We start from the raw sequence: 236396 nt of genomic DNA on the forward strand, positions 1-236396 counted from the left end.
GGCAGTTTATGATCCTGAAACATGGGACCAAATTGAGCTCAAGGTGTGGGACTCTGCAGCTAAAAACAACAAGATTGCAGTGGGATTGCTTGGCACCTGGCGAGCAGTCTCTGAGGCCCTAAAGAGCCCTGTGGGGCCACAATCAGAAACTTGTGTTTTGCCAGATAGTGCGGGAGCTGTGGGCTTGTCCACTGATCCTGCTACCGATTCTGCTACACCATCGCCCCCCCTCACTGCTACAGCCATTGCAGGCCTTTTCTGTTCCACCGCCTGGTGACCTGGACGTGCCTTTTGACCCACGCCCTATTGGCCTTGAAAAGGAGATGGAAATGTTTCCCTTCGATCCGGGAAGAACAGGATACATAGGGCCCAAAGGCCGAGTTGCTTAACAACTTAAAGTGAGACATATTGTTCCCACGACTAGTCCTGGAATTCTCTGGTGTTTGGAATCAAGAAAAGGAATGGAAAATGGAGACTGTTATATGATCTGAGAGAAATTAATGAAGTCATGGAAGATATGGGAGCATTTCAACCAGGATTACCAACTCCAACTATGCTCCCCCAGTCACGGACATTAATAGTAATAGATTTACAGGATTGTTTACTAAACACTTGCCAGAATTTGGAAAATTTTGATGTTTCAATTGATATCTTTTCTGATTGTACATATGCATAGGCGTACTTGGGTTTCTTATGAATATGTAAAAGCAATGTTCTATATATATTTAGAAAGTTCGACGGCTGTGTGTGCATGTTGGTAGAGTGTAGACTCCCCACACACCCAGTGCTGTTTACTTGCCTTTTATAAATATTACTAAATTCAGATTGATTTGTATCTTCATTTATAACAAGTGGTTTCTTAGCTTGTCCCTTTTGGTTTCAGGCACTTAGCCAAAAAAAAAAAAAAAAAAGTCAAGACCCACTTTCCAACTTCCCCCCCAGCACACTGCATTAGTTGGAGTTTGTGTCCCAGAATTGTGGCTGTCACTGAGAATATGTAAGCTGTAAATTCTAGCTTGGAAATATCCAGTTTCTTAAGATCTAGGTCAGAGGCTGATTCAAACGTAATAATTTATAATAATGGAACTAGGGCAAAACAAAACAAAACCCTCTCACCAAATGCAGCTTTTCAAATATGGAGAGAGGGAAGTAATCCACTACAAAGACATAGCCAGCACATCATGAGTTGAGAGAACAAATTACTGCTCTTCACCAAATGAAGCTGTACAGACCCACTCAGGCAGTTTTCTTTAGTAACCATTGTTCAGTTCCTTATTGCTTAGTCTTTCCATTTCAATTTGTGCAGAGCAGTGACATCTACAAATATTACTGCAGCTTACAAAGAATAGAAATGAACTTAGCAAAGAGCTGTCTGACCTCCTTTAATGAACACCGATTGCCAGTATAAACAGTGAAAATCTGCTCATCAGGAGATTAATTTCCTCTGATTGTGCATTAAGAAGTTAAATGTTTTTAAATATCTCAGTAACATCCTTAATAAGTCTGTCCTCTCTTTGAGATTGCATCTTGGAGTTGTAATTCTGTTGCATTTGTGTTTAAAGCATAGCTATTCTGAGCAAAATAAAATATTGGAGAATTTGTTTTAGTTTTGTATACTTGTATAAAAGTTCACACTTGTAGTAATAATGTTGATTCTGTTGCTCAGGGGTTGTAATGTAGTGCTTGTCTTCTACTGAAATTCCGTACAAATTAAGCATCCTCTTCTTCCCTGTTGACATGAGAATTTATTGGGGAATATTTTTATTACCTAAGGTGTCAGTGTTAGTTCATTCTACAGATACTGTATTTGTGTGCTTTTTTGTTCATCTTTTCAGTGATGTTGGAGGCAGTGTTCATAGATCATTGTGGGTTAAACTTATCAAAAGTGGTTCAGAAAGATTTATTGCATAGTCTGTGCCTAAAAATTTGTCCTCCCAGGTAGTGAGGCTACAGGGTTGTGGTGTAATTCTGCTGGTTGACACCCATCAGTCCTCTCTCTGATCTTTTCAAAATGCTTCATGAGGAAGGCAGAGCAGTGCATAAACTTCACTGGATGCACTGGTACCCTACTGGACCACAGCATTTCTTTAGAGGAGCCAAGACAGATAAAAAGGGATACGCTATCTAATTCTATTGAGTTTGTCCAGTTGTTAAAGAAGTGATTTTGGCCTAGTGTTTTTGAAATGGTGTCATCTTGCTTAGGTATCCAGGAAAAAAAGTTAATGTGCAGCACTTCCTTCAAAATAAACTTTTGATTTAAAGGGAAAAAAATCGTTTTGCTATCTTGGATTAACCAGAGAACTCAGAATATATTCCATTCACACTGCAGTATCTGTGATGCTTCTACTGGGAGAAGCTACAGACAATTCAAAGCTTCAAAGTAAATCTGCTTTAATGTGTTTAAAAAACACGCAAGACACTCCTTGATGGGAAACAACATTTTTATAATATTATGTAAAAGTAAAGAGGCTGAGGGGAAAAATGAGGCTAAGTGACTCATCACCAAGAAAGCTGATCACAAAACATTTGCCCATTTTCTCTGAGATGCTGAAATGCAAGTGGGGGACATTTCTAGTTAGAAAATCCCACACATTCTCTCTTACGTTGTAACCCGCAGAGATGACCTAGCTTTTGAGCCGTAGTTTAACTTTTTGTAAAAGCAATACAGATTTGGTTAACAACGATTACACGTGCAGAAATTTTAGTATGCTGGAAAGAGAAGGATGTGAGGTAGAACCATTAGGATCTGTAGGCTGACTGGGTTCCTACCTGTGCTGCAACATCTTGTTCCCTTCCACTCTGTGCCTTTTCACCTAACTCAAATGATGTTGTTGCTGTGGTTGAGGTACAAACTCTGACTTGCTGAAGTGAGTCCATGGTCCCAGTGCTGAAGCAGCAGGGGCAATGATGGGGTGAAAGAGGTAAAAATGGATCTTCCCTCTGGCATACAGAGAGGACAGAGTTGGTTCTTTACAAGAAGTGGTGCTAACTCTTCATAAGAAGTAGTGAAATAGTGCTTCAAAGCAATAGCTTGCTTTGGCTATACATTAGGCTCCCTGACAAGTCTTCCTTAAAAAGCTTTTAAAAGAAAAGCCACCTGTATTTAAAATCATGGAATGAAGGTACAAACTCAGGTATGACTTGGGGATGACCTGAATAATTTGATTTCAGCTCTTTGTGTTTGTAAGAGAAGGACGGGAAAGGTACCTAAAAAGTGTTATCTGCTTTCTGTCATGTGGTTTTCCCTTCCAGGAAGGCTATGGACATAATGTAACTGGAAACTAAGGAAAAGAAGCTACAGGTGCACTTTTGAGCTTGTCATGCCCTTAAATAAATGACCAGGGTTGGAATATATGCCCACAGCTTTCACAAAGTGGGTAGAAGAGCATCCTGAGAAACAAAGAACTTCCCAGTGCTACACTCAACAAAACAGAGAACCTCAAATTTTCAGGCAGTGACCTGAAATGATAATCTGCATTTGGAAAGGTTTTGGCTGTCAGTTTTCACCAGGGTCAGGGAAGAAGGCGAGCCTCATTCGTAACTTGTTTTGCTTGTGTGCATGCTCCAGAGTAATTGAAGGCACTTCATGTGAACACATGCCATGGCTGTATGCTTGTTATGTTCTATAAATGTTCCTCTGCCCCAGGCAGTTCAGTCTGGAGAAGACCTAAATTATGGGATTTCTTCAATGCTAGCTACACTCTGGCTAATTTGTTTGTGTTTGCTATTTGTTCTGCTGGTCTCTGCAGAGTTAAACGTGCTATTCTTAGCTCTATCTGTTTCTTTGACTGCTTGTTTCACCTCTGATGCAATGCAGTGCTGCCACTGCAACGCATTGTCAGTTTATATCAGATTACACTGGTAACAATTTTTAAATCAACACGAGGTTACTTGATTTCTTTTCCTTTCCTGTGGTTATGACAGGAAAGATGCCTGTTAAGTAATCAGGGCTGCATGCTAACAACTCCAAGAGTAGTTACAGATCACTCCTTGACAAATAATTTGATGTGGACAGTATTCTGAAACAATTTTTATATAAACAATATAAATATAGCTGTGCACTGGAAATCTTCAACCCAGTTTTGAATGTAGTTTCCATGCAGAAACAGACTAAAATAACTTGCTTATGCTAAACATTAACTTTGGGCTCTTTCACATGGGACAGGTTTTGTTTTGCAAAACAATGCTGTTGACTAGAATCAATTGTTTTATGTCCTGGCTGTTCAAACAATATTCTGCAAATGTTTGTACAGACTGGGGGGAGTTCTCTACAGTGACTTGTTTTTTGCTCATGGAGCGAATATGCTCCAACCATATGTGTGGTGTCATTCTGGACTTTTTGGACAGCGGGACAGAACCACAGAGAAATTTTTCTTTAGCTCACGCACCAGGAGCTGTAAAGAAATGCCCAGCCAGGAAGCTTTGTGGACCTAGAGTCTTCTATATCCAGCTGATAAAACTGATACTGTGGTACAGATGCAGGCTTGGATTTCAAAGCTAGTCTGAGACAATTTTAAGTGCTTGTTTTGAGCACAAAGTAAGCTTTCAGCACATCATTTTGCATCTGCCTGCAGAAGTGTGAGAAGCTTGAGGACTGACATTCACACCACAGAGGAGTTCTCACTGGGTGGAATTGGTACCAGTGAGCCTATGAACAGCCTGAGCAGCGCACAGCCTTAGTGAGCTTAGTCATTCTGCTGTTGTGGTTGGGAGGCACAATGATTGCTGAAACAGCTGGTTTCATCTTCTGCTTTACCTTTCATATAGAACAATGTGCTGCATGCAGTTGCTTTGTGCTTATGCAAGACTGCTGTACTCCAGTGACATGCAGCCTTTGCTAGGTAATTGCCATCCCAATCAATGCATGAAGTTGATTTTGGCCCACTTGAGTAGTTCTAATGGTCTTTCACTAACAGACCATCTTTGTGTTAATTTTAGGGAGTGGATTATACCTGCTGTTCCCCCTCCTTTCCTTGGAGGGAGATCAGACACTAGGATGCTGTTAAGCTTGGTAAGAGTAGCCATTGTGGGGATCTGGGGATTTAGCCAGAGCTTTAACTATTCAGAAGCCTTGGGAGTGAAGCAAATTATTCTGAGAATATGACACTTTGAGAGGAGCATTTCATACAGTGATGTACTGAATACTAAAAATAGAAGTGATTTTGTGTACTTAAGTTAACAATTGCATGCTCCACAGGTGATACATGTACTGTTTCTGGCTGTGTGTGCTTCTTTAAGACGGGGTGTGGTGGGCTCTCAGCATTCTCTGTAGTTGCTAGAAATGCATTTTTGTGTGACACTTACCAGTGCATTTGTTTAGCTACGACAGGGCAAGGTTTGTTGAGCTAGGGCTATTTGGGTTGAATCTGCATTTTAGGATAAGTGAACAACTCAACTGTCAGGCCTGACCTTACTGTAAGTGATTCTTTGGGTTGTGATGTCCCAAGGCCCTTCTACAGGAAGACTATAAATAAATAAATTGATCACAGAAAATGTACGTGAAATAATTTCTTCCTGCAGCAATCCCCTTGGTGCAGTTTCTTGATAAAATACATGCTGGCTTAGGGAGAATTAATTGCTAGCCTTTTAGAGAAGTATATACCTTTTTAGTCTGTCTTTTTTAGAAACAGTGCTTCATACTGTGTCTCAAAACTCAGAATTTTGACTTACTATTCCCTCCTCTATGTTAGTGTCTGCTATGGATCCAGATATAAAACCAAAGTTTCTGGACCTGTGATGATCTGTGCGTGTATATTCTTCATACTTATAAAATTAACTTATTTGGAGTCTGAATGAGAAAATACTATTTACTCACTCCTTAACAGTGCCTTAACTTCCTCATCGCTGATTCTTCATCAGTGCCTTAACTGATCACCTTGAGATGAGGTTTATCTCAGCAGTTAATTGAACATAAGGGAGCAAAACACACTTTTGTTTATAAAAGTGCAGCTGCTCATGTGATGAAGGCATTGGATGTGCCACTGCTCCCCTGTATTGACTTAACATTTCATGGACAAGACAAATGATTAAATCTACATAAGAAGCAGATTATCTCAAGGCTTATGAGAGTGAACTATAAAATCTTAGCATGCACTAAAAGTACCAAACCTTTATGGACGTACTGTGATCTGTTGGAGACAAGAAAGATTGGAAAAGTAATTCAGCTTTCTTATCTGATGTGATCATGTAACTTTTTTTTTTTTTTTTTTTTTTTTTTTTGTATTTTGAAGTAGTAAATATATAGCAGTTTTGCATATGGGATGCATACATGTGGATTATTTAGGTGATCTCTTGAGGAACAAAAAATCTGTCATTTTAAGAGAATAGCTGAGTTTTTTCCTTCAGAACATGCTCCACTATGATTCTTGGAGGATGTCTACTTTGGGCTGAAATTGTACATTGCTCTAGAAGGATAAAATGTTATCTTGACTACTTTCCTAGTTGTACACTAACTATTAGTGTTTGGTATTATACATTGCTCTATGCTCTGTGATTTTCAAACTGACCCTGGACTTTAAAAGTCATATCAGAGTTATAGTTCAATGATTTATCAAAAGTACAATTCCATGAAATTCAACAAGCTGTTCCCTAAACAAGCTGCTTCAGTGTATAGAGATAAATGCTCTCTCACTCTTTTTACAACCCTGCATCAAATGAAAGAGATCTAGAGTTCAAAGCTATTTTTGCTCTGGGGTTCTTCCTTTGGCTTTTAGATGTGTGTGGCACCTGTGCGTTGTCAAACATTAAGCTGTCTGGCTTCTGAAGACCAAAGATCTAACATTTATGTATATATATTGTATATGTAAATATACATATATACACATAAACATGCATATGCATACCTTTGCACACCTCAAATACACAAAGTTGTTAATGAGTCCTTACTGCTGGATTTGAAATGGAAATGTTCTCCCTAGGGTATGTAATAGGGGGCAAATCCATCTCTTATCTGTCTCTGTGATGGTGGTTTCTGGTTGAACAAAGATGGTCAGATGGTCTTCAGGCTTTCATTGCTTCTCTTAACTAATGCACTTGCAAATAAGGTGTGTGAAGAAATGAATAGAAGGCTGTAACTTTTTGAAAATTGAGGCTAAGTGTTGTTATCTTTCCATATACACGCACATAAGGATGTTCATGCTGTTGTAGAGTAGTTAAGATCCGAGCGCTAATAATCCTCTGAAGAACAGGAAATGGAAGAGAAAGCGCAGGCTGGAGGCACTGCTTACCTGGGGCAGGGCGTGACAGTGGTTTGAAGTTACAGTGCAAGGTATTGTTATAAATGGCTCAGGATTCAAATTAGGATTAAATTAAAAAAATAGGATTTATTAAAAGAATATAAAGGAATAGAGGTAAGCAAACAGCGCTGGGTGCACCGGGAGCCTCCGCTCCACCAGGACGCACACCAGTTACATCAAGCAGCTGATTTTTATGCTCCTAGACTAATACATATTCATTACTACTTCTAAAAAAAATAGATTATTATAATTAGCTTCCGGGGTCCAGTCCCTCCTACTGGAGCATGCGCATCAGTCTCCTCTGGGGGTCTCTAGGGGTCTTTCATGCTGAAGGCTCGTAGTCTTCCTCTCACCTTTGTACTCACTCGGCACCATTCCAAGTTTATGGAACACTCTCTACAGGTCTTGTCTCCCAACCGTCCTTCAGCTTCTTTTTCCTTCCTCTTAATCTCTTGGCCCCCTGGCCAGATACCAAAGATCCACATAGTATCCCATAACAGTCACTAGTTGTTATCAGTTGTTCTGAAACTCCCAGACATCAAACACAAACAGCTTTCTTATTTGACGCTTCACGAGTAATTAAAACATTCTTCCCCAGCCATTCACAGACACATCTATAGCAGTGTTAAGTTAATCTCGAAGAAGACAGGAAAAAAGGCTGTTACTGTTAGAAATAGAAGTCCGGAATAACAAAAGCAAACAGGTTCATAAATTTAAGGAGTGTTTTCTGAAGACGTGATAAATTGACTAGAATGAGGGGGAGACTGGGACACACTGCATCTGTGGTTCAAGAATTAAATTGCCAGTGCAGGGCCCAGAGGCAGACAGGAATCAAACAGAATTGTTCTTTATGGACACGAATTTATGGACACGAATTGGAATTGTTAAAACATTCCTCACAGTATTAATGAGAATGTTTATAAACTTTCTGTATTTGGCACAATCTAAATAAAATGAACTTGAGTGAGGCAGCTGATGATGGAGGGAAGGGTGAAAGAATACCACTCGGAGAGGTGGTAGGTGGACAGCAAGAGGTTTACATTAGAAAGCATATCAGAGCAATCTTGTCCCTGTTATTTTTGTTGAACTTGTTTTTTGTTATAAATGAGGTTTCAACTCAATCTGAATTTAGTAATATTTATAAAACAAATATCTCTAAGAGGTATAAAAGGCAAATAAACAGCGCTGGGTGTGCGGGGAGAGTCTACGCTCCACCAACATGCACACACAAACATCAAACATTCTACATATACAGAACATTGCTTTACATACTAAACCCGAGTATGCCTATACATACGTACAATCAGAAAAGGTAACAAACAATCCTTTAAGTTCCATGACTTAACAGTCTCCATTTTCCATTCCTTTTCTTGATTACAAACAAGTCTCCATTTTCCATTCCTTTTGAACAATATGTCTTGCTTTAAGTTGTCAAGCAACTTGGCCTTCAGGCCTTATGTATCCTGTTCTTCCCGAATCGAAGAAAAGCATATCCATCTCCTTTTCAAGGCCAATAGGCCTGGGTCAAAAGGCACGTCCAAATCACGTAAGAGCAAAAGTCTTTGATGGCTGTAGCAGCAGAGGGGCCCATGGCGTAGCAGTCGGATCAGTAAAGGAGCCCGCAGCTCCCTGACTGTCTGGCAAACCACACGTTTCTGACTGTGGCTCCACAGGGCTCTTTAAGGCCTCAGAGACTGCTCGCCAGGAGCTGAGCAATTCCACTGCAACCTTGTCATTTTTAGTTGCAGAGTCCCACACCTTGACCTCAGTTTGGTTCCATGTTTCAGGATCATAAACTGTCCATTGTTAGTAAAGAGAATAAGCTGTAAGGTTACCAGGACAGTCTTTGTTCCTAAGGACGTATGATTCCCCATGATGCGCAACTGCTTACCAGCGAGAGGCAGTTGTGTGCACAGGTCAGCTTCTCTCAGCTTGAGCTTCTCTCCAACTCCAGTGCCGCCTATTTCCAGCAACTTTCTGTACGAGCTTCTTTGATCGGTTTGCTGAGTTTGGCCGAACGTATCTTCATGAGTCAATCAATGTGCCTGCTCCCGTCCTGGTCTCCGTTCTGCTAGCCTGTTCCTTTTCATTCCTTCTCTCTGCTTCTTTATTGATGACATAACTTCATCACATCGTGTTGCCTTTTTTTTTTTTTTTCTTTTCCTTTTATCATGAGGGTAGGCTCCCGTCTTATACCCTTCTCTCCACAGCAGTTCTTTTCAAAACAACTTTTCATTGGTCAAGCAACTTTGAATATAACAACAGCAGCAAACACCCAGAAACTTCCATGCCTTAACGGCTGGAGAACAAGCAACCCGAGACTGCATGGAGTCTCCTGAATCACCCTTCTTTGTTCTCTCTAAACTCTTTCACATTCCTGATGGCCTCATCGTTAAGAGTCTAATGTTATCCCAACCACGGGTTTTTCTGACCCCCATGGCCACATTCCCAAATCCCTTCTTTATTAATATTAACCATTTTCTCGACACGAATTACCACTCCATATATAACACGGTGTTAGGCCACAAATAGATACCTTGTTGCCTGTTTTTATCACCTATTTTATGCTTTTCCTCCAAACTTGCTAATCATATTTAATGATAATTAATTGTAGTTCAGACTGCAAAGTCAAAAATGATGGTATTGGTGAAACTATGAAGCAATATTTGTTTACGGAGGAATGATGGATATGTGAAGTACTGTCACAGAGGGAGAAAACCACTGACATTTTTGTATGCATAAATGCGTTTTCTGCTTATCACCTGAATAGGTTTTATAATGACTAGGATAAAAATGTGTTTTATGTCGTTTGTGCTATGAAATCATTTAATTTATCTGCACAGGCTATGCAAATACAAAATAAGCAGTATTTGTGGCATTTTAAAGTTGTTTTATTTGTTTTATGATTAAAAGGTGAAAATGGTCCGTATCTACATGAAAGAGCACAAAACAATTATGTACTGAAGAAGTTTCTAAGCATAGATCTCAGCCGGCCCTTCCACTAGTGTGCTGGGGCAGATAATTCATAATTCTGTGCTTTACAAAAGCTCATTCCTGTCCAGGATGCCACTCAAGTGGCAGTTCCAATTCACTGCCACTCTCTTGGAATTTGTACTCATCCTTTTGTTAAAAGAACGAGGAACACTACTCTGTTTAAAGATAACTGCTAGTTTGCCTCCTTTAAGTTGGGAATAATGACAGGATCCCATCTTGGAATGTACTACTCTGCTGTTTTCAGGAGGGTCCAAATAAAATCTGTGTTTCCCCCTTGCACATCAGGGGTGTAACAGTCTCTTTCTGGCAGCATTTTAGTAAAACAGTTAGGTTAGTGAGGAGGAATCTCTCTTGGCAGGACTGTCAGTCAAGCCACAAATAGAGGGAGAGAACCTCCTGCCCAGCCTTGGGAGCCCGGGGCCAGCAAGTTCCAAGTTTTTGCCAGCTAGCATAGGCAATGCATAACTCTTTTCCCAATGGTTTGCGATTTATAGCCTATGGATTGACAAGCTAGTTTGAACACTCTTTGAATTTAGACAGCATGCAGTCTTTGAGATGGGGCAGAACCTCGGGTATTTTGTGATTTGTGGTTTGTAACAAGGTATGTGTCAAGGGGAGGCAGCTGAGCTGTGGCTAAATCTTTGGGAAGACTTCCAGAATGACTTAAATAAGGGAAGTTTTAGGGAGAGAACTGAAACAATTGCCTCTATCAGGCTTTGGATTTGCATATGCATGATAACATGATTATTCATATGCTTCGTGTAAGTTGAAGATAATAGAAGCACTTGGCATTTGTCATTTGCACATCCATAGTTTATTGTAGGAAACAAAACAAGTGTTAAAATGATAAGTAAACAGATACTTGAATGCTTCTTTGAACACACCTATAGGAACTAAGACAACAGCCCGTGGTTATTTTGTTTCAGAGGCTTTACAGTAGAGTGCTTTTAGCAAAGTATTTCTTCTATGTAAACACAGCCAAATTTTCAGTCTTTAACTTTCATTTCTCGTGATTCAAATCGATGACATGTCACAAGTGCAAGTTACAGCTACATTAGTGGTGACAGCTCCTTCAGAGAGATTGCCTTATTTTAGCAAAGAAAACAGATAAGCCGTGTCTGCTTGGGACTTGCCTCGCAGGGTACAGCTGTGCACAAGCTGCTGCTTTGTACTTACGGCGTGTCTTGGAGTCCAGTGGCTTTCACAGCTTTAATTATTTTAAATATGTAACAAAAAAGTGAGGATTATAACATTCTTAGCTCAACTCGTGAAATGTAATATATGAGACCATCCTCCTATTTTGTGCATGGGAGTTAGCTTTTCAGATGGGATGTATAGAAGAGGGCATGAAAATGTGGGATGAGTGTTTCTCTTTTTCATGTTAGACTGACTTTCCTTAAAATTCTTCTTTTGCATTTCTTGTTGAAGCATTAGAAGCTTTTATTTCCCCTGCAGTATGGGAAGCCTTAGGGCTCTGCACTGCACTCGAGTTCTCTGCCGAGATGCCGCAAAGTGGTGGAAATTCAGATCTTACTTCCTCATGGTTAGACTCTGCCTTCCTCTCTGACTCCAGTATTTTTGTGAGAAACACTCCATAGCCAATAACTTAGGCTCAGGCGAGGATCTCAGTGAAGTAGTAATTTATTCGCGATTGCAATGGCGGGTGCCCCACAAGCAGGAGAGAGCGCATCTACTAGTTCCAAAACACAGTTTATATACCTTTTGATGGCAGGACCCTCCCCTGTTTCCCCACTGAGTGGGTAATCCAGGTTCACAATCTATCTGATGCTTCACAAACAATGCATGGCCTTCAGTTGCCGGCCTGTTAAATTTTCAAATTTCTTTTGACATTTTTACTGTTTGAAGTGGTAATGTTTCTTCACTTATCTGACTTGACTTGACACCATGATTTTCACCTAATTGTCCTAAGGAGTCTGGTTGTCTGCATTTTACAAGGTCGCCTGTTAAACTTTCTTATCACTATAAGCATATCTCAGTACCACATTCCCTCCTTCTAAACAATGTAAGTCTGCAAAAACAACATTTCTATTCCCACAGATAGACACCAAATGAATGTGAAGAGTTAAAACAAATTGTGTAAACCCCACACTGCGGCTCCTATTTAGAAGCTGAGACGACTCCCATTTCAAAACATTAAGATGTGCATCTGTCCCATCCAACCCTGAACGGGGAATGAGGAAAAAATAAGGAATTTTTCTACACTACAAACGTTCCAATTAACTCCTAGAGTAAACTGCTGGTCTAGGACTTGGTGTTACTTAAAAGTTTATTTTGGTTAACTAGGATAAATATGAAGGCTGGAAAATCTGCAGACTAAATACAGAGTTTACTTTTCATTTTGTTTTTGAATCCACAAATGTTTGTCTGGGATCAGCCTTACTGTTGCAATTGAGAATGGGTGTTGATAACCAGAGAAGATGAAATGTCAATTGGTAGAGAAAAAAAGAATGTAAAGTTCTTCAGACTTGTATCAAGGAGAACTTGAGACCATGATGTAAATCTCTGTGATGAATCAGGATAACAGTGAGATCACTGAGATCAAGTAGTTGTTAATCTAATGCTTATATAGGAGAATATAAGCCCAAAATTTCTTGAAGAATATAGCTGCTTTACGTTAAATAACTACTTGGGATAATGTGGCAGCACATGCTCTTTCTCCTGCAAATATTCACAATTCTGTGGAATTTGATATGGGAGCATGGGAGCATAGTCAAGAATGGAAGGATGGAAGCTGTAAACATAATGCAGGGTAAATGCAGAGGGGCTACCTCCTGACCCCCTTGCCCTGTGTTCAGTGCCTTGGTATAGTGCATTCTTCCCTACCTTGTAAGAAGGTTTAAATATAAAGCCTTATATTGTTGCTTGTCATATTCCAGGACTTTGGTTTTCTGGCTAACATCAAGAAAGCAAGAAATCTGTCATATTTTTGCAGATGAAAGATAAGATTTGGCAGGTTTAAACAAGAAAAATATTCTTGTTCCTACATATATCACAGTTATTTTGGAATATGTTGTAGAAAGAACTGGTGGAAACAGAAATAGTTGTGTGAAAGTAGTTAACATACAACTGTCTGCCAAGAGAGATTCCAGTTAATTGGCTTATAAAAATTAAGCAGTTATATATTGTTTCTAGAAATTAGGTCTGGGACCAATCCTTTCAATAGGTTGGTAAAATACCTTCAGATGTTTATATTTGTCTAATGACTCTGTATTTGTAATTGTCACTTAAAAAACCCTAACCCTGTATGTGTTTGTCATTGAATGTGCTCATGTTATGCAGATGGGCAGATAAAACAAAACTGAGGACTCTTGCAGTTTAAAACATATACTTGAACATATACCTGAGTCTATCTTGTCAGTTAAAAAGTTTTCACACCTGTGTTGATCTATCAGTGCTGTTGTTTAGCAGATGTTACTTCAAAGAGTAGTTGAGCTCAATTTAAAGAATGTCAGCGGTAAACAAGGATTTCACTGATACCTAAGTAAGTTGCTATAATGAGGTCATGATCACGAAGTCATTCCAGTAAATCATGGAAATCTTCTTATTTGAAAAGTCACTTGTCTTTTGCTTTCAGTTGCTAAATTTCTTAATGGCTATCATTAAAAAGTTAATTTGGGAGTATTCATCTATGTGGATTTTAAATGCAAAATCTATGTAGGCGTCTATGCTCAAATATTAAAACAACAAAAAAAGTCTTTGTGCACGAGATTAATGTCATTGAATGCGAACAGAATTGTGTATTGAACGCTGAAGCAGCTTTCGAAGATCAGGTCATAGCAATATTGTGGGCAAAGTCTGCAGTCAGCAGAATCCTCCCCAGTCAACTGAGGCTCCCAAGCATAGGATTCACATAAATACCAGCCTCTTGAGCTCAACTTTCTTTTCAAAGCAGCATAGAGCTGATTTGCGTGGCACCTGGAGAACTAGAAGCTTCACATCTCCAGCCAAGTGTTTAAAGCAGTAGCATGACCTTTGGGGCTTAGAAGTAACGATGTATAAAAGCTAGAAATGAGCCTGTGCTGGCCTGGACCTCTCTTTGTAGAATTCATACAGGAGTGGATTTTCTTTTGTCCCCTTAGGGCAGGGAAGGAGGAAAGAATATGATTGCCAACAGTAACTTTTCTGGGAAAAGGCCTCTTTAAACCTGTAACTTTTGACAGCATTACAAATAACTTAGAAATCACCACAAGTAAAAGCAAAAGGCATGTCTACGTCTAAGGGTTAATTTCATATGAGTGATCTTGACAGCAGTAGGCAAGAGAGAGCAGACAGTTCCTGTATAGCCAGCAACCTGAAGAAAGCCCTTGTATCCTCCTTTCCTTCCTCCAACCTGACCTCCCCTGCCGTACAAGGCAGAAGCCAGTTCTTTCAGGCTTGGGAGCTCCTGTCAGCCAGACAAAAGTTTAAAAGAAGGTGAAACAGCATTTAGTTTCCTTAGGTGCAGGCTCCAGAACTTTAGGCATGATTGAGTTGGATATCAGCTCCTAGAAATGGGGTCATCTGGGTAAACTAAGCCTGCAGCGCATAAAGTAGATGAATGTGTTTTAATATGTTATTTTATTTAAAGCCCCTTTGTCTTCCTCTTTGTTCCCACCAGTGAGATTAATCCATGCAAAGTTTGAAACTAATGAAACTAATTAGATCTAATAATCATGGTTGATGTAGAGAGCACTGTGGCCAAGAATTCTCCTCAGGCAGGGAAAAATGAAAGTCTTCCTCTCTGAAGGAGAGGAGGAACAGGCGGGCATGGGTGGGATTAAGAGCTGAGGGAATGCAAAACCTAGAACCATGGCAATTGAGCCTGAAAGGGAACTAACTCCCAAAGGGCTCAGTAGCTTCCCTGTGTATGAACAAAAGCCACAGAACATGTACTGCAGAAATAGGTAACAGAAGGCTCTGACTCATCATGTGGAACTGTAATTTAGACCAAGGGGGATTTTTCTGTTTTGGATCTATTCCTACTGGCTCAGATGTCTCATAAGCCTTTAGCACCTAGTTTTAATAGCGCTAGTGCCTACAATTGAGAAACGGGCTGCATGCAAGGAGCAAAATACTACTCATCTTAAAAATATGTTCCAACTATGGCTGAGGTAATTGTGTGTTAAGGAGCTTCCGTCGACCTTTACTAAATTTGATTTTCTGGATTTAGAAAAGTCTGAACTCCCTAAGTGAAAATGTGCTTAGTGAAGCACTCGGCAGCAGATGCAGTGTAGGCATCTCAGTGCTTCCCACTCAGCACAGCTTGCACTGGGCAAGCAAGTGCCACCGGTGAGCGATGTGTGAAGGGTCGCTGCTGTCTGTGCTGGGCCCAAGTAGTAATATTATTTGTGATGAATCAAATCTTGAGCAAAATAACCTCAGAGTATTCCCCAAAAGTTTGTTTTACAAGTAATGCTAATATTGATAAGACTGTAGTAGCTCATCTACCCTCAAGGTCTGTCCTACACCATGACTACAAAATACATGTTAATTTATCCAAGGGGCTGGGCTTTGGAGCTAAGTTTTGTTTCTTCAGAAGATCCAAATGACAGTAATCTGTGTCTTGAAACAAAATTTGGTAATATTTCTGAAAATACACCCCACTTGTATACACGGGAGCTTTTTTAGGTAAATAATCTGTCTACATAAAGTAGACTGTCTCAAATAGAGACACAAAGTGCTCCATGTGAACAGCAAAACTACTTCTTTATATGCTTAAAGACTCTGATATAAGACTAATATATATAAACTAATATAAACTAATACAAGCTGGTAAATACAAGGCCCATCATGCTGCCCAGAAATAGACATGAAAGAGATTTATATGGTTCAGGGCATGAGTGAAAAGATGACTTAAAATAGTATTTAAAAAATCTGATTCATAAAGGCTTGTCACTTCTACTGAATTCAGTGCAGATGAGGAGATCATATGTTGGCCCTAAACAGTTAAGGGCGATCTTTTGCTTGTTCCTCTGCTGTTCATTAATGAGCAAGCTGGCAGTGCAAGGGCGAGGTGTTTACTAGGGTGCTTCCTAGAAGGTTTCATTATAAATATATGGATATTTAGCAATTTCTGCTGGGGAAGAGGGGGGAGAAAGAGAAGCAGCATTAAGCTAGGTATTTACAGATAATTCGATTCTCTGAAATCTGGTCCTTGTGCAAGCTGCTGGATGTGCAATGGGGTTGCTCCTGACAGTCTTCACAGGGCCACAACTTTGTGACACAGATCTGTTAACTGAGCAGCTTTAATTAAAAGGTACAGGGTTCACAATGGAATTCTGGCTTGACCCTGTGCTAGATCTGGCTAATTCAGTGATTTCCCAGAGAAACAGTCTGCCTTCTGAGAATTGCACAGCAGTTTGGAAATAAAGCTGAAGATTGATTTGGTATGGAAAAATAATTACAAAAGAGGCAAAGACACACTGCTGGTGAACTTCAAATAGCTCCCTGGGCACAGTGCTGGCCAATCTCCGCTAACTCTTTGGTAGCTGGGGTGAGGTGGGAAGGAGCACCTCTGTCTGGGCTGCTCCCTGCTGGGGCGGGTTGCTCAGCCCCCAGGTGCTGTAGCAGCCTCTGGCTCCACTCAGCGATGTCACCTCCTTTTGCTGTGGCAGCCAGCTCATGTCCTCTGCAGAACTGGGAGTAGCTTAAGGCCATCATTTCATGCATGATTTGGTAAATTGTACAAGAAAGGACACTGCCAAACGAGGAGCTAAGCCAGTTTCCAATAAGAGGGCCATCTGTGACCAAATGTTTTAGTAAGCCTGCAAACAATTGAGTTTTTTCCTATTTTTGCTTTTACAGTTCATTTGATATGCCTATAACTTTGCAGCCCACCCCAAATTAAGGTTGATATTGCATGCTTGTTTGCTCTGCATTATGTTTTTGCTGAGTCAAGTGATTTCATTACAGACTTGATCCTATGTGGCACTGAAAAATGGTTTTCCATCAATGTCACTTTCAGTTCTTGCTGTGGAAGTTTTCTCAGGGTAGGGAGACTTCAGCACATAAGACACAGGTAAATACTTTTCTTACTGGTTGCAGCAATATCCCCTAAATACAAGAAGAGTTACTGCTGGAACTAGAGATGATTTTAAAGGCGGAATAAATTCAAAGTAAGTGTCTCTCCCTGAACCTAGCCAGATACAGGTAATCTCTTCCTACCTTTTTGTTTCACCAAACTAATGGAGTTTTTCAGAATGGTGCTTCCAAGAAGCAAGAATTACTGGGTGGATCTGCAGTTTGTTTTTGAGAAATCTTGAATCACAGCTTAAATTGGAGCTGCAAACAAATTTAACTCTGTTGACATCCAGTTTTCGCCATTCCATTCTCAATGTGCTGAAGTATTTTTCTTGTCTGACTTGAGTGTCATTACAAGAGAACAATTCCCTTTTTAAAAGGGTGACCATAATTGCTCTGTGTAATGCTCCTCTATCCAGAAGTGAGAGGAAAATTATGTTTGCCTGAATCTGGGGGTAAAATTTGGCTTTTAGTTTGTCTCTGAGGTAAGCATTTTACAGATGGTCAAGTAAAGCAAATGGAGAAAAAGTAACAGACACAATGGTGAAGTCAGCAAGAGACAAAAATGGCCCTTGTGCCAGACCATGACTCCCCACTGCCTCTTCTGCCCCCTTTGGAGTTATTTCTTGTACTTGACAATTCAGCTGCTCCCTTCTATTGACAAGAGTACTCTGAAAGAGGCAATTTGTGAAAATGGGAAACCTTTTGTAATTTGATGTTGCTGTGGGGGAAAGCTTGACTTTTAAGGGTTTGTGAAGTGGGCAGAAGGCAGAGAAACCCAAGCTGGAAACCCTTCTCAGAAGGGCAGGAGTCCTAACTTCTAGAAGTTAGGTTGTGGCTTCTTTTAGATGGGCATACAGCTGTTGGTGGGGAGAAGGCAATAACATATGTTTCAATCCATCTGCCTTTCAGAATAAATCCCCATGAAAATACTAAATTTGCAACTTAATCTCCCAAGTGCAGGGATGTTAGTGTTTGTTATATTGCTTTTAAAGTGTCTGTTCTCTTTTTTACACGTAAATTACAAGGGTGAATTACAGACACTTAAATGCAAATTGTGCTTTCTTGTTTCTACTGAGTGAAGTTGATGTCTTACCATGTTTGCAGCTCCTCTCTTTAATCTTAAATTAAACTGTGCAAAAATGCCTAGAAATGGACTACGGATGTATATTGTAATAGCAGTCTAATTTTGCAGCATTTACTCAACTCTGTAGGCAGTAATCTACTTGAATTCAGTGAAGCTTTTGGAAAGACTGCCTATATACTGCCAAGATTGGTCTCTGTGTTTGAACAAACTTTTAATCATGTTTTACTTTAATTCTAATTCATAAATTAATTTGGGCTGCTTTAAATTCAGTACTTCAGTTGGGTTCTGAAGGTTTTGTAAAAATAATTAAGGAAAATATTTGAAATGATGCCAAAATATATCTAAACTTTGATTCATGAAAGTCATATAGCCCTATTAGAGTTTAAAATAAAATAAATAATAATAATAATAATAAAAAGACAAGCAACCGAAATACCCGCCCCACCATCTTGATTATTTCTTTTATTGGTCTTTCAAACCACCAAATTCAGGGCATGTATTGTACACAACACATGTGCTTATTGTTTTCCAAAGACACCATGACATTTTTTGGTGTTTTAAAGGTATGCTAACATTAGAGCTATGTTTCCCCATTGTGAATTTAACTTGCATTCAGGATACTTATGGTCTTGAATCCCTGTTTTTGCTGCTGCTTTAATGAATCTGCAGCTGAATGATAACACTGAAATAACCTTTACACCGGGCTGTGGATGCAGCCTCATTTCCAGTAAGTGTGACAAACATTGCTGTAATATTTACAGGAGAGAAGTGTGCATTAAGGGTGAAATGCAAGGATGCATTTAAACATCAAACTTTAAAAACTGGTACAGTTGTAGCTGCTTAATTGCTTTGCTTCAAGGACTAATGCAATGTCTAAGGAAGCCATCTCTAAAGCTAGGAGACAAGATCTTTAAAAAAAAAAAAAAAGGCATAGACCTGGGGACTTTTATGACAAGACTGTCAAGAGCAGTAAGACTGGTGCATTAAGTGTCTTAGGGACTAAGCTCTGTGGTGTGTGCCTTAATGCAGTGAGAAGCAAACTTCAGCGTGCAAGGCCACTTGGCTTTTTCCTGATTATCTCCAAATTTTTCCTCTGCATATGTGTCTTGCTGAGTGGGTCTGCGTAGCCCTACTCCCAAGTGTTTAGCTTAGGAGTGCATGTGGCTGTAAAGGACTGAGCACAAACACATCACCTCTGTGGTAGTTAGCTGGCATACTCATTCGTACAAAACCAAGTAAGTTGTGGCAGCTGGAGGAGGGTGGTGGGAAGGGGAAAGCAGCAGAGGGAGGGAGGCAGAAGGCAGGGTGTGCGGTGCAGGCAGGGGCCGTGAAACATCTGTGTGGGTCTGACACCTGGGCAGTGCCAGGAGAGGGGGAGCTGGAGAAACGGGGCCAGGGTGCCTTGGGAAGGGGGGTGCCCAACTATCATGGAGCAGCAGGAATGCTCAAATGCAGCCAGCTTCTTGGAGTATTTTTGTGATATTTGGCTGCAGTCTGGAGCTTTTAAGGTTGGTTTCAGTGTGGAAACTGCAGCTCCACGCTCATTCCCCTCAGCCCATGGCAGGGATTTCTGGTTGGCAGCCCCTGCGTCACGGGAAAGGAGAATACTCGGGGGCTTCCCGGGGCCACCAACCTTTCTCTGGGGCTGTTAAGTTGGGACGAGCGCTCAAGTTCTCCACTCTTCTGCCCCAAACCCTGTGCTGTCGCTGCTCCCCAGATCCAACACCTCCTCCCCCGACCGCCTGGCTCTGACTCATTCGCTGGTGCCGGCAGAAGCAGAACGGGGAGGTGGCGGCGGCGGGGGGGAGCCTTCAAAGTAGCCGCGATTCGGCTTGTTCTGACGAGGGGGGCGGCGGGGCTGTGGGCGGCGGAGCGGATCGGAGCGGATCGGATCGGATCGGCCGCCGGGTGGTTCCCGTGGCGCCTTCGGGAGGCGCCGCTGCCCGCCCCCGGCGCTCGCAAGAGACTAAGACGAGCCGGGGCTCAGAGATGCCGTCCTGGGGAACTGCCGCAGCAATATTGCAACTGCCCTTTGAACAGCCAGAAAAATAAATAAATAAATAAATAAATAAAGCTAAAAAAGGCAGAAGAACTGAAAAAAAGAAAAGGAAAAAGAAAAATGGAAAGCCATGAAGATGCCTAAATGCTTGCGGCCAAAAGTAAAGAGCGAATCTCAGTTGCGCTGCCTCTGCTAAAACTTGACGATGCGGGCGGCGCGGAGCTGCCGGCCTCGCGGTTCCTGCGGCGGGCACGAGTTGCGGGCGGCCGCCCGGGCACCAGGGACCCTGTTTTCCACCGCGCTGCTTGAGGAGGAACCTGCTGGGATGAGCGGCACGAACAGGAGAGCGGAGCGGAGGCGGCGGTGAGTGCACCGGGCGCTGGTGCGGGGCTTGCTGCGGGCTCCCGGCCGGCCGTGAGGGGCAGCCTCCAGGCGTCCCTCGCCTTGCCTCAGCTGGGGCCGCTACCAGCAGTGGCCCCGCGGCCACCGGCGAAAATCCGAAGCGAGCCGAGCTTTTGCTGGAGCGACCTCCTCGCGTGGCTCCCCCAGGGTCGGTGCTGATGGACCGGGAGCGGCACCGGATCGCGAAGGGATCCTGCCCGCACCCGATCCCACTCTTTCCCGGACCGTGCTTGGACGGATCCTGACGGGGAAGCTCCCGGGAGGGCCTGGGGGGTTCTCAGGGGGCCTGGGGGCTTCCCGGAGGGAGTCTGGGGGTTCCCAGGGCAACTTTTCCCTCTGGTCGCTCCCGGAGTGCGTCCGGGTCCCCGCGCCCTGCCAGCCCCCAGCCTGGCAGGGGGTCTTCTCCCCTAGCCCTCGACCCCCTACTGGGGGCCGCTCCTGAATCCCCCGCCCCGCTGCCGCTCCGTGTGCTGAGGCGCGCGGCCGCCAGGCGGCGCCATCTTCTCGCTGCGCCTCCGCCCAGGGGCGCCCGGCGGGGCGCGGGGGCGCGGGCGCAGGCACAGGCCAGGGGCGCGCCCGGTGCCGGCCGTGGGGCTGGGCGCTGGGGGGGGGCTCAGGGAGACATGGGGAGGGGGGATCTGAGGGTGCCAGCCCCGAGAGTCTCCTTGTGGCGGCTGCGCGATGCTCTGCGGCGAGCTGGGCTGTACGCGGCTCGGGGAGTCCCCTCCTGCCGCTCGCAGTTACGGGGGTGGAAACCCCTCGGGGCGCAGCAGCAGAGGGATATCTGCAGTTAGACCGCCGCTCCCTCCTTCAGCTAGTTCAGAGCACTTCTGTATGACTCTCTCCGTCATACTCTCTCTCCGTATTCAGAGCCCTACAGGGATTCCGTGAAGAGATGAAGTAAACCGATGCAGCGATGCTCGTTCGTGCAACACCCTCCCCTTCAGCACCAGTGTCAACTTCACATCTGAGATCAGCAGTTCTGAGATGCTCAAGTGAATGCTGTGTCAGAGGAGGGAGAAGAATTAAGAGAGAATATCGTGCTTCTGAACCTCTTCCAGAAACGCAGTTAGACTGTGCGTGAGCAGCAGCTGCCTAGGACAGAGTTCCAGAAATAAAACAGCATGTTTCTGGGATGCCTTGAGATGTATGAAGTATTTGGACTGGGGTTTCCAGCAGACCCTGGCTTACTTCTATCATTATAAGCTAAAGCACTTCTTCCTATTAGACTGGGACTAAGTTTTAAATAGACGTTTGCAACAAAGGAAAATAGACTTCAATTTTTTACCTATTTTAGGAGAGCAAGGTTAAGAAGAAGGATGGCAATGTCTTTTTTTAATGATTTCTGCCATTCTAATTTTGTTAGCCATCCAGGAAGAATTTTAATGGGTCTGTCTTCTGAACTTGTGCCTCGTTTTCTGCCTTGCCTGTGGGAGACCAGTTGTAACACTACCTATCATTGGCAAGTCAACTTTCTGAGGGAATGTAAGAGGCTTGAATTGAAACTAAGATGAAGAACAAGTTATAAAAAGCTGCTAAAGTTTGCATTGTGTCCAGAATCTTTCTATTTAAAACCTCTGTTGAAGATACACAGTTTTCCTCTCTATTTTTCTTATACAATGTGATCAGTTTTACAGGGGACAAAGCTGGCAAAGATGAGGAAAATTGGCTGTGCTCTCCTGGTACTCCAAGCTCTTCTGGCGCCTCTGGATCTTGTTCATGGAGCAGAGAAGAGTTATCCCATCCTGAACATTGCAGTGATTCTGGGAAGAACAAAGTATATCACAGAGAGAGATATCAGAGGTCTGTGGACCAGGGAAATGTCTGCAGACCTGACTGTTGATGTCAATGTAGTGACCCTTCTGGTGAACCAGACTGACCCTAAAAGCATCATAACACATGTTTGCGACTTGATGTCCGGCACCAAGATCCATGGAGTGGTTTTTGGAGATGATACTGATCAGGAGGCGGTAGCTCAGATTTTGGATTTTATTTCATCGCAGACTTCTATTCCAATTCTTGGAATTCATGGTGGGGCCTCCATGATAATGGCAGATAAGGTAGGAAAATTATTAAAACCTTTTGCTAGTCTAAAGTACTTCACCGCGTTGATTTTTATTGCGAATAGTCACCACAAGCAGTTCAAACATGATGCCTGTAGTTATATGTACTTTAAGAAATAATAAAAAAAAAGAAATGTACAGAACAGTGTACTCATTGACTACTCATCAAATACTCTGAAATATTTTGGGGTTCATGCTTGAAACTCAATTTTCCTTCTGCTGTAAAGGCAGTCTGATTAAACTTTACTCTTCACTAAACTGAATGCTTATCACCTTAAAAATTTTATTAGCAAATATGACGTATGGCTGTAAACAACAAAATAGGCCAATACAATGATTTAGGGGATAAATTATAATTATTATTACAAAATTATAATTATAATTAGATACTGTTCTGCCATGCTTATAACAGCTACCAAGCTATAGACCTGAATGTATTTAAGGGCAATAGAAGTTATATGACATTTATATTAGGATGGAGTTTTGTGATCCACTATGGTCTATAATTTAAGTGGTCTTGCAAACTTGAACCAGACCTTATATTCATTGTATTTATTGAATTAGACTTTCACTATCTGGATACTTCTAATTTCCTACTGTAGCTCATGAAAATCCACAATGGCATTGTCAGAAGTCTGGAGGTAATGACAAACTGTTTTGTTGGGAAACATTTCTTTATGTAACCCTCCATGAGTCTGTGGGACGACAGACAGAAGTGACTCACGTATGCAGCTCATCTGCCTTTGCGCTGTAACAAAAAAAGAAGATAAATCTGGCACTGCAGATTCGATTTTGTAAAGTGATCACTGCTGTTTCTGAAACAGTAGGTGCTTAACAGCTCGCAGGACTAAGCTTTCTGGTGTGGACAGCTGCTTGGTCTGAAAGTCTGAGAGGAGCTCCTGCCGATGCTGAGGAGTATGTGCTGTGTAAAAGAGGAAGCTTGGGAGTGAGAAATGGTTTATTGGTTTTCCTGCATTGCACATATATTGCACTTATATATGCTTATATTGCACACATTGCACGCAATGTTGATTGTAATTTATTTCCTAATACTTGTACGCTTTAGGGTTCCTTATTCACTAAATACTGTTATACCTTATAGATGGTTTTTGAATAGCACTTAAAGACCTCTCTGAATCTTTCTAAAAATGAAGTGATCCAGATAGGTTTTTTCATAACCTGGGGGAAAAGAAGCAGGGAAGATGCAATGATTAGTTACATTTGAGGAATCAGTACCAAACTTTTGAAAACTCTTATCTCTGGGAAACGTTTTCATTGGGATTAAAGGGATCCAGTGTCTCTTAGTGTTTTAAATTACCTTCTTTTAGAATTTGTTATGCAATGGCGACAATAATAGATTCTGAATTATAGCAGAGATTCTATAACAATGGGCTTGACAGCTTGATTGGTATGGAGAGAGCTTTCCATTCAATGCTACTATCTTAAGTGTAAATTCAGTGACCAAGTAACAGAGACAGTTTCATTTAGCTTTTAAATTGCTACACAGATTTTCTCATCTTTCCAAAGTTAGCTTTAGGTATATTTAGGAATTTTATGTGATATACATTTCACTCAACTTCCTATTCCAGCATAAAACCTCTTGAAACTGAAGATACTAGTGAGTGTTGAGTGATAAAACTCAGGCAGTAATTTGTACAGCATCAACTTCATGCTCAGTAGCTGAATGCAGGATGTTACTGATGAAGATTTTTTTACTTTTATGTAGAAGCCTCTAGAACATAAAATAAACCATATTTTTTCCTATCTCAGGAAGTTAACAGGGTTCCCACTGTATGCTAATATCGTCGTTATTATGACACTGACTTTGATTTTAGGTTATCACAGTATGATAATAAAACATCTTTGTGCTGAAACTCAGCTTCTAAGATTTCCATTTAGGAAATCAAAATCATTCTCTTGTGTGTTAAGACAATCTAAAAGAGATGACTTTAGCGGCTTGAATTGGCTGAAGATATTGTTTCTTCATTTAACTAAAATTGCCTTAATTTTTAAATGTGGTTTTCCAATGCACATTATATCTTGTAACTGGGCTTGGCACACTACAGTAATAAGACTTGCATGTGTCACTCAATTAACTGTTCATTTGGGAATGAATTCTTGTGAGTCAAAGGTGGAATTCACAGTGTCATGAAGGCAGAGGAGACGAAACTTCCAGTGTAAAATCTGTTTGCCAAGTCAGCGTCAGGATTTCAGCTGAAACACATGGATGCTGGCTTAAATTATAAAGTTGATACCAATTTACAAACTCTTCTCTTTTGTCTCTCACATTGAGATCGCTGGATATGCAAAAACAGGTGCTTGGTCCTACTCCTGCTTCTGGATGAAGTTCCTACCAGTGACACTCTAACAAGGCCGTTTAATTTACATCCTTATTGTGTGGCTCTAGTAGTTGTTTTCCTTCTCTGTGGAATCATGCTGGTACTGTGTTTTAGATGTCTTTTACAACTAAATAAGTGTCCATGTGTTGTGTCTGCTTGTTTGTAGTCTACAAGTGTGGCTGACACAAAGGCAGCATAATGATTCACTGAACTCTGAGCCAGGTAGTTATATGATGCCTAACTGTCCTAAACGTGAGCTGGGCTGGAGGGATGTGAACAAGAAGTCATTGTCTATAATGCTGTGTGCTTCACTGAAATGACTCTGGGTAGAAAAGCTCACTGCTTTCTGTATTAACAAACACCGCGGCAATGTGAATGCCATACAAAGAGCCATCCCTAAAAAACAAGAGGTTATTCTAGGTTTATAAACATGAGCTGTGCACACACATGGAGCATGCAGTGATTATTGCAGGATGTACAGCTTCTGAAGTACTGAGTCCCGGTGCCAACCTCATCTGTGCAGGGTGCGTAACTTAACCTGCCTCTCAGTGCCCAGTACTTGGCTTTGGTTTGGTTCCTGTCTGGCTGTACTAGTCAAATATGTTGGAAATACATTGCTTCATATAGACTATGAGTATTAGGACAGGAATGTGAAGGCTTCTGACCCTGCCTTGACCTGACATCTGCTGTCAAAACGCTACCAATAAAGCAGCGGGACAGGTAAGGATGCAGGGTACCTACATGAACTGGCTGGGGGTGCCCTTTGGGCTGTGCCATGCGCTCTGCCTCCCACCGGCTGCATCACCTGCTGCTGGCACCGACTCCTCTGCCAGCGAGCTGCTCCTTGGCTTTGGGCCCCTGTTCTGCTATGGGCTCCAGGCATGCTCAGATGTGAGAGAGTCAGCTGAAACAAGATGAGAATTGTGTCTGGGGCGCCTGTGCCAACCTGCTGTGCATCAGCAGCCCTTGGAGGATGCTGCAAACAGACTGGCTGTTTATTCATCTTGTGTCTGTTGAAATTTGAGAGATCTCAAACCAAACACTGTTTAGGAACTGTTTCCTGACTTCAGCATTTGGTTTTAAACTTAGTTACGTTTGTTTCACCACATGCCATCATTATAATGATTGTAATCATGATACCTTTCTAAAATAGAACATCATGGTTAGTTCTGCGACAATAATGAAAAATTGGTTTCATTCACAAGTGGGAAGAGGCCCTTATGTATCATAAACACATCCAGGAGTACTGAGCATCTTTTGCATGCTGCAAAATTGAGTCTAATTTCTCATTAGAAACCTTTCTGAAAGACATAAAAACTTGAGGCATTTTAGTGCTGTGAAAGTACTGTGAGTCATAATGCATAGCTGGGCAGCATGAAAGGTGAGGGTAATTCTCCATTAGAGCTATTGCAAAGTGAAGCTTCTTGAGAGAGCTCTAGGAATGTTACACAAAACAAGTCTTTTTCCAAAAGTTCTACGCATGAATAAACTATCTTTCTTTGTTATTCTCTGTGCTGATAAATTAACATTGGCAATTAACACTTTCATTAATTGCCTAGTACAAAATCCATTCTGTGTCTACCACCACCTTCAGCTTTCCTTTTTGTATCCCTCCTCATCTCCTTCCGTAGCAGTGAGGCCAGAACCACAGAATAGCTGAGGTTAGAAGGATCTCTGCAAGTGTCCACACCAACCCTAGCTCAGTGCCTGGGGTCGGACCGGTTAGGGCCCCCTCCAGTCAAGTTGTGAGTATCAACACAGCAGCCTTTCCAAGCAATCTGTTCCAGCATTTCAGCTCTCTCACCATGCAAATATTTTTGTTGTATCTCATTAGGATTTCCCTCTGCACCATGACCACAACCTCTTTTTTTTTTTGGTGGTGAATCTCCAAGCTGAACTCTGTTTAGTTTAGGCTGTGATTACACCTGTCTGTACCTGTCCCATCCCCGGGTACAAACCAGTGCCTTCTGCCTTTCCTTACAATCTCATGTGCTCCAGTTCTTTGGACTCACTCAGAGGTGTTGGTGTCTTGTACGGGGGGATCCCAGAACTGGGCACGGTACTCCAGCAGTGGCCTCTTGAGTCCCGCAGAGGGGATAATCCCCATTCCTGAGCAGCTGGCTGGGCTCATTTTGTCACCAAAAGGGCGCACTGCTGGCTCCCGTTCCATCCCACTGCTGGTTCCTGTTCCACCCCGCTGCAGGCTCCTGCCTCCTGGACTGCCGCAGGGTATTTATCTAGGCACCTGCTGTGAATAAATACTGAGGGAAAATGAACTTTTAAAGCCTTGCTTGTTCTTTCAGAGGATATTTTTCAGGTGTTCTGATGAAGTACTTTCAGACTTCTGCATTACCTGTTGTTTCTAGCTTGCTGTAGAAACAAGCTGGGGCTGCTTTCCTTTCCCTCGTTCCTGAGATCCAAAGACTACATGGCACTTGTGCAAACCAGGATCTAACCACAGCCTTGCTGCTGGGAGTAGAGCACACCCAGACTCCTGGCTCTGGTGCTGGCAGTTTGTTCCCTGTTTCACCTATAACTTTGTTCACCGCTCTTAAGTTGTTTCTACACACCTTACAAAGTTTAGTTTTTGTCACATATCCTCATAGGGCAGTGGCCATTATTTAAATAAAAAGAAAGTTCAAAAGCTACATGTCACGTTAGTACTGTGCATATGAGTGTTTCGATTCTTATGCTTTAAAAATTGTGGCAAGGAAGCAGGGGGATGTAGGGTTTCTTTTTTATTGTAGAATCACTTCAGATATCGTAATTCATGGCATGTGCTTACTGATTTGTATGCCTTCCATGTGAGTTACATAGATCTTTTTCTAACTCATTGTAAAAGTAGTCCCATATTTTTACAGAAAAAAAAATAAATTTAAGTTTTGTAACATCTCATTCTTCCCTTACTGATAATTGTATTAGCATGAATATGGCACTGTGCTCCTGAGCATGTTAATAATTCTGGATTTGGTTAGTATTGCTGAAGATTGGAAGATTAAACTGTAGTTAAATGTTTTAGTGCAAAAATACCTATATAAATTGGCGTTTCATGTCTAGGTACCTTGCGCTGCTCCACTGCATGCAAGTAATAGTTCCAGCTTCTGCCTCCTGTAAAGGTGCAGGGGAATTGGATTTTCCTTCTTTTGTCCTGTACTAATGCTGCCATGAGAAACATAACTTTCAGAAATTCTCATTTGTATTTTGAACTGCAACAAAAATGAAGCACTGATCTCTTGTGAATCTGTGTTTACTTCACCATAACCGTAAAAAATCAGTATATATTTTAAAATGAGTTGTCTTGCACATCAGTAAAGATTTTTAGAACTGGGCTCGTAATCTGTGGGTGCACCTTTTATGCACAGGCACCAGGACCATTGTAATAAAACGGTTAAAACATGCTTGAAATCTGTCTTCCTGAGGCATACAGAGTGGATACAATTTCTTGTGCTTTTCTTTATCTGGAATCGCTCTGGGAGCACAGGGTGGTTACCATGCAGCCTGCTGCTGTACATTGCTATTCGTGGGCTGTCATTGCTACAAGAAAGTGAAGTTCAGTAGCAAGAGCCGTGATGTTCACTGCATTGAGCTCTGTCTCAGAGCTTGGAGGAGTGTTATACATGTATTCATGGTATGTGCCTTTCTTTCTTGCTCTCTTTCTCTCCTGCTCTTTACTAAGTTTTATGGGATTTCCCTATCTGTTTCTGAGACAATTGTATTTTCCTTGTTCTGGTCCTCACAAAAGTCCCCTTCTTAATTTGATGAAATAAAGTGAGGCTGATTTCCTGAAATACTGTGGGAGTAAACTTGAACTGTCCCTCTTGGAGATGGAGACAAATTTGGTGTAATTAGTCCAAGTAGAAGGAAGATAGGTTTGAAGAGATTAGGAATTTCTGTCACTAATAATCAAATTGTAGAAAAGTAGACATCTTTTGCATAATACCACATCCTAGAGCTTACCTGGCTTTTGAAGCAGCTCAGGCGTGGGCAAATTTCCTATTTTGGGCTTGTTGGAGTTTACGCTACTGCAGCTGAGCCCAGGATGCAGGATGGGATCCTATAAACACCTCTTATTGAGGAGAGTGGCGTGTTGGTTTCATTGAGATGTAGTTGTAGTCATTTGAAGTAAGAGTAATATATTTTCATCTCAAAGGTACTATTTTCTTTCTCCTCCAACTGTCTGTTCTTGGAAATAGAAATCCATAAGTGCCTCAGTATGTTTTGCGCAGTAATGTCTTAAAAATGTTAGTAAGTCAATGTTGTAGATCATCCATGCTATCCAAACTATTGTCTGCATATAGGAAATTACAACACGGCAGACTCCCAAGCTGTAAAAGTAGGACACCAGACCTTCAGCATAATTTTCTGCTTGCAGGCATTCTTGGTGGCATCTTATTTTATTTTATTTTATTTTATTTTATTTTATTTTATTTTATTTTATTTTATTTTATTTTATTTTATTTTATTTTATTTTATTTTATTATTTTATTTTATTTTATTTTATTTTATTATTTTATTTTATTTTATTTTATTTTATTTTATTTTATTTTATTATTATTTTTTTTTCAAGGGCATTCTCAAACATAAAACCGAAGATGGTTTCTTTTAAGCTACAAAATAATAATGGGCCGATTCTAAAGCACATAAGACACTTCTGGTAATCAGAATATACCCAGAGAACATGCCTGAAAATATTCATCCTAATAAAACTATGCAGTGAAGGGAAGGGTATTGGTATCATGTCAAAGCCATTTTGTGTCTTTTCTATTAATTATTTTTGAGAGCTTGATTAGATTACTTGAATGAACAGTTTAATAGCATTTTAGATTTGTCACCTATTTAAACTAACAGTTTAATGTGAATAATTTCTTTAAGATTTTTGTATTAATTATATTGGACTTTCTTGAAGATATCCTTGATAGACCTACTGACATCCGTGCTGATACGAACAGCTTTTTGCAGTTGAGCAAAGAATCTTTGCTGTCCACAACAGTTCGTTAGAAATCTGTGGTCATCTAGGCCAGCTTTGCATGTGTTTTTTTCTCCAGCCCCCGCCCCCCTTCTGCCTCCCCTTGTTCGTGGAGCTGTGAAGTTGTGTGGATTTTACTGAGGGAGCCCAGCCTGGATTGTCTCCATGCCATCTGTCACCACATTGTTCGTTTAAATCCTTGAGATATTTTCTTCTGCACTTTACTGGAATAAGTAGAACTGTAGTGGCATCATTGGCTATTTATATTTGATTTTCACTTACTGTTCTTAGGAGAAAAACCCTGTGTTTGCAACTGAGGTGTGTAAACTAGCTGCACAATTGAAAAGAAATGGACGTGGTTTAATTCTGTCATCGCAGAGCTCCATCTGTGCTGCACGTCCCACCTCTGACCGAGACCCCCCCACTTCTCAAGGCAGAGACCTCCCTGGGGGTCTCGTGGTAAAGCTGAGTGTCTCCCCAGAGACTTAAGGAAAAGGCTGTATGCTTCTGTATGAATGCACAGCAGCTAGCAATTTATTTTTAAAGTATTTACACTCAATGAAGCCATGCTAGGAGGAATCTGTCTGCATCTTCCTCTATTGTAAGACTTGATATATTAGGTCAGGGAAAGGTTGAGACTCGCAAGTTTTGTGTGAAAGCATAACTGGAAATAAGATTGGTTAGGAGGTGGAAAGTTGCAGAGAGCAATGAAATGAAAGTGTGTAGAAGAAAAGCAATATAAAATCTGAACAACCAACAGAAAAACTATTTCTTTCCTGACATGCAAACACTGTGCCAAGTTGCAGATAGAGGTTGCTTGGTGTTCAGCAGCTGTAACCTGTAACGGGGTATGCAGTTAACATCTTACCTCACCTTACCAACCCAGCACGTTCTATTCCCTTTACATTCCTTACACATGAAGGTTAAAGAAGCCCGAGTGTATGAAAGGAGAAGAAGGCCCCAGCCGTAGAAGTGATACAAGGAAGAGCACAGTTCCTCTGGAGAAAGGCCTACACCTCCTGGGGCTCCGGCATGAAGGGTCCGTGGCTGCTTGGCGAGGTGGGCAGACAAGTGTTCCCACAGGGCTGCCTGATCAACTTGTGCCACTGATGTAAACCTCTTGAAAAAGCACCAATTGGTGTTCCAAATTTGTTATTGAGTTTTGGTTTGGATACTGACTCCTTGAGCCTTACCTGCAGGTAGAACTCATTCGCAAACACATCCACCTAGCTGCAGTCAGAGCCGTTCCTACTCTCCCGATCTGTTCAGCACCCACAGAGACTGAAATAAAACTGACTTAGGAAATCCAACAAGGCATCTGAGGTCCTGAACTGGTCCTAAACCTCCGGAGCATGGGCAGCAGTGAAACACTTGCATTTGCTTGTATGTTTACCAGATGGACAGTGTTTAGCAAGATTAACCTGTGTTTGGATGGGGAAAATTCAAAGCAAAATTACTAGGCTGTGGTTGTCCCCTTTTTTGGGTCTGATTTCTGTCACTTCTGACTGTAATGCACCAAGAAGCATATTGGAGGGATGTAGATGGGAATTTATTAAAACACAGTAATATTTTCTCTACAGATCTGAAGTGACTTTTCTTGAAAGTCATCCTTTGCTTCATATTTAGGCATGTGCTGCTTTGAGAAAGTGCTGTTTTTTGTTTGTTTGTTTGTTTTTGTATATATGTACGTTCTCCCTGCTTTCTTCCAGATCCCATTGCATAAGGTGGGATCCCATTGCAAAGGGTGAGAGAATAAAGGCCATCTTCATGCTTTAATGTTTTTTGTGGAACTACATTGATTTACCTACTCCTCAGAATTGAGTCTACAAGTTGTAGTGGTATGGTGTATTGGATTGGCTGAAGGTAATGTATTCTCCTAGTAGGACGATGCACGTCCATCTTTAAGTAACCTGAACAAAGTATGTTTTTCAGACCTAATTAGGAAAGTCAGCAAGGAGACATACACCTTTCAACTATATAATTATGTATACCTTAACATTGTGCTTTGAGTGAGCTCTGCTTCTCCTTCATTGCCAGATGACCAATCAGTCAGTTTGGAGTCTTCTGCTTCCATCATAATTCTGAGAAAGTAATTTCATTTTGCCAGTAGGCTGGGCTGTTCTGTTGTCACAAGCAGCCCACAGCTGCAGCAAAGAGGAAAGCAAGAGAAGGCCAAACGCTGCTGCTGGGCTCATTGCTCAGCCCCTGCTGGCTGCACACAGCTACCTGGAACCTGTCTTTTGTGCATCTCGGAGCAGGTCACTTCCATAGATGTTTCATTCAAGGCATTGCTGGGTGGGAAGTTGCTCATCTTTTGTTTTAGTTTTCTTTTTTTGGTGGTGTTTGTAATTTTGTTGATATGAAGTTTGAAACATTTGTGTTTACCAGTTTGTTTCTCCATGTGACTAGACTTGCGATAGGATTGCTTTGTTTTCACTACATTGATTTTGTGTCTAGTGGAAATGCATTGCGTATGTAAAGACATTATGAAAGAGGAAAGAGCAAGGATTTTATAGCCACCTTCCAGCTCAACACAATTTACAATACAATTAGGAACGACAGTTATAATTGGATGAACAGAAAATAGAATTAAGGTAATCTGTTCCACACGCACAACATTCCTGTAATGAGTTGCTTTTAGGAGTTACAGAAACATATAATTACCAGACAAATTGTATGTTATTTTTTTCTGTGTGTGTGAGGCTAATTAAGAGTTCTGGGTAAATCGTGTTGGCAGAAGCATCAGAGTTATGTGAAGTACCTAATTGGGACAAGATAAGGTTTGTAAATTAGTCATATGAAAACAGATGCAAAAACTATGGAAACTGCCTGTATTCTACTCAAATTTTGTTAGGATCATCTGTTTTGTTTTATATAGTCACACTACTTTTGTAGTAAAGAAGCTAACCCTGCCCTCTTTATTTTGATCCATTTGCTGTCCCTTCACCTCTCCTCTCTTGATCTGCATTTCAGCTGTTACCTGCCAAAAGGCTGAAACTTGGTGTTGTGCAGTCTGGTTTCTGGCAAAAGCTGTGGATGAATCCAGTGCTTCTGATGCAAAATGTAAAGCTCTGTCACCTAACTATGTGACAACAAATTGAACTGATACCAAAGCTGTAAAAGAAACACTTGTTTCCTTTGCTTGCTCTGAGATTTAGTTTTTAATATCCAGTCTATTTCATACGCAAATCTCTTTCTCCAGACACTGGTTTCCTCCAAAGACTTCCATTATTGTATTTTTTTTTTTTTGCCTTCCTCTTCATCCATTCTATTTGCTTTTCCTACTTTATGCTTGGCCATCACCCTAGTGTTTAGAGTTAGTTTTATTTATTTCTTCATTGCGTTAGTTCGCTTCTGATAGAGACAAGGGTGGCTCAGAAAGAATACACGTCTCTCTCCACCTAAATTGTGTGTCCCTTCATGTTAGGAGGACCAGCACTCTTTCAGTAAATATAGAGAAAAAATGTTAGTTGTGTTAAAATAAGATGCATTGGAGGAAATGAGAATTTTCTGGAATCCCAAGAAGACAGACAGAACTGTTACGACTTTAAGCCAAGCCTGTTTTTATTTAAGAATAGCAAATAGAGGAAGGACGAGAAACTAGATTAGGTGAGTCAGGGTAATAGAGGTGGAGAGCTGAGGTTAAACAGTGCCAGAAATTACTGATGAAAGGAGTCTGTTTGTGCAGAAAGAATATGAGAAAACCAAAAGGATTCAAAACTCCAGTTTCCACATTGGTATTTCTTCAGGATTCCTGGCCTTGGGATTTTGGATAATTCTGCTGCTCTGCTGAGTGCTTTCTGCTATCGTTAAGCAGCTTTGCAGACACATACAGGGGAACTTTTCTAAAATGGCATTTCCCAGCTCATAGTAGGGAGTTTGGGCTGTAGTATCTCAAAGTTGATGTATCATGGAGTCTGCATGCCCATCTTCTAAGGACATTTTCTATTTCCTGACTTTTTTAAAAAATCTTTCTGTTGTATAACCTGGGACAAGGTCTGTCTAGAAGCTTTCAAACCACACAATCTCCTTCCCCGCCCCACCCTTCTTTTTTTTTTAGTGCCATGCAGTTGGCTGGCTAGTGTGTCCAGCACCGGTGTGCTTCTAGACAAGCATCCATTTCTATATAAAATTGAATTATTTTTGGAATAATTCTCTGCTTTGTGGCAACAGATGTACCTTTTTCCGTGTATGTTTGTTGTGTTCAGGTGCTTTAGGGTGGCTCCTGCTACCTCAGATTTTAGGAACTGGTATTTGAAAATATATTGATGTTTCCCTTTTATAACTGATTTTCAATGCAGTTAATCAGAATTTCAGATCTCCCGTTAGGGGCGTCAGAATATGTGGGAGCAGGGCAGACTGTCAGTTAAAATATGTGAAAATAAATTGCTTTCCACAGTGTTAGGTGACTTGCTGATTATGCAGTTTCCTCTCTAATGGTATTTGTGAAGGTGCTTTGTGCTTTGCTGTTGCTTGCTTTAAATATTGAGACTTACAGTTACTGGCATTTATAACTTAAATTGCAGCTATGTGCATAGAACAGCGTTATGGATCATTCACTACATAAATGCTGATGTTGTCTAAACAACTGGCTGTATGAGGTTGCAAACAAGCAACATCTGAGAACAGAGAATTGGAAAGTGTCAGACTAAGAAAATTTTGGCTTATACCAGGTTAAGCTCACTTGCAGAAAGAAAAATACATGTTTGTATGATTTCTTTTCCTCACATTGGCTAAAGTAAACAAATGATCTTAATTGCATTTTCCAGATATGCTCATTCTGTCTTTCTCAAAAAAAAAAAAAAAAAAGTAAGTTGTCATGTTTTTCTTTTCCCAACCTTTTCCACATCAAGACACAGGCTTCTGGCTACAATCTCTTTCACTTTCCTGTTGCTTTTCTATTACCATTTTGTAGCATAAAAATTACTGGAATTTTTCCAGTGGTCAGTGAGTAAGTGATAAGGCACTAGGAATGGTGCAAATGACTTGGGACAGGTATAAATAGTAAATAATCTTCATGTTTAAAATATGCTGAACAGTTGTTCAATATCTTCTCACTATATACAATATTTTCAGGTTCCTAGTTTGTCATGAAAATGCATCTTATGGTCTCTAAATTAAAATCTAAATGAACTTGTGGATAACGTATACAGTAGTTAGCTGTCAACTGCAGCATGTGTGCCTTTAATGGTCTTTGAAAGCCTTACTTGTGTGCTTTCATGAGTTATTTGCTTTCTGTGTAAGCGTGGCCTGTTCCCTGTTTCCTTCTATGCAGTGACTGCTGGCTTGAGAAGAGCTGTTCTGTTTCAGCCTGTTCACAGTAAGGGGCTGAAATGTTAAACTAGTGAGCAGTGGGTAATTTCATCCAATAATAAAATGTAGTGGTCCAGCTCAGTAATTTGTATTCCAATGTAAGTCTTATTGCTTTGTTAATCTGCAATGGACACCTCAGTTGGACACTTCTTGAAAGCAGCGGAAAACAACAGCAAACAAATAAAACCCACAACTTTGCTCATTCTCCAACCTTTACTGCTTTTTTATTTTTTTTTTCTTTCACCATGTCCAATAAGATATAGTCATGTGAAATATTATTTTTTAACAACTCATCATGAAACCAGTTCTTCAGGTCAGCAGTGGTATTTCCAAATGTCCGGGTGATAATTCTACCAGAAAGGGGGAACATCCACGCTTACAGCATACAGGTCATGCGTGAGGCCCACAAGGAGAGCAAAGTCCTGCTCGTGGTCTCCCTGCTGCAGCGTGGTTGACCTGATTGTCAAGTAAAGGAGCAAGTGCAAAGCAAGCAAATACTTAAAATATCCTTTAATGCCTACTTAAATGCTTCTCCTGAAGGTCTGAATGCTACAAGGTAAAAAGAAGATGGAGTTTTTTTTGCCTCTCTCAGGTGCTCAGTACATTCCTTATATAAAAGACATAAAGATGCAGACATAGCCTCTTACTATATGGGGCTGAAACTCTAAGCAACACGTTTAATTTGAGGCATATTCTGCTTTAAAGATCAGTCTCTGGTTAAAAGAATGATTTGGTGTTAGGAGCTGCTAATGCCACTTCGGGTGCTCTCTTCCAAATGACTGACTTTACTGCTGCTTAAATGTTTTTTTGGCATCCTATCTGGTTTTGCTTAAGTTAATCGTGATGTTCTACTTAAGCTTCATTTTGAATATGAAAATTTTTATCTTCCTTGGGTCACTTTAAGGTTTCATTTGCATGTTTGACCCAGTTAAAAATTCTGTGTTATTAAACAGCTTTTCTGATTCAGCTCAGATGGTGGTATGTTTTCCTTCTTAACAAGCTTTCTAGAGTTGTATATATAAAAAAAATGTTCTCCCTCCCTTAGCTTCTTTTGAGATGAAGTATGTACAATAAGTCTGACTCCCTGTAGAGCTGGTTTAATCATTTGTTTTTCCATCTGCAGAGAGCCAGTTCCCAAAGTAACTTCAAAGAGCCCTGCCTGAGTAAAAGCTTCCAGCTTTGGAGCAGTAACGATTACAGAAATATGCTTATGCAATAGTTTGAAACCTCTGGCTATCTTTGCATGGAGGTGAAATCTGAGTATTTGCCTCTATTATTCTGTTACTAGAAAACTTAAAGGTTTATAACTGAAAAATTTACTGCCGCTTTGCTTTTACCTGCTGTGGTACCTGTGCGCAGCATGATGTTACGCAGGTGCACAGATGTGGCATCTAACAGCACAAGGGGAATTTCTGGGTCTGGAGATGACAGACACCTCATCAACAAAGCAACCACAAACTTCAGGCTTGGCATAAGTTGCCAATAAAACATTTGCAGCAGGAAATTCAGAACATGTTATATTTTAGGCTTAATCCAGCCTGATCCGTGCAGGCTTTAATCAAGGAAACTTGAAGTGGAATTGCTCCTGGGAGAGTGGTATCTTTCCTCCTTCACTTTTACCATTTTCTATGCTGAGATTTATAATATGCAAAAAATAAAAACAATGCCCCAACCACTACAGATAAATATATTTTATATCTAATATATATGTCATGTTTCTGAGTACAGTAATAAATGTAAAGCTGTTCAAATTGTCATCAGCGTGGCTGTAAGAATCTGCTTCATAAAGTTTCAGTGTAAGTATGTCGTTATTTCTGTGGTCTTTCTCACTAAATACTGTGCCTTACTCTTGGCACTCCAGTCCAACAGTTGTTCTCATCATTTTGGAGGGATGCTTGATTTTTCCTTTTTTCCTTTATTTTATTTTATTTTATTTTATTTTATTTTATTTTATTTTATTTTATTTTATTTTATTTTATTTTATTTTATTTTATTTTATTTTATTTTATTTTATTTTATTTTATTTTATTTTATTTTATTTTATTTTATTTTATTTTATTTTATTTTATTTTATTGACAAAACTCCTAGCTGAAAGTCAGCATGTGGGAGATTTGCCCCAAATTAATTTCCTGTGGAGAGAGGGGTTATGAGTTTGGTCTCACTATAATGACTTTTCTGGATAATAATGTCAGTAGAAATGCACTACTTCGATTTTAACTGAAGCTATTTCAAACTGTGGACAAGATCTTAATTTTTGACTTAATCAAATCCTTACCACAAGCAAATCTAATTCTGGCATACTATTTCAATTGCACAGACTTTCATTTCTGACTAAGGATTGGAAGGATTAACCCAGATTTTAGCAGCTCTCTCCATGACCGGGTGGATAGGATTAAAATCTATGTGCTGCTCATTGTGGATGTTTATTTCAGTTTTTAGGCATTACAGTTAGGTCTGTTGACTGTGACTGGGAATTATGGAAGTTTTCCGAGAGTGAGAGCACAACTGAAGGACAGCATGTTGAATTTGCTGGATGTCATTGTAATTCAATAAAAAAAGCATGCTTTGCCTGCTTATGGGGATGCAATGTACAGTTTATTATATTCCAGATTTAAAATTTTGCAGTATATTTATCAGCTTGAAGACATAGTAAAAATACATACTTTAGAAAAATATAGCGAGGTAAAACAAGAACGGGATTAGGTTTAATTGGACCAGTTGTAACATCTTGCTGAAGCACTGGTTGTATCAATGAACACTTTAGTGCTGATGAGGGCCAGCAGCTGACAGGGTGTTCCTGCATTTATTTATTGATTTATTTTTGGTAATGTTGCCTTTAGAGATGATTTTACTTTCCTGTGCAGGAAATAAGTGAAGCTTCTGGAATCTTGTCTGCAATTAGTCTCCCTCACTCTGAAAAGCCCTGGCTGGTACAGTCATTCAGAAATGGATTACGTAAGTGACCGAGGTATGGAAGGTCTCACCTGCAGGTGAGTTGGTTTTGTTATATCTGGTAAAAGGGAGCCTGAGAAAGGACTGTGATAGCTAGAGGCAGGATGAAGAAAAGCTGTTTAAACAACATAAAATAAGACAAGGGGACTGGAACTAAGGCGGGAGTAACTTAGATAGGAAATTGAAAGTAGTAAATAGTATTTAGAAGGGGTTGAGAAGCTCAGGGTATGGTAACAAGCCAGCTAGTGTTATGATTGAAAGTGATAAATGAATGAAGAGGGAAGAGGACTTGTGGTGTGGAGCTCTTTCCAATCCAATGTTTTTACTCACTTTTATAAAATGCTGGATATAACTATACAATGCTATAATAGGATTCTCTCCAAATCTAGCTAGGCATATATAAATGCCACATTTAGTGAAGATGAAGTGTGTCAAGTAGAGTCTTAATGTGCAACTGGTCCTAAAATTAATGACTGTGCTGATCAACTTCGGAGAAGAGAGATGGGCCTTGGGATTTGGTAGGAATACAGAAGACTGTGTTGCAAGAATTTCTAAAGTTTTAGCTCATGAAAAAGGATATAGATTTTATTTCCTGGGGAATTTTATTTTTTTTAAAGGAGAATTTATGGCTATTCTTTGGCCATTTTGGCCTTTTTGTATTTCATTCTTCCCTTGTGCCTTGGGCTGGCAGCAGAATTCTCAAGAGCAATGTGATGAAGACACACTCGACTGGAAAAAAAAAAAAAAAAAAAGAGCTGTTTGCTGCATGTCATCCTCTTTTATTAGGGAAAAGGAGAACCTGTTAACAGCCATGGAGCTGCATGGTTAGAAGGCCACAGTACCCGCAGATGTGAAAACCTTGTGAGCTCTGTGGTTTAATCTCATCACAATCTGCAGCTGATGTTGGCTGTGCATCAGCCAGAAACGCACAGCTAGGGTTGCCCTGGGGTTTACGCTGCATAACTCTGTGGGCAGTTTGGGATGCAGTTGCAGCTGGACACCCAGAATGCTATGTTTTTCAGTGGCTGTGTTGGGAATTCATTGCTGTTCTGTGGATTGATGACAGAAGTGGGAAAGCATGAAAAAGATCTGATGATTTACTGCCAATGGGCATGTAGTTATATAAAAAGCAGGTCCTTGTGTTTTCTTCCTGTAGCAGAGTGGTTTTGTTTTGCTTTGGAGAACCAAACCAGTAGCACCCTGCTTGTACAAATATCTTCCATGAGTTGTTTTTAGTCTTGTCGTGTTTGGTTTCTATGCTCCATAAGCATGTAAAAGCTATCAAAAACTGCCATGCATGTTTTTTCATGCTCTTGCAGATCATCAGCCTCAACAAGTTCCTACTCCTGTCTAACTGCTTCTACCTAGTACCAGTTACTGTGATCATTTCTTCCAAAGGTCCAAACCACAATCTCCAAGTACCAAAGTACCAAAAATTTACGGTGACAGAAGGAAAAGTGCCACCAAAACCTCATCCCTAGATATGGGGAAGGCGGACTTCAGGCTGCTCAGGGAACTAGTCAGCAAGGTCCCCTGGGAAGCTGCTCTTGAAGGCCTTGATGTCCACCAGTGCTGGTCATTCTTTAAGCGATGCCTCCTAGAAGCACAAGATCAGGCAATTCCTAAATATTGCAAGTCAGGCAGGCGCGGCAGGAGGCCGGCGTGGCTGACCAGGAACATTCTTATGGAGATTAGGCGGAAACAGAGAGTGTTTCGCTACTGGAAGGAGGGCCAGGTGACATGGAAAGAATACAGGGATGCTGTTCGTGTTTGTAGGAAGAAAATTCGTGTGGCTAAAGCACACCTAGAGTTGAAGCTGGCTGTGTCTGTGAGAGAAAATAAAAAGGGTTTTTTTAGATATGTGAATGGAAAAAGGAGAACTAAAGAATACATAGGACCGCTCCTTGATAGGGAAGGTCTTCTCACAGACAATGACATAGGCAAAGCAGAGACGCTTAGCGCCTTCTTTGCCTCTGTCTTCAATGCCGATGATGGGCTTTGGGACCCAGGGTGCCCTGAGCTGGAGGACCGGGACGGTGGGGATGACAAACTCCCAACCGACCCTGAACGTGTGCAGGATTTGCTACTCCACCTGGATCCCTACAAGTCCATGGGTCCGGATGGGATTCATCCCCGGGTGCTGAAGGAGCTGGCGGACGTCATCGCGGAACCTCTCTCAATTATTTTTCAACGATCCTGGGAGTCTGGAGAGGTCCTGGTAGACTGGAAGCTGGCAAATGTTGTGCCGATTTTCAAGAAGGGTCAGAAAGAAGACCCTAGCAATTACAGGCCTGTCAGTCTCACGTCAGTGCCTGGTAAAATCATGGAGAAGATGGTTCTCGAACGTATTGAGGCGCACCTGGGGGACAAAGCAGTCATTGGTCCCAGCCAGCATGGGTTTGTGAAGGGTAGGTCCTGCCTAACTAACCTGATTTCCTTTTATGATAAGATCACCCGTATGGTGGACCAAGGGAAACCAGCTGATGTGATTTTTTTGGACTTCAGCAAGGCTTTTGACACGGTTTCCCATAGGATCCTACTGGACAAAATGTCCAGCATACAGCTAAATAAAAACATCATACGATGGGTGAGCAATTGGCTAACGGGCAGGGCCCAAAGGGTTATGGTGAATGGGGCTGCGTCAGGCTGGCGGGCGGTCACCAGTGGGGTCCCTCAAGGCTCCATTTTAGGGCCGGTACTTTTCAATATTTTTATAAACGATCTGGATGTAGGAATAGAAGGTATTTTGAGCAAGTTTGCTGATGACACCAAACTTGGAGGAGTTGTGGACTCGAATGAGGGTGGAAAGGCCTTGCAGAGGGATCTGGATAGGTTGGAGAGCTGGGCGATCACCAACCGCATGAAGTTCAATAAGAGCAAGTGCCGGGTCCTGCACCTGGGACGGGGAAACCCTGGCTGCACGTACAGACTGGGCGATGAGACGCTGGAGAGCAGCCTAGAAGAGAGGGATCTGGGGGTCGTGGTAGACAACAAGTTGAATATGAGCCGGCAGTGTGCCCTGGCAGCCAGGAGGGCCAACCGTGTCCTGGGGTGCATCAAGCACGGCATCGCTAGTAGGTCGAGGGAGGTGATTGTCCCGCTCTACTCTGCGCTGGTGCGGCCTCACCTCGAGTACTGTGTGCAGTTCTGGGCACCACAGTATAAAAAGGACATGAAACTGTTGGAGAGTGTCCAGAGGAGGGCTACGAAGATGGTGAAAGGCCTGGAGGGGAAGACGTACGAGGAACGGCTGAGGGCACTGGGCCTGTTCAGCCTGGAGAAGAGGAGGCTGAGGGGAGACCTCATCGCAGTCTACAACTTCCTCGTAAGGGGGTGTCGAGAGGCAGGAGACCTTTTCTCCATTAACACCAGCGACAGGACCCGCGGGAACGGGGTTAAGCTGAGGCAGGGGAAGTTTAGGCTTGACATCAGGAGGGGGTTCTTCACAGAGAGGGTGGTTGCACACTGGAACAGGCTCCCCAGGGAAGTGGTCACTGCACCGAGCCTGTCTGAATTTAAGAAGAGATTGGACTGTGCACTTAGTCACATGGTCTGAACTTTTGGGTAGACCTGTGCGGTGTCAAGAGTTGGACTTGATGATCCTTAAGGGTCCCTTCCAACTCAGGATATTCTATGATTCTATGATTCAAAGAGGAACATCTAAAATCTCTTAATGCTCAAATAAATATTTTCAAGTTCAAGTTTGAGCCAGTATTTCTGTCTCTGTAAATAATCAGGAGTACTAGGCCAAGCAACCTTCATTTGAAACTGAGAAATGACTTGTTGAAAGTGCTGACTCATTCAAAAGTTTGATTTACAGAAGAAAATCCCATTATTTTTTGCTTGTGCTCCAAAGAAAAAGTTTTTAGAGAGTGCCATGACACAAAGGCCAAACTTAATGTGCCATGAGTTCATATGCATGTAGTGAATATATAGAGAGGTAATGATAGTATGACTGTTGTAAGTAACCATGTCAAGGAAGTAGAAACTGCTGTATAAGGACATTGAATATTTTATTTTATTTTATTTTATTTTATTTTATTTTATTTTATTTTATTTTATTTTATTTTATTTTATTTTATTTTATTTTATTTTTGTGGTGAGGTAGAAAAGCTGATGGAACAGTGTCTGTGATGAGATAGAAGAAATGTCTTTCTTCAGATGTGGGAAAGGATATATATATATATATATATTTAAGCCTAGATATGTGTACAGATAATAATTTTGGTTTTGGACATTTATGTATTTTTTCATCACATTTCAGGGTCCTTGTACCAGTCCCTTGTCTGGCCACTCTTTGTAAGTGTTAACTTCACTCCTGAGGTTGTACCTGGAGCAAACGAATTCAGGTGGGAACCTGAGCATGAAACATGAAATGAAGGACAGGTTGCTCCAAGGTGTACTCCTTTTACCTGGTGCATGTGTAGCTCTTCTTGCTGGACCTAGAAGCCAGCACTGATGCTGTGGCACCGGAGCAGCAGGGCTGCAGGTGTCGCTGCTTCTATATGGGGCCGACTTAAAGTGTGAGAGAGTTTCAGAGACTCAGTGAGAAAGGTGTTACCAGTGCAGTTTTAAACTTTGAAAGTCTCTCCTGGCTCTTTCCCCTAGGCTGGTGTGTTTTGCTTGCAGCTGTCCCGAGGAACTGCTGTTTCAGGTGTCTGCTCACATAGCTTGCCCGCTTGTTGGCTGTGAAGGGCTCCACAGAGGCAGCATGCTTCACCTCTGGTCTTGTTGAGCGACTGCAAATGAGCATTACTATCACTGAGAGTTTGATTTTGTTGCTGAATAGACCTTAAATAAGGCTAGAGAAGGTAACACGTTGCAGAATCCATAAACCGTGCAGATTTGCGCAGGGTGAGAATGTATTCTCTGTACTCGAGAGGCTCTGCTCCAAATGCAGGACACGATACACATATACAGCAGAACATTAGCAAGGGGAGACTATAAAGACAGTAGTTATGCTGCATTATTTGTATGTCATTCTGTGCAGTGGTGCTTAAAGAACTGAAAAGATGTCCTTGCAGGAATGGAATATTCTTCCTAAATACTTTAATGAAATAGCCTAAATCCTTACTGACAATTTAGTGTGGTTGGAAAGCAAGGTTAAAGTGATGTGCTAATGAATGTTACATATGGTCTGCAACACATGGGAAGAACTGTTTATAAATAAATTTTTGCTCTAGAAATGACTGAACAGCAAATTGGATAAAATTCTATTTCAAAGTGACCAAGCTTACTTCCTCCCTGAAGCAATTCAAGCTTCTTCCAGACTTCATTAATACCAGAATTATCACAATCTATTTGCCTCTTGCAGCTGTTTCATTTTCAGGGACCTGCAGAAGGCAATTGTTTTGTGATAAAGTGCTTATTAAAGAGAATATGTGGCCATGTGGAAAGAAGAGGCCCGTGCAGGTGTAAAAGTGTTTCAGAGGGTGTTTTAAGGTACTTGTAGATACTTACAAGCGAAAGAGAGAAAAATGACAATTCAAAGTAGCTTCTTAGTGGTTTTGTTGTTTGTGTGCTGGCCCTTGATTTCTTGCAGTTGGATTGAGGTAAGAGGAGTGGATTTGAAGGTGCAAAATAAAGAATGCATCTGATTTTGGATAAGGAAATAGATGCGGGTTCTGTTTGTACTCACATCCTTAAATAAGGCAATATGAAGAGTTGGAAAAAATTAGTGAACAAAGTGAAAAAATTATTAGAACAAGGTTGTGTTGCATAGCCAGAACTCGTGGAAGTGCCTCCGTGCGTGCCAACGATGCCTGCTCCTCTGCACACCCAGGGCTGGCTATCTTCGCTCCCTTGACTGCAGGGCAGCTGGTATCTTACCGCATGGGGCTTGCTTGTTATAACAGCTTCTGCTCCTCATCTGCTTCTTGAATCATGCCCACATGTGGTTTTCTTCATAAAAATGGCTCTGATGGTGTGTTAGTAATTATTTGTTTAATGTTACTGTTCCCCTGATTCTTATAAGCATGCCATTGGGAATGCATTCACCATTTTAGGTATTTTTTATTTTATTTTATTTTTTTTTTTCCCATTTCCTTTATCAATTGAGGTATAGGGTTTCTGATTTTGAGGCAATGCCCATGTACTTTCAGCTTCATGTTCTTCATCTCAGGTCTTGTGCCTCGATTCCCCTCTTCCGCCCCCACGCTGCCACTGCCTTTTTGCTCAGGCTGACTGGTACTGCAGATAGAGGGGGAGCTTTGGAAAGGTGTTTTGAGTTGAAGTTGTCGTTTACATTCTCTTGCTCGTTTGCTGCATCTGATCCAATCTGACTGGCACACAGAAGCCTTCAGGGCCTCAGCTGAGTTGCCCATGGACAGCCTCAGCTAAAAACGTGAGCTGGCCTCCTGCCTCAGTTTCATTGGGTATGGCTTTGAATGGCAGCTGTGCTTTGTGCAGTGTTTTGGGGGAACCTGGCAGGATTCGGAATATGCTCTTTGTGAAGTGAAGCTTGACATGCTGCCGAGAGAGCAAAGCAGCAAGAAACATTTAGCAAGTCAGCAAATTATTTTCTATCTTGTTCAGTGGTGCTTTTGGAAAAAAAAAGTAAGAAAGAAAACAAAAGAACCCTGAGGTATTGTTAGTTTCTAATTTTAGTTCATTCTACATCACACCCTGATTTCCAGACTTGACTATTCCCAGGATAAACATCTAAGTTGATAGGTACCTAAGTACCTAAATAGACATCCAGGAATATCTTTAATCAACAGAGGACTTAAGTGCAATACAGATGTTAGTGTATAAGTAATTAATATGTTAGGTGTTCACATATGAACAACTGCTAAATGAGTTGCCCTCTGAGATGTCATCTTCTACTGATGTATTTTCTTTTGTTTGTATTTAAGACAGGATTAGTTAACCCTGGTGATGATAAATTTGCTCAAAATGTGGTGCTGCTACTAAAGAGAGATTTCTGCAGCCATGGCTCCCTGTGGGTCAGCCTCCTTCACTCTTATAGGTGCCAAGAGCTCTGCATCTCAGGCTGGCTGGCAGCTTGTCCTAAGTAAGCAGTAAATCTGCTTACTTAAACTTAATTTGTGGCTTGGGAATACCAGAAGTTTTGATTATTTCAGACTTGGACTGTTGGACCATGCTGCAGTGTTAGCTTATTCCATGTACTTTTTTGCTTGGAGAGAATTTTTGTGCATTTGTAATAATACAGGTTTAAAGCTGTAGACATTAGTTGACCACGCAGATTTGGAAGAAGCAATTAGACAAAGCATTATGACAATGAAGCATAGGACTCTACTATTGACATTGACAGAAAGCACTGACAGAAAAGTGCTTTCTGCCAATTGTAAGAGTTTAGTCTTTTTAGGAAAAAATAAATAAATCACCCAAAATATTTTCCCACTCTGGCACTTTAATAACCTTACTCATCTCATCCAGGCTAATCCAGTGGGTGCAGTCCCTTATTGACCCCAACAGGTATATGGAAAGCTGTTTCTTTCCCCTGGAATTTATACTATCTGCCATGTTGATTAATTCCTGCTGATCTGTTTCTCCTTGGTAACTGCCTTGTTGAAGTTTCAAGCTGCCTGCTGCTGCTGCTGCAAACAGAGCATCAGGTAAATAAGCTGGAAACCCCAACTGAGAACAACTGCCCTAATAAGATACTGGGTATGAACATTAATTTTGCATTATCAAGTATTCCCAGTAGACACTTAATCCAGTGGCTATTCATAGCCCTAGCTCTTGTCAAGTAACCCAGTTTTCATGTCTGTGTAATCCATTATGGCAACAAAAATCTATGAGGTAACGTATGGGTAATGAAATGCTTGCTTCCTTCTCTAACATCTGGTTGGGCCTTTCCTTGTGAACAGCACAGCTTTTGGTTCCTGGCAAAGACAAAACAAACAAGAAACCGAACTGTTCTTTATTTCTCCATAGTTTAACTTGGCATTAACATGGTTGTGTGTACATTGAGAAGAAAGCTAGAAAATATCTTTTTTTTTTCTTTTCTTTTCTTTTTTTTTTTATACTGAGACACATCTCACCAGGATAGATCAGTCTAGAGGAGTATGCTGAAAAATGTTGAAATGTTACACCATATTGAGGATGTAAGCTATTCAGCAAGTGTTAGGATGCTTTTCTGTGTGAGTACTCCTAAACTGATGTGAGGCTGCATTAATCTACTGCAAGTGAAATTGGAGATACGCATGTCATATGTAAAAAGCAGAATAGCCTCTGGAGTCTTGAATGATGCTTTTCCACTTAAAGTATTTGTTCCTCTCACATTGATAAGAGTATTTATGTCTGTGTGAAAAGCTAAAAATAAATCAGTAAATCCATTTGCTGATCTTCAGGTATCACGATTCTTGCATAATATCAGTAATTTACGGAATTGTTTGGGGAAAGTTCAGAACATCATGTGTGACCCTAGTTAACCTTTGTTATAAATGAAGTCTCAACTCAATCTGAATTTAGTCATATTTATAAAAGGTAAAAAAGGCAAGTAAACAGTGCTGGGTGTGCGGGGAGAGTCTACGCTCCACCAACATGCACACACAAACATCAAACATTCTACATATACAGAACATTGCTTTACATACTAAACCCGAGTATGCCTATACATACGTACAATCAGAAAAGGTAACAAACAATCCTTTAAGTTCCATGACTTAACAGTCTCCATTTTCCATTCCTTTTGAACAATATGTCTTGCTTTAAGTTGTCAAGCAACTCGGCCTTCAGGCCTTATGTATCCCGTTCTTCCCGAATCGAAGAAAAGCATATCCATCTCCTTTTCAAGGCCAATAGGCCTGGGTCAAAAGGCACGTCCAGGTCACGTAAGAGCAAAAGTCTTCGATGGCTGTAGCAGCAGAGGGGCCCATGGCGTAGCAGTCGGATCAGTAAAGGAGCCCGCAGCTCCCTCACCGTCTGGCAAACCACACGTTTGTGACTGTGGCTCCACAGGGCTCTTTAAGGCCTCAGAGATTGCTCGCCAGGTGCTGAGCAATCCCACTGCAATCTTGTCATTTTTAGTTGCAGAGTCCCACACCTTGACATCAGTTTGGTTCCATGTTTCAGGATCATAAACTGTCCATTGTTAGTAAAGAGAATAAGCTGTAAGGTTACCAGGACAGTCTTTGTTCCTAAGGACGTATGATTCCCCATGATGCGCAACTGCTTACCAGCGAGAGGCAGTTGTGTGCACAGGTCCGCTTCTCTCAGCTTGAGCTTCTCTCCAACTCCAGTGCCGCCTATTTCCAGCAACTTTCAGTATGAGCTTCTTTGAGCGGTTTGCTGAGTTTGGCCGAACCTATCTTCATGAGGCAATCAATGTGCCTGTTCCCGTCCTGGTCTCCGTTCTGCTAGCCTGTTCCTTTTCATTCCTTCTCTCTGCTTCTTTATTGATGACATAACTTCATCACATCGTGTTGCCTTTTTTTTTTTTCTTTGCCTTTTATCATGAGGGTAGGCTCCCCTCTTATACCCTTCTCTCCACAGCAGTTCTTTTCAAAACAACTTTTCATTGGTCAAACAACTTTGAATATAACAACAGCAGCAAACACCCAGAAACTTCCATGCCTTAACGGCTGGAGAACAAGCAACCCGAGACTGCATGGAGTCTCCTGAATCACCCTTCTTTGTTCTCTCTAAACTCTTTTACGTTCCTGATGACCTCATCGTTAAGAGTCAAATGTTATCCCAACCACGGGTTTTTCTGACCCCCATGGCCACATTCCCAAATCCCTTCTTTATTAATATTAACCATTTTCTCGACACGAATTACCACTCCATATATAACACAGTGTTAGGCCACAAATAGATACCTTGTTGCCTCTTTTTATCACCTATTTTATGCTTTTCCTCCAAACTTGCTAATCATATTTAATGATAATTAATTGTAGTTCAGACTGCAAAGTCAAAAATGATGGTATTGGTGAAACTATGAAGATGCCCCATTTGAGATGGGGCAGAACCCCGGATATTTTGTGATTTGTGCTTAGTAACAAGGTATGTGTCAAGGGGAGGCAGCTGAGCTGTGGCTAAATCTTTGGGAAGACTTCCAGAATGACTTAAATAAGGGAAGTTTTAGGGAGAGAACTGAAACAATTGCCTCTATCAGGCTTTGGATTTGCATATGCATGATAACATGATTATTCATATGCTTCGTGTAAGTTGAAGATAATAGAAGCACTTGGCATTTGTCATTTGCACATCCACAGTTTATTGTAGGAAACAAAACAAGTGTTAAAATGATAAGTAAACAGATACTTGAATGCTTCTTTGAACACACCTATAGGAACTAAGACAACAGCCCGTGGTTATTTTGTTTCAGAGGCTTTACAGTAGAGTGCTTTTAGCAAAGTATTTCTTCTATGTAAACACAGCCAAATTTTCAGTCTTTAACTTTCATTTCTCGTGATTCAAATCGATGACATGTCACAAGTGCAAGTTACAGCTACATTAGTGGTGACAGCTCCTTCAGAGAGATTGCCTTATTTTAGCAAAGAAAACAGATAAGCCGTGTCTGCTTGGGACTTGCCTCGCAGGGTACAGCTGTGCACAAGCTGCTGCTTTGTACTTACGGCGTGTCTTGGAGTCCAGTAGCTTTCGCAGCTTTAATTATTTTAAATATGTAACAAAAAAGTGAGGATTATAACATTCTTAGTTCAACTCGTGAAATGTAATATATGAGACCATCCTCCTATTTTGTGCATGGGAGTTAGCTTTTCAGATGGGATGTATAGAAGAGGGCATGAAAATGTGGGATGAGTGTTTCTCTTTTTCATGTTAGACTGACTTTCCTTAAAATTCTTCTTTTGCATTTCTTGTTGAAGCGTTAGAAGCTTTTATTTCCCCTGCAGTCTGGGAAGCCTTAGGGCTCTGCACTGCACTCGAGTTCTCTGCCGAGATGCCGCAAAGTGGTGGAAATTCAGATCTTACTTCCTCATGGTTAGACTCTGCCTTCCTCTCTGACTCCAGTATTTTTGTGAGAAACACTCCATAGCCAATAACTTAGGCTCAGGCGAGGATCTCAGTGGAGTAGTAATTTATTCGCGATTGCAATGGCGGGCGCCCCACAAGCAGGAGAGAGCGCATCTACTAGTTCCAAAACACAGTTTATATACCTTTTGATGGCAGGACCCTCCCCTGTTTGCCCACTGAGTGGGTAATCCAGGTTCACAATCTATCTGATGCTTCACAAACAATGCATAGCCTTCAGTTGCTGGCCTGTTAAATTTTCAAATTTCTTTTGACATTTTTACTGCTTGAAGTGGTGATGTTTCTTCACTTACCTGACTTGACTTGACACCGTGATTTTCACCTAATTGTCCTAAGGAGTCTGGTTGTCTGCATTTTACAAGGTCGCCTGCTAAACTTTCTTATCACTATAAGCATATCTCAGTACCACATTCCCTCCTTCTAAACAATGTAAGTCTGCAAAAACAACATTTCTATTCCCACATTTTGTTAGCTGTTGATCTGGGTTGTGCCCTACTGCCTCCTATACCACACAGCTGCACCTGGGGAGGTTGTTTGTGCAAGTTCATTATCTCTTTATAGTCTCCTGCAATTGACTTTCACAATGTCAGGGTTTTACCCTCTTGGTCCCTCCTGCCAGGAGTTTGCAGTGACAGTACTGTCAGGTATAGATCTCCTGCAGCAACATCTCCAAAACTCAAGCTGATCTTCAAGACTATTTAATCAGGTAAAGCTTCAGAGTCCCTCATTCAAAATATTAAATGCAGTATCATTTAACGATGGCTTGTAGAATATTTAGCAACACTCTTGAAGACAGATTTTGCTAAAAAACTTGTGTGTCCTTTAGACCAGTGGTACAGATTACCAAGTTTTTTTACCAGATTACCAGATTACAAGCTTTCAGCATGTTGCATGCAGATGTCTCACGTAGTGGTGAGTAGAGGGAAGACTTGAGAGTACAGGAGAAGTAAAACTTTAGATTGTAGCTTATTTTCTGGCTTCTATTTTCTGTGAATACTGTTTTTTGTTAATTTGTTTTTAATTTAAGAAGCTCATTTTTGGAGCATCTTGTCTTTGGTATATGGGACAGAATTTCTCCGGGCTCTGTCTTTCTGTTAAGATATATAAATGAAACTTGCTTTTTCTCATATGCAGCTACACTGAAGATAAGCCAAATTTGTTCAGTGGCAACTGTAATGTTCCACTTTTAATTTTAATGTAAATTAAGAGCTCAGGTAAAGATTTTTTTTCCCCCTCATCTATTCTATAGATTTGTCTAACTACATTGCGCAGTAGCAAGCAGGTTTTCCTTTCCTTTCCTTTCCTTTCCTTTCCTTTCCTTTCCTTTCCTTTCCTTTCCTTTCCTTTCCTTTCCTTTCCTTTCCTTTCCTTTCCTTTCCTTTCCTTTCCTTTCCTTTCCTTTCCTTTCCTTTCCTTTCCTTTCCTTTCCTTTCCTTTCCTTTCCTTTCCTTTCCTTTCCTTTCCTTTCCTTTCCTTTCCTTTCCTTTCCTTTCCTTTCCTTTCCTTTCCTTTCCTTTCCTTTCCTTTCCTTTCCTTTCCTTTCCTTTCCTTTCCTTTCCTTTCCTTTCCTTTCCTTTCCTTTCCTTTCCTTTCCTTTCCTTTCCTTTCCTTTCCTTTCCTTTCCTTTCCTTTCCTTTCCTTTCCTTTCCTTTCCTTTCTTTTCTTTTTCCCCCACTGTTATCTGTCCTGTTTCCAAAATGTGGTTACATGCAAGTATTACAAGCAACCATGTTATCAGACGCAGTCAAGGCTGCCTGAACAGAAGGAGTATTATTCTAAAGTACACCAATTCCTTTATGGGAATATGCAATGTTTTGGGCAGTGTATCAAGGTGTACCAAGGTTTGCGTTCAGGGGACAGAGTGGGTTTCTGAAAGTAAGTAATTTTCTGCATTTCCATTTGCATTTGCAATTTCCTGCACTCAACCTCAAGTGCTCGCACACAGGAATTATGTGAAGCTAAAATTTGTGTTAGAGAATCTGTGTGCCACTGAAAGGGTAAGTGGGTTCTTGGACTGAACATGGATTGAACCTTTTCAGACATGCAGGATCTAATCTGAAGCAAAATTAAGTGTTGTTGATTTCTCTTAAGTACTGAAGAGCACTGACCATTGCTACCATCTTTTTTACCTCACGTTGATGAAAAAAGCTGAAGTTGCAAAATTCACCATTTGTTTAAAATCTTGCTTGAAATCATTTGGCCTGATTGCAAAAAATAAGTTTAATTGGATCTAATGAGCTTTGTATTTATAATGCTTTAGTTCACATGAAATAGTTACGATTTTTTTTTAAACAGATTTAACTTAGATCCTGTACACTTACGCAATTGAAATGGAAACTAAGGCTGTGGAAAGCTAATATTAAGAAAGATGAAATGTTACAGATAATTTTTAGGTTTATTTTTATTTTGGAATGTTTAAACTGAAAATGAATGTTAAAAATAGATGCAACTTTTTACCTGTCAGAATTTCATGCTTTACCTCATATAAACTATTTTGGTTTGAATAAATCCCATTTATTTAAGGTTCTTTTTTTTTTATTGTGCCATAATTATTTATGTTCATGCATAACTGCAGCACTGAGAAAATAAGTGAAACTGGAGGATGCAGCACACAGCTGGGAGGTGACTTAAGCTGTGGGATAAGCATAATAGTTGGCTCTATTTGCTCGAATGATCAGTAGTGATTGGAAGTTACATCTTAGAAATGAGAATGCACTTTCTAATGATCCCGCTGAGATGAACAGTTTTGATTAACTGATCTTCTGAATATTCAGACAGATATTACTATATCATTTTACATCTGCTTGATATATTTAAGGATGGATTCATTGGTATAATGCTAGCCATAAAACTCCTTGCAGAAATTGAAATCTAGGACTTGGGTTCAATATTTTGTGGGGGAAATGGACTTTTCATGCAGAAGAGTTCTCTAAGCACTGTGTTTTGAATCCTTTTGTACACTGAAGGTGAACAAAAGGAATCCCCTGGTTTATTACAATGGAGACCTATCTCACAGTTAATTCTGTGACACAAATTGCATGAGAGCTCATGGGCATTTGAAAATGCTATCACAGGAATGTTGCGTCTCCGGTTCCTGCTTCTAAAGAGGATGATTTAGCAGCCATCATTTCTCTGCTGAAGCTTCAGTTGTTGCCTGCACGAGGCTTTTAGCTACAAACTTCAGGGACTGTAAGAACTGCTTGTCTCATGGAAAAAAATTAAGGTACTATCCATTAGGAACATCTGACTCAGTCTGTATGAAGCTGTTGCTACTGCAACAGTAGCTTCTCTGTAATGGTAGGATCCACTGTGTGTTTTTTTTTTGCACAGCTGATCTGGTGTGTGGGTTTTGTGCTGATGAGTGTAAGTAACAAGACAGCTATCTCCAGGAGAGGCCCTGGGCTGGCTGGTACTGGGCACAAACAACAGGAGTTTGAGTCAAGTGGACTGCTCCTGCCATTGGAGTCCTGATACTATCCTAAAAGTATGTGCTGGGGCAGGAGCTCCTCTGACAGTGGAATTAAAAGGGAAACTTTTGTTGATCAGTGCCTGTACCAACTGTGAGTGTCTCCTGGTTCTTCCTAAAACTGGGTGATTTATAACTTGCTCAGATCTGTGCCCACGGGGTTAGGAATTCTCTCGTGTGGGAGTGTGCAGAGTAACCTTGGGAGAAATGACAGGTTTCTCATTTCTGTCTGCTATGAGGACTACAGTAAGAGAAAAGAGTTGTGATTGTGACAGCACTTAAAACAGCTAGTTTTCTTTGCAAGCTATGACCAGTGAAGTGCCCTTGTGTTATACAGAGCAATCTGTGGGTTGTGAGATGACAACACTCTCCCTTGTAGCATCGGTTGTTCTAGGTCAGCATTGATGTGCATTGGCTTTCAGCATCCATGAATGTCAGTCTGCCACATCATTAATGTTAGGTTTTATTTGTGTGTTTTCTAGTTGAGTAAACTTAGAGCTTGTGGAGGTGCTATGGACTTTGACTGCCCAGGAGACAGAACCTTAGCACATTTAATCTTGTACCTTACTTACTGAAGTAAATCTTCCTTGTCAGAGTGTTGTGAAACTGTATCAAATGATTCTGCTCATAATTTATTTCTGAGGAACATCCTTTTTTTCTTGCCTGAGATCGTGAATGCAATTCCTGCAGACTATTACAGCATGCAGTTTGGCACAGAGTACATACGGACATCCCATCGATGGAGATGCTCAATGCCATCGTTACTGAATCATGCCTGAAGGTATAGTACAGGGCTGTTGGTGAGAAGGGACTAATTAGTTGAGTAGGCTTCTGTACTTGTTCACTTGCTGGGATGGTGCCAACTGAGGTCATGGATCTAAACAAAGCCAGAGGTCACCTGTGTACATCCCCCGTAAATCACCAGTGCCATGAATCTAAGCAGGGCTCTCTCAGCAAGCTTGCCAAACTCAGGATGTACGCAGTTCTACATCATTATTTCAATAATGTTTGTTTTCTGCCACACTTGCTTGGCTGCACAATCCCTTCTTAAATTTCTCTGGCAACCATGCAAGGAGCCTTTTACTTTGTGGAAGTGGCAGACAAGACAACCTGAAGAGAGCTGCAGGGATTTGGGATTGGGTTGCAAGCTGTTTTGGTGTGAACCTGCCTGAAGGACAGGCCCATGTCCTCGGCTTTCCTCTGCCCTTGTAAATGCAGAGCTCAGGTACGGAATGCACTGTGGGAGCTGCAGTGAACCTGCAGTGGATGAAAGGACCGGGACAGAGAGGAGAAAGCCTCAGTGCAAGGCTTTTAGGATGGTTGCACGGGACCAGACAATGACAAGGATGAAGGAAGCTCCTCCTGGAAGCTGGAGCTGAGATGCTTTTGGGGTGGGTGACAGGGGTGATGATTAATGCTGCTGTGTATGAGGAGAGGAGAGACAGGCTGCATAGTGGAGTTAGATATATATATATAATGAAGAGAGTAGGATGGGTATAGAGAGATTGATGAAATTACTTTTTTTTTTTTAATTAAAAAAAGGCCCAGACTGAAAACTTAATGAACTACTGCACTACTAAACAAATGTTCTTCTTCTCTTTCTTCTGTCTTCATTCAGATCCATTGTAGCAAATACCTGGAATCCTTTTCCTCCAGCTGTACCGGTAGCTCTTCTCTTCTCAGTGCCCTTTTTCCTGTGACAGGAGGGAGAGCAGATTGCTGCTGCATGAAGAGAGCGTCTGTGAATAGCTAATAGTCATGTTCCATTCTGAAAATCAATACAGCTGGGAGATTTCAATCTCAGGCAGCACACTTGTTTTCAGCTACAGCTCACATGAAACCTAAAATTTATGTGCATATTTCCCACAGAAGCTCCAATCTGTCAGCTTACAGTGAGTTTTCATATGTGTAAATACACTTAATTTGCTGTTGAGAGAACATAAACAATTACCTATGGTCTCTACGGTACCTATAGGTATCTACGGGGTTGCCTTCTGCGTTAATGTGATGCAATGAAGACTGTCCAAGAATCAGTATTAACCTTCAAGAGTAACTTTTGTGGCCAAGGATCAGCTTAGATTGAGCATTTCCTTTGGAAGTATGTTTTCATTTTTCATAGAAGGACAAAGGCGTAGGTTTGCTTGATTTGAATTCAGCTTGTTAAAGTGGCTGAAGAAATAACCGAAAAGAAAAACTTTTCTATTTATTTTCTTGATACTTTAATGCTATACGTAACCATCTGAAACTTCCAGAAGAGGAAGAATTGCAGCTTTATAGACATCTGTATCAAAAACAAGTTGTATCTTGTTTTGAGTGTAAATTATTGTTGGTATTTCGTAAGTACCTCACTGCAAACTTCATTGCGATCCATTTTGTGGACCAGAAGGCAAAGAGAGCAAGTCTGTATCTATTCCGATAAGTTGCTTATGAAGTGGATCACTGGAGAGGTTTGGTTTTGATGCTTAAATTAAGAGTGATGCTTTTAAGGACATGTTAGTAACTGCCGCCTTTGCTGACAGACTGGTACCCATGCAAACACTTCTTACTTGGCTGGGGCTCTAGTTTTTAAACTTTTTATCTGCAATACAAATGTACAGATACCTGTTCCCTGGCTACAGATCACTTTATGTGTGTAATTAAGATTGCCAGTGTCTGTAAAAGGCTTACCAACTATGAAGTTTCTCATGACATCTTCAAGTTTTACAGATGCCAAAGCAGTGTCATATGCTGTGAAGCTACTGGTTCATAAAGCAAGAACCCTTTTTTTTCTACTGTTAATTGCTTTGCCTGAATTTTGATCAAGAAGTGTTAAAGGCAAAGGAACAGGATGGTCAGGAATCAGAAGTGCTTTTGTCATGCATGAGAAATCACCACCCACCTTCAGTTATCCTTCTTTTACAAAGCTTTTCTGCAGTTTCCTAAAAGCTTCTCACAGTATTCTGTTAAATACCAGTGACCTATGACCAATAAGCAGGGGACTGAGATACTGATTCAAAGATCGAAGCCGAAATTTCCTTAAGTGGTATATTCTTTATTGCAGCGCTGGATGCACAGGGGTTCTCTCCACCTATCGTGCATGTTCAAAGTAACAAACTATCTCATATTTATACAGCAAAACAATGAATACTCTATTAACGCCTATACATATTCATTACCTAAACCCGCCTACTCTCGCTTTGTATGCTAATTAGCTTATCAGTCCTTGCGCTTGCGCAGAGCCTTCGAAGAATTGTGGGCCGGGGTCTTTGGGACGTGGGCAGTGGTCTTTGGGAGGAAGATCGTAGGTCTTCCTCATGATGCACTTTTCACCTTTTGCTTAAAGAATGCCAGGTTGGCTGAATCAGTTGTTTTCCAAGCTGCAGAAATGCCGAATTGGCTCAAGCTATCTCAAGTTTCAGCCTAACTGAGGGTCAACAGGTAACGGGATGTTTCAATTAACAAGAGGCTTCAACATAACAGAAGGTCGACAGATAACAAGATGTCATCTATTTTGTTCTCATTAATTTTTAACCACAAGATTTATTCTATCCTAAAGTGAGTTTAAACAATATCAATACCCACCTGGCAAGCAGGAAGGTGAGTTGGGAAGTAGCTCCAACACTTGCAATGTGCATAACCTCCAGGCTGGAATGGGGGTGGGTGGACTTGTAGAGATGTGTCTAGGATCATGTAGGAACAGAATTGTGGTAGGACAGAGAATACATATCTAATTCCAGTAATTCCACCTGGGTTGAAGAAAGAACAAGAGAAGGGCTTTGTAAATCACCTGTTCTGATAAACTGTTTCACTGGGCTACTTCTACTGTCAAATATGATTTCCCTATCACTGAAAAATTACGCAATAATATTTCTCGAAGTCTCTTCTGTTCTATTTGGATGGCTCAAAAAAAAAAAATCAAACCAACCAACCAAAAAAAACTCTCCAAAAACTATGGAAAAGGAACCCCACACCCTACTCTTTTCTGTGTTAGTTCTAACAACAGTAGGTAGTGTTTTCTCAGGTAATGTCCTGGTAAAGAAGGGCACCCTGTTTTGCTTACTACCCTGCCATCAGGTGTGCTTGACAAACCTGTGAACGTATCAGCTAAACTAAGGTAATATTCCAACTGCTGTGCATGCACCTGTTAAAATGGGAACCTTGTAGCAGGTTTTGCTAACCAACTTGCTAGAAACTAGTTCACTTAGAAAACTTACTGGGATTGAGAAATAATTGCCTATTTTGCATGAGAGAACAAGCAATGAAAATTAATGTGCAGTGAATTTGTCTAAAAGCATTAATAGGGAAAGGGAGTGGAAAAAAACCAACTTTAAATATGAGTTGATTCAAGGAAGTTCACTGCAGTATGAGTAAGGTTACCTGTGAAATATGAAAACAAGCAAACAAAAATTACACTGCAGGGAAACATTTCATAGCCATGAGCTTTAGTGATGTTTTAGGAGGGTATTTATTGATACAACTCATTAATTTGTGGTTATTACTCCTATTATAAAGATAGTTGACTTCCCAAGCTTTGAGAGCTAACAGAGAAGCGACACAGCCAGGCTGAAGAGGTGGTCTTCCCATATCACCAGTGAATGTGGTGTGTTCTGTTGTATAATGAGTGATCTAGATTAAAACTGCTGACATTCAAATAAATGCACCCAGTGAGAAAATCCCGATGGTTCTCTTACCGGTTCTTCTCACACTTCCCTAATGTATTTTACACCTTCTTGAACAGATAAGCTCAGAGCTTTCTCATAGTGTTTTCTTTACTCCATAGAGAGGTGTGAAACAGACTTCTGTAGCAAAATAGGCTGGAGTCACTAGAGGTTTTGCAACACATTCTTGTCCTCTTCTAAATTTTTGTGACTCTACAAGAACACTCTGATGCAAATTTTAATAAATGCAAACTTTACATTTTAAGTAATGGTAGCTTGTAGTTGAAATACAGAAGCAATTTTGTAAGTGTAAGTGTTACTTAAATGTCCATCTGAAATGCAACCTGGTCATGCACCATTTTCGTAATTTGGATGGGAAAAAAGTCAAGTTTAGCCACTGCTTGCCTTCAGGCTGCTACACTAGGTATTAAGCCCATTGCTATTCTGATGATTTGTTGCTTAAGTCTCAACAATTATTTGTTGGATTGTGCAGTATAAACTGTACACTGACACATAAATAGTGAGAGAGGAAAAGCTGTATTGGTTTTTCTTTTATATTCCAACTTCTGACATTTAGCTGGACAGAAAATAGCTGTAAATGTATGGTACATGTAATTTTTTTTTCTTTTCTTTTATTTATTTTTATTTTTAAATTTTCCTTCTTCTGTGAGCCACATAATTTTGTCTGGACCCAAATTCTCTGTGTGTTTTTTTTCAGTGCAGAATTTCAGCATGATCCTTTCAAGAGTGCGTTGCACGACTGCACTTGTGTGGTAACTGAGGAAAAAGTGTTGATAAAGAAAGGCTCATACATCTACATGTATATAGGAAATTAGTTTAGATCTTCACTGCAAACAGGAGCTGGATTTTTCCAGTGAAGCTCTGTTTGTTGCTGCTCTCTTCTCTGCACTTTTGAATAAGACATAAGTCAACCGTTAAGCCACTTCTGCCTCTGAGTTCTGGAAATACAAGAATGGGAAATAATTTATGAGTAGCACAAGGAAGAAGGTTTATTATCATAATAGATCTGCTGCTAAAGGTAGTTCACTTTATGAAGTCGACTCAACTGGTGCGAGTAAAGATCTCACTCCTATCCACAAATCTAATGAGTAATACTCAACTGCATCTATAGGACATAGTTTAGTCAGCTAAGTAGAAATGCTGCATTCAGACAGAAATATGCTGGTTCCTGTAAGTGTGTGGTTACAGGTATATTTGGGATGTGGTGAATAAGTTGTACTTGGCCCACATAATTCCAAGGAACCTGGTTGTATCCAGAGAAACAGAATTGCCTAGCATTTTGATGTTTGCAATACCGGCCACATTTCTGTTAAATCCATTATGAAGAGGTATCTTTGTGTGGCTCTCACAAGCCATTCTTTTCCCTCTGTCCTTCAGTGCATGCTTACAGTCTCTCCTAGACTTTATTCCCAAGACTTGCTTGGTACTCACCTATTCATATTTCTGCATAGCGAAGGAAAGAGATCTTGAAATCAAGTAAGCCTTCAGTACTATGAGATGAAGATCTAATTAATACACAACGTTTGCAATTCCTTTAGTCATTTTGCCTGTGCTTAAGCTAAGAATTCATGCTCCCCAAGCAGATATTAAAGGGTAGGAGGTGATTGACCAGTCAGACTTTCTGCAGTGTTCATGTGGAAAATGTAGCTACCTAAACTAGATGTTTAAAGCAGCTATATAAATACCCTTGTTCCTTTACCCATTTTGCTAGAAAATGTGCATATATTTTTTACTTTATATTTTGAGTTTAGCTTTTAATTCTGTAAATGTATTTAAATGCAACCAATTTCCTTTCAAATTTGAGACCTTACATGATGTTTTTCCAATTCAAATATCATGGTAAAATACATTCCCCCAGAGGCTTGGTAAAGCGTGAAAATGTACGAATAATGGATGCATGTGCATTGTACATCTTCCTTCCAGATGGTACTGCTCAAATTTATAGTGTTGCATAATCACTTCAGGAGAGGCTGAACAAATTTGGCTAATTTAAAAATTTCTTTTGTAAATGTTAAAGGATTTTACTGCAATATCTGCTGTTAGTTACATTGCAACCTTTGCCATAGCACTGACTACAGAAAACCAAGTTAAAAGAAAAATCAGTGTTGTATCTCCTACTAGTAGGAGGGCAGACAGCTTTTGATAGTTGAAGGTCTAGTTTAGCTATTAATTTCAGCATATTGGTAAAATAAGAGTTTTTTTTTTTTCCTTTTTTTTTTTTTTTTCTATAGAGCTACAGTTCATGAGACAATGTCTTATGATAAAGAATGATTTTGATTATTATAAGCAAGCTTGGTAAGCTATGTTTGATTACTGCTTCCTTTCCACTCAGCCCTTATATTTCTGTTAGGATACATACTGAATTTTAAATTGTGGCCTTGCATACCATTAGTTGTTAGAGTGCAATAGTTAGCTACTTTTTGCAGTGCATATAGTTTCTAGTGTGTCAGAAATTGCTGTGGAAACTAAATGATGTCATTGTTGGCATTGGAAGCTGTCTTAGCGAAGCCTATACTCCTTCAAATGGGCTTAACAAATTTAGAAAAATTCTAATGTTTCTTAACATTATGTTAAATGTAAAGAACACCAATAAAGCAGACTGAGAAAGGATGCTTATAAAAGTATGCTGGTTGAGTCATTTTGTACAAACAGATGTCTTCATTGCTTAAAATTAAGGCCATTTGTAAAATATGAATTTTTAGAGACTGGAATCATCAGGCTTCTGCAAACTTGACCTTGGACAGAATTTTGTATATGACTGACAATGTATTTGCCAATATATCTATGCATGATTTACACTAAAGAGCATTTTACTTTGGAGAGGGATAGAAGCAAATCTGAAGGGCATAAAATGCAAGCAAAAGGTTTGTGTCTTGATTTTTCTCTTCAGTTCTATCTGCAAACTACTGCTGTCTTCTAATGGAGCAGAACAGAATAAGATCTTTGTTTCATCACCTGTTTCTGTACAGTTTATAACTTATATATATATATTTAATAATTTTGCTTTGACAAGAACTTTCCTAACCATGGTCTTACTGCCTTGAAATATTGTCTTTGGTTGAAAACTCTCTGCTTTTTACTTGTATTTCAGGTTATTGTGCCAAGCTTTTCAATTTTCAGTCTCAATTTTAGTGTGTTTTGCTCTCATTATAATTGTAATCAGTTTTGGTTTTGATTTTTTTTGTAAATTCTGTGCCACTGCTACCACTTGTCTGAGGTTGAGTCAGAACTGAGATGATCAGTTAGAACAAATCAAGCAAAAAAAATCTAATAGTTAAGTATTAGTGTCCATCTGGTTTAAAATCTAAAAATAGTAGCACAGTGTAGTGCTAGACTAGCTATCCTCTAATTCCGTCTGCTGATGAATGTTTAGAGAGGCTGACAGCACCTTTGTTGTTTTCCTCTTTAGATTAGAGAGGATTATTTTGGTTGGTCTGGAGAACTTTTGCACTATGACCATGAAGGCAAGGCCAACGATGAGCTTGTTTCCAAGCGGGCTGTGACTTACAGTCAAAGACCAAAATTAGCTCTTTACATTGCAGCCTTACTAGTTTTTATCAGGAAATGTTACCTCCTGTTCATAAACTCCACTCAGCTTCTATCTCAATAACTGCATAACAAAATCCCTCCCAAAAACTGTGCAAATATTACATTAAAATTTGCTTGTTGTGCATAATATTTCTTTCAGAAGAATGACATTTGATAGCCTTTATATTTTCATGGCTAGACACCTTTCTTTAGGAGTTGGACTTGATGATCCTTATGGGTCCCTTCCAACTTGGGATATTTTAGGACTCTTATGATTCTATTTCTGAATCTAAATTTATTCAGGGTTACTTCGCATACACCGTGACTTTGTAAGCAGCATTCTTAAATTCAGACAGCTTTTGCACTTTTCAAATGCTTATCTTCTATCCCATTCACATGGTAGACTAGTGTGATTTCTTCAGTTTCCTGTGTTAAACCAGCTAAGTTCTCCCCTGCATGTTTGGTTCTTGATTTTCTCTGTTAATTTTATAGCTCTTTTCTATGCTTGCCCAGTTTCAGGTATCTTTCCTTAAGAAGAGTCACTAGAATTGTGTAAGACAATACTTCTGATGATTGTTCACCAGTGCTTTGTAGACAAGCACTAATAATTCTGTCGGTGTGCTGCAAGAACTATAATCAGTGCATCCTGGGATGAACTTTTCGTTTTCCAGGACCGTGATATATCATGATCAGTGATAATAAAATTCATATTTGGCTTTCCATTTTGGGAATAAAATAACATTCAGTTATATGAATGTGTTATCTTAATATTGCTTACCATGTCTACAAAGACATGTTTATGATATTTATTTTTGCAATAAATGTTATTTACTAAGAGTATTTTTTTTACCACTTAAAAGGGCATGATTTTTCAAGGTTAGATAGAGCCGAACATACAGCTCTCCTATGAATTCGGTATACTACACCAGAAAATATTCATTGTAAAAGGCTGCAATTTCTTTTATTTGGAGGGAACGAAATGGGAGCCTGGTTCTGCTTCAAGTTGTTCTCCGTTTTCTTTAAGTTGTGGCCAAGTTGTAGCTGTTGGCTTTTGCAAGTTAACACTCTTCTGTTCATTATAGATTGGTATCTTGAGGACTCAGTGTCTCAGATAAAGACAGGCTGTTTTTCTTTTATTAAATCATTGGAAATTGACAATACTTTTATGGTTCTAGCTGAACAGCTAGAAGAAAATTTAAAAACCCTAGATGGTTTAAGAGCAATTAACATTTTTTATCTGCTTTTGAGTAGAACTTCTGAGAAAATTCTGAGATGTGCTGTGCTATTTTCCTTAAAAGTACATTGATTTGCCTGTATGGAATTGGTCAGGACTGTGAAATTAATGACATTAGTTCTGTCCTCCCTGCATCTTCATAGTTGATGGGAAGTTCATACTATTGAAAAAAAATAATCAAAGGGATCATTTTGTTTATTGGAAAAATATTGAATCGTAAAAGGTGATTTAAGATCACTTAAACATTACGAGTTTTCAGTGTATGTCTTACATGTTTATAAACAGCTTGTGCACTAAAGTAAAATATGAATAGTTAAAAGGGAATCATACTGACCACTTTGGTCCTAAAGTATGACGTAACAATGATAATAAATACCACTGAAAGGGGCATAATATGTATTTAATTGAAAGTACAGTTGGTGACAGCACCAATTGCATCCATGTTGAAAGAAGAAATAATAAAATGTGGATATATCTGCTTTAATAAGCTAGCATTCATATTCTGACACAAGATTTGTGAAATTAAGGACTCATTAAGAACAAATTAAACCGTATGTTAATACGTATCTCATTTGGTCAATTTCTTTGCCACTGCACTCATAATGCTACTAATGACTGTTTACCAAAAATAAGACTATTTAAGAATAGTTTTACAAGTGCTAAGCCCAGCTTTCCTTGGTCTTTCCTGTACTCTGGCAACTGCATAACAACTGAAATCATTCAATTTGTCTGTGCTTTGATAATTGAACAGCTTGCTGAACTTTGTTCTGAATCCATAATTTGCTGTTTCTAGAAGAAAATATCAGTTACTATTCTAGTCTACTCACAATCTGTAATGGACTAAATTTGGATCTTCCAGGAGTCAGTGTGTCTGTCTGTGTTTTGGCCTCATTTGTCACTTCATGGAAGACTGATCTTTGCTTTGTACTTCATGGCCCATTGTGCTCCCGTAAGGTTAAACGTAGTCTATTCTGTCTGTTTTACAGATCTAGAATAATACATTTGTTTTACTAATGATTCACTTCTAAAAGTTTCAGATATACTTGTTCCAGTACTTACAGCATATGGGTTTCAGACTAAAAGGTTCACAATTAATTATATTGGATTTAATAAATCTAGCAATCAACCCTTGTGAAGTGTAATTGATGTGTTGCCAATGTAGTCAGACTGTCTAGAATACAAAGTGATTTAGAGAGGATAGCAGGACCTTATAATGGGGGGAGGGAAACTACCCTGTAACTTTTAAGCTTTCAGATGTAAGATTTATTTTTTTTTTTTTTCAGTAGAGGGAAAGAATAATGGTGTTTTGTTAGTAGAATCAGAGATAGTAGAAATCTTGGAAGAGGAAATATTTTACAGTTCCACAAGACGAGTTGGTTACATGCATTAGTTCTAGTAGTAGCAGTGCCATATTGGATTTTGTAATTCTGCCTGAATAATTTCTGTCTAAATTTCCTATCTATAAAACAGATAATTGAGAACCATAATAGTTTGAATAATTTTTCCCTTGTGACAGTATACTTTTAATTTTGCATCTTTTTTTGGTCAAGATTTTATATGATGCAAAGTTCTTCTCTATAGCAGAACCTACCCTGAGTTTTGTCCTCTGGCTGAGAATACAGGGAAACCTTGTTAACACAGAAGTACTGTACTCTTATCTAGCAACAGTAAAAACTGAAGTTACAAGGAAAATCATATCCTAAGAATGTGACAGTTTGCTGGAGAAAGAATTCACCAGTTTAGCACCTCAAAGCTGCGTGCTGTTTTGATGAGCTCATGTTCACAAGTTAACGAATGTCTTGAAGTAGTAGAAGAAAGGGCTTGGCACCATTTGTTCTTTCTTCCAGACAGCCCTGGTGACAATATAGGTTACATCTGTTCGTATGGACGTGCGATGCTGACTAGTGCTGACTTTTTGAAGTCTGGCATATGTGTCAAAGAAAAGTGGTAAAGTACTGAATGAATCCAAAGCATTTAAGGACTTTGGTGTAACCTGGAACAAGTCCTGGAATATTTTGCTTCTTGGCCTGTGATAGATGTGTTGTGCAGGTCTGCACCTACATTAGCATTATCAAAGTGTCAGCTCCAAGAATAAGAGTGAAAAACCGGTCTCTGCAGAAGGCTATAGGCAAAGCTGTTTTTTAGGGGTAAACAACTAGAACAGCTGTGCTGAAGGGAGCAGTGTGTGGTGGGAGTGCAAGTGATGCTGTGTACAATACACACGGGAGGCAGGTGGTTAAGAGGTTCCTCTGTGGGTTCCACTTCCCCTGTGGACAGATGCTTATATCTTTTGGCTCTGAGCTGGCTGCTGAATGATAGACAGGCTGTAGTCAGTGTCCTGGTGTTGAATCTGCTTACAAGGAAACCAGGATGATGGCTGAATGAAGTGGTGCTGGAGTGCGTGTGCAAGTAAATACATGCATATATATATGCACACACAAAAGCAAGCCTTCATGACATGATAGCAAGAAATGTGACTGTTTCCTTTGGAAATTCCCAGTATAATTCTGCCAGCTTTACAGAGGGGATATCCAAGTCAACCTGAGGCAAAAAATTGAGAGCAGTGAGTTTCCAGCTCAGTGGAGCATATTTTACTTCTTCCCCAAGGGGAAATGTAGAACATTTCCTTATAATTCAGGTGTGTAAATGAGGAGCACTCCTGGTGTGTTACATCAGTCTTCTCCTGTGGTTACAGATTAATTACAGAACCATTTATTTTTTCAATGGTTGCATTTATTCTGTGGTCACTTTTATTACAAAAAGAATTTGGTTGTTCTGATTCACTTGAAACTAACGTAGATGTCAAATAAGAAATTCAGGTTATAGCATGCACATTTGCATAGTTTTACACCTACCAGGAGCCTGACCTTCAGTAGTTAAAAGATTTTTGTGGAAAACATTATCCCATTTATGAATGTGCCAGCTTTTTTTTTTTTTTTTTTTTTTTTTGGTAGACCTTTGCACTGTTCAGTTAAATTAATAAAGATAGCTAATTTATTAGATAACAAAATACTGTTGTCACCTACTTTTACAAAGAATCTTGTAAGGTATATAAAATGTGAGTCTTGATCCAAGTTGAAATGACAGCACTGTCCTGCACTTTTATTCTTTTGGTACTCAGAGGAAATAACCTCTGACATATACACCTCAGAACAAATGTGTTTTACCATGTTATTGACAGGCAAGCAGCCCTATATGAATCAGTACATTCTGCAGTTCAACTCTTAACCTAGTTTGCCCTAATAATAAGTTAATAAATAAAATGTTGTATCAGGGCTGAGGATTCCTCCTTCTCTTTATGTGGATTTATCAGTCATGGTTTCATTATTTCATTATTTCAACACTGCTGCATTAACCATGGACCATTCATCTTGATGCATCTGAGCATTTGAAGGATTTGCTGGATCAGTGAAACAGACGTGGGAGAACAGAGGAAGCTGCAGCTTGCTGTAGGTGTAGGAAAGTTTTCAGCATTTTAAATGATAGAAAACATTGCCTGACTTGAGGTCTTAATCTGGCTTTATCTTAGTATTTGGTATTTGATACATACAGATGGTAACACCTTCCTTAGATTTTGACATAAGAAGTGAATGTATTTTTATCTTTTTACCGTTCTGTTTATATTGAGATTACAATATAGGAATGATCAAGTGCTACAGTTGTCCTAGTTTTCTTGTCTGACTTAGTTACTGAGCATTTTCAAGGATGATGTGCTTTCAGTGAGAGAGAGCAAAACAAAGTGAGGATTGAAATGTGGTGAGTGCTGCAAATCTATTGACATAAAAGAGAAATCACTCAACTGAATGCAGTATTAACCAAGGAATAAATCCCCTATGGCTGGAATAAGGCATCTGCATTCAGTTGCTGTTGTTGCCTGAATCCAGCGTGTTTCCTTTGTCTTTCAAGCAGAAGTTTTATTCAAAATTGGTTTTATATGGAGCAGAAATGAAAATACAGTGGACTGCAGGTGACTTTGAATAAGAATCTTTTATCAGTCTTGGGGATATTCGATTATTTAGTTATTTTTGAATCTTTTATACCTTTTTTACTCCAACTTGAATTAAACTTCTCTTAAACTTAGTGTCCAAGACAGAAAGTTAGACTCAACGGGTTTATATGGCAGTATATAGTGTGATATCAGTTGCATACTGTATGCCAAAAAGTGGAGAACTGCAATGCTACAAGAGATGAATTCATAACTTAAGTGTTGAGACTGTTAACTGTTTATCATGAAATTAAAAAGGGTGAAAAAAGAGCACAAGAATATCCCCCCAAACCTGATATTTTAGCAATAATGTAATCTAAGTGTAATGGTATTCTTACAAGTGCTAGAAAATAAAAGTTCTAGGTGAAGATGATATCATCTCCAAGAAAAAATATAACACAATAACAGCTTTGAAGATAACTTGAAACATCAAATTCCACGCAGGTCAGCTCAGTACTCCAGCAGGCTCTGAAGGATATTTCAAGCAAAGATGGTCTGAATATGTGAGTACTTATTAAAAGACATATTAAATAAAATACTTTTCATTGTTTCCTTTGTGTGACTCCATAAATTCCTTCAAAAATCTTTTTAGTATGGTAAATAATATCAGCAATATAGTTTCTAAACTTCCTCCTTTCTCTCTGCTCTAATGTACAGGGTGATATAGAATGCCTCTGGATACATTTAATAAGGTTTTAGTAATTTGGAAGAAGTGAAGAAGTAAATGTGGAAATAACCACATTTATATATAAAATATTTATATTATAAAATATAAATAAAATATTATTTATATATTATAATAATATAATAAACCAATATTGCAAACAGAAGACTTAATGTTTTAAGGAAGTAAACGATATAGCAGGAATTCAGTGACAGAATGTATCAAGTACACATACACAGTGTACTTGATTACAAAAGCACAAAGAAAATCTAATAACCTACCAGAGTTTAATTCGGTATTGCAGTGTATTATTATCTGCTAGATTTAATATGATTTTAATTAAATAGTGGTGGATTTATATTATCTTCATTTCTCTGTTTATCAAATAAATCTTTCTTCTTTTCACTGGTGGATGCACAGCATGAAATCTTTTTTTTCTGTCTTGCCAGGATCGTTTTTCTTAGCAGAAGGATGTGTTTTAGCTGCATTGATAATGATCAGAACATAGAGCAGCCTCCTTCAGTTCTGTAATGTAGTACATGAAGCATACTGAGATCTGAAAAGCAGTTAATCAAATTTTAGTTCTCCCTTAGCCTTTTTATTAACTACAGCAGTATAGATGTCTCTTTAATGCAATTCTCATAATTCAATGTCTTTAGCCATTTAAGTAATTTTCAATCTTTAAGTGTCCTCCTTGTGTCCGACACTTCTACCACTGAGCTTTGAAATGCCAGACAGTTTTAGAGGTGAAATTTTAGCAGTGCTGCCCAGATTTACTTGATTTGTGCTGTGCCTATAAACATGGCCCAAAATGATAATGGCTTTCTCCTATCTTTGGTACATCCTTTAGCTGGATGAGACATAGAAAGACATCTGTGGGAACTTCTCTCTGAACTTCACTGATGATCAGATAATTCAGTTTTTGTCACAATTGGTGATAGTTTCTTGTTGGCCCCATTCAAAATGGCGTACAGCTTCTTACTATGACAATCCAGGTTCAGCACCTTGTTTTCTATTGTGTATTCAGTTACTCCAAGCTTTATGTGTTAGTCTTACTGCCGTCACTGGCATTTGGCTGGGTTGCTCCGTAGTTGCTGTCTAGCCTCTCCTGTTCTATTAGATGCCCTGATTCATGCACAGGCAAGCCTTGAAACTATACTGTTGACTGTGTGTCTAATATTAAATGGCTACAGAAATATTCCCACATTCAAATGCTAAAGTTCTTTAGTCTTTATGTAGCATTGAGAAAACACGTGGTTCAATGCACAGCTGTTGGAATAATTATCAATATGAACTTTTGAGTCCTAGGCCTTACAAGAAAAAAAAAAAAAAGGCACATCTGTTCTCTCTGTGGAACTTTTTACCCTTCTCATTATCCATTCTGTAGTTTTGTCTGTGTCATGTTGGCCAAAATTATACACTGAAATCCATAGAAAACCCTGTTTCAATGACATCTCCAGGAGCACCTGTTGGCTTAAAAAGGGCCTTCTTCTAGCCCAATGAATCTCTTGAAGCTTTAGTTACTGGAAGCATATTGACACATGGGTCTGAGGTGAATCTTGATAAGAGCTCTATTCTTTTTAGTTCCCCTTATAGCCCTTAAAATACTTAACTAAATGCTGAGTCTGCTGACTATAGTCAACTCACTGTAATTTTTTTTTTATTTTAATTTTTTGGCTTGTGTAAATGTTTTTTTCTAGGACTGGGGAAATGTTTTTGAATGATCGTTTTGGATGCAGTGTTGGATTTGCTTTTCACACCAACTGCAGAAATACTGGCTGATGCAAAAGCAAAGCTGGCGGAAGCAAGATCTCTAAATGGTCTTCCAGAACATTGTCCAACATGAGAACTCCATAATCAGTTGTCAAACTCCAAATCTAGTCATTCAAAAAGTTTGCAATTCCTTTTGAAGAATTTATGTAAGTCTGTTTCAGTGATGGTATTCCCATGATTATGCAATGTCCTCGTTTAAATGACAAGTCTGCAACCTGCCAGAGCCTAAGCTCTCTGCAACAAAGGTAACAACATCTGCCAATATTTATAGAAAGAGTTGAGAGAAAATTCTAAATTTATTAATGTATTTTTTTTTCTGTTACAAAAAAACAACCGTTACATAGGCACACAAACACACCTGTATATGTACATGCAGCCAGATATGTGGAAGTGTGTTTTGTGTTTGCAAGATGCTATTACCCAAAGCATTCATGATGCAATTTTTGCTTAATCTTTAAGCCTCTTGGAATTAAAACATTTAACCTCTAAAACTGTTTTCACGTGGAGCAATCTCAGCGGAGATTTACCTAATTGTTCACAAATGTTAGTCATTATGCTTAGCAATGCCCTTTAATGATATGGAAAGGAATATCATTTACTATGAAGGAAATGTTTTCTTGCCACCCAGTTCATCGGATAACTCCTCACTTTTCCTGCATTTTCTCTGTTGAGAGCTTTGTTCTTTCCAAAGAGCATTTTGGTAAGAAAGATTTCACTTTTCTAAATGTCCTCATTGATACTGAGTTTTTGAAGTGCTATCTGTTCGTTGGTACCTGGGCAAGCCATGCTAATTTACCTTCCGTGCCAAATGTGAGTACAATACTTTCTGTGTGCCTACAGAGCCTACCACACATTGAATCATACTGAGTGTACACAATGAGAGGTTGAAGAAAACATCACATATTTTATCATACATTTTCAGAGAGCTCTCTGATCGTTCCATGGAAGATACTGGTGCAGTTCCTTCTGTGAATGGAGGCATCTGGTTCAAGATATTTGCAGCTTCAAGGGAGTTCAGCAATACTTGAAGTAATTTTTTTTCTTCTTTAAAGTCAGGCAAGACATCAGGCAACCACCCTGTAATGTACATAAGCCTTCCTTGGAAGATGTTTGCTGCTTTCTGCTTTGTTTTTTGTTTTGTATTGCCTCTGTTCCCTCCACCCTTGTCCTTCATCCTCCAGAATGTTCAGTATAGCATGTTTTTTAAGTAATCCTGAATCAAAGGATTAGTGTTAGACTGGTGGAGAAATAAAAAGTATGGTAAAGACTGAATAGTTTTGTGCATCTTTAATCTGGTTCAGGAACTCAGTAATATTATTTTCATATTTTAAGGCTGAACAGTAAAAACAGATGTTCTCATATTATTCTGGACCTATGGTCTAGGTGGGCAGTAGAGGTAGATGATTAAGCCCCATCTGCAGCACTAACCTGTGGCTTTCTGCCACTTTTAGTTAACACACAGTACACACTTTTGGTGATGAACTAAGAAAACATTTTGATGGTACTTGTGGATAAGACATAGCAATAAAATTTGCTTTCCACTGTGGTTTACTGCTGTCTCTAGAGCAGCATATGCTAGTGCTTTGCTTGTTTGCTTCATCACTGACTGTCTTGTTGGGCAAACAGGTTGTCACAGGTAAATCTGCAGATGGTTTTCTTAGCTTTGATCCAGTTTATCTAATTTGTAGGTTCCCTGTGACTTCTGTGTCTTTCCTAACTGTGAGACATAGCAATATTAGAGCCACATGAAAACATTATGCAGCTTATTTTCAACTAAATTACCCCAAGCACATAATTATAGCTATTAGTAAAGCACCCTCTGTCTTCAGCACTCTCCAAAAAACACTTTTCTTAGGCAAGATAGGTAAAAAGCCTATGGAGGTTAGTAGCTAGACAGGCAAGTCAGTCATTTAAGAAATTTCTTGATGTGGCCAAGACAACTCTGTCTGGATGAAAAGGCTCTGCACAACATTGCTGTTTTTTGGAATTCACAACTGCAGAAAAATGAACTCTTCTTTGTTTAGCAGCTTTTATAGTTACCTCTTTGCAGTGTACACATCCATTTCAATGGTAGGAGAATTCAGGTTGACTACTGTAGGGCATTCAGGATGTTACAGAAAATATCCTTCTGAGGAGTAGCCTCATTCAAGTGTTCAAGTGATGTAGTTACCTCTGTCGCTATTTCATGGCCTGTAATCTAAAGTCATTTTTTTTTTTTAATTCATTGTTTTCTTTTTTTTTTTTCAAGCTGTATTTCATTTAATTTAATTTCACTGCCAAAAGCAGAATACTTAAAAAGAATAAAATGTACAAATGTATGAAATTAACATGTTTTAATTTTTAAGGAATCAAGATTTAAAAGCAAAATTTATCCTTTTTGTGACTGATTCCATAGCACAGCAGGATCCTCCTTGATGTTGATGTGGTTGACAATCTACATGGCTGTGTCAGAGTTCAGCACTATAGAGAACAGGCTTGATGAAGCAGGCTAAGGGAAAATACCATTTTGTGCCCCAGGAAAAATCTGCCTAGTGCTATGGAGAAAACAGAGAACACCAAAAACGCAGCCACATAAATAAGTTCAGCTCAAGGCATTCATTTTATTTTCAACATTGCCTCCATGATGGCTTGGTTTAGCTGGTTTCCTGCTCTTACCTTTTTCAAACCAAATCTTTAGCTGCAGGTATTGTGGGCTGGTGACGTGGGTGCTGTCCAGAATATGTCTTGGGTAATCCAAAGATCTGAAAGTAATGCTGGGTTTGAAGGAAGCTGAAGACAGAGAGGAAAAGCCATGCTGCCAGTGGATGAACTGGGTGGAGAAGTTATTTTCTCTCATAGTTGTACCTCTGTCCTTCCACCTATTTCAAAAAGATTTCAGGCAGAATTTTGTACTGAAACAGATTTCTTGCCAAATTTCCATGTGTCTTCTCATGAGATGATACGGAGTGGGCAATTATCTTCTGAGGGTTATTTATATAGATACTAGCTCTGTTACTGCATGCACATTAGTTTATAATAGCTCTTTCTTTTTATAGACTGGTGGTCTGAAATAAAAGTGACTGGCAAAGACAAATGTCCTAAGGGAGTTGGGCATCTTAACAGAAGAGAAAATGTTCTGTGATATACCATTGCCTACCTGACCAACCGACCATGCACACATGTTCCTCTCTGAGGTTTACGTGGAATTGTTAATTTTTCAACATTGCTTTCTCTGTTCCGATTTTACTTTTCTAATCATACTTGCTTATAAACGTTCTCAAGACAATCATTGCACAGCAATATTTAGTATTTCAAGAGGCATATTTGTGATCTGCCAGGCAGTGTGCTGGTTTATCAGTCCTACCTTTTACTTCAAGCTGTATCACATCGTCAGCCTATTCAAAAGTGCAGGTCTGGACACGGGTTTCATGTTTATTTAATGACTTCCATGTATGCTTGATTCCTAGTCTTCTGAGTATCCTGTGAATCTACACATAGGGTTTCTGTTTCTCACAGCCTTTGTGTGATTTGATGTGTATGGAATTTTTCTGCTGCACACAAATCCAGAACAGGACCATGTTATTACAACTGCAACTATAATTACCATAATCTACAACAAATCAAAGTCCTGATTGCATAAAGAAGTATACAAACATATTCAGTCTCTCCTCAAAGACTTCACTGACTTTAATAAATAATGAACTCTTTTCCTCCTGTCAAGGTTTTGGTGACAGAATTTATACTAGAAGCAGGAGATTACCAACCACTGGGAGATATCACTGTGTAGATGCTAACAATGTAGAAAAACAAACAAGAGAATACCAATTGTTTTATTTGGAAGCAGATGTCAGCAAGCAGCGAGGGAGGCTGTGATGGAAGGGGAGCCACAAGTGAGAGCAAGGCAGTGTTGTCACCAGGTGTGCAATTCCTCAATACCCCACCAAGGAGAGTGGAGCAGGTCTGGAGACAGTTCCCAGGCTCAGCCACATTCCAGTGGCTGCCAGTTAAATCTGTGGGGACAAAGCTGGAGGTCAGGCTGGGAAGTCATTCTGCAGTCAGTGCCACATCTGGATCAGGAAGGGAGGTGGCTTGCACGGGCATGCTTAGAACACAGCTTGTGCAAGGGCCAAGAGCAAGAGCCTGAAAGAGCAAGAGCCTGAGCTTCAGCACAGCTCCATGTGAAAGAGCGTAAGTCCCCAAGAAGGCTTCTTCCAGCTCCTTCTCACACTGCACTTTTCCCAGCAGTCTGCCCCAATGTTACGGAGCTGTGAGGTCTTAGCTGGGCCCCGGTGCATGCAACCAGACCCCAGGAGAAGGGGAAGAGGCTGTAAAACCTTGATGGTGCATATAGAGGTTTGATGGGTGGAGGTTAAATTAATATAGGTGAATTTGTAATATTGGAAACACCCTTGTTCAGTTTCAGTTTGTACCAAAGGTATGTCTTCAATAATAACATATTTTTTTTCATCTCTTTCTTCTTTTTGTCCTTTTCTTATTCATGGTTTGCAAAGAGAAAAGTCAGAGATTTTAATAGTTTTCTCCTGACCTTTCTAGCTCAGCTCTTAAGAGACTCCATAGTTTGATGTGTTTATTCAACCACATCTCTAAACAGCCTTGGAAGAAATATATTGTCTAATTACATCTATATGCCATAGGCATTTGAAGATATTTATTTGGATGCATAGTTGGCCAAAATATTTTTCCAGGTGTCCCTCATCCCTTCTGCTACCCTTCACCACAGCAAGGAAGAGAAGAAAGTTAAATGTCATCAGTGAGTGAAGAACTCATTAAAAAAGAGAATCCCTGACATTAATAAAATAGATAACTCCGATAAGCAGGTGCTTTAATAGAAAAGCATGCCTTCCCGAACTGGCGGTATCATGTCTACAAGCTGTATACGGTTTGTCTGACACAAAAGATATGAATGAAAACTTTCCAAACTGTGATTTCTGTTCCCTGTCTTATTGAAATGTTAAAATAAGGAGCATGTTTGAGCTGTGGTTAACTAATTCATCGCATGAGTGAACAATGGGTAGCAGAAGAGCAGTGAAGTACCCTGAACATTTCTTTTTTCATCATTTACAATGCCAAGTAACATTTACCAGTAACCAGCCCAGTTTCTTAGCTAATGCTAAGGAACTGGGCTGGTAATGCACTGGAAATCTTGCAGTTAAGATGTGTGATTCCAGTAAAATTAGCTGCTATACAACTTGATCTCCAAGTCCCCTTCTGTGCAGACTGTGTAATTCCTTCTTTTACATGGGAAATACTTTAGTTTTGCCTTCCTCAAAAGCATTGCTAAGTCTTTGAATGATGAGAGCCAAGTGCAACGATTTGTTTAGTGAATCTTTTTATTTTTTAATGCATTTGATTCTGGTACAAAGAAAAAGGACTTGACTCATATGTAGTACAGTTTATTTCCTAACTCTAGGAACAGATTCCACACTCAGAGGGCAAGAAATGGCATAGGTACAGGTCCAGAAATCAGATTTCTATTTTTATTGCTGTGTACATGTGTGTAGCACAAAATCCTGAAGTGCTGCATTGGTCAGGCTGTGCCAGTTCTGCTTTTGGTTGTCTAGGTTCAGTCAAAGCATGTGGTTAATGTTTATGACTGGTCTGCAGAGAAGTGGCTTTTCTCATTTGTCCAGGCATGGCCACTCACCCTGTGTGTTGATTGCAGCGATGTTCACCTGTGGATTGTTTTCCCTGCTTCGTGACCTGGTATAAGAACTGTGCTTCTGCTGTCACCAGGAATAGATTTGAGGGGGTACACACAACCTTTTCATCAGTGAACTTGACCACAGGCAGATGCTTCTTTGGTGCAAGCCATGGTGACCTCACCAGATCTCTGTCTTTCTGAATTCTGTTTAGAAGTGGTATTTTCTGGGTCTCCATTAAAGTTCTCTGGACCAAAATGATAGTAGGCTCAAATTATTCAATTGCTATGATGTGCTTATCTTGTACAAATAGATGGTAGTGCATAGAGGCCTGTACAAAGAGCTACAAAAATAGTTCATATATGCATATAACAAATAATGCAAATAATGCATATATCACTCCTTCAGATAGTTGTATTTGCTCTCAGGTAGAACATAGAGGATATAAGAGAGCTTAAATTAAAAACCTGTATGATGTTCTATGCATGTGCTAACACAAACTGTGTTGCTTTGGCCCTATGTGATAAAGTTTTTTAATAAAAAAGATAATTTGCTCAGGAATTTGTGTTTGTAGGTGCAAGATCAGTGAGTGACCGTCCCTGTGGTGCCCCTCCTGGCTGTCACTTCATGGTGTCCGTGCCCGCCCCTCATTGCTGAAGGAGGCAAGCAGTGTGGGAGATAAGCTTGTGGGCAAAAATAAAATGTGCAGCCTAACTGCAGAAATGCTGCTCTTTGCATTCAGGAAGAGAAGGCCATAGCAGTTGTAAACCCTTTGTGACCGAAGTGTCTCCTAAATGTTTCAAGGTCTTTAAGGTGAGATGCCAAAGAGCTTATCTCATTCACAGCCTAGAGAAGGGAGATGAAAACTGGTGACGTTGCAGTAGGTCTTTATAATAGATGTAATAATGGGCTAAGTAGTACACTTGTTAAGGGAGCATGCAAGATAAAATTCAGTAAATTATTCACACATAAGAGTACTTAATAAGGAGCAATTGAAGAACAGTGTTTATTTTTTAACGTATGCTGGCTAATTTGAAGCCTTTGCAGATACTGTGGGGAAGTGGGTCTGAATTGCAGTCTCCTCCATCAGGAAAGGAGTATCTCTCCCACAGCAGTATGTATCAGTGCAGGCACCCAACAGTTAGTTTGTGATACTGCTGGCCATACAGATTATCCACTTTCAGCTAAAATCAAAATATTAAAACAGGAAGTACAGAACGCTTGTGATTTTACTAATAATTTTTTAGCAGTCACCAAATATTAAGTACTGTTTGGGAGCTTAATATTTGTCAGGAGAGAAAGAAGGAGAAGGAAACATTTGAGAACAGTGCTGCAGGTGCTAGCAGCCACAAGAGGTGGAACAAGAATAAATCTTCTGGACTTTCCTTCCTCTGGATAAACTGTAAGTATTCCACTAAAATAATGGCAATAAATCAGCTGGTCCAATATACAGAGTCTACTGAAAAGGTAATTATCAAGAGACTCCTGCTCCAAAGTCATCACAGTTATTATTTCATATCTTATTATCAGGAGTAATATTGTATATATTTTAAAAGACTTGAATGGTGCTAAGCAGATGGATTTTTTTTTTTTTTATATCAGAAACCTCAAAGATACAGTTTTAAAATGGAAATTTAATAACAGCATGAGGTGATTTTCAGTGTCACCTACTGTACCACGTCCAATGGATTTGTTACATATCAGCCTTTGGAAAAAAAAAAATAAAAAAATTTCTTTACAGTTATCCTGTTCCCTGGGCCTCACAAAGTCTAGCCAGAATCCACATGTTGAAAATATAACTAAAAGATTTGATTCAGTAAAGGATTCTTTATGTAGCTGATCATTTATATTGTTGCTTTCCTCTTAGAAGGAGTTTCTGTTCTGAAATGTATGTTTCCTTGTAGGGCTGTAGCAAAATTTTCCTGTGAAAGGTAATGATATCACATGCCAACAGTGGAACTGCTGTTGTTCTATTTTCTAATGTAATTTGCTGTTGTGAGCTCTGTTAGAAGACCAAAACTAGTTATGCTGTGTTTGATTCACTGCAAATGTAGTGACAGAGTTGTAACGGTATGATTTCTTACTTTACAAGAAATGGGTTGCTATTATTAATATAATTATATCTGTGTTTTGTGTTGTGAATCCAGACCTTTAAAATCACAATGTCTGAGAGAACGGTGGGGTTTGTACTGAATTCTTTGGCTTGGCAGAGGTGAGACAGACTTCCCCACTGATGTATCAGTTTGTGTGTTTAGGGGAAAGCAAAGGGGACAAGGTCAGGGAAGGGGAGAGCAGAAGACAAGAGCACTCATTGACTCTAAGACCAGAGCTCTGCCAAATGGAGTTTTCTTTGCATGTGAACTGTGAGCAAACTGTTTAGCAGTTGTGCATGACCCCAGCTGTAGGAGTCCAAATTACTCCCAGCCTCTGCAGCAGGTCAGTACTTGCTGTTGTTCAGTTAGCATTTGGAGCCAAGGAGACTGAAAGAAGTCTGCTTCGTTTAGTCAGCCAGGTCCAGCTGGCTCAGCAGACCTTCTTCCATCAGAAAGCACTCTTGTTTTGGCTTTGGAAATGGCTCATAGAGCCACAAATGCTGGATGTAGATTTGTGGATTATTAGCTTGAAATTGGAAATACAAATCCGATATCAAACATAAATACTATTGACAAAAATCAAAACACGTTGAAAAAAATGTAATGAAAGTAGTAGAACAGTAGTATTAAGGTAGTGAGAAGAATTTAAAGAGGTCCTTCCCCAGGAAACCCAGTCATTTGTAAAACAGATTTGTAAGTTTGTAACAGGAATAAATTCATGATTAAATATTTAGCATTAGGAAAATTTCTGCTTTAATAGAGAGTCTTTATAAAATACCTCTGACTAGGGCTACTGTACATCCAGGTTTTCAATGCATGCCTTTTCATCCAAAAATCTTATCTGGCTAGACGCGGAGCATCTGGGATATTTGCTCAGGCGATCTGGAAATCCTTGGTATATCTGTTGGTGTGTGCAGATGACCTGTTTCACTGTGTTTGGATGTGCAGATAGCCTGTTTGGATGGGTAACCTGTACAACACACACACAATTTGGGAAATGTGAGAAAATGTGAGTTCCATGTTCAAAAAATACCATGTAAAGGTCACTGGGAATTATTATTCTTTTTTTGCTGAACTGGGAGATTATGATGTTTCTTATTTCAAAGCTTGCTTGGGACGGGAGTTGATTTTCTGCCTGCTCTCAGTTTATTCTTATATTTTCTGAGATACATTAAAGGTGTTTTCAAACAGCTGTGCAGATAAAAGTACAGAAGAGCTATTATGCAAACTTAATGTGCTATAACTATATGGTGTATTACCATTATGTAAAGAAAGAGACCATTAAATCTTTTATTTACAACAAATTCACACAAAGGTGAAATTGGAAGTTGCTTAAAAGTCAACAGAGAAAAATGAGTATGAGTTTTTTTTATTAAGCAAGAAAATTTTGAGGAGAAAACCTATAGTTATTAATTAAAAAGCATTTCTAATAACCTCAAAAGCCCCTCCCCCCCTCCCCTTCTTATGACAGAAAGATAGAGAACATGGTTACCTCAGAAAAAAGAAATGATTAGATAGGCATGATCGGAGATGAGGAAGCACCCAAGGGAGAACTTCACAAGCCTTTGCTCAGTCAACCCTGCAATGAAGTGCAACCTTGTGGAAGTAAAGATACCCGAGAGGCAGAGGCAAGGCACAGCCCAAACTTGAAAGCCTCTACATCTTCCATAGGTGCGGCTTTATGTTGAAATACTTAAATGTTACCCTAGATGCAGACTATGATTTCTTTCTGAACTTGCCAAAGCCTTTAAATACTCCATGAAATCAAGTGCATTTTATTACAGAACAAAGATGCAATATATATTCAATTATTAAGATTACTAAGTGTTCTGGCAAATGAAAGCAGGCAAAGATTGGTCACTAGTGTCAGTCTTAGCTTGTATTAGTTCTAACAGAAGAGAGGGATCCCTTTATAAGGTAAAAATTGAGGTTGCTTATACAAGATATTAAGATTTATTTGGCTATTTCCTTTAAACTGAATTCTCACTAGTATTTTCTGAATTTCAAATAAGATTAAATAGTCCCTTTTTTGTTAATGTCTCATATAAAATCTCCCAAATTATATGATTAGGAAAGCTATTAATTCTACTTATGTCTAAATAGCTAAAAGGCTAGTGCATTGATACCATCTAACATACAAAAAAAGATTTGTTGAAACATGGCTGGCTACTCTCACATGTATTTTTATATTGCTTGGGGAAGAGGGTAACGTGAATGTGAAAAAGACTCAGAGAAATGATGCTTCAGTGACTGCGAGTGGGACCAGGCTGCAAGATGCCTTAGTGCGAATGCAAGGGCTGTTTACTCACTACAGTGAAACAAATGGGCCTGCTTCCGTCCGCGTGGGCAGCGATCCTAAAGCAAGCGAGCCTTTGCTTTGGTGCCTTTTGTTTGGAGACCTCAAAGGAGCTTACAGACAAGAAGGATTCAGTGTTACTGAAGCAGCGGGCAGTGATCCAGCAGTCAGGAGAACAGAGGTGTGGCCGGCTCCAAGGAAACATTTCACTGAATATCCAGACTGAGAGGAATAGTTGTGGTAATGCAGTGATCTTGTTACAGATATTTGGTTATGACTGAGCAGTTATAGAAGTTTTACACTAGATTCATGCTGAATCTAGCTGTCAGCCTGCAGTGACAGTAAGTGGCCAGCCTCCTAATCGAAGGTTACAGCGTTACCCAGGAACCTACCCGGACTGCTCTGTGCCTGGCACCCTATGTGTGCTGAGCACATCGTGATGTTGGATGCTCCCCTCCTTGTGCCTTGGTGCATTAACCATTTCTGGGCAAACTTCATCTCTCTAGGCAGATGGTAATTCAGTGGTGTCAGAATTCACTGATTACTTGCTGCTGCTTTTCAGCTTCCTGAAGGGAGGGGGAATCATTTAAACTCATGTTCATAAAGTTTTACAAAGAGTTTTTTCTACCTAATTGAGATGTAGTGGGCTGTCTACTGTTATGTATGTTCCATACAGCTTTCAAGTTTTGGAAACTACCTTTAATAATACATTTTAGTGACAATTCATAATATCTTCTGTTCCTTAATCCTGCATTAACCAGAGAATGCAAAATGCTATTAGCAATAAAACGAAAGCTCAGAAAAGAGTGTGGATCAGAAGTAACATTCAGTGCAGACACAGGTACCCATTCCTGTTGGGTTTCCCTTCTGATCCAGACCCTTGGCAAAAAGATCTACTTTTGCATTTTCCTTCACACTTATTGTCTGGCACGCATAGAGCAAAATAATTTGACTTTGTTTTGTAATGCTGTTAGTAACTATTTACATTTCTGTGCTCAAAGCCTTTTAAAGGTTAAGAAAGATTGCACATATACTTGCACAGCGGAGTTGGTGTTTGTTTTGAGGGATGAACTGCCAAAGGGCATCCTTTGCTGTTAAATTGAACAAATGGATATGATAAGGGCTGGCATACTTTTTCTAGCAGTCTATGTAGTTAGATTTTTCATTTTGTTATTCCATTGTAGTTTGAGAATGTAATAAAAGGGAAAAGCTGCAGGTTATTGGGCTGGAGGTGCAAAGTAGTGCCTGAATGGCTTTCATTAGACATTCCAGTTTTGAATGTTTGCACAGGGACTCAAATATATAAATACACAAGGAAAAGTTGAATGAATGATAGAGTTATGAGATGGTTTGGGTGGGAAGAGACCTTTGAAGATCATTTAGTCCAACCCCAGCTCCTACCACTCCCCTAGAAGGCCAGCAAAGAAAGACAAATGGAATTTAGTAGCAGAAGTAGCAGCAAGCATGATTGATTGCAATGACCTTTTACAAAAATATTTGTCCCTTTCATCCATCTGATGCCTGCATGTCTGGTGAAAAGTTTTGACAGCTTTTCTTCTTACACTGTATTTTTTTAGGCAGGTACTTGCTGTCTACAAGAACCTGCTGGTGAAAATATCTAATTAAAGCGTATTCTCTCTGCTGATAATTTCAGACCTGGACTAGCCAATTTTGGTTTCAACAGATTTTGTATTTTCAAACCTCAGATGTGCTGCCTAAATCTTTGGCTCCTAGATATCCATCATCTTAAAAATAAAACTAGGTATTTGAAATTCATATGAAGTTGAATAGAAGCAACTCCTCTACAAATTTGATTTGTGCAAAACTGTGTATATGAAATTAAAACAAATGCAACTTTGCTTGTTTGGGCTTGCTGACGTTTTCTGCGAGGTGCGTGATACGTAGTGTGGAGGACATGTCTTGTTCCACCAGTGCTCATCTTCTTGCATGTTTCCATGCCATGGTATATAATGAATGGAGGGACGAGCTATAAATGGCTCTTAAGGGCCTTCATGATCTTTTCAATTTTCTTGATTTCTTTCTTTAAGTTATCAGGGGCAGGTTGTTTATTTCTGCTCAGGCCCTGTTGAACATTGCAGTAAAATGGAAAAACGTCCTTGCACATGAGCTGGGTTGTTGTTATCTGTATGGTGCTCTGCAGGAGCATCTTCCATGCAGCCTCAGGTGTGTGGTGCTACAGGCCAAATGGCAGAAAATACCTCCCGGTAGACACTGTAAGTTTTATTTTGGTTAGTAGCAATGGGAAAGTATTGATGTCCAGTAGCTCAGCATGTGTGACAGCAGAATTATGTTTTCATTACCACGTGCAGCTCAGGTCTCTGATCTATGTTGCTGTACAGAAGTGACTGGAACATTACTGTCTAGTAGCTGAATTTTGCAAACTAATGAACATAAGCTTTGCATGTACACATCTGTTAATGCCACTCCTTTTACTGACAAGTTCTGCTTTTAAGTGTCATTCACTGGAAATCCTGGCCAGCATGACAGGACGTGTGACTGTAAAATCCACTGGGGAAGTCAAGCACCTACATGCTGGGTTCACTTATACTGGGGATTATTGAAGCTCCATGAACATTTTCATAAATATTTTTTAGTTTCCAAGGTGTGTGTGCTCACTACAGGACCCTGCTGACTCCCCTTCCAGAACTGGGAAGGCCTTTCAGCAGCAGTAGTGCTTGGAAAAGGCAGGATCACTTTTCCTAAGGGATCCTCTGGACAAAAGGAGCTGTAGGTGGAAGAGGACAGAGTCAGCTGTACAACAAGGGAAGCAGAAGCTGTGGAAACAGCTCCGGTATTGTGGCTGGGAGTGCTTTGCTCCCAAAAGAGGAGCCCAAGCAAGCCGTACACCTGGTTCACTGAGCAGTAGCCTTTGGAAATGCTCCATGATAAAAGCTTCATTTGCTTTCCTGGTTTTCAACCTGTCCTGGCAGAGGCAGTGTGCAGCTTGAATACCTAATTATACTTCATCAGGAACCTTACACACGAAAGAAAATCAGTCTTTTCTGTGTTCAGTTGCCATGTCTGCAGTGGACTGGCGAGGTGAGGAGTGGGGCCAGCTCCCTCTGCCAGAACAAACAACACTTCTGGGGCTGTGGAGCTAAGCTGATATAGTATATTTAGTAAAGGTTTAGCACTGGAAATGCATGATTTAATTTCCTAATTGCAGTGCTTTTTGTGACTATGGAAGAGAACACATCAAGTGTGATTTGGGGCTAAAACGTGTTTTTACACAGATTGATTCAAAGATCGAAGCCGAAATTCCTTTAAGTGATACATTCTTTATTGCAGCGCTGGATGCACAGGGGATCTCTCCACCTATCATGCATACCCAAAGCGGAAAGCAGTCTTGAATTTATACAATCAATCTATTAATATTCTACAAACGCCTATACATACTCATCACCTATCCCCGCCTTCCCTCGCTTCTCATGCTAATTAGCTTTTTGGCACCTTGTGCCTGCATGGAGCCTCCCAAGAATTGTGGGCAGGGGTCTTTGGGACGTGGGCACAGGGAGGAAGACCCTGAGTCTTCCTCACAATGTACTTTCCACCTTTGGTCAGGATTCTGCTGAGTTGGCAGGTTTCTTAATTGCAAGAGCTGGCTTTTGCTAATTCTTCCGTTTGTTGTATCTTTATCAGGAATTCCAATGTCCAGTTTTGAGATTTATAGTCCTTACATTTGTTTCTCTGTCCGTCTGCCGCTTCCTTATCATGAGTTCCAGTGTCTTGTTTTGAGATATACAGTCCATGTCTGGGGATTGTCCTTGCCTCCCCAATGTCTATTATCCTTGCCTCCCCAACGTCTCCTTAATCAAGTGAAACCTGTTGTTTGTAGAAGAGCTGACTGGAGACAGACACAGCAAAACAAAGTTTTTCACCGTAATGGTACCTCCCAGAGTTAGACTTCTCTGTATTTAAAGGAAGCTGTCTGGGTTTGTAGCTAATGTAATTCAGAACACCCTTTCAAACTATATGTTATATCAACTGTAAAACAAGACAAAATGATGCCTCGGAGATCCTTTTATCTGTTTCTATTTGTATTTACATACTAATTTTATCATATTCATCACTTAGTTCTTTACTACTTAGAAATTTGTTTGTACCTTCTGAAAGTTGTGAATTCATGAAGCAGTTGTAGCTGAGATAGAAAAAGATATGTTTTGAGATAGAATGCATTTATCAGAAAGAATCATTTATTTTACTTACAAATCTTCTATTATTACTTATATATTTTTTTTAAGCATAAGAAAGGTGAAAATGTTCCTGGCTACTATGAAAACATTTTTTATAGTTTTAATTCAGCTATCTATGTGCTATTTTTTCACTATTCTTCCTTGATTTTTATATTCTCTGTAAACTGCTGAGGTTTGTGTGCATTACTACTGCAGGTGACGTTAGCTGCAGCAGTGTGAGTGGGTATGACTGTCTCTGAGATTGTTTGGAAGTCATGGTTATGCCTTGGCTTTTCTCTTTTTTTCTCCCAAGGGGAAAAAAAAAAAAAAAAAAGCATAGGGTGTAGCTTTATTTGGGATTGCTGCAACTGGAAAGATCAGGTGATGTGCACTTGGTTCCCAAACAGCTTGTTATCAGGCAATGCAAAATCTCAAGGTCCTAATTTAAAGCTAGAAAAATCCTTTTAGGAAGGAGAAATGCTCTGTAGATGGCAGCATTGATGAGGCCTTAGTTACTTTCACTCTCAAATGAAAATCCGTAAAGGAGTGGTTAACTGATGGCATTTTCTTAGTAGCTTTTTATACAAACATAGAAGTAGTGCTTGGCATTTTGCTTACATAATAAATTGAAGTTGCTTCATAGTCCAGTGACTTAAGATTCATTTCAAAGCTATAGTTAATATAAGTAGCATTTTTTTAGTAATTTACAACTTCCACTTTTAGCAGGGCACATATATATATTTTTTTCCTTCCACACTGCATGAGATAATTGTATTTGTGAGATGTATTTATTTGTGGAAACAGGAATTAATAAGATCAGTTACTGGTCCTATTACTTGGTTAGATATTTGGTGAAAGAATTTCTGACTCTACATCTGGTATAATCACAGATATCATTATAGTTCTACTTACTCCGCCTGAATTCTTGTATACCTAGAGTTTTCAAGCATTCATACATCCTATATTTTGTTGAGCAATAGCGAAAGCCTTTCCAAAAGCTTAAGACTTTCAGGATGTTCTTCCCCTACCTCCCTACATTAAGACATTTTTCTTGCTAAGGATTAGATGAGCTTCATTATTAGGAAAGAGAGGATATTCATTTTGCAACATATCACAGTCACTTAGAAGCCACATATCATGTTCACTGAAATTATAGGTCCTTGAAATATTCCTAGATTTCCCCACTCGTTGCCTGTCTGCATCAAACCTTATCTTCTATCTGTGCTGGTGTTTCCTGAAACAGCCACAGGGCTTACTAAGGGCACAAGGAAACTGGGGTTTTAAAGGAAGCGGTAGCAGGTGCTTAAAATATGTTGACTTATTAAATAGATATTTCCTTAGAAGGTGCACAGCACATTAAGCTGCATGACACTGAGATGTCATCTTTGTATCAGTCATCCTACCCTTTCTATTGGTCTGGAAAGCTATACCTAAGATTTCACTTGGCTACAATGGCAGAGAGAACCGCCATTTAGTGTTGACTGATGAACAGCAGCCTGAAGTTAGTCAACTTTACTGGCATTTATTTGCAACAGTTATATTCTTCTTGCTTGGGGGCTTCTTTTTCTGTTAATAGGGTAGGGAAGCACAGTGATAAAGTGCTTGATGTTTTTTGGGTCACCTGTGTGCTAATGCATTCTTAAATATTATTTCTGAACTTACAGGGCATATCAAAAAGATAGCCAATTGTCTTCTTTTGGATGTCTATAGATGCCAAAAGTTGCATTAGAAAAAATACACACATGGAGCTATTTTTTTAGTTTGGTTTCAAGTTTCAAAATTTGCAACTGCAAATTCACACAATTTTATTTTTGAGGAAGAGTCTTTGAGGGAGAGTCTTAATTATTGTGGATTGGTAGTTATTATTTTAGCCTGAATTATCTGAGTTGAGAATACACATGAAATGAGATAACTTTCCTACCTCCAGTTACATTAAGTATTATCATAATTTGGTAAATAAAAAAAAACAAACACAGTAATTTGGCTGGGAAATCTAATAGTCATTTGTTATTCATCTGATTCTTATGTTTTCCTTAGTCCTTTCTTATTTTAGAGCAGAATAGAACAGTTCAGTTGGAAGGGACCTACAAAGATCACCAAGTCCAACTGCCTGAGCACTTCAAGAGCACTTCAAGGCTGACCAAAGGTTGAAGCATGTTCCTGAGGGCATTATCCATGTGCCTCGTGACCACTGATGGCCATGGGGCACCAACCACCCCCTAGGAAGCCCAGCCCAGTGTCTGAGCACCCTCCTGGGCAAGAATTATTTCCTGGTGCCCAGTCTGACCCTCCCCAGGCACAGCTCTGAGCCATGCCCTGCGTCTTATTGCTGGTTCCCAGGAACAGAGAGACCAGCACCTCCCTCTGCGCTTCCCCTCCTCAGGGAGCTGTGGAGTCATGAAGTCACCACTCGGCCTCTACTCCTCCTGACCGGGCAACCCACGTGCCCTCAGCCTCTCCTCACAGAACATGCCTTCAGCACTTTTACCAGTTTTGTTGCCATCCTCTGGACTCTTTGAAGGGCTTTAGCATCTTTTTTTTAGATTGTGGAGCCCTGAACTGCCTGCAATATTCAAGGTAGGGCTGCACCAACACTAAATATAGTAGGAGAACCACCTCTTTTTACCAGCTGCCTATGATGTGTTTAATGCATCCTAAAATGCAGTTTGCCCTCTTGACTGCCAGTTCAACCTGTGAAGTGAGAAATGTAGGTCTTCATACTCAGAAATGTGGACTGTAAACAAATCCTGAACCACAGTGGGAGCAGTGAAGTATTTTGTCAGCTCTCTGGCTATGCAAGCTGAGGCCATTTTCAAATGTGTCTGCATGCATCACTCAGGACATCACTCTCCTCTCTGGAAAAACAAATATACGTCTTACAATGTGGGTATTGAGAATTTGTTCATTTATATTGTTAAATTGCTTTGAAATCCAAAACAGAATAGTCAGAAGACTGTCAGGAAACTGAAAAGTATTAATTGTTGTAGTAATATAATAATAGAATATCCAGAGTTGGAAGGGACCCACAAGGATCATCAACTCCTGGCACCGCACAGGTCTACCCAGAAATTCAGACCATGTGACCAAGTGCACAGTCCAAATACTTCTTAAACTCTGACAGGCTTGGTGCTGTGACTGTGTCCCTGGGGAGCCTGTTCCAGTGCTTGACCACCCTCTTGGTGAAGAACATCTTCCAAATGTCCAGCCTGAACCTCCCCTGCCACAGCTTGACTCCATTCTCTTGAATCTTATCACTTGTGACTAAAGAGAATAGATCAGTGCCTGCCCCTCCACTCCCCCTTGTGAGGAAGCTGTAGGCTGTGATGAGGTCTCCCCTCAGCCTCCTCTTCTCCAGGCTGAATAGGCCCAGTGATCTCAGCCGCTCTTCGTATGTCTTCCCCTCCAGGCCCTTCACCATCTTTGTAGCTTTAATACTTTAACCACCGATGGAAATGCTCAGAGCATGAGACTCCCAGGAAGTGAAGTAGGAATGTTATCTTATTAACATGCTAAGCAGTCTATTTACACCTTCATTTACAAGTGAGGCAGCCTAGATATTAGCTTCAAATAAGCATAAACTTGTCTTGATTATTTTTCAGTCAATGAGACAAAACACAGGTATGAAGGTAAAATCGGCACAGCATTAACTGCTCTGCCACAGGACCACGGAATAGACTGAGAGGCTGTGATGTACAGAGATTAAAAATGAAAAGCCTGTTCTTCATATACGTAGAAATCACTACTACAAAAGGTGTTAATGCAGTTGTATTAATAATGAAGCAGTACTTAAGATTTCATCTTAGTAGTGTTTTGATGACTACATGGACTTTCTGACAGTAATTTTGAGCAAAGATTTAAGTTATAATGACTTTTTTTTTTTTCTCCAAATTAGAGCTAACATAATTTGGTAAGTCATATCATCTTCCAGTTCAGAGCAGATATTGGATGGATACTTCATTCGCTGTTCCATTTCTATCACCTGCAATGAAGTCATTCTAGACTCCTAGTTTCTACGGTTAGTTCTTGTATTATGCAGACTACTAAAATGCCATATGAATTAGGGAAGAACCTTTTATGCGCACTTGAAGTGACACAAATGCACAATTCAAAAATAAATGAACTTCACTTGCCTATTGTCATATTAACTTCTTAATTTTTACATGCTAAAGTCTGGAATGTTTTATTCATTGAAAGAAACCTATTTTTGTTAGCCTGTTGTGTCCATTTTAGTTTCCTTTCATTTAGTTTGCATAAGCCTTCCTGGCTTGGAGAGCAAGGGTTTTGTAGCTGATTGCGTGTATGTTGGTACAGAACATTTACATTCCTGGCATTTTCCTCTGAGACTGCATACTACTCCAAGAAAGTTTTGGCTTGCATGTTAGCTGCTGGGTTTGTCAGCTTAATGAAATCACACACTCTGCCTACTGAAGTCATCTCGGTATAGGTGGAGATACAAAATCGGCAATAGCAGGCTATATTATTTTTATCCAACTTTTTTTGTATTCCTGAAGTCTGACTTGCAGAGCCCTATTCTAAAATTTCTGAGAAAATAGTATTTCTGGGGTCATTCAGTTTTGGACCTTGCATTGTGTAGCAAGAAGTGTTCAGCAGAGGGGTTTGGTGCTTGGAAGTGCATTGAGACCTCCAGATTTTTCCAGTGGAAAGTTCCGATTTAACTGTTCATCATCAAAGAAATAGTATTTTTTGTCCAATGGGCTAGTAAGATTGTAGAAGAGAAACGACAGTGGAGAGAAAGAATTTCAGAATGATTGTGCAAATAGCACTGGCCCTGTTAAAGTACATGATGCTCCCTCTCCTTGCCTTGTATAATTTTAAGGCCAAAAAAGAACTCCCTAACATTAGTAGAGCTAATTAATTAAATCACTTAGGGTGGGATTTCCTAAAATGACAAATGGATTTGTGTGATTAGTACTAAATCATTTAGGCATTAGTACTAAATCATTTAGATTTCTGCCATTGTTTCCTCAGTGATGTATCAGTATTAGACATTAAAAGCAAAAGCTTTTCACTAAAATGGTGCTTGTCCACTGCAGGATAAGGAGGAAGCAGTGACTGAGTCACTCTTGTTCCATGGAGCAGGCTGGCTTTCACCTTTTTAGTTTGCTTCTCTTGAGATGGGCTTGTGTTCTTTTGTCATATTTCTTTTCTAACCTTTTTACTCTGATGGTGTTTTACATCATATGCTTCCTTGCTACGTGCGATAATTTGCCATCACAGTGATTTAATGGGCTGCAATAGAGACCAGGGCCAAGAAGAATTATTCCAGCTGACAGACCTTTAGAATTTAGATCTAGATTTTTAGCTCAATACTTCCTCTGTTAAATCACTGCTTCATCTTGAAATACAGCTTAAACTAGCTATCACACAAGGAGCAAGACAGTAAATGTGGATATCTAAGGACTGTATGGAATGACAGAGATGGGGAAAGCAGACATCAGGGCTCTGTGATGATGTCACTCTGTGACACATCTCCCTGGGGTAAGCATGGCAGCAGAGGACTGCTGACGCCTCAGCGGAGGCCCAGACTCTCACAGGGCATGTGAACACCATGATGGAAGCAAAGGTTTTGTCTATCTGCTGCTGTCTCTGAAATAAGTCATAAAATTATGGACTTACATATACTTAGTACAAAAACAGGTATAAGAGAAGCTAAATTTTCATCTGTGACTCATATTATTCTTCTGTCATTGCACAGATAAGGACTTTTATGCCAGCAAGAGCTACACTGCTATTTCCCAGACTACACAACTTCCCTTAATATAAAATCATGCATGAAAATGTTATATCTTGATAATAGACTAGACTTAAATGTGAAATGTGTCCTTGGAGCTTGTTTTTACAGTGCTATACTCTTTCTGTGTAAGATATCCTTTTGCAAAAGTAATTGCTAAAACCAATGGAGCACCTTGGAAATAGCTCAGGCTTCCATTAGTACTTCTGAACTTTCTCTTCTGAACAATTTTTGTTATGTATTAAGCACGGCTTCTGTGGGATGAAAGGGGTGTGGGATACCTTCACACTCAATTGTGTGCCTCCACACACCGACTCCTGAGTTTGGAAGCAGTTTTGGGTTTAAGCTATTGTATTACATCCTGAGAGTAGTTTTCCTGTTGGCAACTCTGGAAAACAACTGGAGTATTTAAACTGGAGTTTAAACACTTCAGCTTAAATAGCTCATTTAGAAAGGAAGTATTGCTGTATTTATACCACAGCACAATAAGGTGGATTTTATATAGTTTTGTATGAAGGGCTCAGTCTTCAGAACAAATCCTCTAAAAATTTTATCTGCTAGCAAAGAAGGGATAATTCATTATGATTTAATACAAAATGACTGTGGTGGGCTTTTTAATTTGTTAGTTTTCCTCATCCCTCTGCATTTAACTAAACAGCAGTAACTAGTAAAGTGTGTGCTGTAAGAGGTGGCTGAAATTTATTTGGTTTTAAAAGTATCTCATTCTTTGCCTATTTTGGCTACATCCTTGATGTCCACACTCTAGACAAAGATGCTCATCAGAACTTAACTTTAAGTAGTTTGTCAAACTGATGAGGTTCTCACTACTCATAGCATAGATGTAGGTCAGAGTTTGCATGACCTGAAGAATGCAAGCATCAATTGTATCTTCATTAAAACTTTGTATGTTGTTCTATGAGGCCTGGACAGTTGAGTTAATACATGTATGAGGGTCTTGGATTGTGTGAAAGAACTTGGGAAGAACAGTGAACCTCCAAATGTTACAGGCACTGACGTTTAGATCTTGTTCTCCATTGTGGTCCCCCTCACTAGTAAGAAAGAGGTGCTTTAGCCGGCACACATTGTTCCGTGTGCTTGCAAAAGCAACTTTGAATAAAGTAACATGAAGAAAATAGCAACATAATGCCTGGCTTATCTCTTGCTGGTGACTGCAGACCACTCTCCAGTGAATAATTACTCTACAGCTTTCTTTTGGGATTCGAGCACTTGATAACCGCACACTTCTTGATGTCAGTATTAGCCTTTCACAGCAGTGAGTCCTGAAACGACTTTTACTGTAAGGCTGAAATTGCTGAATCACTTCCAATTAGAGCTGATATGATGTTAATTAGCCTGATGCTGCTTGGTAAGCTGTTTAGCACTTTCGCCTCACCTGTAATAGGGAACTGTGACGTTTTCTGTTGAGTGTGTTGGTGAGTTTTGGGAAGTGCCTTGAGATTCCATCTGACTGGGTGAGGCCTGATTTCACACTGGAAAGTTTCTCTCCTTGGATAGATTGCTTGTAAAATCCTGGGATCCACAGCAAAATTCTCTGTTGTTTACAATGTAAGAGACCTGGGTATACAAACTCTTGAAAATCTCCTTAAGAGTGGCAACAAATCTATGCCTCAGATTGCAAAAATATCTCAGAAATGTTCTGTGTCTCAGTTAGGAAATCTCTGTATCACGGGAAAGTGCTATTTTGTCATAGGATCACTTTCAGAAAAGAAGAATTCAACAAACTTCAAAGTTCCATGTGAAAATGATCTCTCTATAAATTAAGAAATTTCCCATCCGGGTCTGATGTTGTTGTCTGCTTATCCTCACAAGGCAAGCTTGACACCTAGCAATTTTGTTAAGCCATGTTTTAAACAACTTGCAAGTATTATCTTAATGCTTTCCACATTATTTGTGAAACATTTTCTCTTCACAGATATCAGGGAAGGTGAATCAGTTGAATTATTTGTTATTTGGCTTCCTACAGCAGAGCTCAAAGGTCTTAACTGATCCCTACTGCCTGCCCTTGTCTCAGCTGACACAGTGCTGGCTCCCCTGTCCTGTGGACATCAGTGAACATGGACTTGTCCTTTGTACTTCTGTGCATTTGTCTGTCTAATGCCCTAGCTGAAGACATCACTGTCTGCTTGTGAGATTTGGCTGTGTAATTTGATTTTATCTCGCATCTTCCTAGTGTTTGTTTGCTAGAATCATTATAAGCATACTGCCTACCTTAGTCATGCTGGTCAGATGCCCTTGCAGATGCACAGCAGCTTGGTTGTATTTTAATATCCTTCATTGCTTCAGTATGCTCATTGTCTGTAATCTAGAGAAATAAACAACACAGCATATAGTATTACCATTGGTGTGTGAAAGAGGAAAGATGTGATGAAGGTTTAGGAACTAGCATGAATGTATCACTTCATAGGATGCTCCAGCTAGATGTGTTTGCTGTCCCCAAAAGACCATAGCTAATTAATTGTCTGATCTGTTAGGGCATTCATGGCTACTCTTAAGCTTTCCTGAAGAGAATTTATGCTTTTCGCTGTTACGCTTTTTGTGTGGAGCCAGAAGTTGGACTTGATGATCTTTGTGGGTCCCTTCCAATTTGGGATATTCTGTGCTTCTATGAAACTGGTACTTCTTTTTATAGGCAGATGTATAAAAATGAAGGATTAACTTCAGATTTGTTAATTCATATCAGTCTGTATAGTTACACATAATTTGAAAAAGTTTGATGGCATGTTAATGGAAAAGGCTGAGTAGCAGAGCATGGAAGCAGTGTCCTCAGCTGAGCACAGACTGCAGTGAATGAGGTGGTTTCTATTTAATTAGTTTTAAAGTGCCCTTGCCTGGAGGGAACTATGTGAGATCCAATAAAAATACATATTTGATAGATAAATAGAGCTCATTAATTTTGAATGAAAAGACAATGGTCCTAGGGTGCCTTTTTGTTGAAAGCTTTATTAAATACACAGGAATAATGTAGTAGAACTGACAACGTAATTTGGTCCCTACATCCTCAGTAGATATTTTTGTTTGGATTGACATGTCTCTTAGAGTGGACTGGCCTACCACAGAATTTTCTGGTAAAAATGAGAATTGATGTTTCACATGGTTGTACTGATAACTGTGACTATAACAAACCATACAGCTCAGCCTTGTCTCCCTTTGAGAAAAATAATAACAAAACACTCTAAAAGTCTTGGAGGAGTACCCCTTAACACTGAGCAGCTTAAGATTATAATTTTCATAAACATTGAATGCTGGTGATTTGAAATCTAAAGTTGCAGCCATTCTGAAGAAAGTGGCAACAATTATTGCTCATTGTGGTACCACTGTTCATTTGGAACTTTTTAACCCGTGCTTCTGAAAGTGCCTGTGCAGGATGTCTGAGTCTTCCTGGAAACATCTCTGCTTTGCAAGAACTAAATTGTACAAAAGTCTGTGAAGTGTTAATAGTTTTGAGAAAATGGCATGCTCCAGGTCACAATGATGAGGTCAGCACTTCCCCTCCAAGCCCCAGTCCAGCACCTGTGGGCGCATCAGCTGCCATGGTTGCAGGTTGTCCGTGGAGCTGAGTAGTCACCTGCATCTGATGCACTTCTAGATGGACATAGCAGCAGGAAAGAATCAGGTAATCTGATTTTACATGTAACTTACATCAAAACATTTAATTTGCAGTTATTAATGCGATGGGAAGGGAAAATAAGAGAAGAAGCAGATCTGCTGCATCCCAAGCTAGCAGAGTAGTCATTAGAGTGTTTTTCTTTAGTCATAACTTTTCCAGTCTTCTTATTTTCTTAGCGTATTGCTCTGTTTGTTTGAGATCCTCTCTCTAAATTATATTTCTCCTGGGGAGCAGGGATATGAGCAGGAAACTCATGAGCTTAGGAAACAGAGTTATTGCAAATAATTTAAATATTGCAAAGTGGATGTTTTCTCAAGGAGCCAGAGCAGTACATGGAAGATGAGCAGTGCTGGGCTCCTGGTGCAGTGGTGACTATGAAGTTTTGTGAGGTTGTCTTAGTCATTTAACCCTCTGTACTTCAGATTAATGCTGACCTTTCCTTCCTGGTTTGTCTTTATTTGTGGATTTCTATCCAATGCTGGAAGGAATTCTCTTAAAGGAAGAAAAGTATTGAACTTCTTTCATTCTCTACTGAAAAAATGCTATAGGTTCATTTTATTAAAACAGCCTAAAGAGCAGTACATTTCTGTAAAAATTATGAGTATTTGGAAGTTTGTAGATAGTATATATATTTAGATACTATGTATAACATGCTATAAATAAACTTAAAAATGTTTTTATAAAGTTTTATAAAATTTTATAAAAAATATAATTATAAATATATGTATAAATATTTATAAAAAGCTTTATAAAAAGTGTTGTGGCAGCAGCTGTATGTGCTGCAGGTGCACCTGTGGGTAGGATGGGCCGTCAAACTGCAGACTATATCAAATGGGAAGCTTGTGTGACAGGGGCTTCTGCTGCTGTCAGGTTCGATGGTGGCTGCTTAGAAGAGCCACTGGATCACAAACCAGTTTAAAAATGGCTTTTTGGGGAGCCACAGGTTTGCAAGCAATCTTTGTAGTTGCCTAGGCAATCCTCCAGCCAGCGTGGCAGTTTTTAGCAGTGGTATAGAAAGTGAAATTTGTATATCAAGTCACATTAGACTCTTGCTCAGCCAAAGTTGGGGAAGACTCCAGTATGACAGGTGTTGTACAGATTTTATCAGGGTCTTGGTATAAATAAGCTGGCATTCTCTGGTAGGGAGAGATGAGAAATAAATAAGGATAGTGAATGCCCAGAAACATTCTTATCAAATTTAAATGAAGCAAATGGTATTTGCTGACTGAAGATATACTGAGTGGCAAGGAGGAAAATCTGTTTGAATAGCCTGTGAATAATATTTGTTTGAATAACCCACACAGGCATGGGTCCTGCTGCTGTGTGCCAAGCAGCAGAGGGGAGCCTGTGAACCACCAGCGGCTGTGTCCTGCTCAGGGCTGGATTACGGGGCACTGAGCTCACTTGGCTCTTCATCATAATGAGGCCATAATAAAGTCAGTGGTTGGTGTGGGGCATGGCTTGGTGCAAGAACAGCAGAACAGAGAGAAATGGGAGATGAGCATAAGCAGCTTGTTCAGATAATTTGCCTGCACGCCTGATTTTCATCTATATTCATAACCTGAGCGTGTGTCTTTTCAAGTGTTCTTTTTTTTGTTTGTTTGTTTTTGTGAGAACTTCTTAATAGTCTGCATGTTGACAAAATGGATTTTTATTTTTTTTAATGTTCATTTTAGGCTTGAATGAGTTGAGGTGCTATTTCAGTCCCATTATTATTCTTTTATGTGTTTGATTCTGTGAGGTGCAGAAGCAGGGAGAGGTTTTTTTTTTTTTTATGTCTGATTGCAATTTTTTACCATCTTTTCTTTTCTTTTGGGGGATGTCAATTTTTTGAAATTTCTCACTTTAAACAAGTACATGGACAAATGAAAACAGGCTGTAGAATATTCCTTACAAACCGTTTTCTTCCTCCTTCCATCAATTGTTTCCTGTTTACATATATAGATAGATAGATAGATAGATAAATTGAGTTTCAAAGATGGTGTCTGATTGCTGTATACTTGATATTTTCCACAACAGCATCTCGTTGGATGCCTCCATGACTTTTTTAAATCATAGAATCATTTAGGTTGGAAAAGACCTCTAAGATCATTAAGTCCAACCATTAATGTAGCACTGCCAACTCCACCATTAAACCATGTCCCTAAGCACCACATCTACATGTTTTTTGAAGACCTCCAGGGATGGTGGCTCGCCTGTTCAGGTGATACAGCCTGTTCCAATGCTCCACAACCCATTCAGTGAAGATTTCTTTTCTAATAGCCAATCTAAACCTCCCCTGGTGCAACTTGAGGTCATTTCCTCGTCATATCACTTGGTGCTTGGCAGAAGAGACCGATCCCCACCTTAGTCCCACAGTGAGGTAGTTTACACAGCAGGTAAGACTTAGTAATAACAGTGTTGATAATGTATATAATGCAAATCTAAGTTTTATTGGTGAAAATCCTCAGTTTTTCTTAAGACCAGTGCATCATTTGGGTACAATCAGTCACTTTTGGATAAAAGAGATCTCTTGGTGGGCTTTGCGGCCAAGAGGCAAATCTCTATTTTATCCTAGTTTGGGCTATTCCAGAAGTGAAAATAAATGTACAACACTTTAAAGTTTAAATTAAGGAGCAAGTCATTTGCACCAGCTAAAGGAGAAGCTTCAGTGCATTTTGAGTTTATTTATTTATTTATTTATTTATTTATTTATTTATTTTATTTATCTTCTCATTGTAGGCAGGCTGCATAAGTGGGTTCTGTTTCTTTGTTCCCTTCCAGAATACTTTTTCTCTCTTCCAGTCAGCAGTCTGGATATCAATAATGAGCAGTTTTAAGCAGTAGCTAATTAACAGTATATTCATCATTATACATATACATCTTTGAGAGAATGGACTATGTCAGCAATGTGTTTTGATGCTGAGACAATCCATAGAAAGAACCTACAGCTAAACCATTCCCAAAGGTGCTCCTGCATCCTGTGGCATGTTGACAGCAAGCAGATAGATGCTTTTTTATAGCTTTTATCCATAAAAAACTTTTATTTGAGATTATTATAAATTTTGCTTAGCCCTACATTGTGTGTAATTGCACAGAAGACTGGTAAGAATGCATCTTCCATATAAATAGATCTCAGTAAAACAAAAGTAGGTTATCAGTAGAACTGGAGTATTTTAGTGGCATTCCTCTCTTCGAACCTTGGGACACAAGGACTAAATGAGAAATGGCAGAAGTATTTAGAAGCTATTTTTGCTCAGCTTTTGAAAAATAATCAGGTAAACTCATTCATATAATTATAGTGAAATACTTTTTATCAGTAATTCTCAAGCTACATGAACGTTATTAAAAAGACTTAAAAATCAGTAGTTCTGTGCATCTGACGCTGAAGAACTGGACAAGGAGTTTTCTGTAGTGTTAAAGCTGATGGATTCTGTTCAGCAAATAAATTATGGAACAGTAAATGTGTACCAAAGAAAGCAAACAGAATGGGGCAGGGATTTCTTGTACATCAGTTTCAGGTAAAATAGTGGAACAGCTGTTATATGACCTGATTAATAGAGAATTAGGAGAGTAGCATAGTTAGTGTCAATAAAAATGAAAAATAAGCTAATTATAATTTGTAATGAGATTAAAAGTAATAGTATTGATTAAATATGGTTCTTTAAGACCTTTAATTTGGTTATGCTTCATGAGTTTTTGAGAAAGTTACAGTGTCCAGAAGTCATGCGCTCAGTTGACTAACAGCATTGATATCCTACAAACCACCACTACAAAATATCCAAATGGATAGCTTCCAAATGGAAATGTGTGTTCAGCAGAGGTACTTCTAGCAAGCCTGGGACCAGCCTAGGCTGGACATTTAGAACAACGATTGTGGGTGCACATTCAGAAAGGTCACTCTTTGACTTTTAAAACAGTTTATATTTGCTGATTGCCCACCAGAAACTGCTCTTTAACCTGTAACAGAAGAAATGTAATCTTTTTACTAGTGGAGGAGTTCAGAGAATGAATAGTGAACCTGTTCCTGGCTAAGTGTGAACATTGACTTGATTGAGGAAATCCGTTGGGAACAAAATCAGCTGGGAGACTTAAACTGGAAATGTTGCTTCAGCAAGAATTCAAAGCTATTAGTGTGTGTTTGTTTGTTTGTTTGTTTGTTTTTTTGGTGGTGGGGGGAAGCAAAATAAAATGAGCTGGTTTCTGGACCTGTAATCAACAGGACAACAGACCTTTCTCTCAGCTGAGTAACAATGGGTTGGGATGAAAGGTATTTGAGTTTAAATTGACAGAAGACAGGCAGGTTTTAACTCCGAGAGTGATTAAATATTGGAAGATTTTACTGCTCTGATGGATGGACTGAGATGAATACTCCACTGAAAATGTGGAAATCTAGGTTGATTTCCTTCCAAAGTACATACTGTAGTCCCAGTAGGAATAAATCCAAGTCAGGACTGTGTGCCAGAAATCTGGCTAGATAACAGTGGCCCTTTCTGGGCTTCAGATAGATATGCCTTTTACAAAAATAGCACATTCTTTGGTCCAGTCCGAGGCAGGAAGTAGCCCTGCTTAATATCAAAGTTAGATAATAGATTTGTAGTTGCATCACTTCTGATATACAGTTTTGACAGATTTTCTTTTTTTTGGTATCATGCCTATAGCAATGCTTTTCCTGTTGATTATAATGCTAATATAGCATTTGGATACCTTTTTTTTTTTTAATCCCCTTTTTGTATCAAGTAGCTTCTTTTCATTTAAGCTAATATTCGGAAAGGTTACTATTGTTTAACAATAGGCTACAGAAAATGGAAGATAGAGAACTTATGATTTGCCTTCTTCCTGTAGGGTGTTGTAAATTTTTCTTTTCAGATGACTTCATCCTGAAGGTATCTGTATATTGTCTGTACACAGGGGCTATGGCTTCACAGTAGGTTGTTTTTGATAGCAATATGACATAAAGCATGCCTGTTTCCTCACCTTCCCTCAGACATCTGTTGTGCCAGCACAATGTTTGTACGGCTGTGCTGTGAACCAGATCAAGGAACTGAACTAGCTTTTAAAGCAACCTTGTGAAGACTGTATGACATCTGGCCTCTTTCCAAAATGTGAATGAACTTTGAATGTGCTCATATAGGTATTTCCTAGATAAACGTATTTCATGATGGATGCAACTATTAATGGATTCATCAGTCCTTTCACAAGGAAAGACTAAAAGATTTTAATATGAGAACAGCAAGAATGACCCCATCATTCTGAGAAGAATTCCTCTATGTGTGTACAAATATTCTAAGAAAAAGTTACTTTTCAAATAAAGTAATGTTTTTTTTTTTTTTTTTTTTTTTTTTTTTAATTATTATTGCTATAGTGTATTCAACACTTACGGTATATCCTTGCAGATCTAAGACAAGTATTTTCTTCCATTTTGCATTCTCAGCTAAGATTTTTTTGTTTTGTCTTATGGCACTGATCTCAGGTGCAGAGGAATTTTTCCTTTCATTGAATGTTTGTTGAGCATTATTTCTATCACCTGTGGATGGGAAGAATACCGTGGGCTCAATACCATTCAGCAATTAGGAAGTATCTTCCACATTTCATTGCTGTCTTATGGAGTTCAGCAACCGCTTTTATTAATATTACTAGACTTTTAATGTAACTCTCCTGGTCATACCTCAAAACTAACAGGAACCAAGGCTGGAAGAATGAAGAGCTTTGGAAGCCATGTTGGGGAAAAAAAAAAAAAAAAAAAAAGCAAGCTTCATGGGGAAATTTAGTGTTTTTCAACCAAATATTATAACTTTAGTCTGTAGTTTTGGGCCCCTCGCTACAAGAAGGACATCAGGGTGCTTGAGCGAGTCCAGAGAAGGGCGATGAAGCTGGTGAGGGGCCTGGAGAACAAGTCCTACGAGGAGCGGCTGAGGGAGCTGGGCTTGTTCAGCCTGGAGAAAAGGAGGCTCAGGGGCGACCTTATTGCTCTCTACAGATACCTTAAATGAGACTGTAGTGAGGTGGGGGGTGGTCTGTTCTCCCACGTGCCTGGTGACAGGATGAGGGGGAATGGGCTTAAGTTGCGCCAGGGGAGTTTTAGGTTAGATGTTAGGAAGAACTTCTTTACCGAAAGGGTTGTTAGACATTGGAACAGGCTGCCCAGGGAAGTGGTGGAGTCACCATCCCTGGAAGTCTTTAAAAGACGTTTAGATGTAGAGCTTAGGGATATGGTTTAGTGGGGACTGTTAGTGTTAGGTCAGAGGTTGGACTCAATGATCTTGAGGTCTCTTCCAACCTAGAAATTCTGTGATTCTGTGGTTCTGACTGGAGATGAGGTGGCTTGCAGTCTTCCATCATTTTCCTCTTTATTGGATTCTCTTCAATCTTCCCCACCTAGATAGCGAGCAATGCTGAACCTTCCTTTAAAGGTCTTGTTACCTGAAATCTATTCATAGCTCTGACTGCAATGATCTCAGTATTGTGACGTTTTTTCTTCTTTCATAAGTTGGAATATCAGAGGTTAAATTGTTCCCTGAGAGTTTAGCGGGAAATGTGGGAGAAACGCTCGTGCTCCAGGCAGCCAGCTGTTAGAAAGATGGACACTGAGCAAAAGAAATTGCTTTTGTGAAACTTGTGATATCAACTTTGCATTCCACTGCAGAATGGTCTATTTAAGGCCATTTATAATCACGAATGCTCTATTTAGGCACAGTTGATCTTACTGAGGATAATTCAATTTAACAACTTGAAATATGTATGAGAAATGGAGGTAAAATTTATATCTTGTGCGGTCAGCAAACATTTGGACCTTGCATAGCAGTAAATCAGAAGCATTGTACTGTTTCTCCTTTTCTGGCAAGCCATGAAGAAACAGGTCAAGAAGTGTTGGCAGCCAGCATAGCCTTTTAGACCTGGGTAGTTGGTAGTGTACTGCCTGAATTCTTCAGTTCTTGCCAAGGAAAAAAAGATAAGATTTGGTAGTGTATTTGATTTGTGTTGTTTTGATTTAAGTTCTCCAAATTCTGCTGAGGGAGCAGAATCTCCTCTCTCTTTTACATGCTGCAACTACAACAATCCAGAAGTTTGAGATTTTGCCTGTCTGAATTTAAGAAGAGATTGGACTGTGCACTTAGTCACATGGTCTGAACTTTTGGGTAGACCTGTGCGGTGTTAAGGGTTGGACTTGATGATCCTTAAGGGTCCCTTCCAACTCAGGATATTCTATGATTCTATGATTCTCTCATAAGTATAATGAAATGTGAGCCCCTTTGTGTGCTTTGTGAAAATGCAAATGATAGAGAGTAAAGTAAGTAAATAACCTCAGAACCTGTTAACACGCAGATGGAGAAGAATTAACAAGCAGTTGGGGATGAAGTGACAGTGACTACAAAGTTTGTTTGGGTAATGCTCTTGTACTGTGCTCTCTTAAGCACTCCTGCATCAGACTGTTTTCAGACTGTACATCTCCTGCTTAGGGCAGAAGTCCTTCAGTGTCAGGTTCAAAGTCATTTCCCCCTCAACCATATGCTGCTTTAAAGATGGAGAGTGGGAGTGAGGAAATATGCCTCTGTTGCAGTGTTAGAAAATGCATTATTTTTGTGTCTTATGGACTCTTGTTTCACCAAGTGCTTAACAAAAAAAATCAGAAGGTCCAGGAAACAGGACACTCAGATGATGCTCAGTTTGATATCTCTTTCAACTTTAAGACTCCAGGGAACTGGAATAAAAGCTTCAGGTTGCTTATATTGTTTCCACAAGAATTGTGTTGCCTAGCTGGAAAGGATCTATTTTTAAGGGTTATTTTGTGGTCCTGACTATTTAATCAATATACGGTACATATTCAATTCATGGTATATAATCAATACCATGAATTTTCTGTATCTTCTAATATGTCTTTCCATGTGCCTAGAAATGCACGTATCCAGTGACTTGATTCTCCTTTAGACTTAAAAGTAACCTGTCAATATACATATTTCATGGCACAGTATATATTTGAGACTGTTCCACCATAAATGGAAATTTTTTTTAATTTTCCTTTCTCTCTGGAGATAAGAGAGTATTATTAAAAGAAAAAAAAAAAATAGATTGATCAACAGACATCCCTCACCTTAGTCCAGTTAGGGATCTGAATGTGTTTTTTTTTTTTTTTATTTTTTTATATTTTTTATTTTTTTTAAAAAGGATGCCACAGCTTCTATTTCTTAAATAAAGTTTTTAATTGATGTTTCAAACATTTCCTTTCTCCTATCAGGAAAAGATTTATTTATTTTATAGCAAGAGAAGTTACTTTTACTTGAAATGATTTTTAGTAAGATTCTTAATTAGATCTCGCTTTGTACCCATTTTCCTTTGTTTTGTCTTACATAATAGTGTTTTTTAATACCGAAAGCCTTTCATCATACTGATGAATAGATTATGCATTGCAATGCATTTTAATTTGTCCCTCTGGTGAAGGAGCCTCCAATGATGAGGCTATAGGGCATCTACAGCAGTGGATTTTGTTGAGGATGAGAAATACATATATGCATAATTCAAATGTGAGTAACCCCAAGAAGTGTAGAACCCCCTGTACTAAGGTGTTGTAGTTCCTGAGCTAGCCATTTCTGAGCTTGCAAAAGAAAATTTTGTTTAGATTTATTCTGGGTCTTCCCTAGGGCTTAGTGCAGAGGGTGGGTGAAGGAGGACAGGGCTATAAATACAGGAGTTAAGGACTGATTGATGGGCTGGACTGTGAGAGAGAGTTCTCAGTATGTGTTTAAGATACAGATTTGTGACTGTGGTAGCTGAGCAGACCAAGAAACTATTTTCTGAAAGCATCAGCTGCTGTTAAGATTCAGAAGTCTGTGGCTGATTTGTTGTCAAAATTTCCAAGTCTTTGGAGGGCCGTGAGGCTGTGGTTTGCATACAGAGTTGGATTTAGTGACAGCAAATACTTAAGGTAAACAAAAAAACTCAGTATTCCTGTTCTCCCTCCTCTCTTTTCCTTTTTAAAATGTATTATTTCTGTAATTCTGAAACATGTATTTCCTTATCTCTAGCCCCACGTTGTCATGTTTAAAACTAGCTTGAAAGCTCATTGTGATGTGGAAAAAAAAAAAACACGTGTAATTATATCAAACATGTCACATACAAGATAAATGGCAATAGAAGAGGTCAGGCGCTTGTGGGGGTGTCATAAACTGTGAACCTGCACTTACCAGGGATGAGAGTAAAGAATAGCAGCAGCTTTCCAAAGCAAAGTCTACAAATAGTGGTTTTGCTTATTCCAGTTGTTCTTCTGAAATTTGTGAGGGCCTGAAGGCTCTGTAGTTGCCATTTGGCAGCTTTCAGAGATGCTATCGCCACAACAAAAGCAGCTAGCTGTAGGATTTACCTCAAGTCTGTAGCCTCTATATGCTTAGTTCTCTGGATGCTGAAATGTCACCCATAGGATACACACGGTTTTATGTTTATTGTATTTTGTTGGCTGATATAGATGATACTAGGTAAGTGTGAAATTTCTCTCAGGGGAATACTGGCAATGATTACTCAGAGTACTTTTTGAAAATACCAGTCTGTTAGCGATATTCCTAGGTCTGGATCATGGAGGAATTTGGGCTCCTATCTCCCTTTGGACTTGATGAAACTGAGCACCTACCTAAATATATTTGAGAATTTGAGCCTTGGACTCAGGATGTTTTACTCCTGCAGTGCATGTATCCTTGGGAACAGCATTTAGCTTTCAGAAGAACTTCTCTCCTGTTGAGTGGATTAAACTGAATAATACTTTATTCTTGTAAGACACAATTTCCTACAGAAGAAAGAATTTAAAACCTTTATAGTTAGAAGCAACAAACTCTATTTTGCAAAGCACAGAGTTAGAAGCAACAAATGAAAAAAGATAATGATGGGTGGGTTCTTTGATAGTTTTGTCTCCCTGCTATGCTAAGTGACAGCCAACATCTTGTTTTAGAGGGAAGCTTTCCACTCTGAAAGTGGTGGCAGACAAATTCCTTCATTTGGCCTGATTTAAACCACAGCTGGTCCTGGTGATGCTTCATGTGCATGGCAACTTAAAATACGTTGGATGCAAAGATAATAGAGTTCAATCAAGTCCCACCATAGTGAAATGGGGCAAATACAACATTTTCCATAACATTTAAATAATAGTGCTGTGAGCTTTTTTCTTCCATGTTTGTTATTCCGAATGGTATTTGGTGAAACAAGAAGTGAATACAATCTATTTATTATTATTCTGATGGACAATTTAGCTATAACACAGCTCTCTAAAATTACAAAGCAGTCTTAAATGGCTGTGCTTATTCATGAGAAAGTTCTAGAAGAGCACAGCAAAAAGCACTCAATGAAATTAAATCTCTGATTTCATCTGTCTGTGTATCTGCAAAAACTGCTAAATTCAGCATTAAGTTGTAGGAGAGTAAATTATTCTAATTTTGTTCATTGATTGGAGCAATGATAGGTTATACTAATATCATATTAAATTATTGCACTGTTCAGCATTCATATAGTGTTTTGCAAAAGCACAGATAAATACGTACATGTCTTCTGAAGTTTGGACATCGATTTTTAGACTGTTTTACAGACCTCGCAAACTTAATTTATGCAGTCATAAAAAATGTTTGCGGAGGCACTATTTAGGTTTAGAGTTATAAGAGGAAAGTACTGCCTGTTTTTAAAATCTATTATCTGTCATAAGTGTTTTTTTGTTGTTGTTGTTGTTGTTTTTTTCTTTTCTTTTCTTTTCTGTAAAGTGTGTATATACATACGGAAAGATTATCTGTATAAATACAGAATGTATGGTTTGCAAAAGGCAATTGTTCCTGGTGGCATATTAGAAAGTTCCATGGTTGAGTACCTTGATTGGGACTTTCCACATGTGAAAACTTGACAAATCAGTAACTCTGCAACTGGATTTTTAACAGGTTTGTTGAATAAAGTAGCATCATTGCATCTTCTCATAATGAAAGTTTATGCAACCTAATTGTGTTTGTGTACATATTTCCACCTTATTTTCCAATGTAAAGAATCTTAGATGTTAAATGGAAAGATCAGTTCACAGTTTTGAAGAAACGGGTACATTTTTAAATCATGTGTTTTTGTTGAACATATTTTGCTATGTGGCAACATTTACTGATTTAATTGGATAATTATAAATGAATACATGGAAAATTAAAAAACAAATCAGCAAACCTCGGAACCTTACATTTCTTGCTTGCTTATGTTTTCCTCTCTAATGGAAAGCAGAAGGGAGCTAAAGGAGGGCAATGATCAAAGAGTTGGATGTTAGCAAGAGAACAGGATTGCAAGCTTTTTGTAGCAAGAAAAACCAGGCCTGCAGGCCTGGGTACCTCTTAGGTGTTAAGTGTATGTTTTGCCTGGCTTGATGCATTATCTTGGGCTTTGGTTGTATTAAATTATTGGGCAGCCAAATCAAAGGTGTGATAATACAGTCATGCAATAGTTAAAATTCAGTGCATAGCAAAGATCACACTAATTGGTGCCATTAATAGTAATACATCTGTAATACATAATACATTATTAATAATTTTATTTGCTATTATTTAGTACATATATATGTATAAAATAGATAGTAGTAACTAATTTAGGATTAATTTAAAAAATGCAGGCTCATAAAAACAGTATTCATTTTTCCTGGTGGCAGTGGAAAATCTGACCAATGCTGAAGTTACCTTTTTTCTAAAATTTAAGGAGGGCATGAGTAGAAACCTGGCTACTTGCTACTTAGTTCCTATAAAAACAGAGAGTAAAGTTTTTTAGCTTGTGATTTAGATTTGCCAAAGTTTATTTCTGTGAGTTGAAAACAGCAAGAATTAGTGGCGAACCAGGAGGGGAGAGGATCTAAATCTTTGGTTCTTTGATTTATATTTTAAATGAAATAAATTCATGATATTTGGGCTGCGGTTCTCCAAATTGTCATTACTGGGGACTACTAAGGCTGGCACTGCACAATGTGAGCACGACTGGATTATCTTTGAAGGTGGGAGATTGCTTGCCACATCAGAAAGTTGTGCTCTCAAGTATGTCTTTCAGTCAAAGAGCTGCCTTGGCCACCCGAGACATATACATTCCAAGTTTCAGTGTCTGGTAGCGAGGAGAAGGATGGGAGTGATTCAGAACTCTTTCATCTTTAATTGAGAACTTTCTTCATCTTTTTCTTGATCGATTAGCTGGCAAGCCTGTGAGCAAGCTGATCTGGACAGCCTAACATAATAAATTCTGAGCTGAGAGAGTTTTCAATCAATCTGCAACAAGCATTGTATCTTAAGCTGAATCACTCTCTAATCACCGATATTAATCAGTGGGTGCTTTTCTAATGTGAAAATGAAGGCTTCCTGTTTGCTGGAAAATTAGAGATTTCAGTCTGACATTTTATCTTAAGCCAAAACAAATAACTTAGCATGATCCATTTTTTTTGTGGAAGTTTCTGTGTGATATATGTCTCCCACAGCATTCTCCTCAAGAAACTGGCTGCTCTTGGCTTGGACTGGCGCACGCTTCGTTGGGTTAGAAACTGGCTGGATAGCCGGGCCCAAAGAGTTGTGGTGAATGGAGCCAAGTCCAGTTGGAGGCCAGTCACTAGTGGCGTCCCCCAGGGCTCGGTGCTGGGGCCGGTCCTCTATAACATCTTCATCAATGATCTGGATGATGGCATTGAGTGCACCCTCAGTAAGTTTGCAGATGACACCAAGCTAGGTGCGTGTGTCGATCTGCTCGAGGGTAGGAAGGCTCTGCAGGAGGATCTGGATAGGCTGCACCGATGGGCTGAGGTCAACTGTATGAAGTTCAACAAGGCCAAGTGCCTGGTCCTGCACCTGGGGCGCAATAACCCCAAGCAGAGCTACAGGCTGGGAGATGAGTGGTTGGAGAGCTGCCAGGCAGAGAAGGACCTGGGAGTGATGGTGGACAGTCGGCTGAATATGAGCCAGCAGTGTGCTCAGGTGGCCAAGAAGGCCAACGGCATCCTGGCTTGTATCAGAAACACTGTGACCAGCAGGGCTAGGGAGGTGATCGTCCCCCTGTACTCGGCTCTGGTGAGGCCGCACCTCGAGTACTGTGTTCAGTTTTGGGCCCCTCGCTACAAGAAGGACATCGAGGTGCTTGAGCGGGTCCAAAGAAGGGCGACGAAGCTGGTGAGGGGCCTGGAGAGCAAGTCCTATGAGGAGCGGCTGAAGGAGCTGGGCTTGTTCAGCCTAGAGAAGAGGAGGCTCAGGGGTGACCTTATTGCTCTGTATAAGTACATTAAAGGAGGCTGTAGAGAGGTGGGGGTTGGCCTGTTCTCCCATGTGCCTGGTGACAGGACGAGGGGGAATGGGCTAAAGTTACGCCAGGGGAGTTTTAGGTTAGATGTTAGGAAGAATTTCTTTACTGAAAGGGTTGTGAGGCACTGGAACGGGCTGCCCAGGGAGGTGGTGGAGTCACCATCCCTGGAAGTCTTCAAAAGACATTTAGATGTAGAGCTTAGGGATATGGTTTAGTGGGGACTGTTAGTGTTAGGTTAGAGGTTGGAATCGATGATCTTGAGGTCTCTTCCAACCTAGAAATTCTGTGATTCTGTGATATATTAAGGTGGATGTGCCTAGCTAGACCTTTCCTTAGGCAATGAGCTTCCCAGAGAAAAGCCACATGGTTTTAAAATTAAAGCAAAGCTTTAGAGGTTTTAAAATGTATTAAGTAACAAAAACTTGAAAGGGCTTTCAAAGAAAGAAACAAATAGGAAAGGCTTTTACACCATTTTCTGGTGCATCGCTTTCCTGAGATATGATCACTCCACTTTGCTTTCCTTCAGCAAGGTAATTACCGACAGACATGTTGGGACGAACTTCTCTGTTTTTAGGAAGAATTCAAACACTGTAATGCTATGCTCATGGAAAGCCTGTAAATTAGCTTTGAGCACTCCAGAAATCATCATTATGGCTCAGTGCATGTGGATTTTAACACCCACAACAGGCTTTTTTATGCTGGAAACAACATTTTTGTTTGTCTCAAATGAGAAGTGGATCCATGCACTATTGGTCACTTGGGAGCTATGTTTCTCTTCCACTTGTAATTAAAACAACTCATTTAAAAGCGCAGGAATTTAATTTCTTTTCATTATTTGTAAAAAGCCCAAAAGTGATTTCTGTTGTAGCCTTCCACAGATCTTCCACAAAGGTTCCTCAAGCACGAAACATCATGCCAGATTTTAGTGGGGTCCCTCACTGATCTGGAAATTAAATACTCACTTATTTTAACATTTCATGGAAGAGATTTGTTTCCTTTTTGTCACAAAGGAGAGATGGATACTTGCTTTCCTTTAGCAGAAGTAAATTCTTCCAAGTCCTGCTTGTTAACCAGCTAAACACTCAGGTATGGTGAGGTTTTGCATTTAAATCTGGACTCTCGTTTCCTAATAAATAAGGAATTGTCATATATTGAAACAGGGCGTGTAAGATCTGAATAGATGTATAAAAGGTATTTTTTTTGTTCATATATACCCTGTTTTTTGTTCATATATACCAATTTGCAAGTGTTCCTATATGTTTATAAAATCTTGAGTTGATCTGTCATTCAATTCAACAAAACAAAACGACAACAAAAAACACCACCACAATATGGTATTTCCTCGTCAAGAAAATTTAGAATGGGTTACATCTGGAATTTGTTACAAACGTGCCAGTTCTGGGATAGTCCTTCTACTGAACTCCAGTAGAGCCCACTGCCTTCCCTGCTGCCTTCTGGTGGCACAGGCTGGTCTCCTGGCCCTGGTGGGTCTTTTTTTTTTCCAGAGGCAAGTCTGAATAGGTCAACACCTCTAAGACTGTTAGTAGTGATGAATGTGATAAATATATTGTAAGAAAAGGGCCTCTATATTTTGGAGAAATGGTAAATCACATTATTAAATACTATATATGTATATTTACGTAGTATTATTTAGTATGTTATAGTACAAATATATAGATTAATAGTAATTAATAATTTGAGAATGGTTTTACTGGGATCCCTCAGATCTAGAAATTCAAAAATAATTTAGGTTAAAGTCTTATAGAAAAAGCTTGCATAATTCATGTAACAGATAAAAAATTAAAAAGAGTATTTGCAAGTATTTGCTTTCCTTTTATTATTAGGAATGCAAATTTACAGCCATGAATGTTGGTCAGCTCTAGAATTGTGTGGAATTTTGGATCAGGTCTCGACTGTGATAGGAGTTCTAGCTTCTAGAAAACTGCTAGAAAAACTATGCTGGAAATTGAAGAAGTCTAATTTCTTAACAGCACTAAAGGAAATAACTTTATTGCAATCTTATATGTGGATATGTATGCTTGATCTGCATGATGTGTTATGAAATTTGCTACTCGTTTCTGTAGTATTTCATCAGTCTGCCTATGTGCAAGTGTAGTAAAGCCAAGTTAAATTTGAGTACATAGAGTATTACTGACATGAGAGACAGGGATGAAGGCACTGTGGAAGAATTGTAGCCTGAAGAAAACTTCAGCCAGTCCACCTTCATTAACTTTACATGGTCTCGGCAATTCTGAGGTATAATCTGCAAAAAAACTTGAAGGAGCAGGACTGTGGAAAGGGAGTTGGGATATGAAGGGGGTTTGTGGCTTGTGTTGGACAGCTGATACCTGCAGAGCTCAGGACATGATCTAGGTTCTGAAAAAAAAAACACCAAACACATCAAAACAAACAAACAACACACAAAATGCTGTATCATTGCTTACCTTCATCAGAAGTCTTCAAAACACCCATTTAGGTTAGCATTGCTATGCCAGTGCTTAATTTGGCTGATGGGTAAATTATAGGTAACATTCCAATGGTAGAAAGTGACCTAGAAATTACTGTTCTGTCCTCCAGTGGAAAATAACTGAAATAGTTTTGGCATTATAAAACTTGCTTGATTAAAATGAAGTCTGATATTTAAGTTTTTAAGGACTGAAGATGGATGACTGCTAAAGCATCACTTATTAGGATGGAGTGACTGTGACATTAGGAATATTTTGTTGCCATATGTATATGTGTGTGTGTTAAAACACATAGATACTACCATGTATATATAGGGATTTTTCTGTGTGTGTGTATTGTGTGTGTTGTTGTTTGCATTTTTTATATTGAGTTGTTATGTAACAAATAGAGTCCACAAAATTGTTTTGAAACAGATTTGTTGGATGCACCTGGATATGTGTGATGATGTGACATGGAAAAGAGTGACTATCCTGCAGGGAATAGAATAGCTTTATGACCACTTAGAAAGTATAACTTGGTTGAGGAGCAGATAATTCCAGAGGTGGTTGTAACTTCAGGCTTCACTTTTAATCCTATAACTCCAATCAGAGGATGGCACTTACTCATAACTTAAATTAATTGGGTACTAGTGAGCACTCTGTTATGCAAGGGGGAAGTAAGTTAATCATGCCTAATGAACCGTAACGAGCTTATGTCACAGCCATCACCAGTGCTTCTTTGGAAGGTGGTGTGCATTTTGTGATCTGTTTTGACGGAAATTACATTTTATTATTATTTTTTCTTATTCTTATGATGAAGTTTCCCTGATATGTTCAATTAGTTGCATTGATTTGTTAATTACATCATTAGTATTTGTTCTTAAAATTCCAGATTTTCATATTTCTCTGCAAAGATATTAAAAAATAAATGGCACTTATGTGCAATCTGCATGGCCAAAACTAGAAGTATCAAAGGATGGTGAGAGAGACCTACATTGTCTTCTAATGTAACAGTGTTACTTGGATTATCTGTTCAGAATATGAAAAGAGGACACCATATGTGTATGCTGGTCAGGAAAAACTATAAAATAATCATTGGTTGATGTCAAGGTCTTGCTCAATAAAAGAACAAAGCAAAAGGAAAGTTGAACAGATGACATGTAATACTTTACCTGTAAAAACTGCACTAAATAAATGCAAAGCTTGTTCAAGTGTTTTATGTTTCCAAATAGTCTCTTAATTCTACAACTCAAAAATGGAAAACACAAATCCTTAAAATGAATTTAAATAGGAGGCTGTAATTTTTAAGATAGTCTGTCTGATTTGATTTTTTGAATTGGAATGAGATATAATTTTTCTTTGCTTTGCAGGTAGTTATTTATATCACTACAAATGTCAGTGAATCACTAGGAAATTTTCATTTATATCTATCCAGACTCTGAATCTAACCTAAACTTTACAGAGGTGTAGACAACTTTAATAGATTTCAATAATAGGAGATCAAGTCTGTGATCAAAGAATAATTGCAGAATTAGCTTATTTCACTCCAGTCAGCATCCTTTGCTGCAATCCCTGCAGTGTTCAATACCATCCTTCTCTTTAGGGGTTACAGCCCTGGCAGCACTGAAAATCACTGAACATTCTTCATCTTCTTCAGATCAGAGCTGGCCATTTGAGATGAATGAGACACAAGAGCCTGTTTAAAATAATGTTACTGACTTTGCACTGAAGCAACCAACGAGAATTCACAGGAATCTTTCTTCCAGCTGCACCATCAGGGTGACAGCTGCCAATGGGAGGTAACAAATTAGAGGGCAATGAGAAGAGGAGAATGGGACAAATCAGTTAAACAACTTTGAACACAGCCAGTTTTAATACTGATTATCATTCATTGGCCTGAGAAGCCTGAGCAAAGTCTGCCAGACTATCTGTTCTCATGACTTGTAAGTTTTTGCAGTAGATTGTGGAGTATAGAACTTGGGCAGTGGTAAAAGGTGTTGAGGAGACAGCCTTGGGGCCATGAACTATTTCAAACTTTGTTTCATAGTTGAAATGGGTGTTCTGAAGTTCTAGCAGTTGGACCATGTACTTTGGCAAGAAAGTAAAGGTAGTTCAAATAATAATGCGAAGACGAATATAATTTGTAGAATGTTCAATTAAAATGGGATAACCAACAGTTACCTGTAAATTGCTAGTGGTGTGACTGCTGTGCATCTCAGCAGTTATTTAAATGCCATGGCTTACATGTAATGACTTAGATTTTTTTATTTTGTTTCTCAACCAAATTTTTTTAAGTCCTTCAGTACATAGAAATTGATCAACACACTCTTTCAAAGATACATTAAGGTCCCATTAACCATGAGACTGCGTATGGGTCTCTGTGTAGAGACAGAGCTCTGGAAACCAGGTGGAGAGCAACAAAGAGGTTGAATTCCCTAATTTGTATTGCAAAGGGAATAAATGAAACTGATTTATGCTATGTATGAGTATATAGCTGACTGAATCACATTCTCTGAATAAACTTCTGCTTCTCTTGGCCATCATATACCCCTGAGTCTGCCTGCAGATTTGGAAGTGTTAAGTGATGGGCTCAATCTTAATGAAGTGGGCAGGAATTTGTCCTAAGCCTTGCAGTTAACAAAGGCGTTCCTGTTTTCATAGAAACATGCTCTTCAGCTGCTGCTTGGTGGGAACAGGAAGAAGTCTGTGTTAAAGACATTAAGAAACCATGAAAATATTTAAATAGCTTGTGAAATTACATCATATCCACAAATAGGAATAGGCACCTAGTTCTGGGCTTTACAATGCACGTGTGCACTTAACTAGCTATCTGAAAGAAACCAAAGGGATGACCTAGTCTTCCCACATAGTGATATCAATCAGTCCCCAACTGTACCTCTTCTGCTTGTTTGCTGAAGCAACTACCACCATTTTTAGTGTTCTCTCTCCTCAAATTCTTCTAATCATTGTATATTAATTTATATGAATGAGTCAATGAGAATTTCTTATACATCCAGTTGATTTCCAAGTGCACCGATGTATGTATAAGCATAATTGCTCTTGTTGAACAATCATTTTGATATAGTTGTTTACTTTTCAAGTAATAATTTAAGTCTTTCCTTTGGAGCGGGCACTACTTTCCCCTATATGCTTATTTCTGCCATAGCACCAAACATTTCTATTTTGCTTTAATGATTCTGTTCTTATTTATACTTCATTCTATGCTTTGCATTCAATTTTGCTTACAAATTCTCTATAAAATCTGTTATTTCCTGAAGGTTTAGGTGAGGCTGTCAGAAAAACTATTTTTTTGCAGAGAATAATCTAATGTAACGTTTTAATGGATCTCCACAAGCACGTTGATATTTTTATATATTTTTGTAGTAAGCAAGAAAATGTGTTTTGTTTCTATGGAGTGACTGTATGATAATAAATTTGTTCTCTGATGTGATTAGTTGGGCAAAAATCAAAGGAAAATGTTCTTCATCTGCGGAAGAGGAATGAAGCATTTGGTGTGCGAAGTCTTTCAGTGCACATAACTCTATACATCATGTATTTCACAGGTTTGAATTTTTTATCAGCATAGAAGTTAAACTTTTTTTTTCAGCTTAAGAAAACTTATTCTGGACAGAGGAAAGCTGTTGCTGATCTAATCACTGTAAATGGGCTAGCATTTAACCTTGGCTTTAATTTTTATCCCACAATCAGATCATATTTTATCATCTGATACACTGAGATAAAATTGAGTACAGCCACATCCTGTACACAGGCATATATATATACAACATATCATCTGTCTGTAGGAGTAAAACAACTTTTGGGCTAGACTTACGACCATGTGAAAGAGGATACTAGAATCTATTTCCTGTATGGCTGATTTCAAGATATTTTCATGAGGTGTGGCACTGTAGCATGAGTTGCACCAAGTTATTCTATGTATCCTTGGGGATAAATGAGTGTTCCAGAAAGGAAAGTTTACAAGGAAAGTATTTATACTTGCTTATTCTAAGGCTGTACTCTTCATTACTAAGGAAACTATTATATCTTTGAAAATCGATAGCTGCTGAACTGCAGCTTTTGTGTAAATGCCTTTTTATGAAATGGTCATTGTGCAATCTGAAGTAACAGATTATTGCTAGCTGAGCTGCATTGCTGAGAATAATTGTTAATTACTGCTGTAATTCAGTGGGTTATACTTATAGTGACCCTCACTGATTTTATCTGAAATCATGTTACTCTTAGTATTTGCTTAATAATAAGGACTTTGCTTAGTAATAAGGACTTTCCTTAACAATGGTGTTAAGGAAATTAACAATGGTGTCTAGTCATCCGTCATGATGTATTACTTCTGCTCTCTGCTTTTTTCTTCTGGTATTTTCTGAAGAAGAGTATGAGTTCAGTGTCAGGATTTCGTGTCTGTGTTATCAAGGTGTTTTGTTTAAAATCAGTAAAAATTTCAAATTAATTATTTCTATCAAGAACCAGTGAGTGTCTAAATATTTATTAAGAATATGTGATCCTTACATATTGAAAGAAAATATCTGCTGCTGCCTGTTAGGGATATAATTTTTGCTGCATTATTCATCAATTTCTAATGGCATAGGTTGGGAGCGGGGAGCTGAGCCATGGGTCTGTAGGTACCTGCACACCCAACTCCACCCCTCTCGTGGTGCTTTCTAACATCTGTCCTTCTTGTCCAGGCTGATGCAGATGAACTGCTTGCTTTTCAGAGGGCAGGAGTTTGCCCCTCTCCTCCACTCCTGTTCTCCAAGGTCCTTTGCAGGAGCTCAGATTTTGAAGTCCTTGACAGGCTGCCCTGTGCAAGGACAGCTGAGAAGAGAAAAAAGGTTTATGTTGCACAACTCTGACCCATTCCCTGCAGGATGTGCTTGGTAATACAAACACAGCTCTTTGCATCCTTTGCACTGATATTTTTGGTCCTTGTACCTGTTCCATCAGCAACTGAGTTTACTGCCATAGAAACCAGTGAAGGTCAAAACGGAGCTTTTCTCTATATGAGCTTGTTTCTGTTTCTTTGTCTGAAATTTCTAATGAACAGACAACTTTGCAGCTGTAGTAATAAATATTTGCTCACTGAGAAGAAACACAGATCTCATGTGAACTTCCATTTAGCCAAGTGTGTGCCTCCCAAAGAGCTTTGTTTTAGGGAGTGATTCTATTGCGTGGAATGGAGACTGTTAACAACCAGCAGAGTTTATACATCTCATTTTTCTTTCTCATTTTGTCAATATGCTGGGCAGAAAGATTGTCTTACTTGGTAAGGCTTTGAAAAATCAACACCTCTCTTCATAAAACAAGCAGTATCTGCTCCTGAGATCAATCCCTGTTTGCAGCACAAATCCACCTTCCTTGCCCAAAAGAAGGGAGATCCATTTCAGTATTATTATTCATCTTCTTTTAATTATCTGTTAATGTAACATGAAATATGTGGCAAATTCAGACACATTGCTTTTAAAGAGATGATTGTGATTCAGGGAAAGGAGTGCCAGGAGAGCCCAATGAGAGCTGTGCAATGAAGTTTAGCTCTGTTTTTCTGCCTTAATCCAGGAGTTTTCCTTTGGTGGAGTATATTGCAAAGAGTAATGTCGCTGCTTTCTCTTTCTTTTTGGTCACATCATGTGACAGTAAGCCATGACAAGTTTGAAGATCAGACCTAAAGTTTGTATTTTAATAATTTTTTGATCATAGTGAAATGTTACACCTGCTCTGAATAGCAAGTACTGGATGGAGATGGCTGGGGTGCTGCTTTCAGGTCTCGGTATTAATTTTTCAGACTGGATTTTGGACAGTGAAAGATCCATGGGTTATTTCTAACGGACTTGCAAAACATTTGCAATCCTGTAGTCTGTAAATTAAGAATTGTTATTCTAGAGTATGGCACTATGGGACACGCATGGAGACAAATCAAGATATATGAGTTTAAGGCAAAGCACAACTCCTTGTGCCTTTTATATTGAAATCTAATTGGCAACTGCAACTTTAACAAGCTTTGTTACATAAGGTCCTTGAAATGTAATGAGTACTTAACTTTTATGTATGGAACTGAAGGCACTTAATGACTTGTAAGAACAGTTGTTTTGTTTGTTAGCCATCCTCCACCTAAGGCTTTTTTTCAAAGGAACTAGAAGGGTTGGCATCTAAATTCCTTTGGTGCACAGGCCCATTAAAGAAAATGAGCAAGTGCCCACACTTCGTATTGGTAGATAATCTATTAATCAGTTAAGTGAGTACTTAAACACCTTTTTTTTTGGGACTCATGTAGCAGTGTAAATAAAATGGGCACAGCCAAACTCTCACATGACTCACAAACTCTCCTTCCTGTGTGAACATCTCCACCCATGTAGGCTGCTGAGCACCTTGAGCTCCCATTGACTTCAGATGGGAGAGCACTTGTTGCATTATGGATATTTGAAAAAATCTATTATCTGTTGTTGTCTATACTGAGACTAGTTAACAAGCTTTCACATTTCCTACATATGTTAGAACAACTCTGAAGCTTATTTGGATATGTTTAATATGGATCTATTGAAGTCACTGATTTGTGTGGTACTGTATCTTTTCAGTAAATAGCTATATGCATAGTGTTGTAAAGAGCAACTAATTGAAATTTCTGGCATTAAAAACATCAACCTAACTAATATGTATGGTTGCTTAGTCATATTCATTATGAGGATTACCATGACACTCTCTTCAAAGTATAACATTATTGTGCAGGTTAAAGAAGAGAGCTTCATTCCTCTTCGTACTGTACTGAACATTGTGCGAACATGGTTTTTATTTTTTATGGCTGTAAATGAGATACTCAATTTGCTACAGCAGTGCAGTATTTGCTCTGTCTAGTATGGCTGTCAAATCTGAAAGCATTTCCAGAAAGAATTACTGTGCCTTGCAAGGACCTAAGCTTAGCAGTTTGAACATTTCCTTTCTTGAAGTTGCTTTCCTGCTGATATTTATTGCAAATCAGAAACATGCTTAAAGATATTTTGCTTCTACTTAACTAACGAATAGTAACTTGAACTGTGCTATTTGATACAAGAAATAGTTTTACTGCCTGCATAAAAATCTCAGTGACTTGAATATGTGTAGGTAAAGCTTTTCTGCCCAGAATATTATTTGCTTATGCTTATGCTTGGCAAAGCTGTTGATATGTGATATTCTTGAAACTAAATAAATCAATGCATCCTTAAACAGAATGCCAAAAAAAAAAATGTAGTTTCAGCTCAAAGGTGTGGAACTGTGTGGGTAGTTGGAAGAAGTATGTGCAACACATTTTTTTTTGTCTGCATATCTCTGTTGTCTTACTTACCATCCGTCATAGTGTGCACCATGAAATGCTCATGTCCTTGTCTGGTTAGCACACTGATACTGTAAAACTGTTGTATCTGTGTATAGCTGAGCCTTCCTTACCACTCTTTTTTCCTTCTCATATGGATGTGGGAGCTCTGAGTACTGAAGATTTTCCAACACCATTGTGTTTTGTTTATTTGTTTCAGCAAGGGTGATTTGAACTATGATTATTCAAAGTCTCTTAAATGAATATGAGAGGAACATGATTAATTGCTGGTACTTTTGGCTATATTCTCATCAGTGGGATTCATTCTAAGATTCACAGTTAGCCACCCTCTGCTCAAGCTAGGTTGATATGTAAGTATTGATATAGATCATTCATCTTAGAATTTTTGTAACTGAAGTTACTTCTGAGTTGCTGCTATTACACATAGAATGGAAAAAGGTATTTGTTGCCATGGGCTGATCACTCCCTTTGAGAAAGCATGTAATTTCTATTAGCATAACAGAAGAGCAGATGTAGCTTTGCCCAGAGGCCAAATATGCCTGAAGTGAGAATATAAAGAAGATAAGCATAAATGGTATTTCCCTTGAGAATGCTCTTCAGATCTGCTGATTGTACATCAGAGCAGAGGAGCATTCTGAGTACTTTAAAGTATCACTTCCCTCTTGGAGAATTTAAAAGCAGCATGCATGTTTTGGATAAATTGTGAATTTTTTGTGACTTTACCTTCCAAAGGCAGATGAATCAAGTTCACACCTCTTCTTGTTTAAACTACCTGGGAAACCCAAATGCATCTCTCTTCCTGAAGAGATCAAGAGGGATCTTGAATCTCATGTCTTATCATTGTCATCCTCTGTTACTTGGATATCTCCTACAAATCTCTAGCTGTTCTGAGTGGCTCCTTGAACTACATTTATCCTTTCTCTTAAAAGATTTCCTTCCCGTCTGCCTATGTCTTTATCCTGTCAGCTAGCCTCATGCTGCTGGATTTCTCTCATCAGTCCAATGTGGCCAAGGCCAAATAGATGCACAGAGGTGGCCAGTCCTACACTTCTGGCTCACAAGGGAAAAGCACAGAGTTACAAGCACACAATAAAAAAAATAAACTGTCCTTATTTGCTTAATATTTTATACTCACCATTTGGTGAAAGGGGGTGGTGGGGGAAGTTGTTTGTTGCCTTCATTTTTACTTGTTAAAGTGTAGATGTATGGAAATGACTTAGTTAATGGTTTTCTGGCATCTCATCCCAACACAAGTGAGAAGTATTTTAGCATTCATCTGAAACCAAATGTTTTCAGATAAGGAGATGATGTCTTCAGGCATTTTTATCAATATTTAATTATGCATATCTTTCTATATAATTTATGGCTTTTATGCACTCTTAGTGCACTTACACAATAGTAATCAGGTTGTTTGGCTTGGATGAGCTGCCATTTAATGACAAATTGTTACAGATTCTGGATTTAAGACTGGATTCTTGAGTATAGTGTATTTTAATCGGATCATGGGTAAGTGAAGTTTTGATTCTGTTTACAGGATTAATAAATTTGGTTTGTGTGGGTATTAAAGCTCTGAACAACAGTAGAAACTGTACAAAAAAACCAACTTTGTAAAAGGAGTTGATGCGTGAGGCATTAGCAAGCAGTTGGTTATGCAGAATTTTACTGTGCAATACTTGTACTAGATAAGATACAAAATTTTAACTGAAAATCCTACTTGTCCACAAGCACTCTAAACCCCTTGTTCTGAACCAGTTTTCCTATAGGCTGGGTGTTTAAGGTACATATTTAATTTCCCCATGTGATATCACTTTACAATTACATAAAATGGTTTGTGTATAAGATATCAAAAAGCAGGAATGAAAGTTTGTTCCAGGGAAGAATTTCCACATAGCATTGATTCTTGAAAATTTCCATAAACTGTTTGAGCAACATGTATTTTTGATTCCATGGCAATAGTAATGTAAACACATAAAATATTACCATTAAACAAAAACAACAAACAAAATTTAAAATCAACTTACTTTAATATAACAGATTGTTAAAATGCTAAGCAAATTGCATTCTGTCCCAGCATGTTCTGTGGATGGCACACAGTAAATTGCGTGCATGTTTAATCTTATGGCTAGGTTAGAGCAAGATTGATTTGGGTGGCTGATTTTGGAAAAAAATAAATTAGGTTGGTGTTGTAAAAAGCTGTTAATCAAAGTTTGGGCATTACACTTTTTAAAGACGTAACTCTAATCTGCATGATTACAATCTTAGAATGATATTTTGTTTGTTGAAAAATTGAAAAGAAAAATACAGATCAGCACACTTCACTTCTTACTGAAAAAGGAAGATAAAATGTTCCCTCCCCTCCCCTTGGAAATTTTGAAGTCATCCTTTGTGTCTGATCCATCTACTTGTACTGAGCTTTGCCTGTCACAGTCTCATTTTAAAATCAGACAGTTAAACCTTATATAAGGTTGCTTTCACTAAGCATGGCCATTAACAATGGGATTGTTCTCAAGATTTATAATTAGAACTATACATCTGCTCCAAGAAGTCATATGAGCTGCTTTAAACTAAATGCTTTGCTTTTATATCTGCTAAGGTTCCCCAGATTGCCCATGAATCAAAAGAAGCTCATCTCTGATGGCCTTATAGGAGCAGCTGTGGTTGAAAGTAAATGAACTAACTGATTTGATAGATAACTCTCAATAGCTTACAGATTGGATTTCCACATAGCTCAGCATGTTGTTTTGTTAGCAAAATATGTAGTATCTGAATACTGATAAGAAGCAACATGAATATTGGAAAATAATGCTCTAGTGTGAATAGAAGAGAGTGAGGATATTGGGTGTGAATAGTTTGTGACCCAAGATATTTTTTTTATTTACTTATGTGGCGCATTTACTTATCTTTATTTGGCTGATATCCTTCATTCATCCTACATTTTTATGGTGTTTTATTTTTAGAGGAGGTAAATTATGTGAGTTCCAATGAAATACCAGTACTAGGAGAGGAAAGCTATTCAGACTTTCCTTCCTGAAACATCTGCATTTATCCCTGCTGGATTTCTTGGACTTGCACCAGGCTGATTCACAAGCTTTTTGGTGCCCTCTATTACTGTTTTTTTTTTTTTTGTTTGTTTGTTTGTTTTGTTTTTTTTCTGTTACCTGGTGAAAAGATTTCTATGAGTTTGCAAAATACATTTTTGTGTTTCTGAAAATAAATCTGGGATTTTATCATTTTGTTTTCAGCAAAACTACATAGAAGCAGTGTAATCCTGAGCTGCTCTTAAGTCTTTAACTGTAAAAATTTATTACCCAAGCCTGGAAACTAAAGAGATTTGGGTGTAAAGTTACCTGCTGTTGGGTTTGTCAGACCCTAATGTGCTCTGGAGTCATTTTGATATTTTTCCCTACAACCATGAGAACTGGAAAAATTCTTAAATAAAACCACTGTACTTAACGATTTATTTATTTATTTATTGTGATCCTGTGACACCAGAGGTGGACCTTTGGTTCCCCTCCTCTGTTTTGAAAGTTTTGTGGTAAAGTCATGGTAGCTAACAACACTTCAAGACCTGATTTGCGTTCGGGTTTCTTTCTACCTAATTTTATAGCATCATTTTGTGTGAATTATTTGCCTCATCTAGGTAGGTAACCCATACAGAACAGATCATCATCAGCATATTCTAAACTTTTTTTTCTGCATAGCAACATGATAAGAAACAGGACCTCATTTACTTCTAGCTCTGTCACAATTTTGTTGTGATGCATCAAATGTGAGCTGTTGGCAGAGATTAATGTTTCCACACATCAAAAAGTCTGTTACTTTCCCCTATGTCTTTGGAGTAACTTCCCAGCAATGGTCTTCTCTGTCTTTGAAAAGTCATCAGCTTTCCTGATCATTTCCTAGTCATTTATAACAACTGTTTGTAGGGTTTTCACTGAAGGGACAGACTCAAGAGCTCTCCAAATAACTCAGGTGTTCCTTGAGGTGTAAAATGGCTAATTTCAAGTCATTTCCCCCTGGAAAATTATGTCTCTCTGGACCGTTCAGGAAACCATTTACTTGTATCAGTGCTGACTAATTACGTGAATAAAGCATAAGGATACTGGTTGTACATACCATGAGAAAATAAGATATCTAAATTAGATAAATGGCAAAATGTTAATCTGCAATTACAACAACGGGCATAAGAGAAATCATACTCTGCTATAATATATGGCATAAAATCTTTCTTTCTTGCTAATAATTGATATACTATATGTTGCCATATTTTTCACGGTGAAATACTTAGAGAAAGTACAGAACTTGTACAAATCTCTTTTTCTCCAAAAATTAGAAATATTAGGCTAGTGCTAACAGTTCACCTTGATGTTCAGCACCATGTCATGGACCCGCATGGGTAAAAGAGGGACTGATCTGTAATCAGGAAATATTTGTCCTCCCTTATCTTCCATGCAGGCATCAGTGCTGTACTACTTATGTGTTGGGATTCTCTTTCACTCCAGAAGTTCTATGAGCCATCATTCATCCAAGTAGCTATGGTGCAGCCAGCTACACACTGCTTTTCACAGAACTACATGAGTCAATTTTTCTCTTCTTCATTGAGATAAGTGTAAGCCATTTCTGTAATAGTGGAAGATGAAAATTATCTGGAAAGGGGACATCTTGAGAATAAATCTTTTATCAATTAGTAACATGAAAATCCCAGCTGTTTCACATCATTTTTTTTTTCCCTTAATCAGGTTCAGTCAGAGGCTTGTTGATGTAATTTCAGTCTTTGAAAGCATTCTTCCATGAAGACTTCAATTTCCAATATTTGCGCAGTCCATGAATGAAAACCCAACTGGTGCGTTCCAGCCTAGGGAATGGTTCATGACCTCTGTACAAAACTAGTCATCTTTCATAATTAAGTTATGCTGTTTCAGCGTGATGGCATGCTGAGTTACTTTAAATTCATTAGACATGACACTAGTATTTGAAGAATGTAAAGGATTGAAAACCATTGGACTCTGCAATGATCATTAGAAACCCTGTTTCCATCCCTTGGTATTTATTTGCTAATTTTTGTAAATGTAAAATTAGTGACAAACATTGACTTTTGTAGCAGGCCCTGATAAGGCAAAGAAGTATATTATAATTAAGCAGATATAATGAAGAAAAAATGTTATCTAGTGAAATTCTTAGGATAAAACCAGGACCTGAAAATAAAGAAACCTCTACAAAATGAATCCCTGCAGGCTCCCTCAGGAGATGGGAGAGAACATGCTTGATTAATCTGGTGCTAATCTTTGACAATCATGCTTCTCTGATATTTATTCCTTGAAATAATAAAAGGGGACATGTCAGACATAGGAAAGCCATAATGTACTCCTTTGCTTGCTACTGCCCTTTTCTATCTTGAGTGTTCCACTCCCAGAGCAAACTTTTAAAATAAAAAGCCCTCCACTTGTCCTTTCTGTTGACCTTTACAAATTTGTGGCTCTGCATTTGCACAGATAAATTACATGGTAAGAAATTTTCCATCCTTTTTCTAGCTCTGTCAGAGAGTATTCATCTTCTCAGTACCAAATTGTGGAACACACAAAATCTTCACAGGTATGTGTGGGCAGATTTGGAGAACATAAAATCTATCCTCGGCCATAGAGTTCCTGCCCTGCCTATCCTGCAGCATGCCTTGCCATGTGTGGAACTGGAGTGACAAGTCCTAGGGAAGAAAGTCTCTTCTGCTCTTTCTAATAATTACTAGATTATTTCCACAGTCACATGTTGCTCTGTTTTGCCTGAAAGTACATAGTTTTGTATAATTTCCCCCCAAATTGGTCCCATGGTGATAATGGGGGAGTTTTCTCCCTGGGCGCCTCTGTGAGATGTTTGTGTTGGGAATTGCATGTTCCATACTCTTAACGAATTGAGACAGGAATGTAATAACTTGAGACTTTAAAAGTGTGCAGGGTGTCTTGAGAGGAAAGGTTTTCCTTTCAGCTCCTCTATTTTGGTGTCTGCATTTGCAGAAATTTTTCTATGGGTCTCTACGGAGGGAAGAGACTGTATGTCTGAAACCTGGATATTAATCACATCTAAACACAATTCACCTCACTTTTACCTGGGAATCATTGCATCATTTCAAGTAGTTTGGTATAAATGGTACCAAGGTAATGCACTGCAAGATATATTATTCACCTACATTTGAGATTCATAAAAATAATTTCCTTCCGGGTATTTTTGATGTGATGTGAAATTATTCAGCTTAAATTCATGACTAATCTCTGTTTTTCAAAATTTTCAGTCTTTATAAGAATGCCGAATATCTACTATAATTCATTACACAGGAAACAGCTTGCACTGTATATGTAGACCTAGCACCACATGCCTTAAAACTGTTATAAAAACAGAATATCTGCATTACAGTGGCATAAAATAGAACAATTATTTCTCTATATCTCTTTTTATATCTCAATTTTGTTCAGGTTTAGCATTTCGTTTTCATTTAATAAAAGTAGTATAGTATTTTATATAAGCGTTCCTTTCTCTAACCAACCATCTATTGCAGCTTTTCCCCCAGTAGCCATAAACCATGGTCAGGGCTAACCTCTGCTGTTACAGCAGCAGTGAATCTGCCCTGCTGATCTCATGAAAAAGCTGGAGCTGGAAACTAAGATGTCATGAATATAGCTGAGGATGTGGTTTTGAGAGAAATACTCATGTAATTTCTTGGAATTAGGGAAGTGAAATGTGCAATTCTGATGATAGTGACTGAGTTATAGGCTCAGTACACTAATTAAAAAGCAACTTAGTCTAGTATACTAATCTGTCAAATGACAGCTCTAAAGAGAGCTGCTGTCTGTTCTGTGCATGAACATGGGAATGTTGAAATTATGGTCTGTAATGACAATTTTACATTGTATACAAAATTCAAGAATACTGTTAAAACAATAGCAACAACAAAACAGTTGAAGGATTCCTTATTTTTGGTGTGAAACATACTGGGAGATCACAGAATCATAGAATCATTAACCATGGAAAAGCCCTCCAAGATCATCTGGTCCAACCATCCTCCTACTACCACCGTCACCCACTAAACCATGTCCCTGAGCACCACGTCCAACCTTTCCTTGAACAACCCCAGGGACAGTGACTCCACCACTCCCTTTGGCAACCCATTCCAATGCCTGACTGCTCAGTATAGCTATAAACTGTGTTCATGTGCAAGATAGAAGAAAATAAAATTTTCATTTATTCATTTCTTTCTCTGATCATTGCTGTTTCTTTGTTTACATGGCTGCGCTAGAATCCAGCTAAGAAGCTAGAAAAATCAAGTCAGTTTGAATAAAGCATTTCTTAATAATTTCCATAACTACTACTAACTAAATTTTTGCTCATATCAGTGTAACATCTAGGGGTTTTCATATTTTGAGATTTATCTACAGAATTCATTTGTATAAAAGTTTCTTTTATTGGGTAACTGGTATAGCTTTCTTGTATCCTCCACCAATAATTTCAAAATATGGGGCCAAGAGAAAAGAAAAAGTACATTCATTTGATGTACATCGAAAGCACCTTTGATATTACATCTATATTCCTCCTTTAGAAATGACTTTAATGGGTGATAAGATAACAGTTAAATGAAAATAGCTGATTTTTTTTTTTTTACAAACATCATTTCAGTTTGTTTTTTGAATATAGAAAAGTACCAATTAGATTTTGCATGTGTAATAAAATACTAAGTCTGTATAAAGCAAAGTAATAATTGTACTCTTTGGGAGGAATGTGAAGCTTTAAAAAATCCCATATGAAATTTCTGTAGGTGTTTAAGGATACAACTCTAGAATCCCTTATAGTTTTAATTATTTGCTGTTTTCTTCACTAAATTTTATTTTATTTTATTTTATTTTATTTTATTTTATTTTATTTTATTTTATATTTTATTTTATTTTATTTTTTGTCTAAGCATAGTAGGTAATGTGCCTTTGAATATTCTCTTCATAGGTGTTTAAATATCTGCTAAGGTTCCTAAAGCTAGAATTTACTTGCAGTCTACCATCTGTTTCAAAATCATTGTAAACACATAGAGTCAGATCTTCAGCTGCTATAAAAGCATCACATGAAGTTAGTGGAGCTACGTGGAATTTCTTCAGAGGAGAATTTGGCTTGTGATATTTGTATCTGCACTTTTGTTGTCCTTGGATGTACATACAGGCTAGGGAACAAGTGTCTGGTGTGCCATTCTGCAGGGAGGGATCTGGGAATTCTGGTTGGCAAGCTCAGTATGAGTCAACAGTGTGCCCTGGGGCCAAAAGGGCCAGCCATATCCTGAGGTCTATCAAGCACCGAAGAGCTTAATGTTGGAAAGAAGTGATTGTCCCAATGTACTCAGCACTGGTGCCACCTCACCTCGAGTACTGTATGGGGCTTTGGATGCAACAATATAAGGAGGACATAAAACTATTAGGGTCTGTCTGAAGAAGAGCTACAAAAATGGTTAGAGGGGTGCGGAGGAGCAGGTGCTGATCTCTTTTGCCTGGGGACAGCAACAGGACCCGAGGGAACAGCATGGAGCTGCTACAGGGGTGGTTCAGGATGGATATCAGGAAAAGGTTCTTCACCGAGAGGGTGGTGAGGCACTGGCAGACACCCCAGGGATGTGGTCATGGCTCCGAGCCTGCCTGAGCTCAAGGAACATTTGAACAATGTTCTCAGCTGTTTGGTTTATCTACCATGTAGGTTGTCCTTTGTGGAGCTGGGAGCTGGACTCATTGATCCTCATGGGTCCCTTCCAACTCAGGCTATTCTATGATTCTGTGAAATCTGGTACTGGCATTCAGAATGCTGCCTTTGATGTGACAAATGTGCCACAGCAGATGGTTTCATTACCACCAGTGATGTGTATTTTATACCTTCGACATCAGTCTTCATGGTCTGACACCAGTTTTAAGACTGGTATTGCTGTTAAGCTATATAAAATCCTGGTGTCAGGTTCTTAATGTTCTGAAAGTAATAACACTCCTCATCTTCTATTAAAATAAAATAAAATATACAGGCACTCAGTTTCCTGTGAATAGATTTCAGTAGATAAAAGCCAGAACTTGGAGAGCTGAGTTATTGTTCCCACTAATAATTGTATGTTTAACACCACCTTCCTGTGAAACCTAAGTCAATTAATCTGCTTCTATTCTCCTCACCTGCAAAAGGATAGCAGTTCACAACCGCATTCATAAAACTGAAATTAAACACACTGTGTGTTAGTAATAGAGTTAAAATCTCTCTCCTTTAAAGGTTACCTGTTGTGGTTTAACCCAGCCAGCAGCTGAACACCACACAGCTGTTCGCTCACCCTCTCCCCTCCTTCTCTGGGATGGGGGAGAGAAACAGGGAAGTGAAGCCTGTGAGTTGAGATAAAGACAGTTTATTAAGACAGAGAAAATAGTAATAACAATAATGATGAAAATAGTACTACTAATAACAATGTGTACAAAACAAGTACTACTAATAACAATGTGTACAAAACACAGTGCAGTTGCTCACCACCCGCTGAACAATGTCCAGCCTAACCCCGAGCAGTCTGGCCCTTCTTCCTCCAGCTAACCACCCCTCTATATTTTTTAGCATGATGCCAGATGGGATGGAATACCCCTTTGGCTAGTTCAGGTCAGCTGCTCTGGGTCTGTCCCCTCCCAACTCTTGCTGCACCCCCAGCTTGCCCTCTGGCAGGACAGAGTGAGAAGCTGAAAAGTCCTTGGCTTGGTGTAAGCACTGCTCTGCAACAATTAAAATGTCAGCATGTTATCAGCACTCCTCTCATCCCAAGACAAAACACAGCATTCCACCAGCTACTAGGAAGAAAACCAACTCTCTCCTAACTGAAACCAGGACATTACCTAAGAAATCTTGTATGATTGGTTCCTTTTTTAAATGATAAACTTTTCTTTCAGCATAATTTCTGTATGATGCATAGAATAATTTCATGTATGATGCATGGTCTGGAAAAAATACTGAAGTAAATTGAAAATAAAGAAGGTGTATACATTGATACTCTAATAATTGCAATGTATATAAATCCAGAATGCAAAATTCAGAAATAAATTTAGAACTTATTGCAATATGGCAAAAATAGACCAATTGAAAACTTTGTAAATTTAGTGCCCACAAAATATATGTGTCCCTATTTTTGACTTTAACAGGTTGTTAAAATAAGAGGTACCTTCCCTTATGCCATGTAGAATGCTGTGAATACTGTAAAAGCCCAAGACAAATATTAGAAACAAGTTGTGCAGCAAATTGATTGCACAGCTGTATCCCTCAGGAAGGCAATGCAGCTTCCAGTTACAGACTAAGAGATCATTGTTTGAATTTTCTCCCATTTCAGCCCTTTAATGAGTACACCAGCAGCTTGCTGGTTGTCCCTGGAGTGCCATCCTGTTAATTCTACAATAGGCATCAATGGGCCATGTGATCTGAATGAAGCATGAGCAGTAGTGAGTTTGTGAGCAGTAGTGAGCTTGGCACGTGGGAACGATAAATAGTTCTGTGGAGTTTGACAGTGTCCACCAATACGGACTTATGGGAAGTGAAGTATCACTCAGACATTAGGTTTGGCAGTAACAGAGGTCCTTCATATCTGTACAGCATGCACATTGCAATTTATTTACATTGTGTCTGAAAATTGATATTAATTTATTGGGTCAGTTTCCTATGTAAATATATGTTCATGCTCTTTGGCAAATATTTTAATTTGCTGTGGTACTCACTTATGATCAGCATTGGTTATTAATGATATGAATACAATAAGGCACAGAAAAGTCTTTGAATACAGCAAAAGTTTGGTAGCCACAATGGACCCAAAAAAGAAGTAGAGATTATCTTCTTTTTAGACTTGTCCCAAAGTAGTAATCTTCCACTGTATTTGGTATTCTAGGATGTGATGTCAACGTTCTTCCAGTTTGGGGCTTCTATCCAGCAGGAGGCCATTGTCATGCTGAAGATCATGCAGGATTATGACTGGCATGTGTTTTCTCTGGTGACCACGACTTTCCCTGGATATCGAGACTTCATCAATGTCATTAAGACCACAGTGGAAAATAGTTTTGTGGGCTGGGACATGCAGAACATCATCATACTTGATACTGCCTTTGGAGATGCCAAGACGCAAATTCAGCTGAAGAAAATTCATTCATCTGTCATCCTGCTGTATTGCTCCAAAGATGAAGCTATCTACATACTGGATGAGGCTCGCTCCCTGGGCCTTACTGGCTATGATTTCTTTTGGATAGTTCCCAGCCTGGTTAGTGGTAACACAGAAATCACCCCCAAGGAGTTTCCTTCAGGACTCATTTCAGCATCTTATGATGAGTGGGACTATAGCTTAGAAGCTCGGGTGCGGGACGGCCTTGGGATTATTGCCACTGCTGCATCAGCCATGCTGGAAAAATACTCCTTCATTCCTGAAGCAAAAACTAGCTGCTATGGTCAACTGGAGAAAAACGACCGGCCATCTCACACCTTGCACAAGTAAGGATTATTGTCTTATTTATTTGTTTATTTTTCCTACAGAACCTTGATAATTTTCCATTCTAGTGGCATTATATGTTTCTTGAAGGAGAATAATGTTTTTTTGTTTGTTTTCTTGATCCTGTCACACTCTTTTTAAGCAATGATTTTCAGATGTTCCAAGAGAATGTGCAATGCTCACTCAAGACTTGCCACAATGCTTACTGTGCACATGGAAATGATGTTACGTGCTGTGGAGAATAGACACTGCTCTGGGCCTGGAGTAGAAGGCAATAGAAATTAGTGTTGGGGGGTATGAAACTTAGTTAATAAAATTGCTCCATTGTGTACCTTAACTATGAATTCAGTTTCCAAAATGCTATGAAGGCCTTGACAGTTTCTCTGGGACTATCACTTGCAGGAAGCTGGTAACATTTTGAAAGAAAGGAAAAAAGCAGTAAAGGAGGTGTCCCTGGAAATTGTAGAAGCATTAGATTAGTTAGGCAGCTTTTACAACCTGAACTGAAATATGTCACTTCTGCTTGTGAGGATTTAATTTTTGTTGCCTTTACGAGAATAACTGTAAAACTTCATCTGCACTAATCCAAGTTGGTATGGGAGTTTCCTCAAAACAGTTTGTCATATGGGAACTGACAAGGTTTAAATCGGGATTCTCTGTCATTTATTTATTATCTTGGGACTTTTATATATCCCCATTGGAAGTAGTACTCCTCATTACTCGTATCCAAAACGTTGCATAATACATGCCACAGAAATAAATTTCTTTATATGTTTTGTGAGAGGAAGTAAAGGGAATCTTGCATATTTTTATAACTCTTTATAATATATCATAGGAAAGTTATGAAGCAGTATTTATTATATTTCTTTTGACTGAATAGTGCAGATGCAGCACTTTGCAGAAAAGGAGGTTGGAATTGCCACAAGAAGGAAACTCAGTGCCAATTTCATATAGGAGTTTATGGGATGTTTTTAATTTTCCGAGCTGTATGTGCATACTTAGAATAGGAGTTGTTTGCTGTATAATGTCCTGGAACAGTTGTTGTTTTCTATGAAAATGGCATCTTCAGGCACAGCATTGAAGGGCAAGCAGGTGATCAGGCCCAGTCAGCATGGGTTTATGGAAGGCAGGTCCTGCTTGACGAACCTGATCTCCTTCTATGACAAAGTGACGCGCTGGGTGGACGAGGGAAAGGCTGTGGATGTGGTCTACCTTGACTTCAGCAAGGCTTTTGACACCGTCTCCCACAGCATTCTCCTCAAGAAACTGGCTGCTCTTGGCTTGGACTGGCGCACGCTTCGTTGGGTTAGAAACTGGCTGGATAGCTGGGCCCAAAGAGTCGTGGTAAATAGACTCAAGTCCAGTTGGAGGCCGGTCACTAGTGGCGTCCCCCAGGGCTCGGTGCTGGGGCCGGTCCTCTTTAATATCTTCATCAATGATCTGGACGAGGGCATTGAGTGCACCCTCAGTAAGTTTGCAGATGACACCAAGTTAGGTGCGTGTGTCGATCTGCTCGAGGGTAGGAAAGCTCTGCAGGAGGATCTGGATAGGCTGCACCGATGGGCTGAGGTCAACTGCATGAAGTTCAACAAGGCCAAGTGCCGGGTCCTGCACCTGGGGCGCAATAACCCCAAGCAGAACTACAGGCTGGGAGATGAGTGGTTGGAAAACTGCCTGGCAGAGAAGGACCTGGGAGTGATGGTTGATAGTCGGCTGAATATGAGCCAGCAGTGTGCTCAGGTGGCCAAGAAGGCCAACGGCATCCTGGCTTGTATCAGAAACACTGTGACCAGCAGGGCTAGGGAGGTGATCGTCCCCCTGTACTCGGCTCTGGTGAGGCCGCACCTCGAGTACTGTGTTCAGTTTTGGGCCCCTCGCTACAAGAAGGACATCGAGGTGCTTGAGCAGGTCCAGAGAAGGGCGACGAAGCTGTTGAGGGGCCTGGAGAACAAGTCCTACGAGGAGCGGCTGAGGGAGCTGGGCTTGTTCAGCCTGGAGAAGAGGAGGCTCAGGGGCGACCTTATTGCTCTCTACAGATACCTCAAAGGAGGCTGTAGCGAGGTGGGGGTTGGCCTGTTCTCCCACGTGCCTGGGAATGCGCTTAAGTTGCACCAGAGGAGTTTTAGGTTAGATGTTAGGAAGAACTTCTTTTCTGAAAGGGTTGTTAGGCACTGGAACAGGCTGCCCAGGGAGGTGGTGGAGTCACCATCCCTGGAAGTCTTCAAAAGACGTTTAGATGTAGAGCTTAGGGATATGGTTTAGTGAGGACTGTTAGTGTTAGGTTAGAGGTTGGACTCGATGATCTTGAGGTCTCTTCCAACCTAGAAATTCTGTGATTCTGTGATTCTTCAGAAGCTCTCTTAGAGGCCAAATACTGCCAAGTAAATGGATTTTAACATTTCATACATGTATTTCATAAACCATAAAACTTAGAATGTTCTGTCATCACAAGTGTTGGTGCTTAAAATACAGAGGTACAGTTGGACAGACCATAACAACTTGAACTTGTTTTGAAAAGGGCTCCTACCCCACAGGGTTGGCAGTGCACAGCTGTAGATTTGATTTACGCATTCAGCACAAGCTGTCTTTCTTCAATCATTTTTTCTCATTAAATGTGTATGACTACAAGAACAGGGCTTGCAAGTGTTAGGGTAGTGAGATGAGACTTCACCAGGAGATTCTGCAGTGTGCAGTGCATGGTGCACACAGAAATTATTAATAGGCATTGTTTGGATATAGTGTACTGTAGTTAATAAAGTCTTTTTGTTATGCAAAGCACTGATGTGAGAATGTATTTTCTGTACAGAAGATGCTTTGAGCTACTCCAACAACATAGGAACAAGAAACAGGCTGTTTTTAATTTAGAAATGTCAGAATTACACTAGAATGTATAAACTTTAAATAGTTCTCCTTATGTAATAACTCCCCAAGACTATTCTTGTCACATATAATCAGCAAGAAAAGCAAGTTTATGCAAGCATTTAGCACTGCTAAGTAATCTATGGGAGCTGACCAGTCTCTCCATGCCAGTGTGAATAAAATAAATTAATTGAGTTTTCTTTTCCTCATTCCTCAATTGCAGTTTTCTTCCTACATGAAGGTCAAAGTGTCCTCTAGAAATCAATGCCTAAATTGGGGTTTTATTCTGAAATGTCATCTTCACAGTTCAAGGCCACAGATAGTGTAGCTTTGTATTTTAAACTAAAAGATAAATGTATATGATACTGTATTAAGGAATGAACTTGAAGAAAGGATTTCAGAGCATACTTACAATGATAAAGGGCTAAAATAATTGCTGTACTGGGCCTCCCTGTCCATGCTTGGAACATGCAGGAGAAGTGGGGTCACACAGCAGAGCACTGCTGGCAAACTCAGGGGCAGACCACTCGGTGGAGAGCAGGAAAGTAGCCCTATAAGGTGATGCCTGAGGAAAATCAAGCTCAAAAATAGAGCAGGAAAGAGGATTTTAGACTTCATCTGTTACAATGACAGTCTAAATTCAGCTTTAAACCCAGTATAGTATTCTAAGGCTATGCCATAATAGCTAATTTGTGTGTAAATGGAGGTAGGTAATGCTTTATGTGCTGCTTCCCACACCTAGATAGCAAGGTTCATCTCCACTTATGAAGAAATTCTATGTAAAGGAAGCTCTGAAGTGAAAGTTCCTCCTTCCTCTTTCTTAAATCCTTTGAGTATTAAATTAACTTGAAGATATATATGTTTTGAAGCACAAAATTATTCTTTTTGCCACTACAATTCTAAGATGCTTTCATTAGTTTTCCAGACCAGACCCTGAAAAAATCCAGTTTGCTTTAGCTTTTGAGATGATCCAGTCAACGTTAATTTCTGATACCTATACATAAAATAGTGTTTCTATATGAATTAAAGATTTAATCCAAAATATTGTTTCCAACACTATATATATATATATATATATATATATATATATATATATATATATATATATAAATTTTAAATGCATATATATAGATTCAACTCTTTTCCCAACCATGGAAGACCTAGAATCACCCAAGACAGAAAAATATCATTGCGTGAAATACTGGCACCATCACAGCAGGATAGATAGAATTAGAAGTTCGCTAATGCAACGTCAATTGAACAAATTCTCTCTTGCCCTCTTTCCAAAAAAAAAAAAATAAAAAATATCAAAACAAACAAACAGTAAAACAAAATTGTCCTGCCAGTTGTCATGGAAAGTTCTGCTGCTTTATGAATAGAAATTTCTGCTTTGTCTAGGAGTGTATTCACATTGTGTTTAAAAGTCATAACACCCTGGGAGTGACATCTCCCAACATTTACAATAACTCCGATTTTTACAGGGATGGATGAGGGGTGACAAAGCTGTTGCTCTGTTGTTCTCCTGGAAAGCAAGATGTGCCTGTCCATAGGCATGGTCAGTTGTTGACCATGCTGTGTTTACGTTTAGTTACATTCGATTTCCAATTACAACCAAATAATATATGGGATTTGGAGACTTATTTTACCTTTGGTAGTGAAGGTGTTGGACTAGAAAGCTGACCAAATAGCTCTGGGCAGTCTGTGGTTTCATATTCTCACCAGGCGTTGTTTCCCTTATTCATCAACGAAGCTGGTGAGGGGTCTGGAGAACAAGTCTTATGAGGAGCGGCTGAGGGAGCTGGGATTGTTCAGCCTGGAGAAGAGGAGGCTCAGGGGCGACCTTATCGCACTCTACAGCTACCTTATGTACCTGTGCCTAAGCGAGGTACCTACAGGTAGTGAGGTGGGGGTTGGTCTATTCTCCCACGTGCCTGGTGACAGGGCAACGGGGAATGGTCTTAAGTTGCGCCAGGGGAGGTTTAGGTTGGATATTAGGAAGAACTTCATTACTGAAAGCTTTGTTAGGCATTGGAATGGGCTGCCCAGGGAAGTGGTGGAGTCACCATCCCTGGAGGTCTTTAAAAGATGTTTAGATATAGAGCTTAGTGATATGGTTTAGTGGAGGACTTGTTAGTGTGATGTCAGAGGTTGGACTTTGTGATCTTGGAGGTCTTTTCCAACCTAGTTGATTCTGTGATCATCACCTAAGCCAGAGAGCAGCATCATCCTGAAGTTCACAGGGGTCTGGTCTGATGGCCAGATGACGGCCTACCATGCATTTCATCTCCTTAGCCTTGCTGTTGTGCTGCTGTCGCAATGTGTCTATGAAACATGTGCTCCAGAAGATGAGGGTGCGCTCTCCTTGAAGTCCTGGTATTCATTCATCAGGTTCAATATTTTGATGTCTGCTTTTAGCAATGACAGATTAATTTTCCTCTTTTTCCTCTTTTTCCTCTTTCAAGTGAAATCAAGTATTACTTGGACACAATGGTTTGATGAATAATCCAGAAAATCTGTTTAATGTTTTAAATTTTCAGAGATTTGTCCATTTCATTAAGTTCTGTCAAAAGACTTGGAAAAAAAAAACACAAACACAAACAAACAGCAGATAACAAAAAGTATTATCTGCTTTATTGTGTGTTTGAAGATGTATTGTTATTTAATAACTATATAGAGAGCAAAATGTTTTTTCACTATTAATGTACTTGCTGTGCAGGAAAGCAAGTGTTATTTAATGTAATCACAGAAAAGTTTGGGTTGGAAGGGACCTTAAAGACTACCCAGTTCCAAACCCTGCTGTGGGCAGGGACACCTCCCACCTCCCACTAGATTAGGGTGCCCAAATCCCTCCAGCCTGGCCTTGGGTACTGACAGGGATGGGGCATCCACAGCACTTCTGGGCAGCCTGGCCCAGGGCCTCACTGCCAATTTCTTCCTAATACCTAATCTAAATCTACACTCTTTAAGTTTAAAACTGTTACCCCTTGGCCTATCACTACATGCCATTGTAAAGTCTCTCTCTGTCTTTCTTGTAAGACCTCTTTAAGTACTGTAATGTTGGAATAAGGCCTCCCCGGAGCCTTTTCTTCTCCAGGCTAAACCGCCCCAATGCTCTCAGCTTCTGTTCACAGGAGAGGTGCTCCAGCCCCTGATAATTGCTGTGGCCCTCCTCTGCACCCATTCCAACAGGTCCACATCTCTCTGGTGCTGGTGACCCCAGAGCTGGATGCAGCACTCTAAGCAGGGCCTCACAAGGGCAGAGCAGAGGAAGATAATTACCTCCCTCAGCCACCCTTTTGATGCAGCCCAGGATGCGGTTGGCAATTTTAAGACTTGAAGATATTTCAGGTTTTGAACACTGCTGGGTTTGCTCATTTCTGCTTCTTTGCCACTGCATCTGCTGGTCTAAAGAAAGAGAAATCCAAAAGAGGGGAAAACAGAAAACTGAAACAGCTGATGGCAGGAATAAAGCTGCTGAGACCACAAGGATGCAGGGAGACTCAGATTCTCAGTGCATTTAGACGAGGGTCTTCAAATGAGGATCAAGCTGCAAGTCCCTACCAATGTTACCAGCTGAGTTCAGACATCCTGGATGACAAGAATTTATTGGCAACATGAAACACTAAATGAGAAAAGATGCTCTGGAGAAGAGAATTTTTGGTAGTGGCAGGATCCCACTTCGATTGGTTTGTGTGGGAATGACTTCTGATCAGGAGATATGGTATGGTGGTGTAGCAGTGAGGTTGGCACACAAGGATACGCTAAATTTAACTTCCTGCCGATGAGCATATTTTAAACACTAACAACTAGCTATTTTCGCTTATTTTAATTCATGTGCTCTAAGTGCCCTCTTTTATAGCATAAAAGTTATTCTGTATAGTGCAGTAGCTCTGTACAGTTAAACAGCTCTGTACATTAAACAGCAGAAAATGAATTGATGAAACTCACATTCATCTGGTAGTAAAACTAAACTTCACCAGCATCCTTATGTGATGCTGGTACGCTGATAAAATGAAGAAATTATAGAAAATTTGTATCAGAATTTTTTCCCAGGTCAGGTCGTTTTAGGAAGCAAAATCAGTTTAGGAAGCAGAATCCGGTAGCAGCTTAAGGGCTTCCAGAACACTTACCCTTTATTGGGATGCTAAACAAAAGCAAATCAACAACAACAACAAAAGGGCAAGCATGGCCTGTGTTCTGCAGCTAACGCAGCCAGCTTTCAGGGCTGGAAGCAGGCCTTGAAATCAAAAATATAAATGTGAAGGGTATTGGAGGTGGTGTTGCTGCAGAGTCTGCCTCCTTGTAGAGAACCAGGCAGGCTTCTCAAGGATGAGTCTGGGGCGCTGCTGCAATGGTGAAGCAAAATATAAACATATTAGCACTTTTTACAAAATGTTATTACTACTAATAAAAGTAGCTTACTAAATCTGCTGGAGTTTGATGGGTTATGCTAGTCTGTGGCACCTGCCTAGCCAGCTGTGTCCTTTCTCATTTCACTCCCACCCTGTCCCCCTTTTAGAAGGGTTCTCCAAAAGTTTGGTTGCTGGTCTGGCAGAACTGGGGCAAAATGACATTTTCAGACCTGGTGGCATCTCATGCTTTAAGGAGCAGCTGGCAGAAGGTACAAGTAGTTGGCGTGCCATTCCTTTTTCACAGTCACCGAGCATATTGTTCCCAAAATTTGATTCATCCATGCTGGCTCAAGGCCTAGGGAGATGCAGCTCCAGGAACAGGAGTTATATTCAGGAGAGCGAGGGCTGGGGGACGTGAAGGAGGAGGAGGAGGCACGAAGAGGAAGAGGAGGCTCTGTCTTTGCATCATTGGGAAGGATCTGAAGTTAGAAAAAAAATCCCACGTAGCCTAAGATATAAAATTGTCTTGAAAAAATGCTTATCTGTTTGAAAAATGCATCACTACCTTGGTTAATAGTGATCTAATTCTGATCTGTTTCTGTACGTACTTCAGACCCTGTTACATATTTTATGTACAGAGTTTCTCAATTTAATTTTATAGACATTTTTAAGAAATCTGTTTCTTAATGATAAATCACTTTTTGTCAGGTTTCTCTTGATAAGTATTTTCCAGATTTCACAGCAGCACCTATGAGGTATTTCATCTACTTTAAAACTCATGTTGGAAGTCCCTTCTTTGGGAAAGGAGGCAGAGAGCTGCTTTTGTGAAACCTTTATTTCCCGAAGTCTCCACTGTTTCTCTTCATTGCCTGCAGTTGTCACAGATTTGAAACACTGCCCCATGGTGAGGAAGGCGCTAAATAAAAAAATGGTTGTCTGCAGTGATAGCATCTGAGGGATTTATTGGGTTTGCTGAGCTGATTTCCGCTGCAGGGTAAGGGCCGGAGTCACAGGCTTGAGCTCTTGGAGTCCCGGGGGCTTTCTGCTCCATGCAGCCATCAGGTCTTGTGATGGGTTTCTCAGTTCTGATAACAAAGTTCCCTTGCTTGGAGGTAGCTTAGGAGTGATAAGTTTTCATTACTGCCTCTGCCTTACCCATTCTTTTTTTCCCAGCTGGTGATCTGTTCTGGAGCTGGGCACTGGGCAGATTTCACACTAATTTCAGCCCAGGCATGCTTGCTTGTTATGAATTAATATTTGCAAGGATGTTCCCTGCCTGGCATCCCAGAGGTACAGCATGGGGAAAGGTACTCCCAGGTGAGGACTTCCCTGAATACTGGAATGATCTTTGTTTGCGACAAAATGATCTTTATAATTTTCATTATTTTTACTTAAAATATATGCTTGCCACAGAATGCACTAAACCTTGCTTTTGCTCTCAAATACTTTCATCTATTAGGGCAATGCTTGTGTATCTTGCATATACATACGCGTGTTAAACATCAGAAGAAATCCTACAGCTTGGAAGCATGTTTGCTGTTGTGTAACTAGAACAAAAAGCCTCAAAGATTCTGCTCCAGGAGTGGTCACAGCATTGCAGGTGTTTCAGCTGACCGTTAAAGCGGTCTTCTAAAAACTGAGGTAGCACTCTCATCCTTCTGCTGTCTTCCCCCATAATAGAAAGTGGAGTCAGTGAAGTTGTGATATAATATTTAAAGTGTAGGAAGTCCTACCTTACTGAAATGTGTTCTTTTTCTGGAAAATATCTGAATTTTAATTTGGGTAAATACTGCACAGTTTTGGCATTAATACGATGCCTTATTTGAACTGCTTGATCTTTCTGAATCTATAAAAATTAAGTTGGAAATCTTCAGAGGAGTGGTTTTGTAACCTTGGTGCTTCAGATAGTTGCTGTAAATTCAATGTGAACAGTTTTCTGTTGTGTTTTAGCGCTTCTCTTTTTCAGTTTTGTTGGAGAAGGTAAAAAAAAAAAAAGTATAAATGTTTAAAAATGCTTTTGAAATGTAGTACAGGCTTGGCCCATTTTATGATAAAAGCCTGTTTTGAATTCAGTATGAGAATAGCTTAACTTCTGCCCCAAATTCCCATCTTTCATACATGTTTCACCTGGGGAGTCTTAGTCATGAACTTGGATTTTCAAAAGTCAATTAACACTTCAGTATCATACCACCATCACAAGGCCTCCTGCTATCATGTCTTTGCAAAGGTTGTAGCATTAATGAGGTGTGAAAGCAGATTAACTACTAAACCAAGGTGTATGCTGAATTGCCCCATTAAAGTAAGGAGCTCAAGTAATCAAGCATTGCAATTATTTAAGAACAGGAATAGGCAATTCCAAAACTACTTCAGAAATATGTTTTGACCAATTCAGAAAACAAAGACATCTTGCACAGAACTAATCTTCGGCAAATTTAGAACTTTGTAATAACGTAGTCTATAAATGCTATTTTTTCCTCACTCTTCCTATCTAGGAATAGAGTAGCATGCAGTTGTTTTTCAGAGAGACAGGTACCTTAGGATCCTTGCCAGTAAAAGCAGAGCAGGACGTCTTGTCCTTCGTGGAGGAAAAATACAATTCAAAAGTGAATGTAGACATTAGTCACTGGTTTCTGAAAAACACACTGGCAATTGATGAATTTTGTACAGGAGACCCTGCTTGGGAAAACAAGAATCCCTTTGAAGTTCTTTTTTATTGCTGCGATTTGAGAAACTGGGGTAGCTCAGACTGCGTCATTCACTGATACCTTTGTAGATGAGTCAGGCAATATGTGTTTAAGAGACTTCTACAGATTAGGGACCATTTTTTAATTTGCAGATTTCACTACTCAATGGTTTGAAAATTCACATTTTAAAATATACAATGAATCCAGTTTTTCATTTTAGATTTCATCTGTATTTTGAAATGCTTGAACATTACTGCAGCTACAGCACTGAATCTTCTTAAGGCCATTGAATGGCTTCTAGTCTGGAGGATTTGCACATAAATCCCCAAAATGTGATAAGCGGTGTTTGAAATCTGGGGTAACAATCCTATCAAAATTCACGAAAAAGTGTTCAATTCAACCAATCGCCAGGCTTTGTAATTAAAATCCTGACTGGACACCAAAGCCTTATTTGTGGTCTAGTCCTTAGCCAGACACAAAGTCCTCAGCCTCCAGTTTTGTAGAGATGAGCTCATTCGTGCCTGGCCCTATAAGAAGTGGGCATTCCTTGTGGGGGGCTATTTCATCTGTAGGAATTTCAAAGGAGAGACCTGTGAATGAGGGTGCATAAATATGAATACAAGTAGTGCATGCTTTCACATTATGTCCTTACTTTTCCCTTGCAGTGTTCTCCTCAGCATGTTGTTCCATGGGTCACAATGCACTTGATTTTCAGCAGTGAGTGAGCGTTTTGCTGGCTTTCTATGTGTATGCACAAGTTCTGTCCAGTGGTTTGCCGCTTGCTCTTGAGGTGGCAAACAAGCTTTTTTATTCCTGAGCAAGCTCTTTTAGTGCTGGATGAAAAATTTAGTATACGGGAAATTAGTTCAACTGAAAAGCAAAGTTCTGCCGAGGGGAAAATTTTCACGCTGCAAGTCTGTCATAAAATATGTGTTATTGCAGTGGGTGAATTTGCAAATTACTGTCAAACCGGTACTGAATTGTGTTAATATGGTTGTTTAGGGCAGTGCACATTTAATTATTAACTGTTATGATACAATGTCATTATTTCTTCTGGGTCTATGTTGTTTTATTTAGCGTGTTTCTGCTGGGATTTTCGGTCAGCTAAGTCTATACTAAGCCTCCTTTGAACAAGAGACAAAATAATTATTTCAATGTCAGATTCACCAGGAGACCATACTGCTACTAGAAAAAAAAAAAAACACCATGTAAAATGTATCAGTTTCTTGTGGATAAAACATTACAGAAGAATGAATGAAGAATATCTAGAGTAACTTTAATACCTTCCATAGCACACCCATCTGAGGGATAGGATGTGAAAGTGTTAAGTGGGGAATTCCAGAAGGAGAGCACCTAAGAGAAAACCTGGACTGAATTCATCCAGTGGAATACCCTGAGAATCAGTGTAGGTCTCTATAGACTGTGGATATAGGGTGGAGGGTACATTATCTTCTGGAAGTGCCATAAGATCTTCAAGTAGGATGGGACTTCAGGTTTTTCCTCTCACCCGCAGGATAGCTTGGTCAGGCTCATGTTGACAACCTAGAGTTAGATTTTTTTTTCAGTATGACTGAAGTACATCAACAGCAATACCATAATTTTACTCACTTCCCTTTCGTGCCCAAATTTCTTTGGTGAGAGAGTTTCAGACAATGTGCAAAATGATAGATTTTTGCAATATCACAGTCCAGGGAGAGCTTGGCCTGTGTGCAGACTCTTGGCAGCAAGTTTCCATATTTGTGCTTTAAATAAAAACTGCAGTTTCTCATCACTCTTTCTGACCCTGGAGCAGTGGAAACAATCTGTTCTTGCTGAGATTTACTGAAGCTATGTAGAAATGGAACAAATATAAATATGGAATTATGTTACAATTCCGTGGAAAATTTTGAGAGAAAATTATTTTGTGAGAAAAGTCTAGACCAAAAGAACAGTTTATTAGATAGTCAGAATGCCGGCATTTCTGAACCACCAAAAGCACAATGCTTTTGAAAAGAGGCTATGTGTTTCAATGATGAATGGAAAGCAACAATTAGAAAGTAGACTATATTAAAATTAGCAAAAACTAAGTAAGGCATTTAAGACCTTCAACGGCAATGACTTGGTAGAGATGATGTAATCTCTGCTGATGACAGGATTGCTTATAAGGAGTAGTTTTCTGTCCTTAGAACATGCAGGTTAGCATGTTCAGTAGAGGAGGAGGAAGATGGAGAAAGCAAACAATAGTGCTGTGGCTCCTCTTATTGTAGTACCCCGAGTAATATCCTTCCATTGACAGAAATTTACACAAAATTTTCAGTTGGATACGTTTTCTTTTTGAAGCTGAAAAGTTACACAGGAGCCTGTGGTAAATAAACAATTTTCTTGGTTCAATGCTCAAGTGTAAAGGCAGGAAATTTGGGTTTGAACCAACATTTTCAACAACAACAACAAAATCCTCCCTCTTTTTTTTCATTTGAAATGTTAATTAGCTTATATATGTTTTGTAAACCACTGAAAATTAACCTAAATAAAAATAAAAATCTTTTTTCTTCTTGAAAATATTGAAATGAATGAACTTCAAAGTTTCTATGTCTGTCTTTTTTTTTTTTTTCTGAAGTTATTAGTGGAAGTTATTCATGTTTGTCAGAGACAGCATGCAGCAAAGCTGCAGTGTCAGGAAGGGCTGATAGGACTCCTGGAGGTCTAAACAGATGAAGCCAGAACAGATACAGTGACCTCTGAGTATTATACTAGTGAGACGAAAGTGTGATGTTACACACAGTTCTGATGTGGATGTGTTTAAAATGGTACTGAAACACTTTATGTTTTTTTACAGTGTTAACAGAATTTAATGCATGGACTTCATCAGTGCTTCTGATGACTGAATTAGCTTGCTCATTAACTGCTGGGACAGCTCATTAATTTTTCACTGTACCTTTTTTTTTTTTTTTTTTTTCCTTCCTAGGTTTATGATGAATGTGACTTGGGAAGGTAAAGATTTGTCCTTCACAGCTGATGGTTATCAGGCACATCCCAGGCTGGTGGTGATTGTACTGAACAAAGATCGCGAATGGGAGAAGGTGAGCATCATCTGTAGGTAAAAGATTGAGAGGAGGTAGGAGAGACTTGGTAGAACCCTATTAATGACAGGTAGACAGATTAACATCACACATGTCAATGATGATATTCTGCTGTAGCAGGTTTGTCACAACAGCTCAGAGAAAAGTAATTTTACTTTATTCTGAGTAGGTCTAATGAATTTTAATAGGGAAAGCAACATATCAATGAAGGTAGGCCACATGGATTTCAGAAGATTTATGTGAAATGTACATTACATTTCTTCTCACAATTTGGTAAAATAAAATGGTCAACTGAAAAATTTCCTGAAACTTGAATTTTAACTAACTTTAACTACTGAAGCTTGGGTGGATTTATATATCTTGACATACTCCAGGAACTCTACAGAAAAGTCCTTTTTACTTGCTTTTTTTTTTTTTTTTTTCCTTCTTTCTTATCTTTCTACAGGTTTTAAGCAGATTTTATTCTCAATTTTGGCTCTGATGTTTTGCAGGATTATTTGTTGTCCCATGTTTTAAAAATACAGGACCTTAGAAACTGTTTACACTATAAGAAAAAAATACAGCTGTACCACCCCACCCCCAATTTATTTTAAATTCATAAAGCATGATCATGCATTACCTAAATTGCTGCTGAAATCTATGAGCTCTTTTGTCTTATAGTTTTAGGATCCCATAAATGTTCAAATCCAGTTTGTAAGACTGCCAGGCTCTTCATGATGTTGAATAATAATGACAAAATAAGAATTACTGTAGGACATCTCAGTAAATATGCTAGTCATGCAAAACACTGAGAGTAGTTGTAGATTATGCTATGTATTTCTTGATGTTCATTTGATGCAAATTTAATTCTCTTGACAAATTTAATTCTATGGAAATGTGTCAATCTGAATCTTTGGAGGAATCTCTTTCTCAGTAACAATTTTAAAATAGGCTAAGAAATTTTCATAATTCTGCAATGGTCTGCACGTCACATATAATGTTCTGGAAAAAAAATGTTATTCTACATGGGGAATATTAGTATGGCACCAAAGGGAGAAAATGGTTATAGAGGCAGACTACAATGCTCATGGTATCATAACTTTATACATTTATTATCTTGAGACTTCTCTAAAGAGGCTGTTCACAGCACAAGAGGACATAGACGTTCTTGAAATGAACTAGCAAATGAGAAGAAGTGCTGAATATATGAATCAACAATATTTCCAGTAAATAGTTTGGGCCTTTGTTAACCTTTGAGTGTCTCCCATAAGAGAGAATGGAAGATTTAGTCCAGCTTTTTCTGTATCTAACCATGCATGTTGTACAGCATGTTGTACACCTGCTGCACTGGGCTACAAGGCTCTCTGTAGGCTGAGGCTTACATCTTCCATCTGGTAAATCCCTCCGTGTTTGAGGGGTTTCTGGAAAGATGAAGAGTAACTGAAGGGGTGCTGCTGCCCAGAAAATATGATGCATCTACTCCTAGCTGCCCCCTTTGCTTTAGGGCCCTTCTGGTAGCAGGCAAGACAACTTATTTTGGTAGAGACAACCTGCCCCTAGCTGCAGCTTTTGTATCTGCTTCTGTCATATGCCTCTGTCCTATGGGAAGGCAGCCAGGTTTAATTATGTCAGAGGGCAGAAGCAAAAGGCAGCCAAGAACGGGCTGTCACCACCAGAATTATTCTTCCAACCGCAAGCTGATCTCTGCCTCCGTGGATGAAGACAAATAAACTGACTAATCAATTATCCTGGCAAACTGGAGGCAGTGCTCGGCCTTGTTGGAGCACCCCACATTTATAGCAGTAGAATATCACTCTGCGCTTCAGAAATAGCAGAAATGTTCCTCTGACTTAGACATGAGAAGACTCTTGCCCACCTCCTGGTTTATTTGTACATATCTGTAGTGCCATCTTGACATTCCTTCCAAGTTTCTTTCCTCACTCCATATCTTGTAGGAACAAGGAGAAAGAAATTGGCTTTCTCCTTGAACTGTTTTGCTTGGTTTCAAAACTGTCAAAGTTACTCATCTGAGATACAACATTTTCTGCTTTGAGTTTCCTGACAGGTGCATGCTTTTATTTCTAATTACAGTATATTACAGTCTTATTAAATGTTCTCAATCCTATAAGGAAAACATCAAGTCCTAGAACCTAATTAAATGATTTACTCATGTGAAAAACCGACAATGCAACACGATGCTAATAATAGTAACGTAACTAATGTACACAGAAATTGCAAATAGTTACTTTATTATTCATGTAAAAAAGAATAATTGTGTTGTATGGGACAATTTTTTACCAAGTATTCTCCTGAAAATACAAGATTTAATATGAAAACTCAATTTCCTGTGGTTTTAGTTTAATAACATGCTTTTATTTAAATACATTTTTTTCTTTGGTCTCAAAAATTGATATATTTGACTCAGGGCTTGAGGTTATAGAAAATACATTCAAGCATAGTTGAAGAGCATATATCTTACCCTTAGGAAAATAAGTTCTTTTTTCCTTTACAAATGACTCAGTATCAATATTTTGAAACGGAAACTTCACATGTAAATGGGGTTGACTTGGGGATTTGTCCCATATCTGATTCTGGTTGGATGATAATAGTTTGAAGACTGAAAATCACTTTTGGGCATGTTCAGCAGGCATCCAGCAAGATATTTTGACAGATCCTAGAGCAGCTGCTCAAACTTCTGACATCAACATTCATAGTCTTCCTGCTATATCTTGACAGCTGGTGGAGCTGCTGTTCTTAGGCAAGAGATTTTTAAGAAGACAAGCTTAATGTGCTTGTTTCAATGAAACTTGATAAATTTGCCAGAATTAACAGTGCTGCCCCACTATCACCAAAAGTCTGCAGGAACACTGCTAATGCTGAAGAAAGTCTCAGAGGTCCATCAGTAGCAGCTGCAAGTCCCCCATTAAGCTTATCTCAGTGAGGTGTGACCTGGACATCTCACCCAGCCTATTAACTTCGCTGAGGTGCAGACTTCACAGTCCATTAGTCTTTTCCTTTTTTTCTTGAATTTGGAAAATTAATTGAAAAAAAAACAATCAATCCAATATTAAAATCATATACTTGAATATAAATAGCAGTGGCAAAATTAGGTTGACAAGGAACGTGGCCAAGAAGGCCAACAGTGCCTTGGCTTGCATAAGAAACAGTGTGGCCAGCAGGGCTAGGGAAGTGATTGTCCTTCTGTATTCAGCTCTGGTGAGGCTGCACCTTGAGTACTGTGTTCAGTTTTGGGCCCGTTGCTACAAGAAGGATGTCAAGGTACTCAAGCGAGGCCAGAGAAGGACATTGAATCTGGTGAGGGGTTTGGAGAGCAAGTCTTATGAGGAGCGGCTGAGGGAGCTGGGCTTGTTCAGCCTTGAGAAAAGGAGGCTCAGGGGCGACCTTGTCACTGTCTACAGGTACCTTAAAGGAGGCTGTAGCGAGGTAGGGGTTGGTCTATTCTCCCACGTGCCTGGTGCTAGGACAATGGGTAATGGGCTTAAGTTGCGCCAGGGGAGGTTTAGGTTGGATTTTAGGAGGAACTTCATTACTGAAAGTGTTGTTAGGCGTTGGAATAGGCTGCCCAGGGAAGTGGTTGAGTCACCATCCCTGGAAGTCTTTAAAAGACATTTTGATGTAGAGCTTAGGGATATGGTTTAGTGGAGGACTTGTTAGTGTGATGTCAGAGGTTGGACTTTGTGATCTTGGAGGTCTCTTCCAACCTAGATGATTCTGTGATTCTGTGGTGAAAGTGCATGATCCATTTGCTAGTGTATCTTTTGTCAGTAGCTCTGTGGCCTAACCTGACGGCCACAGCAGATACAGCATGCTTCTTAACATGTGTTAGGTTGTTACTTTCAGTGTTTCATCCATGTTGCTTACTGTATTTAGTCTTACTGTAAAGTAAGACTTACTCTATCCTAACACTTGCTGTTGCATGCAAGTTGTATCTTGTTTATGTATTAGTGGCTTTTACTTGGTTAAGGGAAAGGCCTTTAAGCTTTTACTATGCTGAATTGTTTGAATTGTGCCAGTTGTTATGCAGCATTCTTTAAATCCTGTATTCCCAAGAAGGCAATGCAGGATTTAAAGATTCTCTCTGCTGCTGTAAAGGAAATGTAAATGCCATGGAAAGTGGTGGTGAAGTGTACTTTGTTCCTGTTATTTATAGCTAATAGTTAAGATTATGGGAGTAGTGTGGGAGCTGCTTTCAGAGCAGCTTTTCCTTTCTGGAGGTAAAGGTGTGGCCGTTTAGACACATGGAGAGCTGAAAGATATTCAGTATGTGCCAAGGGTGACAAAAAGTCTTCCCTACCTGGCAGGTGGAGCAAAGGCCGTCCATTTGTTCATCTCCTTCCTTTCTAATGACATAATTAATAAATAAAATGATTTCTCTGGCATAAATTTGACCTCCTGTGCTACACAAAGTTATTTGGGACATTTCCCAGTACCAAAGCTATATCAACCACTGAGGATCTGGGGAGTGCTGATTAATAATTCTGTATTAAAAACGAGGCTACAGGAGCTAGTAGCTTTTCTTTCTTCCCGTTTGTTTATAATCTCTGTGGGTACTTAATTTTCCTTTGAGCCCTGATGGTCCCAGTGTTGGTGCTTTCCTGTCAGTGTAAGGAGCTGCCATGAGGGAAGAGCAGTACATTTGCATACCCCATATGAGATTTTGCAGCAATTTTTGAAAACTTCAAAGTCCTAAAATGGATGCCTTCAAACCAACTAGGACTGTAAACCATTCCCCATTAATAAGATATGAAAGTGCTCTCATCATATTTTGTCATTTAAATTTAGAATGTCATTGTGAAATGTGGACCTTGATCAACATGCAGAGACACAAAAGTTTGCAGCAGAAGGAAGACAACAGATGCTGTTTCTGGGGAAAGGATTTTGCTTGTGTGCTTTGTTCCGCAGCTACTTGTTATTGCTAACCTGACAAAGTCAATTTATGCTTCCTAGTTATTCTGTTAAGACTTGCCAGAGTAGCTCTCCCTTGTAAGTGGAAAAGTGTGGTGAAATAAAAGTAACAAATAGTTTTTCTATAAAGCAAGATGAATTAGATTTTGTGTTTGCTCAGCATTATTTTCTTCCCAAAAGTGCGACAGCTCAAAAAGTATGTTTGCTATATATGTGTGTTTGGTGCAGAAAAAACATCACTTTTTTTTTTTTTTTTCTCTTTTCAAAGGTTTGGTCGGGTAATCCTGGGAGTGCATTTAGCATCCGTGTCATCATGTAACATTTTTCCTTACAAAAGGATGATGACTGTGTTATTGCATACAGTTCCCATCTGCTGGGAAGAGGGTGATAGGACTGAGTTATTTGTTTGTTTTCTCTGAGATGCCTGTGTGACAGACTTTCTTTTCATGCCAACACTGACATTATTTAGAGACTGGCTTAGGGTGCAGCAGGAGAGGGAACTCTTAGGGGTACAGTAATAAGTAGCTTTGCAACTTTTTTTCCTCTCTTTACGCTAGCTGTGTATCTGTAGCTGTTACACAAAACCACACCAAATAGTTCATTATTGCCCTCTTCTGCTGCAGTGTTCAGAAAATGAATGAAGGGAGGGTGAGATGAGGACCCTATCATTGCTAATTCAGGCAGACATCAAACAAACTCTTCCATATTCTCAACTATCTTCTGTTTTTCGTCCTCTATACTGTAGAGATTAAATGAACAGGAAAATTCCAGAGCACACATGAAGAGGAAACAGGAAAGACTGTAGATGTTTCAAAGAAACGCAACGATAAATGTACATGTATTTGTATAACGGGAGCACTGCTTTGAAGTCCACGCTTGAAAGTTTTATAGGTTTTGCACCTACAATAGTGAAACAAACCCTGTATGTGTGAAGCAACTTTATGTATGTTGGTATGTAGGTATTTATTTTAAGAGTTCCAGTCTTTTGGCCATAAATAAGAGGTTTTATCATTTGGGGCAGGATCCTTCCCAAAAACAATCCTATTGCCCTCTTTTCAAGTGTGGGTCATCTTCCATATTCCTCTGGGATTGAGGCCACGCACTGCTGTGTTAGCAATCTAGGTAGGAATGACAGAAATTTATCAGAAACATCTGGATATTTCCTGGCTTTTCCATACAGCAGAGTAAAGCTTAGTTGGGTGCAGCTTTTGACAGTTCCATAGCAGAGCATGTCTGCCTTTTTTGAACATTATTCTCAGCTTGAATTTTCTGGTTCAAAAAAGTTTGCTTTATAAATACACACTATTGGGTTTATTACTTGTAGCTCCATTGCAATGCATTTTTACATTCCCCCTCTGTTTTTGAATCTAACAATGCAGATATCTGAAATGAAGCATCCGCTGAAAATAAGCTCAATTTCACTTTTAACTACTCTAGTACTGTTAATTGAATTCTTTGGAGGTCTAGACAGAATGAGAGCTCACCTTCTAAACATACTTCTATGCCTTTGCACTCTAAGCATGCTATTCTCTTCTTTGTAGCTTGATTTGCTATAGATTGTAACTAAATATAGTTAATTGAGTTTGTTTGGAGAATAAATCAAATTTTCAGACCTGTCGTCGAACTATTCAGTAGTTCCATTTTACACATTGCATAATCCAGAAGTCCAAATACTTCTTCTCTATTTTATTTAATGCTTAATTAAATGGTTGTCATTCTAAAAACAGAGATTTTAAAGAACACATTTTAGAAAAAAATGTCTATATTTTTCCTGTGTTTTTAATGTGCCTAGAGAAGGAAATAATTCTTTAGCACATGGGATTTTCTAACAGCACGTGGTTGCAGGTGAAGATGGTTGTGTTACACTTAAATGGGGGTTGATTTTAAATAGACTTAATCTACTAGGAAAGAGGAAAGGAAGGCAGGTGAGACAGAGAAAACCATCCTGATTCATCTATAGCAAAGTTTCCTGTCATTACAGAGTGGCTACACCAAGTATAGATGTTGCATCTTACGTTAGCTTCATTTTAAATGCAGGATGGCTGTGCCTGCCACACCACTTCAAATATGTGAGATTCACCTTGATGCAGCTGGAATATGTCTCTGGCTGCCTACTATTAATGAGCTGTGCTTTCAGCTGGATTCTTTGGAGCGGTAGTCTTGCTTCCAGGAGCTAGTGGAAATTATTTCTCTGACCCACGCTAAGTTTTGAAATCTTAAAAAAAGTTTCTAGTCTGTCTTGGAGAAAAAAAAAATAAAAAAATTAAAATTTCAAATTCTATCAATTAATAACTCAAGCCAAAAAAAAAAAAGAAAAAAAAAAGTATTTAGTCGGGACAGCTGAAATTCTTTTATCTCAACATATTTTGATAAATGACCATATATTTCTATATAGCAAGCCCAGGACTATACATGCAAATTCTTGATTAAAGCACCTTTTTTATTTATCTTTTTGGACATCACAAAAGTGCACTTTGATCAATAGAATAGAGTAATTCAGTTGGAAAGGACCTTCAAAAATCACCTAGTTCAACTGCCTGACCACTTCAGGGCAAGAGGAACAATTCTTTCAATTTTACTTCAGTTTTCTTTCAAATTCAAATTTCTTTCAATTTTTGTTCTTTCTAGAGGAACAATTTTCTTTCAAGAAATGAGGAAAATGGAAATTATTCTCAGGAAAGTTCTTTTATAACATTATTCCACCTTACAAATAGAAATTTGGCAATCTGAATGTCAAAGAGTTCACTTGAGATCAGTGCAAGTTGGAACTTTTAGGTGCTATATGGTTCCAGCACTGACCAGAGAAAGGCTTCGGCAGAGAAATTAAGTTGTGTGGTGTTAGAATGCAAAGATGAAGGATATATTGCCAACAGTGCTTCAAACATGCAGATTTCCTGTGACTGCACTATAGTTTTTATGTGCTGCATATTATATTCCTTTTATGTAACAGCCATTTGAACAAAAGATTAAACAGACTTGAGCAAATGATCAGTATTTTCCACTTCTTGTTTCTCTCTCTCTGTAAGAATGAGTATTCTGCTGACATTTGCTTTTAAAATATAAAGCTTCTAGTAAGTGCTTCATTTTTTCTGCAACTTTCTGCATCATGTGGTAATTTACAAGAAACAATGTAGATATTAAGCCTTTATACTTTTACAATCACCTGCCTTGCTTTTTTCAGATTTCCTTTTGTTGTACTGTGTGATTCAAATAGATCAGATTTTATTCTGAATTCTTTGAAAATCAACCCCAATGAGTCAAGACGTGAGACAATTAAAATTGTTAGATAAAAACTAGTAGCATCAGGTTGCATTTCATTGATATGTAACAGCAGTATCTTTGTTTTCTGTTTCATAGTTTTACCTTCATATTATCAATGGTTTAGCATAGTCCGCATTACAATGGTAACTTCAGATTTCATGGCTATTTCACGAATATTTGTATCAGGGGTACCAGTATTATTAGGTAAGCATGCTAATTTAAACAGGAGCACTTTCTTACCTCAAATCTAGATGCTTGAACTTGGTTGGAGGATGCCATGTTGAGTTCATTTCATGAGTAGCTATCATGAACACGAAGTAGCATGTTCTAAAAACAAGCACTGCAAAACACTGGAGACAGTTGAATTTTGAAGCTGTCCAGGTTGGTAAGCTATTTCACTGTAAAATGGTTTATTCAAATATCACTTGTCTCCTACTGAAAATAGCAGTTGAACTTTTCATATCCTACTTTCTGTATTTTACATATGAACTTTTTTTTTTTTAATTTATTTCTAGAGTATTTATAGTGGCCTTCCCTTCAGAGGTGAAGTCAGGACTTGCATGCTTTTTTAAACTCAGTTAATTTTATATATATATATAATATATAAATATATATATATATTTGTTATAGTTAAGTCACTTTAACAGTTAGTGCTGAATAAGGACTTAACATTTGATTTTGCACAGAAATTTTTACAATTTATAAACATGTCTCTATATAAAGTTCTGAAATCATTCAACATGTGTTATAACTTGTTTTTTCTTCCCTAAGCTTTTGAAGGTTTCAAAGGCATTCAGAACAGGTACTGATTGGATCTAGAACTAGATCTGACTTTTCCTGAAGTGACATAAATGCTGATCTTGCAAGACACCAAAATATGTATTCAACTTCATAAATTCTCTTAATCTCAACAGAAACATATTCATGTTTTAGTTTTCCTTAATCTACAGCTTTCCTCTCTCATTTCAATCCTTCACTCTGTAAAAGAGTTGATACTATTGGTAGCACAAAAATGTTGAAGGATCTAAATAATATACGAGGATACAAAACATTATGTAAATAATTAATACCCTTCAGATTCTTATTCGCAATGCTATAATTAGTTCTGCAGAGGCTGAAAGTCTTCTAATGTAAGTATAAAAATATTTGTGTATTTTGACTATGTGCTTTAATTGCATAAAAATAAATTCTTACCCTTCTTTTAAAATAAATGAAAAAGGGAAAAGCATTTTAATCATTCAAAACTGTAGCTGAAAGATAGAAAGTGCAACGTGTTCTTCAACAATATTACTATTGCAAAATCAAAATACCAAATGAAGAAAGCTGGTTACTTCCAAGTCTAGTATCAGCAACAGAGCAAATCCATCATCTATTCTAACCATTTAATAATCAGAACTAGCAAATACAACACAAATATTTCCCAAGGAAAAGGAGTGACTCAGAGGCATTACTCTTCCTCATTTACTATTCTTAGCCAAACAACAAAGCTTTTCAGGACTTTTCTGCCATTTGCTTTTCTGCTGTTCTTCATGACTTTGAAATCTTTTGTTTGTACTTTTTGCCATTGTGCTTTCTGATGCTGAGCGTTCCTGACTACAAAGTAGGGATGACCTGCAATGGACATGAGATTTGTGCCTGTATAAAGCCCTGATGAATTCAGTGTGACTTCCTGGAAGTGCAGCAGTAGACATCTTCAGGCAGAGTAGTAGGGATGGCCCTGAGACCGAAGTGAAGGTCTTAATTTTTAATTACTTTTTCATAAAGGTACAATCAGTGAGTATGGAGATAATGGAATGAAGAGGATAAAAACGTTTGAACCTAACTTTAGAGACCTGCTCAACACACATTTCTGTACAGATGCATCTGTCTAAAAAACTAGCATTTCAACAAATTCATCCCTTTAAAATCATCAGTGGGTGTATCCTCCTCAAAACAATAAGATGTGGGTGAATTATTGAAAATATATCATGAGTCCTCTTTTAAAAACAAAGCAATCATCACATTTTTGATAGGATCAGACAAACTCATATTATGGTGGGCTGCTTGTATTCCAGTTGATCCATGTGGCAACAATACACAGTGGAGATGGCTTGCAGGGGGAAACGCTTTGAATTACATAGACCTGTATCAGGTAATGTAGTGTAATGTAGCGACAAGTGCTGCTACTGCTATACTCTGGGACATGGAAGCGCAACTGAGATCCAGTCACATCTCTTTTCTTATTGCTGGTTGGAAAAGGCAGGCAGGCAGGCACATTTTCCACTGCTGAAATTCATCGTTGTACTTGGCATGTTTTTTGTTAGCAGGGCTAGGGAGGTGATTGTCCCCCTGTACTCGGCTCTGGTGAGGCCGTACCTCGAGTACTGTGTTCAGTTTTGGGCCCCTCGCTACAAGAAGGACATCGAGGTGCTTGAGTGGGTCCAGAGAAGGGCGATGAAGCTGGTGAGGGGCCTGGAGAACAAGTCCTACGAGGAGCGGCTGAAGGAGCTGGGCTTGTTCAGCCTGGAGAAAAGGAGGCTCAGGGGTGACCTTATTGCTCTCTACAGATACCTCAAAGGAGGCCGTAGTGAGGTGGGGGTTGGCCTGTTCTCCCACGTGCCTGGTGACAGGACAATGGGGAATGGGCTTAAGTTGCGCCAGGGGAGTTTTAGGTTGGACCTTAGGAAAAACTTCTTTACCGAAAGGGTTGTTAGACATTGGAACAGGCTGCCCAGGGAAGTGGTTGAGTCACCATCCCTGGAAGTCTTTAAAAGACGTTTAGATGTAGAGCTTAGGGATATGGTTTAGTGGGGACTGTTAGTGTTAGGTCAGAGGTTGGACTCGATGATCTTGAGGTCTCTTCCAACCTAGAAATTCTGTGATTCTGTGATTAAAGTAGTGATCTGTCTGGAATTGTCCCTGCTCCAGGCAGCCAACATTGTGGCATACTTAGGGTGTGGATAAAAACTATGTTCTGTAAGCTAACATAAACCAGCACAGGTTCTGCTGTGAATGAGATTATGTACCATAACTTGACAATCAAACTTTTTTATTTGCAATGGATCCGTGTCATAGAGTTAAATAGATATGTTTCCCTTTGCATTATTATTACTATTATTATTTTTATTATTGTTATTATTGTTGTTATTATTATTATTATTCCACAAAGGCTTCATCCCTTGTGTTTTGGTTAAACTTCATGCTAAAACTTTAAGCAGTATAAATCCAGTTCCTGATTCCCAGTGATTTAGGTGTGATTTCCTAATTCCCTTGGGATATTTTGAATTTCCTAATCAAAGTATATAGAGATTTGGCATTTCTGCCTCCTACATTAAAGTTCAGCAAAATACCTTGCCTCAAAAACAGGACAGAAAGGAAACTGCAAAGGGCATGTACTTATGTGCTTCCCAAATAGGAATGAATATAAATCTTGTTCTTCAGGAACTTTTGTGATTCATTTTAAAGTCTTTAGAAGACAGAAGGAAAATAACAATTTTGTGCAGTTGTGTTTTTTTTTTTTTAGGACCCGAATCTCTCATTGTACTGTTAATTCCTACTGTTTTCCTTGCAAAACAAATATTGTATCAGTCTCATGATTATGTTATAATTTGTTTAGCTAAAGTAACTGAAGGATTATTAAAATGTGTTGGTGTAAATTATGTGGACTGGTAGCACATTTATATTATCTGTCATTACTGCTCGGATAAGCCATACAATTAGATTTATGGATATCAAGTAGTTAAACAACCATTAGAAATAAAATGGTAGAGCTTTCAAAATATTTAAATACTTTTTTAACCATATTCCCCTTGCTGGTGTTCTGGTAGTGGAAAAAAAATGCAGATTAATTAAGGTTGGGTAATTTATAATAATGAACAAAAAGACGATTTTAAAGTAAAGTTGGTTATGCTCCCCCCAAAATCTTAAAACTGCATATTTACTCTAAAGGTTGGTGTTTGCTTGATTACTTGCTAAACTCTTAGGATTATTTCACAGTAACTAAACCAGAATAAAATACATTATTTCTAATATGAAACCGTGTCATGTAAAATTCTGCTTGTGTGTACTAAAACCCTCGTCTGGCCCACCTTGGGAACCCTAGGACTAGGGTGTAAAATACTTTCACCATGACTTTTCAAACAATAATGGTTGAAGAGTCCTTTCTTTACAGAACATACAGAAATAATGTTGGGATACTTTGTTCATTAGCCTGGTGGGAATTAGTTTTATTTTTCTTGTCCCTTTTTTCTTTTGAGGCCTATTTTCTTGTTACTGCAAATTGGTCCCAATTACATATGGAGTGTCTGGTTGCTGTTCTGGTTCAATTGCATATGACAATATCAAATTTCAGTGCACCTATAGCCAAGATCGTGTTAACTGTTATCATCCAGTCTTTAAATAACTTTACGTTACTTTATTTTCCCACTTCATATGACTACTAAAGATTCCTAAAGTAATTTTGATAATAAAATTTATTTGATAATAAAAACCTAGGACTGCTGTCTTTTTACTCTAATTTCCCGTACCTATATCCCCGTGTATTTAATGAGATGTCATTTGTCAAATACAAGCAATCAGATATCAGCAGCTTCTGTATCTTGGCTTTTCAGGTGGGGAAGTGGGAGAACAACTCACTGAGCCTGAAGTACTCTGTCTGGCCAAGGTACAGCTCTTTTGCAGACAGTGAACCGGATGATAACCATTTGAGTATTGTCACCTTGGAGGAGGCTCCCTTTGTCATTGTTGAGGATGTGGATCCTTTGATGGAAAGTTGCCAAAAAAACACCGTGCCATGTCGTAAATTTGTCAAAATTAAGTAAGTAAATACACAGTGTTCCTTTTTTATTTGTTTGCTTTTGAGTGCAAAATGTTCATCTATTTTCTCATTAATGCTTTCCCTTATTTCTTTTGTTGTATATACATTTTTTCTCATACTTCGCTGTTCTTGATTCCTACCTTTGCTTTTTGTTCTGTATTTCTCTTCCTCTTTCTTTTTCTCTTTCCTGCACAGCATGCTTTTCTTTACACATCTTCCCTTTCAATACATCAGAAGGTTCTGGTTATATACATATAAGTAACATTGAGTCAATGACAAGATAGTAAGTATGTAGTAAATTCAAAATCAACTAGAAATGGCCCTTCTCAATCATATGCAAGAAGATAGCATATTCTAAAATTAGATTGTTTTAATGAGTCCTCTTTGAATGGAAACTGTTATGTTGAAATGCGCCTATTTAAATTAGTTTAATTAGTTAACAGTTTAAGAATGCCTTCTATTGACAATAATACATTTATGCTTAAATTTGGTACAAGATAAACTATTCCAGCATATAATACTATGACATACCAGCTAGAGAAAAGTCCATTGCTTTGATTGCTCTGTAATTTTGGAGTAATCATTAGAAAACAGTGGAAAATTTGTCATTGTGGATTCATTAATGCTTCTTCACCCATTAAGTGCTTCAGTCTACATGTTTCCAAAATGAGTATAACATTTTTAATTGAGCAGGTGTTAGGAGATGTAATTGATGTTTCTGAAGTTTTCCAGAAGTTGCTGAATAGTTTCTGAAATCCAGGACATTTTTATTGACATATCTGAACTTCTTAGTCAGGTTCTAAACAACATTTTATTTGTGATTTGAATTTCTTCAAAGTCTGTAAAATATTGCCTATTAAAAAAAAAAATAAATAAAAATCTTGTCTAAGACCTACATGGCTGATCACAGTTTGGGACTCTGGTTTCTCTGTTGTCAGGACTTTTCTGACCTTCCAGAGTGGTCTTTGCACTCAAAGATAGCCTGAACGTCACCTTCTCAAACTGCAGGAAAAGATATAGCACTCACTGCTTCCAGAGCTGTGAACTACCATGCCTTTACACAACTTATATGTTGGGCAGTTCAGTAATTATTAAATTACGTGTGGTACATAATATCTTAAGAGCAGAAGTAATAAATGTTTAATCTAAATCAAAGAAACATCAGTAAGTGGAGACTGTATGAATTGATGGAGAAGTCCAGTAGGAGAGAAACTGAAGCAGAAAATGTTGTACAAGGTCTACCACCATCTTCTATTTATTTTGTCAAGCCACTGTAATATGATTAGTAAGAGCTATAAGCACCATATAAAGCATCCCATGATTTTATTTCTCCATCATTCCAGAAAAAAAATTGGTCACTTGGAAGTTTGAAAAATTGTTCTTTTACAATATGCTGACTCTTGCTGTTGTGGTGGTTCTGTTTTTCCCAGGAGAAATGTTTGTCTTGCTTCTCTTTTAACAGCAACTCAACTAATGAGGGAACTAATGTAAAGAAGTGCTGCAAAGGATTCTGCATTGATATCTTGAAGAAATTGTCTAAAACTGTCAAGTTCACGTATGACCTGTATTTGGTGACTAATGGGAAACATGGCAAAAAAGTCAATAATGTATGGAATGGAATGATTGGTGAAGTAAGTTCTGTTAGGTAAAAGAGCTCTTAAGTAAGAACCTAGCAATGTTTGTTTTAAATTCATTTGGAGAAATGAGGTGTTCTCTACTGAGTAATATTGGTGGTGTCTTCTCTTTGTGGATCAGGTGGTATATCATCGTGCAGTTATGGCTGTGGGGTCTCTCACTATTAATGAAGAGCGCTCTGAAGTGGTTGACTTTTCAGTGCCATTTGTTGAGACTGGGATTAGTGTCATGGTGTCACGGAGCAATGGCACAGTTTCACCATCTGCTTTTCTAGGTATGGTTCTCCAACCCCTCAAGATCATTTAATTGCAATTCTGTAGAGTGGGATAGCTTTCATTGTTAGTTAAGCTAAATAGTGTGTTGACATGTTTCTTAGATTTTTGAATTACATGTTAGGAAGTTTGTATGGTGTCAGCAAACTGATTAATGTGGTTTTTAACACATGAAGAGAGTGCTGTTGGTTTCAGATGCAGTAACTGGAAACCAAATAATAATGATTTGAATACAAAAAAGAATTCCCCAGCATCTTCATTTAGGAAAATTACTTCCTCAAGATCTGCTTACACATTAACCCGTGCTTTTTTAGCCCATAATAAGTTGTCTCATATTTTTCTAGCACTCACATTCACAAAATCATTTAACCCCCCCTTCGTAGAATAGCGTAGAAAAGAAGACTTTGCCGTGATTAGAATAGATCTGACACTAAATGGGCAACAGATACATCTGGCTTCCAAAGACCATATTACTGCACTGCAAAGCTTCTGAGTGTTTTCTTCAATTTTCTGTGTTGTGATGATGGAGTTGAGCAATGGGGATTCAGCATGGAAATGAAAGGCTCGATAGAAAAGAGGTGGGATACAAAGAAGTAAAGATCTGTCTTCTCTCCTTCCCTTGTTTGCTACTTGTTTCTATTGTTCGTTTCTCCTTTCATTATCTGCCTCTCCACTGTAGTGCCTATGTTTGACTTTTATATTTAGTGGTTTGCCTGAATTTTTCAAAGGTATTTTGCAAATGAAAAATAGTGCTAGTGGAGATAAAATAATATAATTGAAACTGAAGGAAAATCAGTATTTTACAGGTATCTTACAGAACAGTTTCACATCTTCAATATGGTGAGCAATTATGACATTTTAATCATTTTATTATGTTACATATTTATTATTTATATATATATTTATATCAGTATAGTTTCTTTTTAGATTAAGTGTAAATTCTTCACTCAATTCAAATCACCTTTAGCCAGTGAGGAACTGATTGTTACTAGAGTATCAGATACAAGTGGGCAAATAATTGTTTTTTCTCATAGCCATTGTCATCATTTATACACAGAGCTTATTTCTCATACCTGTTCCATAAATGCACATTGCAGAGATGAAGCAATAGCTCGTAAGTGTAACATAGTGAATAATCAAATAATTTACCTAACTTGTTAATACCTAAACAGATTTTGTTGGTGGTTAATTTTGTTGTTTACTGAATAGAAGACTGTTTAATGAAATTATGAGAGGCTGCATTTTTAAATGAAAATACTCAGATAATGATTTTTTATTTCTATAAGTAATTGACTTGTACAGTTAATTTATTTTTTAAATTGTACTTTCTATGTGCTGAAGTTATCATTTGAATTATACGGTGTTTTCCTAAATATGTTCCAATTTTTGGCAATTTTTTAATGGACTTTGCTTACTTCTTACCTGCCTCCAGCTATCATCAAAACAGACTGCTTTTGTGTTTTTTTCACAACATCATAGTTATATTTCTACAAATAATTTAATGCTTTTGGTTTAGTTGGATACGTACAGAATTTAAAAAGTAAAAATGATGCCTTCTTGTCAAGCTCTATAGAATAGATTTTTTTTTTTTGTAGAAATCTGATCTACTGCACTGATAAATTAAGTCTGTGATCTCAGATGTACTTTCTGTTTATTTAGACATAGATGAAACTGTCACATCACTGGAACTGCTTGTGTATTTCGATGTTGTGGGAGTAGTATTAAAGTGCTCTGCCATGCAAAATACTATCAGATAGATAACTGAATTTATTCATAGACAGATTTAGTTTTAATTTTAACTGAGTGTCAATTGAGTTGTCTTATGTAACTTTTATGTTTTTTCTTTTTTTTTTATCTGTGAAAAACAATACTATTAAATAGCAATGAAGTTTATGAAATACTTGTTTTCATGATTTACTGCCATCAGTGTATGCAAGTGCAAAATTTGTCTGAACTAGATTTTCCATTCAATGATTGTGTCTAATGGATTTAAATAACTGATGGGCTGACAGCCTCTTCCTCATTATCTGTTCCCAAAGGTGTCTCCTACCAAGAATTTTAGAATAAAAAATAAGAATTTTATCCATGTTAAAACTTTTTCATGTATTACTACTGTTCATGTATACTAGATCCACGATGTAAGTTTTTAAAAAAATCAGTGGGGGTTTTATTCAACTTTTCTATATATTTAAGAGGAAGAGAGTTCATAGGTGAGGCTACTTGTCTTTTTTTTTTCTTTTTTTTTTTTTCTGGTGAAATGGCAAATCTTTTTCATTGCTCTATTTTCTCCATTGCCAATAATTTGCAATGTACACTAACAAGTCATATGCTAGTATTTTTCCGTCATATCATTGTTCTACTTAAAAATTTTATAAAACCTGCTGCCTCCTGGGGAAAAATTCCTTCTGTCCTTTGAGAATCAAATAACAGTGCTGAATGCACAATTTGATCTGTAATATGACAGAAACATCAACTTTATTATTCAATTGATTTTGTACTTGTTCAATTTTGCTACTTATTATAAATGGCTTTTTATTTTGCTGTTGCTTCTGTTGCTTCTACTCCTCATTACCAGACTGCTTAAATTATTAGGGACCATTCTGCATTAACTGTTGTTTATAGCTTGCTTTTTCACTTTGGCTTATTTTGCCCTTTGCCTAATTTAAATTTTGACAAATTACCATTGCTGCTTTTACCCTGATGCTTTTAATAAGAGTTTTATGAGGGTTGCTGACTGTCTTCTATGAGAATGCTGTCAATATTGTATGATAGTTTTATGTGAATTCCAATTAATTCCAATTAATATATGATTACATAGAATATTTATCATTAAGTGGCATCTACTTGTCTGTTTCTGAATTATTTATTTTTGTCTTTTAAGCATTCTGTTATTTTGCTAACTTATTATTCTCTTCCAAAAAATGTCTTTAGTAATTGAAAGAATTTCATAAACTGTCTTTAAAAGATAACAAAAAAAAAACAACAACAAAAAAAACCTGTTCCTTAATCATCTCTTAAAATCAAAAAGAGAACTGTTTGGTTTGAAAATTCCATGCTTTGTCTTGTCAGTTCACATTCAAACTCACAAGTGGTGCTATCTGGAATTTGGTCTTTCATGGTTCCAAATTTATGAAGAAACTGTAGCAAACGAAACCAATCTCATAAGATTTTCACATATAGGCCCAAATTATGATACTTTATTCTAGTTCTTGGTGAATACTTCATGCTAACTTGGGCAAGGTTCAGACTGGGCTATTGGGCTCAGCTCACTTTAGCTCTTGCTCAGAGTCATTTCCTACAATGATAGAAGGATTTTCATTTTTGATGAAGAGATTAGGATGGAGGAATCTCTTGGACTTTCAAAAAAGCAAAGCATGGGAGCAAATTCATTTATTGTCACTTCCAGTGCTTCTTGGTTCTGTTCTAATTTAAAATAGTTATTAAGAATTTTTTCTCACATTTCAGAGCACATTCACGCTACCAGTATTTACCAGAATTAGAGTATAATATGCCCCCAGATAAGCTGACCTAATAAAGATATATTACTTTGCCATACCAAACTTTTGTTGCATTTATCCTTATACAGTTACCACAGGAACACCTGAAATGACAGAGAATTTGTAATCGGTCAAAGCTGAAATTTAAGAACTTTGTGTTATCACATGGTATTTCCAATCCTTTCAAAAAATTGGTGCTTGTTCTGGTATTTGAAACTACTTTTAGTTTTCTGTTCCAACCTACTTCTTTAAGTTATGTTTTTTCTACCTTTCAAACTGACATTCAGTTTTCCATAAAAACCTTTTGATTTCAGAAATTTGCTCCCAGATGAGAGTGAAACTTTCAAAAGAATGTTTTTGCTATGAGTGGAAACAATGTCTTCATTAGAGATAGATGAAAGTGAAAAGGGAAAAAATAAAATCTGAAACCAGATTTGCTTTGAATGCAAGCATTTGGCTTTTTTCCCTAATGCTTTCTGTTGGATAGAAAATCAGAGAGAGAGGTGTACTTCACTGAAACACCAAATGTTTTAAGCATATGCTTAATTGCTTTTGCTCTACAGAAACTGTCATAATGGTTGGAGTATTCTGTTGATAAAAGCATGCATCACAGGATTAATAGAAAAGGATTGTAAACTGAATAAGCCGCAAGTCAAACCAATTATTTGCCACTCGGTGTCAAGGTTAAGACTTTGTTAAAGAAGACAAGTACATAGACTTCATGTTTGAATTGCAACTCGCATTTATGATTTCACATGTATGGAGATTGTGGATACTAACAGCAGTTCTTTGTATATTGCTGCTTAGTTCTAGCAGTAATGCTAGCATTTTTGTTGGTAAAAGCTAATTTAAAGAAAGCCTCTGGGCTTGCCTAGCCTGAGACACTAGAATTCTTGTGATGTGACTGGTTTAATGAACTGTTTCTGTTTCTCTTGTCTGTTTTGCTGCAGAGCCTTTTAGTGCTTCCGTCTGGGTGATGATGTTTGTGATGCTTCTCATTGTGTCCGCCATGGCTGTCTTTATATTTGAGTATTTTAGCCCTGTAGGATATAACAGGAACTTAGCACAAGGGAAAGGTAAGCTTTGCAATTTACACAACCTTAGGGCTATAAAAACAAAGCAAAACAAACAAACAAACAAAATGTATTTACCATCCTTTACCCTGTATCTTTTAAAATATATGTAACATAGGAATAAAACAGTAAAAGTAGTTATGAAAGCATGCTTGCTCTTCATTTAAAATGTGATTTCTTGAGGCCTTATATACTCATGTCTATATTCTAATTCATTGCAATAAAGATGTAGAAGGATAAGAGATATTAGAGAGAGTTGTATTCAGGCAGCATTATGTTAGTATACTGTATCAGTTGTAGGGCGTCAGCTTTAAAAAAAAAAGCATTGAAATAAACTCTTCAGTCTCCTGACTTATGAATTCACAGACAGTTCAGAGATAATGATCTCCAATGGTGATGTTTGTTGGCTAATCTGGAAAAGCAGCTGTTACCTTTTATATAGTTTTATATAGTCCATATAAAAAGGTATGGTTCTCTTGTGGTGAACTCATCCTTTAAATGAGGCCAGTGGCAGAAGGGCATAATTTCTTACTGTGTAGCATTTGTGGCTGTAGAAACTTCTTTTTGAAAATATAGTGACACAACAAATTTAATACAGAACACGTCTTTCTCAGTGAAAGATACAGTTGTATACTATTAACACTCTGACCTGAGAATGATGATTTCATGTACCGTGGTGCCCTCATCCTTCCCTTTCTTCACTTTCAGTTCAGAGTGTGGACAGTTTTTAATTTCTGAACCATACCTTGTTTTATAACGATGTCTCTCAGGTTGGTGAACATAGTCCTAGAGACTATAACAAGCTAATGTTTTCTTCTAGTTGGTGGTTGGTTTGTTCCCTGAACAAGGAGGGTTTTGTAATGTTCAGATATTGTCAACATTTCAATAACTTGGTAAATTTGTAACCTATGTCCAAAATAAACACTGTATTAGGAAGAGGAAAGGAGAAGTATGTACAGACTGGGGATCTGCAGCCTGGGCTGTTCTTTTCTGTTCCACCTTATGTGATTATGTAGTGGCTACAAATTCATATTATGGCACTGCAACATCATAACTTAGCAGTAGAGGCTTGCCACAAATCCAGTTGCTATTCATTTGAAGCTGGGGAAGTTTAAAAATAATGTGACTCTTTACATAGATTATTGTATTTTCTGTGTATTTTTAGTAGGATGAAACTCAATGGTGGTAAAATCTTCAGTAGTTTTCTTGGTATATACTTTCATTCGTATTACTGCTTAGAAAATACTTACTATTCATCAGCTCAATCTTAAATGGCCCTATAGGATAGCTTCATAAACCAAAAGCCAGCTCCATTATGATTATTTTACTGCAGTCTATCTTAGCAATGCAGTAAAAATAGAAAAAAGATAATCTAAGATGTGTTTGAGTCTATCAAGAAAATTTGCACTGTTACATGGAGCATTTCTACTGAAATGACAATATGCACTGAGTGTACCAACTTTGGATTTTATTCCTTTAATAATTATTTTTAATAATGTAAACTAAAGTTAACAAGTAAATCTGAGTTTTAGTGTGCATACCCATAGGCAGGAATAGAGGTAATATTGGAGGAGTCTGCATAACAGCTTTTTGTCTGAATTGTCCCTTAATTGAAAAATGAGTACTTTTGAAAAAGTTGGATGAGTCACGTTCAGGAGCAGCCTGTTTCTCCATTGAACACACAGGGAGTCTAGATGATGTTTGCACTGTACTAACCTAAAGTTGGGTAAGAGGAATCTTCCCTTTATTCTCAGAGAACTCAACAAATACGGTCTTTTTAGTGGATAGTATCTCTGCTAACCTGCTTCTGCTAGTCCATGGGCATGAAGTGAGGGCATTATGCTGACAACTTTGGGTGCTTTCGGATGAATTCAAAGCTGACTGAAAAAAATTACAGAACTGCACAGATTACCCGGGCCAGGTTTCTGCCTGTAATACCAGTGCATTTGAAGCCATGGAACTGACTCTGTACCTGTGAGGTAGCCTGAGTCTCGCTGTAAGTTATGTAACTGTACAGGTTGCTCCTTTTTGTTGATTTATTTTCTGAGTGCAGCGTTGCTTAAAAGTAGGTGAAATGTTCACCCATTTTGATACGCTTATCTGAGAGTACATAAAGTTCAAAAAATATAATGTTGAAGATTGGAGCTTATAAAAATACTTTGGGTGGGAAAAGTATTGGAAACAAATCATTAAGACTTATATCCACAGTTTTCCATTTTACATGTCAGCTGGTACAGAATACTGAAAGGGGACATAGCGTGGCACACACCTTACTGCAAGAGACATCAGTTTGGTCTCCTCCAAACCTATGTTTGCAGTCTCCATTTGAAAACTGCTGAGGTAAATACACGTAGAGAAGTGTTGAAATATTTTTTGCAACAAATATGGAAATAAATGTCATTACAGCAGAAAGTACCGACGCTAAATTCTATGATTACATTGGGAGGACAATGAATATGTATAAAAATATTTTTCATAATGTGTTGGTGAGTGCTTTGTTGTTATCATGTAGTTATGTATTTGTGGTATCTTACCACAAATATACTTGCAACTAAAACAAATGCTCTTTGCAATTCCAGATCCCCATGGACCATCCTTCACCATTGGCAAGGCAGTGTGGTTACTCTGGGGCTTGGTATTCAACAACTCTGTACCTGTGCAAAACCCCAAAGGGACGACCAGTAAAATCATGGTGTCAGTTTGGGCCTTCTTTGCTGTCATTTTCCTGGCTAGTTATACTGCCAACTTAGCTGCATTTATGATTCAAGAGGAATTTGTTGACCAAGTGACTGGACTGAGTGATAAGAAGGTAGCTCTTCTACCTTAAAAGACATCAGTGTCTGTTCTTCGTAATCTTTATACAAATTTGTACTCTGTACTAAAACCTCATTAACTATGACTGCATTAATTGAAAAGAACATTAATTTTGTGAAAAAATGGAAATAAGTTCTTGTTAGATTAAAAGTAATGCTTCATGAACATACAGAAGCTTGAAAAAACTGAAAAGTCAGCTTGAATGCATGGAATACATTTAAAAATATTTAAACATCTCTGTTTAAAATGTTAATAGTTTATTAATTGGCAGAATATTCATTAAACCAGAAACTATCTAGTAATCATCTGATTACTATCAATACTAATTACTAATACAAATTACTAATCAATGCTCCTGAAAAAAAAAAAAAGTCTTTTTGCTTTTCATGTAGTGTGGAGGGAAGTCATAGAGAGTTCAGATTTAGAGTGGTGCTAGCATAACTAGACAAATAGAAACAATAACAATCCATACGTGTTCCCTGTGGACACTCGAATATTTTCCTTGTATACCATATGAAGAATAAAGAGTAAAAATAAAGTTGAGATGTATATTACCTGGGATAAGGCACAGAATTTTGATTGTGGAAGTGGCTTTCCTCAATTCAAGAACTTTTTGTGAGAATTCTGTTTTGAACAGTAGACTCTGATAGTTCACTTAAAGCCTGCTAAAGTTTCACAGAAATAGATAATAAATATGCTTATTTTTGCATATTGTTCTAGCTTGACTGAATTTTCATCTGCTGAAAGTGTTCAAGGTCTTGGTACTTGTGAATTTTAATCAATTGTCCTATAAATCAGAAACCCAGCAATTATTTATTTCTTGTTTCATTTGTGACCACTTTGTTGAAGTGGTATTGCACAAAGTGGTTGAAGTCTGTTTGCAAAATTATTGTAGTGATGGATATACACAAAACACATAAAGGGCACACTGTTCTCAAGTTTGTGCCCAGTTGTTTAAAAATAAAACTAAATCTCGACATCGAGAGGTAATATTTCAATAGACTATAGTACAAGGGAGAACTTCACAGGGAATTTATTTCAAAGGACAGAAGACAAAGGAAATTGTTATTCAAAAGAGGGCAACAGCTCAGATAGACTTGTCTGTTTTCAGTGATCTGAAATATCAAAGTATGAATTTCAAGCATGGCTAGGGGAAAGAGATAAAAAGAAAAGAAAAATGGTAGTAGTTTTGTTTTCATTAGGTTGTGTTATAGCAAAACCTTTGAAAGAATGTGAATACTATAAGAAATACCTCTATTTTAAAATAACGCTTAATATGATACAGATAAAAGGTATTTTTCTAACGAGGATTAAAAAAAATGGATTTGAAAAATCTGTTCAACTATTTGTGATTAAGTACAGAATGTTTTCCTGGTAAGTCCTGATCAGGGCAGGCTTTGGCTTTCACCTGGAATAGTGCTGGTGTTCAGGTCTGCCAATTCATTTGCCACTCTCACCTGTGGGCTGGGTAAATTTCAGTATTTGTTCTGTAGCCATTGGCTAGTATCTTCCTCATTTTTGTAATTTTCCTGTTCTGTCTACTAAACAGGATTTTATTTCTAAAAATAAAAAAAATTAAAAAGGACAAAATAAAAATAGAAAAATACTTGAATTGGAAAACAGCATCTGCTCATGTGCAGTCTTCTCATGATTTGTTTGATCTCTATCTTTTTTTAATTTATTTTACTGTATGGTTCTTCAAATCCTGCCTGAATTATACAGGGATATATCAGGGGAGCTATACCTTTTGTGATTAAAATAGTTAAACAAGCCAGAAATCCAGAAAAGCAATAATCTATTTAAAATACTCTTTGTCATACACAGGTTTTGCCTCCTCTACAAAGCTGAGCTTTTTCAGATTTTCAAAATTTCACATAACTAGGGATAATTTATGGGTATATAATGATTCATGTTAAATAATTTTACTCCCCTCAGCCATGTTGCTGCAATGCTGTTAGTAGTAGATCAGTTAGGAATGTGCAGTACTGTTGCTTGCTGAATAACTCTGTCCTTTGCTGCAAGTAAAGCTGTCATGGGCAAAAGCCAGTGTGAAGGGACAGAAGTGAATATGAGTTAAATTAATTGTAAAGAAGTAATATCTAGAAGTCCACAAAATTCTGGAACAATTGACAACTTTTTTAATAGGAACATAACTAGGGACCTATCAAAGCTATCTTTTTTTGTTAATTTTAATTTTTTTAATGACTGAGCATAATTTTAATCCACAAACTTGAAGATTCCTTTATTATCTTTGTTAGTAGAATTGGCCTTCCAAAACTCATGCATGGCTGGTAAATCAGTTCATTGAACCCATTTCAGTTCCCTTGAACCCGTTTTCCTACTCCCACAACTGAAAAGTCATGCACTTTTGTCAGTGCTGCCCTGCGATAAAGCATTCCCAATTGGAGGTGCTGGCGGTTCTCAATCCAGCTCCATTCAAGACAGATAATAGAGAAGATAAACCAGGAAAATAAGCATCTCTGAGCAGTCATCCCTGACCCTCATCCTTCAAAACCTTCCCATACAGGGAATGTATTCCACTATCATCTAGTTCCGTCGTTTTGCTGAACACATGGTGACATGCTGCTTACCCTTCTCCTTGGCTTCAAGACTTCTCGATACTTTCCTCATCCTTCATAATGTTGCTAATGAACTTCTGAATGCCGTGTCATCTGTGTGTCACCCAGAAACACATGGCACAGCGTGTACTGGAATTAACTGGAAGTGGGTGTTCATAAATTCAAATAATTCAGAAGATGAGAAGAAAATTATATTTTGACATCCTTGTATATGTAAAAGATTTCTAAAAGCTTTGTCTTCATAAAAAGGTACAGAAAATGAGTCCAAAAGTATCAAGCAAAGCTGGCACTCATGGCACTTGTTACTTTTGAGACCATTTATGCCTTGTCTGTTAAAAGAGAGACAAGATCACTACGAGAGAGTACAAAGCACTGGACTACTGTCTAGCAAGCCTTTGTTTTTGTCTGCTGTGGTTCTGCCACACAGTCACATTTTAATGTGTCCCATGTGTGTGTGCTCAAGGGGATTCTCTTTAGCCTTAATAAGAAACCTTAATTATGCCATTTGCAGGTTCCTTAATTTTGCAAGATTCATAGTATTCTTTTTTTTTTTTTTTTTTTGGTGGAATGGCATGAGCTCTCTAGTTACTTAGAGAGATGTTTGGTTTGTGTCATAACAGAGCAGAGTGAACTCAAAAGTCAGTATGGATTATGAGGTAGCTAGGGTGACCCTCTCACCCCAGTCCATCTCTCCACTTCAATATTAGACCTATGCAGTACTTTTTGAGATTTGTTGGACAAAGATATTGAACAATGATTATAATGATAGTCTTGGAAATACTAAATACAGCAGCTATATTTTTCATGATCAGAAATAAGAATGTCAGTGCTTTCCATTTGGTAAAGGAAGAAAACAGAGTTTAATTTATTTATTTTTTTCTCCGCTATCACCATCCATAACTTCCATAAAAATCTCTGTTAGCAGACAGAAAATGTTTACCATTTGCTATTATTGTAGTAATTTCTTCACAGTTCCTTAAAATACTTCAGAAAAATAATGAACTGCTCTGAATACCAGCCTTTTCAGACAGGTGTGCAAATCAGCATACTAAATCAGTATTAAACATCTGTGAAAGATATTTTTCCTCGCTTTAACGAAATTGTCATTTTTCTTAATGCATGTAGATAAAACAAACTAAAATGGTAGGAGTGTTTTCTCAGCCCAAACATTCTGTTTGGGATTTCTAGATCATTAGGACTGTGTGCCACAGATGTAGCAGCAGGCATAGCAGGGGGAAACAGGAATGAATTGCTTAATCATCTGAATAATTGTAGATCTCCCCAATTACATTTTAAGTAGGGGGTTTGTGCATTATATTTAAAGATTTTATTACCAATTAAAAAATATATATATATTTCAGAAGAATTCTAGGAAGGAAATTGTTTCCTAACAGACATTAAATATTTTAATTCCCATCATGGGGTTTCAGGGAAAATGACTGCATCTATAGATTCAATGCTTTTTTCTTTCTTTCATGCCTGTCCCATAGATGTGTGCTGAATCACAGAGCCTCCATACTTCTCTAGGACATGTCAGTTTACAGAAGACAAGTTTAAAATTGCTGATAAGAAATTTATATAACTTAGACGCGAATGCAACATTTTTAAAAACATTGTAAACTGTTTCTTTGTAATATTCAAGTAGTCTATGAGCAGGCAGTAGTAACAATCATTTGAAAACAAAAACAAAAACAAAAACAAAAACAAAAACAAACTCCTCATGACTGCTAAAATTTGTTGGTGGATGGTGTTTGGAACCATTCAAGTCTCTGAATTTTCTGTACTTATTCCACATACAATTTTTTTAATCAATTGAGTTACTTGTTATCCTTATGACCTTCAGATGAACCAGTACTTTCTATTAATCTCTGCTTTCCTGCAGAAATATTTTTGTGTTTTGTGGAATGTTCAGTTTGGGACAGATACCTCAGTTCCTCCAACCATTCCTATGGGAGAAAACTGCCCCTAACAACTTTCACATCTATGAATGTTCTTGAAAAGTGAGACTACGCAAACCAAAACTCCATTTGTAAACCACCCAGATACTCCACCATGATCTTCCTCTTCAATCCCCTTGTCATACCCCAGAATTAGGATCTGAGCTTCCAGAATTCTCACCACAATTGAATTTCCAAAACCACCAACTGCATGACCAGCATCATTTTTTTACAGATCTTGAAATTGGCAGTGATCTTTGATTTTTTTTTCCCTCCCGTATTATTGGTTGGAAAATTTGAAACATATATTAGGAGTTACTGAAAGCCATCTCACTACTTCAGGAATTAATTATCTGACCATTTTATTAAAGTTAATAGCAAGTGACATCTATATCGGTGGAATCTCTGGACATTAGCTTAGGAGCAGGGTTAGCCTCAGTGCCACATCCTAAACACAAAAAACGAGACAGCAAACATAGACTAAGAACCATGACTGGTATACAGTGCAGTTTTGGTGCATGGGTCAATGTGTAAGGTATTAGTAACGTAATAATTTAAATGGTAAAGCTGTGAAAAGGGAAAATGAGAAAAGTACAACATCTGTTAGCTAGATGAATAGAGAAAAACAAAGTTCATTCCTTTATGCTTTGTCAAAATATGCATAATTAAAATGGAGCACTTCATTTTAGTTCTGTAACATGAAAATATTGTTGCAGCCGTAATTTCACAGTCAGGGTTTGATGGAATTGAAAACACTCCCACTTTTTGTGTAAGCCTATTTGTATTCTCTTTCCAAACTGGCACTGGATCCTCAGAATTCTTAATGCCCTGAGACTAAACTTTAAGAAGAGGACTAGTGCATACATAACCCAAAGGAAGCAGCAGCTGTATAAATATTAGCTCTCTCTTGCAGCACGGGGTACATAAATTGCTCTTCTAACTTTGACAATAAAAACAGAGTTCATTTTACCATGTAATTCATGGGTGACTGCTTTTATCAATACTCAATTGCATTTCCTTATTAGCCAATAGTTCCTCTAATTTGAACAGCATTCTAAAATTTATTTCTTAAAGAAACATTTTACCTTGATCTTAAAGTGTTGCATGGTACCTAATGAGAGATCTTGAAAAGCCACATATATAATTTTCAGGTCTGTTAGCAAGTGTTTGTGTAAGACTGTCTGAAACCTGAGTGTGCCCTGAGCTGTTGCTAATCCCTTTGAGATACTTCCTGGCTTGTTTGTCTGTGCTGATGCAATACTGATCGAGAGGGTGAAATTGTAGAATAAAATCTATATGACCTCAGGCAATTGGTTTGTAGTTTTAAATTGTAGGAATAAACTGTGCCTAGGATTCTAGGTGTGAGAGCTCCAGAATCACTCTTCATATAAAGTGGTGAAACTGCTTAGCCCCTGGGAAGATAGAAGAACTGTTCTTCCCCCTGAATCACAGAGGTGGAAGGAAAGCTAGTCCTCACCCTTTCCCTTCCTGGGCACCAGCCTCCTGCAGTCACCCTCCAGAGCAGTGTTAGGCTCTGTGTCAAGTACTGAAAATGAGCCTTTTGCCTGTGCGGACCCACCATGTCTCAACTGAGATGAAGGTTGGAAATGAATTTCAACAAAGATACTGTTTTATTTTGATCATTAAGTAAAAGTAGGTCTGCCTAGAGTTTGGGTTCTCTAGGGAGATGCTGGCAGATGGGGAGTATCTTCCAGTAGCTCTCTGCTCCAGATGCTGTGGTCCTGCCATATTGCAATGCACAGGAGAAAGTCGTATTGAGTGGCAAATCTGAGCTGTTTTTAATTTGGATGTAGATGTTTCTGTGTCGTTCAACCAGTGTGAAGATAATTTCTGTTATAATAGAGCTGGCAATTAACTCCAGGCATTATTTGCCTGGAATAAATTTGAGGCAGCCTATACAGTTTTTTTCTTTTGTACCTACAGTCGCCCTGATAGATATTACTTCCTTAATTGACATCTTCATGGATACCCATTTTGAGGCCTGAAAGACTTTACTTTTCCCTTTTCTCTCTAGTTTCAAAGGCCACATGATTATTCACCTCCTTTTCGATTTGGAACGGTCCCAAATGGAAGCACAGAGAGGAATATCAGAAACAACTACCCTGATATGCACCTTTACATGACAAAGTATAATCAGAAAGGAGTTGAAGATGCCTTGGTCAGCTTGAAAACTGGGTAAGTTTCTACTATGGGTTTTAAAGAATACTATACACTTTGCAGGAACTGAGAAAAATTGATCTGTACTTACTGTGATACTTACTGAGCAGTGGTCTCATGCATGGCGTGTAGTCCATGGAGTTTTGTTTTGCTTTGTTTTTTAAACTGCTTTGTACTGATATCAGAAAAGAAATTGAGCGCCTGTGATTTGTATGACTGTTTTAAAATTGTATGGAAGCTTCAATGCCCAATGTATGATAGATGCACAGGACAGAATTGCTATTCCAATTTTACGAGAAGGGATACAATTGCATCTGGATTTGGGTGTGGGCTCAACACGGATCATGATTTGTACAGTCCCTGCTTATCATTGGAGGACTCTCTCATAGCAATGTGTTTTCAAAAGGTGCATTTTTGACAAGGCTTGTTTGTCTGGGCAATGTGCACTACCTAAGATTTCTTTTCACCTTCCCATCCTTTTGGCATGCTTTTAGGTGCACTCTTAGATTTTCTTCCCTCTTATAATTATCATGGTCTCTTGCTGTCAGATCTAAAGTCTTGACTTTGATCTTAATAAAATCTGTTGAGATGAGGTATTCTAAAGCGTGTTACCTAATTCTGTTTCTGACAATCTTGGCAAATATTCTGGCAAATTTTATTGTCTTTCTTCCTTATGCTATGCGATTTAGACTTGAGTGCTATCCATCCTTTTCCCTCTCTGAACTGGCTCATTCTGCCTTGTTGGTCAAAATGACAGATTTTTCATTTTAATTGTCAAAAAGTTTGAATGTGACTCACAGTTTTCATCATTATATATCAGCATGATATACATGTATAATGGTTTTAATAATCTTTTATAAACATACAGGCTTGATAATAACATGTATTTCTGTTAATAATAGCGGATTACAGAATTTATCCAGATAAGTGTTTTTTGTTTTGTTTGTCATTTGTTGTTTTTGTTTTATTTATTTATTTATTTTAAGTGAGAAGACTAAATTACCAATAGCGGATTAAGTACATCAGCCCCAGTGGCTGTTTGATGGTACAGTTATTACTTACAATGAGAACAGGATATGTCATCTTATACTAAATTAGCTGTTACTTTTAGTCCGTAGTGTGGGAACTGCCTGTTCTTTAATTTTTGCTCTCCTTCCTCCAGATGTGTAGGGGATTGTAACATATTTCTTCTGTGAAAAAAAATGAACTTCTCCAAACTTTTTCATAGTATCCAGATTCCCTTCCTTAAAAAGTTGTCCTTTGTATAGTTTTGTTCGCCACTGTCTCCATGTACTCCCTGAATTGCCATTTCTAAAGGTGTTCTGAAACGGCATTTCTCAAGTGGGCTTTGTCCCATCCTAAGATAGACATGTAACATAAGGTGAGTTGGACCTCACCCAAGGTCTTCCAAACTCTGGGCAGAATTACTGCTCCTGCCAGCGTGTGCAAGTTGTATTTCCTGGGAGACAGCTAAATTGTGCATTGTAGATACTCAGCTGAATTATTTTCCTGCTGTGAATTTTTGAACAGGTAGCTATCCTTAATTTCAGCCATTTCTAGGGCTTGTTTGGGTGGATAGTTTATTTAGGGGATATATATTCTTTGTACTTTTCATCTGCTATTTGTGCTACTGGAGACCCTGAAAAACTAGTATTAGATTTAAAATAAGGCCAATTGTCAGACACTTTATCATGAAAAGGAGTGAGCTGCCTGGCTGCAAGGGAGTTCAGGACATTCACTAAAACTCAGGCTGGCTGCTCTTGCGCCAGCTCTTCCAGCTGCTCTTCCTTAAATGCTTTAGTCCTTTGACAGCAATAAACCATTCATTTTTAAATAGATGTTTGTTTCCACTGGAGTTTCCTCTTCTAAGTGATTTCCCAGTGTGAATACTCTTAAGTGTCTACCTTGCTCCTCTTGACTGACATTTCTCTAGCAAATGGTACAAATAAGCTGCCATGTGTGGTGTTTTCTGCATCAGTGTAACTGCTACATACTGCTGCACTCCTTAGTATTTTGTCCCATAGCACCTACAAGATTAAGCAGCACGCCATCAGCTGCTGAAATTTCCTATGATACAATTGTCATGTTGAGTTTGCTTAGATCACATTTTTGGACATTCCAGCAGAAAAGTAGTGTCAAATGGGCTTATGCATTTTCTCCCTGTACTTTCTGCCAAGCAAAAACTGTGCAAAGCCCTAATCTCTGTGGTAATTGTGGATAATAAGCTCAGTTACAGATCAGGCAGCATGACTGTATCTTCTTTTTGACTCAGAGTAGTTTCTCTCTAGAAAGATGATCTCATTTAGGTGACCAAACCGATCAGCCTGTGTCATTGTCCCCTGTCACTTTGCACCTTTGTCCCACTCAGCTTCTCCTTTTTGCAAAGACATTTGGTGAGGATGTGAGGCAGTTCCAGTGGCTGACACCTCAGGCATCTGTGAAGCTTAAAGTGTCCTGAACGAAGGAGATGAGCCTATGTAATATGGGACTGTAATAATTTGCATTCTCAGTAGGAAAGACAATAAAAGCATGAACTGGTATTTGTCAGGGTATCACAATTGCCTGCCTCTTCTTTTTGTCCAGTCTTACGTTCTTCAAAAACAGCATTTTTCACTTTTTCTACTTTTTTTTGTTGTTGTTCTCTTCCTCAGTATATATGTTTTCTCATCTGTGGCATCCTTCCCATCATCTTCCTTTCTCCATCATGATTTTTTTTTGACCAGATTGCAGATTATTTTACACTTTCATATGAAGTTTCATCCCTCTCATCCTTCTCTAGAATAGATCAAGCTGTCACCTTCCCTACTTCACTGGAGCCCATGGGTTTGGATCCTTTGTGCCCCCTGGAGTCTATGTTGCTGCTGCTTTTTTGAGAATGACATATCTTTCCTTCCACAATCTTTTTCTGCTTCCCAGCAAATATATAATTTCTACTTTCTTCTTCAGCATGTGTGTGTCCTGATTGCAACTATTTCATTTGTTTTCATCTGTATCTCTTGTCAAAGTTATCCCTAGATTTTTTTTTTCTTCTCATTTCATCATCATCATCATTGGTAGCATACAACAAACAATTTTTCTTACATATCAAGCAGCTTGCTGCTTCTGCACAGCTTTTTGAAGATGAACAACTTGATAATTATAGAGTCATAGACTATAGACCTGGTAAGGACTTGCAAAGATTGGCTGGTGGATATTGCTGTGTCAAAATAAACAGTGCCTGTGTTCCTCATGAAGAATTTTGATATAACCTGTATGTATTTTGAATATCACTTTAAAAACTACTTTTATTTAATTGAAGACATAAGATTTAGTCACATTTGACTCCTCATATACAGTGTTTGATTCCAGTTTTAGGGTGTAGCAAAAATACCAGCAATCAGGCAATACTTAGAGTTTGAATAATACTGCCCATATGGCATCTGAGCTAAATAAAATAAAGCTTTTAAGTGGTTGCTTCTCACAGTTCAGTATAGTTTTGCTATTTCTCAGACTCTTAAGTTTCTAGATTAATTAGTGTTAGTCTCTTGGGAAGTGTTGGAAATACTTTCTTCTTTGAGACCATCATGTTTGATATGTAAGGTCATTTAATTTAACTGGATGGAGAAAGAAGGAAAGAGACACAAGCATAATACTTCAGGTGCACAGATTTCTGTAAGATATATATAAATTTTTTTCAGAGACATGCACGTCTCTATCTGTTTCGGGAAGAAAAAAAAGAAAAAGGTTGTTTTCTTGCCTTTTCACAAGAAGTGAGCACTCAGCTGTCTGAGTCGAGTCACTGATATGGCCAGGAAAATTCCAGGGGCAGAAATATGAATAGGAATGTGTATGAAACGTGTATGGTTTAGGGGTTCGATAGGTTCTGTTGTTGGAGAATTGCAGTACATGCAGAGATGAGCATGTGCACATTATTGTGTCAAGGAAGCCTTGAATAAAATGCCAAGACCCTTCCTGTTTGCATCATTAACAGAGTAAATGCACAGTGTTTCACAATCAGCTTACATGGAAAGCATCATTCTCAGAAAGAATTGACTGGGAAATACTGCAAACTCAAAGGGAAAGATGATCTGTGCTTTAGGCTGACATTGATGTTAAACCTTCTCCTGCAGGTGAAGTTCCTGGTTCATTGCAATGTACCTGTGAAGACTTGTTGCTATCAGTAGTGGAGGCAAATTTATCAGTTGTATTGGCTTTTTTCCTTTGTTTGATAAAAAATCAATCTTTGATTCTGACAACAATAAAAAATACTATCTGTAAAGTCTCAGTAATATCTACCTCTTGTCAATAGGGTCTCAGTCCTGTGAGGCAGAGATACATTTATCAGAAAGCTGCCGAAACATTGTTTCAACAAAACAAAGAATTTTTTGTATTCCCTTTATTAATTAAAACTAGCAATTTCCACCTGTGCCTGTTGACAAGGAACAAAATTAATGTACCTTGTTATTGGAGCACTGCTTAATATTTTTTTCAAAACAGTAAAATAAAAGATTCAACAACATACAGTATTGAAAGTAGTCACAGTTTTACAAGCTTGCCAAAAATGTAGTGGTGTTTTTTTTCCAAACTTCATGCACGTAAGTGGGCAGCTGAACCAGATGTGCTACCTGTAGATCTTCAGATTGCTCTCTAGACAGAAGTTCAGGAATTTTCCTCAGGTTTTTCTTCCTTTTCTTCAATGAAAACCGAAACAGCAGTTATTATCCAGATAGTGAAGAGTGCAAGAGACTATGTTAGCCAATGTCTTCTTCATGGGAGAAGTCCAGCTCTGTTAGAGTCATGGTGGCTTCTTCATCTTCTTCAGATACTTCTTAATAATACAAAGTTCTAAAAATGCACTAGAAGTATTTCTGTCCATGCTGTGTTTAATCAAACTATCCTTCCTGAATCCACTGCACAGGACAGACAACTATCATTTTATTTCTTGAAGAGAAAACAATTCTTTGAATTCATAACCAAGTTGTTTTTACAGTGGCTGTTTGGGTGTGTTTGTTTCCATTTGCCTTGCTGTATTTTTCCAACTTTTTCTAGATGAGATAGATAGATAGATAGATAATGCTGTCCTTTTCCAAGGCAAACAACCTTATTTGTTATAATGCTTTAGTGTGGGTTGTGTCAGCTTGGAGTTGTGTTTGCATGTAGCATTTCTCCATGTATGATTGTTCTGCTGCCATGTAAAAGTGTAAAGAGGAGAACATTCAACAGCAATAGACTGAAAGTGCATTGAATGTTCTCACCCTTTCCGTAGCACAGCTGCAGTGGTGTGTTGTCTGGAATTTAACTGCTAATGGCTGAAATGAGAAAAATTCTTTGGGACTTTCTTTTCCAACTATACAAATAAGATAGGAAGCTTTCACTTGCCTATTCCTCATCACTGATGAATCCATCTTTTTTTTTTTTTATTATTATTTACTTCCTTAATTTTGCCGGATAGGGAGAACACAGGCTAGCATCACAGCATGTATCTTTTTTTTTGAGAAAAGAGGTGGCCTTTTTAGTTGATGCTGTTTTCTGGCAGCATATTGATGTGAGGACTTTATTTCAGTTTCATTGCAAAAAGCTGTCAATAGAGCTTGTTTCAAGGAAACTGCGGAAATGAATCCCTTGTGTTCCACGGGCAAGCAATCCCTTGCTATACACCTGCAGATCCCTTTGCTACCATGAACGTTTTTCAGTTTTTATTTGCAGCCACAGCTGTGACTATAAACTCAAGGATTTGATGCTGAAGTTTACTTGGGATTCCATCTGCCTTCCTGTTAATGACTGCAATATTTGGTAGTTTATACACATCAAGGTCAGTGTCTTATTCCCTCCTTATCTGTGGCATACTGGCAGAAATATGAAGCTGCTTTAAATGCATGCCATGGTGACAGCCTTTCTGCCAGACACTGGACAGGTATGGCCTCGCATGCAATGGTTTATCAAATTTGAACTGTCCTAAGAATATGTTATTGACCTGCAGATGTGGCCTGAGCTGTCAGTTGCTTTGATAGGAAGAGGTGAACAATCTACTCCTCAACATTTTTAATGACAGATAATTGTGCTAGACAAAACACCTGGAAGAGGCTAACTGAACTGTGTGGAAGTTATTCTCTCTGCCCCATAGACACACACTCTCCCACCTGAAAACGATAAAAAGTTTTAATTATTTTAAAGCATGCAATTGTACTGAACAGAGAAAGTGCAAGAGAAAACCCCAGAAGGCTCTGATGCCCTTTTAACCCTCAGTCCCTAAGCTTATTGACCTGAATTGGATATTTGTTGTGTTAACAATGCTTATAATCATGTCCAATTCACAGCTTTGCACATCCCATTATTTGTTGGGCAGATATAGACTGGTCAGAGGCTGTGCTGGCAGCTTCTGCAGTGTGTTACAGGCACAACCAGGAGGCAAACATCTCCATTTCTGTCAGGTGGAACAAAATTCAGATTATGCCCAGCAGGTCCTTCTGTTCATTAGGTCTGTTAATTAACATGGTAGTGTGCCTAAAATAAAAACACAACAACAACAACAAAAGAAGCTTGTCTTTTGGACAGCCAGCTGACTTCTTCGCTTGGATGCAAACCCATTTTTACAATTGTTCTCAATTTATTTTGCAGAAAAAATTAATCAAAATTTTCATCAAAGGAAAAGTTTCTAGTTTTTATTCTTTCTGAAGTTCATACCTTTTCACCTAAAATGAGGAGTAAAACTATGACATAAATTGCCTGTTTGAGAGAAAAATTATATCTTTAAATTTTACATAAAAAGCACAAGATCTTCATCATTCTTGTGGGCAGATAATAACAGCTTGTAACTGGAACTCAAAGAAGCATTCAGCTGACATAAATTTTTAAACTTTTAATCTAGTGGCTCAATATTTTCTGACTGTTTCTGATTGACAACACCTTGCAATATTTGTAATTGAGACTATTCACCCTTTTCTTAGACTTCTAATATTACAACTCATATAGCAATAGTTTTAGCAAATTTTGGAAAAACTACCTAAGGTGGTTGGCTTTGAAGGAGGAAGGGAAAGGTGAGTGGACAGCATGAGATATCTGTAGTCTGTAATCATTTATTGCTTGCAACCCTCCTGGGTGCCTGTTACGATACATGAAGGGAGATGTCTTTACCAGAGGCACAAGTTTATGCAAATAAATATTAAAATAATGTATGAAACCCTTAGTATTCAGCTCTCTTTCTAGGAATGATGTTTTCATGCCTTTTTATGGCCTACTCATGAAGTCTGCTTGGGTTTTGCAAAGCTTTCTAAAATCTTTGAAAACAGGATTAAAAAATGCAGTACATCATCTGAAATAACCAGTATTCAGATGGGCGATCCTTGCTCCAATCACATTTTTAAGATACCACTGAAACTACAATCTGAAGTTTAAGTATGTGCTGATGTTAATGAAGAGGGAGTGCGGTTCTCCCTCAAAGTGTCTCCTTCTCCTTTTGAAGTGTCTTTCAAGGACTTAAAGTCTTAGAGATTAGCCATTTGGGATACTCAGAATTCACTGGTTTAAATTACTGTAACTGAAACTTGTTTATTTGGAAAAATATATTCATTGATCTGCTCTTATTACAACAACAACAAAAAATATAAATATTTTTGTTTTAGGAATTAGCTCTTTAGCCTTTTTTTTTTTTTTTTTAAGCAATATATTGAGTGATGAATCTAATTTGTATCTCTCAATGTTATTTCATTAAGGAGAAAATTACTGTCCATATTTTCATCAGATCTATAAGATATTCCTTAAAGAGACTTTTGTCAGTCCCTGAATGACCAAATTATTGTGCCAGGTGATCATTCCTTTAAAGGCGTGATAAAACCAAAATGTGAATGTGTAGAAGAAGACGGGAAATTAATATCTCAGATAATTCTCTGTCAATGGTATTTATATCTAATAGAAAGGAATATACAATAGCTTAGAGGACCGATATAACTAGCTTCTGGATAGCTCTATTCTCATACAAAGCCACACACTAGACCGTTTAATTATAACTTTTTGACATTTTTGGTAAAGAAGCATGCATTTCAGCAGCTTGTCTGAAAAACAAAAGAATATTAAAAAAATGCCAGTAGATTGTGAGACAGAAACATGGGAACTCCTTCTAAGAAAAAACAACATGAATTGAACTTTAATTTTCTCAGTCAAATAAAACACAAAACCAAGCTAGACTACATCTGAAGTGCAGGCAATGTTTGCCTTAAATAATATACAGTGTCATGTGTTATGCCTTCATACTTTCTGCTTTGTAGCTAGACTAGAAGTAGAGGTGAAAAATACTTTCAGAAATTATAATTCTGTAGAAGCCTTTAGTGGCAACAAGTTAAAATAATCACAACTGTTGACCATTTTAGATGTTCTTATTTAAGCAAAAATGAACATTGGACTGTCCTTCTCTTGCTCTCCGCTTTTTGTTCTCTTCCGTCTCTTTCTTTCCTCTTTCCTGTTTGGCACCAGATTTTTCAAGTTCAGTGGTGACTGACATTATGCTGAAATTTCTGAGTTAAACTGGCGTAGTTCTGGAGATCAGGTGTTGAGAAAACCAATATTAAAACAAGCTCAGAAAGAAACTGAAAAAATTGGTGGAAGGTGAATTATCTGGCAGCTGTTAAACATGTTGGGGGATTTAATACAATCTCTAGCTCATAAAATCTCCATTCATCTGAAGCCAAGAAGATACGCAGGGAAAATGGCATCCACGTGTCTTGTTTCTTTTATTCCTTCTGGAACATTTATAGTGTGCTTATGTCAGAGATATTGGGACTTAAATCTAAGCCAGGGAAGATCTACTGCCTATGTATAAGTATTCCTAACTGTAAATATGTCTGGGCAAGTCAAAGTCAAACTGGGCAAAGTTGCAAATCAGACAGCCCTCAGTAAAGATCCATAACTACCTGGGAGAGCAAGATGTTTGCTATGTTCCAGAATGTCTATTTATCCCTACCAATTTTGTCAGTAAGTACTAAATTATTGTACAAATACAAATACGTTCTCCTTAAAACCATCTGAAGAAGCTAATAATGTGAATAATGATCTCCTTCCTGACATTCTGTAAAAAAACTCTCTGCTAAACAGTTTTCTCTCCTGGTTGGCTGGGGTCAGTCAACTTCTGAAATCAATAACTTCATTTAGTTTGGCATTCGATGGCTGTGGTAGTTTACTTTCAATTTACAGTATGCTGCTTTCTTTTGGACTTCATTCTAATATCAATTTCAGTATTCATTCTAGTATTTTTTTTGCTGTTACACTGGGTGAAAAGATTCTGAAGTGAACTTATATCCATAGACACTGAAAATAGGAATTGGAAAGCCAGTTTGCAACTGGGCAACTTCTATTTGTGCTGAAAGACTGTGGAGATATGAAGACATTTAAATTGCTCTTCCATAGGCATGTTTTTCTTGGTGTTGGTAGTGTATTTTTTTTTTTTTTCTCCTGGGGATCTGTTCACTCAAGGATCAATTCTGACATCTAATAGCTTAAAAGAAACATGTGCCTGAATCAGCATAGCTTCCTGCTTCTTGCTGGTGTTACTGCTGAAGTGAGCTGAGTACAGGGTTTGTATTACGAAGTCCCACCAAGCTGGTAGCATGGTGATAAGGACATCCTGTGGTATCTCCATTCACAGCAGGATTTTCTGGCATCAGTTTTTCTCATGTTTTATCCCTATTTCCCCATCACTTTGCAGTCTTTCAGGAAATACAGTGCTTCTTACATCCTTGTATTTCTTCCATGTATTGAAAAGTCTAAATAAATAATGAACTGTGTAGGACTTTATGTGCTGTTCCAGGGGACTCTGGGGTGAGGTTGTTTTTTACAGGTTTTGATGAAGAGGAAAATAACAATTTAGGTGCTTATTGGGATCTGACAAAGCAGTCACTGAAATGTCTGGGGAGGCTCATACCTCAATAGTTTCAAATAATCTATAAACAGGAGCAGACATCATCATGTCCAGTAAAGCTGGGCCACATTATCAGGGCTTTCTTCATGGCCATTCAGATAAATGTTCTGTTGAGCTTATCCAGAACAAGTTGCCTCCAGGAAAAAAATGGCTTGTAGTGTGCTCTTCTGGTATATTTTTAAAAAGATTATTCATTTTGTCAACGTTACCATCACCATCATCATCATTATTATTATTTTACATAATGTAGTTATCAGCCCAGTGTCTTTAAATATTAAAAAGAACCTGGAGATAAAATGAGCAGGTGAAAGTATCTATATCCCATCTAACTGCTCTTCTTTTGAGAGGAAGCTATTCTAACTTTTAATGCTCATTTGATTTGGGGAACAGATCAGCAGATCAGGTGCTTGGTGAAATGTGCTGAATTCATCCTTCATTATGCTATTGTAACTGGGACAAAACCTTTAATCTAAAAATATATCCCCCTACTTGACTTTTCAAATTTTGTGTTTTGATAAACTGATGCTTTAGAAGTACTTCATTGCTTGGCTTCTGCAACCCGAAATGGGACACTATTCCACTGCTAAAATTAACATAAAGGCGTGCAACATTTTCCATCATTTTGTCACTAAGGCAAATATTATAGGGACTGGGAAGGAGGTTGCATAGATTGTGAACTCCTGTGAGTGAGAGGCTGAATATGTGCACTCAGGTAACTATGGGCAAGTCAGGCAGGAACTCCTCCAGCAGCCTGAGATGGCCCTGACAGGTGAGGTGAGCCTCTACAATCTCTCAGGTTTTGCAGGATGGTAATAAAGTTTGTCAGATCTTTGTGCCTTTCAAGTTTTGCACCTGCATTTTCTGTGTGAAGATTGAAGCAAGGACAGTTTGAGTTCGGAGAGAACTTGGAAGGGGAGAGATCCACTCCCTGCTAATGAGTTCATCGTTTAGGTGGGTTGAACTTTGCTAACCTGTGTTGTGGCACAGGGTGGTCATTAAGTTAGCCCCTAATGAATTGGTAATGTCATGGAATGTCAAGGAATCCACCCAGTATATGTTAATTAAGTTAATTTAAGATTTTTGTGGACCTACTTGGATATATTCAAGAATCACTGTAATGAAGTGCCATCAGATAGCCTGGAGTAAGGCAGAGAGAACTGGGGTTGTTTGGCCTGGTGAGCCTAAGTGTCATGCTAGCGTGCTTTTATTGAAGCCTTGTGTTTAGAGCAGTCTTCCTTTGCTTTGATTGCTGCATCACTCTCTACTGACCTTTTGGCATTAGACTCCTGGACACATTTTTAGAGAGGCACAGATGAGGTTATGTCTCTCACTGTGCACTCTTGTCATGCTTTCTTTTATCTCTTTGGTGGATGTGACAAAAATAAAACAACAACATAAACAACAAAACAAATCTGTAAATCCATCATATATTGCAACCAGGAAGTGCATGTTTGATTTAAAAGGCACTCTTCATCAAGAATAATGTAGAAAAATCACTGAGATAGAGCTGTTTACAGCAAAATGCAGTGCAAGCAAATCTCTATGATGGTGCAATTCGTAAATTCTATGCATTCTTGTTTTGTGTAAGTCAAATCTGTGTTAGTAACAAATACACAGCTTTTGTGTGATCATGAAATAACATATTTGGGGTGTCAGAAAACATAAAGAAATGTAAGAAAAGGAACTGATTCCAAAGTTAATGTGGATCTGACAGATGAACATCATCGAGTGTTGCCCACTTTAGCGAGAAATTAATTCTGCGGTATATATTGAATGTGTGGATTTACTGCTCTAGTTGAAAACTGGAAGGTGACTTCAGTCATAATCCAGTTTCTCTGATCCTGAATGGAAACACAATATTATTTGTTCCATACGACTCAGTGACTGAAGATAAAGAAGAATAATGGGAATAAACAGAACTGCATAAAAGCATCCCTCTCATTTCCCGAATTCTTCACTACAGGCTGTAGTAGGACACAAAGTAATTGGAAGAAGTTGATTTCCTGTGAGCAGATAGTCATTTTTGATTATTCCCTCTTCTTTCCATCACAACAAACAAAATTCCTGAATGATCATGTGGCTGGTTAAGGAAGAAAAGAAACATTTTCCAAATGCACTATCCTTTTGTTTTTTGAGGAAGAAACCATGACTAATAAAGAAGCATTTTCCTAATCCTGCTTTTCAATTTCCATTATGCAAATCTTGTGAAAAGTATGTGCTAATACTGAAGATAAGGAAAATCACTGTTACATTGGGGAAGTGTTTTAATCTTTTCAGAAATTACTCTTCTGTACCTTTTCCTCATCTAAATTTAATTTTCTTTAAACAGGATATTTTTTTTATTTTTTTTGTCTGTATACTGCAGCGCATAGAGAATGATTTTTCAACTCTTATATTTCATGCAGTCCTATAAATGTTTGTGTACAAGACTGTCCACGTGTTTTTCACAGATCACCCACTTCAAATTATTGCATTCAGTAATGTTTTTGTTTATTTTAGAACTATTCCAAATCATAATTTTATAACACCCGCTGTTCGTCTATGCTGTATGAGCTAAAATTCTCCCCACCACCCATTCCTCTCTATTTGCTAGGTAATGAAGGACACTTGCCTTGTCGATGCTCTTACACAAATGTTTCAGGATGTGTATTTTCTCTCCTACCTGGGATTATTGCAGTAGTTCAGAGGAAGTTTACAAACCTGCCAGTTGCTCAGATGAGTCATAGTACTGTAATCCTGTTCCTCTACATTCGTTGAAGATTCCTGGCATGTTTGGCCAGTATCTGGTATCTATAAATCTTGGTTCTTGCTGCATTCTAGTTTCTATAGCTCTCTTCTATCTTTCTTGTAATTCTTGGCAGTTTATTTAAACCTACACAATGTGACAAAGCTTTTCACCCCCTGAAGTGGCTGAACTGAAGCAGCAGGTTTAATTGATTCATCTTTATGAGACTAAGGTTTGCAAGAGGCTGTGAGCCTTTCTTGATGTGGGTTGCTGTACCCTAGGCATGTAAGCTGTTACTCAGAGGCTATGTGACTTAGATGGCTTGACACTCAAGCCATCTGAAAGTTTCTCAGCTTTCAACTGCATTTTGCTGCCACAAGAGTGAGGATGCTGAGGCTTTCCAGTGCTTGTGAGGAAGGGAAAGGGTCAAATTTTTGGACTTGCCTAGATTTGGCTCTCTCAGTTTTCATAAACTCTTCTTGAGGAATGTTTAAAGTTGTTTGAAAGTTCTTGAAAATTCAGTGTGTCAGGAAATCCACCTTCTAATGATGGAACATTTGTTTGCCCTAATATCTGAGAGTTTCATGTGTGGCATATTCCCTACCCATGCTCCAGGGGTACATCACATTCCGAAGCTTTGCTTTGCAAGGAAAAGTGCTTCTGTAATCAGCACATGGTGAGGAGATAATTAAGCCTTGAGAGGTTATAGGATTTATATTGGAATAGGAGAAAATATACTCTGAATATGAGCTTGTATTTGTAGAAAGCAAGATTTTTTCAGGGCAATCAGCGTTTTGATTTACAGCTCAGTCATTGGGCAGCAGTGCAGAACCCTTCAGCCCTCAGCCCCTGTCAGGAAAGCACCTCATGTTTATAAATTGGTTTGCGTAATAAGATTTGTTGTGACCTTCTAGACATAGTAGAGAGAGAAAGCTCCTCAAAGTAAAGCTGCCTGTTTTTTCAGAACCTCCGTTCCTTGCTGTGCACCCACTGCAGCTGACTGATGCCAAGCTCTACTGGGAAGCTGGGGAGGGTCCACAGTGAGTGAGTGAAACTATGACTGTGCCTTGACTTTCTTCCCAAGGTGCTGGTAGAGTGCTGAACAGCTGAGACAAGCTGCATATAGAGTGTGATTTCTAAGGTAGCACAAGGCTTTTGCCCTGAAGTCTTTAGCAAAGACACCTCTTTCCTCTGTAGTTCTGACTGAGTCTCTTTTGACAGAAGATGAGTTGACTCTATATTTTCATCAAGTTTACCAGCATGCATTTTACATGCTTACACTGAAAAGGAAATAAAAAAATAAAACCACACAATAAACCCCAGAATAAAGAGATGAGAAGCTCCAAAGTGTATTTTAATTTAGTTTGGCTTATTGCAGCAGTGACGGCACCCACCAGGAGGAGTGCCACCTTCCAGTACTTTGCCTGATCCAAAGGCATCCACCCAGCAGGGAAGTATCCTTCCTTCCCCACAGATAACTGCAGAGGGCTGAAAGCATGAGATTGGAGTATATTGATTATGGTACTTGCCTGCCATAGGTCAGAAATGTTACAAATATCTTGAGAGTATGGCAAACAGTTTTTCTTCTTTCTTTCCCTTGTGTGCCTGCCCAAAGAACTGTCTGGCCTTGTGTTGAGGACACCTCTGCCCCAGCAGGCCAGCTGGGCCCAGTTTAGCTCCCCTCAGTGCTAGGAAGCCATACCTCATTTCCAGACTGAAATTGTGACATGACACCTTCCAGATGTTTAACAATTGTTTTCTCCATATCAATTAATTAATTTAAAGGAAGGAGACAGTAAGATATATTTAGAGTCAATGGAGCTAAACTGACTTTTAAACTGAGGATTGCACCAACAGAGTTTTAGGGAAAAGTAGAAAACAAAATGTTGGCCCAGATATTTCTTCTAATGATTGCATTTGTAGTTTCTCTAAAGTAACTACTTCACTAAATTCTGGTTTGATGACTTGGATGGTGACTATTGGAGGAAATATCCTTGAAGGGACACAATAAAGTGCAGTAAGAAGTGAGAGAAACTCTTAACTTTCTCATAACAGCAGACAGTATCCAACAACCTCACTCTCCTCTGGTATTTCCTTGGTTTAACATGAGATGGATAGGGCATTTTCCTCAGTGCCAAAGTTGCTATTTGATCTAGAGTTCTGTAAAAGTTAGGATTCTGTATGAATCTGTTGATTAAATATTTAAGAACAAACATCAGATTATGTTGTGCATGAAAGATTGTTTTCCTCTGTCAATAGCCAAAATCTGATAAGCCTAGGTATTGCTCTGTTCTGCAGCTACAAATGAAAAGCTTTATCAATAAAAACTTAAGATAGTGGCAAGTGTGACTCCAAAACTTCAACAGCAACTGAGTTCACTACTGGGACATACTACACGTGTACAAAACTAAAGTTGATGCCCTCGTACCTGTTTGTGCCACAGTGAATTTATTTTTACAGTTCCGTTCCCATGAAGACAGGTCCCAGCTGTTTATGAAGTGTTTTTCCAGCCTCTGTCATTTGCATCTCTTCAGAAAATTTCAGCAGTGCTCCATAGTAATGTGCTGTGGCTCTCCAGAGGCAGAGCAGAGTGACAGTGCCCAGGAGCTGCAGCGCCGGTAGGGGTGGGTGGAAGAGCCCTCCTACCCCCAACTGTGAATCCAGTTGTGCCGCTGTGTCCTCCCCATTCCCCTGACTCTTAAGGAATGGGCCAAGATGTTGAAAAGGGAAAGTGTTACTGGGGAGTAATAACTTTGATATAGTGTATTATTTAGGTGGGTTTTGAGCAGAGATGCTATATTTTTCCTATTGCCTCTGTATTCTGCTAGTCTGTGCAAGTGGTACAAATCTTAAATGTTTTGGCTACATATTAGAGTACCTAATATAAAACATACCTAAGTTTTCTCTTTTCCCTTTTAAATAGTGCATATGAATTTCTGTAGGTATCAGAATGTCTTCGATGATTGAGGTTTCTGTTGGCAAGTAATTGTCTTTCCAAATGCCCTCTTCATGTATGTGCACTGGCTTCATTTGTGAAATATCCATGCATTTCTCTTGTCTAACCCTTGCTTTGTAGTGCTCCTTAAAATTATCCCCAAAGGACACTGCCTCTTTTCCTTTCCTTGTTGATTTTCTGTTTCCCATTACTTTGTTGTGTTCCCTGTATATCTTGGAGAATGGGTGTGTCCCATTCTTACATTTTTTAGGTAAGTGGGCTGAAACACTTGACATTTTCCATAAGTCACTTTATTCCTGCTCTGTTCCAGGTACACAAATAATATGTTCGGAACTGCAAATCATAAAGAAATATTTTCTATGATTTTAAAGTTTAATTTAATAGCTGTATCAGATATATTCCAATGCATTCCTTTGTCCTAAGAAGGACTTCCACCTTATTGTTTGTTTTTGGAAAAAGATGTAATGATAACTGTGTGTAGGAAAAACTGTAGAAGTCACGTTTTCAGTCTTTCTCAATATTTTAAATAAATGAATTGGTTCTTATTATTTTGATTCTAAATTCTCTGTCATTATTTCTGTTGTGTTTGGACACCATTTTGCATCTCAATATATTTATTACCTATTTTGAGATATGAAGATAACAGGGCAAGACATTCTGTAGCTTCATTTCTCCTGCTCTCAGTATTTTTTAACAGCATCCCTTAAAATAGAAAAGCAAAACTATGTGTCCTACTTTCCCCTCACTAAAATAGATGCCTTTTGTTAATTTTAGATACAGCAGAGCAGGATATGTAATTAATGATATCAAAGAATCCATATGATATTCAACAGGGTCCTAACATCAAGGACAAAAGAAGTCTGACAACAGCTGTCCCTATGATTTGTTTTGTAAAATGTTTTCTTTTATTTCAGGAAGCTGGATGCTTTCATCTATGATGCAGCAGTGCTGAATTACAAGGCTGGAAGAGATGAAGGCTGCAAACTTGTCACAATAGGCAGTGGATACATCTTTGCCACTACGGGCTATGGAATAGCACTTCAGAAAGGATCACCTTGGAAGAGACAAATTGATCTAGCCCTCCTTCAATTTGTTGGTGATGGTAGGGACCAATCTTTTTTCCTTCTTTTTTTTTTTTTTTTTCTTTTCTTTTCTTGTATATGCACTGTTAATTCAGTTTTAATAGCTCTGGGCCTTTTACTGCTGCTTTGTTGTTGTTGTGTTTTGTTCTTTTTTCTTTTTCTTTTTCTTTTTCTTTTTCTTTTTCTTTTTCTTTTTCTTTTTCTTTTTCTTTTTCTTTTTCTTTTTCTTTTTCTTTTTCTTTTTCTTTTTCTTTTTCTTTTTTTTTTAAACAAACAACAACAACAACAACAAAACACACAAACAAATGGGTAAAATTATTTCTCAATGCTAAGACAGGAATTCTCTTCCACCCAGTTATAATTCATTTTACTGCCATGGATACTTATATCTGTTTTCAGAAAGTGTTTCCATATATATCACAAAATAATGTTGTCCTCAATGTTAAAGAGCATTTCTAAATTTATTTTTCTAAATTCATTTATTTCCTTTTTTAAAAAAAACTTTTTTTTTTCTTTAATGAGCAGTTCCTGGGGAGTTTTTCTTAATACACAGGTTATCTTTCAGAATGACCAAGTTAGCTCATCCATGCCTAACTTGTAGGTCGAGAAATTCATGTCAATTTTTTCCTCATTGACAAGGTCTTTGAGGTTTTCTTTGTGGTAAAAAGAGAAAAAGACTGCAAATTTTTTGTTTGTAGGAATTGAAGCAGGCTGACTGGTTTTATTGGATTTCAAACCAGCTATTTGTCATTCTAACACAAAACCAGAAGATGCATAGGCCCTCTTGGCACTTCTCCCCTACTGGAAAAAAAAATATATACATCTTTGATATGTTTGTAGAGAGTAATAATGGCTTGTTCTTCACGTGGGGCTTTCAAAGTACATTTTGACTGTTGAAACATTTCTTTGCCTCAGTGAAAATTCAAACCTTTCACATGTACATGTGAATAAAAACGTGATAGTTAACAAAATTTCTGTATTTTGTATTATGACCGGCTAAACTCCTCCCTCAGATCAGAATATGGTGTGTGTTACATGATCATTTTGATTCTTTTACATAGATACATGTATTAACTTTACATTTCTTTGTCAGTGAAAGAGAGGCCTTCATTGTAAAAGAGATATGCATTTATGGTCACTAACAGCATGTCATAGAGGATAAGAATGGTAAATTTTTAAATACATGTAGCATAGTGGCCTCCTGTTCAAAACAAACAAAACAAAACAACAACAAAGAAAATGAACTAACTAACAACACCGAATGTGTTAGTGTTCCAGGACATGGATTTTATTTCCATTATAATACTAAATGATGTCTGGAAGAGACTTAATAGTCATGACTGATGGATTTTTTCTGGGTAATATGGAGAGATGTTAGTGTCACCAATATTAATCTGTTGTATTTCAAGAGGTTTATGGAAAAATATTTCCTTCCTTTGCTAAGTAATGAATATATGACCCACAGTGACTAGCTTTCAAGTAATGACATTCTTTAAAACAGTTGGAAGTAATTGGCTAAAACCTTTGCTTTATTATTTGTGAGTATTGTGTGAATAGAATATTTTTCTATTTTTGTAATAGTATTAAGAAGTATTAGATGCTGTAATTCTGACCCATTTTACATAGGGAAACAGAATCAGAGAAATAGAATTATTTGTCCCAAACTAAAGGAGAAAAAGACTGGTTCATTCTGAAAGAGGATCTGAGGTCTTTCTTGGCCATGGGCTAATGCCTTTAGATTTTGTTAGAGTATCACTGAGGTTTTCATTTTTTTCATCTTGCATTTTCTTCCTGCTTGCTCTTTCATTATTTATGATACTTTCTCATCCAACAAAAATAAATGAATTTCCATGGAAAGAAAATAAATGAAATAGAAAGGAAATTATTTGAACCTGTTCAAGAAAAAAATCCTCAAAATACCAAAGGTACTGCATTTATATGTATCATGTTGTCCCTTAATATCAGGGAGAAAACGGAAGGGAAGAAAGAGGGGAAAATCTTATCATGTATTTATGCTTTGACCTGTGAACTTACATAGCATATGAATGCTTGTCTTTCTAGTCCATTTTTAGTAGCTGAAAGTAAAACAATTGAGTCATCTACAAAACTTGGTGTTAAAACCTCCATATGAATAATTTACAGAATAGCAATAGATACAGATAACATCCAGTTGAATGTAAGCTTATCATGAAATATCTGTTCCCATGTTCAATGATGCTTAGATTACTTCAGAAGATAAGCAAAAGTTTTGAATGCACAAGCCTTGGGGATTATGAGTGTTTGTGGTATTTTTTCTGTAGCACTTTTCAATGCCTTTACAATGTATTCTGAACAAGCCTGGAATTCTAAAAAGAACATTTTCTCTTGTGAAGAATTCCTAAACTTGTTCAGAAAATGGTTTATGCATGGTGTAAGAGGATAGCAGTTGGACATACCTGTGGGTAGAAATAGGTATGTTTCCTTTAGTCCTACAAATGTTTGCTGCCTTGTCTCACTTCTTTGTTTCACAGATCTAGATTATAATTTTCAGAATATGAATAATAAAAAAAAAGTATACATACAAAAAATAATTATGAGATTGAAAATACTACTTTGTAAAGCACATGGCAGGTGAACTGGAACAAAACACCAGGAAATTAAATGTAATGAATGATTGCCTTGAACTAGCATGACCCGATAGTGATATTCTAGGTCTAACCTCAGTAGTTCGATAGGCAATCTTTTTATCCATAAACTTATATAACTCTGTTTTGATGAATCAGAAGGGATGAACACAAAGTTCAGGATGAACACAAAGTTCAGACAAACATCATTTTGCTATATCACTAAATATCTCTTTGAAGTTTTCTAGACTAAAGCAAGTATGATTGGGCTGAAAGTTTCATCTTAAGATGAAAATGCTGGGAAATTCACACTGGAGTCTGAATGAGGTTCTTTAAATAAATAGACATACACAAATGAAAGTAGACAGTTCTTTCACATTTGTAGTTTCTGCAGAATTTATTGTTCTTTAACACTATGCCTATAAAATAGCAAAGCAACTAGAAGTATTGAATCATTATGCAATATATGTAATAGGGTGTTCATCTCTGTGGACTGGTTTCAATGAATGATTATAAATCTAATGAGTTTCATAAATATAAGAAAAAAACTAATGAGTTGAACAAACAATTTATTGATACAATTGTTATGTTAATGAGTGAAGGAGAGAACCTTTTGGATGATATGATGCTAGATATTTGGATAAGACCAAGTAATTTGTTTAAAAGCATATCTGATTACACTGACATAAAGCTTGATTTCATCTCTTTTTTACATTTACACTATGCTGAGATCTTGAAATGTATTTTATGACTTTCAATTTCCTCTGCATGTGTCTTTCCCTTGTGATTTTTCTCATTTGATTTTTCCTTTCTTCTTCCATTATTCTCATATCAAAATGAGTTCACTTACATGTTCAAATGAAATTTTTTGCACAGTTGATAGGAACCTTCTCCCTCTTCCCCAGTGATGGAAAACATCCAACTCAAGTATTACTAACTTTTCATGCAAGAACATCTTTTCATAATTTCCACAATACAGTGCTTTTTTTTACATTAAAGTAAATGGCTTTGAACCCTCTTTTGAATCTTGTTGGTACTAGAAAAAAAATTAAGGTAGATACAAAGGAACATGAGTTTGTGTTAGGGATAGCTTTAAGCTTAGACTGGATGAGTTATATGTATCTACGAGTAGGGATCTGATACTGAGGACAGTTCTTATTGGGTGGACAAATTGTATTGCCAATTGCCAATTACATTGGGAAAGCAACTCTGAAGTCTCAGTGGAAGGAAGCAATCTACAAGTTGCCAAATTTATTATTCTAACTATCAGAAAATGAGAGAGAGAGGGAAGGAGCATGGGAAGGAGCTACTGACGAATTTGAAGTATAGAGAATAGCTACTTGTCTTGCAAATAAGATTAGACCCAAAGTGTTTCATCATTTGGTCAGTCTGTGCAGTTTCATATGAATAGACAAGTTCATTGGAAGTCAAGATGAATATGCATTTTAATGTTATTAATAACTTTATGTTATTAATAACTTTAATTGCTTTGGGAACACTGAGCCTTTTTAATATACTGCGTTAGGAGTTGCTTTTTCTTGTACAAAGTGAAGTGTATCAGTGAATTTCTGGTTTTGTACATCTTACTGTCTCATTGCATTACAACTCATCTGTGTAGACTTGCAATTGACAACTAGCATCTTCAGTTTTACTTGAAATAATTGATCATCGAGGTAATTCTCTAAAGCACAGTGGTGGCACAGTGGTGGCTGTGCTTCTTTTTGTCTTGCTTTAGTCACAGGAAGAATTTTATTTTATTTTTTTTTTAACTGAGAAATAAAAATATTCCTACTGAGATGTAGAAGACTATTTCTCAATCTTTTGTTGAGAAATAGGAGCACCCAAAAGTTCAAAAACAACTATGATACGGCTGCTAAGAAACACCACAGTTGTTTTGTTTGGATCTTCTGTCCACAACAGCAGCGATGTGTCAGAACAGAAAGGTTGCACACTGAAGAGCTGCACAATTCATGCTTTCATTTCTTTCATAAACCTCTGGAAGGAGCATTTGGGCAGGCTGACATACCCCTAATCCAGCCTGTTACCCAAGGAGCTGTCAACTGCTCATTCTGTGTTAGCTTGTGGTTTGATAGGTTCCTACAGGCTCAGGCACACAGGCTGAGTAATTTAGCAAGTCTGTAACTGCTGGACTGCAACAGTTGTGATGGCACTCATATTCCTCAGTCTTTCAGTATTACAGCCTTTTGGCCAGCTGTCTGAAGGCCCAGGTATTCCCTGTGCTCCTCTGGGTTGGGCTGCATGGTGTGACAGAGCAGAGTGGTACTGTGATAAAAGCATACTGCAACCTGGCTTGCAAGATGTTGGTTCTGAAATCTTCTGTAGTGCTGTTTGGGATTTGGAGCAGAATCACTAGGGCCTAGTAGGTGAGGAGAAATTATTTTTATTTCTTTCTCATTCTCTCTCTCTCTTTTGCATTTTTGAGTAAATGAGAATACTGAACTGCAAACAGGAAAGTTGATTTGGGATTAAGAGGGTAAGAGGGCTTCAAAGGGTGCATTGGATAAAGAGAAAGATATTAAGGAACCTTCAATTATGTGGATGCAGTCGGAACAGAGGGACAAAAGACTCATGACAGCAGGAATCGGTGGAAATGGAAGACAGAAAAATGCTGCATAAAGAGGGCAAGTATGGAGAGGAGTGGGAGAATATCAAACAGCTGTCCAGATCGAACACCTACTACATGTAAGGTATTTTTGACTTATTGTGCTACCTACAGGCAATGAGCTCAGCTCAAATGGAGATCTGGGAAGATATCTCCAGGAAAAGAGGGGCAAATGGTATCGCTGTATTAAATCCTTAAAGCTGCAACCTTTAGAGCAATTAGAGACAAAAAGATGTAAAGAAGAAAACAGGTTTTGGTTTGAGTTCCCACAAAGAATCTGTTATCCCTTTCCTAATATCTTCAAATTCCAATTAATCTCTATGTACTTTTAGGATGGCTTAATACACAAAGATTTATTTTCCTGGGTGGATAATTGCTTCCCACTCCTTAGGGGTAATAGGTAACTGTAGAAGTAAGATTTGCCCCTTTACATCTGGAAGAGGAAAGTGCTTTTTTCTTTCTTTTTCTTTTTTCTTTTTTTTTTTTTCCCATATTTTAGCATAAGCCTTCTAAATCTCACTTATGAGGAAGTGTAGCAGTGTGACTCACACTGGCTGTTAAAACTCAAGAAGGAAATACATATGTGATTGATTATAAAGACATATTTTCAGTGTGTGCTGCTTAGGCAGAATACACCCACAATCCCAGTGATTTTCTGTTTATATATTTAGTGTCCTTCTTAAGCAGTGGGTGGAACAAATGTGACTGGAGAGTGTATAAGAGGAGGCTGTTTGTGTAGCTGAACAAGAGTGAGAGGAATTGTAATATTGAAAGTCGTGCTTAACAGTTTTGTTAATTCATCCGCGACTAATGGGGGCATGCAGAGTGCAATCATTAGCTCACCATAAGGTTTTTGCTGTCAGTCATCTGTGTTCCTTTTACTATTTTTAAAAGGGGAGATAACTTAGAAGATTTCCATGGTGAGAGAGATTGTTCTGGGGATTCCAGGCTGAATTTGAGAGGTTATGGTGCTTTTATATAAGTTCTTATATGCATCGTGCTGTTATCATTCATAACTAGGTCAAATTGAAATTGATAAGCTTATTGAACCAAACACACATCACCCCATTTGGCTTCTGACTAGGCTAAAGAGCCCCTTTTTTGGGGTCTGCAAAATAGGCAGTGCTACCTTCCTCCAGCAACACTTAGTGGGAGTTATCACGAGAAGTGTGAGTCTGTCCTTACGTTTGAAAACTGCCTGGTTTGCCCAGTATGAATAAGCAGATGATTCTGCTAGTGCAGCGACAGTATTCTGAAAATGATGCCCCACATCTGTCCAATGTGAACACAAATATTTAACCCCTTCATTCGAGATACACAATTTGTATAATTTTATTTCTTTACTTGCATGCTTTCTCCTCAGGCTGAACCTCAGCTTAGCACTTTGTACAGGAGTCACTATCCATCATACATGCCTTTAGTTATAGCCTGTGCCTTTTTGCGCCTTCTGCTGCCACATGTACTGTGACCTCCTGTCGTGGTGGTCTCCTCCTGCACTGTGCCTAGGGGGTGTGCAGAAATCAGGAGTCCACCATAATTCACCAATAAAACAAAGCCAGATTCCACCTTTTTTGGACACAGAAGGGATATGAAATAGATTTCTTCTCTCTTTGTGTGAGAATAATTAAATAGAATAAAATTAAGATAAGGACTTGATGAAAAATCCCTTTAGAGTGCCCAAGAAAGTGAAGCAGCCTGTGAATCATCAGTGATTATCGCCAACAACCCAGGGAGGATGTACAGGAACCTAGATGGTTAGAGTAGAGCAGAAAAACACCTGACTCCCAAAGAAGAAAAATAAGAACTCAGTGAGTTATAGACTTTAATGCATATAAGAATATTGAAACACATTATTTAGCATTTTATTTTGATCATTTGGAGCATAATAAGAAAATCAGAATAAAAGCAGGTTTTCCAATTACAAATATTATAAAATCACTGTAAGTTACTTACTTGATAGGATAAGCGTTTTTGCAGGGAATATAAAGAAGTGAAACACAACAAAATAGTGAATTCACAAGGAGCATTTCTGTTTCCTTTTCCACTTGGTTAGTGCTTTGACTGTGATGACTGTTTGTAAGTAGCTGCTTATTCTTCCCACCCTCAACTTTCATTTAATGGCTTCTTGACAAGCATTTCTCATGTGTAGAGCTAATTCCAAAGTCGTATCTCTGTCAGTTATTATTTCTTCCATTTCCCTCCATCAAACACCTTATCTAAGCTCCTGGTGGTGTTTGCTCCCTGCCGGGGGCTGGCTGAATGCAGCACAACTTTTAAAAGTAAATGGTGCCTTGGGTTTCTGTGTGGTATTTTGGACTGTCATGAGTCTGTGGTTCATCTGGCTGTGCTCCCATGCCATGCTGAAACCCAGTTCAGGTTTGGCTTACTTCGAAGAGTGAGTAAATCATAGGCTTGCTTTGCTTTTGGGGTAGTTTTCTTCCACAGTGTAGCTCTCCCCACAGCTGTTCTGGCTGAGGTGATGCCCTTTGGTGTTTCTCAGAGTTTTGGGGAGGAGAAGGATAAAAGCCCTGTGTCTGTGGACTTGGAAAAGGTAGATGAAGGCACTATTGGGTGTGCATCATTTCTGGTGCTTGTTACATTCGACTATTGAAGTATGCTCTTGGTTTTGCCGTCAAGAGGATACAGGGTTAGGCATTGCCTTTTCCATCTCTGACCCTTTTCTCTGCACCTGTATCCTCAGGAAGAATGGAAGAAGATGCTCAGGTGCCAGTCAAGTTTGAGGTCTTGCTTTCTTCTCTTGAATGGAGCAGCAAATTGATTTTATAATTTGCTTTTTAAATAAGCAGCAAAGAAGGCTATCATAGTTTGTTTGTTCTTTTTTTGGATGTAATTATAAAACTTTGTCCTTGTTTATTTCTGGCAAGTTTTTAACTAGGGAGCTATTTGGATGATAATGATTTTTTTTTTTCTTTTAACTAAATATGAGGAACACATCAGACAAATATTGAAAAGCTGTTGTCTTCCCCTAAAACAAACAAACAAAAAGCTTTTCTTTAAACTGCTTTTCTGTAAGTGCATATAGTGAATGATGGATTATGGTTTGGGTTGGTTTTGTTCTTCTTGTTGTGTTTTGATTTTTTATTTTTAGCATGTGCACATCTTTCTGGATGCATGTATAGATGTCAAGGGAAAAAAACACTCAGAGATAGAAATAACATCAGAAATAACATCCGTGAAATGACGCATAAGGCAAATAGCTTTAAGCATGATTGGGCCATCGTTGGGGAAGTTGCTGGCTCTTACAGGAAGGTGGCTTAATGAGAAAAGCTGAGAACAAGGAGAGGATGCCGGGCCCTTACAAGAGGCCCAGGAAACAGAGGGCTCTGGCACCTCCAAAAGGCACCCTGAGAGCTGTCCCATCTGCAGGGAAAGGTCCAGAGGCTGCAGGAGGGGAGCATGTTTTTCGGCTCAGAGGGGATGATGGCAGGGATGGATGACACTTCCCAAAGCTTGCAAAAAAGGTTAAAGGCTATGATGAGGAAAAGCGTGTAATTCTACCTTTGGACCTATACCTTGTCTGTGTCTGGATAATGACATTTTTATTGTGAAGAAATTGTTCTGAGGATGCGCTGGATAGTTTATCATTCCTTCCCAGAGTGATACAGTGTCAAATATTCTAGAGGTGCTGCACTAAAATGCAGACAGAAAGGCACTTCTGGGGAAGGCAGAGTCAGAATAGCCAAACAGCACATTTCTGTGCAAATAGCAGCCAAAGCAGAGCACACCACATACACCGAAGCAAACCCAAGAGAAAGTCAAAAGTCAAAACAATGTTTGTACTGTTTGCCCTGTAACCTAAAAACATTGTAAATAGTCTTGAATTACCACTGAGAGCTAGAATTTTGCAGTTTGCTTGAGAGGAGCATACTGCATTTTAAATGAATAACGTGGAGCGTCAACACTGCTGAAATATGGATCTTGATAATAATTGCTAACATTGAGTCTTATGCTGTAAATGAGGCAAACTTTTTATGACACAGCACTACGTAAATTAAAAACAAAACAAAACAAAACAAAAAAACCCTTACTGTAATACTACTGTTTTTATTGTTGTTTTTTGTTTTGTTTTTGAGCACATTGCACAGGTTCATGTGCAGGTGGGTGTTGAATATCTCCAGGAGACTCCACAGCCTCCCTGGGCAACCTGTGCAGTGCTCCGTCACCTGTGCAGCACAGAACAACAATTCATGTAATCATTAATCTCACCCACACATGGATGGATATAGAAATTGATTGTGGTGTGACATTCCTTCTAGTAAGCATCAAAAATGAAAACAAAAAGCTTTAAAATAAGTCTGATAAATATTTATAAGTATCTCGAGACTCCCTGTTAGACTTGAACTCCATTAACACTGGACTTGTTGAAGCCCGACATTTATGTATATTGAGGCTGTTGACTTCCAAGGTTTGTCTCATGGAAGGTTTGAGGCTTGTGCTTGCTAATTAGGATCATGCACACATGGAGACAACTGCACTCTCCAATGCCTAATAATCCACATTTCTGGTCTTTCAAGTGCTGAGACTGTATATGGCTATAGGTGTCATCACCCTACACATTCACCTCACAAGTCAGACCATCCAAGAAAATTTCTCAGAAGGGACTTGATACTTTCAAATATTTTTTTCTAACCCCAAATTGAACTGAATTTCAATGATGTTTTGAGTTCTAGCTCCAGGCCAAGTTTCTAAATGGTTGATTTTTTGTAAAGAATGAATCCACACCCCCATTCAAAAATTCCTTATACCAGAGATATTTGTGAGAAAAATCATATCCTAATGCATTTTAGAAACCATAGCTATTTTATTTTGGATTGCCAACTATAACAAAGAAAACATGAAATATTTGCCTTCTGTAAATATCTTGGGTTAAAAAAAGTGGGCTACAATGGCATCAAATAGATAAGGCTTTTTTTCAGTTTTATAGAATCAGCTGTATTGAAGTGTTATTACAGTTAAATGAATAACTGTTTTGTTTGTGTGTCTGTGTGCATGCACACACGTGTGTATGTATATACACACATATAGATATATATATATATCTACACACTGGAAATGAGTAATTTTTACATATACACACCAGAATTAGCCTAATCTGTCCGTTCCTAGATAATATAATTTCATAAATATGACAGTCCAGTGATTCAGATTGCTTTATGATCTACAACACTGTGGTACATTACTTTTGACTACTAATTAACAGTCTTTTCTGTCATTGTCACATATAATGAAAGGGCTATTACAACAGCATGGTCCACAACACTCTAGGAGGCTTTGCTCTTCACAACTTGCCACGACACTGTCATTTATCTGGACTCAGACAAGCTTGGTTTGTTTCTGTAGTGATGTTTTTGGAAAGGTTAGTGGATTATCAATAGTCACTTTAGATGTACAAGCCAAAGGGAAAGAAATGCATGGAAAACTAATGAAAAAGGGGTTTGTATTCCTCCTGTAAAAGGGCACAGCAGTCAAATCAAGTTGATGTTTGACAATCCTGGGAGATGTGAATTTTCTTCTGGGAAGTAATATGGGCTGATTGTCAGAGTTTCAGCTAATAATACCCAAACCAGAAATATCGCTCTCTCTTTGAACTGTTCCATAGCCTCTATGAGTTTTATTCATAGACCTTGGGAGGGCTTGGAAGACATTTAAGAGGAACAATCCATTGAGATTTAGCATGTTTGCATATGTAGTAAACAAAAGAAATCCAAATGTTCCAGGACATAGAAATGCGACAACAAACCCCCAAGTACCAATGTAGTGACGGTGCAATATCAATACTGTTACAATTAATAATTTAGTGTGTCTATGTCATGGATTAGAAGTATTTTAAATATGCATTAGGATAGACTTTTGTCTTTAGGAATGCTCTAAGGTGTTTTGAAGACTGAGCAATGTAACGTGGGAGAAGGTTTGCTCTGCGTTTTTCAGATATAGAGGTCCAACTCATTCTTCAAGCACAAAACTATTCAGTTCCTAGTTAATTATGAGTTTAATCCCTTGCAAAATTTGTGAAATGCCTTTGCTAAAGTGCCCCCGTACCTGTCCTTTCTGCTTCAATGTTTCTTCTACACTCTCTGAGAACCAACTTCTCCATTGCAGTTTTGTTTTCCACTTCCAACTCACACGTGAAAATTGTCAGTGGACTTCAGCTTTCCCATTGGCCTGGCACTCTATCCTGTAAAATGCTTTTTCACAGCAGGTCATTGATCTTATAGTCTGGTTTGAAGGTAGCTGAAATATCAATATAGCTTCTAGCAATTTTCCCCTGATGTTTACTCCCATGATGTATGGATTACAGTGCTGAAAATGCATTTCCTAATCCCTTGATAAAGATTACAGATCAGTAGCACGGAAATTCTTCCCCCAGATTGAAGGCATATCCTAAATGGTTTTGGTCCTCTGTATTGCCTGCTGTATTTTCTAGACAGAATGAAGTTTATGCCATTAAAAATAATAATAGAATTACTCAGCTGACTATATCCTCAAGAGAGTAATGTATGAGAGTATGTATATGCAATGCTGCAGTAAGTAGAACAACAATGATGCTTGAAAATGTCATATCGTGCAATAAAAAAAAAAAAAACAATCTTTGCAGTAACAATTGCAGTTTCTTGCACACATCTGTCCATGTTGGCAGCAGTAACCACTGCTAAATGATAACATCCTTCATCTAAGGCCAAATCTCTTCTATGAGAAACAGATGCTAAGGCTAAGAATATGCATCAGGGGGAGAGAATTGATCTGCTTCCTTAGCTTTGAGTAAATGAAGTGGTTTAATTGCAGTAAGATATTGCATAGTCAGAACCAGAAAGCAGGAATGCTGTTTCAGATGTGATGGTGCTATTTATTTTCCTGCGGCTGCTCAGGAGGCAGGCAGTAGCAGCAGCAAGAGGCCAAAGGAGGCTGTAGTAAGAAACAGAATGGTCCATGGGATACAGAAGGAGCAGGAGAGGTCTAGGGCTGAGCAAGAGAGAAGCTGGAAGTGAGCAGAAGTGAGCACTGGAGGTGGGAAGGGTTTGTGTTTACTGCATTGCCTAGGGCTCTGGGGGGAAAGAGAAAGTGTAAACAGATGGAAAGCACAAAAAGGACTGTATTTGAGAGAGACTGCTAATCATGATTTAGGCATATATAAATAAATGAAAGAAACTTAAACAGAAAAAGGGGTGTATTACAAGTATCCCAGGCATTGCTGTCAGAATGTTGCTTTCTACTGAAAGCAGTCAGTGTATGGAACACAGTAGACTTTCCTTAAGACTATATCTGATGCATCCATATTTCCTCATTTGCTGCATGTATAGGATGCTAGCCAAGTTTCATATTTCCAATTGTACATTAGTGTCACCTGCAAACACAACTCTTTGGGTAATTTTGCATCCAGTGTTGGTGACTGTCATTTCTTTGCCATAAAAGGATTGGGGGGGTGGGGGCACAAAGTTTTGATAAATAGTATCGTTTCCTCCTGAAGTGCTTGTAGATCAGGAAGTGATTAAAAACTAAATCTCCGGATCAGTTTACCTACTACCAAAATGAAGCCAACTATGAGATGAAATGTAACTGGTAAGCACTGCAGTGACGGCCCGTTGCAGCACCTTGCGGCAGCCTAATACTGAACCTGGTTGTTATTGCTTACACTGAATTTTTTAACTGAATTTAATCTTTGTTGATTGGATTGTCTGTGTTTTAACATCCAAAATTATCTTCTTTGGTTGGGAGACTGGTGTAAAAATATTTATTGTAAGGGATAGGTGGATATAAAGGATATGTAAATGTCTGGATTGTAAGGGGCTATGAGGCTACTTGATTAGTGGCTATTCAACATAAAAAAAGTAAAATAAAATGAGAGAGGAAAACAAGTAATGAAATCCCCAGATACTGAAACTGTAGGGAATAAGAGATACCAGAAATGATAGCAGAGCCCACAGCTGTCGGGAGAAGTTCAAACAGAACTTTGTAAGAGAAGGGGAAGTAAGGTTATCAGATGTCTGATAGGAAAGAGAAAACTTATTACAGTATGTTTTAAAGGGGTTGTGGGAAAGTGTGAAATGTTTTTTAGGATGTTTAGGGGAAGGGCCAAGTGCAGGGAAATGAAATGGTCAAAGTGGATCAGGAACAAGTGTATGTAAATGGGAGGAGGGGAGTATAAAAAGGGCTGCTGGTATGTAACCATGCTGGTCAAGTACTTATCTGACTGAGCTCTGTGTCTGGTTACTGAAGTATGTCCCATCTCTTTACTAAACTCAACTCCTAGCTGGTTTTGGTGTGATCCCACTTTCTGTTTGGTGTGTACAAGTGTGGGGACAGATGTGGTTTATTAGTGGACTTCTGGAAGGGCTGAGGCAGTGCCTGGGCAAGGGGCATAAAGTCTGGATGTTGGACAGACTTAGCTCACACCACTGTTTGAGGGATCTGTAAATATTGGTGAATCACACAAATGGGAGTGTGTGCCTGCTTCACCAGCAAGCTTCAGTCCTCATCAGCTGGACAGGAGGAAGAGGATCAGGCCATCTGTGCTTACACGAGTGCAATTTGTTTTTATGAGTGTGCTGCTGCTGGCCCTGCTGTCTGTGCTGGTCTGTAAGGTTGTCTCCGTGTGTCCATGTGTGCATTGGCACCTCTGGAGTACAAACTCAGGCTTTCTACTGGCAGGACCTGCAGGTGGAACCAGTGATGGCATCTATTGGACTGGAATAGGAAGAGCCTCCTGGGTCTAAGCAGGCACTAACCACAGCCCTGGTGGATGGGGCCCCCAATCCCCTGGGACGGGAGCCCTCTGCATCCCCTCTCAGTAACAAGTGGTGCTAGTGTTAGTAGGCAGAAAGAAGTTAAAATATCACAGGTCCTGCTTCCTAGAGCAACCAGCTCTAGGAAGTAATTAATGAAATGTGAGGACATCTGTGACTAGGGTGCTGTGATGTGAAATGTGTTATATTTGCAAACACTTTGTAGATAAGTGCTTCACAAATGAGACATTAAAAGGTGCTGTATTTTTAAACTTGCAAAGGCTTTCTATTATTGTGAGCACTAATTTTTGCATTTTATAAATTATAAGATGCATAAATTTTGCATTCTAACTGTTTTGACTCCTTGCTGTCCCTAGGGGAAATGGAAGAGTTAGAAACCCTTTGGCTGACTGGCATTTGCCACAATGAGAAGAACGAAGTCATGAGCAGCCAGCTGGATATTGACAACATGGCAGGAGTGTTTTACATGCTTGCAGCAGCCATGGCACTCAGTTTAATAACCTTTATCTGGGAACACTTATTTTACTGGAAACTTAGATTCTGCTTCACTGGAATCTGCTCAGATAGACCGGGATTATTGTTCTCAATCAGCAGGGTTAGTATTGCTTTCGTTTTCCTGCTTTAGGCAATAGGCAGTATAAGCCTGCCTCCCTAAAATGTCACCTTTCTTTTTTATTCCCACTTAGACATTTGAAATACTTTTTTAGAGCATTAACAAAGTGATCAGTGGCCTTAGGATGTAATGGCACTCCATGGGAAGTCTTTTCTCCGCTGAATTATTCTAGGGTATGAATGAACATTTGTCAGGATAATTGATAATCAAATGCTGAAATCTAATATGTTTGGAGGAAATTTTCATGAAAGAAAGGTAGAGACGCTAATGTCAGACATTAGCTCTCAGTTTTTGTATTTCTTATACAAGTGGATTTTAAGTGATGAAAGTACTGAGCTAATTTTTATATAGGCTTTTCTTCATAGCAAATTCAAATAACCCATATGAGAAAAGGTCAAACACAAGTGTCACTATGTTTGGTTAGATAGTAAGACAGTTTTTAGTGATAATATTACCGAATCCAAAGTGGATTTACATATCCAAGTAACTTACATGAATAGTAAGATAAAGGAAGTAGGTGCTTTCTGTTATATTTTTTGACAAATGAGTATTTCTTGTCTATTTTTTTTAATGTGGTACTTTCATTAGCTAATGGACTTTGCAAGATTTTTCTATATAGCTGAGGATAATTGAAAATGGTACAAAATTGCCTAATTGGTTAAAAATATACTGAAATTACCCTTTTGAATAAATTGGACTTTATTGGAACTGCATTAAAAAGACTCTGCCCTAGCCTGTTGGAGGTAGCCTAGTAAGGCATATATATTTTTTCCTCCACATTTTATATATGAACTTTATTCTTTTGGCCTTTTACATGTGAAATTCTTTTAACCTCTATGGTGAAAAAAAAATAATACTTATTTCAAGTAAGAGTTACAGGATGGACTTCAGCAGTTTTGCTCAAAATGAACTCAATTTCAGGCTTAGAAAGAATCAGGATTTTTTCATATGTGCTAGGACAGGAAACAGGAAAGCAAAAATGCCATGATTGGAAACTTTTTCATTTCAGTGAAAGTGAAGAATATCATAATATCAAAGAAAATAGCCTGAGTGCAGGCTTCTTTAAGAGTGGTAATTTAATCACTGGTTTAGAATAATAGTGTTTCCATTACTGAAGGTTAGTTACATTTTGTGATGGGATTAGGGAACCTTTTGAGGTCAAGTCTATTTTTATTTTTTTCTGGAATAAGCATGGGAGACCAACACAGACCGCTGGTTTGTAAAGTACTGGCATTCCTTCTCCTTTACATTGCCAACAGATATGGCAGAAATTATCCTTCCAAATAGATGAAAAGAAATGCCAGATGGGTAGATATCTACTTTTTATCTTTCTATTAATTAAATAAGCACTGTTTATTTTTTCTTTACTGCCAATAAAAATAGAATGAAAGTATTTTAAATTTGCATCTAGTGAATTAATTTGTTTTATATTACTCATATTACAGGGTATTTACAGCTGCATTCATGGAGTACATATAGAAGAAAAAAAGAAATCTCCTGACTTTACTTTGACCAATTCCCAATCCAACATGTTAAAACTACTACGAACAGCAAAAAATATGACTAGTATCAATCCTTCAAGAATTAACTCCCCCAAAAGAACAGCTGATTTTATTCAGAGGGGTTCCTTGATTATGGACATGGTCATGGATAAGGGAAACTTGGTGTTTTCTGATAACAGATCCTTTCAGACAAAGGACAACTTTTTTGGTGAAAATGTGAGTGAACTGCAGACACTTCCAGGCAATCGGCACAAGGACAATCTTAACAACTATGTTTTCCAAGGTCAGCATCCTCTCACGTTGAATGAGTCCAATCCAAATACAGTAGAGGTTGCAGTAACAGCAGAAACAAAAGTGAACTCCAGACCCAGGCAGCTTTGGAGGAAATCTGTTGAATCTTTACGTCAAGAATCTGTACGTCAGAGCCAAGGTTCCCAGAGGGAAAATGGGTCAGATGAAAACAGGCAACTTTCAGTGAAAAGCCAAAGATACCTTCCCGAAGAGGTTGTCCATTCAGATGTATCAGAGACATCAAGCCGAGCTACTTGCCATATGGAACCAGAAAATAACAACAAGCACCACAAAACCAAGGACAATTTTAAAAAAAGAACAATAGCATCAAAATACCCAAAAGACTGTAGTGAAGTGGAACTAACATATCTGAAAACCAAGCAGAGCTCTCCACGGGATAAAATCTACACAATCGATGCTGACAATGAGCCAGGATTCCGCTTGGACACACCTCAGTACATTGAAAACATTGTCCTTCCAGAAACTATAGAACTTCCTGATGTTTATCAAGATCACAATGACAACTACAGGAAAGCAGAGCATGCTAACAGGACTCCCCTACATAATGAAGACAGTCTTCCAAATAATGACCAGTATAAACTTTATGCAAAGCACTACAGTTTAAAAGATAAAAATGCTTCCCTAGTTGACATGAATGATAGATACAGACAGAATTCCACCCACTGTAGGAGCTGTCTTTCTAATTTGCCCACTTATACAGGACATTATTCAGGCAGATCTCCCTATAAATGTGATGCATGCTTGCGGATGGGGAACCTCTATGATATTGAGGAAGATCAGATGCTGCAGGATACAACGAACTTATCACTTCCTGAAGAAATATACGAACATAGTTGGTCACATAATAATGCTCTGCAGTATCATAAAAAAAACAAGTTGAGGATTAGCAGGCAACATTCTTTTGATAATATTGCTGATAAATCCAGGGAAATTGATATTGGAAGACCTGCTCGTAGTATAAGCTTGAAAGAAAAAGAAAAGTTTCTACAAAGTAGTCCATATGCAAGCATGTTTAGTGTTCCCTCAAGCAAACTGTTGAGCAACAAAGCCTCACTTTTAACTCATGCTCTGGAGGACAGTAAGCGGAGCAAGTCCCTGTATCCTGTTCACTCAGAAGATAATCCCTTTCTGCACTCGTATCGTGACGACCAGCACTTATCTCTTAGGCGAAATCCACCTGATTTTTATAAATATTCATTACCATCCAAAGGAAGAAATGATAATTATTTAAGGTCATCCATAAAGTCTACAGCATCATACTGTTCGAGGGATGGTCGGATCCATAATGACATGTACATTTCAGAGCATGTTTTGCCTTATGTTGCAAATAGGAATAGCGTGTACTCAACTCCAAGGGTTTCAAATTCCTGTAGCAATAGACGTGTGTATAAGAAAATGCCTAGCATTGAATCAGATGTTTAAATTTTCCATGAACGCTTTATCTATAGGGAAAAATAGTTGCCACCATCTTAGAGGGAGAATATTTTCTTTAATAGTATCCTGCTGTAGTAAATGATATATAAACCTCTCCCTTTCTCAGTGTACTTTTGTACATGAATAGATAAACTAGTATGCTCTCAACCATCCTTTTAAAATATGTCTTGTTGAAAAGGAGAAAAAAATAGCCATTTATGTATACTTTATATAAATGGCGAGCTGTACGGGAATAGCCCTAATATATGTTGGCAACTATGCTGTTTTGTATCTAATTATTTTACTATTTTGGTTATTCTAATTTCTGTTGCTAAGTATCATTCAATGTACTTTTGTCCTTAGAAATGTTTAATGATTTTTTAGTACTGGATAAGCAATATGGTATGCATGTACTACGACACAGACAAAAAGAATTAGGAATGCATTTGCACAGTTAAAGAAAAAAAAAAAAAAAGATTAAACAGACAGCTAGGCTTTCAAAAATATATTTTAGCTTCATAATCATTTTCAAAAAAAAAAAATCAGAAAAAAAAAAACCTCCAAGCCCCAGAACCTTAATTAATATAACACAATATGTTAGCACAAAATTAATACATTCATTCTAGACTGATAGAAAATAAATGGGAAGACCATAGACCCAAACATGTGAACTGCTGTGTACCAAAAGGAAGCCCTGTAGATTTTGGTTAGTTAATATACAAATGCTGTTCTTATATTTCACATGCACTTGCCATTACAAGCTAGGTTCACTGAAAAGTCTGCAGTCATCTTGTCAAAAAATTCACAGCTGCCTAATCCAGAGTATATATTTTTAACAATCAGTATGTGTCCCTTATTGTGGAGCTGTGGTCATCATTAGTAACCTTGAGACCTAATATGTATGTAAGTTTGCATTTGCCCCTTACTGGTGATTACTCAGGGTTGTATAGTATTTCTTTTATTTCTTCACTTCCCAAACCAAATCCCAACCCACAGTAGTTCTTTGTTTTTAGCATGTTAGTGATATCTAATTAACTGTATGTTAATATTACTAAAGCTGTTAATACAGTATCAAATACCAACAGCCATATATTCAGTGTTATCAGCAAGGAACGCAATACTGTTTATTTGCACATACCATGAAGGATTAACACCTTGTAAGGGACTTGTTCCTTCTGGAATATCATACATATTTGTTGAACATCAGACTAGTTTCTTAACCTCTCTAATCAAATCTGTCATATAAATTGAATATGTGCACACAGCTAAGGAAGAGTATCATCACTCACCAATATGTAAAGATATTCACATAACAAGGATGACTTTCATTTTTAGTAAAGGTTAATCAGGATGTTTCAAAAACAAAGTGTGTTGTACACACCTCTCTCCATGCCCTATAATCATAAGGGAGTGTGGCAGGGATGAGAGGAAGTCTTTTGTGAGTAGAGTATATAGTTGTAAATTTTATTTAAACTAAAGAAGTAAATTGGTAATATATTTAAATACTGAAAGCATCAACAGGTGGTGCTCTGCCATTCTCCTGGTATTCTAAGAATTGCTCTATTTTTTTGTGTGTGTAGAGGAAGTTTAGATTATTCAAGTGTTATTCCTTACATTTCACTGAAGATCAGTGAACAGGGAAACCATTACCACTGTGAATTGGAAAATGTAAATATTACCCTAACTTTTCCCTAAACTAAAATTCTTCTCAATAGAAAAATACTTACATCAGCTGTAATTGTATATCTGCACGCCAGAGGTACAGTATGCAAGTTGGTTAGTGTGGAGTAGCATAATTCAGAGGAGAGCTGCAAATGGGAAGTAATATAGATGATGCATAGGGATAGACAAATGTGGCTTATTGATTTTTTGTTTACAATTCTTTAATTAAACAGATTTGAGCTGACTTTAACTACCAAACAGTCCACAATGAGTTCTTAGTATTTAAAAATTTAATTGTGCATTCACCATAAAGGTGAAGGATGATATTTTTGAAGGAATAAAATGCACAGGGAATTGGGCTTTCCAAATCCCTTCCCAGCTTCCAAAAATCTTAGTATATCTTATTACATCTATGTTCAGAAAGCATATCTATGGCCATCTTCACTCTGTCCAGAATAAATATCTTCTGAGTATTCCTTATTCAACATTTAGTCATAATTATTGTATGTCATTAACATGATCTGCTTTCTGGTGCCTCACTGCCTCCAGTTCTTATAAACAGAAGATCCTTGACTGCCCTTGCAGAGATTCCTATCTCATAGAAATAGTTGTATGAGCTAAGCAGGGCTAGGATGTTTATGGGTGGGATGAACACTACTTGTCATAAATGAAAACCCTCTCCCATGTGTATAAAATATTTGACTTTGGTCTACAGGAAGGCAAATGCACTAAAGGTATAAATATTGTTGTAACAATTAATTAAAATATTTGAGGCAAATTTTCATTTTCCATCATAGTAGACTAAGTAAAATCTTAAGTATTTTGAACTACTTGGTGTGTTTCAGCAGACTGGCAATTTGTTGGTGTCATACCAAAAAACTAGGTTGTAAGTTGCTGAGAAGTTTACCAAGCAAATCGTGAAGCTCAGTGGTGGCTTATCATCTTAAAGCACTCAAAACATTGACTGCAAGTTGTTTGTAATATCATCTCTATCTGCAGCTAGATGCCCATACTTCAATATGTAGACAAATACTGTATATAACGTTCTGGGAAAGAAAAATTCCCAATTACAACATTTTCTAAATAAACTGTTGAAATCCAAATGTAAACATCCTAAACCCAGGTGGATTTATCCTTCTGTGGGGTATCCTTCTGTACACTATGAAATGTACAAGCAAATTAACTAAAAAAACCTATACTGCAGTGTTTGCTGTTTCTGATTTGAGCAGATATCAGGTGACAGTAGAGATTTGTTATTAGCTACAAATGTGTAAAACAATCCCACACCAAACCAAATTAAAGAGACAGACGGAAGACTTGACAATGTTGCACAGCAGTTGCTCACATGGAAATAAAAAATGCTGCCTTATAAGAAAAAAAAAAAAAGAAAAAAAAAGACAGATACTGAAAGTAGAGGGATAAGAATCTGCATGCATTTGTGGTTTTGATCTTGGCATATATTATGACTGAATCCAAGGGGAAGAAAAGGCTAAAATGTAGGGTTTTAGATGAGTAGTTGGTGAGGTTGTTGGTGTATACATGTAAAGAAGATGAAGCTGAGAAGTTGAAGGAAAAGCTTTTAAGAGTAGAGCCATAAACCACAGCTTATGAGACTCAGACGTGTGGAATTCTGAATATTGCCTGAGCTTTGTTGATATATTTGCGTTGACTTTCAATTAAACTGAGATCAAGTCTTTCTGTATTTCCCTCTCTCTCACTCTAGCTGCTGCTATTCTTGAAGAGGAGAAAAGAATCTTCCTGCATAAGTGGCCATCCTTTCTGTACCTTTCTGGATGGTGCTGGTGACTTGTTACATTTTCCTGATTACAGCTCTAGCAGATTGTTGGTCATTCCTATCACCAAGAATTCCCGTGACTCCAGCTGGAACTGAATCAGGCTGTAAATGATATGGGCCATTCTTGGTAGCATGTCCCGTAGTGTTACACTGCTCCTGGACAACAACTTTTATGGAGGCAGGATATTGAGTTGCTGAGGAATGGAGTAGGTACATGGAGGTAAAAACAGCTACATAGACATGCCTGCCTCTTGCTTTTTTCCTCTTTTAACAACATTGTAGAATTTCTTCATGTTTTTTGTTATTCCCTTTTCACCACAGTAAAATTACTTTTTTCTTTCAAATGGATTTTGTGTTCTGCTTGTGTTTCATAGAGCAGTGTAGCCACCCACTAACTTAAAAGCATGGAAATAAGATACATTAATATATAAGATAAAATTAATGAAAATTAAGAGTTCTTTGTATTTCTGGAAACTTTCATTTAATGTTTTGGTAGCTTTTGCTCAGAATTCATTATTCTGCTATTTGAGAAGCTTGGTTAGGAAAAAGAGTGCTGTGGACAAACTGAAACCAAATCACCACCAGCTCCCCATGTTTTGGCAGCATCTCATGAACCTGTCTCTCTTTCTGTGATCTTTCAGGAACATGAGGTAAATTAAGGCTTACAATAAAACTGAGGGAAATATAGACCAGTATAAAACTAAGATTAGTATATATAAAACTAAGGTGGTGTTTTTTGTTTTTGGTTTTTTGTTTTTGTTTTTTTTTTTTTTTTTTTCCTTGTGAAAATAAATCTCATAGAATTCCAAAGGTAGCAAAAACTAGAGCTGTGTAGTCTTGAATTTCTGTGCTGGAAAGCTAAGCTCTTTCTGTCACCAGCTGGGGGAGAGAGGTAGAGAGAGAAAGCTCCCTCCTGATGGCAGTTCAGAGCACTAAAGGCTTGGAAGCAGTTATGCTGGTGATGTTTCCTGAAAGTATTCCTCTCTCTTTCTGTTGACTTTTTAGAAGCTACAGGCTTCTAACTTAGCCATTTCAAATAGGCGTGCGTAGTAAAGTAATGGTCTATTTATCTCCAGCCTTTAAATCTGCTAAATTGAATCTGCAAGTGAATACAGTTTAAAACTTGCAGGTCATATGGATTCCTGTGCTTATTCAATAGTTACTAAGGTTGCACCTCTCTGTTGTGGATTCTTCAGTACTTCTAACCTAGTCAGTATCATTGTTTTCTTTATACCATGTGACTGTCCAGCATGAAATAAGAGTGTTAGCATCTATTCCTTGTAGAGTAACTTGCTATTTTTATATTTTGGCAGTGTAGCATATGTATCTTAGGGTACGCTGTTGGTGAAGACCTTGGTATTATTCCTTCCCTGGGTTCACCAATGCAGAACAGGAGTTGTGATACGAATCTAAGAGTCTTAGATTCAATCTAGATTTAGGAAGAATTTAAAGGGTGAATCTTTTTGTTGTTTTAGCATATGTTATATATGAAACCTAGTGAAAACAAATCTTTTACGATAAAGTCATCTCTTAGTTAATATAGAACAGCAACCATGGTGTGGTTTGGGTAGTTTGTGTTAAGTGTTGGTCATCACATCATGTGCTTCTTTCAAGACAAAGTGTATTTATGTCATGTATCTCCTTTCTAAACTTTACCATTCCCAGCTCTAAGTCTATTTTAGCTCAAAAGCCCCTTTGAAATAGGTATATTTCCTATATAGGGTAATCTGGTTTGCAACATAAAAACAGTTTTCTGCTGATATACCTGATTTGATAATTTTACTGATGTTATTTTTTAATCTAGACTTCCTTCATATTGAGAGCAGAGCCTTCAAAGTATAACAGTGCTGAAGGAACATCTGAAAGAGCACAAAGGCCTAAGTATGTCTTTTATGGTACAAGCCATTCTCCTTCTCCGTATAGCCTGCCTGTACTATCTCATTTAAATGTATTAGCAAAATGTTAGTAATTGCTACCAGTAGGAGGGAATTACAATTTAATCACAGCTATGTATTTATCTGTGGACTTGTATGCAATACAGGAAACTATAAGATATGATACAGAAAAGGCTCAACCTGCTCTGGCTGAAGTCACCTACAAAGCTGTGGTTAAATTACAGGTTATTAGAGTACAAATTAGAGTAGCCTCAAAACTGTCACATCTCTTCCATCATTCAGATCATGCAGAATTCTCTGTCTGATATGCACATATTGTACATAGTGTAAAATTCTTGTTGGTGTTTAGCTCTCATCATGGAATTAATCCCATGTTCACCTGTTTACCTTCATTGCAGTGTAGCAGCAATGTTTGTGGGATGGAGAAGTGGTTGTTCATGTTCACTGGTGACTGCTCCTCAGTTAACTGGGAGCAGAAATGCTGCCTTGCTTCTCTCTGCTCTGCAGGAGGAGAGTTACTGCACTGTTTGTAAATAAGCTCCTCATTCAAATCAAGCTTTCACTATTTTTATTTTTTTTTTCCCTCTGCTTCTCTGCACCTGTGTACAGAGTATGCTCTCTAAGAAAAATATGTGCTCTTCCGATGTCCTGTGACTTTGGAAGTCAGGATTACAAGTGTGCATCACCCTGCAGGGCAGTGAAAATGCACTCTGTTGTTCTTGCAGGTTCAGGAGCATTTTGGTTACATCCTGCAGGATGTATCTGCTGTGGTTTAAATTGTTTTTAAAATGAATACAAGTCTAAACAGCGGTAAGAATCCACTGCTGATTATGTGATGATCTTGTCATATCTATAATTTAAGAACCAGAAATAATACAAGTAAAATTAAGTTACCTCACTATTTACAAGGCTTTTGTTGTTTTGCATTTAAGTGACACCGTTTTACTCCTTTTACTCAATTCTTTACCTATATTAAATTAGTAGAGTATATAACCATGCTCTAATGTTGTCATGCGATACCTTTTTTAGTAGATAACCACATTAACTATAGTATTACATATTTAAAAGAGAGATGGTTTTAACTCTTCAGCTCTTCAAAAGTAGTGGTAATAAGTGGTTACACTCTTGGATGGTTTCTCTTTTCCCTTTTGTATTAGTATTTGTTTTCACTGATCTATTTCAAAAATTATATTTCTATGTGCACATTCTAAAACTGTGAAAATAAATACCAATAAATATTATGATACTTATCCAATGCACTGTAAAGTTCTGAATGAGGTGAGACTGTTTGGGAATTGATGAAGGTTTCCTCACTTCTCATCAATGGTATAAAGCTATACTGTGGGCAAATGGTAAAATTGACAGTGACTTGAAATTTTAATAGAGAATCTCTTGTTTTGCACTTCTAGTACTATTAAAAGAAATGGTATATATTTTTTTTCAGCAACAACATTAGGATAATACAGTTTTTTGTTTGAGTATTGTACATTGCAGTACATAAGAATAGCCTTTTTGAAGAGATTTATGTTACATCATCACTAAAGGATTCTTTAGTCTGATTATATTTTATTGAGCCCATTTAATAGCAACAAACAGTTTGGAAATATATTCTAGGTTCTGTTTCACACTGCCAAACTGTATCTGGACTTGCAGTTATGCAACTGAAGGCCCTCACAAGGTTCCTGTGTCCTCCTCTGCGGGGAATGAGGCTTTTCTTGTTCACTGATGGGACAAGATTGAGAGAGTTGGAAAAAAAATAAAATTGGAGGACATGTTGTGCAATATGTGAAGTATAAATGATCTTCAAAAGTGAAAAAAGAAAGGAAATTGGAGGTTCACAGTTACTCACATTAGCAAATGTTCTGTGATGGGCATCTTCTAGAGGAGGTGGTAATTATTAACAAAGGTGATTTGAATTCTGTTTGAGTTTATAAGTCACTGAGAAAAACGGGATTTTTAAAATATTTTTTTTCCAAGCCAAAGTCTTTATGTTGTCATACAAAGTTTCACAGGAAACTGGGCCAAAGAATACAATTAAATATGCAAAAGGTTAATCCTATGGAAAAGGATATCCTGTCATCCTGATATGCACAAGCATATTAATGGTAATAGGAGCAATGCGTGTAATTTTCCTGTATATTACTATGTAGGTTGCACTATTTTGAATGATACAAACCTGATATTTTAATTACCAAATAACATAAGAAGCTGTTTATTAATTGTTTAAACTTGTTAACCTAAATATATATACAGTATACACGTGTGCGTGCTTACACTTTCCCACCTAGCCATGTGTGAGTAATCTCCCCAAGCCGTAGAACACATTTCAGCAGTGCTTTATTTTAAGTGATTCTCTCCTCTCCTTTCCAAACCTCCTAAATCCAAACTCCCTAGAAACATTTACTGAAGAGGCTAAAAGACTTTCTGGGGATCAGGAGTGCCAGGACACGTGAAAAAACATGTTAAAGGAGAGTTCCTGTCTGAAAGAGCTGGAAATGATGCTCGCTATCATTTCCATCTAGCTAGGCATGGGAAAAGGATGTCTTCTCATGCTGTTTTGAAGATTCATGGCCAGAGACGGTCTTTTGGCCCAATGGTTCTGACTTTAAAAGCTTGTGTCAGTTTATGTGACCCGCACCTGGCCATTAAACACATTGCTTAAAGCAGCTGAGGAAGGATACTTAAAACCCAAATCTTATCAGGGAAGATCAGTTGGTCTGTGTACCAGCGGCAGCCCTTGTGTTTGTCCATGCAGACTGCACAGTTTTCAAAATGGATGTGGCACACAGAGGCAGTATTTAGCAGTTGTGTTAGTCAAAAATGTTTTTTTCTCAATGCATAGGCATTTGAACTTGTTATTACTGATGATGTGGAGATCCTGACCAACAGATAGTAGTATTCATCTTTTTTTTTTCTTATTTTCACATGATTCAAAATTTGTGATAAAAAATATCTTGGCTTGATGTATTTGAAGTCATACCTGAGCTTTTTTTTTTTTTTTTTGGTTACGTTGTCTTTATGTGGCCTAGGTCTGGATTCCAAAACACCTTTTGACTTAAACAGGGATGTGTGAGTGAGTGATGGCACAGCTGATCCTTAGTGCAATTCATGCTCAGAATTAAAATACGAAAACCAAATCTCATGTTGCAAAAGTATGGCAGTTGCATCATATAAAATTGTGTGCAGCTAGAAATGAAACTTGTGCAATTTTTAATAACTGTTTACGATTTATACTTTACATCAGCCTACTATTTTGAAGTAGTCATATTCATTTCAGAACATCCATTCTGCACTGATGAAGAACAGCTCGATCTCTCTGTCTTCACACCTCACACCCACATACACAGTGTATCTTGTGCCTTCCCTGTGAAAGCCAGAAGGTACAAACAGAATTCATTAATGTGTTAGGCAGACTCCTACCTGATTTTTTACTAAGTATGCTATTTTAATGCAAAATTTTGAACATACATGTATATATATATAAGCTATATATAAGCTTTTATATATGTATAAAGGTGGGGTTTTCTTTGGAGAAATGAGGAGCAAGAGAAAAATGCAGCATTGTGAGAAAGATTTATTAAAAGTTTCAAGTAACACATTGATCTTTTGAGTTTGATAGAAGCTGTTTGCAATTGTACTCAAAAAAAAAAAAAAAAGAGAAAAATTAGTATTGGATCTTTGGTCATCAAGCTAAAGCTTCGGGTTAGTTTCTGTGTATCTTGAGAAGAATTCACAATACTAGATTTAGATTTTGCTCACAAAGAAAATTAATTATTAGTACACTTGGAAAAGTATTTGCATTCTGATGGGGAAAATAGTCCAAGTGTGCCAATTTGTACTGGTTACACAGAACACTAATCTACATTGTGGTTGAAGAGATATGCAATCCATGAATAACATCTTACCAGAAATCTTGGAACCACTTGATTCCATACACAGTAAATTAAAAACCCTATCACTTCTTTTATTTACTAGTACAATTTACTGTAACATTCTCAAGAGTGTAATATTTCAAAACAAAGGGTAAGTCATAAAATTCCAATTGCTAGCAAAGAACAGTAGAGGTTTGAAGTCCTCTTTTCACCTTGAGAAATAAATCAAGATGTTACAGTAGAAGTAAAAGTACATTGGTTATGGAATAAAGCATAAAAAAATTAATTTTTAAGTGAATCCAGAATTTTATGATAAAATTGATAGTTAAATGGATTCTTCAAAAGAAAAGGTTTGGGGAAAAAGAGAATAATTAAAAACTAGTTTTGACATTCCAATTACTGCCTGTTTTATTAGATAGGTTTAGGAAAATGAAATTATTTTTAACATGCAAGTGTCTGCACAGACAATTTAAACTGCCGTGCTAGGAAGTTATGCGTACACCTGGCTATCCCTGCATCCATCCATCCATCCATGCCTTTAAAACCCTGGTGGCAGTAGGACTTCCCCAACAGCACACATTGCAACTTGGAGGAGCTGGGAGTCATACACTTCTCTCCTGCGTTATGCATACCGTCTCACAGCAGTTCACCCCAACCATATTTTAACCCTGTGCATGACTGAGTGCTAATACTGTATAAATATTTTGAAACATATCTAAAATATATGTTTGCTTCAAACTTTTTATGATAGAAGAATATATAATATTATGGTTGTCTTACAAATTGTATTGTGTTCTTCATTTTTGTTAAATATGTAGAAAAACATTAAGGGAATGGGGGACTTGAATGTCTGTGTGTACTGAAATGTATATAACTATTTGGAGAAAACACATGTGCCAAGTATAACAAGATGTAAAAAATGTAAATATATGAAAAATTCATTTTTCTAATAAAGGTAATTTCTGCCAATTGATATGAAAATGAACAATTGAATCATTCTTGTCTGTGTTCCTTGTTAAATGGTACAAGATAAAGTGTCATCTATGAATAAGGCTTACCTTTTATTTTTTGATATTTGATTTGAAAGGTGTTAACGACCACATGTTTTGAGTCATCCTTTGCTGTTAGAAATTATCTAAGGGTCAAGATGCCTGAAGCTAAACCTGACAGCATATACTTGATGCTCCCAGTTTAATTTAATTCATGAAAAGGACAGAGACAATTAAGTTAGGAAAAACTCATTCAATGTGAGAAGTCTAGCTTGAATGATGCTCCTCAACAGAGGGAGCACAGGAGCTAAGCTAAGGATGGTCCATTATGGTATGACACCATTTTCATGTATTCTGAGCTACAGCAGCCACACAAAATACAAGGGGCCTGTACAAATATATATGTACAAATATTTATTGGCTGCAGAAATATAAAATCTCTTTGGGATGAGTGTGGAGGCAGCATCCAGCCTGAGCAGAAAATGGTGTCAAGGCTTCTGTTCCTAAAAGGTGCAGGTGTGAAGTGCTCCTGCCGTGACAGTGCTCTCACAGATGGATAAGGTGAGGATGGGAGAGAGCAAACCAAGGAGTAGAAAATGGCAGATGTGTTCAATGTCTTTGATATCAGCAAACTTGTTTAATGTTCTATTTAATCAAGGCATAACTTAAAATAGGGGATTTAGTGAAGCAATAAAAATATTTTCAGAGTTGACCTTTTGCTTGGCCAGTGGACCTGAAGGAGCAAGGTTCATAAGGAGCTCCTAGGTAGTTTTGTACGACCACATTTTCCAGAATTTAAAATCAGCTAATGAAAGTCTTCCTTTATTCACTAACAGGGGCATAAACAATCACTCAGCAGTTAGAATAATTTCTTTGATGCAGTAGGATGAAAGACATTATATAAATTCAAAGCATCATTTTGATAAGTGTGCTATGCAATGGTTAGTCTTGATTGTGGAGGCCTTTTCTATCCTAAATAATTCCATGATTCTATGAGCAGAATATAAAAGTAATGGATGGGAGGTGAAAAGTTGCTCACAGATCTCTGAGTAGAACAGTCCTGTTCATTTGTTCAGATAAAATGAGAGAGATAAAACTGAAATTCTGTTCTTAAGTTTTTAATGAGTAAAGACTGCTGGGTAAAGGCTGCTGGGCTTATGCTAAACTGCCAGAAGACAGTTTTAAAGGGACTTCTCTCTATTTTTGTCTAAAATTCCCACTTCATGAAGTAAAATAACATTCAGTGATCTGACTGGCTTTGTTCCCCTGCAGTGTTGTCTCCCAGAGGCCCAGTTCAAGTACTGAAAGAAGCAGAGGCCTGTAAAGGAAACAGATGATGCAGGAAGCAGTTGGTGTGACTCTAATCTGGAAATAGTTTTCTGGCTGAAGAGATGGGCTGGTTTTTGTATCCAGACTGCTCCTGCCATCTCTACCTGACACGATAGTTCATTTCCATCAGTGCATGTACAAGTCATGTCAACTTCAGGTTTAGTTCCCTTTGGATTTGTTTCTAAGATAGTCATGTTCTCCCAAAACCCTCTTTTGAATCTTTGCTGATGTGCCTATGGCAACTGCAAGAACTCCACAACTTTGCTCATTTAAAATAAAATTAAGTGGTGACTGGGAAACAGAAGCATTTTAAGTCTGACATGCTCTGCATGGTACTGGCAGCAGTGTTCATAGCAAAGCAAGCCATTTGCTTGGTATGAACACAAGTAATTTGGACACAAAACCAACTGTCTTAAGGCCAACTGCTAAGGTCAACTTGTCTCTATATACAGGAACCCCAAGCACCCTAATTGTATTGTTTTTTTCCACCATTGGTCACACTCACCACTTGTCTCTCTGCCTCTCCCAGCAGTTTACAAATAGCTTTACCTTCCCTTTGTGGACTTGTTCCAGTACAAAAATCAAATAATGGCTCCTACAAATTGCATCAAGTCTATTGTGCAATCTATCTATCCTGTACCACTTCTGTTCTTCTCCAACTTGCAGTCTACTTCTAATCTACTGATAATTTATTTTCCACTAGTTAGCTTACATAGGATGATCATTACAAAAGTTGTCTCTATTATTTTCAAATCAGTATGCTCAAAACTTACTTATTAAAAATAATCTCTGTTTATAATGTGATGATAGCTCCTTAAGTATCATAATAACAATTATAACACACTGAAGTTACTTAGGTGGGCAACAAGACACAGTAATATCAAAATTAGTCATGATTAATGTTGTTTACACATGGTTATTGCAAGGACAAAGACATTTTTCAAAGATGTCCATGCAGTTCCAAGTTTCATTTAACAGCAATAGTCCAGGAGCCTTAAAATCCTATTTGTGCTGCAAAAGCAGTCTGTTGTTTCTTTCTCTCTTTTTAGAGTGGACCTCAACCTGCTGGGTAGATGTGGCGCATCTAGTGAGACCACTGAACATTTTCAGAGTCTATGTATAGTCAGGCAGTAAGACCTAATACTTTATGTAAAGACCTATGAAAGTTACAAAATGCTGAAAATCTGAGCATAGGACTTTAAAGAGAAAAAATACAATATTAACCAGGTTTGAAAGTCTAAGACCTTCTCATTATGGAAGTGTGTAGTTCCACTAATTACTCTGAGGACTGACAATATTTGGCCACACAGAAGTTTGGCTGTGAGCAGCACTCTCCCTTTCTACTGCACAGGGAAAACAAACCAAGTAGGAATCATAGCAGACATTTCTCTATGCACAAGGGAAAACAGAGGCTTTGGACGGGTTTTACTTCCAATTTCCAAGCATAATTTTGTCAGTTGAGAAGTTTCACAAATGAAAAAAAAACTTTTGCATTTGTACCATAATACCATAATGCTGATTTTACCCTTCTCTTTCCCCAGAAAGAGAAAAAACTTGTAATTCTCATGGTAGTTGAAATGCCGCTAAGTTTCTTTACTGCAGATACAAAAGATGAGCCATTTGTGTACCCTCGAGAGGATAAAAGTAGTAGGAAGGGGCTGACTAGAATAACTTTGATTTTCCTCTGAGAACCAAACTGCCGTTGCATTGATCTGGCCACAAGGAGTGTTTCCTCATACAGGCTTTGAAATCTGCAGAGTGAGTTAATCCCTGGTACCCATATTATTTCACACATAAATACATGTGAAGGGCTTACGTCTAAAAGAAGGGGTGGGGATGATGCGGAGGGGTTTTGCTGTGGGAGGAACTTTCAAATAGTACTCAACAACTGTAAGCATCCTGCAGAAAAATGGTGCAAACATCTTTGAACATGTGGTTGGTTCACTTGTAAGAACTTCTCACTGTAAATTTTAACCAACCAAGAAAATAATTCATTAAATTCTTTAAAGAAAAAACTCAAATTATTACTCCATTTAATTTTTTACCTTAAACAGAAATGCTGGAATGATTTCTGGAAGATAATCAGGTCATGTTTTACTCAGCTTTAAGCTCACTACTGCTTCTTTCCATGGATGCACTATTACCTCAGCAAATAGCGCAACCAATGTGACCTTAACTATATTTGTACTTTTGCTTGTTTTCACATATCTCTTCTCTGAACAGCTCTACTCCTTTAACCTTCCTTTTAGCTTCCCATTCTCTCTGTCTACTCCTAACAGTTTTCTCTGTTTCTGTCCCTGCTAGAACATTATGGAAGTGTGATCTCCACCTTGAACCAGACCTGCTGGGTCAGCACATTTCCATGCATTAGATAAGTGCATTGTAATATCCATGTTCTTTTCTATTTCTGTCTCTAAAAAAAATAACATTGCATTTATTTCTGCACTGCCACTCCGCAATAGAAGATGATTTCAGTATTCAGAGCATAATGACATCTATAACTTTTTTTTTTAAATGATATTTTTGCAATCAAAACATTTAGATAGCTTAAATCATTTTGCTTGTATACATTTATTTTCTAGCATTTCTAAACAAGCCTTTTTTTTTTTTTTTCTTAATATTTGAGTCTGATAGATCACTTTAGATTTTCTTCAAAACATTCTAGCTTGGAATAGCAAAGAAAGGAAAGGTGCTGCATGGGCTAGGGCGAGGGCTAGCAGCTCTGTGCTTTAAGGGATGCTAGATGCAGCTGCATGCTTCTATGCCCCAAACGGCTGTGTGTGGTGGTACTGCATTCTGCGTGCTGAGGACTTTCTGAATTAATGTTCCGCAACAAAAAAAGCTTCATTATGTAATATGTTGTGCTGGGTTAGACCACTAAATGCTTTGAAGTCAGAGAATAAGAAATCCAGTTTAGGTTATCAAGTAATGTGTTAAATATTGATGTTTTCAGAAAATGGAACACTTGTCTTTAGTTCTTCCTGTGATCTTAAAAAATCACAAGTTTATTTCTGTGAGGAGCTGTACACAGGCAGCAGAACCAGGCATACAGGGAGAACTGAGTCACTGGTGAAACTAGCCCTATTTGATCATGGTATTTTTATGTATTTCTTTAGAGCAGTGGGTAGGGAGACTAGAGAGTACATGAACCAGACTTGCAGCTCGTTGCCCACATGAGTGTATTCCCCAGGTGGTCCTGTGTATTTCTTGTGGAAGCATTTTCTCTTTCTGAGGCTGGGAGGGAAAGTAAGATGTAAAGTTATCTGCAGTGTGATAATTTATGCTCTCTTACTGTCTGTGTGCTACTGCTTCAGACTGCAGTCTTGAACACTTGCATTAGTGCTGTAACAACAAAATCCTGTGATTTTGCATAAGGAGGTGACGTAGTTGTTTACACATGGGCAACCCCCAAAGAATTAAAAGTAAATTAACTCAGAGTGAACTGCTGTCTATTACCCCAGTGAGGATGCAGGGTAACTTTGTCTCAGCAGCCTGTGCACTTATGGCTGTGCTGAAATGCCCAGAGACCAATTATAACCTGGGACCACTCTGATTCTCCTAATTGCAAAGTGTTCCCACTGGCTTCTTTGTATGGGTGTAAATCAGAGAGAGTTTGGACTTAGTCTTTACCAGAAATTGAAAAGCTTTAATAGTCGAGAAATGTGGCTGCTCTTGAGAATACGTCAGAGCTGTTGGCATTTTAGGGACTGCTTATGTGTGTGTATGGTTATGGGTATGTATTTTAAAGAACCAGCTTCTCCAATCCTCTCTAAAGTGAATTCAATGCTCCCAATACTGAACCCCTATTTGCTGGTTATAGCAGCAATCACATGAGTGATTTTTTGGGAAACAGATGGCTCAGTGGTCAGTTAGGCTGGAAGAACATGGCCTATGTGTGTCAAACAGACCTTGATAATGCCAGGTGCCACAGATGGTTGGCCGGTTTGTGTGCTAATCATATGTCCTGGATTAAGATATAAAATCTTGCACTTTTTGGCCAGCAGCCTGGGATTTATGAAAATCCTGCTTTATTTTTGGTTGGAAGCAAAGCAGAGTTCTAGACTAGGAGTCTGGTTTCTTATACTGGACCTTGCCTTGGGATCTTGTGTCACTTTTACATCTTTGCTTTCATTCCCGCTGCTCCTCCATTTGAAAGTAATGTCCTTGCCAGAATCAATCTCTTGCTACTTTCTCATAAGGAGCAGGCACTCAAATAAGAAGCTCCCAGTCTTGCCAGATGCCAACTGGCTTTGTGGCAATAAAATAGTTAAAAATACTCAAATACTCTATCTTCTCCTACACTGAAGGCAGCCGGGATCACTTCACAGTATCTAACCATTGTAAGAAGAAGCCTAATGTAAAGAGAGGAGCAATGAAGCTAAGCACATCTCTGGAGCCACCAACATTTGGGATGCAATATGACAATGAGGATTAGCCTCCAAATTGATCTCAACTCACACCTGCCTGCAAGACAAACTGCGAGTCCCTGCCAGGCCTGACACTATGCTACTCTTCATACTGAGGGGACCTGTTTGCAGGTGAGCACAGAGAGGAATAATTATTCCTAAAGCTACAGACCTGAAACTCACAGCAAAGCCTGGGAAGCATTAGTCAGTTTGTCCTAACTTGGAGTCTCTGGCTTGATCTTACATAGAAACCTCATTGTCTATTAACCTTGTATAAGTTATGTTGCCAGATAATTTTTAAAGGCTATTCCACATCACATTTTCAGTGGATCGAGATTGTGGTATTAGCTGTGTGTTAGACCCTGCTGAATTTGTCGTAGTATCCTCAGAGCCCCTGGATTATGAAAGTGTTTCCTTTTTTAGCTTAAATTTTCACTGTTTTTGCTGGCTGGTTGCTTGTCTGCTGTGCAGAGCAGCTCCCCTGAACATTACCACACCATCCTCCTTGCAACAGGCACAAAGGAAAAGCCCTTTGGAGGAAACAGCTTTGTTTCCCCTTAAGAGCATTAGAAAAATGATCACAAAAGAGGGCTTAATGAGAGAATTCGAGCTAACTATAACAAGAGGGATCCAAATATTTTTTAATGAGCTATGTTATAAAAAGAAAAGTCCTGTAGTAATGGTTTCGGAGATTTAATCAGAAGAGTTGATTCATATTCCAGAAACGATCCTTGTGCCCAAGTTAGATCTTCATTAAGGTCTGCATTTTAATGGTCCACCAATCAAACTAAAGTTCTCTTTGTAGACATAAGATGGTGACAGTCCTGTTTTAACATTATAATGTCTTTTCACTGTCTTCAGTGCATGGTGAATGTGAAAACAAAACAAAACAAAACAAACAAACAAAACAAAACAACAGGCAGGTGAGAGAGGGGAGCAGGAGGAGTGGGTGTCACTGGGTAACTCAATAGACTGACACAAGATGTCCATTCATTGGTGTGAAGTAAAGTAATAAATGTTTCATGAGAGCAACAATAAGAAAAAAATCTCTGCAGAAACTCTGCTTCAGGAGTACTGAAGCCATGGGGATGGGATGGAGCAGGTACATGGCGGCTGCTGCTAGTGAAGCACCTAACCTGGCACTGCCCTTCTCAAATTTCTCAGTTAAACAAGGAAAATAATTGGTATTCAGCCCATACAGCTAGCAGATGAAAGCCCTCCTTATACCGGTAAATCCTTCCAACTGCTGAATAAAAATATTGTATTGTGAATAAGAGATGTTACACAACATATTGTACAGCAGCAGTGTTATGGACTGAATACTGGGAGGTGCCATGCTGTCCTGGTACACACTAACTCAATACTGGTACCATCTGATGTAGATCAATCTCCTGAGTGTGAGCGAGCCAGTTTTCTGTTCCCTGATGTACTGGAGTAAGTGTTACGCTTCCCAAAAGTGACATAATCCCCCCCAACATTTATATGAGTCATTTGAATTCTTGTATTTATCTACATGTTGATTGTTATAGATAAATTGTCTACCTGGGAGTATTGGTTGACAGTTGGCTGAATATGAGCCAGCAGTGTGCTCAGGTGGCCAAGAAGGCCAACAGCATCCTGGCTTGTATCAGAAACAGTGTGGCCAGCAGGGCTAGGGAAGTGATTGTCCTACTTCCTTACACCTACTTCATGTTCATTTTAATGGCTACCCAACAGCAGGGCTCTCTAAATAGCTGCTCCTCAACCCCCTGTAAAAACTATTTCCAATAGTTTTTGCAGGAGGATCTGGATAGTCTGGACCGATGGGCTGAGGTCAACTGCATGAAGTTCAACAAGGCCAAGTGCTGTGTCCTGCACCTGGGGCGCAATAACCCCAAGCAGAGCTACAGGCTGGGAGATGAGTGGTTGGAAAGCTGCCTGGCAGAGAAGGACCTGAGAGTATTGATTGATAGATTGGTTGAATATGAGCCAGCAGTGTGCTCAGGTGGCCAAGAAGGCCAACGGCATCCTGGCTTGTATAAGAAGCAGTGTGACCAGCAGGGCTAGGGAGGTGATCATCCCCCTGTACTTGGCTCTGGTGAGGCCGCACCTCGAGTACTGTGTTCAGTTTTGGGCCCCTCGCTACAAGAAGGACATCGAGGTGCTCGAGCAGGTCCAGAGAAGGGAAATGAAGCTGGTGAGGGGCCTGGAGAACAAGTCCTATGAGGAGCGGCTGAGGGAGCTGGGCTTGTTCAGCCTGGAGAAAAGGAGGCTCAGGGGTGACCTTATTGCTCTCTACAGGTACCTCAAAGGAGGCTGTAGCGAGGTGGGGGTTGGTCTGTTCTCCCATGTGCCTGGTGACAGGACAAGGGGTAATGGGCTAAAGTTGCGCCAGGGGAGGTTTAGATTGGATATTAGGAAAAGCTTCTTTACTGAAAGTAATACATATCTCCCAATATGTATTTTTTCTATATTTAATCTCCAGCAAGACCTAATGAAAAACAAACGAACACCTGGTGAAATACTGGTTTGTAGGGGTGGCAGGACCAACTCGGGATTTGTCTACAGACAATGGTGACGCTAAATTTCAACTTTGTGCAAGGAGCCATATGCTCTCACGTGTGCTGGGCTTGTTGGCATATGATCTGCCCTAGTTGTAGGGAAGCATCACAGAGATGGGTTTCTATTCAGCCGTCCTTTATGTTTTGTCCTTTCATACCTGTGAGAGGAAGTTTCTACGCAGGTGCCAGTGCACAAATACATCAGTTAAGCTGTGAACAATGAACTACTGTCTTCTCTTTCTTTGAACACTGAATTCAGAAATTAAAAAAAAAAAAAAAAAAAAAGGCCTTGTCAGATTTTGTGTTCAGCTGGTGTGTGCAGTACAAGAAAAAAAAGCTAATGTGCATGTATTGTGCAGGCAAGTACGGAGGATGCTGTTGACTCCATTGATTTCTGTGTCAGACTGAAATACTTTGAAAAATATGTTTTCCCTAGTGTGTATGTCTTATCTGTTGAGTATACCATGCTGTAGATGTTTTAAAATCCTTGCATTTCCCCACATAATTACTTTTGGAATGAAGTGCAGCTAAAAATGCATTTATACTCTCTAGTTTCCTTCCCATGCAATGTGCCAGCTTGAAGCCTGGCAAATACACTTTTTATAACCTATGAAGAATGTGCTCATAACCTTGTATTTTAACATGAGCTGTTCACTATTCTTGCCTTAATCTGAAAACCTGATAATAAACATGCAGACAGGGAAAACTACTGAGACCATCAAATGGTGGTTATAATAACTCTGATTCAGTACGTTGGAAGACTAAAATAAAATGGAACCTGATAACATCAGTTTTGCATAGCCTGTATTTTCTACCAGCTTTTAATCATTTTTCACAGCAACTCTCCATTAACATTCTGTACTGGAAACACATTTCTTCATTGTCTGTGGCATCATGGACTTTTTCTTGCTCTCAATCAACTATGCTTTCTGTTTATCACAGGGTAGATTTGCTGGATATTGAAAAATGTCTGCTCAGTTTTTTTTTTTTTTTGGATAACAGAAACCCATCCTTCCATATGCAGGTTGCTAGAAACTCTTGCTTAACCAAAGCATTCATTTTGACTGTTCTTTCCAACTCTTGCCCTATGGCCAGGCCTGCCCAGCTGCAAGACCTTCCAGCCGGAGCTGGGACTTTAAATGATCATAGAATCATAGAATCATAGAATATCCTGAGTTGGAAGGGACCCTTAAGGATCATCAAGTCCAACTCTTGACACCGCACAGGTCTACCCAAAAGTTCAGACCATGTGACTAAGTGACTAAATGATGTACTGAAGTTGTCCACTTAGCAGAGTGACAAGTGCTGCTGGGACCGGCTTGAGGAGGCTGGGCTGAGCACATGCATGGGAGATGTATGAATTATCTGAAAAGGGAAGAAGTCTTATAATCGCATAGTAAATCATCATGTCCAAAACAGAAGAATAGGGGAAAATGGGATGTTAGCATTCAGTGAAAGGGAAGAAACTAGGATAGATAATGTGTGGTTAGACCCTGGGAAGATGCAGCATGGGTTCAGATGACCCTGCTGATGAGCAGCAGAAGAGGCTCCCCTGTGAACTGGGGAGGTTCAGCACTTGTTCTTCTGGCACAGCAGGTGATGGGCTTCACAAAGGAAACAAAAAATAAATGAAACTGCCTATTTATTAGCTATGCTTTCCCCTGCCCTCGTTCACTCTGCACTCTCAAGGTGGAGAACTGTTTGTGCAAAGGGGCAGTGGCTTGTGGGCTGGGCCATCAGTTGATAATGTATTTGCCGTCAAGGCCTAAAGCTGTGAGAAAAGCCCAAAGGATCGTGAGATTGATCAAGTTTGCAAGAGCAGCTAATGGGACTGTCACACTCCTGACTGAGCAGTTGTATTTCTGCTGTATTTTGACTGAGCAGATTTTCTGTTTGACCAATCCATGTGCAGAAGCACTCTGGCATGAACCAGCATGGCCTTACATGGGCTAAAAAGAAAGTATTTCTTTACAAAAACTTTTTCTCAGCTATTTCTAAAACCACTCAGTTATGGTTACTCAGGTCATTGCTTGGTAGCGCATATATGTGCTGGAGTAACTCAGGGAGTCAGTCAGGAAAGAGAAGCTCTTGAGCACAGCAATGGGTTTTGCAGAGCCTGGATGCCACTGATTGCATCCAGCTGCATGATAAAATGGCTCCAGTGTTTGTGGCTTCTACCACATTTAAATTGTACTACATGTAATTCTTCACCACCTGCCAGAAAGGAAGAGGAGAGTGACTTTTCACTCAAACCGTTGTGTTTTGTAAGGATTTTATGAAGGGTATAAGAGCCTCCAAGGTGGACTTCACAGCCTGGCCTCTCTCCTTGGAGCTTGCGGGGCTTCTGATCTCTTTTGGCAGGATGAATGCCATGGAAAAAGTCATTCCCAGAGGGTGTGAGTGTTATTTGGGATAATTACCTTGCATTGTTTACACTTGTAGAAGAATCCGAGTTGATCTACTGAGTGCAAGGAAGGGAAAGTAGCTACAGCCTGTAATGTAACTTAATGCGAACTAATGAAAATTTAACTAAAAAGAAGCAAACAAGTCCCTAACGAGCAACCTGAGCCATAGTTTCACAGAATTTAATTAATCTTTCCTTGGTATTAAACATTATGATACAGGACAGAATCTGTGTCAAGGGCAGCAGTGACTAATTTCAGAACAAGGAGTGAACTTTTTTTGTGAAACTGAATTTCACCATGAGGCAGAGGAACAAGAGCTGAGGACCTCAGGCACAGTGATAGTAGAAACCAGCTGCTGGTGGATGGGGCAGGTCAAGAGCTGAAATCATCAGGTAAAGCTAGGCAAGAGATGTTTGTTTGGTGGTTTACTTTTGTTGTTGTTTTGTTTTGTTTTTCTTATGTTTGTTTTATTTTTTTTTACAGTTATTACTGTACAGATAAGTGTTTGTTCGTTCAGGATATTCATGCCCACTTGTGACAACCAGCGGAAAGTCTGCAATTCCCTCAGTCATGATCTTATTCACTACTTGATTGCAGGCTTCCAGGCCTGGTGTTAGCAATAGCAAATATGCCAGGGATTCACTGAATGCCTGCTTTATGTACTTCTGCCTCTGAAATCAGCTTGCTGCGGTAGCAAAAGCAATCTTCACAAAAGAAGGCAGCCCCTAAGTCCTGAAGAGAGACGTTAGTCCAAGAGATGAACAGTTACTGATGTGACTCCCATCTACAAGAAGGGTTGTAAGGAGGACCCGGGGAACTATAGGCCTGTCAGACTGACCTCAGTTCCAGGGAAAGTTATGGAGCAAATCATCTTGGGTGAGATCACACGGCACATGCATGGCATCCATGGGATCAGGCCCAGCCAGCACAGGTTCATGAAAGGCAGATCATGCTTGTCCTACCTCATCTCCTTCTATGATTGTGTGACTAGACTGGTAGATGAGGGAAGGGCTGTTGACGTAATCTACTTAGACTTCAGCAAAGCCTTTGACACGGTTTCCCACAGTATTCTCCTGGGGAAACGGGCTGCCCATTGCCTGGACAGGTGTGCTCTTTTCTGGGTAAAGAACTGGCTGGAGGGTCCATGCCCAGTGGGTAATGGTTAATGGAGTTAAGTCCAGCTGGCATCCCGTTACAAGTGGTGTCTCCCAGGGGTCGGTACTGGGGCCTATCTTGTTTAATATCTTTATTGATGACCTAGATGAGGGGATTGAATTTACGCTCAGTAAGTTTGCAGACGACACCAAGTTGGGAGTTAGTATCGATCGCCTGAGGGTAGGGTAGCCCTTCAGAGGGATCTGGATAGGCTGGACTGCTGGGCTGAGGCAAATGGGATGAGGTTTAACAAGGCCAAGTGCTGGATCCTGCACTTTGGCAACAACAACACTATGCAGCGCTATAGGCTTGGGGCAGAGTGGCTAGAAGACTGTGGCTAGAAGAGGAAAGGGACCTGGGAGTGTTGATGAATGCTCAGCTGAACATGAGCCTGCAGTGCGCTCAGGTGACCAAGAAGGCCAAAGGCATCCTGGCCTGTAGTAGAAATAGTGTAGCCAGAAGGAGCAGGGAGGTGATCATCCCCCTGTACTCAGCTCTGGTGAGGCTGCACCTCAAGTACTGTGTTGTTTTGGGCCTCTCACTACAAGAAGGATATTGAAGCCCTGAAGCATGTCCAGAGAAAGGCAACAAAACTTTTGAGAGGTCTTGAGCACAAGTCTTATGAGGAGTGGCTGAGGGAGCTGGTATTGTTTAGTCTGGAGAAGAGGAGGCTCAGGGGAGACCTCATTGCGCTCTACAATTTCCTGAAGGGAAGTTGTGATGAGGAGGGGGTTCGACTCTTCTCTCAGGTAACTAATGATAGAACTAGAGGAAATGGCCACAAGTTGCGCCTGGGAAGATTTAGATTAGATATCAGGAAAAAACTTTTTCTCTCAAAGAGTGGTCAGGCACTGGAACGGCCTGCCCAGGGAGGTGGTGGAGTTGCCATTGCTCGTGGTGTTCAAGAAGCGCTTAGACAAGGTGCTACAAAATATGATTTAGTAGCTTATTGGGTAGTACTGGTGATAGGAGGACGGTTGGACTAGTTGATCTTGTAGGTCTTTCCAACCTTGTGTTTCAGTGATTCTGTGATTCCAGGTGTATTGGGTTTGTGTGGCAAGGTTTTGGTAGTGGTGGGCTGTAGGAGTGGCCTCTGTGAGAAGAATCCAGAAGCTGCCCCTTGTTGGATAAGTGCAAGTTTCAGCCAGCTAGAAAGGGACTTGCTGCTGCCCAGAGTTGAGCCAATAAGCAATGTTGTTTGTGTCTCTGAGAGCAGATTTAAGAAAAGGGGAAAAAATGCTGCACAACTGGGAGAGCGAGGAGAGAGAACCAGCCCTGCAGCCCCCAAAGTCAGTGCAGAAGGAGGGCAGGAGGTGCTCCAGGCACCAGAGCTAAGAGGTTCCCCTGCGGCCCGTGGAGAGGACCCTGGTGGATAAGGCTGTTCCCCTGCAGCCCACATGGAGCAGATCTCCATTCTGCATCCCGTGGAGGAGCCCCTGGTGGAGCAGGTGGATGTGGTCTGGAGGAGGCTGTGGCCCATGGAGAGCCCCAGCTGGGTCAGAGCTGTAGCCTGTGGAGAGGAGCCCATGCAGGGAATCTGGGGGGAGCTGCTGCCCATGGAGGACCTGTGTTGGAGCAGGTTGCTCCAGATGGATGAACCCCATGGTGCAGACCCAGATGGGGGCAGTTCTTGAAGAGCTGCTGCATGTGGAAAGCCCACACAGGATCAGTTCGGGAAGGATGGCAACCCATGGGAGGGACCCCATGTGGAGCAGGGGCAGAGAGGGACTGTGAAGGAGTGGCGGAGACAGTGTCAGGGACTGACTCCAGCCCCCATTCCCACATTCTTCTGTGCTGCTCAGGAGGAGGAGGTTGAAGACGGTGGATGGGAGAGGGAAGGTTTTTAGGCTGTTTTGTTTCTCACTTATCTAGCTTGTTAGTAATAGGTAATAAATTTCTCTCATCTCCTATACTGAGTCTGTTTTGCCTGTGACAGTAATTGTTGAGTGATCTCCCTGTTTTCATCTCAATCCTAGAGCTTTTTTCAACATATTTTCCTCTCCCTCTCCCTTTGAGGAAGGGAAGTGAGAGAGTGGCTGTGGTGGAGCTCAGCTGCCCAGCTGTGTGAAACCACCACAGAGGGATGCAGTTGGCTGCACTGGCTGCTGCTGTAGGTTTTCTCTCTGATTTCCCTCTATAAGCAGCGCTCTGCTTCTTGTCTACATTAAAAAAATCGCTTTGTTGTTACTGAATGAATAGATTAAATTTCCTGGAGAAAGAAAGCAGATCAAGAAAACAACGGTTCTACCTACACCACAGCCATTTTGGTGAGGGCTGTGGAGAGCAAGAGGCTGGTGCCTCAGTGGCATGGCCAGGACCAGAGAGTAGGGGGGAGGCCATAAGCCTCCTGGGATTGCACGGTTCAGCAGGCACCATGTCCTGAGGGTTTATCAAACCCTGAATTTTCCTCTGATACTCAATTTAATGTGCCATTTGTAACTTTGGCCACTTTTGATTATGCCACTGACTTGCGGAAAATGGATTCCACAATCAGTAAGTAGGTATGTTTATTCAGCGCTGGGCAACATGAGGGGTAGTCCCACCAAAGTCGTGCGCACCTGACGCTGCAACTTGCCATGGTTATCTTCAGCAAAGAGTTACATATGCATGAAGTTTCACAATACACCTATATTTATTCATAACTTGTCCCCACTTCATATTAAAATCAGTTCCAAAGAGGCATTTCAAATACATCAACACAAAACAGAGGACTAAGGAGAATCTCCAGCCTTTACTGGATGCAGGGGGAAACTTAGTTACAAGAGATGAGGAAAAGGCGGAGGTGCGTAATGCCTGCTTTGCCTCAGTCTTTAGCGGCAATACCAGTTGTTCTCTGGGTACCCAGTACCCTGAGCTGGTGGAAGGGGATGGGGAGCAGGATGTGGCCCTCACTATCCATGAAGAACTGTTTGGCGACCTGATACGGCACTTGGATGTGCACACGTCGATGGGGCCGGATGGGATCCACCCAAGGGTACTGAGAGACCTGGAAGAGGAGCTGGCCAAGCCACTATCCATCATTTATCAGCAGTCCTGGCTATCGGGGGAGGTCCCAGTTGACTGGCGGCTAGCAAACGTGACGCCCATCTACACGAAGGGCTGGAGGGCTGACCCGGGAAACTATAGGCCTGTCAGTTTGACCTCAGTGCCAGGGAAGCTCATGGAGCAGACTCTCTTGAGAGTCATCACGCAGCACTTGCAGGGCAAGCAGGCGATCAGGCCCAGTCAGCATGGGTTTATGAAAGGCAGGTCCTGCTTGACGAACCTGATCTCCTTCTATGACAAAGTGACGCGCTGGGTGGATGAGGGAAAGGCTGTGTATGTAGTCTACCTTGACTTCAGCAAGGCTTTTGACACCGTCTCCCACAGCATTCTCCTCAAGAAACTGGCTGCTCTTGGCTTGGACTGGTGCACGCTTCGTTGGGTTAGAAACTGGCTGGATAGCCGGGCCCAAAGAGTCGTGGTAAATGGAGTCAAGTCCAGTTGGAGGCCAGTTACTAGTGGCATTCCCCAGGGCTTGGTACTGCGGCCGGTCCTCTTTAATATCTTCATCGATGATCTGGACGAGGGCATTGAGTGCACCCTCAGTAGGTTTGCAGATGACACCAAGTTAGGTGTGTGTGTCGATCTGCTCGAGGGTAGGAAGGCTCTGCAGGAGGATCTGGATAGGCTGCACCGATGGGCTGAGGTCAACTGCATGAAGTTCAACAAGGCCAAGTGCCGGGTCCTGCACCTGGGGCACAACAACCCCAAGCAGAGCTACAGACTGGGAGACGAGTGGTTGGAAAGCTGCCCGGCAGAGAAGGACCTGGGAGTGATGGTGGACAGTCGGCTGAATATAAGCCAGCAGTGTGCTCAGGTGGCCAAGAAGGCCAACAGCATCCTGGCTTGTATCAGAAACTGTGTGGCCAGCAGGGCTAGGGAGGTGATCGTCCCCCTGTACTTGGCTCTGGTGAGACCGCACCTCGAGTACTGTGTTCAGTTTTGGGCCCCTCGCTACAAGAAGGACATCGAGGTGCTCGAGCAGGTCCAGAGAAGGGCGACGAAGCTGGTGAGGGGCCTGGAGAACAAGTGCTACGAGGAGCGGCTGAGGGAGCTGGGTTTGTTCAGCCTGGAGAAAAGGAGGCTCAGGGGTGACCTTATTGCTCTCTACAGATACCTCAAAGGAGGCTGTAGCGAGGTGGGGGTTGGTCTGTTCTCCCACGTGCCTGGTGACAGGATGAGGGGGAATGGGCTAAAGTTGCGCCAGGGGAGTTTTAGGTTGGACCTTAGGAAGAACTTCTTTACCAAAAGGGTTGTTAGACATTGGAACAGGCTGCCCAGGGAAGTGGTGGAGTCACCATCCCTGGAAGTCTTTAAAAGACGTTTAGATGTAGAGCTTAGGGATATGGTTTAGTGGGGACTGTTAGTGTTAGGTCAGAGGTTGGACTCGATGATCTTGAGGTCTCTTCCAACCTAGAAATTCTGTGATTCTGTGATTCTGTGTGATTTTCATAAACTCCTCCCATCCACGCTTGCGCAGTGGCTCGTGGTGGTGGTTGTTGGGGGTCACGGGGATGAAGGTTGATGATTCTTTCTCATCATCTCTAGTTGATCTCTTGTCTTTGTGCAGACTCATTTGCTCCTTGGTTCTTGTCTATCCACGGGACCAGTTTCTACTAGTCTCTTAAGATATGCTTACACTCTTATTAAGAGACTGACCTTGGTAAGGGGCCCAAGGCTTCTTGCTTTAGTTAATTTGCACAATGCACCATAGTTAGCAAAGACACTAAGTAGCATCCTAGTTTAACGCTGTCAGCGCTCTCTCTCTACTTGATAAAATTCTCCTAACTCCCTCTCTCACCAGTACTGTCTCTCCCCTTGAACATTTTTCACTTTGTACAAATCACGGGATATTCAGCTGGTGGAGGCCTTGTCTCCAAAACTCAGTGATCAGTCAAGGGTGCAGGATTCACATTCCTGCTCTGGGGAGCGGTTAGTTACAGAGCTACAGACCCCAGATTTAGACTTTAGAAATGAGAATTTAGAAATGATGTGGCACATTTCATGGCAAATATATTGTCTGAACAGCTCTGACCAGTTTACCTTGCCACTCTCTGATGTGGTACTAACTTGACAAAAAGCAGGCAGTTGATTGAGTGTCATTCGGTGAGCAGTGTCTGGGAAAGATCATTCATCTCGTGGCTGCAAGGGGTACAAGGGGTGACTGTCAGCTCTGTGATGCTGCATGATGGTGATCCCAGGCCACCGCAGAGGACGACACTTTGACAGGGAGAAGGAGCCATGTTTCATCCTGACCATGTCTTGCATGTAATTTGCTACGCTTGCTGATGGCACTATGAGAGATGAGCAGTTCATCTCTCCTCAAGCCTCTCCCTTGTATTAGCCCTCAGATGTTTAATTTAATATCTGGTGTATAAACCTGACCACTTCAATGCCAGGAAATCTCTTGGCCATAGCATTTGGTTCAATTTATTTTTCCCCATGTTTTGATGTGAATAGGGATTCACAACAAATACAGCATTGCTACAAAACTTTTATCATCTGTCATCTGTGTGAGAAGAAATTTGATTAGAGCATTTACAGAAAAATCCAAAAATACTTACACAGGAAAACAAACATATTTGTGAATAAATCCAGATAAAAACATTTTTGTTGTTTGCTTGTTTGTTGTTCTGTTCTGTTTTGTTTTAGTGGTGATAGAGGAGCAAAAATTTCACCTATTATTTTATGTTATCTAAGTAGTGATAATAGGGTTGGAATTTTGTTAAATCCTTGTTTCTTCTGTTTGACTCGATCTTGGCTTTCTGAAGCCAAAGATCTGTGTTATTTCATAAATATATAGGGCATAAATGCATTGTAAATGCACTGATGTAGGGGAAGCTAATTAAAGAGGGAAACTGTGTTCCAGGTGCAGGAGCCATTAGTATTCTTCTGCTCTAGTTCCCTGAACTACTGCATTTGTTAACCTTTAGCCAGATCAGAGACAATTTCTTCTGTTTCTTACATAATGTTGGAATTATAATTGACAGCAGTGATGAAAGAGAGAATTCTCCCTGCAACTCATTTTTTTTCTTGCTTTCATGTAGAAGATTTTAGAACAAGAGCCTTATCAGTTGTGAATAATTGCATATCATTAGCTGCATTCTGGAGATATATGTATATTAGTTAGAGTGGCATATATATTTGCCTGGAAAATGTTATGGCATACTTCAAGCAGCATCAGGGTAGTGAAATTCAATGTGCACTGCATGTTTATGTAACTGGAGTCACATTGCTACAGAGGAAGCACAAGAAGATAGCTGTACACCTGGGTGCAGTTATGCAGAGTTTCTTCCTAGCAGGCTTCAGAAAAAAAAAGCTTTCATGCTAATAGCTAATCCGATAGTTTATCAATATTTGCTATTCCGTTTGGTTTTGTGCAAACAAGTGTTTTTTTCTAATGCTCACTGTACTTGTTGCTCCCTCAGAGCAGTGCTTCCCATGGGACTACGGTCTAGGAATTACCTGCCTTGTCACAGAGTGGTTGAGGAGGATTTCTCTGGTACCTCAATACATTTTTCTCTTCTAGGATAAATTTTGTTTCTGTTTGTCTTGTAAATCCCAATTTACAGGAGATGCTGGAGTCCATAGTAGACAGGAAAAGCTGCTAAAAAGTCATTTGTAGTAAGATGCCTTAGCCCTTTTGAATGTTAGAAAAACCCACAGCCTAATGATTGCACCTTTTTTTTTTTTTTCTTTTCTTTTTTTTTTTTTTTCATATGGTGGAAAAGACTCTAAAACCTTGTAGAAAGATGGTTCTTTTTGATAAAATTGTGTGGTGTATTTCCAAGAGGATTGGTCTTTCCTCTTTAAAGTTACTAAGCAGTTACCTGAGAGATGAATATGCTTCATGCAGAAGCTGAGACTGCCACACGGCTGTGCAACAGGGGCTTCCACTCCTGAGACTAACCTGGCTGCAGCACAACGACTAATTGCTTTCTGGCACAAGGCATATCTTGTTATTGCTTGTAGTTCAGAGACAATTCAGCTCACACATGCCTGTGCTGGCATGAAGAAAATGCCAACTGCTCTTATTTCCAGAAAAACACTGACATAATTGTCACGCTGATAAAAAACAAAAACTTCCTCATGATTTATTTGTTATTAAACGAAGAAACAAACAACAACAAAAAAATGCTCTTCAACTAAGGAATACTTTCTACATTTTGCTGAAAAAACAGCTAACACTAGGACAGTTCATGATGAAGTTGGTGAATGAATGAAAAAAATCTTCACACTTTCTTTTTCAAACAGATGTTCTTGCTCCTGTTGTTTTCAAGCCATTTAACTTGCGTGGAGCATTCATGTAGAGTTCATTTTATCTTATAGATTTGCCAAAATTACAGTGGCTTTATCAAATCTTCAGACATCAAATTATACAAATATTTCCTATTTTATGCTACTCACCTTTAAAAAGGAAAAATAACAGCTTTTTTTTTTTTTTTTTTTTTTTTTTTTTTTTTTAAGAGTATATATCTTTGCTCGTTTCACCTGCAATTTGCCCTAAGGATTTTTGCACCTGACCAGAAGGTGCTGGTAATCAGCCTCATGGTGAGTGGGACAAGTGCTGCACAGGGTAGTGCACAGTAAGGAGATGAAAAGAACAGAAAGCACATTTTCACTAATTGTGTCAAGATTAACACGTAAAGGAGAGTGCTGCTATTCAGCACAAGTAGTGGAGCCTGCTGGGCTGCTTCTGGAAACAAATAGCACAATGTTTGACAATATATAAATTAACAGTATGAAGAGAATATTAGTAGGGTTGCTGTAGTGATTGTTTAGCTTCTTAAATTACTTTCCCAGGATATTATTTTGTATTTATTTTTCACAGAAATAAATTACTTTGGATATTGTAGTTTGTGCTTATGTGAGAAAAAAATAAGGTATTTTATAAGTTAGCAAAATTATTTTCTCTGTATTTCTATGGAAAGTTAATAGTGAGTATTCATCAATGCTTCTAACCTGCCTGGAAGAAAAGAGGTAATCATTGACTTCGTTATGCTTTCAAATATGCAAAATGTTGAACCTTAAAATCAGTAAAATATGCAAATGTAGGTATTAGTTTTGTGAGGAGCACCAATTTTCTGGTCAATCAACAAAAAAACTCCACAGGATTATATTGCCTTTGAGAAAATATGGAAGAGGCTTAGTGTATTAATTTTCCATCAAGCTCAGAATTCATTAAAGCAGCGATGGAAATTAATGTATGAAACCTTTCAAATCATCAGTCAGGACCAAATTCCAAGCTGGATGAAAAAGTCTCATAAAACTGAGGCGTGAAGATGAATGAAGAAGTGAAACAAAACTGGATAAAACTGTTGTTAATCCAAAGACTGGCTTCTAAAATGTGTAAAACACACATACACGCGCACCCTGCCCTGCTCTGTAAAGCTGTTTCTAACATGGGGCAGCCTATCCAGCCTGGTGAATTAGTCTGTCGCTAATAGCATTAACATGTTCAAGAAGCTATTCTATGGCTTCTTAGAATTTTCTTCTAATGTTTGTTAGGTATTTCATTATGTATAAAAGATTCATCTTGTGAAAGCCAACTGAAATTTCTCGTTATTCAGAACATAAAAATATCCTGGTGAAGCAGGTCATATTATGAGCACTTAGCTTTTCATTAAGGAAATTTCAGTGTATCTGCCCTTTAGAATTTATAATTTATTTTGCTAGGAGGAACATATTAAATTGATAAACTTTCTACTTCCAAATATTATCCCCTCTCAAACTTATAAATGCAGTCCTTCCACAGGCAACATCTTGCGTCTTTGCAAAGTGCACTCTACCCAGGCCATATGACTTGGGGACATGTCTACCCTTGACCCTGATGCAAGGATGGCTCCTGGCCCCGCAAGTTGACTCTTTAAACCTCTGTAGCTGTATTTTTCCCCCAGTCTGTGTTAAGAAAGAGTGACAACATTTCAAAATGTGCTAAGAATTGGTCATAATTTGTCTGAGGAGTGCTATAATGTTGGATCTTGCCGAGATAGTTGGCAACAGCTCTTCTGCAGCTTCATTTCTCTGGCCAAGGCACACAAATGGATTCAGAAGAATGACTCACCCCCCATGTTGTTTGTTAAAGTATTAGAAAAGTGCTGCTCAAGCAACTTCTATTAATCTAGAGGACACAGAAAATATAACCATCTTGATTTAGTGCTGGATTCAATACACAACAGCTTTGTGGCAGGATACATAATTTAAAAAGACTTTGCCTATTTTATTATCCTGCTGAGGTGTTGTATTGGAAACGCTAGCCCATGCTTCCTCTCTTTTCATGTTGCTGTAAAAAAACAAAAAGAATCTAAATAATTGCGTTCATGCAGGTAGTGATATTGGTTATAATATTCCAGTTAATTTGATAGGAGATTTGCCGATATAAACAGTCTTAGAGGAATGGGCCATATTCAATGAGGAATTTAGAGGAAGGCTCAGTGTTGAGATTTATGCCTTTTTAAATCATGTGTCTGAAACAGGTATACTGTACCTGTTTCAGTCCTCTTTGGTGTTGCCTATAATCATGCCCCTATTAAAATGACACTTCTAGGGACTATTTATTTGATAGACTCTCAAGTATTCATTACCTTAATTACCCAGTATAAATTACCCAGGTTACTCTATCCTTGTTTGGCTCAAAAATAATTACTTGTTATTATTCAGGTGCTAATCACCAAATCTTAATCTTTTGCTAGTTTATTATGAATTTTTAGAGGAAAAATTAAAGGAGAGTCTTAGATATTGCTGTTCCCTGTTCCCTGATTTGTTTCATAATAACAGTGCATCCTTTCTGCCTCTGGAGATCTTCCACAGGTTATGTCAGACTCCAGAGACAGGTAATTTCCTGCACGCAGTGTTGGAAAGTGACAGGACAAGTATTCCCCTTGCTGTGTGATACTATGTGCTACATATTTTTGTTACATCTAAGCCAGGCTTTTATAATTTAGTGTTCAGGGCATAACTTTGACCCTGAAAATAACTATTGGACACTAATGTTCTGAAAAAGTTTGTCAAAGTCGGTGCTAAATTCAGTCAGAATACAGATGTGGTTCTGTGCCATGCTTATACACTTAAAATGAAATTAGCCTGAAGTGCTTCAGTTTGAACAGAAAAAATCCGGGTTGCTAGTAAAGAATGAAACAAATTTCAAATTACATGTTAAATAAGTGATGACAAAATATTGATCATTCTAAATGCTCAAGTGCGTATCTGATGGACAACCTAACCTGATTATTATGGCACTCCAGCCAAATGGGAAAATGGATGAATATGAGGTATGAAGACAGGCCATTGTTTGAATTTCATTGTTTGCCAAATGTGGCAGGACAAATCTCAAAATTAGAGCAAAGGCAAATAACTTTTTGCCATGCTGGATACATCTGCAAATGCCTTTGAATAGTACATGAGAATATACACTGACAATTTCACTAATGAACTCCATTGATTCAATGAGCTGTATCTGTTCCTTTGGTTCCCTTATGAATCTGACGTGCAATAGTGTTTTGCATGTCAAAATGCACCTTCTCTTTTTAGCTGAAGCTTTTTTTTTTTTTTTTTTTTTTTTTTTTTACAACATGAAAACTATTTTGAATCACAGCACCTGTTCTTAATGCTGCACTATTAACTTCTCTGTGGTAGTCAGTCACTCACTGATATTTGTCAATATGTGCATTTGAAATGAGTAGAACTGGTGTTTAAATATGAGTACTACTTTAATTACATTTTAACTACCAAGCTGTTGGAATCTCTGTTACTAATAACTGCCAGAAAAAAATAATTTCAAACTATAAACTCACTTTTGAATTCACTGTGTGCCAAGAATTACTTATGTCTGTCACAGTTCCCCAACAAAAGACTCAGTGATAAAACAGATAGTGTTTCAAGTTTAAACTTTCTTTGAATAATTTCCCAAACTGATGTCTTGAATGTTTGCTGGCTGGCAAGAACTACAACTTTCAATCAATTCAAATATAAAATCCTGCAAAATGGAAATGCTTCTGATTATTCCATGGTACATTGAACCATGATGGCAGGTCTGGATAGCAAGGTCTTAGTGGATTTGGCCTCCATTCCGGTAATAAATTTACTTTACTCGAGGAAGAGAAACTTCTCATAAATATCACTTGTTTCTAGCAAATTAAATTAAATAGAGTGGGTTTCCTTGGCACCAGCACTTGTGACTG

General features: G+C 38.7%; 1 protein-coding gene across 2 annotated transcripts; it reads left to right on the forward strand.

Annotated features, from left to right (window-relative positions):
- The first annotated feature begins 20129 nt into the window (after nt 1-20129).
- Nucleotides 20130-213343, forward strand: GRIN2A (glutamate ionotropic receptor NMDA type subunit 2A). Of its 2 annotated transcripts, XM_038187006.2 has the most exons (13): nt 20130-20698; nt 21608-22797; nt 126156-126748; nt 139586-139700; nt 152456-152661; nt 154124-154292; nt 154417-154570; nt 159016-159141; nt 161718-161947; nt 168504-168664; nt 185131-185318; nt 199643-199881; nt 201345-213343. In XM_038187006.2, the coding sequence occupies exons 2-13, from the start codon at nt 22393-22395 to the stop codon at nt 203133-203135; spliced, it is 4377 nt and encodes a 1458-aa protein (XP_038042934.1). In that variant the 5' UTR covers nt 20130-20698; nt 21608-22392; the 3' UTR covers nt 203136-213343. The 2 variants fall into 2 exon arrangements, with proteins under 2 accessions (XP_038042934.1, XP_021133201.3); XM_021277526.4 differs by lacking the exons at nt 20130-20698; nt 21608-22797 and adding an exon at nt 109775-109874.
- The last annotated feature ends 23053 nt before the right edge of the window (nt 213344-236396 follow it).

The sequence above is a fragment of the Anas platyrhynchos genome, chromosome 15 (genome assembly GCF_047663525.1).
Source record: "Anas platyrhynchos isolate ZD024472 breed Pekin duck chromosome 15, IASCAAS_PekinDuck_T2T, whole genome shotgun sequence".
In the NCBI taxonomy this organism is placed as follows: domain Eukaryota; kingdom Metazoa; phylum Chordata; class Aves; order Anseriformes; family Anatidae; genus Anas; species Anas platyrhynchos.

What these genes read in the sequence shown, in the direction of transcription:
- GRIN2A (XM_038187006.2), top strand. Translation starts at nt 22,393, where the DNA reads ATGAGGAAAATTGGCTGTGCTCTCCTGGTACTCCAAGCTCTTCTGGCG. An exon ending in TTCACCATCTGCTTTTCTAG is followed by an intron (nt 154,571 to 159,015) that starts GTATGGTTCTCC and finishes GTTTTGCTGCAG; the next exon opens with AGCCTTTTAGTGCTTCCGTC. An exon ending in GAACTTAGCACAAGGGAAAG is followed by an intron (nt 159,142 to 161,717) that starts GTAAGCTTTGCA and finishes TTGCAATTCCAG; the next exon opens with ATCCCCATGGACCATCCTTC.